Source organism: Myodes glareolus, chromosome 14 (assembly GCF_982192425.1).
Source record: "Myodes glareolus chromosome 14, mMyoGla1.1, whole genome shotgun sequence".
Taxonomy (NCBI): Eukaryota; Metazoa; Chordata; class Mammalia; order Rodentia; family Cricetidae; genus Myodes; species Myodes glareolus.
Genome location: NC_142039.1, coordinates 30,012,540 through 30,300,897, shown reverse-complemented (window position 1 = coordinate 30,300,897; position 288,358 = coordinate 30,012,540). Strand labels below are relative to the sequence as shown.

The 288,358-nt window shown below is 39.1% G+C and overlaps 1 long non-coding RNA gene across 2 annotated transcripts; it reads right to left on the bottom strand.

The window, feature by feature from the left end:
- Nucleotides 1–82,328: 82,328 nt before the first annotated feature.
- LOC146891972 (uncharacterized) lies at nt 82,329–279,161 on the bottom strand. Of its 2 annotated transcripts, XR_015005076.2 has the most exons (5): nt 212,748–212,911; nt 211,642–211,683; nt 188,025–188,136; nt 183,682–183,779; nt 82,329–83,916 (listed from the first exon to the last, which is right to left on the bottom strand). It is a non-coding gene; the product is annotated as an uncharacterized LOC146891972 (long non-coding RNA). The 2 variants fall into 2 exon arrangements; XR_015734928.1 differs by lacking the exons at nt 211,642–211,683; nt 212,748–212,911 and adding an exon at nt 278,933–279,161.
- Nucleotides 279,162–288,358: the final 9,197 nt, after the last annotated feature.

Genomic DNA, 288,358 nt, shown 5'->3' with positions numbered 1-288,358 from the left:
AAGAATCTGAGCATAGTTTAGGTCAGAAATCCAGAAAGACCATGACAGACATAAGTTGACAGAGAAGAAAATGTGGCTGAAATACAGAAATAAATAAATATAAAAATAGAAACAGAAAAGAGTCACAATCCTGAAAGTCAATATAGTCTACTGCTGCAAAATTGAGCAGTGCAGCAGAATCAGATCGTTTAGCATGGAGTTAATGGTCTGTAGAAATATAGTAAGTTGTTAATAACGAGACTTTGAAATAAAATGACTAAATTCAATCTTAAAGTTCAACTTTCTATGTTGCTTTAGAGGAAAGTACTACATACAACACATAGTCTAGATACTTCGTGCAAGATTAATTAAAAACTGTTAAGATTTATACGCTACATAAAATGGGAACTATATTTTTATCTGGACTTCTGGAGAAGGAGGAGTTTGTTTGTTAAGAGCGATAGTGTGGGTGGCTCTTTAGTTTCAGTGACAAAGTCACATAACCTCTATTTTACTTCACAAGTCCCTTCTCATAATGTATCCAATTTGGGTCATATTTAACTTTTCAAAGGCACAAAGTAGTTAGCAGAGGACTCTCCCTAAATGTTGACTTAAAGGACATAGTTTGGCCTATCACTCATGAGCACAGAACCAGTCTAGGCTGGATCATCCCGTCTTCCTTCTCTCTGATTAATGAAAATATTAAAGATTATATGTGATACTAAAGTGCTACTTTGAAACCACACTGACATACAACCCATCATTCCACTGAACAATCATGCCATCTGTATTTCTGCATGTAATTATAGTCCTCATTAGAATAAAACTTCACTTTTAACATGTTTTGACGTTCACTAACAGGTTTGAATTATTTCCATGATAATAGTTCCAACTGTTTTATTTTTGCAAACAGGGACCGGGCTATATCAGAACCAAACAATGTAAAACAGAAGAAAAACCTACATCTGTTTTCTTTCAACCTCTACTTTAAATTTCTCATATCTAAGCCCCATAAAGATTTATATATGCTTATGTATGTGTATTTGTGTGTGTGTGTGTGTGTGTGTGTGTGTGTGTGTGTGTGTGTATGTGTGTGAATGTGTGTGTCAATGTGAGCACAGGGAAAGCAGAGCTCAGAAGATGGCAGTGATCCACTGAGCTGAAAGCACAGGTGGTACTCTAACATGTATGCTGGAAACTGAGTTTATAAATGTAGAAAGAGCAGCAGCCTCTCATACTTGCTTACTCAGTGAGCCATGTCTAAAACTCCTATAGATAAATTTAAGGGTTTTTTTTATATTTCATTCAGTTAAATTAGTAGATATTCACCTTTCAGTCAATGATAGTGTTTCAATTGACGCTTGTGTCTCTGAAGTAAAATGGACTCCCACAAGCATTCATTTTGCTTTCTCTCTACAACAGTAAGCAATTTTCAGCAAATCTTTCTTTGTCTTTATTTCCCTCGTTTGTCTATCTCCTGCAATTTCAATTTCATTTTCCTCTTTCTTCACATTCTCCCATCCTCCAAAATAGTATTAAAGACGATGGCTTCTTTCCACCACGATTTTCTCTCTTCTGATTTTTCTATGTTCCCCATCCCTAGAATTCATTAAAAATCTCCTCTTTAGATGATTTATGTTGTCCTTCAAATTGTATTCCCTTCAGAGTTTTTCCTTATGAAGAAGACAGTGAGCGGGGTGGTGGTTAGCTTACTTCCTTGACACACAAATCTAACCAAATCTGACTGAAAACTCTGAACCTTAATGTACTTCTTTAGACAGCTTACAGGGCACACAGCACATGGCCATGGTCCTGAAGCAGAAGCTTGATACCAAATGCATATCGGTGATGATATGGGTCTTGTTCTCCCACTCTGCAATCTGAAGTACCTATCTGGATTACCATGAGCTGTCCCGCTTACTTATTAGATGCTCTGGCAGACACTTTGCGAGATAAAGCAGTGAGGCTCATGGGCAGTTTGGTCAACACTGAGGTTTTCCTTCTCCACTGTCCAGTAGAGGCTCCATGAGGACCAGGGGAAAAGCAAATTCTTCTCAAACAAGAAGTAACTTGATTTACTATGCACAAAACGGAAATCTGTTTCTAGAACTATGACATCGCTATCTCCAGAGCCCAGGGATCAGCGCCTTGCTCATATATCTTCAGGGTACTGCATTCTAAACTATGTCCTCATTTCTTATCTCAAGGTAATATAAATAGTCATAACTCCTAGAGATCATATTTGTAGTGTCACTATCACCTTATTGACAAGGATGGGGATAATCACAAAATAAATCACAAAATAAGATGGCTAGGAAGAGCTGAACCAAGTATTTTTTATGCAAACTTTAAAAGGGCAAAAATAATAATAGTGAGCACGAAGAGAATATGTTGAAATATTTGACACTCAGAGATGTTGTACAGCCCCCACCCAGAGGATAGTACACCTTTGACCACAAAGAAAGGTTGTATTTGAAACTCTTCATATGTTAGATGGTAATAGTTCACTTACTCCCTGATGGCTCTGCTATTAAATAATCTGAGAGACTTAATAAACATGAATACCAAGGGATGTATGTATCTTTTTCCTAACGACTTAATATACAACACTCCCGGGTATCAGTGCTTTCTGGGAGATGAAGTTCCAGGTGAGACTGAAAATTCTCATTTTGGAAATGAAAACCTGATTAAACACCAGGGTCAATCTTCAAAGTTTGTGTTTCTTTTGTACTTAATGTAGTTAATGTTTTACTTCAGTATACACCTAACCTTCTGAGATTCTGTGCTTCCGAGTTCTTAAAACTCCATTTATTGAGAAAAGGCACTCCGTGCAGTTCTTTTATGAAAGATATATTGAATTCCTTGGGAAGAGCATAGAAGAGACATTGTATGTGAGCTGCATATTGCAAGAAAAATGAGAGCAGCACACTTGAAAAAAATCAATAAGAAGAATTGTAGATTCCTTGCATTGATGGGAGAGACAAAAGGTTGTGTCCTTACATTTCTTTCCTAGGATAAAGGTGGAGGAAGACGTGAGATGGCTTAGCTAGCCATTCTCACTTAGTCTACTTCTCAACTTGGAATGCTGAAAGAAAAATTGCTCGTCATTTATAAAAAGATTTTTAAAATATGCTAAAGCATTTCATCAAATATTAGCCTGGTACTCCAGTTTGCTTTCAGGCAAATTAAATGAATAGAACCATGGTTCTGGTTTTTACTTTGAAGACACTTCATTAAAGTTAAGTCAAGAATAGCAAAATTAAGAGGTATATGTTAGTCCACCTTAATTAAATAGCTGTTTGTTTTGTTTGTTTTCTTTATTGAGACATGGTCTCAAGAAACCCAGGCTGGCCTGAATGCTGAGGTTACAGGGATGAGCCACCAAGTCCAGTATCTGTGGTGTAAAGGATCGACCCTATGGCTTTATCAGGTTCTATATCCAGTGCCAAAAATATGTAATAAATTAAATCGAATTTTAAAAGCTGTCTTCTTAGTACCTGTAAGTGTACAGAAGTGTAACACACAGGAAAGTATTTAGGGTAATGTTCTCAGACTTGATCCATCCAATTTAGATTATTATGTCCTAGATTAGCATTTTAAAATAGAATTTTTCTTTATGATTACATTACTGGCACCTGTCTTTGTGTTAAAGATCCAAGAAAATAGTCCTATTTTTGAAGAAATATATTTATAACCTGTTAGGTGACAATCTCTCTTCTAGGAACAAAGACGTGAAAATATTTTTGAAGATTTTGTATCAACACAAACCATTTATAAACAACCAACTCAAATCAGACAGAAGAGGAAGACTTGTAGAGGGATTTCCAGAGAATATAAGAAAGGATGAACGAATTCAATCATGGTCATGACCTAGATGCACTGTTCTCATCTTGTGTTGACCTTTAGCCTTTGCAGTGTGACCTCTGTGTTTTATGGTGGAAATAGATAAAATCATAGAGTGATGACTGAATCAGAAAACTGACTGAAGATGGTGATAATAGTTTGGCTAGACTGACTCACTTCACACAGGTCCACTGAAAAATATAAATAAGTTCTAAGTTTTATTGACTGTTGTTTTTAATGATAACCTTCAAAGCATCCTTCTTTTAGATATGAAATCTACTTTTACAGTGTTTATTTAGTTGAAATATAAATTTCATGCTAAAATACAGGAGTAGTTTAGTATTCTGAGTTCTGGTCAAAGGACAGTTCCAGTTATGTGTATGTTGGCTGACATAGGTGATGATATCTGATACAGTTTGAACACAAAACTCCCTGCAGGCTCATGTGTTTGAACACAGTTCTCAGGTGGTGTCACTCTCTTGAGAGGTTGAAGAACCTTAAGCAGGTGGAGCCTTGCTGGGTGAAGCAGGTCACCGGGAAGCAGGCCTTGAGAATTATAGTCTCTTTCCACTTCCCATCACACATCTCTGCCTCCTGTGCCTGTGACATCCGGGAAGGTACAGAATGCAAGCCACACTTTCCTGCCACTGTGGAATCCTTCCATGCCTTCCCACAACAGTGGAGACGTACCATGCGTTCTTACCACTATGGACTCTAGCCAAAAGCCATGACATCAAGCAGTTTCTTCCTATCTTAACTTTCTCCTTCTCAGATATTCTGTCACAACAAGTTGTCAGAATGTTGTCATTACACCAACTATAATCCTGGCTCTTTTCTCAGTAGCTTACATAAATTATGTCTAGTATTGAAATATCCTTTTGCACATAAATTGGCTAGAAGTACCCCCTTAGATGCTGTCCTAAAACTTTTATGCCTTTCTTGTTTTCCCTTTATTTACTAAAAAAAGAATACATGTCCTTGACACTTCAAACAGCAGGGAGATGTATAAAATAGAGAATGTAAGGGGGCTGAGATTGGAGTGGGAGTCACGGTCAGAGAGATTGGTGCTGAGCAAAGGCCTCGGTGAAGTTTTGCCAATGCAGCTCATTTTTATATATTTTGTATGAGTTGCTTTGAAGTAGGAAAAAATTAAAAATAAAACTGCGGCCTCTTAAAAAGAGACGTCCTTTGATAAAAGCAAGAGAAAGCTCATGTAAGAGTGACAGGACAATGAGCTTGTTGATGAGTTAGGCAAAAGCAGGCAGTGCCCTGGAGAATCACTGCCCACTCTGAGTTCCTAGGAATACAGAAAAGAGAGCCTCCCGTACGATGCTGACTTGAATGGTTATATATAGGGCATTGGAAGGCAATGTGGCTCGGGGTGGTATAGAACCAGGTTACTTCTTAACAAAGCTTCTTGGCTCTTTTGTTCAGTGAATCATAATCTACCAGAAGAGGCCCTGGCCTCCCTCAGTGACTCAGTGTAATCCTGTGGGATAGTACACATGCATGACCTTGAAAGTGCCTTAAGGAGAAGTTCCTCAATGCACGATATCTGAGAAAATGGAAATCGTATCCTTTAGGGAAGAAGATCACACAGGATTGTATCATCAGTGTTCACAGCAGCGTCCCTAAACTCATATCTCGGTATTACACTGTCACCCCAAACCATCCACGTGGAGGCTGCCTAACACCAATTCCTCTCCGCGACTATGTCTTTGAAATTCCCTGTCAGTGAACATGACTTCCGTCTTTATGAAGAAGTGATGAATTATGTTTTATAAAGTACAATGGATGTCACAGAATATAAGCAAATGTGTTCAGTGATAACCTCGATGCAAGTGGACTTCTAATTTCTTTTCTCTTATGTTTCCACAATGTCATACTTACATACTACGTAGCTATGTATTCTGGTCCCTTTCTCCTGATCCTCCTCCATGTCCCTCTTTCCCTTACAAACCCTCCCTCACTATCAGTACCTTTCCTTGATTTACTAATTTGATCTTATTTAGTGTTCTACAGTGTTCAGTCAGGGTAAAATGTGTGTTCATTTTTGGACTAACCATTTGGGCTTAGTAGGTTGTTTAGTGTATACACTCCTAGATAGTATGCCTTCCCCTCTTCCTGAACCAACAGTGTATGGGAGTAGCCTGGGAGTCTCTTCTGCCTCTTTAGTTGACTGTCAGAAGTCCTGGCTTCTGTTGATGCAGTGTGCACAGATGAAGTGAGTTTGTAGCTCTTGTGTCCAGGTCCTCTTAGAAAATGGTATGCTGTAGCTCCTTCCCCCGACACTCTGAATCTGAAATTCTTTCCTCCAATCTCTTTTGGAAAATTCTCTTAGCATTAGAGGGGTGGAGTAAACGTCTTGTATAAGACTAAGCCCTCAAATATCAGTTGTGTTATTGTCTCATGCAGCCATGGGTTATTGCATTGATCCCCCTCCTGCAAGGGCAGGCTTCTTTGATTACAGCTGAGAGTGGTGTTTGTCTGTGGGCAAATCATAGATATCTAAGAGGGGGGTTGATCTAATGCTAACGCAGCTAATTACTGCCCTTAGGTTCCCCTTCTTGATGTCATGATTTGGGGCCAGGTTGACATTACTTCCAATACCTGAGGGCATAAAGAAGCTTCCTGTTGTGCCCTAGCATCCTTTCTACGAATAGGGCTTCCTTGTTAAACTGAAACAGTACTTACAGTTTCCTCCAACTTTTGATTTTTCACAATAATAGTTCTTTAAATGCCCATCATATCTCTCCTGAATGACCTTTACTTCCAGAAAGTACTACCACTATTTATTTCTGGGAAAATTAAGTATCTATTCATTCAATATTTTATTAAATATCCATTATCTAAATTGAAAAATATATGGGAAATTCATGCTTTTTACTTCTATGAGTTTATAATTAGGTAAGAAAAAAAATCCTTCAGGTAAATGGCAGACCTGGACTGACCCAGTTTGGGAACTGATTTTGACTTCTGTCCCCGAATTATCTTTGCCCTGGCAAGTCAGCTGAGACCTTCCCTGTTTGTCCAGCTTTTACGTCCTTCCTCAATATGAATAAGTGCTCATGGGGTGACTTAAGGTGGTTACTTAACAACGATACTTTGCTCAAGCACATCTTGCCTGAACTGCATCTTAAGAGAGTCACCCAGAACATGTATTGCTCTAGCATCCCCTGGAATGAGATTCCAGATGTCTCCTCAACAATTGGCTTAATGAAGTTCAGAGCCGCCATCCTCTCTCCCACACAGAGAACTATTTTTAAGTCGTTATGTTAATGTGTTGTTCTGTTCACTTTGACTGAATTTACTCCTCCTTAACATTCATTTTGGCAGTGATATTCTTAAGTACAAAAAAAATCAGAAGCATCATCATCGGGAGAAAACATTTCTTAGCACCCGTTTAAGAAGTCCAGCATATATTAGTTGAGGTAAATAATTAACAGCATTAATTGTTTTCATCTTATTTATATGACTTTGCACAAAGTACTTGCAATTTGAAGTAAAATTTTTGTCAGTATCTAGGTCACCATTAATAATTACTTTAGCCTATGTATAGCATTATAATTATCTTATTTCTCTTGGAGTTCTTTCCACCCAGCCTTGTATAGCCAGCAAAACTGTTCTTTTACCTCTTATGGGTGATCGCATCATTTCAAGTTCCCCTCAAGTGAGACTGCCTTCTATTTACTTGGTAATACCAGTTATTCAGATCATGTTGATATCTGAGAAGTGACAAAATAAAAGACAATCATCTGAAAGCCTTTACACCCAGGTGTAGACTTGGTAGTCTCTGAATCAAACACGGTCTCTGAATCACATCACTTGCATAAATGATCTTTTCTCTCAACTCACAGCAGCAACTTGAATGCATCCAGCAGGTGTAATATCTGGAGTCCAGAAAAGGTCTACAGTAACAAACTATGAAAGGCAAGCATGAGAACTCATAAAAGCTTAACAGTCAAGGCACCACTGAACTGACAGCTGTTGTTGTAGGTCTAGGCCTGAGTGGTCTTCAGGAATTAGAATATGACTCACCAATCACCAGTAGTCATGAAGTTTGCAAACCCAGCAAACTGACAATTCAGTCACTCCTGTGTCATTTGTGTGTATATAGTGTAGGTATGTCTGTGGTGGTCAGAAGTCAACCTTGAGTATTGTTCTCTATGATCTAGCTATCTCTTCCCCCTGATGAGACAAAGTATCTCGCTGACCTGGAGCTCAGCTTACTTGTTTTTAGCTAGTAGACTATAGGTAACCTCCTGTATCTGCTTCTTGACCCATGAGATTGCCATCCATGGCTTTTTTGTTGTTATTTTGTCGTTCATGATATTTAACCCAGATCTTCATGTTTACACAGTAAATACTGTGGGTAACACCTGACTCTGTGCCTCCCTCTCGGTATGGATAGTGCTCTCCATACCTCCCATGAGCTAGGTAAGGACCTGGGGATTAAACACAAGACACACACACACAAGAATCCGGGTCATTTGCCAATAGCCGAATACCAAGTTTATTTAGCTTTTGTCAGGTTAATATACTTTTGTCCCAGTAAAGGAGATACTTCCTCCCAGCCAGGGGTGCGAGGGGAACTGGCACTGTGTGGGTATCTTCCCAGGGCAGGGGGCAGAGGCAGAGGGAGCAGTGACAGACAGTTAAGAGGGGACTAGGGCGCTGTGGAAACTCTTCTGGGCAGGTGGGAAATTACCACTTCAAGGTTTAACAAAGCCTGCAGCTAAAACACCAAGCTAAAAGCGGAGCTAGCATAGAATTTAGCAAGAAGCTTGGCTGGCTAGCATAAACAGCCTTTGCATATTGTGCCTCAAGGAGCAAGGGAAGACAGGGCCCAACAAACACATTTCTGACCTGGCCACTATCTCAACCCTTTGTTGGCTACTTGTCTTAGGATTGCTATTGCTTTGAAGAGACACCATGATCATGGCAACTCCTACAATGGAAAACATTTAATTGGGGTGATTCACTTACAGTTCAGAGGTGTAGTACATTATCATTATGGTGAGAAATCTTGGTATGCAGGCCAACATGAGACATGGATAGGAAAAGCAGGTGAGAATTCTTACATCTTTTTCTTTGTTTGCTTATTTTTTGAGACAGGGTTTTACTGTAGCTTTGGAACCTGTCCTGGAACTAGCTCTTGTAAACCAGATTTACCTTGAACTCACAGAGATCCGCCTGCCTCTGCCTCCCAAGTGCTGGGATTAAAGACATGCAACATTACCACCTGACTAGAATTCTTACATCTTGATTCACAGGCAACAGAAAGTGACCTGAGACTCTGGGTGACAATGTTCTGAGCACAGAAGAACTCAAAGTCCACACTCACAAAGATACACTTCCTCCAAGAAAGCCACACCTACTATAACAAAGCCATACCTATTGATATTGCCACTCCCTTTGAGTTTATGGGAACCAAGTGCATTCAAACTGCCACACTGTTTTACTAGGTGAAACACACAGAGCAGATCTTCCTACCAGTGCCGTGCTCCACTCTAAATAAAACAATACATGGCAATTTAGAATAATCAAATTTTGGTAGAAATTCAGAGCATTTAGGAGAAAGACATAACATTATACTGCAGATTCTAAATAAATAAATAAATAGAACTTGCCACTCAACTAATCAACTACTCAACCCACAGACTCCCATTACTCTAGGTTCCTCAGTTTCCCCAAACTCTGAAAGTTTTCTTCTTAGGCAGAGACCCCACCCACCTGCTTATCTTCTCATAACTCTCCAAACAGGTCTCATTGTGGACCTTGAATTGAGTAGCTTTTACATAAAAAGTATTCCTACTGGGGCCACAGAAATGGTAATTGGCTTGCCCCTCTACAAGAACATACATTCAAGATACATTTTCGCACAGAATCCATATTTTCAAATGTTTAATATTATATGCTCCATTCTCAGAAATTATACGCTAGCCACAAATATGGTGAAATATGAGTAAAAGGCTAACACAGATATTGACAATGACAAAAGCACCATCTGTTCAGCTGTATTGAGGGATAGTCATTGATTCCTGAACCTGACCCTGGGCTTCCTGAAGAAGAGTAACTCCCTTTGTTACACTTAGAAATATTTTCTTACATCGGCAAAACACTATCCTCCTCAGAAAACCTTATTGCTGTATCAATATTCACTGGAAAATGCATTTTTCTTGCATGAGTTTAATTGGTAGATTTATAATCTTTGCAAGATAAACTAGACACTAACAAATCTCTAGGAAATTGCCTTTTGGTAACTTTTAAGGAAATTGCTGGGGTTTTGCTCTTATTTGAGACTCTATTTCAGAGTTTTTTTAAACGCTCTGAAATCCTAGGAATAAAACCAGACAATTTAGACTCACACAACTCATTAGGGATTATTTCAAAAGCTCTAGCTGGATCCATGTTCCTAGCACTGTTTTCTACCCTTTGTTATAAACAGCAAGGTGCTGTCAGCAGTTACTGAACCAAGAACTAATCTATCACAGAGAGCTGTGTTTCCAAACATTAATTAATTAGTGCAATGCAGTATTTTAAATGTTCAGAGTATTTCAATGTGGTTCTGGAACAACAAGTCTTTTCAATCCTACTGAAAGGAAACCTATTGGTAGTTGAGAAGCCAACTCTATTGCCTTTGCTTTGCTTAAGAGAATAGAAACCAATCAGCCACATTAAAGCTACTTATATAAGTCATACTTGGGTCCAAAATTCTTTTTATTGAAAACAATATTATTATGATAAAAATCCACTAACCAAATATAGATAACCACAAGCATATACAAAGGTATCCATATTTCAATTATTATGTCATTCACTTGATTTATTCAAGGTATGTTACAGTTTCCTTTTTATGTATCCCCAGTTTCAGATCTTGGAACTTTAGATTTAAACTTTAGATTTAAAGGACTTGTTGACAGCAATTATTTCAAACTGAAAAAATCTGAGAGAAAAACTACAATGCCTCTTGGTACAAAGAAAGCCAGTAATCCTAGAAAAAGAATATTGTGTTGCAATGATTGAGACATGGGTCACAAAATGTGTAATAGTATACTTGACTCTTCAAGGTAAAAGACAGGGATAATCAGTTCAGAAAATATTTTTTGAGGATGCAGACTCTGAAAATCTGCAAGTTAGAGAAAAAAAAGCACATATTAAACTAAATATTTTTAAAATTCATTTATATTATTTTACTAGTTAAAATGTATGAATTGAATTGCTTTATGTCATATAAATAAATAAAAATAAATTCGCAAGTTTGAGAATGCTGTATTGTGGAATTATAATATTAACTGGGGAACTGGTAAAATAGGAAATTCCATGTTAGGCTCTTCTTCCTCCCTTCTCATTTCACCACCCACTTAGTGATGCCCTTAGCTATAGAATTCTACAAACTACATTTACCTAGTCAGTAGCTCAGTGATACTGTTTGTCAACTATGTCTGGGAAACAGGTACAGTACACAGTGTTAATGAAGGAGGGTCTTCTTTTTATGTGTTGCTTTCATTGGTCAAATAAAGAAACTACCTAGGCCCTTTTGATAGGACAACAGCTTAGGTAGGCAGAGTAGACTGAACAGAATGCTGGGAGAAAGAAGGCAGGCAGAGAGAGCTGCCATGGAGCCAGCTGCCAGGTCAGACATGCTGAATCTCTTCTGGTAAGCCACGGTCATGTGTTGACATACAGATTATTAGAAATGGGTTAATCAAGATGTGAGAGTTAGTCAAAGAGGCTAGAGTTAATGGGCCAGGCAGTGTTTAAATGAATACAGTTTCCATGTAATTATTTTGGGTAAAGCTAGCTGGGGGGCCAGAAGCCAGGGGGACAAAAAGCAGCCCGCTGCTCCTATTTACAACACAGTGTCTTCTCCAATGACATAATACTTTGTCTAGTATCAAGTCACCATATCTGTTAGTGTAGTCATCAACCTCCATACAAAATAATGGTGGGGAACTTAAATTCAATGAAAACAAATTACTAGAAGGAGTCACATGACTAAAACAAAATAGCAAGAAAAGTGAAAAGTCCAAACAAAATTGGAGAGTGTACCCATCCTAACAGATATGCAAGACTCAAAGAAAAAGTAGCAAGTGAGACAACCTTCCACAAATGTTCTTCCACAAGCTCAGGACTTCTTAATATTAAAAAGCATAGACAAGGATACCACTGAAGTTCTAGAAAAGAATGTCAAAATTCTTCTTTAAGAAACTATCAATGGCCATGGAAAAGAACATTCAAATAAAAAGATGAATGAAGTAAAGAAATTGACTCAGGAGCTAAGTTAATAAAAACACAAATAGAGGAGAAATTCAAAATGGAAATTGAGGCCAAATAAAAGGAAAAAGAAAAAAAAAGAATTCTTGAAATGGAAAAATTATTATGTCAAACAAAAAGCACAGTGGAAAGCATCAACACAGAAGGCGTAGAAGAGAGAAGTTCAGGGCTAGGGTCAAGGCTGAGACAATAAATTTAGATATGTATAAAACAATATTAGCAAGTATAAGAAAAGCTTCCAACAGATATACTCAACAGACCAAACCAAAAAGCTTGTGTTAGAGAACTAAAATAAAATCCAATGGCATAGACAATTGATTTAAAAATTGAATTCAAAGAAATAGAAGTTCAAGCAAAAGAGCCTTAAGAAATTCAAACTGATATGACCAGAGAAGAACTTTACCACATTGTAGTCATGATGTTAAAATACAAAACAAAGGCATGATACTGAAAGTTCTAAAGGCAAAACACTTATAATTTTTTAAAAAATTCATAAAAATAATTGTCAGCCAAAATTGCTATATCCAGCAATTTTATCTTTTATAATTGATGGAAAAATTAATGGTTCAAAACAAATTATAAGCTACAAAAATGGATAAGAACCAATTCAGACTGCAAAAAAAAGCTTTAAAACATACTATACAAAGAGAAAAACAAAACAAAAACCTAATACACAATGGAGTACTTCACAGGAAAAAAAACTTACATCTTGAATTTTGCAGGCAAATGGATGGAGCTAGAAAACATCATTTTGAATGAGGTAACTCAGATCCAGAAAGACAATTATCACATGTACTCACTCATAATTGATTTTTAAACATAACGCAAAGAAAACCAGCCAACAAATCACAATCCCAGAGAACCTAGGCAACATTGAGAACCCCAAGAGAGACATACATAGATCTAAACTATATGGAAAGTAGAAAATGACAAGATCTCCTGAGTAAATTGGAAGCATGAGGACTTTGGGAGACAGTTGAAGGAGAGAGGAGTGGCATGGAGGAGAGCAGAAAAAATTTAGAGCTCAATAAAAGTCAATAAAAAAGGAAAAAAATAAACAAGAAAACTCTAATAATAATGGGGAAGGATTTAAAACAGTTTAAAACCAATCAGAAACAGCACGTCCCTTTCAGCAAAAACCTAAAATAAAAATTGCCTCAATTCATCGAGTAAAAGACGAAATTAAACAACAAATACCAAGAAACACACATCAGAAAGAAATACCCCGGAGATAAAGGACAGAAAGTGGTCTCCAAGCAAATAGAACTGCTCTCATAGGAGATAAAGTAGACTTCAAAACAAAAATATCTAGAAGATATGAAGACCATAGGATATATTTAAAAGCAACTTATAAAAGTACAATGATGATGAATATTTGTGCTTCAAAAGTTGGGGTTTCCAACTTCATCAGATATTAAAAGTCATGAATGATCAGATGACTTTTAATACAATATCAGTATAGTTCAAATTTCCAACCTTATTTAAATAGATCATCTAAACTAAAAGTCAGTAGAGCTACACTGTATTAAAAACACATACCACCTAAGTTTTCTCTAAAATTCATCCCATTATAGGCCAGAAAACAAGCCTTAACACATAAAAAGTAAGCAAAATAAGTACTTTCATTTGATCAAGCCAAAGAAGAATAAAACACAAATAAACAGTAAAGGAAGCAACACAAATATTTGGAGACTGAATAATATACTTTTGAATAAACATGAGGTAGCTGAAGAAATCATGGAGAATATTTTTTAATGTTGAGAATTAAAAGTAAAATAAAATGACACTATTGTTCTTTAAAAAGGCGGGTATGTTCCCTGGCAGGCTCGCAGAGCAGCCGCTAGTCCGACAAGGATGGCTGTGGGTCCCTGTAAGATCTCCAGGGTGGCAGCGCCATGTGGCCGGGGGAGTCAGGTGAACGGGTACGTGGGATAAAAGGCTCATAGGACATAGTAAATCGACATAAGGCTAAGAATAAGGGTAAACATTTATTACTTAAAGAAGAAGGAGAGAAAGAAAGGCAGAAATGAAAAAGAGGACAGAGAGAGAAAGACACGTGTGCACACGCCAGGAGAGAGAGAGTTAATATGGCGACTAGGAGGTCAGAAGTGGCTGGGAGTGGGCGTGGTTGGTCCTTAAAGGCACCGCAAAGGAATAACAGACACAGCTTCCCAGAACCTGTGGGACATGGCTAAGACAGTGCCGATACAAATGTTTATAGCTGTGTTAATTAATGTATCAGCGAGAGATCTCTTAAATATATAAGCTAATGAGGTAACTCATGACTCTATAAAAAAAACAAGAACAAGTAAAATCCAAATATGATAGACAGCATAAAATAATAAAATTAAGATAAAAAATGATGAAAAGAAGGCTTAAGGAATGCACAAAGTCAATCACAGAATTTTTTCTTTGAAAAGATAAATGAAACTGAAAGAATCTAGTCAAACTAAGCAAAAGAAAAGAAGAGAACAAAATTATGAAATTGGAGGTAAAAAGCAGATGCTATAATCAACTCCAATGAAATATGGTAATTAGAGAATACTTAAAAACTTATATTATAAAAGTTTAACACTCTTTAAGAAATGGAAAAATTCCTAAACAATATCACCTATCAAAAATAGATGAAATTATATGTAATCAAGTTAAACAAATCTACAATAATTAGATTAAGACAGTAATTGGAAGTCTCAAAAGAAAGAAAAGTCCAGGACTGGACAGATTCACTGAAAAATTCAACCAAATGCTTTTTTAAAAAAAGTTAATATCAACACATCTTATATTGTTTTGCAAAATGTATAGGGAAAGGCACCATCAATCTCTTTTCATGGAGATTCAAGATAATATTACCCTTATGTTAAAATGGATAAGGACATCAGTCAGAACCTTAGCAGTTGGCCACAGTCTCATGGCAACGCACAGATTAATAGAAATGGGTTAATTTAAGATGTAAGAGATAGCTAGAAATCTGCCCAAGCTATTGATGGAACAGTGCTATAATTAATATACTTTCTGTGTTATTATTGATGTCTGAGCAGCCGGGAAATGGACAAGTAGTCTTTGCCTATAAGAATTTGCAAGTCTATTTTGTATATGTTTTATATGTCATGCTCTTCATGTTTGTTCTAATAATTTTGTGATTATACTTGACTATAGGGACACCACATTATCCCTATAAATTGACAAATATTAATTTTTAGACATGTAACAACTGTCTCAGTTGCAGTTCATACCTGGATCTTTAAAATAGCCCCCTTTCCTTTATTCTTGAGATTTCATACATATATGCAACAAAATATGATCATATATACACCAGTTAATCTCTTTAATTCCTTCTATATCCTCCCAACAAATTCCTTTCCCAACTACATGGCTTAAAAAATTAACCTACTAAATGCAGGTAGTATTGCCCGTACACCACACATGGGTGTGGGTCCAGTCACTGGAACATGAGGATACTACCACTGCACATATCTTCACCAAAAACCGATTCTATTCCAAGTCTCTATCAGCTGCCACAAATTCCTCAGTAAGGGTGAGGCCTGGAAACTACCTAGCCCATCCATGCTGGAATTTCTGACCTTTAAATATCTGGTTATAGGACACAATAACAACATGATTCACTTTGCATAGTGAGCTCAACATGCAAGATGCTCTCCCAGAGGACTACAGTCATAGTGCTAACATGGGTTGTAGACTCCTGAAGTGTCAGCTTGGGCCAGGAGGTTTGCTTCCCAGATGGCAGACAGATGGTCAGCAAGTTAGAGATGACTGTTGTCAGGATGCCTCAGCTCCTTACCATGTGGTCCCCCCATACAACCATATGAGGTCCTCATGACCTGCCAGTTAGGGAACCACTGTAGAGCCCACACTAGGAAAACAAGGCAGAAGCAAAGAGAAAGACACAGTGGCTTCCATGGGCCAGCTGAAAAGACCACAACATCCCATTCATAATTAGAAAATATATGCATTATAAGGGATTATATAAAGATATGAATACCAGGAGACGGGGTCATTTAGAGATCAAAATACTGAGGAAACCGTCACATGGGATTTTCTGACATCTTGGCTTATTTCTTAGTTAATTCTGAGTTGTGATTACATAAATGCACACATGTGGAAAATTGATTAAGCTGTGAATATACTTAGAATTTTTATATTTTAACCTCTGTATATAATTAAAGTTGGTAGATAATTTAAGGAGAAAAAAATGGTACTGTTTAAAAGTTACTATCTGCACATGTTACTTAAAATTCCATAAGGGAATCCAGAGATTGTGGTGTACCCCTTAATCCAGACACTCCGAAGGCAGAGTCAGGCAGATCTCTGAGTTCCATGCCAGCCTGTTCTATGAAGCTATTTTCAGGACAGTCAGCATTGCACAGAGAAACCCTGTCTCAAAAAAAAAATACAGCCAAACAAATAAAAAACCCACAATGAGTTTATAATTACATAGAAATAAAATCTAAAATCTTGCCCAAGCTGTATTTTACACTATTTCTAGATTATTTCTGTACATCTGGATTTTACATGTAATCTTACATGTGTTTTCTCCTCATGATTCATGACTTCATAGGGACAGAGAAACAACTTGGGATTGGCTCATGCCAGTGTAGCCAGTCTGCCTTTTGTTGCTTTTCACTGTTCAGCATTCTTTTTGGACAAAATGCAATGGTCCTTTTTTCCCTGTTTCATTAAGTATTTCATAATATTAGCAAAAAACCACAATAGGATTAATAACTTCCTCTACAAATCCAACTTTTTGTTTCTGATGCTTTCCACCAGGCTGGTTCAGGGCCAAGCTGTCTGTCCCAAGGGAGGAAGGGGAAACTGCTGTGAGGATAACAACCAGCCAAGCTGCACAGGGTTGCCCAAGGGGACAACTGGAAGAGAGCCTTCAGTCATTAGGTCTGTGGTATCATTTGGCTGTGTTATCCCAGAAACAACTCACTGCAAGAGACTGGCACATCTTTTAGCCGAGGAATTTTAAAGTAGAGCCAACGAAAGGATAAGTTAAGCAACAAAGGAGCAGCCACACAGCCTTGTTTGAAAGGGACTGGAAATCATTTGTGGGATGCTTGCTGGGTTGGCAGCAAGGGGAATGCTCTCCGAGTTACCTTGGGAGTTAATCCTGGGAACCTGTATCTTCTGTCTTATGTAAATGTGCACACAAACATCAGCTAATATACACAGTAGGTGTCCACTAACCTATCACACCACTGTGTGCCCCTCCACACTTGCATGGAGGGCGGATTGTTTGACAAATATACAAAATGATTAGATTTTAAAATATTAGTAATAATAATGATAATAGCAAAATTTGCTTCTCTGAAACTCTGCAAGCTGAGGCAAGATGTGTGCCTCAGACTCACCTGCCATCGCAGTATCTATGAGACCAACTACAGCTTCAACACTACCCCAGCAAGGGGAGTCTCATTTTGAAGGGGCTTGTCAACCTAAGTGTCCATTATTATGGGAATGGTTAAAGAAAAAAATGATTTTCATTCACAGTGGGTTTTTTTCAACCATAGTAGAAAAATGGATATAATTTGATATTCATATATTAGATAACTTGAACCAGCTTCAGAAAGACAAATATTATGTTTTCTGTTATTTGTACTGTAAAATTTGAAAGACACACAATTATATAATATATAACATGTATACATATAATATATACATAATATATTGTGTACATATATATATCAAATATACATGCACTAAAATTATATGTGTATGTATATACATGTAACATAAAGGTGGAAATCAGACTGCCTTGGGAAACAAAGAAGACTAACAAAAGGGAGGGGGAGGAGGAAGGCATTCAACCAACAATATCACTATTCTGTTCTCTGGTTCGGCCAGGGGTTTATGCTCGTGCAAATTGTCTGCTCTGTTCTCTTTTACATAACCTTAACTTCATGCAATCCATGAGATAGAAATAGTTTCTTAGAAGCATTCAGACAACCACTCACAGAAAAATCATACTTTTGGGCAGATTTTAGACAACAAACATTCCAATAGATGTATTTTGGGAAAAGAATGATGCATCAAATTATCTAAGATGTGGCTTATATAATACATCAAAAAGATGGAAACTGAGAAAGATTCTGTGAGTCATGCCTGGACCACAGCTTCATACAGACCAAGGTCCCTGTGGACCTTACCTGGGCTGAATGAGGCACTGCCCAGGAAAGAAAGCCTTTCTTCCCAGGGCTCATGTTGCCATCTCCAAGGTATTAACAGTCATTAGGAATCTAAGCATTCATCCATACTAAATGAATTACTTGACAGGTCATTTACAAATTAAAATATAGAGATTACCCATGTGCTATGGCAAATCTAATTTTCTCTTTAATTGTCCTGATGATAAGAAGAAAGTTCACATTGATTTCTATGTCAAGGCGTTAAGCAAATGTGGTTTATAAATTCAGTGGTCTCCAATGAAAGTTCTCTGTTTACTAAACAAACAATTGTGGTTTCGAGTTTACTGGTGTGGCAGTTGATAATTGTCAACTTGACAGGATATAGAATTATTTAGGAGACCAATCTCTGGGCATGGCTATGCAGGAGCTTCTAGACTCTATTAACTGAGCTGAGATGATGCACTCCAAAAGCCAACAGCTCTGTCTCATGGGATCCTGGACTGAATTAAAAGGGGAAAAGAAGAGGGAGCTTCCACATCCCCCTCTCTTGGTTTCCTGGCTTGGGATACAACATGACCAACTCCTCATGCTACTGCCACAGTGTCTGGCCACCATGACACACTGTATCCCCTCCAGTGACACACTGTATCCCCTCCACTGGCACACTGTATCCCCTCCACTGACACACTGTATCCCATCCACTGACACACTGTATCCCCTCCACTGATACACTGTACCCCCTCCACTGACACACTGTATCCAGTGTATCATCCACTTACGTCTAGTGGTAAGGTAAAATAAAAGCCTACATTAAGTGGGTTTTGTCAAGTATTTTGTCACAGAAGACAAGCACCTAATACAACTAGGTTTAAAACCCTCTTGATTGATACTTTTCTCCCCACTAATTATTAGTTACAGAGTTTACCTAGCAATTAGTGAGTGTAAAGTGCCTCCCATATACATTTGCTTCTTTGTGGTTTAGAAAACATCTCTGATGACTGTATCATTACTGGGATGTCCTTTTTTTGTTTGTTCTCTTTTCATTTACTTGTTTACTTGTTTTGAGTAGTACAAAGAATTGAACCCAGGGCCTCAAACATGCTTTAACTGTATGTCCTTATTATTTATTTATGTGAACTCATACTAATTTACTAAGACTACCTTTGGGTTCATTGAAACCCAGGCAGAAGCTCAACTCTCAGTCTCCGGGGCTCAGTCTCCTGAGTAGCTGGGAGTATAGGCTTGCACCTAGGCTTGGCAGTTTTTGCATCTTGACAAATGTAAGCTGGGAGACACAGTAATACATATTTTGCTATCGTTTGGTAAAAAGAGCATTTTACCCTTGATTTTATAATGGAAAATGAAAGATGCTATAAGGCTGGTCCTGAATTTTCTAGACATGGCTCTTAGTCACCAGGGAGGGACTGTGTGCATTCATTTATAAAACAGTTGAAGGAGGGGAATATACACATAGCCACACACTTCGCACACTCGTATGTCTTATCCAGTTCATTACAATTTGACTCCAATTTTACATGTGAAGAATGCTGTTTGCTAATGCCTTCTACGATACTCTGAATAGGAAATACTCAGAATAAGCTGGAGCATATTCAAAATCCATTTCATAGTTCTATGAATTTTGCAACTATAAAAGCTTCTCTGTTGAAAACAAGAAAGATTAAAGAGACCATTGTCAGCCCTAATAGCTCCACCTGACAACCCTCCTGCCTGTAATCTCTGAAATGAGGACCACATGTTTTCCCTTCAAGAGAGGCCATCTGACACCATGGACCCCATCCTGATCCTTGTTTATCTTAAGACGGTTGTGGGCTAACCCTGAGCAAGTAGGGATGTTGTAATTAAGAGGACTCTGTCTTTACTCTTGGGGTTGGATGCTAGAGACACAGTTTTACAGGATTTCTCCCAAAATCAGAGCACGGAACAATCACAGTTGTCATGGTATACTCATAAAATAAGAACATATCTTGAGTATAAGGCCTTTGAGACTTTTATTAAATTAATCATGGTACTTAAAGTTAGATGAGGAAGCACTCTGCCAATTTGCATAATGTAGGAGGAAAATTTGATAAAATCACAAGCCCACTGAGAACAACCACAACAGTCAGGTCAAATACAAAATGAATTTGTTTGATATATTGCGGAAGTTCTGAAAAAAGAAGTGCTTGAAGGACTACGGTCTTATAGAAAATGGAGATTCAGAAACATGATTTGTTCTCATGTGAACTGCTCAGGATACAGTTCAGATGTGGTGGGCACAGAGAGTCAACCGCTGGATGGTAGAATGCCAGGCTCTAGCCCCTGCAAAGCAACAGAGCCCATAACCTCACAGCAGGGAAGTTAAGCAAAGCTTGGGGTTTGTTGCTGACAAGCCATCGGTGATGAGACAATCCAACAGCTGGCGACAGATCCGGGGCATAAACCTGTTCTAGGAGCTCATGTCCCTGTGCATTTGAGAATCCTTAGTGTGAGATCCTAGAGCCTTAAGCCTAGCATCTGAGCAGAACAGCAGAGCCCCTAGCAGCCTGGAACTGCTAAAGAGATGTGAAGGAGGTGGTTATAAAGAGCAGAGGGCTCATGGCCCATGTGATATCTGTGATCCCAGTCATTCCCTACAGATGGGGCAAAGTAGAAGGTAGACGGAGTCATGTCTACACCACATCAGCTCTGAGTTCATTAAATGCCTGACTGAATTAAGGCCATCTCCAGGAATCTCTGCATTCATAAATTCCTCGTCTTTATCTTTCCGGTCTCCATCAGCATGGCCATCATCAGCTGGTTAGTTGACTGAATGGGGGGTGGTTATCTTCTACTTCAGAATGTATTCTCCTGATCCTAGTAACTGAATTTTTCCCCTAAAATATCAAACAAACCTCCCATTTCACTAACTACGGGCCCATCTACTGTCAACTTTCCCTTAGCTATTATGGTTTCCCATTAAGTACGCTCTCTGTACAACCATTCTGAGGTCCCGGAGTCCTTTATCCACAGGGGCCTTTTGTACATTGCAGCCATAATCACACCACTCCTGTGTTTGAAAACTTCAATCACTTCTGGGAGCTTTGCGGACAAAATCTGGTCACTGTCAATGGCTCTGGCAGCATGGTGTGCCATTCTCTCTCCAGCTCTTTATTCCCAACAAATCACGCAGCTTGTGGCTCCTTAAATAAGCCATGCTCCCTCCCGCCTGAGTTCTTTTGAACAGACTGTTCCTTCTTCCCACAATGCCCTTCCCAGATACTTTGTCTGTAGGGATGAGTAACGCCTACTCACTTTTTTTTTCCAGGTTTGGCTCAAATAACACTGCCTCAGGGAAGATTTTCTGGACCCCTCTGGCTGTTTCTTCTGACAGCTTTGACACATCTGGGTTTTCCTAATTTGGACCATGCTTTCCTTCCTTTATTCTAAATGCTCCACTCACTCCAGGGCCAACCACATGGTGAGCTCCCTGAAGCTACAGACTGCATCTTCTTTTTTCCCATTTTATTACCTACTCATGATAGTCACTGAAGGTACATGCAAGAGGATTGAATGTATTAACGTCTGGATGGTTAGGGGAACACAAATTTACAGGTTGTGTACTCTCAGCTAGCAAGGAGAGCAAAATATGTTTGTGTCTTCTAAATTTACGTAGAAAAGCAACATTCTTCCCCAAGCTAAGTCCACTTGTTATTAAATTATTTTTAGCCACCACAGTAGTGCACTGGGAACTTAATAGAGATCCTTCATCACCACATCCTGATAGATTACCTGGTAACTCACATCCCTCGATTTCTATAACACACACACACACACACACACACACACACACACACACACACACACACAATCTGGAGGGGGCGGGATGCAGTATGTGCAAGGTCAGCTTCTTAAAGAAAAAAATACTATTCTTGTTCTAAGACTGAAATTTCCTGAGAGTTTCTCTGTCAGTCTACTTTGTGTCTCTCTAGTAGAAAACCTGAAACCAAGCAATACTGAGTACAATTTATTTTTTAGGGTTGTAAATGATGGTGAGTCCAGGGCTGAGGTGTCAGTTCCTGATAAGGGTTTTCTCATGCTGTCTATCTCATGGTCGAAGCAGAAGGACAGAAGACAACCTAAAGTGAGAGGGAGGGAAAAGGGTAAAAACGCAATTAACTAACTCACTCCAGAAGAAGCAACCTCGATCTATCCTCAGCACTCAAGGACCCCTTCAAGCTTCCATCCCTCACCACAGTGCAATTGGGCATTACGTTTCTCACACAGAAACCATGGGGAACATTCAAACTACAGCATCTTTTGACTTCTTATGTTATTATTATTTTCTTTTATTTCACAGACAACCAAAGTGTGAGTTTAAAAGAGAGTCCATTTGAGGCTGAAGAGAGGCTTAGTGGTTAAGATTGTTTGCAGCACCAGCAGAAGCCCTCAGTTCAGTGCCCAGAAGCCACACTGAGCAGTTCAAAATTGCCTGTAATTCCAGCTCCAGGAGATCCAATGTCCATTTTTGATATCTATGAGAATGTACACTGAGACCACTAAACACACATAGGGGCAGCAGGCGGTAGTGGCACAAGCCTTTAATCCCAGAACTTGGAAGGCAGAGGCAGGCAATCTCTGTGAGTTTGAGGCCAGCCTGGTCTACAGAGCGAGACCCAGGACAGGCTCCAAAGCTACACAGAGAAACCCTGTCTCAAAAGCAAGCAAACAAACAAACAAAACAAGACACACACACACACGCATACACACACAAACACACACATAGCTGCACATTAATAAATGATAGATAAGATAATTGATGATGATTATGATAAAGAAATATAGATAGATTGATACATGTTTATATATGTATGTATATACATATACACACACAGGAACATAGATGATAGATAGATAGATAGATAGATAGATAGATAGATAGATAGATAGATAGATAGATAGAGGACAGATACACAGATATATAGACATCAGAAAATCTACAAACATACAAAATAATCTGCATTTTATATATTTTTAAATTTTTCCCTGATTTTTGAATTCTACACTGCTTTATTATATTAAATGAACTCACTAGTTTCCAAAGCAAATCTTATTCAAATTATTTTCTCTCTACTACAAGATTTTTTCTCTCATTTTTCTACTTCTTTCTTCAAAAGTCAAATGAAAATGTTAGAAAATAATAGGTTATATTCAGCATTCGTAAAGTCTTCAGTTTTCTAAGTCATCAGTCTCCTGTTTCATTAGTATTCCTGCCAATTGATCTTAAAGTGACAGTTTGATTCTAGTGGATCCTGTTTAATATATCAAAGAAGGATCAGACATGTGCGTAAAGGAAGGCCAAGAAAAAAATCACTGCATCATTCTGCATTTTCTTAGTCTGGATATTACTCCCCCAGATTATTTGGTGCAGGCATCTGAGCATATAAATACCATATTCTGCATTGATAAAGTCATTTTTCTCTATGGGAAAACTGTCAAACTTGTGAGCATCTTAATATAGTTCATTAAATTATACTACTGAAAGGGACAATCAGAGAGAATTTCAATAAAACTGCCATTGCTATCTGCTCGCGGCTTATATTTTTATATCTTAATCGCTACAAATATAATGAGATGATTTTCTCAGAGGGAAAAAGTCTGAATATGTCATCATCTAAGAGTAAAATGTAGTTGGGGAAAATAGAAGTTTTTTTGTTGAAGTGCTTAGACAGAGGTAAAGGTTTTTATATAGACCAAGGCATTTTGGGTGATTCACTGATATTTGATACTTTGTTTGCTCTAAGTATGTTGCAGGGACATTGATTCTTGTGAAGGCAGAACACTATCTTTTGTGTTTTCTGATACTCAAAGACAAGATAGTTGATATTCAAATGTATCCACAGCGGAAGAAGAAACAGTCAGACTTTTTCTTGATTCTAAAAATCACCCTTCCACTCCTAAAAATTAATTTGATTTTTTTAAAGCTTAAAGTCCAACACCTATCATACCCTTTCTTGTAGTACGTGTAGAATTAGTTCTTAGTGAATGGGTGATGGTTCCCCACCAAATTGTATGTTTATCTTCCTCATTTTCCAAAGGATCCTCTGGCAAGAATTCTTCATTTGCAATAACCATAACATCTCACACTCACTTATACTGGTGTACTTGTATGTGGATTTGGTTTTCCATCCAGCACTGTAATTGCGGTGCTGTCTACTTTGGAGTACATTTGAATGGTGTCCATGAAAACATTTATTATTTGCTAATGTGTACTATTAAATGTGTTATACAACATAAAGCCCTAGTATTTGACCACGTTTTTCAATATGAAAGGTGGTTTACCCTCATTAACTTGTTTGTTCTCCCACAAGGCTGGGGATAAAGCACAGAGACCTGACATGTTGGACAGCAGTTTTGCTGAACTACATACTATCACTCTCATCATATGGTCTCTACATTTTTTTTAAATGAGTGTGTGTTATCTCTGTGTGTGCGCTCTCTCTCTCTCTCTCTCTCTCTCTCTCTCTCTCTCTCTCCCTCTCTCTCTCTCTCTCTCTCTCTCTCTCTCTCTCTCTCTGTGTGTGTGTGTGTGTGTGTGTGTGTATGCACATGCTTGTACTACCAAGTGTGCTTACAAGGGCCAGAAAAGGGCATTAGATCCTCTGGAGCTGGAGGTCCAGGCAGGCTATTGACGTCTGCCCCACCTGGGTGTTGGGAACTGGACTCTCTCTCATTCTTTGCAAGAGCTGTAAGTATTCTTGACACTGAACCACCTCTCCAGCCCCTGTGGCCTATTATTCTAAGTCTATCCCAGAGCAGATACAAAATTTCAAAATTTCTCTTCCACAGTATGCTTTGGCAAGCTCTTCCCATTTATAATAACCTTTACACCTCATACCCCCACTTATATTGGTATGCCTTTCTTGCCAGGAACCCATTGCCACTCTGATGTCTATTACAAAGGTGTGTGTGTCTGTCTGTCTATTTGTCAGTCTGGCAGTATCTGCTGAATGACTTAGCTAGTAACTGACAGTTTAAAGCATTCCACCTTTTATTATTCATCCCATTTTATTAATGTAGCAATACTTGCTAATATTAGCAGTGGTAATGAGTGTTCGTCATCACTCTCTTTCACTGAATGGCTAGACAAATTGTCTTCCTCAAGCAACAGTGAAAATCTGAAGTCTTTAATTATCTTTCTGTGATTTCTTGAACTTCCTATATTATCAACTAGTTGGTAAAGCGTTTTCCACAATTTAGAAATGTGCGGCACAGTATCCCATTGCAACTCCTGGAATACAAAGCAGATCAAAGGTGTGTTATGATCTCTATAAAATCTATGGCAGCAATTGTTAGCAGTTTATAAAAGAAACTTTGGTTCTTCAAAAGGGAGGACGGGCTTTTATTTTTTTCTAATATGAACTGTTGATAAAGAGAAACAAATCAATGGTTTTCTGTTGACACATTAAAAAAATGAGCAGAGATAAGAACACAAAGCAAGAGTAGGGAAACTAAAGGAAGAGAAATAGGAGCAATGTGAGCCAGCTTTATCCTGGGAAGCTAGCGTGGATATACACCCCTCTCCACCCACTCCCTTGTCAAAGCCTTACAAAAATATCAGTGGTAATGAGAAAATGAATACCAAGCATATGACAACCCTCTTGGGCTAGAAATATGCTTAAGGCATAGCCAGATCCAACTCAAGCCTTTCGAAAGCCTACAGAGGTAGCCATGATCACAGCCAACTAGAGGCAGAGAGTAGACTTCCAAAGCCCACATATCGTATGCTCTAAATTAACTTTTTTTTTTTCTGTAATTCACCACCCCTTCCTAACAGTGTCTTTCTGGGCATGGTATAGTAAAAGGTTATGATTTAGATAAAATTGACTTGATGTCTGATGCCATTTTTATATTAACACTATCCGAAATCTGGTATTCCCATTATCTTTTTTTACACTTAAGTACTTCCATTTTGGGATGGAGGGATGCGTATGTCATAGCCCACATGAGAAGATGAGAGGACAACTTTCAAAAGTTGGTTCTCTCCTTCCATCGTGTGGCTCCTGGGAATCATACTCTGGAGGTCAGGACTAGGGATAAGCTCTTTCATCCCATGAGTCATCCTCATGATCCAGAATATCACATTTTCCATTTACAATGTTTTTTCAGAAATAAAGACTTTAAAAAGATTACCTCTCTGATTAAATGAGACAGGTTTGATACTATTTATTGAAGCATAGTATTTATTTAAAGCCTATATTTCACATAATTTATCACAGTGGAAATTGATCAGCCACAGTGGCTCAGACATGATCAGAACACCAAACTGTTCTTGAAGGGCTCATGTGTTGCAGGCTTGATCCCTAAACCACGGCACTGTTGGAAGGTAGCACCTTTTCTTTTGGAGGTGCGGGGATCTTAGGTCTTTGAGGGTATGACACTGAAGGGGATATTAGGAAACCAGACACTCCTGTTCCTCTTCCTCTACTTCATGGCTGTCATAAAGTCAGTAACTTCCTTGGTTCTGTATTCCTAACACAATACGCTGCTTCATCACAGTCCTCAAAGCAGCAAAGTCAAAGGATTGTGGACAGAAACCCCTAACAATGTAATTCAAATATTCTTCCTTTGATTAAGTAGGATATTTGGTTATCATAATTTAATGATAAATAGAGCTTATGCATTCAGATATATGTAAACATAGAAAATACATAGTGCAAACATGACCATTACCCTCACAAGGGTTCTGCCGTGAATGAAGTTGCTCTGGGTGAGTCATTGAGTGTGGGGTGAGTGAATGGGAAGCCTATGTCACATATGTGCACTTCAGTAAGAAGTCTATGAACACTGTCATTGGCCTTCAGTGCTCTAATGGTGTGTCACCCCGGTAATTTAACCATCTCCAGCAGATGGCCACATCCAAAAGTATGAGGATAACACGATTTGAGCTTATTTTTTTTTTAATAAGGAAGACTCAAAATTGGGTGTTTAGACAATTGGGTGGATAGATCTGGGAGGAGTTGGAGAAGTAAGGTGAATATAATCAAAAACATTGTATGAAAATTTCAAAGAACTACTGAAAGTAAATCTATTTTTAAAGTATCAATAATAACTTCAAGCATTTTTTTAAACTCCAGAATCTTTTAAATTTTCTTGGCTTCTAATTCTTCTCAAGTACTGCTGAACCTAACAACATAAACATTGTGGTTAGGATTTTCATGGTCCACATACACCCATCCAGAAGAAATTTATAACCTAATAATGAACTTTCTTGTTGAAATGTGGCATCGTGATTCATTAGCTATACTGTTCTACACTCCAGAAGAATTTCTTTTCTCTCGTAGTTTTGGTGAAGGTTTTTTGGTCACTTCATTTTCATCCCATTTACCCTGAAGCACAGAAAACCCAGTTCCACAACGAAAACCCTTCAACCATACACACTACCATAGACAGTGGGAAATGACCTGCCTGCAGGGTGGTAATGCCTTTACCTTTAATCACTTGAAAACAGCGATCTAATGCATTTTTCTCCGTATGTGACAGCATCACTATCAAACCACAAAACTCAAAAGACCCAAGGAAATCAGTGACAATTGTTCTACTGTGTATCCCCCCTCCCAGCGATGGTTTCCTAAGGAAGTGTCAGAGAGCCAATGAGTGAGAATGGAACAACCTCAGAACGACACACGCGGGGCACTTTCCAGACGTACTTTTCCCAGAGAACTTGTTTAAATGATTCCATGTTCTCTTCTTATATAAGGAAATACATTTTTGCAACTTTGTGCTTGAAGTGTTAAGGAATGACACTTTCAGAAACAAGTTTTGTTTCATTTTCTTCATCAGACTGATGTTGTTGTGAGAAAGATGACATTTTAGGAATTGTTGAAAAGGAACGGTGTGCTTCACTGCAAACTATAAGTCAAGGAATTTACAGGATTTCAGGAGACATTCTGAGAACCTGACATTTACTTTCTATATGATCTGTGTATCTCCTTTACTGTGTTTCAAGCCCAGAGAATTTATTCCTTAGGTCCTTATAATATGAACCTAAAGTTTATAAGGTGCAGACTTGGAAGGGATAAGCACAATGAATGAGTCAACCATTCCCTAACTCTCCAAACACATACCTAATTTATGATTATTGGGATAATTTATAGATTTTTTAGTTTTTTGCTTCTGTGTACATCAAATTTTTTCAAAGTAATCTCATATTTGAAACTTAGTCTGTTCTAATTGTAAACTATTGTATTTTGTTTCAGGTATGGTATTAAAGTCACGTGTAAAAACTGGCAAAATATGAATGTGGTCCAACCCACAGAAAATAATAACCAAATGATGCTTGCCCTTGATGATAAGAGCTACAACATTCCCTCTGTCAATCAAAGTAGAGTTCATCTCTGTCTCCATCTTCTACAAAGTAGAAGAAGTATGGCATTAGTAGAAATGGAATTTTTCATACCCCTGACTACAAAGCCCAGAGCAAATGTTCACCATAATTTGTACTTTTAATCTGCTTCCAGAGATCCAGAGCTTATGGGACACTTCCAACATTCTTTCCTCAGGGTACATTCTCCATTTTTGAGATGTTCAGTCAACACAGCATGTTCGTTTTCAGTAATGTTACTGGTGTGTTTCATAGCAAATTTAGTGAAAGCAGGATACAGAAAAGGAAGCCAATAGAATGCATCTGCTCAACAGACTACCCGCTGCAGGACACACTGATACTAATGTGTTTAAAAGGAGCATCTTTTGGGATGAGGCTATGTTTGTTTGGGATTGCATTTATTTTCTGGAGTGATAAAGACAATGAAGCTAAGTTAGTATAATGCTTGCCTGGTACGCAGGCAGCCCCGAATTTAATCCCTAACACCACATAAATCATGCTTGGTGTTACCTACTCATAATCTCAGCGCTCATGAGTGAAGATAGGAAGATCAGAAACTCAAAGTCATCCTGAACTACATGGAGAGTTAGAGACCAGAATGGACAAATAGACATCAATAACAAAACAAAAAACAAAAACAACAAAGCTCTCACAAAAGTTTGATTGGAAAAACTATTTATTCTTAAAGGAGCAATGTTCCTTTTACAAAGACTCCTGGCATATTATCAAAAAAGATAGTTATCTCTGCTCTGTCTTTATATTATGCAAGTAGGGTCTCAGCAAACTTATCTGAAGTGAAGTTATAGTGGATTTTTGGACCTGAGATTAATGAGCAGTTTAGGGTCTGTGGGATAAATCTGAAACATTGCCTTCTGTTGTAAAGAGCATTTTCTTGGAAGGCAGTCATATTTGTCATTTATGACTTTTATTGTTTATGAATTTCATACACGTGTATGTGTTTTGATTAACTCTGACCTTCAACCCCCCTTTTAATTCCTCTCCCACCTCTCCACTATCTTTTCCTTTCAACTTCATCGACTTTTTAAAAATCCACTGAGTCCAGTTCAAGATTTATTTATTTTAGTTTTGAGCATATGAATGTTTTGTCTGCATCTATGTGCGTGCACTATGTGCATGCCTGGTACCCAAAAAATGTCAGAGTAAGGCATTGGGTCCCATGGAACTGGCATTGCAGATGGTTGTGAGCCACTGTGTGTTGGCTGGGAATCAATTCCAGGCCATTTGCAAGAGCAGCCAATCCTTGTGACTACTAAGCTGTGTCTCCAGCATGCACACACACATACACACATAGATACCACTCTGGGTCCACTTAATGTGGCCATCATTGCACCTGAGTTATGTGGCTAAAAAGTAGCAAATCTTTATTATTCTACACTTAGAGAAAAAAGTTTCTAACCTGCTTTTAGATAGGGAAAGTAAAGGCTAAGCAATTTCCTGAAATTGGGGAGTGAAGCTATTCTGGTTTAGTGTATTTGCAAAATATTTAATATTTGTATGCAAATCATCACTAGGACATAATGAAACACTATGGCTCCATCTTCTCACCCAGAGAACTAGCCTCATAATCTTAGTTCTTACCCACAGAGTCACTGAGAAGACTAAGTGTAACATTTACTCAAAGTGTTGGCATAAAATAAAAATTAATACATATTTTTGGTTGCTAGTAATCTCTAACAAGACAGTGATAACTTATATTTAAGTACTCTGAGTTGGATGGTAGTTCACAAAGAAAAATACTGTCAAAATTCTCACTGCTAAAAGCCAGAGGCAATGACAATAGGGTCTTTCCATATAGAAATAGTCTAGTTAATATAAGGTTGCTTTGCATCTAGAGGCCCCTGGTCTGAGGTGACTGGTGTCATTATAGAATGGGGAAATTTGAGCACAGGAACATGCCTGTATAAGAATATCTCATAAGAAAAGAATTGATGCTGGACTAAGCCAAGATATTAGGAGAATTTGAAAGGCACCCTCAGGCGGGTGATTTTCGTGAAGGAACGCAACTCCCCAAAGGCCTCACTGTAGACTTTGAATCTTCACTATTATAGGAATTTGTTTCAACTGCATACTCTCACTCAACCTTGTTTGTGGTATTTTGTGGTCTCCAAACTCTTTGCAAACTATGACCCTAGACTTAATGACAGAAAAAACTACTGAGACAAAAATTCAGTGTCCAACAGAGAATAAAAAAACCACACTCACTGATGGTCAGCTTGCACATTTTAAATTTTCATTTTGAAATACTGGAATGTAAAATTAGAAGTTATAGTTAGGCTAATCAGTGAGATAAGTGTGAAAATTATTTGACAAGTTTATTACTATTAGTAATGACTCTAAAAGTGAGTTTTCATTAAGCACTGAACAGCATATTTAAAAGCTCTTACCAATAATACGCATAGAAATTGAAACCATCAAAGAAGGTGAAAGATTCAGTGATGTATGACAGAACCCAATTTGGAATCAAGAGCACAAATGGTCATCTAGTGAATTGTTCTTTCAATAAAAGAGCTGCTCATAACAGCCTGTAACGTCAGCTCCCAAGGATCTGATGCCCTCTTTTGGCCTATGTGGGTACTGAACTCATGTACCATAAACTCACATAGGCATACACTTACACATAAAAAAAAGACTAAACCTTTCAAAATCTGAAGTGTGAAAAATGTTTAAATTCCTAGCTCTATCTGTGCTGTATAAGAGAAATTATAAAAAGTTATTCAGTATACTAGAAGCCTGGAGTGGGATGTTTAAATTATTACAGATTAATGATATACAACACCACATCAATACACATTGCTTGATTTATAAATTCAGGTAAATAGAATAAGAAACATTCTATGGGCTGAAGAGTTGCCTTAATTAGTAAAGGTTCTTGCTACCAAGCATAATAATATGAGTTTAATTTCCTAGAACTTACATGGTGAAAGGTGAGGATTCATTCCCATAAGTTTTCCTGGCCTCAACATGTTCTTCATGGCCCACATATAAGGAAACACACACACAAAAATAAATAAATACATAATAAACAAATAAATGCAAATAAAAATTCTAAAGGTAAACATTACTCTAAGGAGATATATTCTATGACCAGAAAATGTGAGAAATCAGAGACACATTTTCAGATATATATCAGTAAAAAGGAGTTACACTCAACTCACCCTATTTGTGATTTGTGCAAGATGATGAGCCCCAGAATACAGTGTCCAAATCTCAGTTTCATCTGAAAATATCTATATCTGAATTAGCTTTAGAAGGAAAAAAATATTATCACTAGTGATAATGAAACTTAGGCCAAATATACCAAATCATTTTCATTGAGAAAGCTTCTAATGTAGTTTAGTTATCAATATAAGAAGCAACAAACTAAAGTCCCGTGAATATGAAAATTTTCACAGAAATTTCTGAGAGGGGAGAAAAATCCCACAGCAACGAATGACAGTGTTAACATGGCATTTTGATACATTAGTGACTTGCTTACACTCTTCTAATCTATCTTCATGTAAAGAAAACACAAATTTTGAGAATTTAGTAAGATGCCTATTCCTGATAAAACATATATGTATTTTTTTCTGGGTTCAAGAAAAACAGTCATGAAGTAAACATGTTTGATGCCATCTTCTTTACTTCTGTCAGCAGAAAGACACATTGAGTGTGTAGCCAAGCAAAGTTGTAGGACCTGGGGCTGTAGTCGTAGCCCAGTGGTAGAGTTCTTGCCTAGCATGTGTGAGGTCCTAGATTCAATTGCCAACACTAGAAAAATTAAAACGAAAACAACGTTGTAGAGCCTTCAAAATCAGATATGCTTCATCAAGTAAAAGCAGTTGCCATGTAAGTATGGGGACCATAGTTTAGATCCCAGCAACCATGTAGCTTGTTATAGGTGTGGTCCTACACATACCCAGAACCTCAGACCTTAGCTGGGTAGAGTCAGGGAATCAACAGTACTTACTGGAAGCTATCCCAACAACAATAGCAAATCAAGCAACAAACAAACACAAAGACACAAACTCTGGGTTCAGAGAGAGACCCTGACTCAAAGGAATAAAGAGGAGGATATCTGGTACCTTCCTCTGGCCTTTACATGTACTCACGGTCTAAATACACATGAACATACATACACATACAATACAAATCTCTCTCTCTCTCTCTCTCTCTCTCTCTCTCTCTCTCTCTCTCTCTCTCTCTTAAAACTTCAGGCTGACAAGAGCAAAATATAGTGCAAGTTAACCAAGGGAAAAAATCTAAAGAAACAGACTTCTGCATACAATTAATCAGTAAGCTGTTTGAAGGACAATGCCTTCTCCTCTGGCTTGTCATAGCTCCAATGTAATTTAACTCAATGACTGATACAGAGCAATTTCTGCAACTCATAAGTGATGTTCTGTCTACATTTAAATTAACATTACTAACTAGTTCTTTCAGATCATTATAATTCGTATCCCTTCAGATATGAGTTCACTGTATTCATACAATTACTCTTTAGTAAGCTGCTAAATATTAAACTGAGAACAATTACTAAGACTAATTCTATCCTGTGGCACTTCAGAGAACATTGATTGAAAAGACACATTAAGTAAAAGGTAGCAAAAACCTTGTTACTTTTAAGTATATCTTTAATTTGAATAATCTCTTTAGAACCCTTTTTAAAAATAGTATTAGAGTCTTTGGTACAATTTGCTCAATTGTCTTTTTATACAAAATCTTATGCAACCTAAGATGGCCTCAAACTCCTTCGTAGCTGAGGATGACCTTGAGCTTCTAATCCTTCTGTTTCCACCTCCAGTGTGTTGTGACTACAGGTGTGTATCACTCCTCCCACTTAGTGTGGTACTGGGAATTGCTTATGTTAGATAAGCCCTCTACCACCTGAGCTCAGCTACATAGTATGAAAATATAAAACTTAATAAATAATTAGATATTCTTTTCATAGTGTATATTTTCAGTAGAATACATTAGCCCAAAACATTAAATACAGAAACACTTGACTGAGGATATAAATACTAGGAGAGAAAATTTATGACAGAGGACTCTAACTATGCTTATGTAGGGTGATTGTCAAATGATATTAGTGAAAAAAGTTTTGATCATTAGTAATAGACTGAATACACAAAGATAGCCCCTCATAATCCTTGCATCTTGCTATTTAAAGAGTTTTGTGGATTTTTATGCATTATTTGTACATTGAATATACATTTGAATCGAATTCACCAACCATTCCCTCCTCTCCAATTTCATCTGTATTCATGCCCACCACATTTTGTTGCCAACTTCTCTCTCTCTCTCTCTCTCTCTCTCTCTCTCTCTCTCTCTCTCATACCAACTAAGTTCATTTTCCGCTATCTGTATATGGAACAATTCGCTGGAGCATGCATTGAATCTGAGAGTCCTCATTCCTTAAGTAAATAGACTTTTCTTCACCCATCATCAATATATAGATAGATAGATAGATAGATAGATAGATAGATAGATAGATAGATAGATAGAAAATAAAGGGGTCAAAATGGAGTTACCCTATAAAGGTATCTTCTTCCCATATATAATACATGAGTAAATAAAAACCAAGGTAGCAGGCATGAGTTATCCCTTTCGTGTTGTTTGTCAATGAGGTCAATAAACAGCCCCAAATTACAGTCTATTTTCATTGGTATTATTTACCCTCAGAATTCGATGGTGAGACCCTGTTGCTGGAGATATCACATACTTGAGTTATAAGACATGGAATAATCAAAATGGTACTGACACGGAAGATTCACCCCTACCCATCAATGGTAATCACAGCATACAGAGGGGAATCCCATGTCATAGGTATGATCAGAAAAATGGGCTATAAGGGCCTTCTTTAGTTCTAACTGGATTTTTGAGTTTAAACCTAGACATACTTCTTTAAAATCCCGTAAACTCAAGGCATCTGAGTCCCCTGCCATGAGACCAGTTTTGTTGGAACCTGCCTGACATTGTCCCTAAACCCCATCAGTAGAACCCAAGGTAGAAAAGGGTTTCCCAGATACTTGGAATGTGTCATTCCAAATTTTCAAGAAAATTATATCACATATACACTGGTAAAAATGGGTGAAAAAAAGTCAAGACAGAGGAGACCACAAGATATAGGACTCTCAGCTGGATTCTATTTGCATGCTTCAAACTGGGAAAATGGCTACAGTGTATCATCACATGGCCATCTTGACTGGGAAAATTTGGAGACTCAGGAAAACACAGCACAGAGATTGGCAGAGTCATAGTCACAGAAAGCCATGCACTGACCTGGGAACAGAAGCAAAAAACACTCAACATTTGCATAGTTCTGATATGGGATGTCTCTCTGTAGGTTGTGAGTATGTTTTATTACCATTGACTAAGAAGCTGATTTAGCCAATAGGCGGGCAGAAAAGAGACATGTGGGAAATCCAAACAGAGTTGTTGCAGGGGGAAAGAAGGTGAAGTGAGAGAGATACCAGGAACCCTTGAAGAAGCAAGATATGAGGTAGCAAGCCATGAGCCTTGTGGTAAAATACAAACTAGTAAAAATGAGTTAATTTAAACTGTAAGAGCTAGACAATAACAACCTGAGCTAACAGGCCAAGTAGTTTGTAATTAATAATAAGCCTCAGAGTGATTATTGGGCATTGGCAAGCAGGAGAGAAACCTCCAATTAACTAGCTCCATTTCAAAATTACTCTGGTCTCTTTCTTAGCAACCATCTCCACGTTCTGCAAACTGTAATGCGAACACACATCATTTGCCATCATTCTGTGTCCTGCTCCTCAGGTCAAGCGATCTTGATAGGAGAACATTTGCCTCTCTAATGCCCCAGGTCTACAGATGAAGAGTTGTATCTCAGGTGATTTCAACAGCCAACTGCTCTCATCACCACCAGAACCTACCTTGACAGCAAACAAGGACTTGGACTTGTAATATATTCTAAAATTAGTTTGCATTCTTGAAGGATTGGTGTGTGTTTTTGTGGACAGAGATGACATGAATATTTGGGGACCTGAATGCACATAGAGATAGTATCTATGATGGCTCCCAAATTAGTCATCCTTCTGCTGTCAATGAAATAATGTTAAAATCTATTCTTTATACAACTGCCTTCTAACCAGAATATTTCAGAATCGAGAGAATGTAACTTCTCCGGGGAGAGTTATTTATGATTCTGTGTCCTGCCATTGGACTCATTCTATTTATCTTATCGTTCATGTCTCTAATGGTTTTCGTAAAGAGGTTTCTGAAAAGAGGAAATGAGAACAGACTCAAGGAAACTGTCAGTTCAAAAATGAAAATTCCACTCAAAAAATGAATTTCCACCAATAAACATGAAAGTTTGGAAAGCAGATCCTTCGTTTTTCAATCATTCTGAGTGACACCTGAAGACGGACTGGTACTCAGACTATCAACAACATTGGATAGAACACCAGTACTCCATGTCCACGTTTCTCCCCGAAGAAGAGGATACCAATTCATCATGTCTATGTTCATGACATGTGCTGTGAGTTAACATGTTTGAGCTTCCAACCCTGTGATAATTCTTTACATGATAATAGAAAGCATATCATTGCATGCAGACATGTATTCTAGTATGTGTCAGACATTCAGGTTGATAAAATAAATGAGAGACAGTAGCCGCCTCAAAAAGTAAGCAGGTGCTCTTGTTAGATGTGTAAAGTCTTCTTTTTCTTTGTATATCCTTGCGAATTTAGAATTTTTCTAAATTTTGCATATTACTAAATATGTTATCTTTTATGACATAAATTATTTTCCAATAATTTAAACTCTTATATAGAATAATTTAATACTTGCCATATAAGTGCCTTCCAATTACCTAAATTAAAAAGCTCGAGAGTTCAGATAGGAAACTCAAATGAGAGAGCAATCAAAGCAAGGTCACACTTTGGTACAACTACTTGATGGTGCTGTGGTAGAGCCAAGAAATAAAATGTGTGCCTATTCATGTCTAGACTTTTGTATCAGTTACAGACTTGTGCCTCTACTGAGTACCTAGGAGATGTTAAATGTGTTCATATCTGAACCTAACACTTCCAGCTGAGACTCTCTGTCCCTAGCTTTACTTTATGATTATTGCATTTGTTTGAGTAGTGCAAATCTGAGATCAGAGTTGAAATACTATGCCACAATCCGTTTTCTTCGTATAGATATGAGGATGAAAGGGTCCCCTGTTAAGCCTTGATAATGTACCCATGAAGCATGTGTCAGAAACTTGTGCCCTAAAACATTGAAAATTTGGGGAGATAGCACTGGTGAGATCTGAATGGGTCCCCCCAAAATGGCAAAGGTGAATACATGAGTTCCCTTGCATGTTCTGGTTGTAAGGAGAACCAGTCTCCCATATCATTTTTCCCCTTCATCTTCTGCCATAGCATGGTATGACAAGATGGCCCTTACTCAACACCAGTCCTGTGATCATGGGCTTCCCCGCATCCATAATCTACTAAATGTCTGCTTATCATAAATTATCCTGAAGAAGGATGCATAAATGAAGTCCCACACTAGCTCAGAATTGCAAATAATAGAGGGTTATTTATTTAGAGGTGGACTCACAAGTCATAATCCTCTAATGGAACAGAGAACAGCAACTGAATCCCACAGCCCGAAAAGAGATCATATGCGAGCTTTACATTGGCATAAATAGTATAAGAGGCCATGCCCAAGTGGGTAGGTAACTTAAAGGCTACTGGCAGTAGAAATTCCTACAGCATTATCCAGTTGAAGTTATTCTATGAAATCAGCAGAAAGATATTCAAAAGGTTTCCTGTTAGGAATATATATATATATTCTTTTAAAAGTAACATATTGATGATCCTGGGACATCAATTGCAAACTGCAAAATTTTATCTCTGGAAACTTCCAAGGTGCGATAGCTAAAGGGAGTGAGAGAAAGAGAGTCACCTGAAAGAGTGCTTCAACTCCAAGAACATGTCAGCGTGATAAATGTTATGACAGATATGAGCACCAGGAGGCTGATGGAGGAAGGAGCGGCCCCCCTTTGAGCCTGCGGGATGAGGACTTGGGCAGTTTTCCAGAAGAGCTGTTCACCAGCTCAGGTTTCCTTTATCCATATCTAATGCAATTTCACCTCTGACTTTAACATTCTGCTGAGGATTTTATTCTTACCTTTTCTCCCATGTTTTGCTTTATTTTCTGCCCAATAATCCTCTTTTCAACAACATGGCCAGCTCGTTGGCTTAGCAATCAGATTAAGCCAGTGGTAAATCCTGAAAACCCTGGCCATCTCTGTCATATCCCGAGGAGGTTGGAGATGCTCGCCCATGAAACAGAGCCGGAGCAGGGGCACTGGAGAGGAACAGCAACAAAAAAGGGCTTAAGGAGCCACAGGCAGAGAAAGAATCTCAGAACTGGCAGGGGAGGGTTTGCTGAGCATCCCGGGGGACACACTCTTAGTGGACGTGAACAGATGGTGGAGAGAAAAATTATATATAGACACACACATATATTTAAAAGCTGTAGAGCACAGCCCATGGAGATCGAGTAGGCTGACAATTAGCATAGCATATTATCTATTATTTTTAGTTTGCAGATCCCTATTTATTTCTCTCAAGGAGTGCTCTTAGCATGCCACAGATTTTGAAATGAGGGGCGCAGGGAAGGGTGGGTGAGATTAGAAGAGCTGAGAGTGACTCAGTGGAAAACGAGCGCAGATGCTGTGGCGGGCGCCGTGCCATCCCATCTTCCTAGGCAAGCGCACAGACTGGCTAATGAAATTGTTGGGACTTTGCTGGGGCTCCAGAGCTCAGCCCCAAGGACTCTGTAGTGAGGCGCATCCGCAACTATTTTAGCTGCCTTCCACCTTGCACATGGCTGCATGCACGCTGAAAGTCCTGAGGTTCCTGGACTCTGTCCCTGCTTTCTGAGCTTGAATGTGAAAACACTTTTCTCAGGAATCTCGCTTCCTATGTGAAGGAAAGATCGATCAATACTAAAAACAAATGCAAGGAATCTGCTTAAATCACGACCACTAATATCTTCCTCTTGTACTTTGTCCACCTCAATATATTGGGTAATATGCACAAAGAGGAAATGCAGAGCAGTTTATTGGGACAATGACGTACTAGTTCATAACTAGCTAAGAGGAAAATATGAAAATAAACCCACTGTAGAAAAAGCTTGGGCTTTCAGGATCCTGTTGAATTTTTATCATATGACTATGGTCATTCCTACACTCCAGATGGATTTTACCAAATCAAAAGTATAGGAAGAACAACACATTTTAATTTATGCAAACATGGAAAATTTAAAGACCTTACTATCAATGCAGAATTTATGTTTAATTTAAAAATCTGTGAGAAAAGATCTGGAAGTACAGATTGCTTTTATTTTTATTTCCTTTGTTAGTCTTTTTTTCCTGTTAGCTTAATCTCCTTCATGCTTTCTTTGCCAAAAATTGGGCTCCCCCCCCTTCAAAATCCCACACAGGCCAAAATCAGTGCATATTCACTTAATTAGTCAAAGCATTCAGGCTAAATTTCCTTTTGCCTTTAAATCCAAACCAACTATTACAGAAAATCAGTGAATTGTAAACATATAGAATTGCTGATTTGTTGTCAGTGAAGGTGAACTGAAGTCAGGATATAAAAGTTTCTCAGAGTAAATGAGAAAACAAATCTATATGAGGTCTGGGGAGATAGCAAAGTTGGTAAAGAGTAAGACTTATACGCATGAGGTCATGAGTTCAATCCCTGGAACCCATGAGGTTTTGTATTGTTTTGTTTTTAAGCCAGGGTTATATCACTTGCAAACTGTACCTTACTAATGGATATCATTGTGACACCCAGTCCAACTGAAGCTTAGTAATGTCTCTAACACAGATTGTATTGTCATAGATCTTCAACATACAGTTAGAGGCTGAGGAATCAAAATGATATCATGAAGTAATGAAATATTAAAGTCATCTTGGCCAGAAAACAAAAATAAAAGCAAAGACATCAGAGATCCCTTACTATTCAACAACCCTGAGAGTTCAATCACTCCCTGAAGTGTGCCATCAAGAGGGCCCTGACTGGTGAGTTAGTCAAATGAAACTCATTATTAGAAAGATATAACACAACAGACAAATCCAGAATTGCTGATTTGCCATTCCTGAAATAAAAACCAAAATTACATCAAGAACTGTAGACCCAAAAGAACATTCCAACATTATACAACTGTATTAGATAATTTTGGCAGTTCCAATTCAACAGCTTTCTAAGAACAATGTGTAATGAAGTAGTGTCCTTGTTCTTGGCTGCTAAAGAAAAGTAGTTAAATTCAATATATCTGTAAGTTATTATTAAGAAATAGACCTTGTTTAGACAACTAAGCACATTTAAGTGTTATTGTCTCCATTCCGTTCTCGGCTTTTCCCAAGGAAAAGATTGTCAAGTCCCCTGTTTTCAAAGATTTCCAGCTAAATTCTCCCAAACTTTTTGATTAAATGTGGCGTTCAAAAGCAAGAGAAGCCATTGGTTGGACTGTGATAAGTCATACCCTACTCTAAGTTAGTCTATACTCTACATAACATGTTTTCAGGCCATGTGTTGCTCTAAGAGACCCCATTTTACAAAGAGCTTTTAATTCCATTTTGATGGAAGAGGGCTATTGTATCCCTGGGTGGGGCAGCCAACATCACTGTCAGTCCAGCACCCCAACATAACTTATTTGTTGTGAAGACTGATGCGCAACTTATTCTTGGTCAAAGAAATGAAACTGTCCTAAAGTTTTACAGAGTAAAAGTGAAGCTATAAGGAGACATGGGAGGGAAAGGAACGGGCCACTGTCTCTATAATAAAGCAAGCTGCTACCTATATTCTCTTCAAGTATAGGGCTCAAGTGACGGTTTTAAAACTAGACTGCTAATCTTGAGAGTTTGTTTTCCACTGTGGGATGATTTGATCAGATCAGTTTCTGACAGAAATCTGCAACTAATTGCGATGAATAATCATTCTATATGACTTGACTCAGTGGAGGAGCTACACAAAGCTGGGCTTGTCTGTGACTGTGCTTCTAGAGATTTAACAGAGCAGGGAAGACCACGCTATAAGTGGGTGGCATTACACCATTGGCTAGGGCCCTGGACTGGATCAAAAGGGCAGGAGAAGAAAGCTAGCTGAGTGCCAGGCTTCCTTTGTCTTGGTTTCCTGACTGTGGATAGCTCACATTCCTGCTGCCCTGCTTCCCCAGCTACAGTGGAAGTCACCTGCAAACTCTAAGTCAAAGAAAACCCTTTCTTCTTGAGCTGTCTGTGTAACAGTCATGGAAAGTAATATACTAGGACTACTTTAAAATGGAGTCTCTATCTGCTGTTCTCATACATCATTACAAAAGAAAAATTATATTTTATCACATAGTCCATGGCAATTCCTCAGGACTTTCTTAAAAATATGATAGCCTGTCATCTTTGTTACCTTTCCTGTTGCTGGGACAAAATTCCCAGAGAGTCACTAAAGTGACTTTAGTGAGAAACAGTTAACTTTTTTCTGTCGAAGCCTATCATGGAGTGTGCGGATAAGGGCCTTGGAAAACCAGAAGCCTGAGGCAGCTTGCCACCTTAAATCCACAATTAAGAAGCAGAGAGAGATGGATGCTTCTGATCAGCTCATGCTCCCCTTTTTAAACAGCCCAGAATCTCTAGCTCAGGGAATGGAACCACCTGCAGTGAGCAGGTCTCCCTAGTCAGTTAACCAAATAAAGATAATCTCCCACAGGCATGCCCAGCAGCTTGTCTCTGGATAATTATAGATCTCATCAAGTTGACAGTTGAGATTAGTAATGACAGCTGTTATTTCTTCTAAATCTTAAAGACCAGTTAATTTGCTCTATGATGTGAATGAGCATTTTCTAGAATAAAATCTTTAAAAAGAGGGAGGATATTTATAAGCCCCTCTCTACATCCAGTAAGGAGTCAACTCAGAAGCTCTTGAATGACAGTTACAGGCCCTCAGGAAAATGGACTTTATTTGGAATGAAAGTTCTATTCTACAGACATCTGGGTCTTCACTCTGAGGGGAATCATTAAGCCTACTTATTATTTATGTGAAAGATCTATTCCCAGAAAAAGAGAAAAAGAACTTTCCCAAAGTCTAAAGTAAGTTTTTGAATTTTAACAACCACAAGAAGGCTAATAAATTCAACTGTTTAACCAGAAAGGTAGCTTGATCTTACTCATTAGACAAATTTCCTATTGTTACAACTTGGAGTTATTAATATTTGATTAAAATGAATAGTATACTTGCTGCTACCAGTGGAAAGACTTGCTACTCAGGGAATGAGTGTTCTATGTGGCAACAGGAATCCCGGACCATGAAGGCACTTGAGTTCCAATTGCTATTATAGCAAACCCATTTTAACATAACAATTTTATTTAGTCTTTGAAAATTTTATATACATATACAATATATTTGATCATAATCACCCCCACACTTCCCCTCTAGCTTCTCCTGAATCCCTCCCACTTCTATCTCCCAACTTCATGCCATTCCAATTGATCCAAATTGTTCTATCCATGTATGAATGGGTATGGGATTATCCACTGGAGCATGGTCTACCTACCAAGGCCCACATCCCTAAAGGAAACTGAGTCTTGCTGGTAAGCCAATAACTATCAATAGCTCTTCGGCTAGGAGTTGGGGCTCATGTACTCCTTCCCTAATCATGTTGTCATGGTAACTGGCTCAGTCTTATGTTGTGGCTGTTTATTGCTACAGGCAGCCATAGCAATTGTGAAATGGTGCTATCATGTCCAGTAGACAGTGCTTTGACTCAGTTTCCCCAATATATAGCTCTTCAAATCTTTCATCTCCCTCTTCCCTGATATTTCTTGGGCTTTAGGTGAGTGGTGACAATATGAATGTACCATCCACAACCAACTCTGAACTCCACAGACACTTATTCTCAGTACCTTGGCCAGTTCTGAGACTCTGCCATCACCATTTGATGCACAAAGATGCTTCTCTGATGTCATGCTCACTGATTTAGAAGAATGCAAACTACGTTGAAGTCTAGAAATACATTGGTAAGAAGGACAAGGTCAGAATTTTGAGCTTCACTAAGTTGTGAGTCTACCCCAGCAGACAGATTTTGTTTAAACAGTGAGTATTTTTCCTTGTGTGAATGGCAGATTATATAATGAACATTGACCTTTACACCAAGAATGGTGAGAAATACCAGGAAATGTTTTCAAAATGTGTATGAGATCTAGGAATGCTGGAACGCAGTGAAAACCAGAGATCCATGAAGTAATGCAAGAAGGAACAGCTTTTAGTACATATTTCCAGTGAGCAGTGTCTGCCACATCCTCAAGAGGCAGGTGAGTGGCTCACACAATCAGTAGTTACTGTGCTGGCTTTCTGGGGATGGAGAACGAATCTTGGCTCTAGATTGTACCTAAGAAGAAAAGTTTGGCTTTCATCCCTTTTCGCTTTCTTCAAAATTTCATGTGTATATAATGCCATACCCACTCTTCACTCCCCCAGTCTAATGATCTCCAGAAACCTCTCATTTCCACCCCAATTTCACGTCGTCTTTTAAAATTTGTTTATTCATTGTTTTTCAACCTAGTGCGCTGAATTAATGTTTCCCATATGCACATGGGGCATGAAATAATCCACTGGGACATAGGGAATCTGTAAGTGTCCAGGCCTCCATTCTCTCTACCCTGTTAAGCCATGAACTACCAATAGCTCTTTAGTAATGGATGGGGACTTTGGAGCCCTTCTCTGTTCTAGGCTGGACTTTTTAACTGACTTGATTTGAGTAGATAGCCACAGCTTTTGCAAGTTCATGGCTAACTGCGTCAGATGTATAGCACAGCTATATCATTTCCAGGGAACAGTCTTTCATACTCCCTTCCCCATCTTCTGACTCTTAGATTTTATTTATGTACTGGCGACTGGGTATTTAAAAAAACTGAGCACGATCCCAATAATTTCCATGGAAGTAACACATTTGTTTTAGTAGTTTAATTTTTTTTATTAAGAATTATCCCAGTCCAATCACAATTTCTCTTCCCAGACCCACCTCACACAACTCCCTCACCCTTCCCATCAAAAAAAGTGCAGGTCTCCCATGTATATCAGCCTAAGGCATATGAAGTTGCAGCAAGACTAGGTACCTCCTCTTTTATAAAGTCAAACTAGCAGGAGGAAAGGGTCCCAATAGCAGGCAAAAGTGACAGCCCCCACTCTCTTTGCCCGGAATCCCCCCAAAAGACCAAACCACACAACTGAAGCACATGCGAAGAGAAGGCCCAGATCAGTCTTGTGCAAGTTTTCTGGTTGACAGTTCAATATCTATGAGACCCTATAAGCTCAGGTCGGTTGATTCTGTGTATTTTCCTGTTGTATGCTTGGCCCTTCTGGCTCTCATAATCCCCCTTACACAGGATTTCCTGAAGTCTGCCTAATGTTTGGCTGTAGAACTCTGCATCTGTTTCCCTCAGTTGCTGGATAAAGTATCTCTGGTGACAGTTGGGCTAGGCAATAATCTATGTGTATAGCAGGGTATTATTAGGAATCAATTCATTGACTTTTTTTTTTCTTTTTGCCACTTATGTTTGATTCTATCCTAGGTATTTGGGTTGTCAAGCTCCTGGGTGCTGGCCCTTCAGGCATTTTCAGGGATGAGCTCCTTCTCATGGTGTGAGTCTTAAACTTACTCCCATAATCTCTGTGCCCCTTTTGTTCCAATATATCTCATAGGCAGGGCAAACTGTAGGTCAGAGGCTATGTGACTGGGGTGAGGTCACAATTCCTCCACTGAAAGTCTTGTCTGGTTACAGGAGATGGCCATTTTAGGCTCTGTGTCTCTGCATTGCTAGGAGTCTTAGTTAGAAATAGATTCCTGGTAGTTTCCATTGCACTAGGCTTCTAGGTCATCTCCAAGATGCCCCTGCTTCCAGTTGTCTTTCCCAATATTCTCTCCCTCCATTCTCCCCTGACCTGATCCCTCCTGTGTTCATGCCAACCCCCTATCTACCTTGCACCAAATTCAAGTCTAACTGGATTAAAGATATCAGCATAAAACCAGATACACAGAATCTGGTAAAAGAGAAAGTGAAGAATAGGCTTGAAAAAATTGGCACAAAGAACAACAATTAGTAAATGGAACCTCATGAAACTGAAAATCCGTAAGTCAAAGGAAACCATCAGAAAGACAAAACTACAACCCATAGAATGGGAAAATGTCTTCACTATCCCCATATTTGACAGAGGGCTAACTTTCAAAATATATAAAGAACTCAAGAAACTACACATCAAAAAAAAATCTAAAATAGAGAACTCTCAATATAGGACTCTCAAATGGCTGAGAAACACCCAAAGACATGTTCAACACCCTTGACCATTATGGAAATGCAAATCAAAATGACTCTGAGATTTTACCTTACACCTGTCAGAATGATTAAAACCAAAACCACAAGTGACAGCTCATGCTGGAGAGGATGTGGAGAAAGAACACTCCTCAATTGCTGGTGGGAGTGAGTGCAAACTGGTACAGCCACTTTGGAAATCACTATGGTAGTTTCTTGGAAAATTTGGAACCTCAAGACCTAGCTATACCTCTTCTGGGCATATACCAAAGTACTCTCTACCATACCATGAGGACAAATAGCTTTGCTTGCATATGTTCATTGCAATGAGTTGTTGGTCTGGTTCAAGGCCTCCGGTTTCTGTTGAAGTATCAATACTGGATCTTCACTAGGACTCCTTTCTGATATCTGTGGTTGCCCTGTGTCATAGAGATCCTGCAGCCTTGGTTCTGCAGGACTGATGCCTTCAAGTACTCCAACAGTTCTTAGATGGGGTAGATGGGGTGGGCCAACTCAAAGCCTTGGATCTGGGCCTGGGTGGCAGCTGAGTCAGTCCGTTCCCCTGCTGTCCTTCCTATACCCATGCCACCAGGGCCAGCTCCCCTGCTTTGCTCAGATGAGGGGCAGGGCCAGCTCATCCACTCTTACACCATTGTGACCAGATCTCCCACACTGCACGGGTGAGGGGTGAGGCTAGTTCTCCTGTAGTCACACCCTCAGGAAGGCTCATATGTGTCCATGCCGCCAGCACCAGCTCTACTGCGCTGTCCAAGCGAGAATCAGGTCTGCTCTCCCAAGTGCTGCAGCCAGTGAGGGGCAGGGCCAGCCAGTTCAGTTTCCATTAGCAATATGAGAAACAGTCTCTTTGTTGACTCCTGTTCTAAGCAAAGGGTAACTCAGAACTGTACTAAGCTAAAAAAAAATGCAGTTTAATGTGAAGTTACAATGTTCATTTTAATTGTATGAGGTTGAAGTTATAACTTTAGCACTAATATCCACCTGTAGATATAGATTCAAATCTCAAGGGGAAGATTACAGTACCCTAGATCTCAACTATACTTTAGTACCCTAGAACTTTTCACAATTTTTCCACTCAGTAAATCAAAAGAAAAGTTCCTCGAGAAGATAAAATGGTAAGGGAATAAGTAAATGCAATTCAGCAAAAACAATTTTTCAAGGCTTGTTTAACTTAAGCATCTGGTATAAATATGAAGCCAAAAGAAGCAGTGTGTAACATGTAAAATTCTGGAAAAACTTTAAAATTATGGTCATTTACACACAATGTTAAGAAATATAATTTACTGCTAATACATACAATAACAGTTTGCTATGACCAATTCTACTTAAGTTGATATATGCTTCATCACAGAGCAATCCACTCTTAGTTAGACCCAAAATAAATTTGTTAAAAATATGCACTAAGAGATATGTCTGCAAATGTCATAACAACACTGAATGTCATAAACAAAACCTACACATTTTTAAAAATATATAACTGTATAAACAAATTGTTTATAACATGAATAACAGACATATAGTTACATGAACTACTTTTACAAGTGTCAGTTTATGCACAAAAAGGAGCACAAAATAGAATATAGTATGAGACATTGGTCAGTGGGTTTCATTTTTTATAAATGCTTGTATTGGATATTTATTGCATTTTTCACATGTGCTGGAATGATATACCAGTTTAAAATTCTGCTGATGTCTCTGTCTTTCTCCAAGTATACCATAGGATAGCATCTAACAAGAGAAACTCCCTTCATATGGAGTTTGAGAAGTTAAATCATTAAAGTTAGAGACATTGAGGAAAAACAGAAGTCAAGAGAAGATGTGATCTAAAGAGTCATCTTAAGTCTCACATTTCTAAGTCTTTATGGCCAGTGCACCGGAAGTTAGAGAACAAGGAAATCAAGGGCCAGGCCACAGTAGTCACTGTAAACTACTGGAACTGTTACTATAAATTAGATTTGATAGGCTAGAGAGATGACTTGTAAAATGCAAAATTCTTGCTATGCACACACAAGAACCTGAGTTTGCATCCCAAGAGCGCATGAGAAATCTAGGCACGGCAGTGAATATCTGTAATGCCAATACAGGAGACAGGCAGATCCTTGATGCTTGCTGGCCAGCCAGTCTTGCCAAATCCGTGAAACCCAGACTCGGTGTAAGACCCTGTCTCACAAAACGATGTGAGAGTGAGAGAAAGACATACATCAGTTGCTTGTACCCACACTTGCATGTGAAGCCCCACACGTGCAAAAGGTTCATATACTATACATACAAATTAGATTCAAAATTATACCGTAAGAATTTTACACAGGAAAACTTAAACTTGAGACTGGCTTTCTAGAGATCGTTGTCTCCTCTGTGTGCTCAAACTGATTAAGAGAAGGCTTGACTCATCCGGTAAGAATGAGACTCCCTGTGTGAGAGTGCTCCTGTGTCTCTGGAGAGCTGAGGCATCTCTGAAATGAAAATGTACCATACACTACCAGCAATCATTTCTTCGAATCTCTTAGATGTGGTGGTTGGTTTGAGTGAGAATGGCCCTCGTAGGCTCACATGTTTCAATTTTTGGTACCCAGGAGGTGGAACTGCTTGGGGAGGACTAGGAGGTGTGGTCTTGTTGGAGAAGGAATGTCACCAGGGGTGGGCTTTGAGGTTCCAAAAGATTCAAGACATTTCTAGCTAGTTGTTTCTACTTCCAGCTTATGGTTTGAAATGTAAGCTTTCTGCTCTTCCTGCCTCTATGTCTTTGCCACACATCACTGACTCCAACATTCTGGAACTCTAATGCCAATTAAACTCTTTCTTTTCTAAGTTGCCTTAGCCATGGTGTTTTATCACAGCAACAGAAAAATAATACTGTTGTAAAAATGATGATGTTGTTTGTGTGTGTATGTGTGCCATCATGTTCCTCTGTGTGCATCTATGTGCACAGGTGCATATATGCATATGTGTGTGTGTGTGTGTGTGTGTGTGTGTGTGTGTGTGTGTGTAGAGGCCTGAGATGTACCTCGGATGTGTTCCTCAGGAGGTATGCATCTTGTTTATTAAGATAGCATCTCCCACTTTTGTCTGAAATTCACCAATTTAGCTATGCTGCCTGGTCATTTTATCTACTTCAGTTTAGGGCTGGAAGGAGACTCCATGGCAAAATTTTAAGTGCTACGTACAAGACTCTGGATTTGATCCCCAGCACTGTTAAGAAATTGGTTAATAAAAATAATAAATAAATAGTCCAACTTATATCATCATAAAAGTTTTGGGAAACCAAACTTAACACAGTATCTGAATGATTCATTCTTAATTTTCTTTAGAAAGTAGTCTGTAATTTACTTTCAGGATTTAGGGAATTCCTAAGAGAGCCATCATGGAGTAGATAAGATGAAATTTTTCAAAGATTCTGTATTCTTTTATGTCATCCTGACAGTTTTTATGCTGTCATAAAACTTTAGCTCTTGATCCCATGTCATCTGACCTTTGTCTCTTTTAAGAGCATAAGCTTCAGAAAGTTCTAAATCACTTTTAGGTCAGAAATTAAGATTTCACTGTAGAATGAATTTGCATTTTTCCTTGAACCTTTGGGGAAGTTTAGGTGAAGTCTTTCAACAGAGCAGCAACTCATAACTCCCCATGAGTCCCGGGGTTAGCTTCTGATGTTGAGAGACGTTCCCCAACAAGGTTTGGATTTACATGAGGAATTCTAAATCACTACTACAACAAAAAATAGTGCAATGGTTATGAAAATATTTAAATATTTAAAAATTTAAGGAAACACAACCATTTCATTGATATTTTCCTGGGTTGAGCTATTGAGTCAGGATGCTATAAATCTGGGGGTTAATGCAGGAAGGTTAAGGTTCTGTTATGGGTTTCAGTTGTTTGTGCTTTTGCATAGCTACCCATCTTTCCACAGATAAATAGAATATTAGTCATAAGGGACTGAAGTCTGGGATAGTTATTCAAATATATTCCCTTCTGACCTATAAAAAGTGTAATTTTCCATAATGTATGAAAACTAAGGTCATCACTTCTCCTGGGAAGCAGACCTCTGACAGAAAGGATCATGACTTCAGAGTCGAAGGCACTGGAGCATTGATCTCAACTGTCAACCCACTGAGTCATCTAAAACAAAAACTTGAAGCTAAACATCTGTCATCTAGGAAGTAGAGACGACAAAAAAGTTTTACAGTGGCTAATTCAGCATGAACAGCGTCAAGTCCAGAGAGAGAATAGATGTGACTTTCACCTTCATTAAGGCTTTAGTGAGCTTTGCAAGATGGCTTCCAGGGGACACAATCTCCACTAGAGGCGTGGCACAAAGATAGCCTACCATAAAAGGGATCATTTTGACATTCTGTCATAACCCCTCTCTATGTGGATGAATTGTGTGAGATATGCTACAGTAACTCATTATTGTTAATGAGCAAAATATAGTTTGTGTTGTATAAGCTTAATGGCATTTTGATAGGTGTATGTGAAATATTCTATTGTTTTGGTTTTATTTTATTTTTATTTATGTGTTACACATGTTTGTGTGTGTCCTTGCGTGTATACCACATGTGTATGGATGCTCACAGTGGTCAAAAGAGAACATCAGACCCTTGAGCTAAGGTTCCAGGCAGTTACAAGTCATCTGATGTGGGTTCTGGTAACTGAACGTCAGTCCTCTGCAAAAGCAAATGCTCTTAGCTGCTAAGCTATCTCTCCAGCCCTTGGAGCTTCATAGTTTTAAACCCTTTCATTCACCCACTAGTCTGTTTATACTTAATTGTATTAATTCTAATATAGTACACAAGCTAATGAAATACATCTTTCTGCTTCTTGTTAGAACAAAAATATGGATTTTACCTTAAAGTTTTAGCACATGTATTTATTCAAGTAAGCATTTTCCTAAAGAAAGCATGTATGGCTATAGTTCAAGTTGTGTGATTTCCACTATGCAATATTTGAAGACAATGTAGTTAAGTAATACATGACTTTAAAAATACAAATAATGTATCTGTATTTAAAATACAAGTAATGTAATGATGAGGGAGGCATATGGCATACAATAGAAATGAGAAGCATCAAAAGGATCAGTCTTTGGATCAGTGATATAGAGAATGGAGCTGAGAAAACCATACACATAGAGAGAAGATTCACAAGGCATCATAGGGAAGAGATTAAGGGGGAATATTAAGAAATAGAAGGGTGACTGCAGGGCCAGCGAGACAGCTCAGTTGGTAATGGTGCTTCCTACCAAGCCTGTTGACCTGCGTTCCACCTCTGGACTCCACATTGTGGAAGGAGAGAACCAACTCCATCAAATTGTTCTATGGCCATCAATGCAGTCATATGAGCATACATCTGCATTCACATACACACGCACACACACACACACACACACACACACACACACACACAGATTTACATGTGTGTGCATGAGCACACACACACACAGAGAGAGAGAGAGAGAGAGAGAGAGAGAGAGAGAGAGAGAAACTGACTGTAAATAAAGACTTCATGGAAGAAGGGTGTAGGTCAGATCTAAAATTAAACATATATAGATCCACACTACCCATAAATATGACTACTAACTAATTGTAAGAAAAAAATAGCTTATGAGAACTAAGGATGTAAGTCAGAAGTGGAATGTGTTCCTTTCAATCATGAAGCCCTGGGATTTAACAGCCAGCATAAGAAAAAGTGAATAATAGCATAACAAATAGATTTCATCATAGGAAACTAATAGAACTGTTAAATCAAAGGAAAGGATCCTATCAGATGCAAACATTAGAATAAAATTTAAAGACACTTTGACATAATTATCAAAAAGCAATAAATACTTGTGACTTACTCCAAATAAATTGATAGGATGAGGATGGACATAACCTGCTATATAAACAAACAAAAGCCTCTTGTAGTGTAGAAGTTATGCGTATCTAAACAAGATGACAATATTGAAATTAGTAACATTAATATCTTCAGAAATTATAAATATTCAAGGAGTTCCAATTAAAATCAAGCTTTATTTTGATGAAACAGAAAAATAGTTAAAATGTGAAGGAACAAATATAAAAGAAATTATTATATACAATAAAATATTTTGTTTTGAGTGCAATTAAATGGGCAGAACAAGAAAAATATTCAATAAACCTGGATAAGTCTTTGAACCAATTAAGTATTTTTAAATATTAAATCAACTTTAAATATTAAAATTTAAATATTACTTATCAAATATCATTGGAAGTACAATGACTTTTGCAACTAAGACAGAAGAGGCTCACAGCTCCATAGAGTAGCCTAGTCATATACTTCAGATGTCTAAACATAAAGAAAATCACCTCAAGACTCTGAAACTTCTTTGGTATAAGGAATTAAGGCCAAATGGGCATATCTGGTTACATGTGTCATTAATGATTTTGAATTTATTTTTGTGAGTCCACCCAAAATGCAATAAATAGTACTGTATTGAACCTTGTTTTTATCCCAAGAGTCACCATGGCCTGCTAGTCTTTACTGATGAGGAAGCAGTCTCAAAGGAACACAAACAAGTCATCTCATCTGGCTCAGCCCGAATGGACAACTCACAGCAACAATAATCAAAATGAAAAGACTCTTTAAGGCAGTTGAATTTAGGATAATTTATTAGACAGCCATTGAAATTGCAACATTAGCTGAATATCTCAGGGGATATTTCCTGGACTTGATAGCTATTTTCATTTTTAAAAAATCCAAAGACATGGAAAAAATAATAAACAGATAAAATCATACTTATGCAAGAATAGCAGTAGTCATTTCTGGGTGGTTTCGGAGATCTCAAAGTAGCTATTGTTAACAAAAAATATAAAGAATCTTTAGATTGTTCAACATGAACTCAAACAATGCCGGATTAATTTGACAATTGTATAATAAACACAAAATGATTTTTGAGGTGTTTTTGTGTGTGTAGAGATGTCAAAGAACTCCTGGGAATCATAGTTCTCCTTCCATTGTTGGTTCTATGGATTGAACTCTGGCCAGCAGGCTTAGCTACAAGTCCATTGCTCATTGAGTGATCCACCGGCCCATGAAATGAATTCCTACTAAGATGGAAAAACAATAAATGATGACTAATCAAGAAGTCAGCTGAATCTCCGAATCACTGTCTTGAGTAAGAGAATTCAGATAAAAGCAGGGCCTCAGCATAGGGGTCCCTTTCAGACAAGATTGAGTGTATTAATGTTCTATAGCCTCAGACATGATCCCCGTTAATTACCCCTGGAACAGTGGTTCTCCACCTGTGGTCACAACCCATCTGGGCATCAGATGACCTTTTCACAAAAGTCACAAGTCACATATCAAATATCCTGCATACCAGGTATTTATATTATGAGTCATAATAGTAGCAAATTTAGAGTTATGAAGCAACACTGTAAATGATCTTATGGTTGAGAGTTACCACAACATGAGAAATTGTATTAAAACATTTACAGCATTAGGAAGGTTGAGAAGCACTGCCCTGGAGTCTAAAGGGAGGAACAAATCTCCATTGTGTTAAATAGGGTTGTTGTTAGCTCTCAAGGTGAAGGAAATATAGAAAGAAAAATGAGAGATTTCTAGAAAAGTAACAATGTTCTCTATCTTGATTTGAACTTGGAGAAATGCAAACAATTGCTTGTCGAGCCATGGAATCATCTACTTATACTATTTGTCTTTTATGTGTATAATCATACTTCATTTCTCTTTCAATGAACTCTGTTGCAGCCACTAAATTTCATTCTAGAGAATCTAATTACAATGAACTGTCTTGTGTTCCATATTTCTTTTCTTTCTTTCTTTTAATCATGAAAACCTAAAGTTTCTAAATCAGAGTAGAAATTCAAAGTCATTTTTTAATTATTTCATTAGGAGGCAATGGTGTTTTATTTGGTAGAATCCAACTTGGATACATTTTTATAGAATCTTCAGATTAAATGAAGACATAAATGCCCATCTGATAATACTGTAATTACTTACTATTAGCTGTTCAAAATATTTGAGGGTGAATTTTCTGGATCAAATCAGTCATTCTATACTTCAGCAATTTAGATTATTTTGTTACTTCCACAGCTCAAATTACCACAGTTATATTTATGTAGATTGTGTAACAAGCATTTGTATATTTTTAATGTCTGTCATGTTACTATCGGAAGCCTCTTTTATGTATTACTTATATCTAAGTAACTAAGAAGGCATTCAGCGTTGATAGAATTGTCTGGTCCTTAAGCAACTAAACATGGATTATTAGATAATATAAAAATGGGTGTAATTCTGAATTCATGATGGTAAAATATTTGGGGAATTGAGAGTATCTAGTATAGAAATTTACATCTCAAAAATGTTTTCTCTTCCACTTTATTCTTTTTTTTCAACATAGAGATAATGTTTCTAAAAGTAAACTAAAGTTTACATGTAGAGACTTCTGGTTAACAGAGACCTACCTAGGTGTGTGTGTGTGTGTGTGTGTGTGTGTGTGTGTCTGGAAAGGGTGGTTGCTCTGGTTTGGGTCATAACAAAAACAGACAAATAATGCTATTACTTTCCAGATTCCAGTTTAAAGGCTGGAGTGGCTATTTTGCGTTTATGCACTCAAGGAAGAGGGTGTCTCTGTTTCATCAGTCTTAAAATTAGTTTAATATGATACTTTCATAGTATTCAGTAGAAACAACATGTATAATACTTGGGGCAGGACAAGGACATTGCTGTTCAGTCCTCCTAATTTAAACATCCCTCCCCCTACACTAGATGCAGGATGTTAAAATTCTGAAGTACACAAAGCATATAATGCCCAGGAAGTAAGGAAATTCAGAAGAATGAGGGAGCTTGAAAAATCTCAAGACTCACAGGGCTCTCTTTGAGTTGTATAAGCAGTCACAATTGCTAAGAAGAGGAGACATGGTCTGTTTGAGGGAAACAAATTCATGTTGGGAGTTTGAGGTACGCAGCTTTGATGATTCATGGGCTGACGGCTGTGCTTTTCAGCCACACAGCTGCTTGTGAGTCATCAGGACCCACACTCAGCTCGCTGGTTCTCTGAGCCACACGTGAGAAGAATTATTTCTCTGGTCTGTTGTAAGTGTACTCTCTGTGGTGGGTGAGTGGTTGTTCATGCCTCTCCAAGAAAAGTCACACAAGAGATGTTTAGTTATGTAGTATACATTTAAAATTTTTAAGTATTGTTACTAGTGTGGCCTATGATACCAGCCTCCGTGAAGTCTCCATCTGTGGCTTCACTCAGGTTCTTCTCGTTGACTCACAGACCCTAGGCCAAAACAAATGCCTTCTAAAATAGGTAGATAACTCTAAACAATTAAGCATTTAAAACCTAGACACTCAGGTGTTCAATGATTGAAAATCATTCATAGGGATTAAAAACATTTCATATTTACTCTGGAGAAGAGAAGCCACTGACTTATTAGATATAATCATCAGCCCGTTATCTTCAGCATCTCAAACTTCAAAATCAGGCTGGCTACCTCTACTGTAGCCTCTTCATACTCAATTTTCAATCATCTTTATTGTTCACCACAACTTCCATGGCTGATGCTTTGAACTAACTTGAACAGGTCATTCACTCAGTCTCCTAAATGTATAATGCCACCGGAATGACATGTAATCTTAAAGTATTTCATATTGCCTGTGAATTTACCATGATGTCTCAGGGCATTTTGCCATGCCTAGCAGTGAAAAGAAACAAGTTTCTCATTACCAAGCACAGCTTAACACAAATCTGATTTAATATAAGAAAACATGGAGCAGAAATTATTAGACTGAGAATATAAAATGGAAGATAAGACATTGATTTACTGATTCCTGGAATAGAACCTTTGTCTTTCAAGAAGACAGAGCAACTGGAACCTGGAAACAAAGCTTCCATACTGAGCACAGTATTCTCAGCAATATCACTTTCGTGTGAGAACTCACTGTGTACTTTACAGATTATGGCGGGTGGCTTGGACCAATGGAGATGGAGTGAGTCCACATCCTCTATTCAGAACTCTAAAACATAGAAATCTTTCTTTCAGTGGGGAATTTGTGATTCTTGTGAAGATAGAATAGAAGAGACCCATTTACCCTCATGCCTTGAATAATCAATCAGAAATGATAAATGGTGGTGTTTTTTTTTTAAGATGTCCACCATCAGGCAATGAAAGCTAATGATCCTGGGAGACATGGTTCTAACAAGTTGAGTTCAGTGACTGTCTCTGCCTATTACCATCATATTAGGGAGGTGAAGAAAGGCTTTCCTGCCATCGAGGAACAAGGATCAGTGGTTGGTAAAACTAGGCATCTGGTAAGGGGAGTGCTCCCAGGTTCGTCCTCATTTTCTTTTGTAAATGGAGACTGCTTATTGGTTCCTGACCACCCAGACCCAAACAATCCCACAGAAATTGTATTAATTGCAACACAGTTTGGCTTATTAGTTCAGGCTTCTTATTAAGTAACTCTTACATCTTAAAATAACTCATTTCTATATCTAACTATATGTATCACCACAAGTCTGTGGCCTACTGGTAAGGTTCCAGCATCTGTCTCCTTCAGCAGCTACATGGCATCGCTTTGACTCTGTCTACTCTCTCTCTATATCTCTGTTCAGGTTTCCTGTCTCACTTCATTTTGCCCTGCCATAGGCAAAAGCAGCTTCTTTATTAATGGTAATAAAACATATTCATGGCATACAGAGGAGAATCCCATATCACACTTTGAGAGTTTAATAGAAATATATGATGGCAAACATACAAGGGGTTGCAAATATGTAATCCTAGATCTCAAAAAGTGAAAGCAAGAGGTTTAGGAGTTTAAGGTCATTGTCAGTTACAAAGTCAGTTCAAGGTCACTCAAAGCTTCAGAAGACCACGACTCAAAAGCAAAGCAAAATGTCAAACCAAACTGTAACAAAGAAAACAGCAAAAAGTAAAAATAAATAAATAAATAAAAAATAAATAAAAAGAAAACACAACCATAGCAAAAACAGCAACAACAAAAAAAGCATTGTTTTCTTCTCCCCTTTCCTCTCCTTCCCTCTTCTCAGGTCTCTTTATCTTGCCCTTGCAGCACAAACTGCCCTAAACTTGTTAAACTAGCCAAGATCTTGAACGTTCTACACTTCTATCTCTATCTCCAAGTTCTGGGATTATAGGTATAGTCCGCCATGTCTTGTTTATCTGATGCTTGGCATTGAATTGAGAGTTTTATAATGTTGAGGGCATCACTCTCCAAGTGAGCTACATCTCTAGCACCTAAACCTATTTTTAATAAAGTACTTATGTGTGCATACATGCATACATACACACACAAATGCTCACCATACACACCACACAAGTACACATACTCAAGCACACATACACAAATATATACACAACCATATGCACCATACACACCAGACACACACACACACACACCATACACAAATACATATCATATATTATACACACACCACATACACCACAACACACATACACATATCAAACACCTATGCAAATACCCACCATACACACCACACAAACACATACCATACACACTGTATACACCACACGCATACACAAATACACACCACTCACATACTACACACACAAATACCCACCATAGAAACACACACATACAAGCACACATACCACACATACACACGCAATTACCCACTATACAAACCATACAAACACACACCACACACATACATAAATACACAACAACCATATATTCCATAAACATTATACACATACCATACACACCTCACAATACATATATACACATCATACACTACATACACACCATACACACAAAAACACACATGCACACACACATCCCAAACACATATGGATTTATAAAGAGGAAAATTAAATAACTCATAACAGTCTCAGCTGACATTCCCAAAAATTAACATCCTTAGTTTATAGTGATATAGTGGTATAGAATATTAACATTAAGAAAAAATAATTTTCTCAAGCCAATGCTAGCGTTTTTTTTTTTTTTACATTTTGGCTGAAAGTGATACTGTGATACTATTCAAATCTGCAAAAATTCCAGAGTTCTTCATGACTGTAAGTCCACATTACTCCAGTCCACTGTTGGCAACTACCACTATCTTTCCCTATCTACAATTCTTGACACATGCAGTACAGACATCAATAAAAAATGTCCATGCAACACCAATACCCTGCCAGGATCAACTCAAGGCAGGATGAAAACTGCATATGCAAGTTCCCATTAGAACACACAAATCAATAAAATCCCTTTGAAATGCCTGTGTCCACATTTTAGGGACTTTTGAAGGAGTTGATTGCTGGTTATTAAGGATATTTTTTGTTGTGGTTGTTTATTTGAGACAAAGTCTAGATATATAGTCCTACTTGTTCTGGCCTTGAATTCTCTCTGTAGACCAGGCTTCCTTTGAGCATATGTTGAACAACTTGTTTCTGCTCCCAAGTACAAGGGTTACAGGTATGAACTATCATGTCTGGCCCCCAAAATACAGTCTTTAAAAGCTTATGGTTTGTCTTCACATCTGAGTGAGGGCCCTTGGTTTGAAAGAGCATGGGGGAACAGTGAGAGTCCAGCAGGGTGTTGGTCAGACTTAATTTTTCTATGACAAACCCATGAGAGGGACAATATGAAGGAGAAGGGATGTATTTGACCTCACAGTTTTAGAGGTTTATTGATTCTGAGTTATGGTAAGGCAGGATATCATGAGGAAGAGTATGAAGAGTCTGGAGGAGGCGCTGGAGTGATGGCTTGGTGGTTAAGAGTGCTTACTGCTCTTGCCAATGAACCAAGTTCAAATCCCTGTACCATGTCGAGCAGCTAACAATGGCCTGTAACTCTGTGTGTTTCTGGGTCTGGGTCACCTCACTCAATATGATGTTTTCTAGATCTATCCATTTCCCTGAAACTTTCAAAATGCCATCATTTTTTCCGCTGTGTAGTACTCCATTGCACAAATGTGCCACATTTTTCTTATCCAGTCTCTGGTCGAGGGGCATTTAAATTGTTTCCAGGTCCTTGTTGTGACTAACAATGTTGCTATGAATATAGCTGAGCACATGTCCTTGTGGTATGACTGGGCATCCTTTGGGTATATACCCAAAAGTGATATTGTTGGGTCTTGAGGTAGATTGTTTCCTAATTTTCTGAGAAATTGCCATACTTACCTCCAAAGGGGCTGTACTAGCCTGCACTCCCACCAACAATGCAAGAGTGTTTCCTTTACTCCACATCCTCTTCAGCATAAGCTGCCATTAGTGTTTTTGATCTTGGCTATTCTTTCAGGTGTAAGATGGAATCTCAGAGTTGTTTCAATTTGCATTTCTCTGATGGTTAAGGATGTTGAGCATTTCCTTAAGTGTCTTTCAGCCATTTTAGATTTCTCTGTTAAGAGTTCTCTGTACCCCATCTTTTATTGGATTATTTGTTCTTTTGATGATCAATTTCTTGAGTTCTGTGTGTATTTTGGAGATCAGCCTTTTGTCTAATGTGGGGTTGATGAAAATCTTTTTCCTCTCTGTAGCCTGCTGTTTTGTCTTGTTGATGTCCTTTGCTGTACTGGAGCTTCTGTTTTCAGGAGGTCCCATTTATTAATTGTTTCTTTCAGTGTTTGTGCTACTGGGGTTATATTTAGGAAGTGGCCTCCTGTGCCACTGTGTTCAAGTGTACTTCCCACTTTCTCTTCTGAGGTTCAGTGTGTTTGGTTTTATGCTGAGATCTTTGCTCCATTTGGACTTGAGTTTTGTGCATGGCGATAGATGGATCTATTTTCATTCTTCTACATGTTGATATCCAGTTATGCCAGCATCATTTTTTGAACATGCTTTTTTTTTTCTATTTTATATCTTTTGCTTCTTTGTAAAAAATCAGGTGTTTATAGGTGTATGGATTGATATCTGGGTCTTTAATTAGGTTCCATTGGTCTTCCTGTCTGTTTTTATACCAATACCAGGACGTTTTCAGTACTGTAGCTCTGTAGTAGAGTTTGAAGATCAGGGATTGTGATGCCTCCAGAAGTTCCTTTATTGTGCAGGATTGTTTTGGCTATCCTGGGTTTGAGAAACATCACCCTTCATAATAGCCACAAATAACATACAATATCTTGGAGTACCTCTAACAAACAAGTGGAAGATGTATATGACAAGAACTTTAAATCTCTGAAGAAAGAAATTGAAGAAGACACCAGAAAATGGAAAGATCTCCCATGCTCTTAGGTAGGTAGAATTAACATAGTAAAGAAGGCAATCTCACTCAAAGCAATCTACAGATTCAATGCAATGCCTATCAAATCCCAGAAAAATCCTTCACAGACCTCTAAAGAATGGTACTCAACTTCATATGGAAATGTAGAAGATATTCTGACAGCAGTGAAAAGAAAACACATCAGGCTGACAGACTGGGAGCTGAACAATAGATGCAGCATGCGCGGCACAGTCCTTCTCAGAGCGTACACTTCCAAATGAGCTGAGAGAATACAGCATTAGCAGAGAAACAACAATAGCAAAAAAGTAATATGCAGTTGTGTTCAGCTGGTGCTGCTGTCAGATTCAGGCAGGTAGATGTTTGAGTCAGGAATCCATTAAATTACTTTTTCTTTTTAAACAAAGGCTTGTCACGAAAGTATTTCGATTAGATAATAAACAGTAGCTAAAAATACTTTAAATGCAGTGCAAGCATGTTTTCTTCTTACGTATACAATTTGTTCTGAGAAAGAAAGATAATTATGAAGGATCAAATGTCTCCTAAGGGCCAGGAACTACATGAGATGGTAAACATATTCTATCACTTGGTTCATGCTTCTAGGGAAGCATTTTATTATTTCCAGCTCACAGATAAGGAAAACAGGCCTCTTGCATTCAGGTTTCACTAGTCTGCTTAGGAGCTTTATGTACCCAGGATGATGGTGCCTTCTATGAGTACTACAGAGAATGGCTGAAACTCAGTCTTGACCTCTTTGGTTCACAGGTGTGAAGAAATACATTAGACAAGTTAACAGTCTAAATCTGCATGCTATTTTCACTGTGGTTTCAATGGATTTTCATGTATAAAATGTATTATCAGGTTGGTGGGCTGGTTAACTGATTAAAGGAGAACCTTGCTGACAAGCCTGGTGACCTGAGTTCAATACCTAATACTCACATGCTGAAGAAAACTGATCCTGCAGATTGTCCTGTGACCAGATTCACCAGACCTCGCCCTCCCTAGGGTTAGATGGGCAGTAAAGACACCTAAGAGACAATCTCAGACCAGCAGAGATGCCTAGAAGTTCCTCAGACAAGTCATGATGCCTAGAAGAAGCAGGGAGCTGCCTACACACGCCAATCCCTTGAGCTGCTGCAGGTTATGTACTGTCTTTTAGGTTTCCAGAAACATGAACTGTTACCCATGCTGGGGTAAGATTTGCTGATATAACTGTCTTTGAGGCATTTCTGTTCCTAGAAGTAAGCCCTTACCATCATCCTATAAGTAACTCCAATAAGGCTCATGAATCCACCAAGAAGGACTTTGGTAGTTTCCATCCTTTGGTCTGTTAGGTTGCATATCTGGGGTAAGTCAACATTTGTTAATATTTCCTCATGATTAGTGTCATGTCACAGTCTCTAGGACAAAATTCCAGCATAGCGCAAGAAGTCCACCCTAGCTGAGGAGTTGTTGGCATTGATAGCTACTGGGGAAGGTGAAGTCACCTTTTTTGGGCACATTTTCAACCATACTCAACAGATACTGAGAGAAGGGAAGTCGGTTTTCTTTAACGGTGTGACACCAAGTATGTTAGCACACTTGGGCATGCCCCACACCCAAGAGCAGTTGGAGAGTACAAACTGGACTTGGTGGGCTTGGGGAACACAATATTGGGTGGTAAGGAAGTAGGAGTAGATGTGGGAGAAGTTTGGAGAAGAGGATGAATATGGTTAAAATACATTACATAAAATTCTCAAAGAATAAAATATTATTTAAAAAAAAATTCAAGTGTAGACTGAAAGGAGATAAACCCCAAATCAACATCTGGCATCCAAGCTCACAGCTGTAACTGTCTACATACACACACATAAACTCACATCAACCAAAATGAAAAAGATGAAAAGTAATATGAAATGAGCCACTGGCTGGTGTGCTGTATGTAATATTACTATACAGTACTCCATGCTAACCAACTAATTCAGAAAAGGCCTCTATTAACGGGATGCATTTACTGGCACTTTAATAATCTGCAAACAGCTACAAAATAGAGAAAAGCCACACCTCCTGAGCACTCCCCACAGAGGGAAACAATTATATAAATGAAAAATGCCGATTTCGAGCAAGAATTCCAGCCAGTCAGCTACCTGGAGACTACAGTGTGGGCTGGAGGGATTATTAGTGGACTGGGAAGGATATCCTATCAAAGGCACACAGTTTCCTTCTTGTAAAAGCAATATCAGCCCAAGCAAAACATGCCAAACAAAAGCACTTTGTTTTCTGATTGCACTCCCTCAGAGAACTCAGCCCAGCACATTTAAGGGGTATAATATATGAGAGAAGAAAAATTTAAGAAGAAAGAAAGAAAGGGAGGGAGGGAGGGAGACAGGGAGGGATGGAGGGTGGAAGGGAGAAAGAGAAGGAAGAAAAAGAGAGAGAGAGAGAGAGAGAGAGCTGGTTATGTATGTATTAACCACAGAGAAAGTAAGTAGCAGCCCTCCAGTTTCTGCTTTAGGTCCCACTTTTAAGCTACCAGCTTGGCTTCCCTCACTGATGGACTGTGACCTGTAAGCCGGAAAACCAAAGAAACTAAAACATTCTTCCTCTAACTTGTTTTTGGCCAGAGTGTTTTTGTCACAAAAACAGAAAGGAAAGTAGAACAGTTTTATGTGTATGTGTGTGTTTTTTTTTAATAAAATGAAGACACAGAAGGTACCATAAACCAAAGAAAAAGTGATTTATCCTGAAGTCAGTGTCAGATCTTCTGGAGTTAGAGTTAAAGCAGCTATAGCCTGATGTGGGTGCTGGGAATTGAACCCTGACAGAGTAACCAGAGTTCTTAACTGCTGAGTCATCTCAGCGAAGTGCTCAGTAACACAGCAGAAGTTCTATGGATCAATCAGAGGACCATTTCAAGACCCAGACCTTCATTAATGAGGTTTGAAAGACAAACCTCCCTCCACCTCACACCTACTGTTGAGCTCTTCCTGTTTATCCTTCGTCTCATCATTTGGGCCACCATCTTCTGCTTTCCTCTATCTTCTGGTCTTCTGTAATATTTTAACACCTCTCCGCTCCTTTCTCTGTGGTGTGTGTGTGTTGTTGTTGTTGTTATTGTTGTTGTTTGCACATGAATGTTCATGTGCTCACATGAAGACCAGAGGACAATGTCAAGTGTATTCCTTCATCACACTCCACTTTAGATCCTTGGAACATGGTCTCCCACAAAAGCAGAAGCTCATGGTCTCGTCAGCTAAACAACCTGGAAAGTGAACCCAAACTATCCTAAACCCTCCTACCCCTGTCTCCTGCAGCACTGGAGTTTAAAACTCATGTGTGGAAACGCCTTGCCTTTGTAAGTGAGTGCTGAGGAACCTAACAGCACACTTGTCCAGTAAGTCCTCTCACCTACTGTTGCCTCTTCCCAGCCCTTGGAACTGGTTTAGCACCTCTGGTGGATGATGATTCTGAAATCGTCTTCCCGCCCAGTTTCAGAAACTCTCAGGTTTTAGCACAAGAATCAAACTGCTTAGCGTACATTTCCAGAAACTATCACATCAGTCTCTGTGTCTGTGTCAATTCTCCCTTCGATTTGTCTCCACACTGTGTCATCGGTTGTTTTCACTGTTCCCGTTTCTACCACCTGCCCATTAACTCCTGAGTCACCCTTGACTCATCTGTCGTGTTCCTCCTTCTCTGCTGGCACGCGGTTCTTGGATGAAACTTTGACAGGTACCTGTATCATCTTCGTGCTAAATGCCACGTTGCAATCCTACACTGTTACGAGAGCCTCACGTAGGGGAACACAAGGGTGGCACAGCACTTCAGCTTCCCTTCCAGGCAATCCTTCACAATCAAACCAGAGCCATATTGAAAAATAGTCTATTCAAGTGTGTTTGAAAGCTTTCATTGTCTCTTATAAACATCCAGAGAGACTTGAGGCGAGAACTCAGTGTTCTCAGAAAGCTGTAGCTAGCAGGTTAGGCGTGTCAGCAGCAATAACAAAAGTATCTGTTGAGTCTGGGGAATCTCTGTCTGCCACTCTCAGATTCCATTTCACTTTTTCATCTGCTAGGCACACTAAGCATAACCAACGCTAGGCCTTCCTTGAAGCCTTTGAATATTCACCACCAAGGAGTGGCTACGCATCATCCACCATTTCCTGGCATTAGTTATTAATAGATATTTTGTAGAAGAAGTCAAGGGGGTCAGAACAAAGAACAATAAATACAAAACGTTAAAAAGAAAAAAGATCTGTAGACCAGGCTGGCATCAAACTCACAGAGATCCTTAAATTCCTAGCAGCATTATTCGTAATAGCCAGAACCTGGAAACAACCTAGATTCCCTTCAACCAAAGAATGGATAAGGAAAATGTGGTACATTTATACAATGAAGTACTACTTAGTGGATAATAATAATAATAATAATAATAATAATAATAATAATAATAATAATGACATCTTGAAATTTGCACGCAAATGGGCAGAACTAGAAAAAAAACATACTGAATGAGGCAACCCAGACCCAGAAAGACCAACATAGCATGCACTCACTCATAAGCAGATATTAGACATAAAGCAAAGGATAACCAACCTATAGTCCACAATCCCAAGAGGCTAGACAACAAAGAAGACCCTAAGAAAGACATACATGGATTCAATTAGAAAGGAAAAAAGACAGGATCTGAGTAAATTGGGAGTGTACAGGGCATGGGGGGGAGGGTAGAAAGGAGAGGGTAGAAAGGAAGGAGAGTGGGGAAAATGTATAGCTCAACAGAAACAATAATTACAAAAAAAGAAAAGAAATATACTCAAAAATCTATCCCTAGTGAAAATATCTTTCTAAAGTAAAGGGAAAATTTTAAGTCTATTGAAAATGAATGTTGGTAAAATAAGGAAAAAATAAAAGATGACCTCTTGTGGAATAAAAACAAGAAAACAATAAAAAATTGGGAGAAATAAAAGAGATAGGTTCAATGGAGACAGAGAAAAGGCTTAGGGTATACAGGTGGTGCTTAGTCATTTCCCATCACACTAATTGAAATTAGGAAAGCTTAAAGTTCAAGCTAAGTCTTTCCCTGATATTCATACCATCTCTCCCTCCTAAGTTCTGATTACATGGGGAGAAATAGCCAAGAGAAAAATAAATCGATTGTTCAAGGCCAGAACACAAGACAGAACTGGAACTGGTTCCAAAACCTAGGTCTTCAGATTGTGGGCTCTAATATTCCAGCTGCTTATCTGCTTTGCCACATTCCTTTATTTCCGGGAACCCCTTGCAAATTTGAGTCTTAGTCTCTTATTAGGCCACCCTGGCTATATGTTACTACAAGAAAATAAATGCAATTTATCCTGAAGCCATGCCCCATCAAACCCCAAACCCCTAATCCATCCTCTCTTTGTATCCTTTCTGGAGGGTTGGCTTGGTATCTTGTAAATGATTCATTAAGGACCAGAGATGTTTGTCTTTAGATTGTCAGCCTACTCCATCATCTCTCTAAGGGTATATGTGAGTGACCAGGAAAGGACTGTGTGCATTTCTTCAGAAGAAGCCCTGACCTGGATTCAGATAGTAAACTAGGGTCAGGAGACAGACATTTGCATATAGGTTAACAGAATGAGATAGAAGCCTGCTGAATGGAATGAGCTACTTCTTGTAGCTCATGAGTCTGTGTATAGTCATGTTCTGACTCAACTTTCTTTCCTAAAGAAATGAGGCCCCATCATAATATCTGAGAGCAGGACGGCAAGAAGCAGAGAAATAGAATCTTCAGGGAACCTTTCTTTCACCCAAACAAAGACCTGTCTGGCACACATAGTAGAAGGTCTGCACTCCTTCCACTTAAGGTGAACAGAAAAATAATCACCCAGAGATGCTGTCTCTATTGCCTTCTTTCTAACATTAATACTTTTTATCTGAATGGTGGATTTCCACATAGCTAGGATGTTAGACTCAGCCTTTTGGTTTGCTTTCTGTTCTGCCCACCTGTTACATGTAAATATAGTTAATTACATTTTACTAAACACTGAAGCTTTATGAAGATCAATATGGTTTCAGCATTAAGCTAAGAAGTGGTTGAATGTTGCCTTATGGTCAAACACAGAGAAGCTTCACTGCATCACAGACTTTCAAGCCATTTGCTTTTGGTTCAGACTTTTTCCTCTCTATCATGACCTTGAAGCTACTCCATAAAAACTCTATTTTAAATCCATACTTCCATAGTTCTATTCTAGTCCTTTTCTTGTACTTTTATGGTATAACTCATTCATAATGTTTTAATATCTAAACTCCACATTTAATAAGGAAGCTTCCCACCATATCTCTATATTTTAGTTACATTTAATTTCCAATTTCACTTTTGCAGTTACTCCTGTGATCCCATTTATGGGACCTATCATGGAGGACTTGGAAGATAGTTCAGTTGTTATGTGTCTGTCACACAAGAAAAAAAAAGATTTCTGTTCTGTTCAGGTCCAGGGCCCCTATTACAGTAATTTATGTGGGTCTAGGCTATATTACACACACACACACACACACACACACACACACACACACACACACAGAGAGAGAGAGAGAGAGAGAGAGAGAGAGAGAGAGAGAGAGAGAGAGAGAGGAGGGAGGGAGGAAGAAAGAGAAACAGAGAGAGAGAGAGTTGATGTGTGTCTTTGTATTTTCACATATAAACTAATGCTGTCTTCTTCATTGGTGAGTCTTAAACCTTTGTTGATAGGTATCCAAAAACCTGTCTAGATATACCAAGGATTCCTGTAAGGGCGGGTGGCTGGCTACCTTAAGAAGACCCGTATTCTCTACCCAGGACTTGAACCAGAATACCTCCTGTCTTACTAGTTATAGTCCATGGAATTTCATCTAGTATTTAACTTTTAAGTACTTTGCACTTATTTGCCCAGTATTTAGACTGTTTGGTTTCTAAGTCTAAGAGTTTCTGCTCTTACCTCCTGATAGTCACACTGATAGGACATAAAAAAAAATACAATCCCAGGATCTTCCTGATTATACAAATCAGGCAAATGGAACCATGTTTGTGAATAGATGTTTTGTGAACCACTGAAGAGTTGGTACTCAGACCACCAGATGACCTCAGGAGGGGCAGAGTTTTGTCTAGGAGGTTTTACAGCTAGTCCTCTGCTCCTGCTCTTGAGGTATTTGGTCTTTGTTTAAGGATCATTGTGCTCTTTCAGAGTTTTAAATAGTTCAACACAGTTACTTACTGAAAACAAAAACCGAAAGTTAATTATAGTCCCAGGAAGTTGCAAAGGTAGTCTTGCCCCATGCATTTATCAATAACATGGATGCCAGTTCTGTCACAATTTTAGAGTATGATAGGACCAAAGCTCAGACACTCTGTTGACTCTGAAAAGGAACCAAGAGAGACCAGAAAGTCTAAACATTTCAACTTTTCCTCTAATACCACAGGGGTCCCCCTCTTACTTTTCATTCCTGCCCCTTCCTTCAGTGTTCTCCATCTTCTCAGCAGCTCTCCCTGCCTTGCTCTTCCTGATTAATGTGGGATTCCCCTCTATATGCTGTGAATACCACTGAAACTGAATGCTGGAAGGAAGAAGACAGAGTAGGGAAGAAGCCACGGAGCCGCCACCAGAGACAAACATGCTGAAACTTTGCTGGTAGGCCACGACCTCGTGGTGATGCACAGATTAATGGAGATCGGTTAAATTAAGATATAGGAGTTAGCTAGAAATATGCTTAAGCTATTGGCCAAAGAGTACTGCAAATAACATAGTTTCTGTGTGATTATTTTGGGTCTGAGCAGCTGGAACAATCAATTGGCCTTATTGCAACAAATTGGCACTCCAAAGTGTGCTAGCTAAATCCACAGAAAACCCGAGAAAATTTAAAAAGTAATTCTAGACACAAAAGAACAGTTAAACATGACTTCTTGGTAGTCAGCATTTTGCTGGCTGCTGGCAGCATGCTGCAGCTCCTTTAAGAGAGGTTTTTCCTGATTCAGCAGTAGCAGAAAAAAAGCCATGCTGCTTTGAAACTACAGTTTTCTGGGTCATGCTGCCAACATGAACTGGCTCTTTCAAGAGGCTGAGCATTTAAATGGGGTTTGTGGACAACACACTGCAAGTTACTTGGTGGCAGTATGGGCCAACTTGTTATCAGAGTTGAGGTGGTAAGGACAGCTCCTACCCAGCAGTCTCAGGCACTAACAGACTTTCACCATGTTGGACTGGGCAGAGCAAACAGGTAGGATAGTATATACCCTAGCAATGCCATGGTTTAGATTCCTAAGAAGTGCTTAGCATTTATAGAAGCATTTATGGCCAGAAAATAATTACAGATATGCAATAAAAACAAATCCAGATGGAAAAGACCTCTAAGTGGGTCACAGTGTTGGATAAATGTACATAGGATTGGAATAGAAAAGAAAAGAAAAGAAAAGTATAGACAATTATAAAAGGAAGTAAATGGTTTATAAAAAATAAAACAAAATCTTTAAAGAGAGAGAGAGTACAGACAATCATAGATTAAAGAAGTAAAGATAATAAAATAAATATTAAGAGGTAATAGAATAAAAACATATAAGCCACATAAATATGGCATATACACAGAGAGTCTGGATTATGTATATTATTGTGTTTTCTTTGAATTTTTGACTGTGAAGTAGCTAAGTAATCAACATATATACTTTAAAACTATTTTGTCTTCAAAATTTGGGTCTAAGGATATGTTGCTTTGGAAAAGAGGTTCTTCTTTTGTTTCCACAGAGAATGAGAACCTGTGGATTGCTTCCAGACTAATATGGCTTGATGGACCAAGAGCCCCAGAATGGTCATCTTTTGATTCTACTGCATGAACTGACTTTGTGGGAGCCTGGTTTGTTTGGATGCTCGCCTTTATAGACCTGGATGGAGGAGAGAGGACCTTGGACTTCCCACGGGGCAGGGAACCCTGACTGCCCTTAGGACTAGAGAGGGAGGGGAAGGTGGGGAGGGGGAGGGAAAAGGGAGGCAGGGAGGAGGTGAAAATTTGTAATAAATTAATTAATTAAAAAAAACAAGTAAAAAATTATTTTAAAAGAAATATGTAAAAATGCAAGAATATAAGTACATTTCAGTGTACATAAACAACATGTAAGTTTAGTTGATTAAAATGTCTTATTTTCAAACAAAAAAAATAAACTGACAAAATCTCTCAGCTGTCAAACTTCAAAAAACAATTACTTTGCCCAATATAAAGCAGGAAGCAGTTTGGAAAGAAATATGCCCATATTCCCAAATACTGTTTATAAATGCTTGTTTACATTTAAAGGGGGATATGATATAGAGATTTGCATTGGTATGAATTTTTGGTATTGATACAAATTTAAGGTCAATTTTGCTATATGTATATTTCTGCTCTTAAGTTACTGTGTTTGTACAGCTCATTTAAAATCTAATGTATAATTAAGAAATATAGGTAAATAGATATATAATAATCAAGCTTGTAGTCATGTTAGTTAGATTTTCTAGATGGAGAGATGTATATTTCATATAGATAAGCATTTTTCAAATCTTTCAAAGACCATAGAAAATGGCATTTAAAATGTTTTAATAACTTAGGACTTTTCATTACAGTGAAACACATCTGCTCCTGGCAGCACCAATCTACTTCAAGAGGATGATGGGTATTGAAAAGTTTCCTCATGAAGTTTGTTAGCCAACTGGGCAAGAAACTGCTCTTGCCTGTACTGCTTGATGGTATGTTGGGTGAATTGGTCATGCAGGACCCACAGAGAAACGACTATTGAACTTGCCCAAAGGTGAGACCATCCTTCAGGGTTCCTGCTACATAAAAGAATCTGCCAGACATTCTGTAGGACACAGAAAAAAAAGTGACTGACAAACTACCAATATAGGCGGACCTGTCTTTGAAATTTTCTGCTTCATGGAAAGGTCTGCCAGATACTATGGGTGAGTAGGCTGAAGATTGGATGCCCCAATGGTACAGAAGAATTTTGGGTGACTGTCTAGGCAGGAGATGTTTGTCAGTTCTAGAGTTTTGGAAGTTGCTTAAAATGCACTTCCTGTTTACTTAGGTAATATATCCTTCTGGAGTCTTTGATGGAGTTGAAGAATTTATAGTTATAGTTTTTCTTAGTTATGATAAAAGATACAGTAGATATAAATATTATAACTGCAATTCTTGCTTTGATACCTGTTTTGTTATATGTAATATTTCTATGTTAAATTTAAAACCTTTTTTTTAAACAGAAAAGAGGATGTGATGTGGGATTCCCCTCTGTATGCTGTGCATACCACTGGTTCATGAATAAAAAAAAAAACTGGCTTGACCTGATAGGGTAGAGTAGAGCTAGGTGGGGAAAACTAAACGGAATGCTGGAGGAAGAAGCCAGAGTCAGGCAGAAGCCATGGAGCCACCAATGGAGACAGACATGCTGAAACTTTGCTGGTAAGCCATTACCTTGTGATGATGCACAGATTAATGGAAATGGGTTAAATTAAGATATAAGAAATATGCTTAAGCTACTGGCCAAACAGTATTGCAAATAACATAGTTTCTGTGTGATTATTTCAAGTTTGAGCTGCCGAGCAGCCAGAATGGCCAAGTAGCCTCCCTACAACACCTGCTAAAGCCCAGCAGTCTATGTGTAAGCTGTTCACCTACCTCACCCTGAAACTCACAGAACGTCAGCTCATCCTCTGAGATGCTCCATAAAAACTCTCGTGTTTCCTTTTCTTTAGCAGCATACTGCCTTTGAGTTTTCCTTCTCCTTGAGAAATATCAGAAACAGCTTGATTCTCAGGTCTCTGTGAATGTTCTCCATATTCCATTTCTAATTACATAATGAATATCTGGCAGAAGTCTGGTGTACTGGGTTTCCTCTGGAACACAAGCCCATTCTTACTGACAGGTGTTACTAACTCAAAATTAGAACTGCCACATGAATTCGAAGATGAGAAAGACTGTTTTTTCCTGGTGATAGATGATAGAAGATATTTAGAATAATCAACAAAGGTCATCCAGTGTGTAAAAGGAATCCTTAAAGGAACTGATAAAATGAATGAAATGAATAGAAGTATTATGACAGCATTTTATTAATCAAAGTTATGGTTGGTTTTAATTAGCAACTTCACTGGATTAAGGAACATTTAGACCATTGATAAGGTACAACTTAGGTATATCTATGATGTGTTTCCAGAGATACTTAACCAAGGAGGAAAGACTCATCCTGACTGTGAGATTTACTATCCCATGGGCTGGGGACCTAGAATGAGTAAGCAGTGTGGAAGGAAACTCACATAGTACCAACATTCATCTCTATCTGCTTCCTGATCCTTGCAGAAGAAAACAATATGACTCTTTTCTGCCACCATGACTTTACCACCATGATGGGATGTACCCTCAAACTGTGAACTGAAATCAATCCTTCCTTCTTCACATTTCTTCTATCAGGTATTTTTTTTCCATAAGAGTGAAAAAATAAGTGACTAATACAGCAAGATATTAAAGTTCCACTTTTTTACCCACAGGAAATAAACATCATCACATATTTAAAACCTCATTGTGGAAGAATTCTACTTCTTCTATTTTCTTGTGTAGATAAAGAAGACACTCTTCCCCAGCACTCTAAGTCTAATGAGCACAGACATTCTATTTCCTGGGGGATCAGCAGCCCATGGCCATGATGAGGTTGATAAAGATTAACACATCCTGATAGCTTGTTGGAATGGCCACTTGCTGCTGTCAGCAATTCAGCGATGCTCCCTCCCCAGCCTCCCCTTTCCTAATTATGTCATAAAAATATCAAGTTTTAGCTCAACTTCTCACCTTCAGGAGGATTTCTAGAAATAGCGGAATTATCATATGCATGATAGCTGTTAGTGCGATCCCTGTATTGTTATACACATGGATTTGAATGCAGCAAACACCTTGAATTTCCTGGCTTTCAGCTGCAGCCTATTGTCGTTACAGAATCAATGTGTGGTATCCTTTCACATAAGCAGGGAGTGCTACCTTTCACTCTATGTGTGATTTGCAGAAAGGCAGCCTCTGCAGAAGAAAGGAGAATGACGCCTGAGCACTTCAGCAGAGTCATTTTCTTCAAGTCAGATGAAAAGTAACAACTCTGCAGTGACAAGGCAGAGAAGCTCTTTAACATGTCTCTGAAAATGAGGCATCAGTAAACCAATAAGCAGCCAGAGTGAACTCTGCTCTGGAGACACCGCAGGACCAAGGTGTTCAACTAGCTCATGCCTGAGTCTTTCTCCATGTAATGCTGTTTGCTCCTCTGACAACAACACCCACTGATGGGCTCAACAGGAGTAAAGACCGTGGTTCTTCTGAGACTGTTTACCTCTTCCCTATAACCCAAGTGGTGACTAGCTTCCGGCTCTTCTGAGTCTTATTTTCTCTCTTCCTTCCAGGTGTGATTGCCAAGAGCCCTCCGTAGGAAACTTTCCACACACGCTCTCCAACTCTGAGTTTATTTCCAGGAAGCCTTACTTTAGAAAACAACCTTTCATAAAAGTTAATAATTTCAGGTCCAAAATATGACTCAGATGGAGAAGTGTTTGATGCAGAAACATGAGGATCTGGACGCATATCTCTACTCAACATTCATGTAAAGTAATTGGTTGGTTCAGGCCCACACATGTGTAAAATCAGGGGTACAGACAGGAAAGAGAATTCCTTGGAGTTTTGTTCCCAGCCAGTCTAGTTGAACTGGCAAGATCTAAGTTCAGTGAGAGACCCTGTCTCAAAAAATAAGGTAGAGAAGAAATACAGGAGATGCCAAAAAAAACCTCTGGCTTTCATTCATGCAAGTATGTACACAAACACGCATTTATATCTACACACATACACATCACAAAAGTGAACACAATTCAATAAAAACTTCATATATGTATGTTAGAAAAGCCATATAGCAACTAATTCTTTGAAAACAGAAATAAGTATATGAATAATAAGAGTATGGATACATATTAAGAATACAAATTTTGCATCTTGAACTTAATTTTCTGGACACTCTTGAAAACATGGCAATAGTTTTACAATGTGCAATTTCATATTAATGTGAATAATTTGAAAAAGTTGAAAAGAAAGCATATCAAAAGATTTAGACAATGAGAAGAAAATTCACCAGAAACAGGAAGTTCTTTGAAAGGAAGGGCAAGGGATCATTTAACTTCTAATTGATGAAGTGACTAAAGTCTTAAGTTCAAACCAGGGGACAAGCAACAAGTAACTCATCACAGGCCCGGGACCTTGTAGCCTGCTATCATATTTCTAAACTTCCAACCACCTGTCAGCATGCAGGGCCATCCTTGGCAAAACATGGCCCACCATATCAATTTCAGTCTTCACTGTTCTCTATCAGTCTTTCTTATGAACGAATTGTAGACAGCCAATGGCTTAGTTCTGTCAGCATCTAGGGTCCTAACTCCTCCAAGGCTCCACTATGCAGCTTCCTTCACTGTGGCCACCAGCATGCCGCATTGGATTTGGAGGCATCCTCTAGTTCTGTTAGCTGAACACAGATAGATCCTTGCAATCACCTTTCTACTCCATAATAATTGCACAGTAAGATCTTACTATATCATCCTAAATTGTAATATTATTTATATCTAACCCTGTTTTATAATAAATCTTAATAGCATTTTTAATACTTAATATCTTATTGTTTTTATTGATGTATATGTTTTGTTACACAGTAGATATATAGCATATTGGGAATGTATATGACTGTTAAGATATATACTCATACACAATATGAATTATTTACGTAAAGTAAGACTTTAAAAACGTGACAGACTTGGTTATCTTTATTCCTTGGAATTCTGTTTGCATTGAAGCTCTAAGGACAGAAAATTTGAACCAAAAATTGTAAGATTGTTGTTGCTTATAAAGAGAGGAAAGAGCCATCATTTCTAGGGCCCTACAAACATTTATTTTGTTGTTTTTTATGGGTTTATTGAAACTACTGGACTGATAATTCATGAACCTTACATAAGTATTTAATTTTTTTTGATATGTGTCAAATTTTAACTAAGATGAATCTACATGAAGCTGGGGAGAGGCTTAATTTGGTAAAGAGTTTTCTACCCAAATGTGAGGACCTGAGTCCAGATCCCCAACACCCACATAAAAGGCCAGGGGAGAAGCAGGGAGGGGAGCAGAGAAAAATGTAGAGCTCAATAAAATTCAATTAAAAAAGGCCAGGTGTGACAACATGCATCTACAATCTCAGTTCTAGACAGGCAGGGATAAGAAGATCATGGGTGTCAACTGGCCAGCAGTTTATATAAATCAGTGAACTCCAGGTTCAGTGAAAGATCTTGGCTGTAAAAAATTAAGGAGAGTGATTGAGGCTGTCATTTGACACTGATCTCTAACTGCCACCACTGCAGCTGCATACAAACACACATAAGTACATATACCCACATGAACGTACAGTAGACACAGAACATACAATAATATGTGAAGATATGAAATTTAAAGTATTTTTATAAAACTGTCTTATCATCTAAAATATTTGAATATAAAGCTTTTAAAACTTTTACATTACTTTTATATCAAGGTGAATTCTGCAGCTAATGACCATGTGTATGTAGATACATATATAAGCTTCCGGATTTTATGTGTGTGTATATTAGCTTGACTGAGTATGTAGGTGGATGCATTCAAAAATGTCTGTGTAGATTGGTGTGTTTGCATGTGCATTTCCATGTGTGCTTGCATGAAATAGTGCTGTTTGCTATGGGATCTCTTTTATTTTCATATATTCATTTATTTTTTTGCTTAGGAGGGCATCATCATAACAGAGAGAATGACAATAAAGCTGAAATTTGAAAATATAACATCAAAGTTGAAAGAAAACATTAAGAAAATCACGCAAAATGAGTGAATGTATTGACATCAATCTTGACATTTTAAGACATGTGCTTAGCATTACTCAATTTCCTGCTTTTCCTTTTCCCAGCACTCATCTCATACTGCATTACACTCATGAACGCATAGCCTGTTGTGACAAAGAGAGCCATGTAAGGTTCTCAGACTGTTGTCTTGTAATTCCTCTTTCCAGCTCCTTGGGACTGTTATTCCAAAACACATACAAGAAATACCTGTTCTACTGTATATAATCATCAGTAGTTCATCGATAGCTTCAGCACGAAGATGGGGTTTCATCAAGCAAATTATTAGTTCACTCAGAGACTAAGAATAAGATATTGATATTTCCAATTCAAGGAAATTTGACTTCTTTGCCTCTTTAATCGGGTACCAATCAAATTCACTAAAGATTGTCACACATACCTTCCCTTGTTGGCTTTAAAATACTTGCCAAAGAAGCAAAAGGGCTCTGAATATTAGGTATTGAAAATTACAAAGACACATACTCATAAAGCAAACACATCACACAAATATTACACACAATATCCACACCAACACCACACATGAATTTCCCACATGAATGCTTACACAAGTGATACATCAAACACACACACGCACACACACACACAGAGGTATGCAGGCACATAGCTCACATACCAAGAAATTATGGTTCTTGAAAATATTCTATGATTCTTTCTAATGCTGGCTCATTTGTACATGTCTTTCTTTTTGCCACTGGCATTTTAACCTCCTAACAGAAAATTTGTTGAAACAATGATTGTTTGAATGGTATTGCATGCATTGTAATTGTTCTGTCTCTCAATTTTGCAATATTGGCTTTGAGTGCTAGCTCTCAGAACAACTAACTATGTGAGCATCAGGCACATTGTTTAACTTCCAGATAAATACTAAATCCTAATCTGTAACATGGTCAAAATGTCCTGATGGTAAATATTAGTAACCCAGAAAAGAGTCAGAAAGATTTAAAAGAACGAAGTTTTTATGAGTGAGGCAACCAATGGGTAGTGCTGAGCAAGTTTCCCACACCCAGTTATATCTAAGGATATATCATCTGATAAAAACCTTTATATAGTATTTAGTATCACTGTAAATGAATGAGTTACAAATCCATTTATTTCCAGCTTTGAACTAAACTTTGTACATGTTAATATTCTGCAATAAACTGGAAAAAAAATCACTAGACTTTATGACCAAATAAGTCTTTCTTCCCTAGAAGGGATATAATCAACATCTGTCCTTCCTCTTAAGGTCCCAACTAAGATAAAGATTTCACCCAAGTTTACCTTAAGAATCAATGAGTTCATTAGGCTTGTTTATAGAGCAATTGGCAATGTATTATGAACAGGAATATGGACGACCTAAGAACAGCCACAGAGCAAGGTCTGTACCCAGAATGGATGACAACTCACCCATGGCCACAGAGATGAGGCCCCATCTCTAGTACTTCCCAGCCTATATGTTCTAACCAATACCTGAGGCCATGTCAATTATGGCTGAATTGAACACAACCATTTGGGAGGATTGGCTGGATACTTGAGTGAGGGTCTTAGGACCCTCCTCATCCCTCTTTCTATGAGGGAACTTCAACAGTCAACAAACTGAGATATGATGAGCTTTTGTAAGCAGGGACAGGTGAACTCTATAGATGGTGGCAGCTTGACTTGAAGGAAAGCAAGGAATTGCTTGCTTTACTTTTTTTCTTCCAAAAGGAAATACCTAGAATTCGTTATCAATAGATACAGTAAAACAGCTTCTAACTTCCTCATCTTGCTCTGAGTTGGAGAGACTAGGGAAATCCACTTTTGTTATACAGTATTGGGTGAGTTTAAAATAATAAATATCAATGAAGTAAAAATGTAGATGTAAATGTAATAGTACCACTGAGAACCATTGTTTTAAGTTTCAAGTGTATGAGGAACACTAATTACATAATACATATTAGTATTCTGTAGTATAGTACAGCTAAAATAAAAAATCATTTTTTTAATTACAATATGACATTTGAGAACCATATAGAGATCCTTCAAGACTTTTGGACCCATATTTCTTGTCATGGAGAGTAATGGGATATTATATTATTTACTGTGGTACTGTATTTTAAGATTCGTGTTCTTAAATATTTGTGTATTTGTGAATGCCTGCATGTGTGTATAAGTACCACATTTCATTTCTGGTGCCCAGTGAGACCTGAAGAATGTTTAAGATACCCTGGAATTAGAGTTATAGACAGTTGTGAGCCATTTGATGGGGGCACTGAGAACCAAAGCCACATTCTCCCTAAGTGCTCTTAACCACTGAGCCGTCTCTCAAGCCCTCTCAAGCTGTCACATTCATCATGATCACAACCTATTGTCTTTATTCAGCACAGGAGACATGGTTAGTGTAACACACTTAGGTGGAAAGTATAACATCTCACAGGCCCAGAGGGGCCATGAGCAACCAAATGAACAAGAACTCTGATACGCCAACCAGTGCTGGTAATAGAGAGTTGAATTTCCGTTTCCACACAGCAGTGAAGTCCAGACAAATCCCTAAAGGCTGTAAATGAAGGGAGGTTGATAGTGGTAGTTTTATAGTCTGCATCTAAAAATACTAAACCAAATGTGTTCCTTCCGTGGAAATTACCGGACTCATGTTCATTTTATAAAAGCCAGGATCCCAGTGCAGATATAAATGAATGTCTTGTCACAATCCAGGACATGGCTAACAGACAGACTTGACCTGAAGACCTTAGGAATATATATATACATATATGAATCCATAGGAATATTAGAAATATAATATACATATTAGAAATATAATATATGTATTAAAATTTACATGCATGTGTGAAGTGCTCTGGCAACCAATATTCTTTCTGACCCCAGAGCTGTACCTAAAGGAAGACTTAAGCATGGCAGCACCAATAGGGAATTCTGAGTCCCCTAGTGTTCGAGCAGGATTCCTTAGGAGTATGTTCGTAACCTCACTTCACAGAAATACACTGTGAAAGAAAACAATGATCCCTTGAATGCATCCATCCCTTGAATGGTTGGGGGGTAAAGGAAATTCCTGCCTTAGTCTCTGGAAGTTTCTAGGAGTAAAATGAAAAAAGTAAAATGAAAGAGGGAATAAATAGGAAAAATAGCATACAAATATATTTATATACAAAAAGTACAAACTCATCGTAAAGAAAAATCTCCAGATGCAGGGTTATCAGCTAACCCAACATGACTCAGAAACCTTATCACTCCTCCTCTATGGAGAAGGGGGTGATCAGGGAAGTCAGAGAGGATGGATGCTGAGCTGGGCCTCAGCCTCTCCACTTGACAAAGGGCCAGTATTTCAAGTATTTTTTTTCTAACCCCTAATAAAAGCAATGACTAGTGAGTGTCCCACAGCATGGTCACTGAGAAAGGGCCCCATTATCAGGAATCACGTCTAGACTGGCTCTCACTGACTTAGAAAGTGACAAATTAGCTCTTTGCTCCAAGGCCTTATTGGCTTCTATTAACTTGATTCACTCATTCAGCAAATGTTAATTCTAGAAAGGTTTTGATTAGATACGCAACCACAAATGGAAGAGAAGTTTTCTGCTGTGGAAAAGTTTGCTGTTAACAGGGCTGGGAAGAGAGCCGATAGTAGAATGCTTGTCCTGCAGTCATGAGTCAGAAGTTTGATCTTTAGAATTCTGTTTTTAAAAAGCTGGTGCCTTGGTTGCTTTTATGTCACTGTGATAAAATACACTGGCAAAAGCAATTTAGGAAGCAAGAGTTTAATTTGGCTCATAATTGGACATTACAGTCTCTCATTCCCGAAAAGCCACGGGGACAGGTGTCTGAGGCCATGGGTCATATGGCATCTGTAATCTGATGGGTGTGTGCTATCAGCTCACATTCTTCTATTAATAAAGACCTTTATTCTTCTATTAATAAATTCTTCTATTAATAAAAACCCAACTCAGGGAATGGTATCACCCTCAGTGGATAGAGATATCAGTGGATATCTCAATTAGCCTGATCAAGAGAAACCGAATGGCAAGGCTTATTTGGTGAAGTCCTGAGAATGACAGCCGAGGTTGTCCATGCCCATGTATATACCCATGAACATGCACACGTGTGCACAAAAATCTTGTTGTCTAGAGAAGATTTAATATATAAGTCCACAATCAAACAAACTATGAGATAAAAAGAATGCTGCCATTTTGCAATTCAGTTAAAATTGCAGAAAGATAAGGCCTGGCCATCTCACTTAGTCAGGCCTTTCAGAATTGCTGTAGATGTAAGGACAGTGACATGAAACAAGGCTGTAGGCTTAGATGACTGCATGGTGCCCCATCGACTTTGCCATGTTTGCTAAACCTGTAAAAATTGTCCTGACATTTGCAAACACTTGAAGCCAACAATATGAAGTGCATTAACTAACTAATTATCGTATTGTTGTCAAAAATCAGTATGAAAACCCACACCATTATCCCATTGCCACAGAAGCGCTTCTCATCAAAATTAAAATTGTCTATGACTCTAGCTAGGCTCTAGGTGGTTTCTTCTTTTTTTTAAAACTAAAATTAAGTCAAACATAATATATCAAAAGTCACCCCTGAGCTTAGGAAACAGCATTAGCATACTGTTGATGCCCTCTATGACGTTCTCCTCTGATTTCTTTTATTAGCTAGAGATAACATTAGTTATTGTCTGCCGGTCGTTCCTCCTGTTCCTTCATTCTTTTCTTCCATGGTTTTTTTGTCTTCAATAAGACACTGTATATTTTTCTTATTTTCTATCTTTGGCAAACATGATTATATACATTCTCTACCAACGTATTTCATCTGACAGAAATCCATTCAATATTAATTTTGTGGAGTTTCTTCATTTGCTGTGCTAAAACTCTTCGTTGTCATTGTTTTGAACTGATGTGTTCTAATTTACATATATTCTGCATTCTATTTTACATTCTGTTGTGTTCTATGAATTTTCCCTGTAACAAATAGTAATTGCTACACGTTTTGTTGTTAAGAATGTTACTGTAAACATTCTCCTGACAAACGTGAAACAGGCTTTTTAAAAAATGCCCTAAGTAGCAAGAATCATAGATCAGGACCAATTCCCACTAAGTGCTAGGTAAAGAAACTCATGTTTGTTTAAGGGGCTACATCAATCCATAACCCAGAGGTGGATTCCACGATTCTCTGTTCTCCTATTCAGCAACCCCAACATTCTTACATTTTCAGCTCCCGCTAGTACACTAAGTATAAACTTCTATCTAATTTTGGTTTAATGTCTTGGACTTTATGTTGGAAGGATTCACATTCATGTATTCAGTCACTCATATGTCCTCTATGAAATGCCTGATTATGCCTTTTGATCTTTCATGGTAAGGCTTACTGTCTCTTCCTTACTGAAGATTGGTGATTTTATAGATTCTTCTTATAACTTCAAAATTGAGCAGAAAGTTTAGGTTATGTGAACCTAAACCTACCAATGCTTTTGTTGACAGAAGTGTGTGTACCTTTATTTGTGGGTACATATTGCTTCACTGTGAATGTACATGTGTGTGCATTCACATGGATACCAGAGGACAACCTTGGGTGTCATCCTCAAAAGAACAACGCCCACCTCTTTGAGACAAGGTCACTCATTTGTCCAGTGATCATCCATTAATTTAAGCTGGTTGTCCATGGGCTACAAGCATCTTCCTGCATCCACTTTCCCAGCACTGTTATTATAAGCACATGCCACCACCCCTTGCATTTTTGCATAGGTTCTGAGGATTGAACCAAAGTCCTCATACTTACAAGGATAAATGCTTTACTGACTGAGTCATTCCCAGCCACGCCTCCTGCCCAGTAACCAGTGCTTATTCGAAGTACATCGTACTTATTGGGTTTAGGAAATCCATACCTAATCCAAGGTTCATTTCCTGCTAATTTCCTCAAATTTTACCTTTCATATCTTTGTATGTTGTATGAGGTAAAGATCTTAGATATATTTTTCAGACTGATAGACTTTATTATGAAGCATCCTGTTCACCATCTATAACGTTCCTGCAAGTCATTAAATCTGATCATTTCGACAATTTTACCTGATGCTATTTTAAATGCTACACACTTCATGTTTTAGACGAAATTAAGGAAGTTCCCCTTACTCATGCTTACATATCAATTCCAAAACTGTCATTTCAAATTAAAAATAATTTGTTCCATTCTATTTTAGATTAACAATTGTGAGTCATGGTTTTCTGAAGAATTAACATTGTTAACACTGTTATAACATCTAATAAGGATGTTTTAAATAGGATTGAATTTAATATTAATGATCAAGTTTTATAGGTGTGTTTGTAAAAGTTTTGCATAGCTCTGTTTGCAATATTCATAAATACTTGTTGTCACCATTAAATATCAATTTAACAACATTCACATTCACTAGTAGTGTTTAGATTTATGCTTTGATACATTAATATTTATTGTTATTGCTACCATGAGTCATAAATTTTCTTTTGATCACATGGGCAGAAACAAGATTGATTTTCTCATACTGGTCTTACCATCAGGAAACTTATTATTTTAATAATTTTAGTAATTGACGAGTCTTACAGATGTCACAAACATCTTGAAAGCTATCTGAAGATCCCTTTCCCCAGGATTTTCAATCACATTAGTCAATGTGTTTCAAAATAGCATTTAAAATCTACTTAGTGACTAGTAATTTACACTACTATTTTCTGGCCTACGTACAGACTTTAATAGTTGAAAATGGGCTTCACATTCTGATTTTAAAAAATGTTCAATTGCTAAGTTGAGTAACTTGGGAGATGTTCCATGGATTTGACTTTAATTCCTCTGTATAAAGTTTCCTAACACATAAATACTGTCTCTTCTCCCAAACAGGAACTTTCTTGTGTCATCAAACTAGCAATGGTCTTCTGCCATCTCCCCCATCCTGTTCGCTCATCTACTTTATATAGTCATATCTGTAATGATTTGGTCATAGTCAGTAGTTCTGAAGCCTTCTAGGGTTCTTACATTATAAACCCACAGGCTCAAACCCAATCCCCACTGTTTTTGAGGTTTCCTGGTTGATCTGTTATGACACTTCCCTGTCTTGGGTTCTTTAGTCATTAATGTTTATGTTTTTTATAACACTGGTTTGGTTTGGATTTTGTCTATGGACAATAATATAGTTAGTATTTAATGTGCTCGTTACTGGGCCTGTAACCTAGTCAGAAACATTTTTAATATAACAGGTTGCAACTAAGGATTCTTTTAAAAAAGAAGCATCAATCCAATAATCATCCCTTTAAATGTTCCCCTCATCTGTTCTTCAACTCCACTTTTGCACTTCCTTGTGTGATGAAAATTCAATGAAAATCAATGGATATGTTAGTAAAAAGTAAGGTGTTATTCTGGAGGGAAACTGAGTTATACTTTGTTCTTTCTAATATGGAAAGGCTGGGTAGATAGGACAATGATTACTTCCTATGAAATATATGTATTATACAAGACTAAACATATGGTTTGTCTAGACTGTTTAATCTCTTACAATATTTTTTACTTTAAATTCATACAAATCAGTACATATGACCATTATTTTGTTGACACTGAGTTAAACATTTCATTAGTACTCTCTCTGTCTTTATGCCTCTGATTCTCTCTCTCTCTCTCTCTCTCTCTCTCTCTCTCTCTCTCTCTCTCTCTCTCTGTCTATGTCTTTTGAATAAACAATGCTAACAAAAGCCCTACCCCTGTTCATCTATTCATAATAACATTTTGAAGCACTAAGCATTTTTAAAGCTCAGTTTCTACAGCCCAATTGTTTACTTAGGAATCAATTCACTTCCAGCCACCACCTTAAATAACTGTATTATTTCTAACTTCATGTAAGGCATAACCCATTTGAACTGTATAGAGAGGAAGCAGACTATATGCTATAAAATAACAAATGCATAAACCAAAAATAAAACCACTTCCTAAATTCAAAGTTAATGAAAATTTCAGTGACACACATTTGCACAAATTAAGGAATAATAGCACACGTCTGTCCATTTTGGTTCAGATAAGTAGTACATGCTAAAAATAGATATGCTTTCAGTTAGAGATCTTGTGATTATAGGAAGCATGAATAGAGAGCAAATTACACCTATGAAAATGCACCTCTGAGTATTCCAAATTTAGAAAACACTGGTTTATACGTTCTGAACACTGTCTACTAAGTTGAATCATTTCTTTCCAGAATATAATGACTATACTCCATCATGTCCTAGCCAGTGATGGAATCTCTCTTACCATGATAGATAGTGTTCATTTGCTGCCATTATCTTCAGAGAGAGAGAGAGAGAGAGAGAGAGAGAGAGAGACTAGTTAAAATTATTTAAAAAGTGTGAGAAGCTTTTTTGTGGAGTGGATACTGCAAACAAACCATTGTCTAACTGACATTTTCTCAGAAATTTTAACACATATTATGGTCATCCAGGAGGGAGATCCAGGAGTGAATATGAGATGGCCTATGATCATCAGCCAGGAGCTCTTCTCTCTGCAGCTCTCCCACAGGACTAAAGACCTAGTTTGAAGTATCCTTTTTTTTTTAGAATGGAAATGCTATGCATTTTGATCCTAAAGATTATGTTCCAATTCCTCCCAGTTCCTTCCAGTTCTGTCTCTATTCATTTTTCAAGCTTTGATACCATCATTTGTAAGCAGGAAGTTCTACCTAAGAGGACTGCCTTACAAACACAACTAGCTATTTCAACTGATTTAGTTCAACAAACATTTACTGGGGGTTTTGTGAAGTATCAGCTGACTAGGAGCTGGAGATAAGAGATGAATAAACCATAACCCCTGACCTCAAGGAACACAGTGTTGTAAAATTCAGTCACCATGTGCTGCCATGGGAATTTCCTCTGAACAGACACTTCCTCCATTTTCATTTGCCACCTTCTTCCTTGTGTCCCTTTGCTCTTCCCCTGACTGCTGATTGGAGATTGATACACCCTAATCAGGTGACTGCATTTCTCTAGTTCTCTAAACTAAGAAACCATGAGTATTCCAGACCCACAGGTAGCAAGCCACAGTGTCTCCTTATCTGCTCTTTGGAAAACAGTCATGTCTCAAGTGATGGTGAGAACAACCGTGAGAAATGTGTGGCTGGACCATTTTACTGTTCTGCACACAGCTTTCACTCTTATTAAAAATGTTTTTTGGTGATTACATTTCCTGACAATCAGTGCATCTACTACCATTTCCCAAATTCCTTCAGCTGCCTTCCCATAAGTCCTTACAATCTTGCCATTCCCTCTCACATCATGTAACTGTAACAGATTTTGCACTGTTTTTAACCATCGAGAGCCAGAAACAAATTGAACCCTGTAGTAGAGCCAAGCCTGCTCTTTCGCGTGGAAACCTTTTGCCCTGGCAGTGCTCAGTCTAATGCCAAGAAAAATGTGTTTCTACATTTACTCTCCCCCCAAATCATTAAAACTTTCTTCCAACCTCACAGAGTCCCTTCTTGAATTTCTCTTAGCTCCACGGCCTTCACTGAAGCAAATCCTTTAACAGCTTGTCCCACTTTTCCACCGTTCTCTGATATCATGAAGGTGGTGGAATAGGACATGCTTGATGGGTGTGCAATCACATCACCGTTTTCCCAACGACAGGCTCATTAGTCACATTCAATTATGTTCCTAGGCCAATCATTCACTGGGGACTCCTTCTGATAATGTGAGCAATGTTAGATTCTAGATCCATAGAAGTCATGCATGATAAAGAGAAAAAAACCATGAGATTAAAGCAGAGGAAATGATACTGTGCAAAATGAGATACCACTCTTCTGTAGTATTTGGAAATCTGGTCTATAGTACCTGTGGGATTGGCAGCGCAGAGGGTAGTCATCTTACTTCACTAGTAAGCATTCCCGCCCAATAGGATTAGCAGAACAGCTGAATCAAAAGAAGAAAGATAGACGTGAGGTAAATTAACCAAAGGAAGGTGTTTTTATAAACATTAAATATGACTTAACTCCTCAAAACAGAACAGCATTTATTCACATTCAAAATTACATCTTTGACTAGCTATGGTGGCAAAGAAATAGAGGCAGTTGCAACCATACAAAAACAAACAAAGTTGAGAAGTCATTGCAAAAGCACAGCTTTGAAGACACATGTTCACTGCCAGACTTGTGGTAAACGACTGTTTACTGGTGCACTGCTAATCTGTGTGTGAAGCTGGAGCAACATCTGTCTCTAAACTCCTTTGTTTTGTTTTAGCTTCAGTTTCTGTAGGAGGGAAAACTAAGGCCAGAAGCTTGACAGCGAAAAGTAGAACTTGCTGAGCAAATTAAAATAAATTCTTAAAGAAAATTGGAGGTGAACATCTGGCTTCCCAGGAGTATTTGCAAACTTAGGATAACCGAAAGTAACTCTAGAGGGTTCTTTCCCTATGGGTTGATCTGAATTTTGAAGGACTGTCTGAGAAGAAAGGTGCCCAGCTGACCCGGAACATGAGTTCTCAGTATCTGAGCATAAGTGGTTGACATGATGTTACAGACCCAATATTTGAGACTGCTGCTCCTTTGTTACCCACCTAGCATGGTGCTACAGTGTTCTAGTTTCCTTTCTGTTGCTGGGATAAGCGCTCTTACCAAAAGGAGCTTAGGGCAGGAAAGAGTTTCTTTTATTGTCCAGGTCACAGTCTATCACTGAGGGAAGTCATGTCAGGAACTCAGGCAGTAACTTAAAGCAGAGCCCTGAACTTGCTGGCTCTTCTTCTGACCCAGGCTTACCTAGCTTGCTTATGCAGCCTAGGACCACCACTTCAGGGAGTGGTGCCACCCACAGTTTTCTGCACCTGCCTCTATCAATAAACAGCCAGGAAAATCCCCACAGGCCAATGTTATCTGGGTAGTGCCTCAGTGGAGACCCCCTCCACAGGTGACTCTATCATGTATCAGATTGACAGTTAAAATGAAGTAAGATATATAGATTCATAATACGATATTAATAGCTTCACTTTTCCCACTTTTCCAAATCATGTGAATACCAAATCTCTCTCTCTCTCTCTCTCTCTCTCTCTCTCTCTCTCTCTCTCTCTCTCGCTCTCCCTCTCTCTCTCTCTCTCTCTCTCTCTCTTCTCTCTCTCTCTCTCTCTCTCTCTCTCTCTCTCTCTCTCTCTCTCTCTCTCTTCCTCTCTCTCATGCCAGATCTCTTTACAGGAATCTACTGGGACTATTTCTGGCAAGAAAGTATAGGAACAGACTCCAACAAGTGTTTCCTTTGACAATGAGTAGAAGAAAGAGAAGGTAATAACAACCCTCAATGAAAATATTCTGTCCATTTTGTAACAATCATTTAGGGATAAAACACATCCCAAATAATATCAAACAGTTTCAATAACATTTTCATTTCACCTATTGAAACATCACAGTTGTTTTCATTAAAATTACTTTATCTCTTCTGTGGATTTTTAAAAACTCGGTGTAAAGTCCCCAAGAAAAGATGACTAAGATTTACTGATGTGATTGAAAAGGGGAAGACTGTTATGTGGTACTAACTGCCCAGAAGTCCTATGTGTACTGCACAAAGAAGGAGAAATTGCCAAAGGACTGAGGTATCACAGGCAGTTTAGGTACCAGTGATGGGTCAGATACTATACCCCTAACTCAGCACAGCTCATGAGTCAGGCGGTGTCCAGCCAGGTGACCCCTTCTCAAATGACCATCAATCTTAGGACTACAATAAACTTTCCCTTATTCCTCTGAATTATTCCAGATCAATAGTATATTAAGACATTCCTTGCAAGTCTGCATTTAAATAGAAGACTACATTCTACAAGTAACTTCTTTCTATCAGTTTAATTCCTGTCTGCATCCCCATTAACAAATGTCAGAATGAAGCACACCATGCGGGAGCTTTGTTCTCTGCTACCTTCTGGTGAGAGATGGGGTTTTTTTTCAGACCACACATGTAGATTAATAATGACAAAACCTCAAACTCCACTCATCCCTCTTGGGCGTGAAGGAATGCAAAGTACACTGCACCTCCCTGAGCAGAACACAGTGAGGGTTTTCCTCTGTGTCTAGACAAGGGCACTGTACATGTCTCAAACAGTGTGTATCTCAGTCTGCCTGGATGCTCTCACAAAACAGGCACACACACACACACACACACACACACACACACACACACATACACAAACACGGAGGGGAGAGAAAGGGGGGCAACAGGCACCTTGTCAGTAAGGCTTCCCTATAATAAAAGAAACTGTTAACTTGCTTAATACTTGTCCGGAAATTCTTTTCTTTCTGCTCATTCTCTCACTCACTCTCATGCTATGTGAAAAGCAACCAGCTCCTGAATTTTTTGGTTAGTGCTATGGCAGAAGAAGAAGACAAACGACATTATAAAAGAACTAGATAAAAAACACATAAGGAAAGGGGCGGGAGTCCCTTTGTTCTGATAGCCGGCCTGCAGCAGCGAAGACCGCAGGCAGGGACTCTTCTGACCAGCGAGGGGCTCTGATCCTGTGCAGGGGTAAGTGTGTGGACCGGTGAGGGGACACACAATATTCCCGCCATCCTTATATCCCTGGCTACTCCAAAGAGGCAGCTTCCCCCAGCTAATACCTCTCCCCTGCTATGCCATCCCAGCTTTTGGCCTCGAACCCCTCCCCTCCCCTCTCCCTTTTTCAGGGCTTAAATTCCTCCATCTCAGCCAGGGTGGGCACCACGGGTCTGGATAGGTGGTGAGTGCAAAGGGAAGGAAGTCCCTTTGTTCTAATAGCCTGCCTGCAGCTAGCTAAGACTACAGGCAAAGTGATTCCTGGATAGCAAGGGACACTAATCCAGTAGAAGAAGACCCAGCAGAGGGAAGAGCCATTGGAGAGCATCTGAAGGAAGAGATGGGCAGGCGCCAAGGCAAGAATTCCTCCAACAATCTGAAAAACAACATGAAATCACCAGATCCCAGCGATCTTACGACAGAAGGACTCGAACGCCCTATTCCGGAAGAAGTGGAAAACAGTGTCATTATGAAAGCAATAGAGTCTCTAAAACAGGGTATGAATAACTCACTTAAAGAAATAGAAGAGAAATATAACAAACAAATGGAAGAAATGAGTAAAGAAATGGAAGACAAATATAACAAAAAGTTTGAAGAAATGAGTAAATTCGTAAATGATACCCTGGGAAACCAAGAAAAAGCAATCAAACAGGTAATGGAATCAGTGCAAGAATTGAAAACTGAAATGGAGGCAGTGAAGAAAACACAAACCGAGGGCCGGCTGGATATGGAAAATCTAGGTAAATGAACGGAGACTACAGAATCAAGCTTAACCAATAGAATACAAGAGATAGAAGAACGAATCTCAGATTATGAAGACACCATAGAGAAAATAAACGCCCTGACCAAAGAAAACAGCAAATCCAACAAATTCTCATCACAAAACATTCAGGAAATATGGGACATAATAAAAAAACCAAATCTAAGAATAATAGGAGTAGAAGAAGGAGAAAAATTGCAGATCAAAGGTCCAGAAGATATATTCAACAAAATTATAGAAGAAAACTTTCCCAACCTAAAGAGGGATATTCCTATGAAGGTGCAAGAAGCATACAGAACACCTAATAGACTGGATCAGAAAAAAACGTCCCCTCGCCATATAATAATCAAAACACAAAGCAGTCAGATTAAAGAAAGGATATTAAGAGCTGCAAAGGAAAAAGGTCAAGTAACCTATAAAGGTAAACCTATCAGACTTACACCAGACTTCTCTATAGAAACCATGAAAGCCAGAAGGTCCTGGATAGAGGTACTGCAGAAATTAAGGGACCACGGATGCAAGCCCAGACTACTTTACCCAGCCAAGCTTTCGTTCACTATCAACGGAGAAAACAAAATATTCCAGGATAAAAACAAATTTAAACAATATGTAACTACTAATCCAGCCTTACAGAGAATACTAGAAGGAAAATTACATCCCAAGGAATCCAACACTGCCAACACTGACTACAATAATTCAGACATCTAGCGACCCTTCACTAGCACAATTCAAAGAAGGAAAACACATACGCTCTATTACCACCAAAAAAAAATGACTGGAGTCAACAACCAATGGTCATTAATATCTCTTAATATCAATGGACTCAATTCACCTATAAAGAGGCACAGACTTAGAGATTGGATACGAAAACAGGATCCAACATTCTGCTGTTTACAAGAAACACACCTCAACCACAAAGACAGACACCTACTCAGAGTAAAGGGTTGGGAAGAGGTCTTCCAAGCAAATGGACCTAAGAAACAAGCGGGTGTGGCCATTCTAATATCTAACAAAATCGACTTCAAACTAAAATCAATCAGAAGAGATGGAGATGGACATTTCATACTCATAACTGGAACAACTCATCAGGAAGAAGTCTCAATCCTGAATATCTATGCCCCTAATGTAAAGGCACCCACATATGTAAAAGAAACTCTTCTAGAACTCAAGGCAGTCATCAAACCACACACGCTAATAGTAGGAGACTTCAACATTCCTCTCTCACCGATGGACAGGTCAATCAGACAGAAACCAAACAGAGAATTAAGAGATTTATTGGAGGTATTGAATCAAATGGACTTAACAGACATCTATAGAACACTCCACCCAAATAGGAAAGAATATACCTTCTTCTCTGCAGTTCATGGAACCTTCTCGAAGATTGACCACATACTCGGCAACAAAGCAAACTCCCACAGATACAAAAAAATATTAGTAACCACCTGTGTCTTGTCAGATCACCATGGATTAAAATTAGAATTCAACAACAATGCTACCCCCAGGAAGTCAACAAACTCATGGAAGTTGAACAGTCAACTACTAAATCACCCCTGGGTCAAGGACGAAATTAAGAAATAAATTAAAGTCTTCCTTGAATTTAATGAAAACAAAGACACAACATACTCAAACCTATGGGACACTATGAAAGCAGTGCTAAGAGGAAAGTTCATAGCAATAGGTGCCCAAATAAAGAAAACGGAGAAAGCACACATTGGAGACCTAACAGCACACTTGAAAGCTCTAGAAAAAAAAGAAGCTGATTCACCCAGGAGGAGTAGAAGACTGGAAATAATCAAACTGAGGGCTGAAATCAACAAAATAGCAACAGAGAAAACAATCCAAAGAATCAATGAATCAAAAAGCTGGTTCTTGGAGAAAATCAACAAGATTGACAAACCACTATCCAAACTAATCAAACGGCAGAGAGAGCACATGCAAATTAATAGGATCAGAAATGAAAAGGGGGATATAACCACAGACTCAGAGGATATTCAGAGAATCATTAGATCTTACTACGAAAGTTTATATGCCACAAAGTTGGAAAATGTAAAAGAAATGGACATTTTTTTAGATAAGTACCATATACTAAAGTTGAACCAAGAACAGGTGAATAATCTAAATAGACCTGTTAGTCGTGAAGAACTAGAAGCTGTTATCAGAAATCTCCCTACCAAAAAAAGTCCAGGACCAGATGGTTTCAATGCAGAATTCTACCAGAATTTCCAGGAAGAGCTAATTCCTATACTCCTTAATGTATTCCATAATATAGAAACAGAAGAGTCATTGCCAAACTCCTTTTATGAAGCTACAGTTACCTTAATACCAAAACCACACAAAGACACAACCAAGAAAGAGAATTACAGGCCAATCTCACTCATGAACATCGACGCGAAAATTCTCAATAAAATACTGGCAAACCGAATCCAGGAACACATTAGAAAAATTATCCATTATGATCAAGTAGGCTTCATCCCAGAGATGCAGGGCTGGTTCAATATACGCAAATCTATCAATGTAATCCATCATATAAATAAACTGAAAGAAAAAAATCATATGATCATTTCATTGGATGCTGAAAAAGCATTTGACAAAATTCAACACCCATTTATGATAAAGGTGTTGGAGAGACTGGGGATACAAGGATCATACCTAAATATAATAAAAGCAATATACAGCAAGCCGACAGCTAACATCAAATTGAATGGAGAGAAACTCAAAGCCTTTCCACTAAAATCAGGAACACGACAAGGCTGTCCACTCTCTCCATACCTCTTCAATATAGTGCTTGAAGTTCTAGCAATAGCAATAAGACAACATAAGGAGATCAAGGGGATTCGAATTGGAAAGGATGAAGTTAAACTTTCGTTATTTGCTGACGATATGATAGTGTACATAAGTGACCCCAAAAACTCTACCAAAGAACTCCTACAGCTGATAAACACCTTTAGTAACGTGGCAGGATACAAGATCAACTCCAAAAAATCAGTGGCCCTCCTATACACGAAGGATAAAGAAGCTGAGAGGGAAATCAGAGAAATATCACCTTTCACGATAGCCACAAATAGCATAAAATATCTTGGGGTTACTCTAACCAAGGAAGTGAAAGACCTATTTGACAAGAACTTTAAGTCTTTGAAGAAAGAAATTGAGGAGGATACCAGAAAATGGAAAGATCTCCCTTGTTCTTGGATTGGGAGGATCAACATAGTAAAAATGGCAATTCTACCAAAAGCAATCTATAGATTCAATGCAATCCCCATCAAAATCCCATCAAACTTCTTCACAGACCTTGAGAAAACAATAATCAAGTTTATTTGGAAAAACAAAAAACCCAGGATAGCCAAAACAATCTTATACAATAAAGGAACTTCAGGAGGCATTACCATCCCTGACTTCAAACTCTATTACAGAGCTACAGTATTGAAAACAGCTTGGTATTGGCATAAGAACAGAGAAGTCGACCTATGGAATCGAATAGAAGACCCGGATATTAACCCACAAACCTATGAGCACCTAATTTTTGACAAGGGAGCTAAAGGTATACAACGGAAGAAGGAAAGCATCTTTAACAAATGGTGCTGGCATAACTGGATGTCAACCTGTAGAAGGATGAAAGTAGATCCATACCTATCACCATGCACAAAACTCAGGTCCAAATGGATTAAAGACATCAACATTAATCCGTCCACTTTGAACCTGATAGAAGAGAAAGTGGGAAGTAGTCTACAAGATATAGGCACAGGAGGCCTCTTTCTAAGTAGGACCCCAGCAGCACAGACAATAAGAGAAACAATGAATCAATGGGATCTACTGAAACTGAGACGCTTCTGTAAAGCAAAGGACACTGTCAGTAAGACAAAAAGGCTGCCTTCTGACTGGGAGAAGATCTTCACCAACCCCTCATCAGACAAAGGTCTGATCTCCAAAATATACAAATAACTCAAGAAACTAGGCACTAAATCTCTAAATAACCCAATTAAAAAATGGGGTACTGAACTGAACAGAGAATTCACAACAGATGAACTTCGAATGGCCAGAAGACACTTAAGGTCATGCTCAACCTCCTTAGCGATCAGGGAAATGCAAATCAAAACCACTTTGAGATACCATCTTACACCTGTCAGAATAGCTAAAGTCAAAAACACCAATGATAGCCTATGCTGGAGAGGATGTGGGGTGAGGGGAACACTCATCCATTGTTGGTGGGAATGCAAACTTGTTCAGCCACTGTGGAAATCAGTGTGGCGGTTTCTCAGGAAACTGGGAGTCAACCTCCCTCAGGACCCAGCAATTCCACTCTTGGGAATTTACCCTAGAGATTCCCTAGCATACAACAAAAGCATTTGTTCAACTATGTTCATAGCAGCACTATTTGTAATAGCCAGAACCTGGAAACAGCCGAGGTGCCCCTCAATAGAAGAATGGTTAAAAAAGGTGTGGAACATATACACGTTAGAGTTTTACTCAGCGGTAAAAAATAATGACATCTTGAATTTTGCATGCAAATGGATGGACATAGAAAACGCTTTATTGAGTGAGGTAAGCCAGACCCAAAAAGAGGAACACGGTATGTATTCACTCATAAGTGGATTCTAACCATAATTTAAAGGTATTTGAGCCTATTTTTCGTGATCCTAGAGAAGCTAAATAAGAAGACGATCCTGATGAAGATTATTTAGCTATCCGCCAGGAGGTAGGAAATAGTCAAGAGTCCCAGGTAACCTTGGGTGCATGGGGGGGGTGGGAGGGTTGTTGGAAGGGGAGAGGGTTAAAGAGAAGGGAGTAGGGGAGGAATGGAGAAAGCTCGGTTGACCGGGATGGGGGGAAGGGAGGAAGGATGAATAAGGGATCAGGGAAGAATATATTTCAACTAAGGGAGTCATTTTAGGGTTTATAGGAAACTTGATTATATATGGGATCCCAGGTCCAAGGAGAGATCCCCAGATTGTTCTCTGGACAGAGGAGAGGGTGCCTGAACCGGCCTTGGCCCACAACCATACTGATGAATATTTTGCATTTCACCATAGAACCCTCATCTGGCGATGGATGGAGATGGAGGCGGCGAACCACGTTGGAACACTGGACCTAGCTCCCTAGGTCCAAATGAGAGGCAGAAGGAAAGAGATCGTGAGCAATGAAGGCAAGGGCACAGGAAACCTTCATCTGACGTTGGATGGCGATACAGATGGAGACCCATATTGGAACACCGAACTGAGCACTCCACAGTCCAAATGAGGAACAGAATGATGAAGAAAATAAAAAAAGTAATCAGGACTGCGAGGGATGCGAGCACCCACTGATACAAGGGGACTGATATCATGAGAGTTCACCAAGGCCTGTTGGACTGGGACTGAACGAGGACATGATCCAACCAGATTCTCTGAATGTGGCTGGCCCGGAGCCTTTTTGAAAAGCCGTTGACAATGACACTGGGACTTGCTTCCTCTGCATATACTGGATTTTGGCGCTCCAGTCTGTTTGGACTCTCACCTTCCCTGGACCTGGAGGGAGGGGGGAGGAACTCGAACTTCCCACAGGGCAGGAAACCCTGACTGCTCTAGGGGATGGAGAGGGAGGAGGAGAGGGAGTGGGGGGAGTGGGAGGGTGGTGGGAGGAGGGGCTGAAATGGAAACTTTTATAATTTAATAATAAAAAAATAAAAAATAATAAAAAAATTTAAAAAAATAAAAAAAACAAAAAAACAAAAAAAAAACAAAAAAAAACACATAAGGAAAATATTGTTTTAGAAAATAAATTCAGTTTTTGTTTGCAAAAAAAATGAATGAGATTTTTTGATTTCCTTATTTCCGTATAAGAACGTAAGTAATGCACAGACTATATCCCCTGTCTATGAGCATGCTTGCATACATGCTGGGCTGATGAACATATTGAATACATGCCTTGTTTCTTGTTATAGTGCATACAACGCTATTTAGATGATTAAGTTTTGCTGTTTCTGTTCAGCAAAGATTGAAAAGACTTCAAAACCACACCACAATACAAAATTCCCCAATGCCCATAAGAGTTCTTTATTTTCTTTTTATTATTATTTTGAATTTATTCTCCTCTCATATAATATATCCCAATCACAGATTATGAACATCTCCCAGGAAGAGCCTGATATGAGTTCACTGTTCTTCATTTTTTTGTTGTTCAATTCCCCTCTTCAGGACAGCAGTGCTTTGATGGTGAAGTATCCTCTAAAGGTTCACGTGTTTGACACTTGGTTCCAGCTTATGCTGAGTTTGGGGGAGGTTGGGCAACTTTGGGGACATGCAGTCCAGCTAGGAAAAGTAGGTTGCCAGACACAAGAATTGAGGGTTATATTCCTCCCTGGTTTCTGTCCCAACTTTCTGCCTCCTGAGTCATCAAAAGATGAACAAATAGCACTTCAGGTCCCCACTGCCAGGCTAGTCCACTCAAGTCAACATCTTTCTGCATCATGGTGGACCACAACCTCAAACTGAGAGTCAAGAAAAGCCCCTCCTGCCCTCAGTTCCTCTGTCAAGGATTTTTCACACACACACACACACACACACACACACACACACACACACACACACACACACACACAAAACCTACCACAGTTATTTAATTAAATTGATTTTTTTATTTTTGTGATATTAGAGCTAAATAATCAGGCCATGGACACTAGGCAAGAACTGAGCTCCATCTGACACCTTCCTGGTGTTGACTAGACTGATTAAAACACTGTTCACCTACTATAATCCCTTACAAATGTTTTGCATATTTATATTCATCACACTATTACTGTCTACTTCTAGGAAAGATCCCACACACATAACCCATACTCATTCATTAGTAATCATGATGATTTTTCCCTTGTCCAGCTCCTACCACTTACTAACCTTCCATCTGAGTCTGGATTTGCATGTTCATATAATACACCCTCGTCCTTTCCTTATACAGTTTCTAAGTTTGTTTTCTCAGCTGCTTCAAGTGTATTTGTCTCAGCAAATCTCCAGGTGTGACTTGAAATGACCAGTGTCAAGGACACCTGCTTCTCCTTCTCATCATGACGTACCCCCTCAGAAACTGGGTAAAACCCCTGGGTGTTTACTAAAAGTATATACAGCTGTCATTTGCCTCTCAGTTTTGGAGTCAGACTTTAGAGGAGGGAACAAGAGAGTATAGTGGTATATTATTTGTATTTTAATAAATAAAGCTTACTTGAAGATTAAAGGGCAAAGCAACCATACTAGTCAGCCATCCATGCCAGGGACTGATGGCACACACCTTTTATCTCAGGACTTGGGAGACAGAAGCAGACAGATCTCTCTTAGTTCAAGGCCACCCTGGACTACACAAGATTGAATCTGTCTAAAAGAGAAGCAGAGCTCACACAAAAGTGATCCCAGCTCTTGGAATCCCATGGCTTTAATCTCAGCACTAGGGAGATGGAGACAGAAGACATCTTGCTGGGCAGAGAGATGACTATAAAGGGGCAGAGACAGGAACTAAGTAGAGTGTGGAATGTGGGGTGTGGATTCTTCAGGATTCGTGAAGACAGGATCTAGCCCATTTTCAGTTTGAGGCAGAAGAGTCTGTGGCAGGCTGCTTTGCTTTTCTGATCTTCAGGTTGAACTCCAATATCTGTCTCTGAGCTTTTATTATCTGTGCTACAAGGGAGTCTTCAGTATATCTGCCAAACCCCAGGTTCTGTTCTTACACATTCTAACATGTGCTTCAGTCAGAGTCTCACCCTACATTGTGGTCTGGGAGTATAATATGAAGATCTCATATTTGATCTAAGATGGTGCCAAAATATTGAGTCCAAACACTCTGCCAATAATGTAGCAAATTGTGCAAAAGCATTTATAGAAATTTTATGCTAAGACTGGTAGTCATTTATTTTCTCTTCTTATGAAATTATCCATAAAAAGGGGTGGAGAGTTGGCTCAGTAGTTAAGAGAACTTGCTATTTCTGCAGAAGGACAGGGTTCAATTACCAGTACCCCCACATGGTGACTCACAACAGTTTGTAATTCCAGACCCAGGGCATCCAGTACCCTCTTCTTATCCCAAAGGGTAGTAAGTACACAGGTGGTGCACATGCAAACCTGCAATCAAAATATGCATATACAAAAATAATAAAATCATTTCACAGAATTTTCAACAAATTTTGTAATTTATCATTTTTATGAGTTGTCTTTAAATTTGTAAAAAAAAATGGGTTTCCATTGTGTCAGTTTTCATAAGTATTTTGTTCCATTTTTCATCCTCATCCCCAACTTCTTTTGCCCAGCCTTGTCTCCTTGCTGGGCATCTTTCTCTACCTATAGGAAACAGCCGTTCTCCTTTCACGTATAATGTATTCTATGATGATGCCATGACGCACACTTTCAAATGTCTTTACCCCATCTCCTAACTCCCTTTTTATCATCAACTGCTCTCTCCACAAACATTAAAATTAAAAGTAAGGATCAATATAAGTTAGAAAACATGCTAAACACCAATGCTAGATGGAACTAATTGTATTACATGATACCATGACACGTATTCATTTTTCTTACTTGACGTCACTCATACACAAGACTGCAATAGTGCTTATATGCTCATTTATGTATTCATACTATCAATATGTTGTTGTTACTCTGCCTAAACTCTGTTAAAAGCAATAATCCCTTAATATATAAACTGTCAAACTAATGGGAAGGAGAGTGAATATAGAAGTATCAAGAGGAGCCAACCCTGTGACCAGAGAAAGCACACTGGCTGGGTGAGATGAGATGGTTTGCTGGGAACAGGGAGGGTTCATGTGGCAGAAGGCAGCGAGTGGGAGGAAGTTCTCAGAAGGGTAGAGTGAGTGCGTAATTGTGTATAAATACTGGAAAGAAACTTGACAAAAACTGGTCATGAGGGCTGGAGAGATGGATGAGCAGTCAAAAGCATATTCTTGCAGAGGACTAGAATTCTGTTTCCAGCACATATGCTGCCTAGCTCACAGCCACCAGTAACTCTAGCTCTGAGGGCATCTAAAGGTCTCTTAGCCCTTGTGTGAATTGCTTTCGTTTTCACAAACCCACACCCATATGCACAATTAAAATGAAACATACGCTCTAAAACTAGCTTCAAAAACAGTAATAAATGTGAATTCCGATAAAAATAGGACTCATTTGAAATTCTTTTTTATTATGTTTCTCAATTTTTTAACTTTAAATTTTGTTTCATTTTACATGCCAACCACAGTTTCCCCTCCCTCCTCTCCTCCTGCTATCCCCTCACCTCCCCCCACGCCAACCCCATCCACTCCTCAGAAAGGGTAAGGCTTCCAGGGAGTCAATAAAGTCTGGCACATCAAGTTGAAGCAGGACCAAGCCCCTCCCCGCTGCATCAAGGCTGAGCAAAGCATCATACCATAGGAAATGGGCTGCAAAATGTCAGCTCATGCACCAGGGATAGATAGATCCTCGTCCCACTTCCAGAGGACCCACAAAGAGACTAAGCCACACAACTGTCAACCACAGGCTGAGGAACTAGTTTGGTCCCATGAAGGCTCCCCAGCTGTGGGTCTAGAGTCCACGGCTTCGAGGAGTTCAAGAGAGCTGTCTCTATGTGTTTCTCTGTCATGATCTTGATGCCCCCCTGCCCATGCTCCCATAATCTCTCCTTCCTCTCTCCAACTGGACTTCCAGAGCTCAACTCAGTGCTCCTCTGTGGATTTCTGCATCTGCTTCCATCAGTTACTGGATGAAGGTTCTATGATGACAATTTGGGTAGTTGTTGTTTTAATTACAATTATGTTGGTCTGTCCTGTCACCTGAGTATCCTGTCCCTTTAAGAGACAAGCTCTGCCCACTCCCAATTTCCTCCTTCTCACCAAGGCAAGCTGGTCTCTACTCTTTCTTTCTCTCTGTCTCTGTCTCTGTCTCTGTCTCTGTCTCTCTCTCTCTCTCTCTCTCTCTCTCTCTCCATTCTTCTGAAGAGGCAGCCTCTGCTTCCCTCCTCCCCCTCCTCTTCTCTTCTCTTCTCTTTTCTCTTCTTTTCTCTTCTCTTCTCTTCTCTTCTCTTCTCTTCTCTTCTCTTCTCTTCTCTTCTCTTCTCTTCTCTTCTCTTCTCCATACCCAAGCTCTCTCTGCATGTCACCCACCCGCCACTACCTCCCACCTGCCACCATCTCCCACCCACTGTGGGACCTGCCACGGTGACCTGCACCGTAAATAGTAACAGTTACCAATCTGATTAGAGGAGAAGCCCCATTCAGGCACCCTCTCCACTGTTGCTAGAAGTCTTATCTGGGGTCATCCTTGTGGATTCCTGGGAATTTCCCAGGCTACAATCCACAGTCCCAGAGAAGCTAGGTAACAAGGAGGATACTAAGAGGGACAGATGGATAGCCCTGGGAAGGAGAAATAGAAGCAATCTACTGGGTAAACCAGAGGGCAGGGGGCAGTAGAGAGGAGGTGATGGGAGATGAGAACATGAGGGAACGGGATGGTCAAGTTGGGAAAGGAACAGAGTGGGAGAGTAATGAAAGAGATATCTTGGTAGAGGTAACCATTATGGGGTTAGGGAGAAACCTGGTCTAGGGAAATTCTCTTTTTTTGTTAAAGAGTAAGTCAAAAGGAGTTGGAAATACCGATTTTATAATATAAATAATAATGGATAAAAATAGTTTAATAATAATCCGTAACAATTCCAAATAAAAAGATAGAGATGTAGGTATGCTTGCAGTATATATTACATTTTAAAGAGAGGAGCTATATATGTTTACATGTTGCTATTATTTGGTAAGATTGGTAGTGAAACTTAAATATCAAACCAGCTTGAGTTTATTCACGTGGAAGTCAAGGACATCTGTCCTTCAGCATCTTTGAATCAGAGTAAAGCCTTCAGTTACAAAGTTGCAGAAGGGAGACAAAGCTTAACAAAGATCATTGTGGGCCAGGGAGATGGCTCAGTGGGTAAAATGGCTCTATGACTGAGGGTCAGAGTTTGAGCCATACAACCTGGTTATAGGAAGAAAGACCAGACTCCTACAAATTGTCCTCTGACTGCCACATGGCACATATACTCACATACAGACTGCATATCTCACTGTAAAACTGTGTGATTGTTTAATACTATAGAACATACTGAATGCAAATATCTGTGATGTTTCACTACTTTTAGGTATTTTCAGATTTTAGATAGATAAATTAATTCAGAGCCATTGATTAGATGCTGTCATATTTCACCTTAAGGCAATTTTATCATAAGGAAAACAGCACCAACTTTTTAAAAGTGAAGGGGGAACAGAGAGGTAGTTCATGCATAAAAGATAATGCCTAGCAAGTCTGAAGAATGAGGTTCAATCCCTAGAGGAGGTCACCGTGAGAGGAGAAAACCAACTTCTGAGAGTTATCCTTTGACCACCACATGTGCATTGTGGTGAATGCTCTCACCTTTCTCTCTCTCTCTCTCTCTCTCTCTCTCTCTCTCTCTCTCTCTCTCTCTCTCTCTCACACACACACACACACACACATGCACACACACAATTAGCAATAATATAATAAAGACATTTCAAGCCTAAGTGTTGGTGAATGCCATTAATCACAGTCTTTTGGGAGTAGAGGATGAGGGTCAATAGTTCAAGCACAGTGTTACCTACATAGAGAGTTTGAAGCCATCTTGGCCTGTGAGAGACATTGTCTCAAAGCAAACAAAAAATAATTTCAACATATTAGGGTCTTAGGCAAAATATTCTATCTATTGGAATGTTAAAAACATACAATTATAAAATTACTGAATAAAACTTAAGGTTTTAATATTCATAAGGGGCTTTGAGATGTCATGGTCTAATTAAAATAAAGCCACAGGTGAACTCCAATAATGGCAGAACACAATTCTGATATGTTCTGTCCAACTTCCAGATCACAATTAATCATTGAGGGAAAGTCAGGTCAAGAACTCAAGACAGGAACCTGGAAACAGCAACTGACGCAGAAACCATGGAGGAATGCTGTTCACTAGTGTTCTCTGTCTCTATGTAGTTGTTTCTCTTGGGTCTCTGTCTCTCTCATGTCTCTCTGTTTATTTCTGTCTCTGTCTCACTCTCTGTCTCTCTGTCTCACTTTCTGTCTCTCTGTCTCTCTGTCTCTCTCTCTCTCTCTCGATGATGATGATGATGATGCTCAAATAGCTTTCTTATATAGCCCAGGATCAGTTACCTAGGGATAGTTCTACCCATAGGAGGATAGTCCTTCCTATATCTATAATCATCAAGTCAATGCCCCACAGACATGTCCATAGACCAATTCAACCTAAACATCTCAATCAAGTCTTCTCTCAGATGATTTAATACAGAAACACAAATGAAGAAGTGTTATATTGAATGAGATAGAACATTTTGTGATGTAGTGCACTGAAAGTTGCAGCATTCCATGGAAAGCCAGAACTAGCTACTTAAGATATGGTACATTGGATGTGTTCTAGGGTAAAACATCTTTCTTTCTATGGATAGCCATTAGTTTAAAGTAGGGTCAGGAATCAGGGGCTCTGTTAGCTTCTCATTGCTAGTTGCTAGAGAAGTTGTAGCCTGTCTTCCTACTCTAACTCCTGCAGTTGTAGATCAGAGTGATTTTTGTCAATGTGGCCTAACTCTTATCATTTTTTAAAATTCATCTTTGAGATTTATCCTTTGCTTGGTGAGAATTCCCTTTAAAGAATCTGAATTTATAATTTTTGGTAGTGTCAGAAAAAAATAAACAATTCTTTTGTCTCTAAGTAAATATGATGCACCTGACATCCCTGTGGTATTTCTTTATAATAACAGGAACTTCTTTTTAATGCCAAAGTTTATTCTGGCTCCTATAATATCTAACTTGTTTTCTAAAACATAATTTTAAACCTGTGAGAGAACATATGAAGAATTAAAGTGGTTGTAATCCATAAGTAAGCGCGTAAGTTGTAAAACATTCTTCTGAATACACATGATCTTAACTTCCAATTACCGAAAAAAGAAATCAAGTGTAATGGTTCAGCATGTTGCTGTCTAGATAACAGTTTTAAATTAACTCTGATGCGATTGTGGTACCACCAAGCATTTACAAACACAGGCGTAGATCAAATATTCTGCCAAAGCCGATTTCTCTTGTGGGGCTGCTAATATAGTTCAGCAGATGAAGTATTCATAGTAGAAGCCCGAAGACCTGAGTTCAATCCCCAGCACCCACATAAAGGTGGAACTAGAGACAGGACTCCCCAGAGCTGTCCTCCGATCTCCACACACATGCTATTGCCCAAACTTCCCTTCACAATGGACTGGGTTGGGAGGATGTGAGCCAATCAAACTCTTTGTTTCCCAAGCTGTTTTTGGTTGTGGTTTTTAGCACAGCAACAGAAACCTTAAGTAAGATACTTTCTATGTACAGTATATCATTGGAAGTAGTGAGAAACATGCACAGAAATTAGTGAAACAAAGATGGAACTGATGCCTCTGTTGTGTCCATTACCCAGGTCAGCCAAGTGGGGAGAATGCCTCAGTCCCAAGTGACATATTTACAGAGCTCGGCAATATGCTCACTCTGGTGATACCAGCTTCTTTCTGCTTCTCTGACTGTCTTTACTTTTTGAGAAGGTCACAGTATTTTATAGCACCTTTATTGAGAATTGAAAACTATTCCCCCGCTCTTTGGGTCTCGGAATGATCATATGAAAAACAAAAATAAGAAATATGAAGAAGCAATGCATATAATTACATCACTTACTCAAATGTAACCAACCCATTTAAATAACAGTATATCACATTTATGGACAAATTGATAGGCAGCAGTTTATCAAAAGCCCTCTTGGGAAGAATGGCCAATTGCTACAAAATGGTTTCCTTCTGAGAACAAAGGAGAGAGTAAGACTAAGGAGAAGTATTTAAAAGGACTTTCAACTGTATTTATAACTTTGAAATGTAATACAGTAACTTTTAATATATGTGTGGACACATGTAAATATACAGAGACATACACATATATACAGCCACACACATGAGGTGAGTAGAAAACTTCACTATATTATGTGTGCAAAATTTGTCTAATTTAAATGAAAAGAGCCCAGTGGAGGGCTTACCTCCAGGGCAACTAGAAATAAGGAGCAATAGTTCACATGGAGACTTGCAATAGATTACACTAAACATTAAGTATTTCTTTGATACCAACTTTAACCAGACAGAACTTATAAGGAAGAAAATGCCATCATTCAACATGATACAAAATGTAAAATTCCTTAGAAAATGTTACATGAAAAGTTTTAAATTTTGACTTCTTTAGTCAAATATTTCTGTGCAATTGCAAATAAATTTAAATGACGATGAATTCACTACCCCACAGTGAGACTGGTACTATCAGTAGAACTAGAGATGATCATAGCAGGTAAGATAATTTTTAATAAGAAAACATGAAAAGAAAGTCCTAGAAGCATTAATAACAACAACAAAAAAGAGTGCTGCTAAATCTTTAATGAACCCTGATTCCAAAGAAACAACCTGCAGTACTTAGAGCTCTGAATCATGGGTGTTTGCTTTGTAACCCTGTTGTGCAAGACCTGAAAACAAAGACCTTTTTATTCATGCAGCTGTGAGATGGAGCTGATCAACTGTTCACTGTGCACTGACTAAACTGTAGGCGAGATAATCACCTGAAGGAAAAGGAAGCAACAACCTGACTTAACTCTCCTGGATCTGCCTCAAAGATGTAAATGCAGGGTAAAGAGAAACACAGCTCTCCAATACCAAAGACACACACAAGGATGCACACATCCAAACACACATACATAAATGCACAAATAAATAGAAAGATATACACACAGACACACAGTAACACACACACACAGAGACAGAGACAGAGAGAGAGAGAGAGAGAGAGAGAGAGAGAGAGAGAGAGAGAGAATGGAGGAGTTCATCCAAATAAAGACAATAGCTCTCAGAGAAATCTCTGGTCACAAAATTTGCAGGAGCAAACAGCCATTCTCTGAATTATTCGTTTTTCCTTCATCTTAATTTTTTAAGACATGGTCTCTCTGTGTTCCTCTCATTCCCTAAGCAGATCTTAAATTTGTAGCCCAGGATGACCTTTCTGGAACTTCGGATAGCTCAGATGTGCCACACCATACTCGGTGTCTTAGGGATTTTTATTGTGGTGAAGGGAAACCATGTCCACAGCTACTCTTATGAAGGGGAGACATCTAATTGGGGTGACTTACATTTTCAGATGTTTAGTCCATTATCATCATGGCCTGACACAATGGCGTGCAGGCAGACATGGTGCCGGAACTGGAGCTGAGAGTCCTTACGTATTGACTCACTGGCAGCACGTGGTCTGAGACACTGGGTGTGGCTTGAGCATACGTGAGATCTCAAAGCCCGCCCCCACAGAGACGTGCTTCCTCCAATAAGACCACACCGACTCCATCAAGGCCACAACTCCTAATAGTGCAACTCCCTTTGGGAGCCATTTTCTTTCAAATCACAATACCTGGTCTCCTCAGTACTGCACGTATCTGAGCAATTAGCAAAGCATAGTCCACCTGAGGAAATGGTAACTCCAGACTCCAACATTAAAGCAACCTCTTCAGAAAAATCAGTTAATAAAAAACAGAAAATGGACTTTAAAATGGCTAATGTTAATTCTTTCTCAGATTCAAAACAATGGTAACAATAAACACAAGAGAAGGGTCTCGAGATGGCTCAGCTTTTGCTTGCTCTTCTTGCTTTGTACTCTATCTGCCTAACATTTCCACTTTTATCCAAGGGACTCCTTTTTATAAATCCAGATGTTTAATTATCAAAAAACAAAACACTACAGAAAAAGGAAGAAATGGTAAGTAACCACAGAAAATGTGAGAAATTTCTAGAACAAAGACACCACAGAATCCCTCCAACACACATCTGTCTACCACACACAACACATCCTCTTGCTTCGTGCCTGTGTGTGTGTGTGTGTTAATGTCACTGCTGGACTGAAACTGTTAACATTGCTATGTAGCCAAGAGAAGTCTTGACTTCTAGACCTCCTTTGTCTGCTTGCTGAGCACTGGGGTAGCAGGCCTGTGCCATTTTCTTTCTCTGGTGATAAATATGTTAATTACAAAGATAAAGTTGAAACACGTGTTTTCATATTCATTGGCATGCCCATGATAAAGAAAGCAAAGAAGAAATCGCCCAAATAAATGAAAACAGCAAGTAATAAATGAACTAAAGGGCACAGAGCTTCAACATTGAGAGAATCATTGTGGCTCCATTGATCTGATGTGCAGCCACCAAAAATGGGTCATTTACAGAGCTACTGTAGGCAGGTAATTATAGAGGGATAGTCATATCTGAGCCCTCAACCTGTATTTCAGTTGAGATTAGAAAAGTAGGTTGGAAATGAAAGGATATGAAACATTTGATTTTTGGTTGCTTTTACTATATTTTGCACACTGAACTATCTCCTGTTATGGATAATGGAAGATATTTGACTTTTTAGATACGTTAAAATAAGTTTAATTTTAATTATGTGAGGGAACGTATGTGTGAGTGCAGATCCCTGCAGAGGACAGAAGGTGTTGATTCCCCTTGGGCTGGAGTTATAGGTGGTTGTGAGCAGCCTGGAACGGGGCCTCGGAATGGAAGATAGGTCTTCTGGAAGAGCAGCAAATGCTCTTAACCACTGAACTGTCTTTCTAGTCCCTCCTTTCGGTCATTTTAACAAACTAGTACAGTGCAATGTATTAACACATATTGGTTGGGGCTGATCATTGTGATTTTCCTGCCTTCCAGAAACTCATATTCTCAGATACTAGACAGGATGCAGACAAGGCAACCAAAACCAAACAACAGGAAGGAATATTTGTTTCCCTGTGTGGTGCCTGTAGTATGGAGGGAAACATCATAGAGCTCTTGATCCACCCTCATGGAAGTCTGTGAAAAGGACAAGTCTTAAGGTGCAGCTCAGTATCTACAGCAAAGGAGAAAGCATTTGGGGAAAAAGTGCAAATGCAAGGCAGATGGAGTATAAACTAAGAAGTCTAAAAGCTGAGCTGCCTTTGCTGGGCAGTGGTGGCACACGTCTTTAATCCCGGCACTCGGGAGGCTGAGGCAGGCTCTGTGAGTTCAAAGCCAGCATGGTCTACAAGAGCTAATTCCAGAACAGTCTCCAAAGCTACAGAGAAACCCTGTCTCGAAAGTCAAAACAAACAAACAAACAAAACCAAAACAACAATAACAACAACAAAAGCTACCTAAGAGACCCTCCAGAACATGAATCTCTGAACAGAGAGAAATGGAACTGAACAGGTTACCTGGGTTCAGTCACACGCAGCCTTATTCCAATGCTCAGCAACTTTAAGCATGTTCTACAGGGTGTAATTCCTCGACACTTATGGGTTAAATACCTTTCTAAATTGCTTAGATATTTAATATATAAAGTCATTGAATCATTGCCTCTTGTGAGTTTAGGTACATGGAATTACAAGGTCAGAAGTACAGGACACAGGCAATGAAGTGGCCTGATGGCTCAGCACTTAAGAGAGCTGACTGTTCTTACAGCGGTCTTAGACTCTGTTCCCAGCACCCATATCTGGCAGCTCAAAACTGCCTGCACTCCAGAGCATCAGATGCCCTTTCCTTGCATCTGCAAGCACCTATCCTCAGCACAGACATATATGAAAATACGGGATTAAAAAGAAAATAAACCTTAAAAATTAAATGTTCTGCTTCCTGCCGTGATCCTCCAAAATATAACCCTCAATATTGAATTTATTTCTGAGTTTCATTTCAGTTCACAGCTTCAAAACTATTGTCATGAATCAACAGGATGAGCCTATTAATATTAATATCCATGGTTTAGAATGTATTGAATTTTTCTTGTGCTCTGTGCAGGCCTTATGTAAAGCCATTCAAATGGGCTTCATGGTTTTGAGTGCTTTTTATTAGTGGATTTAAGTATGTATTTAATGATTATTAGCGGAAGGAGTGTTGACTTTAAGAAACATTATGCTTAGTTTGTGGGAGAGTGATTTTTTTAAAGGTTTGTTTTATTTTTAGTTATGTGTCCATCAGATGTACTGGAGCTGGAGTTACAGGTAGTCGTGAGCCATGCTGGGAACTAAACTCTTCTTCTGAAGAGCAGCATGATTTCTTGAGAGCCATCTCTCCAGCCTACAGGGGTAGATGGTTTGTGTATTTTGTTTTTGCTGTTCTTTTTTGATTTGCTTGGCTTTGGTGTCTTAGCTAATTGTTGTTTTGAGCACTGACTTTACAGGTGGACTACCGTACCACCCATGCATTCCGGAGGTTAGAACTCTGGCCTCTGGCTCACACGGCCAATGTTTTATCATTGAGCCATCTCCTCAGCCTGTTTTGTATTATATTTTGTTTTTGTTTTTTGTTTGTGTGTTTGAAACAGTTTCAAGGGTCCTATATAGCTAGGCTGGTCTAGATTTCACTATGTAGCTGATAGTGACCTTGAACTCTTGATCCTCCTGCCTCCATCTTCTGAGTGCTGGAATTATAGGTATGCATGTGTTTTATGAATCACAGCAAATCGAACTCCGGGCTTTGTGCATCTTAGATAAGCCCTCCAGCAGCTGAGCCACACTCTCAATCTATTGTACTATATTTTTTAAGTTCCATACCCCATGATCATCTCGATAAACAGTCGAATTTCTGGATGTCATTATTTTCATTTTATTAAGCCTTAAGCTTATGTTTAAATTTACTCCATATTAATAGTAGTTTTATAACTTTAATATTACTTATCATAGACTAGTCTATTAATAACAAAGTTATAATCCAGATATAACTACTCCAGAGCACTTTAGTTCTTAACTTGTATCATATTAATTAACATAAGGACCTTGAAAATGTCCAAAAGGTACCCATTGGCCAGTGTGCTGCTCAGTCAAGTACCGACTGAGCCTGGGATCTTACTGATTCTGCAGCAGATAGCGTCATCCAGGCTCACAAGTCAGGAGCACACACACCAGTTTGGCAAATAATGACACCTACTTCCTCTGCCTTACCAGAGGTTTAACTGAACCATGCTGTGTGCTGTGCACACTTTATCTCATCTTCCTTGGGTGACCATTGTGTGCAAAATGCAAAAACAAAGACCTGGAACCTCAAGTGGCCCGAGAACATATGACTTGTTTGGATTCTTACCAAGGAGTACGTGTGACAGAACTTGCTCTGAGATTCACCTTCATTTTAGGTATCACCGACCAGGAGAAAGGAGAAGCTGCCCATGGGAGCCTAACCAGGGAATAGGAAATGCAGGCTCCCTCAGTGCATTCATCGTTTCCAGCAAGCAGTCCAGGGTGGCCGCCATGTGAGCCTGGGCTGGTTGGGGAAGTATTAAGCAGAGATAAGTGAGAATCAGAGAGGATTACTATGTTGCTGTTTCTTCCAGCTTGTTTTGGATTTAGAGCTTAAAATGCTTTGGAAAACGAGGGATAATTTATATTTTGCTGATGATGGCAGCATTTCCTTTTGGAAATTCATGTGGACAGGGCCACGAGGTTGCTGCCCTAACATTAGGCTGTTTCTGTGCTCGCTCCCTGTGCAGCCACCGTCCAGCTTCATCTTCCTTCCCTCATTATTAATTTTGAGACATTAACAAGCTTTATTTAAACACATCTAATCTATTGGTGTTGCTGATGTTTTAAGAGATCGGTTGTTGTAACTATATTCTGCTTCCTGCAATGGAGCAGCCACACCTTCTTTGAAGCACTTGCAGGCAGGAGGAAGGTCAAAGCTGCTGGGGGAAATGGAAGGCACTGTTGGAGTTGATCTGAGACACCAAGGGCTGCTCGAGTGACCCTTTGAAATCCTGGCTTACCATTCATGAGAACAAGACAAAGCACAAGTCTCTGATAAGACTGATGCATTAGAGCACAGGTTCCCTCTCCTGCAGTGATTCTAACCCTGTGGGTCGTGACCTCATGGTGGGGTAGCATATCAGATAATCTGCATGTCAGATATTTAGTCTGTGATTCATAACAGTAGCAAAATTACATTTATGAAGTAGCAACAAAGTAATTTTATGGTCAAAGATCACCGCAACATGAGGAATTTTATTCAAGGGTCACAAGATTAGGAAGGTTGAGAACCAGTACTCTACTATGATATAGAATTGTCATATTCATTTGAATTTGCTGTTTGTTTGTTTTTTTCACCGTTTAACTCCATTGTGAATTTCAGGAGACAGAGGACTGCGTCTGTGACGATATTTTCTGTGATCACTGTACTGGAAACAGTTCTCATCAACTTTTAGGGTTCTGGGATGAAAGCGTGAAAGCAAGACTATAATTGTATTTAGAATAGGCACTGACCTTGAGAATGTGGAACATAAAGTTTTCTAATATTTATATTTATTATTTGACAATTTTATGCGTGTATACAATTTCTATCTTTCTGCATGTTCCCTTCGACCCTGCCAACTTATGTTAATTGCATTGTTATTATTTTATTAATAGCCCCCTGAATCTAATCGGCACTGGCCATGCACAAATGAGGGTAAAGACACCCAATGGAGCATGGACAATGAGCAGTCTCCTCAATGAAACATTAGTCCCCTTCCCTCATCAGCAATTAACTATCAATAGCTCCCCAGGAGCACTCACCCAATCATGTTAGAATTTTAACTTTCTCAAACAAAATTTTAGTGAAAAAGTGGCCATTTATTAAAGCAATCCTTTCCATATTGTGAAGACTGCCCTCTTATCAGATGTTTATAGTTATTTGAGTTCAACTAAAGAAGCTTAGGAACACATACAAAAGCTTCTAAATATGTTTGTCTCAGATGACATCATTGATTGATAAAAATCACTATCACAACCAACCAGAAAACTCATCATCGGTCAATAATATCTCATTAAGCTGCAAGTGGGAAGCTGAACTGTGATTGCACAAGATGTGAGAGTAAAAGAATTAAAGATTGTATTTTGATGGCAAGACCATTGAGAATAAACTTCTGGGTCAACAAAAGCCCAGCGCCACTCTGGCAAAATGAGATTCTGCTGAATTTCCTAAGAAACTATTTCATCACAGTACTGGACTAAAACAAACAACGAAAATGGTAAAAATTCATCACTCCTGTCAGAAAAATAGAATCGAAACCCCAACTGAGTGTTTGTTGGTGACTACCAAAGGTCAATGCCATCTATCATTACAATTATATAATGAAAATGTCATTAGGTGACAAAATCTCATTGAAATAAATTGGTCAAAAGTGACTGCTCCATGGGGGCAACTTCCTCCTTGTAATTGCAAATGAAAGAAGGGTGCTAATATAGTTGTTCAACCTACTTTAGGCAGCATAATCTATAACATATCATAGAAACTTCTAGAAGAGAGACATATTGTTTCATACACTGAGATAATACACACACACACACACACACACACACACACACACACACACCAGACAGGTATCTGTTTTGAAAAACCAAAAGACCATCAGAATTAAGGTGTGCTTTGTAACAAATATGTAACAGGCATTCAGAAAACATCTGATTCAATAATGCCTAGATATACACCTTCCTAGTTGAATCTGGAATGTTCTCTAGAATAACCATGCTAGGTCATAAAACAAAGCTTCACAGTGGAAGAAGACAGAAGTCATACCAAGTATCTTTCTGATGGAAATGGCAGAAAACCTTCATTGACAAGAAAATAAATGAGCAGCTTTATAAAAATATGGATATCAAATCATATAATTCTAATAATGAGGAAATGAGATAGAAGAAAATTTTAATACTTCCCTAACGCCAACAACATGGAAACACACCAAACCAAAAACAGCTGATGACTGCCTGTATCACAAAGAAAAGATCTCAGATTAATAGTGTATCAACTGCATGTCAATAAGCTAGGAAGACAAAAACAAACTCAATCCTCAAAAGAGGGAAGGAAATAAGAAAGATTATTACAAAAATATGTTAAATAGAACTCAGGCAAATAAGGAAGAAGGTTAACAAAGCAAGCCATGGTGCTTGTGGTTTGTTTTGAGAGGATAAAGTTCATAAAACTTTAATTACATTAACTAAGAAAAATAGAGAAGATTCAAATAAATAAGAAATGAAAAATAAGATGTTTCAAGTGACCACAAAAAGAACAAAGAGTGAAGGGCAACATGATGGGTAATTATATACCAACAAACCAGAAAACTTAGAGGAAATGGACTAATTAGGAGAAAGTGAGAAATTTCCAGACACATTCAGCCTCCATTAAATAATGAGGGAAAAAGTTCAGAATGTCTGAATAGACCAATAATGAGACAGAAACTGAACACTAATAAAAAATAAATCTCCCATCAAAAAGAAAGCATAGGGGTGGATGATTTCACTGCTGAATTCTACAAAACAATTAGACAAGAAATGATACTAATTCTTCACAAATCAGTTCACAAAATCAAAGGGTACGAATTCACCCAGACTTATTCTATGAAATTGGCATGAGACTGACAGCAACACCACATGAAGTTATAACAAAAATAAATAAATAAAAGCTTATAACAATATATCTAATGAATATTAATATGAAAATATTCAACAAAATACTGGTTAAAAGAAATCTAACATCACATAAATATTATTACTCCCATGATCCAGGGGGTAGTCACAGAGATTAAATGATGGTTGCCAATAAAAACATGACACCTCACATTAACAGGATTAAAAATAAAACGTAAATGAACATGTGTATACGTGCAGAAATGATGTATCACGAAATCTAGTATTCTTCTCAGGATTAAAATCTCACAATCTAGACATAAGTGTCCTGAAACACAAGAACCACGTAAACAGACCTACAGCTGACATCAAATTACAGTAACTGAGAAACAAGTGAAAGCATTTCTCTTGAGAGTCTGGGTCAGACAAGAAGAGCATCTCCATTCAGCACAGCAATGGAGAATATTTAATATAGCAGAGCCTCTGGGGATGAGAAATAAATAAAGTTAGTCAAATTGGAAAGAAAAAAATCAAATTGTTCTTTTGCAGATAACATGATCTTGTACCCAGAAAACTCTAGAAACCATATTTTTTAAAGAAAATGAAAAATATCAAAGCAATATGCAAAAGCTAATATTGGTCCTATGTACTAATAGTGGGATGCCAGAATAAGAACCTCAGAAAATAATTTCATTTATAATGGTATAGTATGATATAATACCTAGGAATAAATTTAATTGTAGGTGGAGGCTCACCCAGACCCAAATAATCACACAGAAACTAAGTTAATTACAACCCTGTTTGGTCAATAGCTTAGGCATATTTCTAGCTAGCTTGTACATATTAAATTAGTCCATTTCTATTATTATTTTATATTTTACCATGAGGCTCATGGTTTGTTATCTCTTGCTTCTTGGGTAGAAGCCACATGGCGTCTGCCTCCTGTGGCAGCTATATGGCATCTGTTTGACTCCACCTATTCTCTCTATATATCTCTGTTCAGATTTCCCATTTGACTTTGCTCTGCTAAGCCATTGGCCAAAACAGCTTTATTCATCAACCAATAAAAGCAACACATACACAGAAGGACATCCCACATCATTTAACCAAGGGGGGTAAATAGTCTTCCACTGAAATCTATGTAACACAAATAAAATAGATAAAAATAAATGAAAAATATCTCATATCCATACATTGGAAAAGTAAACACTGAAATATCATTACTACACATAGTGACCTACAAATCTAATGTAATTACCATCGAAAATTTTTTTTCTGGGAAATAGAAAAACTGCCCAAAAATGTTCATCATAACACAAAGACCCCAAAGCAATTTCAAGTAAAAATAACAAAATGGGAAAAATCACAGGTTCTAATCTCAGATAACCACACTATAGTAACCCATCACAACAGGTTGCTAATATTAAAACAGAAATTTTGACCAGTGGTAGAAAGTAGTCACATTTTCTATTCTAGACAAAAGAATTTCAATCAAGTTGCCAGGAACATGATGGGTTTAAGGAAAAGGTCTTCAAGAAAGTGAGGGGAAACTGGATACACAGGTGCGAAAGAATGTAATCAGACCCTGCATCTTACCATGAACACAGGTTATCTCAAATTGAATTAAAATATATTATATGAAAAATCAGAAGAAAATATACAGGGACACTCCATGAAGTTATTCTAGGCAAAGATTTTTTCCTTCATTTTAGGAAAATAAATCTTTTTCTGTAAAACTTTAGTTTAGTTGGGAAAACTCTAATTAGCAGAAAGAATAAAACTTTTGAGAGAGTAGAGAATGCATGACATTGCAGGGTTCACAAGTTATTTCTGGAAAAAGAATGAAGAAGAAATGGCTGAAGACTTGATCAAGAAAATGAAAAAGAAAAGTAATTAACTCTTTGGCATAAAGAGAGTGACATTTGACATATTCCTACCACAGTCCTGGCACACTTTGGGGCAGATGGATAAAGGAAGAAAGTCCTCACTGTTACAGCTTCATGAAGAACAGAACTAATGAGAGGTCGATCATTACATGGAGTGACCACACATAGACCACTTAGGAGAGAGAGAAAGAGAGAGAGAGAAAGAGAGAGAGAGAAAGAGAGAGAGAGAAAGAGAGAGAGAGAGTTGTAATAGCAATTTAACAGAAATAACCAACTCTGTTGGTTATACAGATTTTTTTACTGATTTACCTAAATGTTAGTCTTATTTAGTATAATCTAACACACAATCTGTAATAATGAAAATTATCTTATACCTCTTAATAAAAACAAATCTTCCTCTGATTGTGACTAGTGTGGTGATCATCCATGACTGAGAATGGGAAAAATAGAACTGGATGAAAGGTAGCCCTGTAATGAGTACGACCCATAAGACTCCCGGGAATCAAAGCCTTGGGATTTGGGTATAAGCTGTGGGCCTTTGACTAGAAATACAGAAAATAAAGTGCTTAGCAAGAATGGAAAAATACTATGCGTGAATTTCCATGAGTCTCATGGTGGAATTTTGCCTAAAAAACATGTAAGTACCTCAGAAAAATCATACATCCTAATGCCATTCAGAGAATGGTGAACGAGTCAAATTTATGCTCAAGTCACTTTATTCTAAAGCAGCGTGCTCCACTGCCGTTCCTGGGGCTAAAGAAGGTTGAGTGTTCTACAGCACAAATCTTCAGTAGAATATGAAGTCCTTGCTAAATCTACTCTTCTAAACATGGAAAGCTACCTCCACATTAAGTGAAGTAATTACTCCTTCCACAGCCTCTTGATAAAGAGCAACTCTTTGGTGATGAGGCTGAATGGAAGGCAGCTGTCACAGCTCACTAAGGAGCTGTAGGAATACCTACCAGCAGAAGCCTTTAAGTTCCCAGCCCACATGGGCTTGGCCTCTTATACTATATATGCCGATGTAAAGCATGCATCCAGGCTCTTTTCCAGCTGTGGGATTCGGTTGCTGTTCCCTGTTCCAGCAGAGGATTGTGATCTGCGAGTCTACCCCTAAATAAATAACCCTCTATTATACTCCGTTCTGAGCTAGTGTGGGATTTCTTTTAAGCGCCTTCTTCACTAAGGAGTCTTGACAGTATTGCTAGAGGAGTTACCAGTCACGCATGTCACCCCTCACAAAGGATGCTTGACAGTGTTGCTAGAGGATTCATGAGTCACCCATGAATATGGAATTAGTAAAATGATCGTTTGAGGACTGTCAAATCTTCTCCCTATGAAATGAAAGTCGGTTGTGTTAAAGAAAAGATCGTCGACAAGTTAAATACACCCTAGTTTAATTGACCAAGGAATATTCATGAAATAGGACTTGCTTGGAGAACTTTAGCAAGTGGTGTGGTCAAAACGACACTATGGGCTGAAGATGAAAGACGGGCACCGAGGCAAGTGATTGACCAACAGCCCTCATTTGAATCAGTGGCTGCCTGGGAATCACTGGCACCTGGCTTTCCTGCCTTTGCCCTACTACATGCTACAATAATCTAAGATCTTTTTTTTTAAGTAAATTTTATTAAATTATAAAAGTTTCCATTTCCGTCCCCCCTCCCAACACCCTCCCACTCCCCCCACTCCCCCTCCTCCTCCCTCTTCGTCCCCCAGGGCAGTCAGGGTTTCCTGCCCTGTGGGAAGTTCCAGTTCCTTCCCCCTCCCTCCAGGTCCAGGAAGGTGAGTGTCCAAACAGACTGGATCCCCAAAATCCAGTATATGTAGAGGAAACAGGTCCCAGTGTCATAGTCAATGGCTTTTCAGAAAGACTTCGGGCCAGCCACAGTCATAGAATCCGGCCAAATTCCAAGAATCTGATTAGATAAACTCGTGCAGCCACTGTGGAAATAATCTAAGATCTTAATCTGCTTTCAGATAGCTTGTGTATCAAGTTAGGCTGCAGCTTGCTAGGGCAATCTCCGAGCCAGGATCAGTTCACAAGCCAAATTCAGATGAAAGCTTCTTGCTCTTGACCAGTCCTCTAATTTGAAGAAATTTACCACTATCTTAATGCTTGGGCCATTTCTGTCTCTATCATGAACAGACTTATTTGGTTTTAATAAGAACTCCAAAGGTATGATACTCTCTCCATTTAACTCTTTAATGTTTTCCTGATGATTGACACCTGTCTACAAACACACGTCTAACATTTGAGACTGTATATTCCATGTACAGTTGTTACAAGGAGCAGAGCCCCTTGTTTATCCCTGCTGCCTGGCTTGCTTAGCCCCAAAATAACCACACAGAAACTGTATTAATTTAAACACTGCTTGACCATTAGCTCTAACTTATTGGCTAACTCTTACATATTAGTTTAACCCATCTCCGTTAATCTGTGTATCACCACGTGGCTGTAACTTATCGGCAAGATTCTAGCTGGTGTCTTTCTGGGGCAGAGGATCCACAGCTTCTCCCTGACTCTGCTTCCTTCCTCCCAGCATTTAGTTTTGTCTTCTCTCTGCCTACCTAAGTTCTGCCCTATCAGGCACAAAGCAGTTTCTTTATTCATTAACGAATGAAAGCAACTCATGAACAGAAGAACCTTCTATACCATACAGTATCTTGAGAGCTACTTTACACAGCTTTCAGGAGAATAATGGTGCTGTGGTGTGTCCTAAGAGGAACCCCACAACCTCACAGTCAAATAAATTCAAACTCTGACAACTACAAAGTTCAATGGTGTTTGAGGCCAAAAGCCAAAGTCCTTAATCAGGTGTGAGAGTAATCACACCCACAGTTTACTCAGGGGCCTTGTTTTGCAGATGTTTCCAGCTTTTTCATTATCCTGCAGCCACAAGTTATAATAAAACTGAAGACACAGAGTAGAGAACTATTAGATAACCTTGAAAAACCAGACCAGTTGCACACCTTTTAGGATCATGACACCAGCCGTGTCTGTCAGATTTCATGAGCTCAAAGTCCCCTGTACCCAATATAACCTACTCCTCAAAGAAACGTAAGACCCATGAAAAGAAACAAGTAGTGACTATAGCTCAAAAAAAAAAAAATCCCAAAGCACTCCCCAGAAATTCAGTCAGTCAGCAGTTTCTGTTTCCTTTCTGTAAGTCCTCCAGGACCAACTGACAAGGAAGGCAGCTTGGGCATTTTCTTCATTTTATTTTTTATCATCTTAATTAACTGACCTCTAAAAAGGGCATTAACATTTAAAATTAAAATTAAACAAAACAACAACAAAAGAAATAAACAAATGAAAGAAAACCACACCCAAATACACACACACACACACACACACACAAATACACACACACACAAAAAAAAAGCACCATAATATTAGCTTCTGTGCACACTGGGCATTAGCTTTATCTACTAGTTACTTACTTTTTGTGGTTTTCGTTTTCGAGTCTTGGCAATGTCAATAAAAATACAACCGATGTTTCTGAGATATTTGAGACCTCTGCTCTGTTGTTTTCCATAAGTCACCATAGCTCTAAGTTACTTTGCTTAAGGTGAGGTTGTGCATTTACCTCAAACAGCATAGGTTCTGGTTGTTGTAGCTCCAAGAAACCACATGGAATGAAGCCACAAAGTCATTTCAGTGTGAAGGGCCTTCTGGAACCTTCTCTGGTCTCAGAGATAAAGGTTGAATGGGAACAGATAAGAGAATCACATCTGAGTGGTAACTCCTCAGGTGGACTTTGAATGAAATTTTAGTTGTTTTCCTCAGTTTAAATGACCTGCTTCAGGCTTGCTCTGGCTAGAATGAGCATATCCTTCCCTGCAGTCCTAAGTTGATATGCTGACCTCTTACCCACCAAAGGTTATAGAGATGCCTTACAGGGTGGTGATTCTGCCATGAGGGCAGCATGCTTATGAATGGGACTAGTCCCTTATAAAAAGAGATCCCTGACAGACACCCCATGTGCTCCAAATGCAGGGATGAAGGGCCATGTATGAAACAGGAAGCAGAACTTTAGGAGACAGTCTTCCTGTCAGCACCATGAACTTGTACTTCTCAGCACCATGAACTTGTGCTTCTCAGCCTCCGAAACAACGAGAAATCATTTTCTGTAAACTAGTGACTACACATTTTCTCTTGTGTCCCAAGCTAACTGTGACCAAGGTAACTGGGACAGCTTGGCATGAACTCAGGCTAATCCACCTCCAGAGGTGCCAGATACTGGGAAAACAGTGTGACCTCTGGTGAAAGAATCAGGCTCCTCAGAGGTTTAAATGTTTAGAAGAAGAGTTGTGCTCGGTTCATCAGAAATTCTATTTCTCACCACTCAGAGAGGTTAATATTCATCAGTGTAAACTTGACAGCTTTTGCAAATTGTACGTTACATTGTGTGTGTGTGAAGAACATTAAAAACCAACTAGCAAGCCAACTTTCTGACACTTTTCAAGTATTATTTCTAACAAACATTTTCCTCTAAAAAAATATGTCTGTGAAAATTTAAAAAAAATCAATTATTCCCAAATTACACACACTTTGTTCAAAGTTTGGAAGGTTAATAGACATTAATTTTATGCACTGCTATTGGAGTGATATTATATTTTATTTCTCTCTCTCTCTCTCTCTCTCTCTCTCTCTCTCTCTCTCTCTGTGTGTGTGTGTGTGTGTGTGTGTGTGTGTGTGTGCTTGTGTGTATGTGACCTGGAGACCAGAAGAGGGTATTGCATATATGCCTTAAATCAGCACTTACATGTTCACTTGTGCTATCTATAGATAAATGCCGATAACACAGTGACGATTCTAAACTCTATAGGGTTACGTTGTGAACAGTAGTATGTGCTGGTCTAAGCTTTGGTGTTTCGTTTTTATAATGGTCCCGGTCAAATGAGGACAGTTTGATTTCACGGATAACTGGTAGAAGTACAAAGCATTACTTGCTCAGATGGAAGGAAACCATCTACTTTAAAAGGAAAACAAACACCCAAGAAGTCATTTGAGGAAAGGCAAGCAGGGATTAGAAAACATATTTTTGCTCTGTTACCAGACTCTTCCCAAAATTGAGATTTTAGCTTTGGCTGACAGCATATGTTTAGCATTCCAGAATGTCATTATATAATCGACTTAATTGACATTTTCAGTGTGATTTCTGACTATGGAACCAGTTCACATATGCTGTGTCTTTTAGGACTGGGATGTCCTTTGGAAACAGATCCTCCTTGTAGTAACCACTTTCGTTCATGGAGGCATTTGGACAGCCTGAAGGTAAATGATGTCCCCAAATTAGACAGGGGAAAGAGTCAAAGCAGAGCATCCAGTTCAAAGGACTCTGTCATCTCCTCAGTGCTGTGCTCTGCCCTTGGCAGGGGATTTTCAAAGTTGGCAAATGAGGAAGACTGTGCATCTTAAGTTTTCTAGAATTTCTGGGCTTTGTTTTCCAAATGCTGTTTCCTCCGGCAAACCCTCCTACACACTGCACTTGGTGAAGCAGAAGCAATGAAGCCACCACCTGCTCTGGAGGCTCTGAGAATCTAAGACCAGGAATGAACACTCTTAGAATACAGCCAAAAACATTTCCGACAACATAGCAGTGATTGCTCACATCTTTGTCTCTTGTGAATGGCAGTGCAGAGACCTCATCAAGAGTTTTAAATTTACATTTATACATTTTATTTTAATTTATTTGCTCTATCTATCTATCTATTTATCTATCTAACTAACTAACTAACTATCTATCTATCAAAATAGCATCTCTCTACATAGCCCTGGCTGCCTAGAACTTTTAACGGGGTGATCTCAGACTCACAAAGATCTGCCTGCTTCAGCCTCCCAGTTGCTGGGATTAATGTTGTGCATTCCATTTCAAGGAAGAAACCTTTTGCCTTGGGAAGTGCTTTGTCAACTTTGAAGTAGAGGACATGGACGCCAATGAAGGAGGAAGCCAACACCTGCTTGGGAAACTCTGCCTCATCTCCCTTCCTGTATGGTAGTTTGCCTTTTCTTTCTATTCAGTTTCCCTCCCAACTACAGACAACTAACTGTCCAGTTCTATGGCAAACTCTGAACTCTTCTGTTGCCCTCCTTTCTGAGTGATGGGACATACCTGCGCATGTTCACAGACGTTTTACCTTCATGATTCTTCTGAAGGCATCCTGCAACCAGAGGATGTGGAAAACCCTGGAAACACATCTTCTCCAAAGACAAAACTAGACTCCCGAGTCCTACAGCTGATTTTTAAATTGGAGTTAGACTTTCTCCCCATGTAATAGAAGCTAGGGTTTGTGCTTGAGTGTGTGTCTGTGTAAAGCACTGTGTGTACACTGATGAATTCAGGGAATGTGTGTTTGAGTTTATGAATATGTAGATAATTGTGGGAGGAAATGTGATTTTCAACGTGTGAGTGGATGCGAGTCTTCTGGACTTTGTGAAAGTAAGTGTATGGTGTGTTATTCTGTACATGTGTATGACTTTATGTTGAGCTTGTATAAATGCATGTGAGTGATGGGAGTATTTAATGTGTAAATGTATGTGCTTCATATGGACACACATATAAACGTGTGTCCATGAGTGTCAGCATGTGTATGCATGAGAATGTCTAAATATATGAGAGTGTTTGTGTAGGAATGACATGTGGGGGGGTCTGTGGGTGAGGGTTCTTGTGTGTTTGTGTGTATAATTCTTGGGAATTCCATGTGAACAACTGTGTTTAAGTTTCTTAGCGTACAACTTCTAGACATTATTAAATATGTAATTTGGTGGTTGGAGAGATGGCTCAGTAATTAAAAGAAGTGGTTGCTCTTCCAGAGGACCTAGGTTTGTTGTGACCTGCTGCAAGCTTGTCCTGTTCCTTTAAGAGACAAGCCCTGTCTACTCACCCCTTTGGCCCTGGCCAAGCCAATCTTCCTTCTGCTTCCAGTCTGTGCTCTCTCTCTGTCCCTTCTCTCTTTGAAAGAGATGGCTGTTGCTTCTTCTCCTCAACACCCCCCTCTCTCTTTCTCTCTCTCCCTCTTCCTTTCCCTTCCCTTCCCTTCCCTTCCCTTCCTTTCCCATCCCTTCCCTTCCCTTCCCTTCCCTTCCCTTCCCTTCCCTTCCCTTCCCTTCCTTTCCCTTCCCTTCCCTTCCCTTCCCTTCTCTTCCCTTCTCTTCCCTTCCATAACCCTCTAAATAAACTATACCCAAACTTTCTCAAGGCATGCCTATCTGTCTCTGACCTGCTGTGGTTCCTCATGGGACCTGCTGCCCCACTGACCTGCCATGGTCTCCCAGTTGCCGCTTACCTAAACCATAATATTGGTGCCATACCCAAACTTTCTCTGCATGGTGGGCCTATCTGTCTCTCACCCACCAAGGGATCCCCTCTTGGGACTCGCCACCCCTGGCGCCCTTGGGGAACTCCACCATTTACCTAAATCATAACACAATTCCTAGTGACCCTCTAAACCTCCAGTTTCAGGGGATTCGATCACTTCTTCAGGCCCCTGTTGACGCTAAGCACACAGGTGGTAAACAGAAATACAGTCTGGCAAAACACCATTCACATAACTTTTTTTTTTAAAAAAAAAGTGTAATGTGCACCTTTGATAAGATCCACCTCTAAAATCACAGCCCAGATTTGTAATAAATAGCTATTTTTAATAGCTATTAAAAATAACAAGATAACACACAAGGCACAAGGAGGCACTCATTAATCTGCCTCTTCAGATTAATGATGAGTTCATGGTAAACGGTCAGTTCACTGTGATATGAACAACTTCACTGTGGCCCTGTAGCAGCTGGGACTATGCATGCACCGTAATTCCCTCTCCTAGGACACTAATTTCTGGCTTTGAATAAACCCCAAACCAGCCGATGCACCTCCCAAGACTGGATCTTTTTCACAGACTTCAGTGATACTCTGCGAAGAGTTGAAAATGTTCCTGAGATAAAGATCACACTCTATCAAAATACTTAAATACATGGTTTCATCCTAGCTTGTTTAGCCCAAAACACCCAGAAACAAAAGCTCTCATTTCTGAAATAGAGAGTCTGCAGGTAACAGCAGTTGCTTTCAAGCTGGGTGAGCAGAGTTCCATCGCTGGCTCCCAGAGGATGGAGGGAGAAAAGTGGCACCTGCACATTCTCTGACCTCCACTTCCACTTCCACACTGCAGCAAATTCCCCACCTCTACATGCAAATCAATTAATAGATTTTTTTTAAATTTTTCACTTCTTCAGATAGTGAGAAAATTTTCTCCTTCATAACCAACACAAAGATATGGTAATGGTTTTAGCTCAAATAGACAATGGTACAAATCAATAAAGAACAGATTTTCTCTCATCCAAGAGATAAAAGATCTTGGTGAACCACTAATCCACTCGGAGTTGACCACTCTATTTCTGATAATGACAAACACAATGGATTGAGCAGCATGAGAAAATATTTTGTTGGGGTTTCAAATGGTCTCCTTTTAAACAAAAATGCTTTATAGACTTCATTCTTTAGGTTGAGGGTTGAGTTCTCCACTGAGAACTGAATGGATGGTGCCTGAAGGACTTCCTCAGCCTCGGGAGTCTGGAATCCTGGTGCTCTGTGCAGTGTTGTGCAAAAATGTTCTAGTCCGACACCTTTGCCCATGGCTCATTGTCCCTATTAATAGAATTAGACTGGATAAAATATAGTAGTTGAAATAAATGAGTAGCTGTTCCTTGATTTAAAAGGAGGGAGACACTCACCTCCACACTGCTCCTCATTCACCTCCACACTGCTCCTCATTCACCTCCACACTGCTCCTCATTCACCTCCACACTGCTCCTCATTCACCTCCACACTGCTCCTCATTCACCTCCACACTGCTCCTCATTCACCTCCACACTGCTCCTCATTCACCTCCACACTGCTCCTCATTCACCTCCACACTGCTCCTCATTCACCTCCACACTGCTCCTCATTCACCTCCACACTGTTCCTCATTCACCTCCACACTGCTCCTCATTCACCTCCACACTGCTCCTCATTCACCTCCACACTGCTCCTCATTCACCTCCACACTGCTCCTCATTCACCTCCACACTGCTCCTCATTCACCTCCACACTGCTCCTCATTCACCTCCACACTGCTCCTCATTCACCTCCACACTGCTCCTCATTCACCTCCACACTGCTCCTCATTCACCTCCACACTGCTCCTCATTCACCTCCACACTGCTCCTCATTCACCTCCACACTGCTCCTCATTCACCTCCACACTGCTCCTCATTCACCTCCACACTGCTCCTCATTCACCTCCACACTGCTCCTCATTCACCTCCACACTGCTCCTCATTCACCTTCACACTGCTCCTCATTCACCTCCACACTGCTCCTCATTCAGAAAAGATAATTAGGCAAATTTTAGCATTTCTAATTTAATCACAATTTTAATGATATTAACTTGCTAGTACTAGGAACTTTGATCTGGGAAGATATATTCTTTTGAAAACTGAGACCCATCCATCTGCATGCACAAATGAGAGTCATTTGTGAAACTGCTTTCATTCATGATTTTTCATACTCTCCACATTCTGTAGTTCTGCTGTGCCAGGTGAACACATTTATTCAGTGTATTGGCAACAGTACCTCCCCTGGCTGTCTTCAGCATAACCAAGGAGTGGCTGATTATGGTTTTAAGGATCTACTTCTGGATTTTTCTAGAAATATTGTCAGGTCTTCATATTACATACATCCACATACAAAGGAATTGTTTTATTAGTGTTTTGTGGGTAATAGTTTCCAGTTGTTATAGGGAATATTTAGCAATTGGGGGTCATAGGATGAGTGATTTTTCAAGTGCTTTTTATCACACATCAGTTATCATTAATTCTCTTTTCAGAAAAATACAGCCTTTTATATTAAAAAGTAGATACATAGGTGTATATGTATATAAATGGTATGATATATAAAATACATTAATTTTTATTTCTTATATTATCATCAATGTATCACAAAGTACAATTTGGGCCTCCATGTAAGTTCTTTTCAACTGCATTTCATTTTTGTATCCTAATGGTTGAAAATGAGCTCTTAAGGTCATCCTTCATTTAAGTACCAGGGTACCAGGTAACATGTCATAAGGATGCCATAACACGGAACTATCACACAAGTATCCTTCCGCTGGTATCCAGCAAAGATAGTCATCCCTGACAAGGATAACAATGTGAAAATACGCAATCCTATGATAAAGAAAGTGTCAGAGAGTCATACAATTCAGGAATCAGGAAAAAACACCCCGGAAATGAGGCTCCAGTAAAGATTGAAGTGTGAGTGTCTCCAGTGAAGAAGGCCAGGGTTTCTACGGGCAGAAAGTAGGACTAAAGCTCTGGGGGTGGGAGAAAAAGATTATGTTTAGATGCATTACTTGTTTATCCATTAATATATGTAAAATTAATAATATAATCTATAATGATAGATACACAACTGATTTGCCTATAATATCTAATTAATATAATGATGTAGATAATAAAAATGCATATGCATTCTACCCATATGTGATATATCACAGTTCAACTAAGTTCTTGTTTTGTTTCAGTTGTTTTGCCTAATGGAAGTTTCTTCCAAATCTTATCATCAACTTTATAAATCTCTTATAATTTTAATTTTTAAAGTCATGCCTAGATAGTGTTATAGTGTCAATTACTTTCATTTCCTTCCTGTGCTTTTTTTCCTTCCAAGTTTTAAACAAAATGGAAAGCATTTGTTTATAGAATTTTTGAATGTTTTTTTTAATTGAATCTGCAGGGTTTTTTTCTTTCCCCTGTGGCACTTGGGATCCATTCCCAACAACTCAAATTAGCGGAAAGTATATAACCGCAGTGCTGGGCTCCACGACCAACTCTCGTTTATCTGTCAAACATCGACATTAGCCAACAGATTGCACAAGTTCTGCACAGTGGTGTACTGGGCAGACACAGCTCCCCCCTCCCCTTCTCTAAATCTACCATTGCCCCACCGGACCTCCGAGACCCCACACTCCTGACTCACATCTCAATAGCTCTTATAACAACTTTATGTGCTACTTCATTCACGATGTTTCTCCAAAATAAGGTCAAATTTGTGAGGTTCTTTACTGATCTTCCAGCTAAGAAGCCAAATCTATTCGTATTAACGTAAGATATAAATAGCAGTCTATTCACCGTCTCTGTGTTCCGTCACTTATCATTCAGCAAAAGCTGTTGTTGCCTTCATATTATAATTCTTCAGAAATAACTAAGAAAATGGAAGACGTTTTTTAAACTGTTGACATCCACTTGACATGAAATTGGGACAGTAAAATAAAATAATTTAGAAGGTGAACTTGAATAACAAGAGAATTTGGCTATCCTTTGGAGAGCTGAGAAGGATTAACACAACCCTGAAGCAATGGGATTAACGGAATGCTGAAAACACAAATACCTGTGCCTGTCACGGCGTGAAGTCGGGCAGACGGTGACCAGATATTACCTGGAATAGGAAGCAATACCGCTAAGTGTGCTTCATGTTTTCAGAGGCAATTCAGCTGAAGTCACTACAGCAAATATGAGATGGCTTTTACAATAATGATTACACAAGTAAGAATATATGGCTTTTCTCACGAAATCTATCTTCTGTTTTATTCCTTTCTTTAATGGGGAGCAACCGAGAGTGAAATAGCAGGGTGCAAGTTATCTGATTGGGTAAATGGGAAGTGAAGGTTCTAATGATGAGTGAAGGGAGGAAGACAAATACAGAAGGAGAAAGGAGGGTAAAATCACTGGAAGAATGTCTGAAAAGTTCTATGGAATCATATTTTGACTAATTTTTAGAAATACCTATACTACATGTAAGCCTATGCATAAACATATGTATGTAGCTTAAATGAAAACTTCCCATCTGGAGCGATAAGATCGCCACAAGTTCCACACACCATTTTACAAACCCCAACACCAAGCATGAAAAGCCCTCCTTTGAGTTGCTGGTATGGGCTGTCCAAGAAACTCCCAAGCAGTTCTGTCTATCGCTATTGTCCTTGGTTGGCCCACGGAGGGGGAAGGTCAATTCCTGTTGCTGAAGACAATAAATGCTTCAGACACAAGGATCCTGAACTGAAACTGACCCAAAAGCCCCCTCCCTGGGGGCTAGCTTTCATGGTACCTGAAGGCACCATGCAAGCTTCCAAAGGAAGGAGACAACCACAGCCAATCCACTCAGCTCTGACACCTATGAACCACAACAATCAGCATGATGCAATAAACCTAAGGGTATAGTGGTGGCACACATACCTTGTTGGTAACCAAATATTTTCTAATTGTACTTAAGGCCCACGTGACAAGCTAAAAGCCATGCCCAGTACTGGAAACCTAGCCCACTATCCAGAGCTATTGAAGTCATGAATCATTGTGAACCTATGGCCACCATTTTACTAAAGTGGCATAATCTGTAGCTACACACTAAATATTTGTCTTAATACTCACAGATAAGTGTAGTCCTCACCCCTCACCAAAGAAATAAACAACCAATCAAAATGCAGAGTTATGGAGGCCAATCCCAACTGCTACATCTACAACATAACCACACCTAAGGCCTAGGAATTATTGCAGAAGAGAGGGTTTAATGACTGTGAGAACCAGAGGACTAGGGAGTTTGCTGTGAGATGGTGTCTTCTAGGAACGTCAGAAGCTACACCCAGAAAGTCTCACCAACATGACTGCTTACACATGAGCAGGACAGGACCATCAGTAGATGTGCTGCTGTGGACAGGGGGATCGCTCACAAGCTCTCATTCATACACAAACAGCTACAAGGAACTAAGCAATACTGAGAATGGCAAAAATAGTCTTCCCCATGGAAGAACACACCAACTGATTATCAATACCAAATGGTTGGCCCTGAAAATATGCATAAAGAAACACTATACAGATCGAAAGGTTGTGTTTATGTATTTAGGAATATAGATATAGATATAGTACAACAATTTAGGGAAAATGAGGATGTATATTTACAAGCTGCTGTGGGCTGCCTGATGTTGACACTGGAAATGGGTCCTCTAGAAAAACAGTATACACTGAAGCATCTCTCTAATCCCCTCTTCTGAGATATTTTATTTGTTTGTTTTGTTTTTAGTTTCTTTCACATGTCTCTCTCTCTCTCTCTGTGTGTGTCAAATCCTAGAAATGTATATTCAGTCATAAAAATCCCAATTCTTCTAATGACGACCCACCCCTAGACATGTTTATAATGCCTCCGCACTTCAGGGCACTTCTCCTATGATATGAGTATGACTGTTTCAGGATAGCGTCTCCACACTTTGGTGTGTTCCACCTAAGTTCGAATCATGGCTGTTTTAGAGGGGAACACAGATTCAGATACATGGCCTTTCTTGGTGAGCACAAACAAGAATTACAGACAAGTATTTCTTGATCATTTATTTTCATTAGTAAGCCTGCTGTGACATTTGACGTTTCTGAATTGAGTTAATAAAGAATAAATCAATCGGATTTTGACAAAAGTCACCAAATAGAACTATTTTCTGGGCAATTATCTTGTAGTAATTCTCTGAATCATCTCTCCACATCCTGTCTCCCAGAAGGTATACTTTCAGGACAAGCTAGTGTTGAAGAAAGCCAGATGAGCCCTGATAAGGTCTGCTACCTCCAAGACCTTATTTTCTTCAAGTATTCAAAATCAAACCCAAAATATAAGAGTTAAGTACTCACTGTATTTGACAGAATACATTTCAAATGTATTCAAAATTCAAAATATATTTCAGATGGATTTTCATAACTGTTAAGTATTTTCCATTAAATATGTACAACTTTTTGAATACAATAATAAAAATCTTTTGTTAAAGAATGATTAACGGAGCCTTGAGTAAGTTGTTGGGCACAAGGAATAGAAGCATCTTAGAATTTATGTATATTCCATCCTCACAGCACGTTACCCACCTTGAAAATTTCTAGGGAGCCTTGATTCTGTACACTGAAAAGGCCTCAGTCCAGTTTCAAATTCAGCTTTTCCCCTCTCAACCATGTAACATGACAAGCAGAAAGTTCATTATTGAAGCACAAATTCACTGTTAAATTGTCAGTGTGAAAACAATAACACAGAACTCACAAGCAAAACAAAGAAAATCTCAAAGACTATAATAATGAAATGGATGATTTTGCTATTACGTGTTTGCCATGGTGTGTGTGTTTGTGTGTGTGTGTGTGTGTGTGTGTGTGTGTGTGTGTGTGCAGGTGAACATATACCAGCATACATATAGAGGTCAGAAGTTAAGTATCTTCCTTAATGACATTCTACTTTATTTTCTTATCCTTCCTTCCTTGCTTGCTTGCTTCCTTGCTTGCTTCCTTCCTTCCTTCCTTCTTTCCTTCCTTCCTTCCTTCCTTTGTTGTTTTTGTGCATTCTTGTATATGTTAAAGTTGTATTTGCAAGATACCCAACTGATTATGTGTGTGCTAAGGCCTGAACTCTGGTTCTCATAATTGTGAAGAAAGCATAAAACAGCAAACGATCAATTCCCAGACTCCCACGTACCTTATTTTTTGGAGAGAGGGTCCCTTGCTGAATCTGGAGTGCACTTATTAGGATAGACAGGCTAGCACTTGAGTCCTAGGAATCCTCCTGTCTTCCTAGAGTTCGGATTACAGATGTGCACCCTCATGCTTGGCTCCTTATGTAAGTGTTGGGGATCAAGCAGTTGTGTGGCAAAACTTGTGACCTGCTGAGCCATCATCCAATCCTGTTACAATTTATTCTTACTATTAGTGTTTACTTACAACGACTTAGCCTATGCAATTTGTCTCCATAATAATCTAAATGGTCAGTCTCTTGTCATGCAAATCATAACAAATAGTACACAATCTCATTGCTTTGTTTTCTTGATATGTTTTACTTAGTTCTAACTTTTATGGTATTATTTATAGGATAATGCATTAACACTTAACACACGCACACAATGCCATGGGTTCAATCTGCAGTACCACAGAAACCAAGTATGATGATACATGCCTACACTTTCAGCTCTCGTGAAGGCTGAATCAGGAGGATGAGGAGTTCAAGGTCATCTTCAGCTGCATGAGTTTGAAACAAGTCTGTCTCATAAACAAAACTAAAACTAAACAAGAAAATGAAAGAAAGCATACTATAGGAGATATTTTAGCCTACACTCCCCCCAAACACACATAACTGGAGAAGACATCTTAGTCTATAGGCTTATATACCTACAGAAAGAGAACTGACCATCTCAGTGAAGGCACAGTTTACCTTGCAACTCATCTGTTGACTGCTTGAGGCTGCATTTCATCATATCTCATCCTCCATGCACCACGTGAATATTTCAGGACCAAAGCACCACCACCATGCCACTAACATTCTGAGCAAATGTCCACACAATTTTGACCTTGACTTTTCGACCTAGGCTCCTCCAGTGACAAGCAAAGCCTCAGAGCATTGCTGCTTTATTCAATTAGTGCCTGCATGACTGTCACTATGAATGGGTAACAGTGGTGCAAGTTTAGATGACTCATTCTCACATGGCTATAAAGCCATTTGCTTTTTAATTATTGACACCATTGCCCTTAGCTCTTGCCAAAAGGAACGATCACTGGATAACCATCAATGTCCACTGACATAACCATAGAAGATTTACAGGGTGTTTTGTTCACTTTTAAAATAGGTTCAAGACAATTACTACAAAACCATTTATTTGATTTTGGCGTAAGGGTTTTAGATAAACAGAACTTTCATAACAACTGGATCAACCTTAAAATTTAATATTTTAAATCATAATGAAGTTGGTCTGCCAGTAAATTAAGAGGAGGGGGCAAGGTTTAGCTTAAAAGCCTCAGAGTTACATCATGAGAATGTAATAGTTTGAGCAGTTGTGTAATTAAAATCATCTCTAGGGAGAGCTGGGAAATGTGTATCACTATGTATACAAGGCTAAATATTCATTAATAATGCCATATATTTAATAAATGTATATATAATTCATATTAGCTATGTAATCTAATATCGTACTATACAGGATTTCACATCAGGTATTCAAAAATGATTTTACAGAATTAGCATCCTCATTAGTTAGGACCCTCATTAGCTAATGAGTTCATTTTCACTCACACCTGTAGGGTGTAAAGGGAATCTGGCCAAGCTCTGGGACAAGAGGAGACTGCAATTTGGGTGTCTACAGTTTACTTCTGTAAATGAAATGTAAATTTGAAAAGCTTGACCTAATTACACATCATTTTTAAAACTCTGAAAAAATATTTGAAACACATTTACAAACTTCCCATATGCTTACATATTTATCTCTTTGTGACAATACACAACTTTCTATCTTAAAATAAATTTAAAAACTAGAAAGCTTTAGTTCCAACCTACTTTCTTCAAGAGTGTAAGGAAGACTGTAATTGATATAAAGAAGTTTCTTTATTTGGTTCATAAAGATTGTGTGTGTGTGTGTGTGTGTGTGTGTGTGTGTGTGTCCATAGAGGCCAGAAGAATGTGTCAGAACTTCCGAAGCTGGAGTTAGTTGTGAGCCACCCTTCATGAGTCCTGAGACTTTACCTGCTCTAGTCCTCTGCAGAAGCAGTATACACAAGTAACCTCTAAGTCAGAGGTTCTGAACCATTGAGAACCACTGTTCTCGGCCATCCTTCTAATTGGAGAAGTTTTATTTCTTTTAGAAACCAACTTTTGAATTGCACGAGACACTGTGAGATGGAATGCTCACGGTCCCTTTTTCCACCTTCTGAGTTTAGATAAACACAGTCCTGTGTTCATTACTAATGATTCTTCAAGAGGCTTTCTCCATCCCTCCACCATAAGAAGACTGGGGGTTTTGGTCTGGTAATTACAGTGACTCTGCCAAGGCAAAGCACCTGCAGAGACTGAAGCACTTGGGTGGCTTTTTCCCCTGTCTTTCCTCTTGTGTTCATTTCCCTTGTCTTTTTATGCATCTAGTATTCTGAATATTATTTATTCTTCATGTGTCCCTGGCATGCATGCTTTATTTTATTTCATTTGCACTATAACTTTTATGCCCCTCCCATGCTCATGCAGAAAGTAGAACAGTTAAAAGTAAAAACAATTCAAAGTATTTGCTAAATCCTCTTTACACAGAAGCTAATAAGCTTTGGGATATTTTAAATTCTCTGGGTGTGTTCATTGTGTGTTTCTATACCAGAATACCTAAGACTAATTTCCTCATAAAATGAACAATTTTATTTCCTTCATAAGTGTAGTACCTGAGGGGTCAGAGTGCTAGTAACCTGGTTAGAAGTCCGAGCTGAGTCTTAACATAGCAGAATACTGTAAAGGGAAAGTCCATAAGCAGAAATCATATGAATTGGGCAAGGAAGAGAGAGGGAGAGTACCAGGAGACCTGGCTCATTATTTTATAACATTCTGTTCCCATGGAAACAAATCTACCCCAGAGATGACCTGCTCCTGAAGCACAGCAGCAGTCCATTCATCAGGGAGCAGCTCCCATGACCTGCTATTACCTGGCTCTAAGCCCCTCATCTGAAAAGTTCTATTATCTCAGCACCATCACCATGCAGAGTGAACTTCCCACAGGGAACCTGTCAGGGACATAAGATGACCAAATGATAGCAGTATTCATAGGAGAAAGTGGTTATAGTGAAATTCTAAATGAAATGCCTGAAACATACCTGTAATTCCAGCACTAAGTAGTTTGAGGAGGGAAGACCAGGAGTGCAAGGCCCCATTGGAACTATATAGCTAGTCTGTGCACCATAGAAAAGAGAACGAATAAGAAAAGAAGAAAAAAATAAGAGAGAAGAGGAAAAGCGATGGAAAGGAGAGAGGGGAAGGAAAAGAAGGAAAAAGGCCAAAATGGCTTGTAAATCAGTTCTATCACCAGGAAATCTTCAACTAATATCATTGGTTTTTTTTATTTTCTTTTCTTCTTCCTTTCCTTTCTTAAAATGGCATTGGGCATTAAACTTAGGTGGATATCATTTTAATGAAGTAAGATTCATAAGGATTAGAAGAAACAGCTAGTGTGCAACTGGGAATACTTCCATGCAGCAGATCCTTCAGCAAGAAATCCTGCATGTTGCAATTTCTTGTGTAAGAGTAAAGAAATCCTTGTGCTTTCTTTAAATTCTGTGGAATTAACACTCAGTGTGTTTGTAGATTTGTTACTGGGTTGTTAAATAGATTTTCTTTATCTAAAAAGTTCTCTTTTCATGTAAAAAATAGTTTCATCAAACTGTATCCAGTCCTTATTGCTTATAAAACTGAAACAAAAGTTCTGTACACTGTGGCAAATAGTTAACAGTCTTCTCTTATATGTCCTAATGGTCTGTGAGTTTGAGACCACCCTGGTCTACAGAGCAAGTTCCAGGACAGGCAGGGATACACTGGAAACTCTGTCTCAAAACAAAAACAAACAAACAAATAAATAAACAAAAAACCAAAGTAAACAAACTAAAACACCAACCAAACACACAAAACCCTCCTTTTAAAAGCACAATGAGATATTACCAAGCATTTAAAAAATGTATTTAGTGAATAAATCCTAAACTAAAGAAGGATGCAAAACCAGTGCTTTCATGTTCAAACAAATTACTCAAATTATTAATCATCAGAAAGTAAATCTGGTAGTCTGAAACTGTAAGGATTACAGAATTTTAGCTTTTGGATTTAAGTTTCCATGTCCAAACACAGGTTATTGATTTAAATGTGATTTCAAAATAAACTGGGCATGTGCCTAACCCAAAGATTCCAAAACTATATCTAAAAAATAGAGCTGGGCAGTGGCGGTGCAAGTCTTTAAACCCTGCACTCAGGGAGGAAGAAGCAGCCAGATCTCTGTGAGTTTGAGTTCAGCCTGATCTACCGAGTGAGTTCCAGGACAGCCAGAGCTCACAGAGAAACTCTATCTTGAAAAACAAACTAACAAACCAAAAAAGAAAGAAGGGAAATAAGAGAAGACAAAACAGACAGGAACACTGTTTTAATGATTATGGAAAAGATTACTTGGGGCAGAATCATGTATATCATGGTTGAATCTTTTGTCTCAGAGCAGGATATTAATATAAAAAATAAAAATAAAATCAAAAGGTTTTCAAAGGTTGGAAAAGACTAGACAAGGGCTATTGTTGCAGCCTGACTTGGACAAATAAGAAAAAAATATATAGTAGTGAAGAAAACTCAAAGATGGACTAATTATTCAATGATGTTACAGAATTGTGCTCTTGAAGACAATATGGTAGACCAATAGTTGTTGGTGAATGTAGGCCCATATTTCTATATGGTATGGCAGCCGGACTATGAAGCCATAGTTCCCCACATGAAGTGGACATGTAACCTTCCAGACAGGCCGTCGCTAACCTAAGAAAAGGTCAGAATGTTGTTTTGTTCCTTTCTTTGTAATTTGGAGGATGCCTGATAGAGATGCTAATTCAAGTCTACGTGACAGCTAGCATACAGAACAGACAGGTAGATGTGGACATGACTAAGAGACATTCACCTGGTTACCTAGGAAACAGAATACTAATGATTCTACCCCTCAGTTTATGTTTTGATATATAAGGCTGTTTTGAGAATAAAGCAGGAGGAATTCTTCAAGATGTGAACTCAAGACTTCATGAGGGATCACTGAGAATTTCCCTCCTGATAAAGCCATGTGAGTTGTGTCTTTATTACCATGCTTCCATGCCTATCCAAAGAGAGAAAGTTTATGTTGCGGTCTGGTCCAGAAAAATAATTTATGGTCCAGACTAGCATCGAACCCCGACAGGTGAACGACACTATAGAAACAAAACTGAACTCTTCATATAAAGCAAGGTGGAAAAGATGCATTTAGGTCAATGCTTGCATTTGAATGGTTTTATCAATCAAAAATAATAAATTTGTAGTACTAATTCAGCACAGAATTATTTAAAAACAGCATTTCTAGTTTTACAAGTTTAATATTGAGAGTTGGAGTGCAATGAGTACAGTAAAATCAATAGAGCAAAAGTAGATACTAGTTTATTAATGAGGAAGGGTAAAGAGATCCTATTAAATACACAACATTGTTTCCTGAAAGTGCCATTTCTACCTATCCCACATGGTTTTAGTGTAGTAGCTTCTTTTCCCATTGACAAAAACCTCTTAAGGGAGCTTTCGAGGAAGAGTGTTGGGAGCAACTGATCACATCCTTTTCACAAACAGGAAGCAGAGAGCAAGGAAGTGGGCTGCTGCTCAGCTCCCTTTCACCACTTGTACAGCCCAGGGTCCCTGTCAGGTGATTCTCACCCATAGACACAGGTCTTTGACTTGTAATTAACATACCCCCTACTGGCCTTTAAAGAGGACAATCTCCCAAATGAATCTAGATTCTAAGTCTTGACAATACTAACCTAACTAGAATGGCTAAGAAGAAATATTCTTCTATGGTCTATGATTATTGTCACCCCAGTGAACTAAAAAGAGAAGACACTAAAAACACCACATACTATGAAACCCTATCCTAACATCTAAAATCTTCCAAAGCTAATGACATGTAATTATTCTTCTAACACATTCAAACAAATATCAAAACTTTACATATTATAAATGTCTCAGCTGCACTAGGCAGTCAGTAGCGAAGCCTCCTGTAAACAGGCTTCTCCACCCCCTCCCCATCAGACCCTGTTAACTACTAGTCTCACTATGCTCACAAACCTAATATCCCCTGCAACCTCAGCAGCTTCCTGAGACACAGAGAGCAACTGCAACAATTGGCCTAAGAGGTAAAGATACTGCTTGTACCGATTGGAGAAAGAGATAGGTAGATGCCAATGCAAGAATACATTTGTCTCTATCATCTTCATTAAATGAATTTTAAGGTCATTTTCTTCTGTTTCTTCTTAGTTGGGACATTAAGGTCTTCTTGCTGTAGGATCACTAGGTTCTGATGGTGCCATATTGTTCTTTAGGTTGTTGAATGTTGAATGTATGAGGAAAAGATAAACAAAACGTTGGAAGAAATCAATGAATCTCTTAAAGAAACCCAAGGGGGAAAAACAATCAAACAGGTAAAAGAAAGAGTTTAAGATTTGAAAATTGAAATAAAGGCAAAAAAAAAAAACCCGCAAATGGAGTGAATTCTGGAGTTTAAGACTTGAAAATTGAAAGAAAGGCAAAAAAGAAAATACAAATTGAGTGAATTCTAGAAATGGAAAATCTGGGTAAATGAACAGTTACTACAGATGGATGCATAACCAATAGAATACAAGACATAGAAGGGAGAATCTCAGATGTTGAGAATATGATAGAGGAAATAGATTCATCAGTCAAAGAAAAAATTAAAGCCAATCAAGTCATAACACATAACATCCAAGAATTCTGGGACACCATGAAAAGACCAAACATAAGAATAATAGGATTAGAAGAAGGAGAATAATGCCAGCTTAAAGGCACATAAAATATATTCAACAAAATCATAGGAGAAAACTTTTCCAACCTAAAGAAGGAAATGGCTGTGAAGATACAAGAATCTTACAGAACCAAATATCCGGCTTCTCACTCCAAAAATAAAATAAATAAATAAATAGAAATAGAACAAAAACCCTCCCCTTGTCACATAATCATCAAAACACAAAATATGCAGAATAAAGAAAAAATATTAAGAGCTGCAAAGGAAAAAGGTCAGGTAACATATAAAGGCCACCAGAATAACACCTGACTTCTCAATGGAGACTATGAAAGCACTGCTACAAAAGGAAGTTGGAGAAATTTCACACTAATGAATTAACAAAACAACTGAAAGCTCTAGACAAAAACAAAGCAAATCCATCCAGGAGAAGCAGACACTAGGAAATAATCAAATCAAGGGCAGAAATCAATAAAATCGAAACAAAGAACAGTATAAAAAATCAATGAAACAAAGAGGAATGGAGTGGGAGAGCAATGAAAGAAGTGATAGAAAGAGTAACTGTGGGGTGACGGAGAAACCTGGTGCTAGGGAAAGTCCCAGGAATCTGCAAGGTTGACTCCTTGCAATAGTGTAGAGGCTGCCCAAACTGGCCTTCTGGAATTATATTGGTGACTACCCCAATTATTATTATAGAATATTCATCCAATAACTGATGAAACGCAGATGCAGAGATCTACAACCAAGCACAAGGCTGAGCTCTGGGAATCCAGTCAAAGAGAGGGAGGAGGGAATATATGAAGAGGATCAAAATCATGATGGTGAAAATGATAGAGACAGATAAACCAAGTTTGCGGAAACTTATGAATTCTAGGCCAACAGCTGTGGAGCTTCCATGGGACTGAACTAGGCCCTCCATATGTGGGAGACAGTGAAGCTTGGACTATCTGAGGGGCCCCTAGCAGTACGATGAGGATCTATCCCTGGTGCATGAGCTAACTTGTTGGAGTCCATTCCCTATGGTGGGATCCTATGCTCAGTCTTAATGCAGGGGCAAGGGGTTTGGTCCTTCCCCAACTTAATATACCAGACTTTGTTGACTACCCATAGGATCCCATACCCTTTGGGAGGAATGAATGGGAGGTGAACTGGGGGGTCAGGTGAGGGGGTCAGAAGGAGAGGTGAGAGGAAGAACTGTAGTTGGAATGGAAAATGAAATTTTAAAAAAAATAGGAGATACAGTTATGTCACATGCTTTGACAGGATCTTGCAGCACCAAACTTCTAGATGACTCAAGAAATGTGAAAATGACTAGAATTCATTATGTTACAAAACTACCAAAGAAAAAATTAAAATTGAACAAAAAATTAATTAGTAAACATATATTTTAAAGATTGCTTTTTGGAGGAAAATCCCCTGTGATGTTGGTGTAAATTGCCTTAAATATGTTATCAATAGCTAAGGACAGCAGTAAGACTCAGTGAGAGAGAGTTTATTGCTGAAGTATAAAATTAAACAGAATTATTCATAGGACCACATTCTTAAACAATCATTTTCATCTCATTGCTTGTATACATTTTATAATATGCAGATGGTTTTTTGCCAACTCATGGTCTATGCATAGTTTAAAGGCCTCTGGAAATGTTCTTCAGAAAGATAAACATTTCATAACTTAGTAGTTTTCTTATAAGTGAGTAGTCATCTAAAGATTTGAAGGAATCTCAGAGCCTGACTGACATCACCTCTGGTCCACAGGCGAAAGGTTCATCTATTTAAGAATTATCTTCCAAGTCTGTGTGTCTGTGTGTGCATCTGAGCACAGGAGTGTGGCACTTGTGTAGGGACCCACACCCTCAGGAGTGGGAGTTACAGTCTGTTTTGAGCCATCTTTATGTGAATGCTGGGAACTGAACTCAAGACCTCTGTAAGTGCAGCAAGTGCTCTCCGTCGCCGAGTCATCTTTCCAGACCAGCAAGGTCCATTTTGTTAAATGTTTGCTTATGCTACAGAGATGTCATCTTTCTCTAACAATAGTGAGACTTTCTTCGTTTTCTGTGTCATAGTGACTAGCCACACAGTACATTAACTCTGTAAGATGGAGCAGCCTTGGAAAATGTCAAATTATCTTCTCTGTTGAATCTTAAGTCTATTACACTTAGTTACTGATGTAATTTTAAGACTGGCCTTTTTGAAACTATGTTTGTTAATAGTATACTCACCATGACCTTCAAATGTTACCTTTTTTCCTATTTTAATTAAAAGAATTCAGAATAGAAAGGAACTTCCAGGTGTTTAGGTTTACAGATGAGTGTTTATTAAAAGCAAAAACAAAGAATTGGAACCATCACACCTTTTTGGAGGCTGCCTCATGTGAGCGGAGCAAGAAAACTGAAATTTCAATTTTCCTTAAAACACAGATTGATTACAGATGATTGACAGCAACCTCACTCTTAGTCTGTAAATGCGGAATAAGAGAGAATCTCCGCACTGAGTGTACCTTTCTAAAAACCAGTGGAAGTTTTTCAAGGTGATGGTGACAATAATGATAAGATGACAAAAAGTCAATGTTTTTTTGCCAACACATTGCTTGTAAATTACTAAATTCTTTAAATTTTGTTGAATCCATAAATTACCTTGCTCAATCACAGAGGATCCATAGAATCCTTCTAGATTAGAAAGCAATTATCCTTATCTTTTTATGGTGTCCATAGTATTAGAACAACAATGTAGAATCAGACTTTGAGCCCCTCATTCTATCCTAAGTTTGGATTGAGGTTTCTCACAGACAAGTTAGTGGGGGATTATTCTCTGTAGATTCAGAACACGGTTAAATAGCAATCAGGTTTCACAGTCTGATCCTCATATAATCTGCCATCAGAAACTCCTCAGCTCGGTCATCTACCACACTCAATCTTAAACTCAACTTATCCCAGCACCACCATCAATGATCAAAGTCAATTCTGGTCTTGGGTTAGTACTGGAGGAAAGTGGGTGTCTTAGATCTGCAGGCATAAGTCCACTCACCTTTTCCTCTATTCTACTGGAATTCCAGTCAGCCTCTCAGATTTGTTTCAACATTACCAGAGTTTGTTTCTGTGTGCTTGTTTGTTAAGAATCAGAACCACCAAGGCCAGCTGGACTGGGACTGATGGAGCATGTGATCAAACCAGATTCTCTGAATGTGGCTGTCAATGAGGGCTGACTGAGAAACCATGGACAATGGCAAAGGGTTTTGATTCTTCTGCATGGACTGGCTTTGTGGGAGTCTGGTTTGTTTGGATGCTAACCTTTCTAGACCTGGATGGAGAGGGGAGGACCTTGGACTTCCCACGGGGCAGGGAACCCTGACTGCTCTTAGGACTGGAGAGGGAAGGGGAGGAGGAGTGGGGGAGTGGGAGGGAAATGGGAGGTGGGGAGGAGGTGGAAATTTTTAATTAATTAATTAATTAAATAAATTTAAAAAATAATCAGAACCACTATGTCTCTACTGTACCTCCCATACATAAGGCTCAGGGAATGTCTTGGAAGAGAGGACAGGAAGGTTATAAAAGACAGAGGTCCCTAGAATCTGCTATGAAGTAGTGTCTCCTAGATATGTCAGCCAAGCACACACCCATAAAACATCAACAATATGGTTGTCCAAACAAGACTTGCACAATGACAACAAAAGTTGACATGTCGATATAAATGGGAGAAATTTCATAAGGCCCCACTTGTAGGTAAAAACAATTAATGACTATTGAGAAAGAAAATGTCAGTCTCCTCCAGGGAGGAAATCCTGGGTTATCCAGTCCCAAGAAGTCAGCTTTAAACAAATATACATATACACACAAGCAATACTAAATTAACTTAGGAGGTCATATCTATAGATACATAACTATAAATAAATACATAAATAATTAAAAATAAAGATAAATATGAATCTTCTTCTTGATTATGAATTTGCGAGGTGTTGGGGGAATATGAAAACTTGGAGAAGAAAGAGGGAGGGTAGAAATTGTATAAATGTATATGAAATGCTCAAAAAATTTAATTAAATTAATAAAAAGAATCAAATTTAGATCCGCTTACATGGGCTAGAGCACTTTTATCAATGTTCTGAGGTATTTTTGTCAAAATAAAGGAAATACGAACTCTCTTTTTTATTTGACCCACACACTCTGCCTGATCCTCCTTTCTCTTCTTGGGGATGGAGCTGTATGCTGATCACATTTCTGTTCATAATTCACTTCGTGGGGGTATCTTACAACAGGATCACTCACTTATCACAGTGACTGTTCAACTCCACCTCCATTTAGAAAGGTTAATGGCAGCTATTCTTTAACTGACATACCAACAACCTGTCTTCTGAACTCTGGGTCTGTCCATCTTTGTTCCCTCCGTCCTGTGGCGCCTGCACCACGGGACAGTTCGGAAGTCGGGCAAATGGCTAGAGATTGAAACATACACACACACACACACACACACACACACACACACACACACACACACACATAGACAGAGACACGAATCATTCTTGCAAGAAGAATGCCCCTTTTATTGTGTTCAATGGCAGCTTATATAAGGCTCTCCCTGACTACACACCCTTGCTGTTAGGATTTTTTAGCTGCAAGTCCACTAGAGATCACTCCCCTGCCATCAGGAACTCATGAGGGTCTCGTGCCCTCATGAGGGTCTGTGTTTGCAGAGCAGCTGTAAACACAGGAAAACAAGTTGCTTACTCTGGCAGGCAAGGGGTCGCAGAAAATTCAGGATCCGAGAGTCTACAGGTGCCGCCCCTTGGCTTCTCGTCTCTCTAGTCTTCAAAGTTTTTACTTACCTTGACATCCTCCATCTGTGATACAAAATCTAAATAAAATTTAGTCACCCCAATAAGTCTACAACAAAATATACTGCAAAATTGCAAAGACTTGTTCCAAGTGTTAAAGGTCTTCGGAGACAAATTGCAGCATTTCATTGCATGAATGCTAATTTATTTATTAATAAATATTAGACCAAGAAAGGTTGGTGCAAGTTTCAGATGTGATGACAAGCAGAAGACCTGGGTTGGATTCCCAACATTTATGTGGGAAGACTCACAACTGCATGTAACTTCAGCTTTAGGAGATTTGGTAGCCTAGCATGAAGTGGCACCTGTACTCATGTGCACATACCCACACATATTCACTCATAATTAAAAACCACACAGAGAGAAAATGCAATAGCAATCTAATTTATAAGGTGTGCATGCACAGGATAAGAAAACTACTTACTAAAAATAAATTTTGTTGTGGTGGTTTGAATTACAATGTTTCCTGTAGAACATATATTTGAAAACTTAGCTCTCAGTCGGTAGAACTGTTTGGGAAGAATTAGGAGATGTGGTCTTGTTGGAGGAGGTATGACAATGGGGGCAGGCTTTAAGATTTCAAAAACCTGTCTCATTCAGTTACCTCTCTCTGCTCCCTGCTGGTAGATCAAAATGTGTGAGTGACTCAGCGACTGCTCCAGTCCCATGCCTGTATGCCTATTGCCATGTTTCTCACCATGAGCCCCAAATCAAAATATTTTCATACGTTATTTTATATGTCATAAAACATTATTGCCGTGATGTTTTAATAACAATAGAAAAGTAATTAAAACATTACCAATAGAGAATCTTAATGACTGTTTTCTTTAATTTACATTCACTTTGGGGATTTTCTAATAAAGAGCCACTGCCTTCTTCAGACTCTACTGTGCCCCCATGAGCAGACACATGAGTTCCCTTTACACATGTGCCCTGTAACATAACAGAGACAAAAAAAAAAGAAATATCTTTGGGAATCACAGCAGTCAATGCATCAAAGGGGGAATTAATTTCTTGTTAGTTTTAGTTGTGTGAATACATGTATTGGTATGTGGATATGAATGGAATGATAATGGAAGCCCAAAGAGGGCACAGGATCCCCCGTCATTGAAGTTACAGAAAGTTGTGAGCTTGCATATGGGTGCTAGAAATGAAACTTGAGTCCTCTGGAAGAGCAGCAAGTGCTAACCTAACCACCGAGTTAAGCTAACTCTACAACACTAAGGCAATTATTTTTTATGGAATTGTTTCACCTCTTTATAAACCCAAAGTTAAGAACTCTATTGACACTGTTTCCATGGAAAATGTGAGGAGATTATTTTATTTTTACAAAGGAACTTCTATAGCCATCTTTAGTAGTTATCAGGGAAGTTTGTATCAATTGAAATGGTATTCTGCGCTTTTCCCTGACAGAGTCTATCCACAGAAATACCACTGTATGTCTTCTGTGTTTACTATTGTATTTTTCCTGTGTTTCTGCATATTCCCTTTTCCTTCTCAACATGGATTTTTCAGAGGTCTCTTGAAAAAATTCTTTTTTTGTAAAAAGCTATAAAATATATGTAAGAAGTCGCATCTGTGTAGTAAGACTTCCTAATTAAACAAACAATAATTCTAGATCAAATAAATGATGTTTTCTACTGTTCAAATGCAAAAAGAATATTTTCTATCAGGTTCAGTGTAACTGGATTTATGTTGAAGTCTTTGATCGATCTGGACTTGAGTTTTATGCAGGGTGATAGATATGAATCTATTTGTGTTCTTCTACATGCTGATATCCAGTTACGCCAGCATCATTTGTTAAAGATGCTGTCTTTTTCCATTGTATTATTTGACTTCTTTGTAAAAAGAACTGGTGTTCACAGGTGTGTGGATTTACATCTGGTTCTTACATTCTAGCCCATTGACCCACCTTTCTGATTTTGTGCCAATACATGCTGTTTTTATTACTTTATCTCAGTAGTAGAGCTTGAGGTCAGGGATGATAATATCTCTGGCAGTTCTTTTATTGTACAGGATTCTTTTAGCTGTCCTGGGTTTTTGTTTATCCATATGAAATTGAGTATTGTTCTTTCAAGGTCTGTAAAGAATTCTGTTGGAATTTTGAAGGGGATTGTGTTGAATCTGTAGAATATTTTTGGTAAAATGGCCATTTTTACTATGTTAATCCTACAAATCCTTGAACACAGGGGATCCTTCCACATTCTGACGCCTTTTCCAATTTCAAAGATGTAAAGTTCTTATCATACAGATATTTCACTTGCTTGGTTAGAGTTATTCCAAGATATTTTATAATGTTGTGGCTATGGTGAAGGGTATTATTTCCCTGATTTCTTTTTCAGCCCTTTTATCATTTTTCTATAAGAGGGTTATTGATATTTTTTAGAGTTAATCTTGTACCCAACCACTTTGATAAAGATTTTTATTAGCCCTAGTAACTTCCTATTAATATTTTGGGGGTCACCTATGTATACTATCATGTCATCTACAAATAGTGATACTTTGATTTCTTTTCCAATTTGTATTCCTTTGGTCTTCTTTTGTTGTCTTATTTTTCTAGATTTAACCTTGAGTACTATATTGAGTAGATATGGAGAGAGTAGACAGCATTGTCTTGTTCCTGGTTTTAGTGAGATTGCTTTGAGATTCTCTCTATTTAATTAGATGTCGGCTGTTGGCTTACTCTATATTAGTTTTACTATATTTATATATTTTATTGTTCCTTATACCCCTGATCAGCCTTAATACAAGAGGATGTGCTTAATCTTACCACAACTTGATGATATGCCATGCTTTGTTGATATCCATGGCAGGCCTGTCCCTTTCTGAACAGAAACTGAAGAATAGGGGGTTAAGGGTGTAGGGGGAGATGAAAGGAGGGAACAGGAGGAAAGTAGGGAGGGGCAACTGCAGTCAGGATGTAAAATAAATGAATAAATTAAATTTTAAAAATCTAAAACTAAAGTTACTATTTGATCTAGCTATCCCACTCCTGGCTATATGCCCAAAGGAATCAAAGTCAGCATGCTACAAAAATCCCTTCACACTTATGTCTATTATGATAATGTTTACAACAGTCAAGTTATGGAACAAGGCTTAGATGTCCACCAATGGAGAATGGATAAAGAAAAATAATGTAGATATATAAAGTGGGACTTTGCCCAGACATAAAGAAGAACAAAATTTTGTCATTGTCAGGAAAAATGAATGAAAGCAGAGATCGTTGTCTTAAGGGAAATAAGACAGACTCAAGGAATAAATATCACATATGTTAGTCATATTTTATATGTGTCTATTTCTTTATCTATTTTTCTAAAATGAAAGCAGAGTGGGAGTATTTGAGGGCAAGGGAGGGAGCAGAGGGAGTAGATAAAAGAGAGTGATAGGGAGTGAGAATGAGCAAACTACAGGGTATACATGTGTGAAAACATCATGATCAAACCCATTACTATAAAATTTAGTAAACAATGAAAATAAAAGAGATTAAAACCAAAATAAATATATTAATAAGACTTTGCCACCTGAAAATATAAACATTTAATTTGTTCCTATCTAGTATTGTTACATATGTGTATCAAACTAGAAGCAAAGGTGGGTAGCAGAGAGAAACCTGGGAAGGATTCCATGAGGCAGGGTGAGATAAACTTTGAAGAAGGGATATGGGTCAGGTTATGTGTAGTTGGAGGCTGTTTGTCCATTCCCAGATGTTCAGACCCAAAATAATTACACAACTGTGTTAATTAAAATACTACTAGACCAATGACTTAAGCATATTACTAGTTAGCTCTTTTATTTTAAATTAACCGTTTCTATTAATCTGTGTATCGCCATGTTGCTGTGGTTTACCAGTAAGGTTCTGGTGCATCTGTCTCCTGCGGGCGGCTACATGGATTCTCACTGACTCTGCCTACTCTCTCTCTCTATCTATCTATCTATCTATCTATCTATCTATCTATCTATCTATCTATCTATATCTTCCAGTCTGGCTAATTCTGTTAAGTCATTGGCCAAAAGCAGCCTCTTGATTAACCAATAAAAGCAACACATATACAGAAGGACTTCCCACATCAGTAATGGAGCATATGTGACAGGAAAGTTGAAAGGGGAATATGAGAGACTAAAGGGCATCAGGGAATGAGGCTTCAGATGCAGGGAAGGACAAGATAGATGGGAATGTGGAGAGGGTCAAGATAAATCAAAGCCAAGTGTGCATGAAAATGCCATGGGAAACCTGTGATTCTTCCTAATGTAGCATAAATGAATGAATAAATAAATTAAATGAGCACTGTCAGCCGGGCGATGGTGGCACACACCTTTAATCCTTACACCCGGGAAGCAGAGGCAGGCAGATCTCTATGAGTTTGAGGCCAACCTGGTCTACAAGAGCTAGTTCCAGGACAGGCTCCAAAGTTACAGAGAAACCCTGTCTCGAAAAAAAAAAAAATAGCATTGTCTAATAGCCACGTTTTCCCTTGGTAGTATGTTTGTCTTCACAGAGTGTTTTAGGTTTCCAATGGTTGTAACATTGTCATTCCGTAGCACCATGAATTCTACCTTAGCACATCCCACTTTGGAACAGACCGTGGAGCTTCTCAGACACCTATCACCAAATATTTTTGTCTTCACACTGGGGATGCTGGAGATATCTTTGTGTTTACTCTAGTCTCTTTCATCTCCCCATACCTCTTAGTCTGATTTCTACAGTCACACTATTAATATTCGGCTTTTGCTTACAGTTTGAGGGAAATAGGGAGGCAGGAGCCATGTGAATACTATTTTTAACTTGTGTTCATATTTTATTCAGTTCTTAACCTCATTTGCCTAATGTTTATAATAAGGAACTCAGTGACTTTGGAACACAACTTGCTGAGTGCCCAGATAATTAATTGTTTTATAACTCCCGTTTCACTAAGAGCAAATAGATTCTTTCCAAATGCTTCTTCGTGGATAAAGCAAAGTCTGTATTTTGTGTATAGAAATAGTAATCATTGGAAAAGTGAGCCTTCAAAACCAGTGTTGAGGGACACTCTTCCCAGCATGTTTTAGCTGAGGCATTTTCATCCTTCCCAGAGCAAGCATTTTGCATCTAAATGAGAAAGAAAGATAATAATTTAGTCATTAATTATAACTAAGTGTGTGTTGTAGGAAGTCTTCCAGCCAGCAGTTACCCACCCACTGGCTCTTATACCATATATGCCCATGTAGAGCATGTGTCTGCTCTCTCTCTTTTCCGGTTGCGGGATTCAGTTTTTGGTCTCCGTTCAAGCAGAGGATTCTGATTTGTGAGTTTACCCCTAAATAAATAACCATCTATTTCTCAATTCTGAGCTAGTGTCGGATTTTTTTTAAGCGTCTTTCCACATTTGGTGCTCATGTGGATTTGGACTCCACACCTATTGGGTGGATAGCCTAACAGCCTAGCCATTCTACAGTCCAGTCTCCCAACCCTGCCTGCTTGGTTTGCTTTTACCTAAGTGGTGTTTGGTACAACCCCACCACAGCAGAGTTTATTGTGTGTGGCAACTTGGAAATTTCTCAAGTGCATGCACGGCTGCCAAATTCCTTGGTATGGTTTCTTGCCATGTGGCGACTTGTGCAGCTTCCAGTTTCTGCTTCCTGCCCATGAGTTCTGGTTTTCTTGCTTCATGTATAGAATTGATTTAATTGCTCTTAATTATAGATTAGCATGAGCTTACTCACACTAATAATAATAGTAAATAATAGAGTGAGTACTTGTGAGTTATTATTTATAGGCAACTACATTGATATAGATTCTTGTATATTGAATACAAAGTTAAATTATATTGAATATTGTATGCATGCATGCTTCTACCTCTGCTTAAAACATTTTTATATATTGATATATTTATCATATTGCAATGTACATTTCTACCTCTGATCAAGATATTTATACATTGCTTACATTTTGAGGTCATTGTCGGCACTTCTTGCACATTTGTTTATTGTATACTATTCTAATATAAAGTCTTAGTCTTTAAGTTATATAGGTATTAAAATTATATATCAATAGTCATTTATGTTATACTTATAGTTAGACTAATCAGGTTCTTTAGATACATAGAAATTATATTCTACATAGACAGGTAATCTTCAACTATTTCAAAGAGCTGTAGAATATGATATTTAAATAACTTAAGGTTCTGTTGAGATGAGATACGATTGCTCCTGGCAGCACCAATCTATTTCTGAGAGAATGTTGAGCACTGAAGACACTCTACTTGGAGCTTGTTTTCTTTTTGGCAAAACTGGTCTTTGGGGAAAGAAATGCCCATGCCTCAACCACTGCCAAGACACATGTTATCTGGAAATGGAAAAGCAGGACTGTCAAATCTTGCCAAGACAGGGTAAGACAGTTTTGAAAAATTTCCTGCCTGTGAAAAAGGTATGTCAGTTATTCTAGGCCTTAGTCAAAGTTGGTTGCTTCAATGTTGCAAATGAGACTTTGTGTGATTGCCCAGGTAGCCAGCTGTCTCTGTCATTTGTTGCACATTTTAGAACTTGCTTGATTGCATTTTCTGCTTACTCAAGTAATATTATTTCCCTTCTCAGATCTTAAATGGGGTTGAAGACTAGATAGTTGTAGTTGCTTTCCTCTCATGACTTGGCCAAGTTATTTATTATACAAGACTTAAACTAGTTAGGATAGGATAATTATTTAATATATTTGTTTTTATTGTATATAATTTTGTATTAGACTTAGAACTCTCTTATTTAAACAAAAGGGGGAGATGCTGTAGAAAGTCTTACGGCCAGTGGTTACCTGCCCACTGGGGCGTGGCCTTTTATACTTATGCCACATGTGTCTGCTCTCTCTCTTTTCTGGTTGTAGGATTCGGTTTCTGATCTCTGTTCAAGCAAAGGATTCTGATTTGTGAGTTTACCCTAAATTAATAACCATATATTTCTCAATTTTGAGCTAGTATGGGATTTCTTTTAGGTATCCTTCTACAGGTGTGTGTTAGAGAGAAAGAGCAAAATAAATTTTCTGCCTGAAAGTATACAATTCAATTTAACAATAAAACAATTTTATTTTCTGTTAGCAGTTTGTCTCATGCATGGACCATCACATAAAAGTTATTCTCTTGGCAGAGATTTCCTTAAATATTATGTCTTTATCTATTTTTGAGTGTGTATTTGTGCAAAATATGACTGTGAATACATGTGTATTTGAGGGTGCACCTGCAGGTACATGCATGTGGAAGGCACAGGTGTACACTAGGTGACCTCCTCTGTCACTATATCCACTTTATTTTTATTTTTGAGACAGGATCTCTTGCTGAACATGAGCCTTACCTTTTCATCTACAGTGACTGGGCAGCAAGCACCCAGAATCCTCTCATGTCACCTTTCAGCACTGGGGTTACAGCCCATTTCATCCAGCTTTTTATGTGGATGCTGTATTTGCAAAGGTCCTCAGTCTTGCATGATAAACACTTTTCCACAGAGCCATCTTCTCAGTTCTCAAAGTGATTTTTGAAAGTACCAGAAAATATCTAAATGTTTTATTGTATTTTTCCTATATATTCTACTGATTGGAAATATTAAATTAAGAATTGCATCACCCATTTTTATTAGATAGATAGCCAAAGAAATGAACTCAATACAATTCAATTAATAAATACTTTGGTTAAAGTTGAGAATAAAAATTGTCATACTTTATGCTCCTGAAATGTTTGGTAAATTTTGGGGAAAAGTAAATGCTACACACACACACGTGTGTGTGTATGTGTACACATATACATATGTTTATATAATATATTATATATATTTATTACTATATAATATATCATATACAATAATGCTATTAAATAAATAATAAATATATAATGTGTACATGTTATATGATATATAATAAATGCTATGTATAAACACAATGTAAATAATAATAATGTTATATAGTGAGTGTTTGGTGTATGTGTTTATATGTGGTATATATGTGTGGTGTGTGTCTCTGTGTGATGTGTGGTGTGTGTGTGTTTGTGTGGTATGTGCACATAAGTGTGTGTATTTTTATTATGTACATGTGAGAGAATATGTTTGAAAGTCAGAGAACAACTTGTAGGCGTCATTTTTCTCCATTTACCATGTGGTCAGGAGAGTTGAAAGCCAGGACCACTACCTGCAGAGTCATCTCACTGACCCAGAAATATTTATTTTCTAATAGGTAGGGACACAGGCAGAATTTTGAATGAGTAACCACCCATTTCCAATCTGCTAGACAGTATCTCACAGAATGGATAATATATTTTCTTCCTGCTGTTAAGTTGGGAGCATAGCCCCAGTCCCCAGGCCTGAGAGTTGTATTGGTCTGGACTCCAAATCCCAGCAGGCCACTGGGAGGAGTCAGGACCACTCCCACAGAGTATTTAAGTGAACTCCCAAAAGAGGATCATGTGGTCTCTTTTCCTTTCTCCTGGTGGTCTTGTTCACGGACTACCGGTTCCCCCTCTGGGCCACCCGAGAGCGCAGGACTCCCAGGAACCCTGGATATTTTTTAATTTGGCTTGTTTGATTTTGATTGATTGGTATTTTGCATCAGCAGAGAGCTCGCATTAGGAAAAATTGCTAACATCTTGGAAGTTCCACTGAGATAGGGCAGTCCTTTCCATGCGGCCCCAGGCCAGGTGTCAAAAGCTAGTCTACAATCTGAGCTCTCCACGCCATGCTAAAACCAGCTCCTGTCTTGATGAGTCCCTTTTTCTTGTCTGTGCTATAGGATTTTGGAGGGACCCATTTGTCTTACTTTTGTTGTTTACTGGACTCTTGTTGAAGCAGCGGCGAGCACATGCCAGGAATCTGATTGCAGCAGCAACCAGACTGGCGGGCAGGCCTCAGCTGAGGTGAAGATCGGTTTGTTCTTTGGGTCTCCAAGCATTCAATTCCCATGGCCCCATTTGGAACTAAGAGCTATTTTTGGTGGATGCAGAGGAGTGGACTTAGGTCACGTGGTTGGGCATAGATTTTTTAAAATGGGCACTTGCAGTTCAAAGCCAGACCTGCTGTTGCTCCTGGGATGCCTCTTACAAAATCTTTTAAAATTGGGCCAGTCCTAAATCAATCTGTCTCGAAAGGCTAATTTCCCTATGCACTAAGATTTGGCCTCAATACAATCTTGACAATGGGACGTGTTGACAACAGGAAGGAAGCCTTGAGCTTACCTTCCTCCGGGACCTTAAAAATTTTTGCCTCCTTAAAGACAAAGGGACAGAGCTTACCTACATCCATGGTGTTTTAGGCTCTGCACTCTCACCCCTCCCTTAGTAGCTAATGTCTTGCAGCAACATGCTGCCAGAGGCACTGGCCCCTCCCCCACTCCCTCAAGCCCACACTACCCAACCCCCTCCTGTGGAGCAGCAGTCTTCACATTAGTCTCCTTCCTGGCCTACCCCCTCCCTTGGTTCAAGGTCAACTTCAGTAAGACTTCTCTAATTACTAACAAAATTCCATGTCTATATTCATGCAAAATATTGCCTTATGAATTCCAGGTACAATGTTCAAGAAATGTAATGTGTTGTACTATTTTTCAGGTGCCACTGTATCTATGGATACTGTAAAACCTCATGCTTGCCTGGGATAGTTTGAAATGTCCTCACGAGCTGTTGTCTTTGTGCTTGTCTTCCATCTTGTCGCCAGCTGGTGGTGATATATGTGGAGGTTAGGAGATTGTGGAGCCTTTGGGACACCATGATTTGCTGACTGGTGAGGAGCAGGCCATGATTCTGACGCGATTGTCTGCTTCTTGCTCCACCAGGAGGTGAGGAAGCCACTACCTCACATGACTACTGGTGTAGAAGATTCGGTCTCAGTTGCTGCCCCTCGCTGTGTCCCATGAACTGCTTCTAAGTGATGTGGCTTCTGTTAGACATGTGGTCAAAGTGACATAAAGGTCACTAATACATGGGGCAGGGAGGTGGCTCAGCTGGCTCAGGCAGTTCTGGCAAAGGCCTGATAACCTGAGTTGCATCCTGAGAGCCCATGTCAACAAAGGAGAGAAAGAGCTCCACAAAGTTCTCCTCGGTCCTCCAAATGCACACCTCACATGTACACCCACTCAGTCATACACTGATGAACACAATTAAAATAAATAAAGGCAACTAACACCATACCTCAGGCAGTTCAAATAAAATAGACACTTTATTTAGTTTACAGGCTTCTTGATAGAGTGCCTTGGTTGTAAAAATAGAATTCTTACGAGGTTATAGCTGGCCTTGCTCAAGCCATTATCAGTGGTCAGTCTGTCTCCCAAAATACCCTGTCTTGATGGAACCGGAAATACGAAGAGGGAGGAACTGTAGGTTTGTCCATAGCCCCAGCAGTTGATTCAGCCTCCTGTTCCCCAAACTCCTATGAAAACTCTAGGCACCTCTTCCCCATGGAAGAATATCTGTCCTTCACTGTTTTGAATTAAACAGTCTCTTCTGCTGAGACTAGTTTCTTCCTGCCTTCTGTCTCTCTAAGCCATTTAAGAAATTCAACTTTTGGTGTAAAACCTGGAAGGGCATCTGGGGCCCCAGATCCCAGCAGGTGGCTCCAAGCCATCTTTCAGGGACCTTTAGATATCCCTACAGTCCTTTTCTAATCTTGGGTTCTCGCAGGAGCAGAGACACCTGCCAAACTCATTGTACAGGCTAAACAGTCATCAATCTACCTAAGATCTCTGATCTTTGTGGTCCCTGCCTTTGTTGGCCACAAAGTCCCCCAGTTCAAGTCCCATGGATGGAGCCTCTGTCTCTGGGAGCTTTATTGTTATCTATAAATCTAGTTCTGGGCCATGAGTGAGTCTGGCAAGACCTTCTGTCTCTTCCACACAGCCATTCTGTTGTCTTACCTTTCTCTTCCTGCCATCTTTATCTGGTTTAGACCTTGGGCCTTCCCCAGTTTTTCTGAAAGTCACCTACGGCTCTGGCTTTGATAATTGTGATCATCTGGCAACTTTGCTGAGTTCATTCAAGCCGACCAGAGTCTTTTCACGCTAACCTGTTGCGTACCCATTCCTCACTCTCCAAAACTCTCTCCACTCCTCATAAAACAAAACCTTCCATTTCTCTTCTCCCACATTTCTCTGTTTCACTCTGACACAGTCTTACTTTCAAAGGAAGCTCTTTCTCCATCAGACCAGGCTAAGCATCCAACACAGCCAAAGTGTCAGGGCAAGGTAACTCATGGGACCTAATCAGAGGTGACCTGGTTAGGTCTGGGGGTTCACAGGAGACACCTCTGTCTTAAGACTCACTCTGTCAAAATATCTGGAAGTTTTCCAATGACCCCTTGAAGCCTCACCCAGTATAGAGCTCTGGGAACTCTCTATGGGCCCTGTTGTGAAACCTGCTTTTATCTTGGTTCCACATCTACTAGTTTCAAATTATCTGTTCCAAAACACACTCACTTAGCCCGTCTGTAGGCGAATCTAACGGAGCTCCATCTGAGAGACCTCAGACACCTGGTCAGCCCTTGACCCCAATATGACTGCAGTTAAAATTGAATAATAGCCACTGCCAGCCCAAATTTGGAAGATTCGTTTTTAATATCTAAATTGAGTTAAATGACTTCACAAAGCAGATCGGAAAATGGTCCAATGCCTTTCCACAAATAACTCCCAACCCATCTTACAGTCTCCAACTCCTGAAACTCAACTTCTACTTGAAACTAAGGCCAGAACACGAAATTAATTCCCTCACATCCGCCTGTCCCCTTGGAGGAACCATGAAGTTAAGAAAATATCCAGGTTGGGGTAGTCTGTCATAATGGGAAAATAATGGCTGCCAGAGCCACGGAGCAGGAACTGCAAAACACACACAGACCTGTCCCTCCTACTTCTCTACCCTCAGCAAGACACACTGGCATATGATCAGCCTTGCCAACCAGTGAGCCTTGTACCCCACGTTAGAACGGCAAGTTTTTCTATGCCAAACAAGTTTACTTTATTCTATGGGGGAATTCTCTTAGCTGTGTGTCTTAGAGGGTTACTGAAGATATCTGCTACACAGTGTCCTACTGTGTTGCAAGAGATTTGTTTGTGTTTTCCCTACAAGACCTCCAACGGAGTGAAGCATAGAGTTTTCTGGCCAACTTAGAGAAGATAGAGGGACACAGAGATAATAAGGAAGGGCTTAAAAGATGTGAAGTCTTTTCAATATGGGAAGGTGGAGAAGATGGTAAGGTGATCCTTTCTCTGCAGCTCCGTGGATTGTTGATTCCCCAATATTTGACTCCAGAGCTTTACTGAATAATTAAAACATTAAAAGAAGCCACAATATCCGGTATCCAACATGGTGGGGGTGGGGAAACCCAGCAGTTTTTAAAGCCTCCACATCCTTGCCACTGCAGCTCACTGCTTGCCCCACCAGGCACCTTTTCCTGTCGTCATATTCCCCTGCAACACCTGTGCACCCAGGCCCGCAAATGTGCATTCACAGCCATCCACAGACTCTGCAGCCACTTAAATCAGCCACTCGTCACTGGCCCTGTCGCTCACATCATGTCATAGCTGATGGGCTTCTCCTGCCTATTCTCCCCTTGAGTCCACTTCCCAGATCTCTCCCTCCCTCTCTCAGTATGGCCCAGCAAAGGCACCTAGGCTGACTTCCTGGAATACCTGCAACTCCCCTCTCAGGCCATTCCTACAGGGCCTGGCATAAGCACCTGGTCAAGTGGAGCTAGTCTAGCTGCCTGCCCAACCCCCACCCACAGTGCTTGCTGCCACAGCTGGTTCCTCTCCCACAGCTTCACCTTCTCCTTGTATTATCATTGTCAGCAGATCTGATGAGACACCTAGGAATTCTTAAAGAGGAAATTAGGTTTAAAAAAAAAAAGATGTGTGTGTGTGTGTGTGTGTGTGTGTGTGTGTGTGTGTGTGTGTTTGCATTAGAACAGCTGGTACTGCATTGAAAGCAGCTAAGTGCTCAACATATTGAAGAATCAACCAGTTCTCAGAATTCCCCTATATTTGTCATTAAAAAGAAATCTGGAGCCGGCTATGGTGGTGCACGCCTTTAAGCCTGGCATTTGGGAGGCAGAGGCAGGTGGATCTTTATGAGTTTGAGGTCAGCCTGGTCTATAGAGCTAGTTCCAGAAGGATCTAGCCAGGGCCACACAGAGAAACCCTGTCTTGAAAAACAAATAAACAAACAAACAACAAAAAAAGAAAGAAAGAAATCTGGGAAATGGAGAACATTGACAGATTTAAGGGCCATAAATAAGGTGATTGAACCAATGGGCTCTTTACAGCCTGGAGTGACCAAGCCTTCTTTATTACTTAAAAGAATGATTTAAAAGACTGCTTTTATTTTTTTACTATACCATTAGAAGAACAGAACTGAGAAGAATTTGCCTTCACAATATCTACTTATAATAATCCCCAGCCTATTAAAAGTAGAAAATTCTTCCACAAGGGCTGTTAAACAGCCTTACTTTGTGTCAATATTTTGTATTGGAGTCATTGGAAATCATTTGTAAACAGTTTTCTTGGTCTATAATTTACCAGTATATGGATGTTGCCTTACTAGCTGATTCTGATACAGATACCTTAGAAAAATGGTTGAAGAAGAAAATTTTGCCCTGTTGGGGATTTCAAATTGCTTCTGAAAAAAATATAAAGAAGAGATTCTATTAATTATCTAGGATATAAGATAGGTTTACAAAAAATTCAAGCCCAGAAGTACAAATTAAGAGAAATCAATGAAAAACTCTTAATGAATTTCAAAAATTGCTGGGAGATATTAACTAGCTAAGGCCCACGATTAGATTAACAATTCAAGAACTAAGTAATTTATTTCAAACCTTACCAGATGATAATGCCTTAAATAGTTCAAGAAAATTATCAGTTGAAGCTAAAGAGAATTGTCTTTGATAGAAAAGAAATTACAGGATGCAAATGTTGATTGTTTTCATCCAGAGCTGATTGCATTCTGGTTATTTTGACTTCTACATATTTTCCTATAAGAATTCTTATGCATAGAGAAGATAATACCTTGGAATGGATATTTTTGCCACAAAAACAGAGTAAAGCTTTTAAAAACTATGCAGAAAAGGTATCGGAATTGATCCTGAAAAGAAAATTGAGACTTAGTCAATAATCAGGAATAGACTTTGCAGAAATTGTAGTACCTTTTACTAATGCTGGCGTTTCCTAATTATGGGTAGAAAATGAACATTGTCAAATGGTGTGGAGTAATTGGAGGGGGGAGATTAGCAACAAATATCCCAAAAGCAAGAGACTTCAGTATATGAAAATATTTAATTGAATCTTTCTTCACATGGTCTGAGGGATATCAATTTCCTGACCTCCTACATTCTATACTAATGCACATAAATCAGGAAAGGCAGGTTATAAATCAGAGAATATAAGTAAAGTGAATATAAGTAAAACTCTTATGCTTCTGTTCAAAAGTCAGAATTATATGCTAGTCTCATGGCTTTATTAGATTTTCCTGAAGCTCATAATATAGTTACTGGCTCTCAATATACAGAAAGAGTTGTTTTACATACTGAAACCACTGAACTTATTTCTGATGATTCAGAATTAACATTGTTATTTATTAAATTACAAGAAATAATCAGAACTAGAAATAATTCCTTGTATATATAACATATATCAGAAACCATATTGGTCTACCAGTCCCTCTAGCACAAAATAGTGATGGAATCAATCAACTTTGGTAGCAAATGTGCCAGAAGCCTCAAAATTTTATAAGAAACACCATATTAATAGCAAAGGTTTGAAGAAAGACTTTTCTATCTCTTGGCAACAAGTGCCCTACTTGTTCTTTGCATAACCAAATACCTACAGGAAGTAATCCAACAAATATTCAAAGAAAACTTTGGTATGTGGATATTTTTCATCTCTCTGCTTTGGCTATGGTTTCTATTCATGTGAACACCATTGCTGGAGTTTGTAAAATTAAAGTATGTGGACATACCATAGATATGTATTCAGGAGTTCAAAGGGCAAATGCTTTGAGGTCTGAAAAGGCTGACTATGTCATTACACATTTCTTAGAAGTTATGTACATTATGGGAATGCCTATACAAACTAAGCCTGACAGTGATCCAGTATATGCCTCCAGGAAAATGAAACAGTATTTTTTGCATATTACAACACAAAGCATTTTACAGGTATACCACACAATCCTACAGGGCAGGCAGTTACAGAAAGATCTAATCCCTCTTTAAAAGATATTCTTAAAAAAGGAAGGAGTAATAAGGACACCCAGAGAAAGATGCTCTATTAACTTTAAATTTTTTAATGCTAATGAAAAAGAAACTACACATGTAGAGAGATATAGAATACTAGAAAAAAAACCTGTTGAATTAAATTAGCCTATATACTTCAAAGATGTGTTGCCCTCTGCTATAGAGATTTACATTGTTATGATCTTGGTTTATTGATACAAATTTAAGGCCAATTTTATTATATGTATATTTCTGCTCTTGATTAAGGTATTGTGTGTGCAGCTCATTTAAACATGTAATGTATAATTAAGAAATATAGGTTAATAGGGAGTCATCTATAATAGTGAAGCTCATAGTCATGTTAGTTAGATTTTCTAGATATACAGAGATATATTTCAGTTAGATAGATAATCTTTAAACCTTTCAAAGGCTACATAATATGACATTTAAAATTTAAGAACTTAGGACTTTTCATGACAATGTGACACATCTGCTCCTGGAAGCACTAATCTACTTCAAGAGGAAGATAGACTTTGAAGAGGCTCCTTATGGAGTTGGTTAGTCATTTGGGCAAGAAACTGCTCTTGCCTGGACTGCTTGATGAACTGGACATGCAGGACCCGCAGAGAAATGACTGTTGAACTTTCCTAATGGTGAGGCCATCCTTCAGGGATTCTGCTTCATGAGAGAGTATGCTAGACATTCAGTAGGACATAGAAGAAAGTGACTGGTAAACTGCCAATACAGGCGGAACTGTCTTTGAAATTTCCTGCTTCATGAAAAAGTCTGCTGGATACTATGGGCTTGTAGGCTAAAGATGGATGTCCCAATGGTACAGAAGAACTTTGGGTGACTGTCCAGGCAGCAATATGTCTCTGTCAATTCTAGAATTTTGGAAGTTGCTTACTATGAATTTATTGTTTACTTAGGTAATATTATATCTTTCTGGAGTCTTTGATGGAGTTTAAAAATAAATAGTTTTCCTTAAATATGATAAATTATAAAGTAAATATAAATTTTGTAACTATAATTCTTGCTTGATACCTGTCTTGTTATATGTAATTTTACTGTGTTAAAGTTAAAATCTTCCTTTTCATTTTTTTTATTTTTTTAACATTTATTTATTTATTATGTATACAATATTCTGTCTGTGTGTATGCCTGCAGGCCAGAAGAGGGCACCAGACCTCATTACAGATGGTTGTGAGTGGTTTCTGGGAATTGAACTCAGGACCTTTGGAAGAGCAGGCAATGCTCTTAACCTCTGAGCCATTGCTCCAGCCTCCAAATCTTCCTTTTTATTTAAACAGAAAAGGGGAGGTGATGTGGGATTCCCCCTCTGTATGCTGTGAAAACCATTGGTTAATAAAGGAACTGGCTTGGCCTGTAGCAAGGTAGAACTTAGTTAGGTGGGGAAAGCTAGGCTGAATGCTAGGAGAAGGAAGGCAAAGTTGAGGAGAAGCCATGGAGCTGCTACCGAAGACAGACATGCAGAAACTTTGCTAGTAGGCCACGACCTCATGGTGATGCACAGAATAATAGAGATGGGTTAAATTAAGAAGTAATAGTTAGCCAATAAGAAGCTAGAGCTAATGGGCCAAGCAGTGATTTAAATAATATTGTTTCTGTGTGGTTATGTTGGTTCTGGGCAGCCAGGACGAACAAGCAGCCTCCTCCTACAGACCTCAGAATGGAAACTAGGATACGTGTTATGCTGGGGAAGAGGTTTTACTTTTATTTCTATAGGAGAAGAAAAGCTATGAATACCATCAAGACTGATAAACATTAGATTAAAAAAGGAGAGACCTGTTGATTAGAAGAGGCGACAGTTGATCAAAAACTTGGTCATTCAATGCAAACTAACATATAAGACTAGAAATGTTTTTCATTTGATCAAATGTAACCTGCCAAAAGGTAAAACTCACCAAAGTCATGTTTAGGGCAGTGTTTTGTTTCTATATTTCCAGGAGAAGAAAAGCATCCAAGTAGGAAATCTGAAGACCACTGGATGAATGATACATCTGAAGGAGAGAGAATCATCTAGAGGAAATGTCCCAAGAAAAGGAGTAAATTGGCCTAATCTTCACAGCTGTTTGTTTTTGATGTTCTCTACATATATATAAGTCAATATGTCTTTTTTAAGTCCCAATTCAATTAAAATTTAAAGCTGGCTTTGAAATTGGAGTGTGGCTCTCTCCTTCTCTAAACCCAAATATTCTCACTAAAGAAAAGTCAAAAATCTCTGTCATGTCAGAATAACCACCTGGTATGGGACAGAGAAAAAATATTAAGTTACTATTCTATTGCCAATAATCTCATAAACCTTTGGCTTTATTTTGACTCTTTATGAAATTTAAAAGATAGATAGATAGATAGATATACATATATTTATATATATGTACGTGTGTATAAATATATATTTAAACTTTCTGTCATGATATTAATGGTCAAAGAGAGTACTAACTAATCCTAGAAATAGGCTTCATTTATCTTCCTGTACATGATTTTGGGTTTGAGTCTGAAGCAGGTAACTGCCGTAGGAATTCCTACAGTCAGTAGCCTTTAAGTTACCTGCCCACTTGGGCATGGCCTCTTATACTATTTATGCCGATGTAAAGTGTGCATCCAGACTCTTTTCCAGCTGTGGGATTCAGTTGCTGTTCTCTGTTCCAGAAGAGGACATTGATTTGTGAGTCTACCCCTAAATAAATAACCCTCTCTTATTCTCAGTTCTGAGCTAGTGTGGGATTTCTTTTAAGCATCCATCTTCAGATAACTAGGGACTGACTTTGTATATCCCAGATGTGTTTAATAGATTATGGTTCTTTAACCTCTTCAAGATGTTCTGCATATGACATTTAAAATGCTGTGTTTTCTGCACCAAATTGTGATCGTTCCTAACTGCAGCAGCCCAGGACTCCAGCTCCCAGGGCTGCACCAAGAATTGAAGAAAAGAAGGCTTTCAGAGCAGCATGGACTTTAGGAAAATTTCTTATCAGTCTAAAAGAAAAAGAAATACACAATCTGAGGGTCATATTCTTTTTATTTCCAGTTCTTCTTCTCTAGTTCCAATTCTCCAATTCTAATTCTATCATTGCAGTTCTCTCTAGCTCCTTAGTTCACATAGCTGATTTACACATTCAACAGCAAATTTCTTTCAATAAAATAGAAATGTAAAGAAACTTCTTCTCAGGGTAACAATTCATTTCTTGAGTAAATGATAGGGAGCAGAGCCATTTACCATGGCAACACATTGGTAGGGATATGGTGTTTAGCATTTTCCTGAGCAATGGCATTGAAGGCATCCCAAACCTAAAAATACATTTTCTTATCTTGCATGTATCCCCAGAACACAAAGAGGAAATCTTGAAACTTTGTTATTCACAGCTGTGAGGTCACACCATCTTTTGCTGCCTGACTATCAAGACTGTGAGACCAGGTCATTTTTTGTAACCCTGGATATCTGTGAAACTTTTTCCACATAAAACTGTTTCTTTCTGAACTTGGTTAATTGTTATTCTTGTCCTCCATATAAATTTTAGGACTTAAACATGAACAGTTAGTTAGCCAAGCCTTGAATTTTGTATCATAAACTGAGGTTAGAAGTTTGTGCAATGTTAACTGCTAAGGAATTTAGTGGTCTCTGTTATTAGCCAGGCCTGTCTAGAGAAACTGGCATAGCAGTTCTGGGTCATTTGTGTGTCTAAAAGACTTTGATTCAACAAACCAGATACCTGCACTTCTGTTCTTAGTATAATCTGTGGAAGTCTAATTGTGATTCATTCACAGAGACATTCAGCCTAGTTTGAATTTGCTCTTGAGGTTTTGAATCAATGAATTGTGTGTGATTATCTTAAAACTGAGAAGAAAATATTGCTTTCTTATATTAGTCTAAGTAAAGAAACAATGCAGGCTTCTAAGAATCTTACAGTCCTTGTGGAACACTAGATCTAGTTATGAAGCATATTCTAGTATATTTCTGTCCATTAACATTATACAGCTTAATGAGAAGTCATCTTCCTGACTCTTCACAGATATATGTGCCCATATGATTGAAATGTCATCTTGAGTTCACATGTGCAAATAACATGAGAATGCACTGTAATGGGGAAATTTCACAGCTGTCTTTGCACATATGAATATACAGATAGAAACAGCCAATTTTTCAGAGCCTGTGGTCCCCTACGCCTTGTTTGAAAGGGGTCCTCTCCATCAGAGAATTATTGAATTGCCATCTGTTGTATTTATATAATGGCCTGAAACAGCACATGAAATCTAACAGCAACTCTTGAAGTTTCCAAAAGGAAGATGGGGCCCCACAACAATGATTCCATCTGGATTGTGGTAATGCCACTAATGTGACAAATACCACCAAAAGATCAGCTTTGTACACATTGCTCAGGATAATTTCAAGGTGGTTAGCTAAGATGGTCCAGCTTCATAAACTACTCCAGCCTGGACTTCAGACAAGCCCTTCACATTATCATCACACCAAGAATGGACAACAGCTGGTCTCCCAGGGCTTGACCATTACCTCAATTTTCTGAGGGTACCCTGTAGCATGGAGGAGACCACTTGTTTCCCAGCTGCCTATCTCCTTCCTCCAGCAAATTGGTGTGCCAGCGTGGTAGACTAAATCCATGTAAAACATGAGAGGACTTGAAAAGGAATTCTAGACACTTAAAAACAAAGTTTAGCTGCATTTATTTTCTCAAATGGGCTTTGTTTGCTGGTGGCACGCTGCAGCTCCTTTAAGAGAGATCTTATTGTTTCAGCCACAGCAAAAAAAACAAAAAAAAAAAAACCACCATTTGGAAATGCTGGCTTTCTGGGCCAAGCTGCCAGTATGACCTCTGGCTCTTTTAGGGGACTGAGCATTTGAAAGGGGTTTGTGAGCAATGTGCTACAGCTTGCTTGGTGGCAACATGGACTAGCTGTTTGCTAAGAGATGGGGCATTTGCATGGCTCTCCGAGGCTGTGAGCAGCTCTGCCATGCTGGGTTGGGTGGGCCAAACAGGAAGTGCCATGTTTCTCCTATCAATGATGCAGCTTAAGTTTTTAAGAAGAACTTAGCATTTTAAGAAGTGCTCCTGTACAGTAAAGAATTACAGATACACAATAGGACAGATTCAGACATAGAAAACCTCTAAATGGGTCACAGGGCTGGATAAATTTATGTAGGCTTGAGAGAGAAAAGAAATATAGAGTCATAAAAGAAAATAAATGGTTTATTAAAAAACAGTCTTTAAAGAGACAGAGTATAGACAGTTGTAGATTAAAGGGGTAAAGATAATAAAATAAGTATTAAAAAGTAATGGAGTAAGAAAAGCCACGTAAAGATGGAGAATGCACAGAGAATCTGGATTATGTATTTTGTGTTTTCTTTGAATTTTTTGACTGTGAAGGAGCTAAGTACAGAGAGGCATTTCATTATATGGATTGCTAAGCTAAACCAACATATATAGTTTAAAGATATCTTAACTTCAGAATTTGAGTCTAAGGATATGTTGCTTTGTAAAAGAGGCTCTTCTTTTGTTACCACAGAGAATGAAAACCTATGGAATCCTTCTGGACTAATGTAGTTTGATGGACCAAGTCCCCCTGAAAGATCACCTTGAGCACCCCTCAAAAAATTATTTCACCCAATAAACAGCAAAAAACAGTTTGGAAAGTACTACGCCTATATTACCAAATATTGTTTATAAGTGTTTGTTTACATTTAAAGGGGGATATACTATAGAGATGAATACTCTGCATTGGTATGGATCTTGGTTTATTGATACAAATTTAAGGCCAATTTTGTTATATGTATATTTCTGCTCTTGATTAAAGCATTGTGTCTGCAGCTTATTTAAACATGCAATGTATAATTAAGAAATATAGGTTAATAGGGAGTCATCTATAATGGTCATGCTTTTAGTCACGTCAATTAGATTTTCTAGAAATACAGAGATATATTTCAATTAAATAGCTGTTCTTCAAACTTTTCAAAGATCTACAGAATATGACATTTAAATGTTTTAAGAAGTTTTTCATGACAGCGAGACACATCTGCTCCTGGCAGCACCAATCAACTTCAAGAGAAAGATGGGCATCGAAGAGGCTCCTTATGGAGTTGGTTAGTCATTTGGGCAAGAAAACTGTTCTTGCCTGGACTGCTTGATGAACTAGACATGCAGGACCCACAGAGAAATGACTGCTGAACTTTCCTAAAGGTGAGACCATCCTTCAGGGATCCTGCTTCATAAAAGAGTATGCTAGACATTCTGAAGGACACAGAAGAAAGTGACTGGCAAACTGCCAATATAGGTGGGCCTGTCTTTGAAATTTCCTGCTTCATGAAGAAGTCTGCTGGATACTATGGGCTTGTAGTCTGAAGATGGATGCCCCAATGGTACAGAAGAACTTTGGGTGACTGTCCAGGCAGTGAGATGTCCCTGTCAATTCTAGAGTTTTGAAAGTTACTTACAATTAACTTATTGTTTACTTAGGTAATATTTTATCCTTCTGGAGTCTTTGATGGAGTTGAAGAATTTATAGTTATAGTTTGCCTTAGTTATGATAAAAGATGAAGTATATATATATATATATATATATATATATATATAATGTATTGTAACTGTAATTCTTGCTTGATACCCATCTTGTATATATAATTTTACTATTTTAAAGTTAAAAACCTTTTTTATTTAAACAGAAAAGGGGAGGTGATGTGAGATTCCTCTCTGTATGCTGTGAATATCATTGGTTAATAAAGGAACTGCTTTGGGTCTATAGCAGAGCGATAGGGGTACAGAGTTAGGTGGGTGAAAACTAAACTGAGACTCCAAAGGGGCAGCTTCCCCCAGCTAAACCCTCTCCCCTGCTACGCCATCCCAGCTTTCTGCCTGGAACCTCTACCCTTCCCCTCTCCCTTTTTCGGGGCTTAAATTCCTCCATCTCAGCCAGGGACAGGCGGTGAGTGCAAAGAGACTGGAGTCCCTTTGTGCTAATAGCCGGCCTGCAGCAAGCTAAGACTGCAGGTAGGGAGACTTCTGACCAGCTAGGGGCTCTGATCCTGTACCAGAAGATACAATGGAGGGGTAAGTGTTTCTGACCGCCACACAAGTCCGGTTAGGGAACACACAATATTCCCGCCATCCTTATCTCCCTGGCTACTCCAAAGGGGCAGCTTCCCCCAGCTAAACCCTCTCCCCTGCTACGTCATCCCAGCTTTCTGCCTGGAACCTCTACCCTTCCCCTCTCCCTTTTTTGGGGCTTAAATTCCTCCATCTCAGCCTGGGTGGGCACCGCGGGCCGGACAGGTGGTGAGTGCAAAGGGACGGAAGTCCCTTTGTTCTAATAGCCTGCCTGCAGCAAGCTAAGGCTGCAGACAAAGTTATTCCTGGATAGCAAGGGGCACTAATCCTGTAGAAGAAGACCCAGCAGAGAGAAGAGCCATTGGAGAGCATCTGAAGGAAGAGATGGGCAGGCGCCAAGGCAAGAATTCCTCCAATAATCTGAAAAACAGCATGAAAACACCATATCCCAGCGATCTTACGACAGAAAGACTTGAGCACCCTATTCCGGAAGAAGTGGAAAACAGTGTCAATATGAAAGCAATAGAGTCTCTTAAACAGGGTATGAATAACTCACTTAAAGAAATAGAAGACAAATATAACAAAAAGATGGAAGAAAGGAGTAAAGAAATGGAAGACAAATATAACAAAAAGTTTGAAGAAATGAGTAAATTCGTAAATGATACCCTGGGAAATCAAGAGAAAACAATCAAACAGGTAATGGAATCAGTTCAAGAATTGAAAACTGAAATGGAGGCAGTGAAAAAAACACAAACTGAGGGCCGGCTGGAAAGGGAAAATCTAGGTAAACAAACAGAGACTTCAGGAACAAGCATAACCAATAGAATACAAGAGATAGAAGAACGAATCTCAGATTATGAAGACACCATAGAGAAAATAAACGCCCTGACCAAAGAAAACAGCAAATCCAACAAATTCTCATCACAAAACATTCAGGAAATATGGGACATAATAAAAAAACCAAATCTAAGAATAATAGGAGTAGAAGAAGGAGAAGAATTGCAGATCAAAGGTCCAGAAAATATATTCAACAAAATTATAGAAGAAAACTTTCCCATCCTAAAGAGTAATATTCCTATGAAGGTGCAAGAAGCATACAGGACACCGAATAGACAAGATCAGAAAAAAACATCCCCTCGCCATATAATAATCAAAACACAAAGCATTCAGATTAAAGAAAGGATATTAAGAGCTGCAAAGGAAAAAGGTCAAATAACCAATAAAGGTAAACCTATCTATTTACACCAGACTTCTCTATGGAAACCATGAAAGCAAGAAGGTCCTGGATAAAGGTACTGCAGAAACTAAGGGACCATGGATGAAAGCCCAGACTACTATACCCAGCCAAGCTTTCATTCACTATCAACGGAGAAAACAAAATATTCCAGGATAAAAACAAATTTAAACAATATGTAACTACTAATCCAGCCTTACAGAGAATATTAGAAGGAAAATCACAACCCAAGGAATCCAACATTGCCAACACTGCCTACAATAACTCAGACATCTAGCGACCCTTCACTAGCACAACCCAAAGAAGGAAAAAGCATACACTCTACTACCCCCCCAAAAAAATGACCGGAGTCAACAACCACTGGTCATTAATATCTCTTAATAACAATGGACTCAATTCACCTATAAAGAGGCACAGACTTAGAGATTGGATACGAAAACAGGATCCAACATTCTGCTGTTTACAAGAAACACACCTCAACCACAAAGACATACACCTACTCAGAGTAAAGGGTTGGGAAAAGGTTTTCCAAGCAAATGGACCTAAGAAACAAGCGGGTGTGGCCATTCTAATATCTAACAAAATCGACTTCAAACTAAAATCAATCAGAAGAGATGGAGATGGACATTTCATACTCATAACAGGAACAACTCATCAGGAAGAAGTCTCAATCCTGAATATCTATGCTCCTAATATAAAGGCACCCACATATGTAAAAGAAACTCTTCTAGAATTCAAGGCAGTCATCAAACCACACACACTAATAGTAGGAGACTTCAATACTCCTCTCTCACCAATGGACAGGTCAATCAGACAGAAACCAAACAGAGAATTAAGAGCTTTATTGGAGGTATTGAATCAAATGGACTTAACAGACATCTATAGAACACTCTACCCAAATAGGAAAGAATATACCTTCTTCTCTGCAGTTCATGGAACCTTCTCGAAGATTGACCACATACTTGGTAACAAAGCAAACTTCCACAGAAACAAAAAAATATTAGTTACCACCTGTGTCTTGTCAGATCACCATGGATTAAAATTAGAATTCAACAACAATGCTACCCCCAGGAAGTCAACAAACTCATGGAAGTTGAACAGTCAACTACTAAATCACCCCTGGGTCAAGGAAGAAATTAAGAAAGAAATTAAAGTCTTCCTTGAATTTAATGAAAACAAAGACACAACATACTCAAACCTATGGGACACTATGAAAGCAGTGCTAAGAGGAAAGTTCACAGCAATAGGTGCCCAAATAAAGAAAACGAAGAAAGCACACATGGGAGACTTAACAGCACACTTGAAAGCTCTAGAAAAAAAAGAAGCTGATTCACCCAGGAGGTCTAGAAGACTGGAAATAATCAAACTGAGGGCTGAAATCAACAAAATAGAAATACAGAAAACAATCCAAAGAATCAATGAATCAAAAAGCTGGTTCTTGGAGAAAATCAACAAGATTGACAAACCCCTATCCAAATTAATCAAACGGCAGAGAGAGAACATTCAAATTAATAGGATCAGAAATGAAAAGGGGGACATAACCACAGACACAGAGGAAATTCAGAGAATCATTAGATCTTACTACGAAAGTTTATATGCCACAAAGTTGGAAAATGTAAAAGAAATGGACATTTTTTTTAGATAAGTACCATATACCAAAGTTGAACCAAGTACAAGTGAACAATCTAAATAGACCTGTTAGTCGTGAAGAATTAGAAGCTGTTATCAGAAATCTCCCTACCAAAAAAAGCCCAGGACCAGATGGTTTCAATGCAGAATTCTACCAGAACTTCCAGGAAGGGCTAATACCTATACTCCTTAATGTATTCCACAATATAGAAACAGAAGAGTCATTGCCAAACTCCTTTTATGAAGCTACAGTTACCCTAATACCAAAACCACACAAAGACACAACCAAGAAAGAGAATTACAGGCCAATCTCACTCATGAACATCGACGTGAAAATTCTCAATAAAATCCTGGCAAACCGAATCCAGGAACACATTAGAAAAATTATCCATTATGATCAAGCAGGCTTCATCCCAGAGATGCAGGGCTGGTTCAACATACGCAAATCTATCAATGTAATCCATCATATAAATAAACTGAAAGAAAAAAACCATATGATCATTTCATTGGATGCTGAAAAAGCATTTGACAAAATTCAACACCCATTTATGATAAAGGTGTTGGAGAGACTGGGAATACAAGGATCATATCTAAATATAATAAAAGCAATATACAGCAAGCCGACAGCTAACATCAAATTGAATGGAGAGAAACTCAAAGCCTTTCCACTAAAATCAGGAACACGACAAGGCTGTCCACTCTCTCCATACCTCTTCAATATAGTGCTTGAAGTTCTAGCAATAGCAATAAGACAACATAAGGAAATCAAGGGGATTCGAATTGGAAAGGATGAAGTTAAACTTTCGTTATTTGCTGACGATATGATAGTATATATAAGTGACCCCAAAAACTCTACCAAAGAACTCCTACAGCTGATAAACACCTTTAGTAACGTGGCAGGATACAAGATCAACTCCAAAAAATCAATGGCCCTCCTATACACGAAGGATAAAGAAGCAGAGAGGGAAATCAGAGAAACATCACCTTTCACGATAGCCACAAATAGCATAAAATATCTTGGGGTTACTCTAACCAAGGAAGTGAAAGACCTATTTGACAAGAACTTTAAGTCTTTGAAGAAAGAAACTGAGGAGGATACCAGAAAATGGAAAGACTTCCCCTGCTCTTGGATTGGGAGAATCAACATAGTTAAAATGGCAATTCTACCAAAAGCAATCTATAGATTCAATGCAATCCCCATCAAAATCCCATCAAACTTCTTCACAGACCTTGAGAGAACAATAATCAAGTTTATATGGCAAAACAAAAAACCCAGGATAGCCAAAACAATCTTATACAATAAAGGAACTTCAGGAGGCATTACCATCCCTGACTTCAAACTCTATTACAGAGCTACAGTTTTGAAAACAGCTTGGTATTGGTATGAGAACAGAGAAATCGACCTTTGGAATCGAATAGAAGACCCGGATATTAACCCACAAACCTATGAGCACCTAATTTTTGACAAGGGAGCTAAAGGTATACAATGGAAGAAGGAAAGCATCTTTAACAAATGGTGCTGGCATAACTGGATGTCAACCTGTAGAAGGATGAAAGTAGATCCATATCTATCACCATGCACAAAACTCAAGTCCAAATGGATTAAAGACCTCAACATTAATCCATCCACTTTGAACCTATAGAAGAGAAAGTGGGAAGCAGTCTACAAGATATAGGCACAGGAGGCCTCTTCCTAAGTAGGACCCCAGTAGCACAGACAATAAGAGAAACAATGAATAAATGGGATCTACTGAAACTGAGAAGCTTCTGTAAAGCAAAGGACACTGTCAGTAAGACAAAAAGGCTGCCTTCTGACTGGGAGAAGATCTTCACCAACCCCTCATCAGACAAAGGTCTGATCTCCAAAATATACAAAGAACTCAAGAAACTAGACACTAAAACGCTAATTAACCCAATTAAAAAATGGGGTACTGAACTGAACAGAGAATTCACAACAGATGAACTTCGAATGGCCAGAAGACACTTAAGGTCATGCTCAACCTCTTTAGCAATCAGGGAAATGCAAATCAAAACCACTTTGAGATATCATCTTTCACCTGTCAGAATAGCTAAAGTCAAAAACACCAATGATAGCCTATGCTGGAGAGGATGTGGGGTGAGCGGAACACTCATCCATTGTTGGTGGCAATGCAAACTTGTGCAGCCACTGTGGAAATCAGTATGGCGGTTTCTCAGGAAACTTGGAGTCAACCTCCCTCAGGACCCAGCAATTCTACTCTTGGGAATATACCCTAGAGATTCCCTAACATACTACAAAGGCATTTGTTCAACTATGTTCATAGCAGCACTATTTGTAATAGCCAGAACCTGGAAACAGCCTAGGTGCCCCTCAATAGAAGAATGGTTAAAAAAGGTGTGGAACATATACACATTAGAGTTTTACTCAGCGGTAAAAAACAATGACATCTTGAATTTTGCATGCAAATGGATGGAAATAGAAAATGCTTTACTGAGTGAGGTAAGCCAGACCCAAAAAGAGGAACACGGTATGTATTCACTCATAAGTGGATTCTAACCGTAATTAAAGGTCTTTGAGCCTATTATTCATGATCCTAGAGAAGCTAAATAAGAAGAGGAACCTGATGAAGATTATTTAGCTATCCGCCAGGAGGCAGGAAATAGTCAAGAGTCCCAGGTAACCTCGGGTGCATGGGGGGTGGTGGTGGGAGGGTTGTTGGAAGGGGAGAGGGTTAGAGAGAAGGGAGTAGGGGAGAAATGGGGCAAGCTCGGTTGACCGGGATGGGGGGGATGGAGGAAAGATGAATATGGGATCAGGGAAGAATATATTTCAACTAAGGGAGTCATTTTAGGGTTTACAGGAGACTTGATTATATATGGGATCCCAAGTCCAAGGAGAGATCCCCAGATTGTTCTCTGGACAGAGGAGAGGGTGCCTGAACCGGCCTTGGCCCATAACCATACTGATGAATATTTTGCTTATCACCATAGATCCTTCATCTGGTGATGGATGGCAATACAGACGGAGACCCACATTGGAGCACCGGACTGAGCCCCCCAAGGTCCAAATGAGGAGCAGAAGGACGAAGAAAATGAAAAAGAAAATAAGGACTGCGAGGGATGCTATCACCCACTGATACAAGGGGACGGATCTAATGGGAGTTTACCAAGGCCAATTGTACTACGACTGAACGAGGAAGTGATCCAATCAGATTCTCTGAATGTGTCCGGATTTTCTGAATGTGGCTGGCTCGGACTCTTTCTGAAAAGCCATTGACAATGACACTGGGACTTGTTTCCTCTGCATATACTGGATTTTGGGGATCGAGTCTGTTTGGATACTCACCTTCCTGGACCTGGAGGGAGAGGGGAGGAACTTGAACTTCCCACAGGGCAGGAAACCCTGACTGCCCTTAGGGATGAAGAGGGAGGAGGAGAGGGAGTGGGGGCAGTGGGAGGGTGTTGGGAAGTAAAAAATAATTTAAAAAAAAATAATAATAAAAAAAGAAAACTAAACTGAATGCTGGGAGAAAGGAGGCAGAGACAGGGAGAAGCCATGTAGCTCCACTGGAGACACACGGTAAGCCACAGCCACATGATGATACAAAGTTTAATAGAAATGGATTAAATTAATATGTAAGAGTTAGTCAAAAAGAAGCTAGAGCTAATGGGTCAAGCAGTGATTTAATTAATATAGTTTCTGTGTGATTATTTCAGTTCTGGGTTCCTGGGACAAACAAGCAGGGAGCAGCCTCCCTTCCACAGTACCCCAAAGATACTGTTGCCCCAGACCATAGGAATTAATTTTAAGAATTATCTCCATGATGTCCAAATTCCCAAAAGGTGGGGTGGGTGGTTTCTGGCCATTCAGTAAATTGGGGATGATTTTCATCATGGGGGCAGGTATTTTCTCATACTATGTATACATTTTTATTCTTATTTAAGGTATTATATTTATGCAGCTTATTTTAAAATACAATGTAAAGTTTTTTTTGTCCTTGAAAGCTATTTAGGATAATAAAGAAGATAGGTTAGTACTCAGTCATCTATAAAAATCAAATTTATATTTATGTTATATATGTTTTCAAGGCCAAATGGTGATATTTTTAAAATATATGATCTCCAAATACTGGGAGATCTGCAGAATATGGCATTTAATAGATTTTAGTAATACTAGGGTCTTCATGACAAGACATGCCTCTTCCTGACAGTACCATTTTGCTGCAAATAAAGGAAGGTGGGTGTTGAAAAGCCTCCATATGGAGTTTGCTTTTAATGTTGCAGAGTTAGACACTTGGGCCAGAAACTGTCCTTGCCTTGACTGCTGATGGTAAGCTTTTCAAACTGGGCAAGTAGGTCACAAAAGAAGGCTATTGCTGAACTGTGCCAAGAGAAGGTAAGACAGTGCTTGAAAATTTCCTGATTCACAAAAAAAATCTGTGAGATATTCTAGGCCTGTAGACTGAAGATGGATGCCCGATTTTATAGAGAAACTTTGGGATAACTGTCCAGGCAGCCAGATGTTTTTGTCATTTCTATAGTTTTAGAAGTTGCTTGTGCTGTACTTTCTGTTTACTTGATAATATTATATCCTGCTTGGGTCTCGGATGGAATTGAAGATTAGGTAGTTATAGTTAGTTTTCCTTAGTTAGGAAAGGAAGTAAGTTAGATATAGAATGTTGGACTCACTAAGATAGGATAGATAATGGAGTATTTTCTCTGGATTTGCCAAATACTAATGGACAGGATATTATGAATGTATTTCTTACTTGATAATTGTTCTTATTGTGTATAGTTTCATTTTGTTAAAGTTATACCATTTCTTTTATTAAAACAATACCTGATAATTGTTGATAATGTATATAGTTTTATTATGTTAGAGTTAAAAACCTTTCCATTTTTATTAGACAAAAAGGGGGAAATGTTGCAGGAGATTTGTTCATGTTTTCACTCTGAGACCACTAATGGACTACACCATATGGTTTTCTAGTGGACTCAGAGAAGATAGAGGCCACAGAAAGGAAATGAGGAGCTTAAAAGTTGTGTGGTCTTTTTTGATTGGGAAGGTAGAGAAAGGGTAAGATGATCTTTTCTCTGTCTCTCTGTGGACTAATCAGGTTTATTACCTAATATGTGATTCCTGAGATTTATTGAATAATAAAGGACACCACAATACTACTGCCCACTGTTTCTACTGGGAACTCCCGTTGTTTTGATTGGGTCTTAAAGCCTGCTTTCTGTAACTGAGCTAGGGTAGTCTTTCTGTTCTTGGGACTCGTTTGTCTTATATATTCTGCCATTGTTTCTGCTTCACCAAGCCTAAATTGTTTTGCTATATTTTCATTGTTTCTGTTTGTTAATCTTTAGCTTACAGGTACTTACATTACTGACAACTTTATATCTTTATTAAAAAAATATTTGTTAATCTTCTTAGGTTGTCTGCCCCCATCCGCAGACATGCAAACAAACTGGTTATGTATATGTAAATCAATGGGTTCAGTTTCACAGAAATTCAAAACTCTTTTGGGTATTCTATTTATCTTTTGAATTTTCAACCAGATGCTGAATTTAACTGACTTTCCCCACAAAGTTTCCTGGTGCTTGCTCCTTATACAAGAGTCTGACAGATAATTACAGTTACTTTATCCTGCTACAGAATTCTGTCTGATACATGGTCCAGCCAGCAGGAAAATTTCATTTCATATTTCAACTTAACAATTAACAATTACATTGTTAAACTTTTTAAGATACATTTTCATTTTATTGAAAATAGCTTTTAATTGTCACATAATATATCCTGATTACAGTTTCATCTCCCTTTCTTCTCCGCGCCTCCCGTCTTCTCTCTTATCCAGATCCACCCCTTTTCTGACTCTCACTGGAAAAAAAAAAATGAGAGGCATCAAAAGAAACAATAAAACAAAATAAGATTAAGCAAAAACTAGTGCACAGGAATAGGACAAAACAAGCAACAGGAGAAGAGACCAAGAAAAAGCACAATAGACGGGTCTAAACACAAAACCCACTTGTTCACACACTCAGCAGTCCCTTGAAAACATAATATATAAGCACAGGGCACTCTTCTGTAAGATTCCTTGAGCCCTGATGGGAGGGATTTGATGGAAACATGCGGTTTAGTACAGAAACTTCCAAGGTCCCTTTTTCTCTGCATAATGTCTGGCTATTTTTTCCCCCAGTCGGCTGCAGGAGGAAGCTTCTCTGATGACGGTTGAGCAAGGCACTGATCTATAACTATAGCATCAGGAATCACTTTATTCCTACTTTTTTTCTTTTTAGTATAGTAGTATTCAGTCTTTCCTAATGTCCTGGGCTTTCAAATGCTAAGTTCTTGATCACTCAAACAGTGCCAGGTATGATGTCATCTCTTGGAGTGTGTTTCATGTCAACTCAGATATCTGATGTCAAACTCCTAACGTGTCACACCAGGTTGTAATATAAGAGACACAATAGATTCTGAACCTATGCTGGCCAGTGAAAAATGTCTCAAACTCTTTCACCAAGCAAATGACCTTATCATCAACAACAGTGCTAAAAAACAAAATCTGTCTTGCTAATGCCTATAAAAAATCCTGTGAAAGATTCCTTATAAGGTTTTCTTGTCTGTTCCTTTCTCTAATAAGGATAAAACTGCCCAATTTTCTTAACTGTGCCCTCGGTACAATTTAAACAGTACTAATGATCTCACATTTTACACGTTTACTGATAGTACCTCCCCCACATAGCATGTTCCCACATAGACGGAGAGGCGCTGAGAAGAAAGGGAGATGAAACTGTAATCAGGATATATTATGTGACAATTAAAAGCTATTTTCAATAAAATGAAAATGTATCTTAAAAAGTTTAACAATGTAATTGTTAATTGTTAAGTTGAAATATGAAATGAAATTTTCCTGCTGGCTGGACCATGTATCAGACAGAATTCTGTAGCAGGATAAAGTAACTGTAATTATCTGTCAGACTCTTGTATAAGGAGCAAGCACCAGGAAACTTTGTGGGGAAAGTCAGTTAAATTCAGCATCTGGTTGAAAATTCAAAAGATAAATAGAATACCCAAAAGAGTTTTGAATTTCTGTGAAACTGAACCCATTGATTTACATATACATAACCAGTTTGTTTGCATGTCTGCGGATGGGGGCAGACAACCTAAGAGCTTTATGCTATCACCATTTTATGATCACCAAATGCTTGTCTTGTATTCTGGACCTTTGCCATCTGTTAAAACTTTTTGCAGCCCCTTAGAGGAACCCTCCTGTGAGGCATCCTAACAGCTGTCCTTTCTACATTGCCCTTTTGTCAGTATGAAGCAGTTAAGAATGATGCAAGCCCCCAGACCCTTAAAAGCAGGGTGGGGACTAGTAGGCCACGGGACATACAACGCATCCCTCTTCTTGCCACTCAGGCATGGTTTCAGTACTCAGAACTAAAACAGCTGGACTGAAGCCTTCTTTACACCAATTAACATCTCTGTCTCACCATTTCTCAAAACACTTTAAAGAAATTTCAGACCTGCTTAGCATCCTTCAGGACCAACTTGATTCTTTGACTGCTGCGGTACTCCGAGAGCAGAACAGACTACTGCTAAGGATAGGAAATGGACCCTAATCCTGACCAATACTGCTTCTGCACCAACAAATCCCGGCTGGTTTGAAGTGGGTCCCAAAGGCACAGAGATCAGATGAAAAACTTCAACCATGGTCTATCCCTGTATATGGGCTTTTGGTTCCCTCCCACTCTGTCTCTTCCCCTTGATCACTTCTTTCTTCCTTATTATCCCAATACCTGTGTTTTCATGCTGTTTTTTTAAAAGATTTTACATATCTAAAAGTTCCCCTTATACCCAAGTAAAATATTTTGTGTAAACACTCCCAATGACTTTCACTGCATAACAGTTCCATTTATTACTGATACATCTGAAAAAAAATATGACCTTTTAAATACCTTTTAACTGACACTACCTTTTAAATGTCGTGGAGAAACTCTGGATACAAAGACCATCATCTCTTCCATCCCAGTAAGATACAATTCTTTACATGAGTCCTCTGTTTTCTCCTGCCTCTTCCTTCAGTGCTCTGCAGTCCCTTATTGTTTCTACTGGCTCACTTTGGTCCATCAGTCCTGTCACTAGGACTGGTCACTATCAGCCTGAATCAAGCCCATACCCACTTCTTCTCCCTGGCTGTCTCTGTCTCTCCCATGTCCACTCCTCTTCTCTCTCCCCCTTCCTATTTCACTCTATAACCTAATCATCTATTCTCAGCCTTTTGCTAATTACTTCACTAAAGTTTCTATAGAAATGCTTAGTGACAATTGCATGACCCATCACAGGAGACCAAGTAAATACTCTCCTCCTGCTAAGTAACCAGAGAACCCCCTTTTTCACAAACTCTGAACTACTCCATCCTGATAATGACCCTCCTCAGCAGGAAAGATCTAAGAAAGGATGGATACCCCCACTCCATTTTTTATAACTTTTATAGGGGTTGGAAGGACAGAGTGCCTCGGTTGTAAAAATAGACTTATTATGAGTTTATAGCTGTCCTTGCTCAAGCCATTATCAGTGGTCAGTCTGTCTCCCAAGATAGCTTGTCTTGATGGAACATACAACACTAGGAGGAGAAACTGTAGACTTGCCCATAGCCCCAGCAGTTACATTCAGCTTTCCATTCCTGAAACTCCAGGTTTCCCCTTCCCCTTTCATAAACACCCCTTTCCATGCGAGAGTGTCTGTCCTTCTCTGTTTGGACATAAATATTCTCTTCTGCTGAGGTCAGACCGTTCTCTTTCTGTCTTCTGTCTCTCTAAGTTGTATCAGAAATGTAACAGTTCTAAACCTATTATATAGCCAATTCCATGTACTTCAACTTGATCTTTCAACTCCTGAATTTAAAGATTTTTGCTTTTAATTATGTAACACGAGTGGTCTGTATGGGCATGTGCATGTGAGTGCAACTATAGCCAGAAGATGGTGGCAGATACGCTGGTACTCAAGTTCTAGTGCTTGTGAGGAGCCACCTGAGAGGTAGGATGGGAACTGAATCCTCTGAAAGAGTAACAACTTCTCTTAACTGTTGAATCCCCTCTCCAGTCCTAATTCACAGCTTCAAGCTTGTCTTAAATACAGTTTTAATTTATTAGCAAAATATCACTTGACACAAAAATCTTTCTGTCAAGACACTGTGAACTGACCTAGGCTTGAAAAGTTATCGAACAAATATTTTTAAATGCAATTTAGACATTTTCTTTTTATTTAAAATAAATATATGCACATTTATTTGGATATTATATAATTCATAAAAAATTTTTTCTTTAACCATGACTTATCTGATTTTGTCTTAATTGCTCATGAAGAAATGCTCATGAGGTTTAGCTTTAGGTGAACTTAAGACAAACTCCCAGCCTTCGCAACTTAATGCAGAGGCCTCATGGGGTTGTTGATATTTTCTCAATATTTTACAGTTGTCTTCCTACATCTTTTGCTGAGTGATTTTTCAGGAAGTCTCCATGATGGACTCCCCTCCCCCAGAAGTCAACCCACTTTTCATAGAAATACTAATTATTTTGATTACACTGAATTAAGACTTACTCTAATAACCTAATTGCAACAATACTATGTCCTCACTAGGCAGGAGTGCACAGGTGATTATAGGTACGTCAGTGGCAAACACAGTAGAAGAGAAGCACTTTAGGAAATGGAGGAAGAAGTCTGAGCATCACACTACTTCAAAAGTGAAAAGTGAAAAAGAAAAATATGGTCCATTTACACAGTGGAATACTACACAGCAGAAAAAATAACATCTTTAAATTTGTAGGCAAATGGATGGAGCTAGAAAACATCATACTGAATGAGGTAACCCAGACCCTGCAAAACAATCATCATATGTACTCACTCATAAGTGTTTTTTTAACATAAAACAAAGAAACCCAGCCTACAAATCACAATCCCAGAGAACCTAGACAACAAAGAGGACCCTAGGAAAGACATATATGGGTCTAATCTACATGGGAAGTAGAAAAAGACAAGATCTCCTGAGTAAATTTGGAGTGTGGGGACCATGGGAGGGGGTAGAAAGGGGGGGAGAAGAAGGGAGGGGAGCAGAGAAAAGTGAAGAGCTCAATAAAATCGATTTTTAAAAAATCCCAAAAAAGAGTGGACCTAAAAACAGAATCCTCTGGAAAATAAGTGTTATGTGAAGTCCACCCTTCAAAACTGGTGAGGGAGTTTCATTTATCCAGGCATCCCACTTAAGTTAACAATAAATAAGAGGACTGGGTTTACAGTAGAACTTGCTATAGTATATAACAGTTACTTTGCTTTTATGGTTTTCCACTTTGTTCATAAGAAAGTATGTGTTGAAGTTAATATACCTTCTTCAAATACAATTACTCCCTTCAAAACCATTCAGCTGTGAGACATTATAAAGTACCAGGGATAATAAAGTATAAAATTAGTGCATAGTTATCTCAATTGTGTTTTTAATAGTAAAATGATCTACTAATGGCTTTAGACTATCTGCCTTGAACCTCTCTTTCTGACTTTAATGAAAACAAAATATATTTAGAAGAAAGGTAAGCAGAATGGAGGGAAGTTAGTAACCTGGATGCATGGAGTGCCTACCTAAGAGCACTTGGTAAAGAAGTCTGGCTCCCCTCCCCAGGAGTGAGGAACACTGACTCAGGACTTAGTAACAGTTTGGGATGTAATCCAGGCAAGTGTGAATCATTGGGAGAAAAATCTAAGTTATTTAAAAGTGATTTCTTTGTCCACCTCCTTATAATATAGACTCTTTTTATTTAGGAGAGCCGTGCTCCTTGTTCATACATGGAAAATAAATTATTTTCCAAATATATAATGTGGAAATTTTAAAAATATTTAAATCTAAATTTGCAAGAAAGGCCAACAGAAACAAGAGTGTGTAACATTTCTCAATATAAAGAGACTGTACTTTGTTTCCCAGTTGTCCAGACCCGAATAATCACACAGAAACTATATTAATTACAACACCATTTGGTAGATGACTCAGGCATATTTTTAGCTAGCTCCTATATCTTTTAACCCATTTCTATTAATCTGTGTATTACCACGAGGCTGTGGCTTACTGTTAAGGTGATGGCATCTTTATCCTTTGGCATCTATGTGGCTTCTGCCTGACTCTACCTTCTTTCTCCCTGCATTCAGTTTAGTTTTCCCACCTAGCTACATTCTTTCCTGCAACATAGGGCCAAATAAAGGTCAGTGCAGCCTCTTTATTAATCAATGGTAATAAAACATATGTACAGCATACAGAGGAGAATCCCACATCAGAATATCATGACAGCTGTAAAGCTACATTTTCTATTTTTTTATAAAAGTTTATTAATTTATAAAAGTTTCCATTTCCGCCCCTCCTCCCAACACCCTCCCACTCCCCCCACTCCCTCTCATCCTCCCTGTCCATCCCTAAGAGCAGTCAGGGTTTCCTGCCCTGTGGGAAGTTCAAGTTCCTCCCTCCTCTCTCCAGTTCCAGGAAAGTGAGCATCCAAATAGACTGGATCCCAAAAATCCAGTATATGCAGAGGAAACAAGTCCCAGTGTCATTATCAATGGCTTTTCAGAAAGACCCCGTGCCAGCCACATTCAGAGAATCTGGTTGGATCACTTGCTCGTTCAGTCCCAGTCCAATTGGCCTTGGTGAACTCTCATTAGATCAGTTCCCTTGTATCAGTGGGTGAACGCACTCCTGAACCAGATAGAAGAGAAAGTGGGAAGTAGCCTACAAGACATAGGCACAGGAGACCACTTCCTAGGTAGAACCCCAGTAGCACAGACAATAAGAGATTCAATGAATAAATGGGACCTCCTGAAATTGAGAAGATTCTATAAAGCAAAGGACACCGTAAGTAAGACAAAAAGGCTAACTTCGGACTGGGAGAAGATCTTCACCAACCCCTCATCAGACAAAGGCCTGATCTCCAAAATATACAAAGAACTCAAGAAACTAGACACTAAAACTCTAATTAACCCTATTAAAAAATGGAGTGCTGATCTGAACAGAGAATTCTCAATAGAAAAACTTCGAATGGCCAAAAGACACTTGAGGTCATGCTCAACATCCTTAGCGATCAGGGAAATGCAAATCAAAACAACTATGAGATACCATTTAACACCGGTCAGGTTAGCTAAAGTCAAAAACACCAATGATAGCCTATGCTGGAGAGGATGTGGAGAGAGGGGAACTCTAATCCATTGTTGGTGGGAATGCAAACTTGTGCAGCCACTGTGGAAATCAGTGTGGCGGTTTCTCAGGAAACTGGGAGTCAACCTCCCTCAAGACCCAGCAATTCCACTCTTGGGAATATACCCAAGAGATGCCCTATCATACCACAAAAGCATTTGTTCAACTATGCTCATAGCAGCACTATTTGTAATAGTCAGAACCTGGAAACAGCCTAGGTGCCCCTCAATAGAAGAATGGTTAAAAAGGGTGTGGAACATATATACATTAGAGTTTTACTCAGCGGTAAAAAAACAATGACGTCTTGAATTTTGCATGCAAATAGATGGGCATAGAAAATGCTTTACTGAGTGAGGTAATCCAGACCCAAAAAGAGGAATATGGTATGTATTCACTCATATGTGGATTCTAGCCATAATTAAAGGTCTTTGAGCCTATTATTCGTGATCCTAGAGAAGCTAAATAAAAAGGTGAACCTGAAGAAAATCATGTAGTTATCCTCCTGGAGATTGGAAGTAGACAAGAGTGCCAGGCAACCTCAGGTGCATAGGGGGGTGGGGGGTTTGTTGGAAGGGGAGAGGGTTAGAGAGAAGGGAGTAGGGGAGAAATGGGGAAAGCTCGGGGGATTGGGATGGGGGGGAGGGAGGAAGGATGGATATGGGATCAGGGAAGTATATATCTCAACTAAAGGAGTCATTTTAGGGTTTACAAGAGACTTGATTATAAAGGGGATCCCAGGTCCAAGGAGAGATCCCCAGACTGTTCTCTGGACAGAGGAGAGGGTACCTGAACTGGCCTTGGCCTATAACCATATTGATGAATATTTTGCTTATCACCAAAGCTACATTTTCTAAGGTGTTATCTGGGGTGTATGAGGGCAAAGACACTTTCCAGCAAACTTGATGACCTGAGCTCAATCTCTGACCCGCACAAAAAATGTTCTCTGACCTCCACATATAAATCATGGCACATGCATGTCCACACATTCACACAAAATAAATAACAAAGCAATAAAAATTATCCAGAGCTCCCTTTACTAGCTGAAGCAAAGTCAAAGCTGGGATAAAAGTTTTAGCTAAAATCTCACAAGCCTCTTTTGACAAGAATGAACTAAGACTGAATATAGCACCACATGTTAAGCATCTCATTTTGATCAAACACTCAATGATGCCCTAAGATAAGCAGATATAAAACCCCTCAGGAAGATCTCACAGATAGCACTGGGGAAAGATACCCCGTGTCAGCCTTTTCAGAATGATTACTGTTGGTCACTGAGGTCACAGAGCTGAGAGTGGTCAGGTCCATAGAGGGCTGGAGGTCAACAGCCTTAGAAACTGTCATCTGTGCATCCGTCTAAATCATCCAACTGCTCCCTCTGTGTTCTGAAAAAGGCAGTCTAGAGTCTCACTGGCTTTTCAGCCCTTAACTTCATTTCAGGACTCTCAGTGAGTCTCCTAGATCAGGTAACCTTCAACTCCAACACTGCTTGGATTCCTTAGAGATCAATTAAAATTTCTTGAGCAAAGTGGATATTATCCTTCTATTTCTATAGTTAAACTTCTTTCAAAATAACATGAGAAAAATGAGAAAAAAAGCTCCAACTACAATAAACTCTAGCAGGTGGTATTAAGAAAAATGTTTGTTAAACATTTACTTTAGACATGATAGAGACATTATAGATATAATGGAGAGAAAGTGTGTGTGTGTGTGTGTGTGTGTGTGTGTGTGTGTGTGTTTGCCACATTAGACATAAGAGAGACATGCTGTGAGGAAGTTAACACAAAATATGTAAATGAGGATAAAGAATTTGAGGTCCTGCAATAAAAACTCACAGAGCTTATTACAGGACATAAGTTCTAAAGCATATGGCATTTAGATAATGTGTTTGAAAACTTTAAAAATTAAATAATTATATTTAAGATGAAAAGTCATAGGAAGAAGCACTAATGTGTTGACTTTCTACTTATGAGTCAGAAACTTAAAGGCCTATTATTTCAATGGTGATTTCCACAGGACCATTATATTACCATCAAATAAATGACAGCTTACCAACTAGTGATTATCATCTTGAAAGAAGGCTCTCTATTTGTTTGAGACACATGCATACATACATACACACACACACACACACACACACACACACAGAGAGAGAGAGAGAGAGAGAGAGAGAGAGAGATTGAAGGTGTATTTGTCACATACGTGCAGTTGTCCATGGTGACCAGATGCCCTAGAGCTGGAGTTACATACTGTTATGAGCCACCCCACACAGGTGAAGAGGACTGAACCCCCAGTCCTCTATGAGAGCAGTAAGCATATTTAACCACTGAGCAACCTCCCCAGCGCTATATAGGAAGACTTTTGATCCTACCTCATACTTTACACAAAACCTAATCTAAATGAAGCAGAGAACTAAATGAAGAAAACTAAAACAGAAATTATTCAAATAAAACAAGCGATACACTTCTACTTCTGTGTGTTATGATGCATATTTTATATCTGACACTTAAAAAATTACAAAAAAAATGGAACTTTATAAAAACGGAAAGATTGTTTCTTTCAAATGATGAAAACCATAGAATGGATAACATCTGTAAATCACACAGCTGGTAAGAATTTGGTACCAGAAACATACAAAGAGTTACTCTAACTCAACAATCAAAAGTTAACCTGACTTGAAAATTGTCTATCCAGAACCATTTCTCCAAATATACAGAGTAAATGGACAATATGCACTTAAAATTAAAATATAGCTTGTAGCAATGAAATCTGGAAACGTATATCTGAGCACACCACACCCATATAGCAGCTTCCTGCAACAGTGGACAATGAAAAATATTGATAAGTCACAGGAAAACTCAGACCTTCACACCCAACATCATGGAATATGAACTCCTGTAGGTATGGAGTTTGATGGCTAATCTTGGCTGTCAACTTGACTGCACCTGGAGCCTACTGAAAACCAAGCTGCTGGAAGCTCCAGTAAAGGATTTTCTTGATCAAACTTTTCAAAACAGGAAAAGTCGGCCTAAATATGGGTGGTTCCTTCTGGTGGCAGCCTAGATAAAAGGACTTCCTTTCCCAGTGTTCTTGGATGTGCCTTCCATTCATGGCACAGTTTAATCACTTGACTCCATTCTGCTCATCTTTCTTCTAAATACCTTGAGTTGCTGTTAGAGTTCAAGAAGGGAGTTACAAGCCCCATCATCCACTGGCAAGGACTCTGCCTCCTAAATGTCCCAAAGCTCCAAATATAGTGTCACCAGCTGGGAATAAGTGTTCAAACACATAGCCTGTGAAAGACCTTCTGCATCCTAATAGTAATGCACAACCTTCTATTCTGGGATATATTATAACAACTTAAGGGGCTTTATCCTAGATCACATGTGAGAACTCACAGACTAAAGACATGAAATTCTAGGGCTAGAATGTGAACCATTTAGTCCAACTGCTCTGTGGTCATTAGTGTTAATTGGCAACTCACCACAAACTAGGATAAACTGGGAGATCTCAGTGATGGGTTGTCTAGTGTCGATTGGCCTATGGGCATGTCTGTGATAATTTGTCTTGATAACCCTGACTAATGTGTAAATGCCCAGTCCACCATGGGTGGCATCATTACCTAGTTTTGGGACCTAGACTGAGGAAGAGTAGAGAACGTCATCTCTCTCTCGACTTCTGACTGTGGCTGTGGTGTGATTAGCTGCTTCAAGATGCTGCCTCTGTGACTGCCCTGCTATGGGGAGCTGTAACCTGGAATCTGAGCTAAAATAAACCCTTTCTTCTCTAACCTGTGTTTCCCAAGGAGTTTTAGCCCAACAACAGAAAGGAAAGTAGAACACACGTTTTTTCCTCAGATGAGTGTCAGCATGCTCATATACTCATATATCATTTAATGCCTTGATTTCCACGCAGTTCTGTTTCCATCACACAATTCTGGCTTATCTCCATTAATTGAAAATAAGGTTTAAGGAATTTTATTTTTAATTAAATAAGCTAGGTGCTAATCTCCATTGGGTGTCATCATAGCCAGAGAAATATGAAGTGCAAATTTCCAAACATATTTGATGTTTCTTTGAAGTCATTTCAGGCATCTTAGGAATGGACTGATTGGACCATGCTCAATATTGTAAGAAGTACATTTTTCTGGAAGCATACTGACGCTTTGCTAAAGTATAATTAACAGATATGGGTTTGGACTGCTTCCCTACTTGTTAAATACTGAAAAAGGGTGACCTGTGTCATTAGGTGGGTAATCTGAATATCCTCTGAAGCCTCACAAGATGTCTTAGGCACCCTGAATTTCAGTAATTCTTTTTACAAAAGTCAATGCAAGAATCTAGGCAGATGGCTCAATGATTAAGAGTAAGTAGCACCAGGGTAAGAGGTAGTTGGATTCCCAGAATTCACATCAGGTGGCCCAACTTCACAAGACCCAATACCCCATCTGGCTTCTGCATGCACCCATACTCATGTGCAAACATACACACACACACACACACACACAGAGAGAGAGAGAGAGAGAGAGAGAGAGAGAGAGAGAGAGAGAGAGAGACCCACATGCAAACATTTAAAATAAAAATGTATGTTTAAAAATAAAAACAAGTTTACTTTTAAATTTTCTAGTTTTCTTTGTGAAATAAGATAACACAATAGTTTTAGTCATTAGATAAAAACTGATAATTTAGATAAATATAGCTTCCTTTCAACTCTTATGATCAAGACAGTTGGCTCTTTCATTTTATTTACATCAAAGTCACTACAAGCTCTTATTATGTGCTATTTTCAGATTTTCTTAGATTTTGCATATCAAACAGATTCTTTTATCCCAACAACTATATCTTCATCGTTATTCAAATGTTTTACATATCCCAATATGTTGTGCTATATAATAACAGCAATTACATATAAGTGAAAATTATAGCAAGGAGTAAGGGGCTTAGGAAGTTCCACCTCTAGATAAGAAACTATTGGTGTATGGCTGTTAGTAGAGGGGTGTGGATCAGCTTACTTTAGGGGTGTGGATCCTCGTAAGTCCAGCATGCTCCAGTGGATGGTTCTATACACGTGTGTATACAGGTAGAATTAAATTGACACAATGAACAAGATAGATAGATAGATAGATAGATAGACACATACATACATACATACATACATAAAAATGTGTTTAGAAGGGGAGGTATTGATGGGTTGGAGGAGTTACAGAAAGCAGTAGAAGGTAAGTATGATCAAAATGCATTGTTTACATATGTGAAATCTTCAAAGAATAAACAAATAGCTTTAATCTTAAATTATACTCCTCCATGCTCCTGACCCAGAGTAATGTTTATGTATCATTTCCTAAAAGCATCAAATATAGAAGTTGAAAGCAACTGCCTAAAATTAACCGTTGAAAGCAATCACTTATGGGTATTGGTTGCTAAACAATTGCTAAACAATTCTGTTTGTTGTCTGTATCTTTTGGTATCAGTTGGAGCTTAAAACTCTGTTAAATATTTCTGTAAATATCCCATTTTCTCCCCATGTAATGCTTTCTATGCTGTTCAACAAACCCAAAAAGGAAGTCCCTTGTTAATGTCAGACACACAGAGACATCAAGGCTTTGCATACCTGAAGAGTAGAGTGACTGAAAGATGTGATTATGAACAGTCTATCCCAGTGTGATAATGGCGAAGTAGGTAGGGATGCCCGAACAAAAGGACAGGCAGACTCAGGGGGAAACTTTTGCTGTACTTTCTTGAAAACGCAGAGCAATGTTGAACTTAAGGGTGTGCATGTAGATTCTCTGTCATTGAACATACTCAGGTGAACAAAACACCCAAGTAGTGCTGCTCAATTTACACAGCCAATAGTTAGTTGAATTAACCCAGAAAATAGTGCCCATGTTATACCAACGACCTCACTACAAAGGAACAAATTGATCGTAGGCCACAAGAGGAGACTGCACAAGACAAAAGATATTCCAGAAGAAACTGAAGAAGCAGAAGCTTGTATAATATGGGAACAAATTCATCATAAAATAATTTGTTCTTTTCTGCCTTTTGGCTCCCATGGAACTTCAGAATCTGTTAAAATTTTAGTTCTCACATGACTTTTTTTTTTTAGCTTCTCAGACTTTTGACAGTCACTTGGAAAAAGATTTGGTGGGAGACTCCATAGCCCGACCATGTTTACACTTTCTCTTAGGTGCCAACCCTACAAGTCATCACAGCCTTGGAGCTCTCAACTTTCACATCCCTGTTCTACATATGTGGGTTTTACAGCTTAATTTGTAATGTCCCTCAGAGGTTCATGTTTGTTTGTTATTTTCACAGCAGCTCCCCGGCTGGTGGCGCTGTTTCCAGAGACTGAGAGAACTTTAAGAGGTGAGGCTTGTAACCCTGGAAAAAGAACTACAGAAGGCCAAGGAACACTGAGAGCAAGAGAAATACTGAGAACACACCCTTTTGTTATCCAGTCCCAAAAGCTCAGTCCTGAGAACACGTACATACACATAATATTACATGGACTAAGTAGGTTGTGTTTTTATATTTAGGAACACACACACACACACACACACACACACACACACCAATTAAAAAGAGGCCATGAATTTCAAAGGGAGTAAGGGGGTACATGGGAGGTGCTGTGGGGAAAGAAGGGAAGGGAAAAATAATATAATTATATAATAATATCAAGAAAATTTAAAATGTTTTGAAATGGAGGTGAGGCTTGATTCTAGGAAACGGGTCGCTGGGAGGCTATGAACTATGGGTTATAGCCTGACCCCAGCTTGTCTCGTCTCCTCTCCTCTCCTCTCCTCCTCTCCCTTCCCCTCCCCTTCCCTCTCCTCTCCTCTCCTCTCCTGTCCTCTTCTCTCCTCTCCTCTCCTCTTCTCTCCTCCCCTTCTTTCCTTCACCTACTCTCCCTTCCTTTCCCTCCCCTCCTGTACCTCCTGTCCTCTCCTGTCCCCTCCCTTCCCCTCTCCTTCCCTTTTCTCTCCATTTCCAAACTCCTGCACCATGGTGGTGGGTCCTGCACCATGGTGGAATGCCTGCTTGCTATGCCCCCAACACGGAGGTTGTAGCTGAAACAAGCCCACCTTTCCCTATGCTGCTGCTTTTCCACTATTTGATTGCAACAATGAGAAAATTAGCAAACAAATTGCTTGTTCTCAAATGACATCACTTTCTAAAGCAAGCTGATTCCCAGATCCTAGACTCAAATCTCTGTCTAAGCCAGCACCACCTCTCTTTAGTAACTGTTCCTGCCTGAGCGGTGAGAGTTTCCTGGGATTCCTCCCACAAACTCCTCTGCTCTGCATACTCTATTCTGTTCTCAGGAGAAAGTGCACAGCCCCTCGGAGCTTTGTCGGTCACCTCTGTGCTTGTGAGTTTCAGTGCCTAAAATAACCTCAAACTTCTTTTGGTCACCTGACTCACAGTGTCCCATAGAAAGTTTCCAGGTGTAAAAACCAAAACCACGTCCCACTTCAGATATTTAATTCTCTCCTTATTCTTTCTATATCTGTCCATCAACATCTGTATTGATCCCTGTAACAAATTCCTTCTTGTGTATTTATGTGAGTATCTATCTGTCTGTTCTAGTTTCCTCTCTGTTCCTATGGCAAAACACTGACCAAAAGTTACTTGGGAAGGAAAGGTTTATTCAGCTTAGACCTCTCAGTCAAAATCAATCATTACAGAAATCCAGGGCAGGAACCTGGGGTCAAGAACTGTTAAGGGACAGTGGTTGTTCTCTCTCTCTCTCTCTCTCTCTCTCTCTCTCTCTCTCTCTCTCTCTCTCTCATGCTCAGTTAGCTTTCTAATTCAGCACAGAATCACTTGCCTATGGATACTGTTGTCCATAATAGAGGGCCCTTCTACATTAATTAACAGTCAAGATACCCCACCCCCTATATCTATACCCACAGATCAATCTGATCTAGGCAGTTCATTAATTGAGGCTCTCCTCTCAGATGGTTTTAGCCTGTATCAAGTTGACAATTAAATTTAACTATAATACTGTCTAGCCATCTGTCACTCTATTTAGTTCCATTTAGCGGAGAGCCCTGAAACACAACCGGTAATTTAAATCATTCTGTGGGATGCCATGGTATATACCTTTAGTCCTAACACTTGGGAGGCAGAGGTAGGTGGGACTCTGTGTGTTCAAGGCCCACTAGGTCTGCACAGTAAGCTCTAAGTCAGCCAAGGATATATAGTAAGACCCCATCTCAAACAAACAAACAAATAACAGTAATTTGTTTAAAATAGTAAATATTCATGAGTATATCAGTAAAGTACCAACATCTTAAAATATGTCAACAATCCTAGTATGGAGTACACTAAGTCAAGTGATATTTTCTATTAATTTTTTTTTCCTTGGACCCTATCAATACGCCTCTGCATTTTAAAGATTCTGTGACATGGGCTGTTTTATTTTCACTGCCTTTTTAAACCACTATGCATCCTCCAGCCAGGTGACAGTCAACCCGAGAGAGCAGCCCACGCACGAAACAATTCCATAATCAGTAACTGGAAGCTCATTGAAGTTTTCAAGGTGTAGAACTCACTTTGTTTTCTTCATTTTGGTCATCTAGTAGTAACTGGAGATGGTAAATCAGTGAACCAGGGGGAACTCACTGAGAGCTGAGGCTCCTCCAGGTGTAGACTGCAATGGAGAGAGAGTTAGGTCTGTTTTAGTTCAGTTTTGTTGTTTTTGGATGTTTGTTTAACAACCTTAGCTTTCCCTCTTATGCAACTCTTCTATGTAGTAACCATGAAATTATGAAGAAGCTACTGGATTTTTGGTTTAATTATACACTTGCTTCTTAACCAGTTAAACATGACCACAACACAGTCACAAAAGATACATGTCACCCATTTATGCTTTTACCTATACCAAACGTTGTTTTCTGTGAGTTAAGTCTTCCTCTGTGACTATCTGTGAGACAGATCTCAGCCTGGGCCAGGACCTGGCTGACTTTACTTTGCTTTGCCCTCTGGTTGGGCTCCATGCTTGTCTTGGCAGGCCACACCACCTATTCATGGAGCAATCTTTCCCAATGTGAGCTGGCTACAGAGATTGGTGGCTAGCTACCAAGCCCTAAGGTTATACGGCTTTATGCTGCTTCTGTTCTGTTTCTGCCTAACCCTCAACACATCTGCATGACACACTTCATAACTATCATGCCAACTGTACAAGTCACAAAGAATTCTGAGATATTCTGCTCGGTTCTGAACTGTAACAGCTGGGACCTTCTCAGGCCCTGGTCTCTCTGATAAATAACATCTCTCCTCTCTCACTCATCCCTGAATTCTGCAAATCTTTTTTTATCATGATCTGACATATGAAAGGAAGTAATCCAATCACCCTGTCCTGACTTTCTGCAATATTATCATCCTATTCATCCATCTGTTGACTCTTTACAACTTAATAAATATTTACCATTTTGAGGGATGTACAAGGTATTATCAATAAATAGCTGTTTCATATTCAGTTAGTAGATACAAAGTAGTACCATATATGGTGAATTAAATGCAGGTTGAGAGAAACAGTGACCTTGGATTCCTATTCATGACACACACACACACACACACACACACTCACACACATGCATGGTGATGGGAGCAAGCCTATCCATAAGACATCTACATGTCAGCTATGACACAGGAATCTGTAGCGATGGCTCTCTATATGACTCTTCACTATACTCAAGAACCAAAGCTCCAGATTTGAAGATATCCGGCCACCTTCCTTTGTTGTCTTTCTGAAGGTGCAGGAAACATTGCAGTTTCCCACCTGAGAGTTGACACAGGAGGACCACATGGCTTAATCATGCAGCCACAAGCTGGGTCAGAAAGTACCAAGGAGTTAGACTAAGATGTGCTTTTAAATGTGGCTTGTAGGGCTTGACCGAGTTAGATGTCAGGAGAAAGAAAACAGTAAAGATGAATTCTACAATCTAGGAAGATTTGGGGAACAACACAGATCTCACTTTGATACAACCAACTTAATATTGCCACCACCTGGAAAGGCTGTATTATCAACTGGATAACTACACATTAAAATCACGTCAAGACCACAGCTAAATGTTTAAACTTAGAAGCTCCAGTTTCATAATTCTATAAATAAATAGTTTATGTCAACTCTAAAAGATGATATGAAATCTATCGGTTTGTATCCTTCTGTTGAAGACTAACACAGTTTAGCCTGAAGACCTTCTTCTGAAAGCCAATTCTCTTCCCAGCTACAACACTGCAATCTTGCCTGGTCAGGATATTGAAAGGCGTTCAGTTTTAAATAATTCAGCAGTGGATTCAATTTTACCACATACTTTTTGACTATGTTTTATTCAATAATAAATTAATGGTACTCCACTCCAATAAAAAATATATTTCCTAATGGTTCTCTAAACATTGTCTGTACTACAGGCCCTGAGTGATCTATAGAAAAGTCCTTTGAGAGATATTTCTATAAACACCCATGGAGAGCCAATGCTTCTGTTTGCCTTTTCATCAATGCTAAAGAACCAGGGTCTAGAAAGACAGCTCAGTGAATAACGTGCTTACTCTGGAGGCCTGACGACTTGAGTTCAGTCCCCAGGGCTAACATTTTTTTTTTAAAAGTTGGCATAGTAGCATGTTCTTATAATTTCAGGATTTGGAAAGTAGAATGAGAAAGTGAATCCTTGGGGCTCACTGGGAAACCAGTCAGATTACTGATCTAGTTCCAGGCCAATTGGAAAATCTCAAAATAAAACATAGTCAATAAAATAAAATAGATAGGCACTGGAGAGATGGCACTCAGTGGTTAAAAGCACTTACTGCTTTTGCAGGATCTAGATATAGCTCCTGTATCTCATACAGTACCCCACAACTTCAATTCCAGAGAATCTCATGGACTCTTCAGAACTCTGGAGGCACCAGGTACACACATGGTGCATATACTCATTCAGACAAACCACTCATACTCATTGAGGAAATATATCTAAACTTAAAATTAAAACAAACAAAATCCAGGTAGACAGCACTTAAGGAAATACACCCAAGGGTGACCTATGGCTTCCACACATTCAGACGCTTGAGTACACATACACACACACACACACACACAGAGAGAGAGAGAGAGAGAGAGAGAGAGAGAAAGAGAGAGAGAGAGAGAGAGAGAGAGAGAGAGATTTCAGTTTTTTATTCTTTGATAATTTCATACATATATAGTGAAATTAATCATTTTTACATTTTATTTCCCCTTACCTCCTTCCTGTCTCATTGAACCCTTCCCCCTCCCCCATTTTCATGACATGCCTTCACACTCACAAACTCTTTGCAGCTATGGTGATTACACAAGACCCACACATGACTGGGCACATCGGCATATCATTGCAAACTGGAGTGTTGGCCATGTGGAGAGAGAGTGAGGGGGAAGGAAGACCCATGAAGCCCCCCATAGGCTATTGACAGTTAATGGTTACTGAGGGCTTGTCATTTTCTTTAATGGTGTAGCCCTGATAAGTTTCCCATGCTCCTCTGAACAACCTCCTAGTCATGCTTATGCAGGCAACTCTGGTTAAATTCAGCTGGTCACACACACAAAATGACATGTAAGGCCATTTTCTAGAGCCGAAACTAGAAAAATGCTGGCTTACTATCTTCCTTCATTATTCATGTGCCCTTTTTACCTTAATTCCATCCTTCCTGATCATGTAATATGACAACTCCATCTTGGTCTCCTTTCTGAATGTTATATAATATACTTGCACTTAACACACACACACAAGTGCGCACGCACACACACATTTGATTTTACTTAATAATAATAAATGTCACAATTTTTTAAAGTAAAAGAAAATAGGAGTTAAAGAATCGATACCAAAAAGATAGAATTTGATCACTATCATCTCGTGCTGGCTAAGAAACGATCACTTTGTGACACTGCTGTGGGATGGTGGGGCAAGCTGCTTATGCTAACTACGGTCACAAGCCAATCTGCTCTTGGCATCTGCTGTTGAATGCTCCAGTCCTGAAGCATCTGAGATTCACTTCTGCAATCATAGCCTTGCATGCTGTGAGTTTTCAGCATGTCTCTCTCCCTCCCTCTCTTCCCCCACCCCAATAGTTCTGCTCGTCTGCCAACATTCCAAAGTGCTGGAAGCCGTAAAGGGTGTCAGGCGGTAGATGGACAGGGACTAAATGCCTTCTATCAGACTGAGGTGAATCCTCTGAAACAGTGATTTCAATTTCTTTACCAATAACAAAAGCTACCCTGTGACTTGGGAGTCTGGGGGAAACGAATGCGGGGTCTAGAAACTTCAGGGTTGTCAGCTTCTAGAATCACTGTAATGCCTCCTCCAGGACATATCACTTCTTTCAGAGACATGCTTTTTATATTTTTCTTAATCAATTTTGCTAATTAATATTAATTTCATGTGTACATGTGTGCATGGGTATATACACACATAACAAATGATATGTGTGTGCAGATGTCCATGAAGGCCAGCAGAGGGCATCAGAGGCCCTAGGATTGAGTCCTAGGTAGTTGTCAACCACCTGCTGTGTGTGCTGGGAACTGAACCTTGGTCAACTACAAAAGCAGCCATTGATCTGTCTTCCGACCCACCTTTTTTTTTTCATCATACTATCCATTTTCTTTCACACTGAAAGTTCATTGGTGCTAAAATTTAAATGTATCTTTTCCGTCCTATCATTTGACCACAGGCACTTATATTTAAATAAAAAATGTCCAATTTTTAAAGACTTATTTGGTTTTTAGTCGTGTGTGTGTGTGTGTGTGTGTGTGTGTGTGTGTGTGTGTGTGTGTTGGGAAGGTATGGGCATTTGAGCACTAGTGAACATGGAGACCAGAGGCATTGATTTCTCTGGAGCTGGGGTTATAGGCTATTGTGAGCTGCCTTACCTAGATGCAAGAATTGGACTCCAGTCTTCTATAAGAGCACCAAGTGTTCTTAACCCCTGGGCCATACCTTCAGTACCCAGTATTCACCAATATTACAGAAGGCCGGAGTCAGCTGCAGGAGTGCAGAAGAGAAGACAAATTTGAACGTGAGATTGAAGTCTCGCCTCGATTGAGTATGTACTGTCAAAGAATTTAAAAACACCAGTAAGAGGTTTCAAGCCACGTGAGCATGGTCATCTTGTTTTGTTTGTTTGAGGTAGAATTTCAATGTGTAGCCCAAACTGACCTGGAATTAGGAGATCCACCTACCTCTGCCTCTGTTATGTGTCATAACACTTCAGACAAGTTATTCTTCCATACAAGATGAGTTCTAAACACAGTACGGAAATTTATCAGAGACTGTCATTTTAGATAAGAAAATGTCTTTAGAAAATAGCCATTAGATTCTGCCAACAGTTGACATGGTGCTTTCAGATAAAATTGCTCTACTCAAAGATCCCTACACATTCAACAAATAATTTGTACGTATCTTCAGAACCAAGCCTGTACATAATCCATAAATTATCATTGTTGATTTCATTCACCTAGATTTTTTAAATGAACATGAAAGAATGAATTTTATTCTCTGAATCAGAAGGTAATATAACGCTTAGATTGCTGCAAACTGAAAGGGTTAGATTGCTAATACTTGCCATTCAGTAAAAATGCTCTCTGCGGGTTTAGAAGATGACAAAGTAGATAAAGTCCTTGCTTGGCAATCGTGAGGACTTGAGTTTGATCCCCAGAACCTATGTAAAAATCCCTAGTGAGATGGTACACATATTTAGTCCCAGCATTGGGAAGGGGAACACAAGAGGATCCCTGGGCCTCAGCCGCCTATCAGTCTTGTACACTTGGTAGCTCCAAGTCAATAAAAAGTATTGTCACAAATATGGTAGATGGTGTCCCTGGGAATGATATTTGAGGTTGTTTTCTGACACCCTGTCCCCCCCAACAGTTGCATGGCACCTGCATACATACACATGCAAATAGAGCTGTATACACAGAAACATAATGCTTTAATTCACACAAGAAATAGATAGATAGAGATAGATAGATAGATAGATAGAGAGAGAGAGAGAGAGAGAGAGAGAGAGAGAGAGAGAGAGAGAGAGAGAGGCTTTAGATAGATAGAAGCTTTTCTGGGCCAGAAGAGATACATTTACTTCTTTCAGAGGACTCAGTTCTGTTTCCTGCACATTTTAATAGTGGCTGAGGACCACTTGTAAATCCAACTCCAGGGGGGAAATCTGTCACCCTCTTATGGATTTTGAATATACCTACATTCCTGTGCACATATCCACACATAGAAATGCATATAAATAAAATAAATAAATCTTTGAAGATGTTATTTATTTATGTTTTTTTTTTGTTAACTACGTTCCTGGAGTAGGGGAGCAATATGTTCACATGAGGCAGAGGTGCCCTTGAAGGGCAGAAGAATGCCAATAGAACCACCAGAGCTAAATTTACAGATCCTTGTGAGCCATCTGATGTTGGTGCTAAAAACTGAACCCGGTTCCTCTGCTAGAGCAAAATGTGTTCTCCAGGGCTAAGTCATCTCTCTAGAATCTAAAGTTTTTTTTTTTTTAATGAATTGCCATCCATACATATTACTGTCAATTTTATGTCACTTTACCGTGTTCATTCTGGTGATTTGCCTCTGACAAGGTGCATACACTCAGTATTTTTATTGAATATATTTTGTTTTCACTGGGGATTAAACACAAAGGAACAATGGACATATACCACAAGCATTTCTACTCACAGTGTTCATGCAAATATAGTTTCTAGAGATATTTCTAATGCCATGGGTGGGTGGTAGATCCAGCTATGAGTGAGATATTCTGAAGTGGATGGGGACCATAAAAGACTCAGGTGGTTTGAGGCAAGAGGACATATGTGACCATTACCTTAAAGTGGAAAGAAAGCTGGGGTGGCGTGCAAGAGGGGATCCGTGAGATGGGTGGCTAAAGTTAGAGAATAAAATAACTTCTTTGAAAATACCACAATGTAGTGTGTGCTAATTACAAAATTAAGCAAAGCCAGGCAGTGGTGGTGCATGCCTTTGATTCTAGCACTCAGAAGACAGAGGGAGAAATATCTGTGAGTTCAAGTTCAGCTGGTCTACAAAGTGAGTTCCAGAGCAGCCAGAGATGTTATACAGAGAAACCTTTTGTAAACAAAACAAAAACAAAAACAAAACACACAAAGCAACAACAACAACAACAACAAATTAAATTAAGTTAAAAAAGAATAAAGATGAAAACAAACAGAAAAATCACTATTAGCTATAATTGCTATATTTAGTAAATCTATTTAAAGTACTGAAAGTTGAATGACTTACTATAAAGGTAGATTATTGTAATGGTAGAAGAATACAGAGCATGTGACAGTATATATGTTTTTATATGTTTGAACTGGGATCAGAATTCACTGAGGAGTAAGAAGAAGCGTAACTTGATCATACAAGATGCACATAGTTAGAAGTGGATTGAGAAGCTGAACTTGTTCTTGTCTGTACCACAAACTATAGTAGGAGGTTTTAGAATCACATGATTCTTATTCTTCTTTATGTCTTAGGTAGAAAACCCAGTATTGCTTTTTTTTTAAAAAAAAAAAAGAAAGAAAGAAAAAACTTTTTTTTTAAAATGAAAGAGTGGTGTGTGTGTATGTGTGTGTGTGTGTGTTCACATGTAGGCAAGTACTGGGGAATTGAGAAGAGGGCATCAAATCCACTGGATCAGGAGTTACACAAGTTTGTGAGGCACATGACCTGGGTGCTAGGAACCAAATATGGCTCCTTTGAAAGAGCAGCCAGTGCTCTTAACTACTGAACCAACTCTCTGGGCTCACCTAATCATCTCAGGGCACTTACATGCCATTCCAGTCCATTGAGTAATACTAACTGCAGTGGAAACTGTAGAATATTGAAATGAACACTACAGACCCCATGTCAGATTACCCCCAAACAGCAGTCTCCCATCTTTCGAAAGTCCTCATGGGAGGGTGGATTGCACCCATATGTTTCACAATCAATTGGCTGTAAATACTGCTGTGTAGTTTATCTTCACAGCTTCTCTGCTGCAGTAACTCAAAACACTGGCTCACACCCAGTTAGTATAAGAGATTAACTTTATCAGAGTCTCTGAACATAAGGCAGAGACCGACTCATGTGACTGCGGTCAGAGTACCATAGCCAATAGAAAAAGAAAAAAAAACTGAACAGGGAAACAAAGGCTAGCTCATTCATGGTGAAACACCAGCACATAAACACAGCAAGCTTTGGCAATGAAATAAAATAAACCTGGCAGCGTTACTTGACGGTGGTTACTAACATCAATCCCAGTATTTTCTTTTATGGAGCTGGCATAATAAATACTGATTATTGGATAAAGAGCCAAATACTGTCCAGTTTTAGGAGAAAACATTTCCCATCATGGATGGTGACCGACTACTAGAGTGTAAGAACTCATCTCTAAGCATGTGACTTACAGAGAAGCAGAATGCCTGTGCCTTCCCGTGGCTGGAATCTTTGGCATTCCCCTGGCCGTTGGAAATTTTCCTCAAGCAGACTTTGATCGTTCAATAGGAAGACCAGTCACCACCTTAAGTTGAAAGTGGGCTGATCCAGCTGTCTCCTTTATACGTGTCTCTTGGACACTCAGACACGGAGGGCTTAATGTCACACAGCAATGGAAAGCAGAGACAATGCCGATCAGTAGGGCTAAATAGGAAGAGAAGGCACCACACAGGAGGTGCCCTTTCCTTGAAATAGATAACTAAACACATCATCCATGTTTCTTTGAAAAGACTTCATAGTTGTACATGCACAAATTAAAACAATTTTTAGAGCTCCAGGGCATGTGCTGATTTTCAAATATTTATTGAGATATGTAGAGCAAGATTTTACTGCTTCCTAAACCCTCAGCATGAATAGTTCAAATGATGCCTTTTTGTGGTCATTTTATAGTGCTTTTATTTCTTGCATGTGTATTAATATTTCTACCTGACAGAGCACCCTAAACATTGAAAGCACTGCTTATTTTTTTTTAATTTCAGATGAGAACTCTAAAATATATACTTCTTACACTGTCCATAAAAGTCCCTTGCAACAGAACATCAAATAATGGCGAATCAATCCCACACCAGTTATGTTTTAAAGGGGTATTTATTTTGGGGGGTAAACTTACATGCACATAAACCGTCAGGAAAGGAGTCTAGTCACTGGAGCAGGAGCCGGAACCAAAACCAAGAGGCCGAGCCGAGCTTGCCGCTCTTCTTTTAAAGAGAAATATACCACGCCCCAGTGGGCTGGTATTTCAGCGGCTATTGGCTGACGGAGCGGAAGGCGCTCCCACAGCACTGTGGGCTCGTGCTTCAGCGACTATTGGCTGAAGTAGCAGGAGGTACTCCCGTAGCAATCAAATAGTTTCTTTTTATTTTAAACTTTCATGGTGATTTGTGTCTATCAGGAACTATCAGAGTTTTATTTTGGGACCTCTGTTTGGCACAGAATCATCAACCAATGTTAAAGATTTTTCCAATGCAGTGGTTCTCAACCTGGGGGTCGCATATCAGACATTTATAATATAATTTATAACAGTAGAAAAACAGTAACAAAAACAGCCTCATAGTTGGGTGACACGACAGCATGAGGAACTGTGTTAAAGGGTCACACTCAGCATTAGAAAGGTTCAGAACCACTCATCTAAAGAAAAGATGCTGAGCATCATTGACTGCTTTTGTCAATCCTGGACCTCCTCTTTCTATATACATCAGTAAGGCTTTCTTCAGTCTTATTTTGTATTTTGCTTTTGAAAAGCAATTATGCAACAAAGGTTTGGGTTTTGGGAACTAAACTGAAGTCCTCTGGAAGAGCAATATGTACTCGTAACAACTGAGAAATCGCTCAAGACCCCACACAATCTACTTGTATTAGAAATAATTACACAGTGGTATTCAAATTCATAGAGATGTTAAGGTTATAACAAGATTTGTTGCATTGTTGTGACAGCATAAATCTAGGACATCTTATAGTATTTGCAAAGATTAATATTGAGTGTCTTCCTGGCAGAATCTAGAATCACAGAAGAGACAAGCTTCCAGGCATGCATTATGAGGGAGTTTCCTAGCCTATGAGGAATTTTTTTTAAACCTGAGGAATTTTTCTAGCCTATGAGGGATGTTTCTAGATTTTTAGAGCAGGAAGACTCACCCTAACTATGGGCTGTACTACTCCATGGACTGGTGTCCCTTACTGCACATAAAGAAGAGAGGCAGTTGAGGTCAAGCATGACTCTCTCGGTGCTCTTGACTTGCAGATGCAATGTGACCAGTCACTTCCTCACTCTCCTAGTTCTATGAACCTTCTCTACCATGATGGACTACACCCTCTAACTGTGAATCAAGATAAACTCTTCCTGCCTTAAACTACATTTTCACTCATTGTATCACAACAAAGAGAAAGTAACTAATAACTTATAGTTTCTAGATTATAGGGTTTAGTAGCATGCAAAACAATATTTTCTATTGCAAAAATATAGGAAAAAATAAGATTTGTTGCTACTTTTTATATCAGAAGTGAGTATTTAACTAGGTGAGGAGATATTTGACTGCACTTACTTTATTATTTTAAGATACTAAGAATATCATTATTAGTTCTTTGATCTATCAGACCAGAGTTTGATCACCTCACTATGTTATTTTGTATATGACCATTTAATTTTTACAATCTAATTTATCCTCTAATTCTCAGTAATAACCATGTTTTGCCCTACACTATCTAATACTTCTGCAAAGATGCTATCATTTTCCTATTTGACCATTTATACCTCAATTCTTCAAAACTTAGTTTCAGATTTTCTAGCCCCATGTCACTGATTCCTGTTCTATTCTTAAATGATAAAAAGGCATCTATCTTCAGCTGTGTTTGTATTTACCACATAAACATACTGAATGCTACTATGTGTGTAGCTCTGGCATGACTATGATTCTAAAAGTTCTGAAAAATGGGTACTCTGTTTTAAAACCTTGAAAATGCCAAACCAATAGCATGTAATAGAAAGTTGTATGTGGGGGCTGGAGAGATGGCACAGAGGTTAAGAGCACTGACTGTTCTTCCAGAGGTCCTGAGTTCAATTCCCAGCAACCACATGGTGGCTCATAGCCATCTATAATGAGATTTGGCGCCCTCTTCTGGCATGCAAGCATACATGGAAGGAATGTTGTATACATAATAAATAAATAAATCTTAAAAAAAAAGAAAGTTGTATGTTTAACACAGAGCAAATGTTAATAGTTGCAGAAAAAAGAAAATTTCACAGTGGTTAATTGTCATTTAAGATAAACTGAAGTCACTTGCCCAAGACTTGGGGGGGGTACTATCACGGTTCCACTTAGGGCTTTAAGTGAGCCCAACACTATAAACCCATCCATTGATATTTTCACCATGGGCAGATGTTCTCTCACACCAAGTTGACAACAGATTCATTCATGTCAAGCTTTATGGGCATAACCATCTTGTCCAACCATATGTTTAACTGTTTGATTGGTGGGATTTATTAGTTCATTTACATTATTCTCAGGACTTTAGAAAGCCAGAGGAAAGAAATAAGCTCTCATGAATGTTCCCCAGATGGTCAGCACTGGCAATTTAGAACTTGGAATTAACAGAGAACTTTATGAATGGCCAAGTCTCTTAAGATCTTCTGTCAGGGACTCTTCTTGTCTTCCTGAAGTTTTGCAGTTCTTTTTCAAAAGTGGAAATATGCTATTCCCTTTACAGAATATCTCAAACATCAGTTTTTTGCATGAGTTCTAGTTACTCTTAATAATAAAAAACTAGAACCAGATATTGGGGCAAATGAAGAAAGAACTAAGAAAGAAAGGAGCAAGCCATAGCCAACTTTTGCCTTGCTAACTCCTCAGCTAAAAGGGGGCCAAACTACTGTCTCCTCCTGCCTAATATTCCTCACTCCACCAAGCTATATCACTTCCTGCCTGTCTGTACAGACCTCCAAACAGCTATGGTTAACTAGTGACTAATACCATCCTCTGATCTTCACGCAAGCTTTACTTGCTAGAGTACAAATAAATAATCCCATGGAGTAAGATACTAAAGTTAGTGAGAAGGAAAAATTGAGACCTTGAGCCGAGCAGGAGCATTTGTTTTGCTCTGCTTCTTGGCACAGTGTGACCAGCTACCACCCAGGGTAGCAATCATGACTTTCCTGTCACACTGGACCTTACTCCTCAAACCACAAGTCAAAAAAAATATTACTTTCTATCTTACACTATTTTTGTCAAGCATTTTGACACAGCCAGGAGAGAAGTAGCTGATATGGTATCCCATGCCATTGTATCTTTAATTACAGTGGGGGCTGGTGAATTAGTAACTTTTTCTCCAATGTATAGCACAGAAAGAAAAAAAAACCACCTTCTTAGAGAGGAGAGGGACTGTGAGCACCATGCTGACACCTTCAGCTAGCCTCATCTGACTGATACAATTTACGTCCTAAGGAGGGATAGATAAAAGGACATGGCAGCAATCAACTCAGGTCTCTCCTCAGCTAGTGAAGAATGCTAAGGTGGGACAGGATGAGCAAGGTGTGACAGTGAGAAGGAAAGCTTGATCTGATATAGTATAGGCACAAAACTGTTCTCATAGTCAGCATTCTTCAGTCAGATCACACTGTCCGAGCCATGACTCTCCACACTGCTCAGGGACCCTAGAACCCTTCTCAACATGCAATCAGGCTGGCCACATGGGCTAACAGAACTTCTCAGGGAGCTACTCTTAGGGGATGGTCATCTATCTCCAAATGAGCTGAAGTCTTATTCCCTACACGATCTCTGTCCCTGGGGATGTGACTGTATTTGGAGGAGGATTTAAACAGGTGATTAAGCAAAACTAAGATCATTAGGGTAGCCATGATACGATCTGATAAAAGGAGATTGTGACAGTCACACACAGCACTGACCTCATGAGAACACAGGGAGAAGTTGCCGTCCATGTTACCCAAACCTTGATCCCAGAATTCAACTTCCAGAATAGTGAAGAAAATTTTCCTGTTGCTTAAGTCATCTGTCCGGTGAAACTTTGTCATAGTGACCTGAGCTAAGTGACTCAGGGGCTATCACTATGGTTTCTGGCACATCAGAGACTCCAGATATTCTTTCCACCCCCAACCCCAATATGGATGGTTCCCTCAGATACTAAACTGGGGCCTGTTATTTATCCTGATATAAAAGCCAGGAAAGAAGGAGCAGGATGTCATAGGATGACTTTGAACCAGTCACTGGAATCAGGTTGTTCAGAACCTCTACTCCAGGAAGACTGGTAGGGTGTGCTCTGCTGAGAGAGCACATGGCTTTTGTTTGGTCTTCGTCAAAAGGTTCCTTGCTTTTGCCTCATTATCAGCGAAGGGAATAATTTAAAATATTATAACATTACACACTCCCAATGGCTTTGTAGGAATCTTAGTAGTCTTAACCTCTCAAAATGGCAGGGGATGAAATAGGATTACTGGAAAATCCACTCCACAGACTCAGTCCCAAAATTCAGTCCCACTAGTGAGTGTCTGATCAGGCCTGAGTTGCTACATTTGGCAGAACAAAGGTATTTGCAAACTCACTTCAAACATAAACATTAGAGGGGCTGATGGAACTGATCACTGTAGGAAAAGCTCACTAAATAACCCAGGCAGATGCCAGGGAAACCATCATTGCCAAGGGTGGGGGCTTCCAGAGCGGTGTAGACACTGGCAGAGATTTCAGCAGTCTGTAGCAAGGACTTCTCATCCATGAAGAAAGGGAGATTCAGTGGAGATATCTAAAAGAATGAAATCAAGGAATGTACTTTTTCTAACTTATTTAAAAAATGTCTTAATTTGTTTCTGAGACATACAGAAAGTAGGCAGTACAAGCTGAATAACCCTGAAAGACAAGCAAAAGAATAGAAGTTGCATCTGTTATAAATCACTAGTAAGGGCACTCATCAAGCTAGGGATGCATAACCTTCAGGCTGATGCTCTATCTGTCATTGGACTCGGTGATGGTGGTCCTGGCACTCCTGAGTGTGGGAGGCATATATTAGTATAAGCCCTTGTTTAATACAGAAAGGTAGTTACTGTTCAGGAGGAATGTAGATAATAACTGAAGCACAGCCACAAAATCTAACTGGACTCTGTGTGTAGGAAGTATCCTGAAGTTCAGTTGCTGCAAGGATAAGACAGAGTCGTCCCTCCCACACCCCACCGCTTGTTGAGCTCTCAGGGATGACAGAGACCACTTCCAGGCTACTCTTCCACCTAAGCTCATGAGGAGCACTACAAGCAAGCAAGGTTAGCTGTCCTCCATAGAACGAGAACTGTGTTTTCAGCTTAACTGTCTTATCCTGAGTAGGCCAGGACACGTAGCATATATCCATAACTGGGCCTGACCGCCATACCGCGATGCATAGCACCAAATACCATAATCCTGGAAGCCGAAGCCCCAGTATTGCAATCCTCACTTTAAAAGATGCCTTTTCGGCCAGGTGGTAGTGGCACGTGCCTTTGATCCCAGCACTTGGGAGGCAGAGGCAGGCAGATTTCTGTGAGTTCAAGACCAGCCTGGTCTATCAGAGCTAGTTCCAGGACAGGCTCCAAAGCTACAGAGAAACCCTGTCTCAAATAACAACAACAACAAAGATGCCTATTTCGGGAGTAGAAAGGCAATTTCTTGGGAAGGGACTGGTGTGTCTTCATTTGGGTGCAGCATACTGTATCCTCTTGAGTAGGACAGTGTTTAGAAAACTGATCAAGCAGTAGTTGACATGCACTGAGCACTCATAGGATTTTGGAAGAGTTTCTTCCACAGTTCTGTGTATTTGATTATGTGGTATATAGGTAGACAGGTATATGAAAGTGAGTTTACCCATGCATGTAGGCACAAGACAGAGTGTCCTGCTCAATCACAATGCACTCTCTTTCCTTGAGGCAAGGTCTCTCATTGAACATGGAGCTAGAATGACAGCCAGCAACCTGAGCCCTAGAAATTCTCCCAACTTTGCCCCTTTGTATCTCAGTTCTGGAGTCACAGGCAAGCACATTACCAAGTCCAGTTCTTTACATGAGTTCTGGTGATCTCAATTCAGGTCGTCAGACTAGCAGATAAAACCCTGATCCATCTCCCAGCACTTGTGTGCAATTTTAATGGACTAACTCTCTCTCTTTCAACTCAATACAGATGGCACCTCCTACTTGGCCAGCAGCAAATAAAAAGAAAAAAAAGGAGGAATGGAGGGAGGGAGAAGAAGAGGAAGGGAGAGGAAGGGAGAAAGGAGAGAAGAAAAGAGAAGAGTTAAAAGCAAGGCAGAAATTGAGCTGGCCTCTGTCTAGAACCAGGACAGAATTCTCTCCTGCTTCCTTTAGGTGAAAACTCAGTTCTCACCAACCTTGCACCCCAGTGTTTGCTATATATCCTGGTACTTTGGGCTTTAACCTCAGCCTGAGTTGAATCCTCAGCTTCCATGATCTGGGGCCATCACATATGCATTGATATATACCAGGAATATCCCAAGGTCTCTAGATTTCAGGGACCTGTCTTGGTACTTTGCCTTTACCAAAACCATGTGAGCCAGTTGCCCTGGCAACACCACTCTGTCACTGCCTCTGCAAGCTCCAAATACGACTCAGATATAGAAATGGGGAAGCCAGTTAGTCTTCCTTATTGCTTTCCACACAACAAAAACAGATCTGTGGAGTTCCCATCTTGGAAGAAGATGCATTGTATCCTAACCACAAAAGGCTACTTAATGGTGAGAGGTAAACCTTTCAAAGTTAAACCACTTCATTCCAATTGGCAGCTTTAAAATGGAAAGCCTACATCTGCCAATTTGTAAGCCATCATCCCTCTCTGCACATTAAGTTCAGCAAGTATTTACAAAGTCATAGAAGCATAAGGGCAGGCAACAATGCAAGAAATTGCCCCTGTCAAATTGTCTGCTCATGTATTGTTTGCTTTTTTAAAACATGCCCTCCGTTAGAGGATCGAGATACAAGTTCAGTGACCTTAGAAGCAAAGAAGCTTGCCAGTACAAAGTTCCAACCAGTATTCCAGAACTCATCCATAATGAGCTAGGTTCTGCTGTAGTTTGGCTGTCAAAGAACATAGTCTATGTTGACTACCAAGTCTGAGGTAAAAAAACGTAGTATGCCTCTATCTTAGTTAGGACTTCTTTTGCTGCAATGAAACACAATGACCAAAGAGCAAGTTGAGGAGAAAAAGGTTTATTTGGCCTACATTTCCAAATTGCTGGTCATCACTGAAGGACATCAGGACAGGAACTCAAACAGGGCAGGGTCTCAGAGGCAGGAGCTGATGCAAAGGCCATGAAAGGGTGCTGGTTACTGACTTGGTTCCCCTGGTTTGCTCATCCTACTTTCCTATAGTGCCCAGGACCACCAGCCCAGGGATGGCACCACCCACTGTAGGCTGGACCCTCCCCCATTGATAACTAATTGATAAAATGTCTTACAGGTGAATCTCATGAAGGCATTTTCTCAACTGAGGTTCCTTCCTCTCTGATGACTCCTGTGTCAAGTTGACACACAAAACCAGCCAGTACAAAGTCTTACCTTGGCTAAGGGTTGACACTAGCAAGAGTGTGTGCACACATGCAAACACATGAAATATACATTATATATGAAATTCATACAAATCTGGTTATGAAAATTCTGCAAAACACAAAAGTCCTTATAAACACCTAGTTAAAGATTTGGCACACATTGTAGAAAGAAAATGAATTTTGATTGAATCTCTAACCCATAATGGAGGATTTGGAATTAGCCATCAAGGCTTTAAAAGTGGATTTGGGGGAGCTGTCAGTTAATGTCTTGGCTTCTCCATTTGCTTCAATAAATTTGGCAGAAAATTCAGATGAGTAAAATGGTCATGGATGTGTCAATGCTGAAGACCTCAGTTTCCAAGAATATCTGTTTCAAATGTAATTAAATACGCAGTCAAATGGGAGATAACTTACACACTGAGAGGAACTTACAGGCTGAGAGGAAGGCTACTGTGCATGTATGAAGACTTGAATTTGATCCCCAGAACCCTGGTGCAAAGTCAGGTATGGCAGCAAACACTTGTAACCCCAGTACTGGGGCTGTGAAGACAGAAGGTCCCTAAGACTTGCTGGACAGCCAGACTTGTCCAGTCCACGATCCTTAGGTCTCAGTGAGAGACGCTGTCTGAAAGAAAACACACCTTCTCAAACTTCTGAGCTGTCACAAAACTTAAAATGTCCTTATAAATAAAGCCATGTGTGTGTGACAGTCAAACATTGTTATTTGTTTATTTGTTTCACTTTTGACCTAGTTCTTGGTGAGCAGCTTGTCTGCTCATCGCTGCTACACCTACATGGCTGTGGTTAGCACACCTGGAAGTTTGTGCTCATGAAAATAGGTGTGCTATTGTGGCCCCAGCTATTTTGTGAAGTGATCTGGAAAGGGTTCTCTATACCTCGCTGTTTCTCAAATACAACCCCTTTAAAATATAAACAAATATCTTTGTAAAAGGCTTCGTATTTTTCTCAGAATTACTTTTTTTTTTCAGGGTTTTCCTCCTTATTTATTGTGTCAAGTTCCACGTGACATCAAAATACCTCTCAGTATTTATCCATGGATATTGACTGCCATTTAAGCTGTGTTGGGTGAATTGAAAGCTTTCACCAGGGCAATCCCATCTTCAAGATGAAAAGAAACAGCAGATGTAACAGCCATGTAAACCTACCCCATGATCAGCAAATAGCACCCTCTAGAAATGCAAGTGTTCTTTTCCCTTTCTCATGTTGATATGAGAGTGTTCTGGACATTGTACTTTTACAATGCTTTTATGTATGTGACCGTGTGTGGTACATGTATGTAGTCATCTAATTTATGTTGTGCATATGTGGTTGCAAGCATTAGGGGCCAGAAAAAGACACTGCATGTCCGGTTCTATATTTCACTGCCTTACCCCCACCACCCTAAGACAGACACTCTCATTGAACCTGGAGTGGGCTGGTAAGCAGTAAGCCCCCGTAATCTTCCTGTCTCCACCCTACATAATCCTGGGATTACAGGTCAGTATGAAGTGGAAGGAATGGACTCAGGCCTCCTGTCTGTACAGCAAGTTCCCCAATCTACAGAGCCATCTCCACAACCCCAACAACTGACTTTTAAATAAGGTCTTTTAGACTCCTTTCAGATAACGGTATAATTAACCTCACCAGAGATGCCAATCAGAGCTAAGAGCTCACAGCTAATAGACAGAACAGCCAAATTTTGGATATTTTTATTAATTCAATAGGAGATGTGCTATTATTTTCAAGCTATTATTTTTGCTTTGAGGCCTAGAATTTCTGGCCATAACAACTGCAACAACAGAAATTAGATGAGGCTTATTCAGCGATCATCACTAACAGAATAAGAATGAGAAGATCTTATGTCTGGTCTCGGTGGAGCTGAAAAGAAATATTTATAATTTCCTTAAAAGCTTCCAGTCTTCTGAAGAGACTTTAATCAACATTAGTAGAGATCTCACCCTTGAAGTGACATTCAGAAATCTGAGTTTCAGTCCCTCTCTTCCGTAATGGAGGTCAATGTCTCCACATGCATTATTCATTGCAACCCAGGCTGCTGTTTCTGAGAAAACAGCCATGAGTGTGATGTGTTCTCAGTCAACAGAGCACACGAAAAAATTATTAGCAAAGCAGGCAAATTTAATGTTCCATCCGAGCATGGAATCTGAGCGTGACACCAAGAAATTACACCAAGGCTTAGAGTGAGGAAAAGAAGCATAGCTTTGACAGTTTGAGGCTGACCAGTGCCGCCAGATCTATTTAGTTTATTCCTGAATTAAATTACATCCTGATCAATCAACCTACCTCAGGATCCAGAAATACCCACTCTTGGGCATATACCCAAAAGATGCTCAGTCATACAACAAAAGCATTTGTTCATCTATGTTCATAGCAGCATTATTTGTAGTAGTCAGAACCTGGAAACAACCTAGACACCCTTCAACCAAAGAATGGATAAAGAAAATGTGACACATTTACACATTAGATTACTACTCAGCAGTTAAAAACAAAAGACATCTTGAATTTTGCATGCAAATGGTTGGAATTAGAAAACACTATCCTGAGAGAGGTAATCCAGACCCCCCAAAAATGAATATGGTATATACTCACTCATAGGTGGATACTAGCTGTAAACAAAGGACATTGAGCCTATAGTTCATGATCCTAGAGAAGCTAAGTAATAAGGTGATACCAAAGAAAAACATATATAGACCCACCTGGAAATTGGAAACAAAAAAGATCACCTGACAAAATTGGAAGCATGGGGGTGGGGGAAAAGGGATGGTAGAAGTGGAAGAGGAGGGGAGGGGGGACGGTTGAGGAGAACTTGAGAGAATGGGATAGTCGAGATGGAGGAAGGATAGAGATGAGAGCAAGGAAAGAGATATCTTGATTGAGGGAGCCCTTGTAGGGTGAGCAGAAACCTGGCTCTAGAGAAATTCCCAGGAATCCACAAGGATGACCCTGCCTAAGACCCTAAGCAATAGAGGAGAGGGGGCTCAATCTTGACTTGCCCTGTAGTCAGATTGATGAATATCTTAAATATCAACATAAAACCTTCATCCAGCAACTGATGGAAATAGAGGCAGAGACCCACATCGGAGCACTGGACTGAGTTCCCAAAGTCCAGTTGAAGAGTGGAAGGAATGAGAATATGAGCAAAGAGGTCAAGACCATGATGGGTTCACCCACTGAAACAGTCTACCTGAGCTAATAGGAGTTCATCAACTCCAGCCAGACTGGGAAGGAACAAGCATGGGACCAAACTAGTCCCTCTGAATGTAGGTGACAGTTGCATCAGACTGAGAGGCCACTGGCAGTGGCACCAGGATTTATCCAGGATGTATACCTTGCTCAGCCTAGATTTAGTAAGGGAGGACCTTGGACCTTCCACAAAGCAATGTGCCTTACCCTCTAAGAGAAATGGATGGGGGTGGGGTGAAAAGGTATGTGGAGGGAATGGGAGGAGGAGAGGGAGTGGGAACTTGTTTTGGTATTTTAAAAAAAAAAACTAATAAATTTAAAAAAAGAAACCAGAAAAAAACTACTCCCTGATCTATAAAAACAGAAGGTGACAATCTCCTCTGTGCTTCCTCCTTCTCCTCTTCCCATCCCCTCCTCCTTTTTGCCTCCTCTTCCTACTTCCTCTTTTCTCTTCCTCCTCTTTTTTATTTTCTGGACAGCATTTTACTGTTCAGCTCACACTAGTTTGCAATTATGTTTTCCCTGTCTCAGCCCTCTGAGTCCTAGTATTAGAAGGCATATAACATCACACCAGCTTTTTAGTTTTTCCTAGGTGACATATATATATATATATATATATATATATATATATATATATATATATATATATATATATATATATTCTGGCAGAGCCAATAATAAAAGCAACTCTGCTCTCAATGGAAATTTTAGTGGCAAAGGAGTCTGTGAAGTAAAATGATGGTGTCATGGAAATTTGGCCTCCGAATTCTCACTAAGTATAGAATAAATCCCATTTGTTGCTATTTGCCCTCCAGTCTTTGTTTTTCAGCTTGACATAACAACTTAAACTTTTTTAAAGGGTTATTTCATTTATTCTAAGTTGTTTTATATTTTGGAATGCATTGAAAATGTGAGATTTATATTTTAAATGCATGACCCTCTAACAAGAAAATGGTTTCAGATGGAATGGCAATGAATGGTAGTGGATGTGTGCCACCTTTTTAACCCATTGTGGACAGGGTGTAGTGCACACACCTCAATCCAGTACTTGGGAACAGAGTCAAGTGAATCCCTGTGAGATCGAGAACAGCCTGGTCTACATAGATAGTTCTATACCAACCAGGGCTACCTAATGAGACCTTGCTTAATTTTTTTTTGTTTTGTTCATTTGTTGTTGTTGTTTAAAGGACATCATTGGTCCAAGATTGTGGGTGAGTTTGGAGAAGTGACTAGAAGAATAAAGTAGTTTTAAATTTCTGAGGAATAAGACAGAGTTAGAGGTAGAAAGACAAATAGTGAGTTCTCACGTGCAGAATCCACATGTAATGCTGCATACACGTGGGTGTGCATGTGTGGTGCACAATTGTGTGCATGTGTGGGGTCATTAACATACAAAGAGGACTGTTTGAAAAGAGAAGAAGATCCCAGCTCAGTGAGGGGTTGAAAGGAGAGGGCAGTGGAATATACGTGACAAGCAAGTAGAAGTTGGGTCTGTGTTGAGGAGGAATGGAATCAGCCAAAGGTCCAAAAAGACATATGGGTGAGGGTGGGGGCAGGGAGAAGCAACAAAGAAAATATAATGTGATGTATTTATAAAAATGATGTAATGAATGCCATTTGTCTGTATGTAGCTTCAAAATTAAAGCAATAAGAACCAAAGTTTAATGGTTTTCATATAGAAAATATCTGTACACTATCAGAATACGAATTTTGGCTTAGAGAACAGTTAAACAACTCAGGAGACAAATGATAAAACAAGAATTTTTAAATTGCTTTCTTACCATGTTTATCCTAGGGTAGATTATAAAGGAAACAAGAAATTGAGAGGCCAGTGTCACCCAGCGGGGAGGTGTGGGAGCACTTTCCTCCCCTCTTCTGTAGGAAATGGTACAGATTGGTCAGGGAGACCCAAGGCTCTCCAGAAAATGCTGTAAGTGTGTTACTGTCTTAGAGGTGGGGATGAAAGGAGGGTGGGGCGTGCCTCATTCTCCTGGTGTGCGTTTGATTTTCTGCTACAGTTATCTACAAGGACACAAAGATAACTTCTAACTGTCCAGTTTTTAAACTTGAAAAAAAAAATAGCCATGGTACAAGGGTCCAGTACAGAATTCCAGGTCCTAAGACACAGATTCAGGATGCCAACGATGGCTGTATTTCTGGATGTTAACAATAAATCAGAAATCAAAACTGCTAAGATATTCTGAAAATAGCCAGGACTAAGTCTGACAAGAGATATGTAAGGCCTCTTCAGCAGGACCCGAGCAACAGTATGCAAATGAGCTGCTGATGGATTTGCAGCCAGAGTCAATGGTTTCTAATGGGAACACTCTCCTCAAATCTTCCGGATCATCACCCTAGGTTCATCAAATCCTCCTAGAGGTGTTGTGCTATGTTTTGTTTAGTGGTCTTGTTTCAGTGCTGGGATTCAGCCACAAGCTCCATATATACTTGAGATTGTTTTTTAAATTGACAAGCTTATTCTAAAATCTATGTGGATTTACTTAAAATCTCTGCTCACCACGACAATGCAGCACCAAAATATGGAAGTATGTCAATAAAAACCAGTGCCAAAACCCATATATATATAGTATATATGTAGGTGTGTCTGTGTGTGTACGTATGTACATATACACATGTAATGTGTATATACATATATGCTGTAAAATCTAGAGCCACCCAACAACTCTCAAAACAATTAGCTGCAGTTTTTAATGACTTCATTGCATTATTATATACTATTCATATATAATTTTTTCATGGCATAATATATAAAATAACTCAAAATGGGCCCTAGGGATCAAATTGTAATCTCAAAGTACTTGGAAATGAACATGCCAGTGTGCCAGGAATGCCTGCTCACTTAGGTGTCTCTCTTTCCTCCTCCACACTAGAACGCCATGTTCTGCAACCACACCAGGGCACCTTTGTGTTATATGACTTTCTCTCTGCCATTTAGGAATTCCAATTATCTGATGCTTTTTTATAAACCACCCATTAAGTTAGATGTTTTAAGTTTAGGTTTTAACTAAGTCCACAGATTTGTATTCAAGACACAGTTCCCTATCGTAATGTTTTTACTTAGTGGTTTTCCTATGTGGGCAACTGATTCGATAACAGCAAAATGAAGTTTGATGGTGTCTAGTTTCCTTTCTGCTTCTGTGATAAAACATTGTGGCCAAAAGTACCTTGTGGAAAGAAAGGATTTGTCTGGCTAACACAGTGCCTGACTGAGAGACATCAGGGCAGGAACCTGAGCAGAAAGAACAAAGGGTGCTGCCTGCTAGCTTGCTCATGGGCTCATGCTCAGATAGCTTTCCTGTCCAACCTAGGACCATCTGCCTAGGGATGGGGTTGGGCCCTTCCACACCAAGTCAAGATAACCCCACAGGTACAGCCACCAGCTCGTCTGATCTCACGCAATCCTTCAATTGAGACTTTCTACTCAGATGGCCCTGGCCTGTATCAAGTTGACAGTTAAAAGTCACCGTGAAAGGAACTCGACTGTGAGTTCTGAGTCTAATGAATGGTCAAGAGTTTCTAAGGATTCTAGCTTATCATGCCATTTACATGCAAAGCAACAAGCATATTTTCTAAGTTCTCCGGCACCTCACAGAAAAGTAAAAGCCTATGCTCCCAGGTATGGGAAAATTCTACTAATGACCAATTTCATCATATTGTATCTACCCCTTTCATTTCCTGGACTTGAAATAAGGTTATGCTGCACTGGCAATGAGACAGCTGAGGAAATCAACTGTGGCAACAATGGGTCCATTAATAAATCAACTTCACCCAATAGTCAACCTCCTAAAACCTCAGGGAAGGAATGTTGTTAAAGCTAACACACATCTCACCTTTTAAACATACATGTATGAACGGCAATTTAAAAAATTACTCCCTTGCCCAACAGTGATTAAATAGGACTGTTTGAGGTGTGTTGCCATGCATCTGGGTTGTGGCTAGACATCAGAGGTATCATTTCTGAAATTCTTTTCATCATCTCTCTGGGTTAACAACATCAAAGAACCATATGGTTCATTGGCAATTCCTTTAGTAAACCTTTCCCAACAGGGAGTGATCTTCAGAAACAATAGGAACTCCACCTCCAAGATGGAATTATGGGCTATGTAGTCTGGATATCTTGCTTTTATTTTTAAAGCTGAGATTTGGTATGGACTCTGCTACACACATGTGGCAAGTACCTGTCATGTTAGCTTCGCAGGAATTATGAACAAATAGCAGGGAGGTTGCAGGTGTCTGTTCTATATGAGTACTGTGGTTGTAACCGTGTTGGTGGAAGGAGGGCTCCCCCAAAGAGTTCAACACTTCACCATGGAGGTGTGGACACCTCACTTGGGATTTGTTCCTTTCCTTCAGTGTGAATTATTTCTTAGAACACACATATAACATGAATGTGTTTTTCTGGGGGCTGGAGAGACGGGTCCCCAGTTAAGAGGAGTTGCTGTTCTTCTAGAGGATCCATCCATTGAGATCAGATCCCAGCACCTATGTTGTGTGGCTTCGACATTAACTCTACCTGTAACTTTAGTTTCAGGATCATAAGTCCTCTTCTGGCCTCTGTGGACACCCCATCTTACAGACACACTCACATGTACACATACTACACACACACACACACACACACACACACACACACACACACAAGTTGAGCTTTGGGTCTCTCATATTGTGTATGAGAACTGTATGCTTATATTTAAATTCAGTCAAAACCCACACTTATTACCAGAACCTCCAAGAACAATGACTAGCATATTTTATTTGTTTTTTGTTGTTTTATAATTGAGTTGTCTTAGAGCCAAGCCTAGCCTTGAACTTGCTATGCAGTTGAGAATGACATTGAATTTCTGAACTTCTGATCCTCTTGCCTTTACTTCCACTTCTGAAGATTGGGATAACAGGATGAGGTGCCAGGGTTGAACCCTGCTTCTGCCTCTCACGTGCTGGAAATGCAAACGTGCAGGATATGTGAGTGTATTTGTGTCTGTTTGTGTGTGCATGTGGTGTGTGTGCGTTCACCATATCCTTCTTGTAACTGCAGTTTCAATAATACAGTATTAGCAAAAACACAATTATAATGGTAGCATATTGCATGATATAATTATTCCAGTAAGAACAAAATGAATATATTTTATTATCAAGCCTGGCTCATAATAGTTGACTAATAGTTATGAGGTGATCAGTAAATTGGTGGATAATAATTAAGAAAGCTGCAGGATTTGGTGGTAACCAAAGACACACTATAACTTATTACTGTTGAGAACAGGTGCCTGATAGATATTTACTAGACAATCGGTAATTGAAGTGAATCTTAACTCCAGGCTCTGACCATCTGCAAGTGTTCTCTCTACACAAGTTCGCACCAACCTGAGAAATGCGTCACACACAGACAGATGTCTGCCTGAGAACAAGATTCAAAACAGAGGGCAAGTTAGAGCCTCCATGTAATACCTCAACAGTGAATCTGAAACTGGTTTTACTACTGTTCCTTCCCAACACTGGTACACTGCTTATGATTCTGTGCCATCTGAGAATTCTGTTCTCAAGTTTCCCTTTTGACCCTTGATTTCCTACAGTCTCTGTATACTTGCCAATTTCCAAGGAGGTTAGTTATCAGTTGATATCATTTCTCCTCTAGCTCTGAATCCCCAAAGTGTATCAAAAATTAGTGTGCACCTTCTAATAAGCTCAATGAGGGAAACACTGATTATAACTTAATACCTGTCATGATGAACTAGAACTCATCTGGGATCAGCTCATTAATTTTTTTTTTAATTTCTCAATATCTCTCTCTCTCTCTCTCTCTCTCTCTCTCTCTCTCTCTCTCTCTCGTGTGTGTGTGTGTGTGTGTGTGTGTGTGTGTGTAACTTAGAAAATTCATTGACTATTTCAAATTAGGCATGCATATCAAAGACACTGGGAGTATAGCTGAGTTTTCAGAGGAGAAGATCTAAATGTGTTAAGAATTAAGCTATGTATAGAAATACAGGATCTAGAAAGTATGGGCTTGAAAACTATAGGGAAAAAGTGCAAACAACTCAAAGCAGGTCACCTTTCCAATGAAAATTTAGCTGATATGTTCACTGAGAAAACTTGCACTCAATGCAAAATAGAGTTTGGAATTCAACAGCTGAAAAAAATTCACTATAACATAGACCTCGTTCCTTTCTGCTTGGGATTCACCATGTGGAATTATTCAGTAAATAAAATGATGAACATACAGGCTTAATGCATTTCCCGGTTCTCATGAGTAGAGCTGCCATGAACATGGGTGTGCAATGGCTTCTGAGAGCAGATGTAGCAGAATTCTGAGGACTCTTAAGATCCTGTCCCTTCTGTATATACTGTATGATCCCCTCCCATGAGGAGTGGGCAAAACATCTGAACTTGGCCAGACAGCCGCTCTGTCCTCAGAATGAAGGACAGCGCATCAGATTGTTTTAACAGACACAACAGAGGGAGACACTCATTGTAGAAGGAGGTAAAACATGTAGAAAACATGTAGAAATTCCACACTGAAGTTCCTGTTTCTTGAGGTAGGATCTAGAAGTGTTGTTTATTCTTGTGATTGAAATGAAGTTTGGGCTTTAGCTGTTTTCAGGGAAATTATCTAAGTGGCAGTATTTTCATTCTTAATCTAATACTGCAAGCAAGTTCTAGTCAATTTTGATTATGTCACTTAGTTTACCAGGAGGTAGTTCCCCCATTAGGTCAACTGGAAATACATATAATAATTGTTTCTCCGTCTTCTTTCTTATACTAAAAAAAAAATAAGAACAACAGCAAAAAAACCAGATGTTTTAGTAAAATGAATCTTCATACTAAAAAATAACAACAACAGCAAAACTCATGTTCAAGAGATGACTTTAATAAAAATCGTTTGGTATATGAATCATAGGAAGGACTTGGCTAGACAGAGCTAATGTTTTATAATAAATATCTAATAGCCATCAACAAATTATTCATGAGACAAAGTATGGTGTTCTTGATCCTGGCAGACCTTCAAAGGCATATCCCTCATGATACATAACAAGCTGCTTTCCACAGCACCAAGTATATTTTTCTGCAGTTTGTGGGGTTGGAAGAGCATGTATGAGTGAGCACAGGTCAGTCTGCCCCAGCTGAAATCACTCTGAGAACAGTGCTCTCTTCCCTGTGGACTTGGTGTTCTTTGCCAAACAGATGACAGCATGCAGCTAACAGAGCTGAAGAATTGTTTCCTGTTTGCCAGAGTCACTCTTAGCACTTAGGAGCTGACCTGGGGTCCTGACCATGTAGTCCACTCCTTCTACAAGGGGTGTCTTACTCTGTTGAGTCTGTTAAAAGGATCTGATGCGCTGTCCTTCACTCTGAGGACAGAGTGGCTGTCTGGCCAAGTTCAGATGTTTTGCCCACTCCTCATGGGAGGGGATCATACAGTATGTACAGAAGGGACAGGATCTTAAGTGTCCTTAGATTTCTGCTACATCTGCTCTCAAAAGCCATCACACACCCATGTTTACGGCAGCTCTACTCATGAGAACCGGGAAATGCATTAAGCCTAGACGTAGATCAGCAAATAGACAATGAAGTTATGTTACAAAGGAATAGTATTAAACTGTAAAGACAAATGAAGTTTAGAGGAAAATGGAGGGAGCTAGAATGTATAACATCAAGCAAGGTAGATCAAATGCACAAAGAAGAAATCCAGGTTTCTCGTGCATATACAGATACCAACCTGTGGTCGGTTATTAGAGTGGGTAAAGTCTGAAAATTCAGAAGAGACCAAGAGAGGGTGGTTTTAAGGATGAGCACTGTAGAGTGTTACACAAGGACTCAGGGGACATGAAGATGGTTTTGAAGTTATTTTTTTCTAGTTTAAACTCCACCATGCTTTTACATTTTCCTCCATATTGCATACATGATTCAACTTTCTGTGTATTGAAATAGAAAGAACCATTTCTGTATTTCCAACAACCCCAAATTTGTTATTCCTTTGAGGCCAGGAATGTGAGAGTCATCTTTCTTCATAATTCCATTGACCATTAGTGCAATAGGAATTAAATATCACTAGTCTCTGGATACATCTGTCACAATGGCCCAGTATAAAAAGTAAATTTGTGTAGCCACAATAGAAGTCAATATGGCAATTCCTCAAGATCCATCTATACCACTTTTGGGCACATACCCAAAGGACACTTCATTTTACCACAAGGATACTTGTTCAATTACGCTATTGGTGCTCTATTTATAATAGCCAGAAATTGGAAACACCCTGTATGTCCCTTACCAAAAGAATAAATAAAGAAAACGTCATACATTTACAATGGAGTTTTACTCAGCTGTTAAAAATGATAACATCATGAAATTTACAGGCAAACAGATAGAACTAGAAAAAAAACATCAATAGTAAAGTATCCTAGATCCAGAAATATAAATATGGTATGCATTTGCTTATGTCTGGGTATTATCAACTAAATAAATGAAAATCAAGCTGCAATCCATAGACCAAAAGGGGATAGGCATAGAAGTCGGGAATGGGAAGAACACACGGATCTCCCTGGGTAGGGGAATAGAATAGATTTTATGCATGGAATGGAGCTGGGTCAGGAACAGGAAGAGGAAGATCAGATGATAGGAAGAAGTGGAAGACAAGACTGAGGGGGAAAGAAGAGAGGGACAGCTAGAACTGAAGGACATTTGAGGCGCTGAATGGAAACCTAATGTAGTGGACAGCAGAAATGACTCCTAATGATATTCTGCTATGCTTACAGGTTGGTGCTTGATTCAGCCATCATCAGAGAGGCTTTCCTCCTGCAGCAGAACGAAACAAATACAGAGACCCGCAGTTAGGCATTACACACACACACACACACACACACACACACACACACACAGAGAGAGAGAGAGAGAGAGAGAGAGAGAGAGAGAGAGAGAGAGAGAGAGAGGGAGCGCTTAGGGAACCCCTCTGAAGAGAGGGCAGAAAGAGTAGGGGAGACAGAAAGGACTGAGAACACAGGAGAACGAGGCCCTCTGAAACAACTGAGCAAAGCTCATGTGAGCTCACAGAGACTGAAGCCACAGTCACAGGGCCTAAACATGCCTGTACCTGGTCCTCTGTGTATACACTCCAGCTTTCAGTTGAGTGCTTTTTATGGGACTCCTGAATGACTTAATAGGTGGGTCTCTGATTTTTGTGCTGTCTCTTGCGGCTCTTGTATTTTTCTGTTGGTCTGTCTTGTCCAAATTTGATAGATGATTTTTGTTTTATCTGATTATATTGTATTTTGTTATGTTTTGCTGTAATCTCTTAGAAGTCTGTTCTTTCCTAATGAGAAACAGGAAGGGAGAGGGGATGAGGTGGGGAGGAACTGGGAGGAGCAGAAGAGGGAAAACTGTATTCAAATTGTATTGTATGAGAAAAGAATTTATGTTTCAATAAAATGGAAAAATTTAAAAAGCAATTATTTAAAACGAATTTGTTTTGAGAATTTTCAAAATGGCTGTACAAGTTTGCACTCCCACCAGCAATGGAGGAACATCCCCCTTACTCCACATCCGCGACAGCCGAACTATCACTTGAGAAAAACAAAATCATTAAAAATAGAAAAACCTGATCCTTTTCGCTGTTGTTTAGGTTTTAAAAAATATTATACACTGAAGCTTGTTATCTTAAAAACTACTAAGTGATGATGTACTCCTTTCTAAAAGGACAGAGAGATATCAGACTCCATCCATGTTCACACATGACACCCTCAGATGTAGAAGTTGCGCATATCTGCTGCAAATCACAAATCTAAGTTCTCAGACACAAGGCAAAGAGAGTTCAAGAGCTGCATTCATCATCTTTCTCTCCAGTGGTGTTTCCCACACCTTACCTAGTTTCCAGGGTGGGTTACTTCTTCAGAGTACAGAAGGAAGAAGCCCCTTCATGTGACTTTGGAATACTCTTTACTCTGTGGAGGCGCCTGTTTGTTTCTGACGCAAACAAATATGGTGGAGAACCACTGACCTCAGGCATCTGCTAATAAATCCATCATAGGCATTGAGAAATACGAAAGTAAGAAGGAAAGAGAGAAAGAGAAACGTGGTCAGCTGAGGTTGCTTTCTTCCCTCAGGAGTCCAAGACACAGTTAATTTCTCCATTGAATGCTCTTGGCTTCAATTTCTAATCTTAGTGTAAAAGTAACATCTTATAAATTAGTAAAGTTATCAACATCATAGAGATACAAAGTGAAAAGTAGAATTCTTCCTCACCTCTTTAATAACATGCCAGACAAATTAACTTAAGAATATTCTAATGTTTCCTTCTACATATTTTATCACATCATCATGTACCTATGAACTTTGGACATAAATGTCAATTTTCTATGTGACCATTTCTACAACTTCTTTTCTGACATTGTGTATATGTCTTGTTGGAGTACATGCACTGACCCCTGCTTCACAAACACAAAAAAGTTTCATAAATTCATGAAAACAATTTTATCAGTCCCTTCAGTCACATCTTCAAAGATTGCCCAGCTACTATTCTAGTACAAACAATGCTAAATGAACACCCTGCATGTGTTACAGGTTGTATTTCCAAAGATATGTGTATGGTGGAATTGTATATTTATTCCCAATTACCACTCAAAGAGAAATTCCAGTTTTCATATGAAAATCATGTTTCCTCCCTCTCCACCAATGCACAATGAATAACCTCTTCTCTATTTATTATTATCAGAGGTAAACTGGAAATATCAAAATATAGGGTATACATAATGCCTACTGTATGTTAAACTTCTCAAGAAAGCATTTGATGTTTAGGTACCCCTTAAAAAAGAGTATTCCCACCATTTTGCCAGTGAAACTAAGTTATGGACCTATTAAATGACTAGTTTGAAGGTATACAAACAGCTGAATTCCATGTGGAGATCCATGCCAGACAGACTGTGTGATGGGGTGTGATGGGGATGCTCCAGAGTTCTCACTTTTAAGATAGTATTAGAAGAGGGAGGAAGATTGCTCAGTAGTTAGAGCACTTGCTGCTCTTGCAGAGGATCTGGGTATGATTTCCAATACTCATATGGTAGCTCACAGACTTTTGTTCCAGAAGATCTGATGCTTTCTTTCTGGCTTCTGTGGAATCTGACATGAATATACTGCACAAAAACTCACACAAACATACATATACACATGAAGAGTTTTGAAAAATTATTTACAAAACTACAAATAATGTAAGTTTCTTAAATTTAAAAAAAATCCTTAATATTTTATGTTTATAGATATTTAATAAATATAAGTTTATTTGTCATATGTCAAATTTGAATTCTTCTTTGAAACCCCTTGTTATTTCCTTGCTCGTCTTCCCACTATTATTTTTTAGAGCTTTTTACTTTAAGAAAAACTAGAGAACATTTTCCCATCCTATAATAACGATATTTACTTTCTTCAAACTACATTTTTGTAGCTCATTTATTTTATCTTCATTCATTATTCTCTTTATTACCTCTGTGCATCTGGGAATAGATTCAGGTTATAACAATACTCATTTATATTTCATGATACTACTTTTAAATTAATTTATACTATTTAGATGTTAAAATAATCTGTATTTCTTAACTACTATTAAATCCTTTGTAAATAATTTTCTTTAAATATATTGTAAAACTTTATTATAGATAAGGGTTGTTATAAAATTTAAAAACTGACTAATATTATAATTGTAAATTCAATGTAAACTTCTTCCAACTTTGCATAGTCATGCAAGGTAAAGTCATTGCTAAGGAAAAGTATTAGAAAATGTACAGGAGCCAGAGACCTCTTTGGGTCCAGCTCAAGTCTGGGACCTCCAAGGGAGTAGGCCTGAGCCAGAGACCTCTTCAGGACCTGGCCCAAGTCAGGGATCTCTGCAGGAATGGGTTCAGGCCAGGTGTGCCTACAGAAACAAGTCTGAGCCAGTGACCTCCACCAAAACAGGCCTGAGGCAGCAAACTCCACAGGTGCAGGGACAAGGGAGCTACTGCAGAGGGAGTAGGCTTGAGTCAGAGACCTTTGCAGGACCATGTACGAATCAGGGACCTCTGAGGGAGCAGGCCCAAACCAGGGACATCTGTGGGAACGGGCATGAGCGAGCTACCTCAGCTGGAGCAGGCCCAAGGCAGCAACCTCCACAGAAACAGGTACAAGAGAGCCGCCACTGAGGGAGCAGGCCTGAAGCAGAGACCTCTGCTGGACCGGGTATGAATCAGTGACCTCTGAGGTAGCAGACCAGAGCCAGCAACATCTGCTGAAGCAGGCCCAAACAAGTTATTTTCACTGGAGTAGGCCTGAGCTGAATGACCTCTTCCAGAGCATGCCCAAGACCACAACCTCAGCAGAAGCAGCCCCAAGCAAGCAACCTCAGTGGAAGCAGACTCTAATGACTCCCAGTATTGCAGAGCGACCCTGGGAGCACTGAGTGACCTCCTGGAACACGGAATGACCAATGGGGTGACTGGAACCATGGCTCTGACTGCACCATGAGGAGCAACCATTTGAGCCTTGGATCTATTGACGCCTGGAAGATTGATTAACAGAGACACACACAGCTCCAACTACACCAATCAGAGGAAAAGATGGGTAGACAAGGTAAGAACACATGCAGCACCACAAAGAGCAGCAACACAGCACAAATAAAAACTAGTGGTTCTACAACAGCAAGATTTGAACAACCAAATACAGATGAAGCAGAAAAAACATGACCTAAAAATAACTTTAGGAGAATGTTTGAGGCCCTTAAGGACGAAATGAAAAATTTCATCAAAGAAAGAGAGGAAAAGACAAACAAGAACTTGGAAGACATCAACAAATACCTTAAAGAAAACCAAAGAAAAGTAATCCCGAAACTGAAAAAATCTTCTGTAAAGCAGAGGACATAGTCAATAAGACAAAACGGCAGCCTACAGAATGGAAAATGATCTTCACCAACCCCACATCAGACAGAGGGTTGATGTCCAAAATATACAAAGAAATCAAGAAATTGGTCATCAAAAGAACAAATAATCCAGTAAAAAAAAAATGGGGGTACAGATCTAAACAGAGAACTCTCAACAGAGGAATCTAAAATGGCTGAAAGACACTTAGGGAAATGCCCAACATCCTTAGCCATCAGAGAAATGCAAAGCAAAACAGCTCTGAGATCCATCTTATACCTATAAGAATGCCCAAGATCAAAAACACCAATGACAACTTATGCTGGAGAGGTTATGGGGTAAAGGGAACACTCCTGCATTGCTGGTGTGAGTGCAGGCTAGTACAGCCCCTTTGGATATCAGTATGGCAGTTTCTCAGAAAATTAGGAAGCAACCTTCCTCAAGACCCAGCAATACCCCTTTTGGGTATATATCCAAAGGATGCTCAATTGTGCCACAAGGACATGTGCTCAACTATGTTCATAGCAGCATTATTTGGCATAGCCAGAGCCTGGGGATAACCTAAATACCCCTCGACTGAAGAATAGATTAGCAAAATGTGTTACATTTTCCCAATGGAGTATTACACAGCAGAAAAAAATAATGACATCTTGAAAATTGCAGGTAAATGGAGGAATCTAGAAAACATCATACTGAGTGAGGTAACCCAGAAAGACAAATATTGTATATACTTACTCATAAGTGACTTTTAGACATTAAGCAAAGAAAACCAGCCTACAAATCACAATCTCAGAGAACCTAGACTACCGTGAGGACCCTAAGAGAGGCATACATGGATCTAATCTACACGGGAAGTAGAAAAAGACAAGATTCAGCTGAGTAAATTGGGAGCGTGGGGACCATGGGAGAGGGTAGAAGGGGAGGGGAGAAGAAGGGAGGTAAGCAGAGAAAAAAAATGCAGCGCTCAATAATATCCACTGAAAAAAGAAAAAAAAAAGAAAGTGTGTGAAACAAGAGTGGTGGCGTTAAGGTTTTAGCTTATTTTCTCCCTTTCTCCTTTGTTATCTCTGTATTTTAAACTTCCTTAACTTTTCATATAATTTTGCATGGTAATATAGATATAGGAACACAATTTTCCTCTTAGCTTATATAAACTATCATGAAATATATAGACTCACTAAATAATCAATGTGTCTCAACAGAGGTTTATTTTTTTTAAATGTTTGAAAAAGTCATGAAAATATTGTATCTTGTTTTGGTACTTTTTCTATTCTCTGAAACATAAAGTCTGATTATATAATCTTTAGAAATGGAGACTTTTTCAGAGAAGGAAAATATATTGAGAAATAGTTGCTAAAATCATGTTTTAAGGGCAGATCAAGGGGAGCTGATGGAGCTCACACACTCAAGGGGTGTGTGTGTGTGTGTGTGTGTGTGTGTAGTACATAGGTGTGGTTTGTATGTCTTTTCTGATTCTTTGAGTATTCAAAAAATATGTGTGTATGTATGTTTGTTGTTTTTATGTGTGCATGTGTGTGTATGTATTTATCTGTTTGTGTGCAAGTGAATGCATGCTACATGTATACAGGATTCTTTAGAGGCTAGAAAAGGGCTCTGGATGCCCTGGACCTTGAGTTACAGGTGTTTGTGACCCTGACATAGGTACTGGAAGCAAACGGGTCATCTCCCAGAGCATCACATGCTATTAACTGCTGAGCCATTTCTTTAGCCCTAAAGATGCTGTTTTTTTATTGTTGTTTTTGTTCATTTACTCAATTCTTAAGATTTATTTTTGTTGTTTTATGTGCATGAGTATTTCTTCATGTATATATGTATATATATCTTGTGTACAATGCGTGCAGAAGTCAGAAAAGGGAGTTGTATCCCCTAAAATGAGTTGGAAGTGGTTGTAAGCTGTTAGGTGGTTGCTGGAAATCAAACCCATGTCTTTTTCTTTACTGCTGAGCAATCTCCCCAGCCACAAGGGGCTAGTTTTTTTGTTTGCCTTTTGCTTTTTAAATATGGGTTTATTCAATATATATCTTTCCTTTAGGTCTTGGAGTCTTCATATTGAACAGGCTACCTCTGTATAAGCTAACTGACCAGCACAGGTTGGACCGTGCTTTGAAATAGGTAATGTGCATGCCAGTGTAAATACCTTCATGTAACTCTTATTTTTCTTCAGCTTCCTACATCTGATTTTAAATGTTCTTTTGCCATCAGTACACAATTCCTCTACCACTAGAAACAACAATGCAATTTTGGATTTACCTGCTTTATAAGAAAAATACTAAGAATAGTAAGGATATAGAAACCAAATCCCCAAGCTTTAACTTAATGCCCTGTCAACATGGTAACAAATTTGCTAGCAGCTCAAAACAGCAACAGTTTATTTGGTAGCAGTAGTGAAAAATGTTTCAAGCTGCAAATCCCCCCTGGATATCTTTCTTCATTAAAATTTAGCTATTTTGTTTCTCAAGCCCTTTCGGTTCTCTGTGCCTGAGTCACTTAAGTCACCTTGACATCTGCTCAGATATAGTGACCAGATCCCCAAACTTGAACTGGATTTGTCAAGAAGAAAGCAAGCCACCCTCAGTGAAGCAATGAGAATCCAGTCTCCCTACCCATCAAACTTCAGGGAAAATAAGAGGCTATAATATGACCAGAGGTTTGTTTAAACTTTGTGTGTGTGTGTGTGTGTGTGTGTGTGTGTGTGTGTGTGTGTGTGTGTATCCATGCACTCATGTGTGGAGGTCAGAGAACAATCCACAGAAGTTGGTTCTCTTTCCACCATTTGGGGTTGGGGTTCCTGGGGAACCAACTCAGATTTTCAGGCTTAGTGGAAAGATCCTTCACCCACACCCCCATCTCACAGGTCTGCCAAACACTGTTTTTGGACTTGAGCAAATCTACAGATTAAGTGAATAAAATCACAGGGGTCCTGTAAGTCAAACTCTAAAAGCGCACCACATTTTTAGATTATTTTCTCCAATCTAAATTCACTGAATACTATGATCTATAAAAAGAGAGGGAGGAAAGAAAGAAGAAAGACAGACAGGGAGCGAAGAAAGGAAGAATGGAAGAAAGAAAGACAGGTAGGGAAGAAAGGAAGAATAGAAGAAAGAAATGTAAGAAAGAGAGATGAAGAGACGAAGGGATGGAGGGATGGAGGGAAGGAGGATTGGCCAGAAGAAAGAAAGAAAGAAAGAAAGAAAGAAAGAAAGAAAGAAAGAAAGAAAGGAAGGAAGGAAGGAAGGAAGGAAGGAAGGAAGGAAGGACGGACGGACGGACGGACGGACGGACGGACGGAAGGAAGGAAGGAAGGAAGGAAGGAAGGAAGGAAGGAAACTTTCAAGAAAGGAGCAGCAAATAGGCAACTTCTACTGGATCTAAGCTGAAACAGTTAAAGCAGTCTTGCAGATTGACTACATTGATAAAGGGGCCTGCAGATTATAAACCACTCCAAAAGCTTTACCTCCATAAAAGTGTCTAGCCCAACATACTCTACTATGTGCTTTATCTTCGGTGTACGCAGGCTCACAACCAGTGTCTGCATTGTCTTTCATCAGCTTTGCTCCCTGGAGTAACAGTGGAGTTATTTCCTTGGAGTTCAGACCTCTCACTTTTTAGGGATTCTTTATAGAAGAGATATGGCAATAACACGCCTCAGGCTGCAAACTTCGATGAAATGAAAGTCACAAGGCCAGGATATAAGTTTTGTTAAATGACAGGGTTCACGGGAAAATGAAACCTACTGCTTAACTTGCCTTGTCATGCTCCTCTTATGATTTGAATCTAAAATATCAGCCTTCAAACTCATGTTTTGAGTATTTGTTCTTAGAGGGTGCTGCTATTTGGGGAGGATGTGGATGCTTTAGGAGGTAGGTTTGAGACAAAGGGAGTGGCTTCTGCTTTCCGATTCACTGTAAAGTGATAGTCTCTGCCACACTCCTGTAGCCTCTATCATACCTCTGCAGCCATGACCTGGGCCACCCCACCATGATGGACAGAAACCCTCCAAAACTACAAGCAGGTATAAGTTTTTTCTCTAGTATTGCTTCCAGGTCTTGTGTTCACAGAGACAGAAACTTAATAATCTCCTCTTTCCATCGTTAAAATAGATAAGCACATGAGCTGTTGAAGAACCATTTACATTATTGAGTATGTGCTATTTCTAGAAAATTGACATACTGACAAAAGTTCTGTCAATCTGGATTGGTTCCTGCTGTGAAAATTGATTCCATAATCTTGACATTTTTCAGAGAATTAAGCCTCAATGTGGAATTTGGGGTAACTATGAATTTTCAAAGTGATCCAGACTCCTTCTGGACCGAGGAATGTCCTTAAGACAGGCAAGACTGTTAAGAACGTGAACAGAATATATGACAAGTCACATTTCTCTGGTCTGCTGATACATAGACCAGACTCTTTCTCAATGCATCTCATATTCTAAATGTTCAAATGAGTAACATTTTCTCTTCTGTTTATTCCCAAACATCTGTTTTCGGTACTGAGTATTGAGCTCAAGTCCAGGTTTATGCTAGGCAAGCACTTGACCACTAAGTCATAACCTCATTTTCAAACATATTTTAGTAGTATAAGAGATTATAAAAATATGTCAATATGGTTTTCCTCCATGGAAATTCCAGTGAAGGCATGAAGAACAAGCTGAAAGAAAGAAAAATGTGAGAGGTATTCTCACAAGATATCCAACAATGGGAAAGATAAGAATATGAGATCATGAGCCTACTATTAGAAGTTTTGCTCATGAAGATTCACAAACAAAATTTGCAAAAAATTTAAAAAATATCCATTCTTGTGAATTTGAAATTTTGTTTTATTTATATTCTGCTGGTCTTCCTTAACAAACATTCTAACTTTTAAACTCACTTTTCTGTAAGCGTTCTTTTTATGCTAGCCCCATAATGGTTCCCTCAATCAAGCTGTCACTTCCCTTGCTCTCCATCTCTGTCCTTCCCCCATCTCGACTATCCCATTCCCTCAAGTTCTCTTCCCCTCTCCCCTTCTTTTCTTCTTCCCTCCTTTCTCCCCCCAACCCCATGCTCCCAATTTTGTCAGGCGATCTTGTCTGTTTCCCCTTCCCAGAGGGATCTATATATGTTTCTATTAGGGTTCACCTTGTTTCTTAGTTTCTCTAGGGTCATGGACTATAGGCTCGTTATCCTTTGCTTTACAGCTAGTATCCACTTATGAGTGAGTACATACCATGTTCATCTTTCTGCATCTGAGTTACATCATTCAGGATTTTTTTCTATTTCCATTTATTTGCATGCAAATTTCAAAATGTCATTGTCTTTTTTACCGCTGAGTAGTACTCCATTGTGTAAGTGTACCACATTTTCTATAAGGTTGTTTCCAGTTCCTGATTATTACAGATAATGCTGCTATGAACATAGTTGAACAAATGTCCTTGTAGTATGATTGAGCATCCTTTGCATATATGCCCAACAGTGGTATTGCTGAGTCCTGAGGTAGGTTGATTCCCAATTTTCTGATAAAACACCATACTGATTTCCAGAGTAGTTACACAAATTTGCATTTCCTACCTGACACTAGAGAAATTCCCAGGAATCCACAAGGATGATCCCAGCTAAGACCCTAAGCAATAGTGGAGAGGGTGTCCAAACTGGCATTGCCCTGTAGTCAGATTCATGACTATCTTAAATGTCACCATAGATCCTTCATTTAGCAACTGATGGAAACAGAGACAGAGACGCTCAGTGGATCACTAGGCTGACCTCCAAAAGTCCTGTAAAAGAACAGCAAGAGTGAGACTATGAGCAAAGAGCTCAAGACCATGACGAGGTCACCTACTGAAACAGCTTACTGAGCGAATGGGAACTCGCAAAATTTGGCCCAACAGAGAAGGAACAAGCATAGGACTAAACTAGACTCTGAATGTGTGTGACAGTTGTATGGCTGGGACAGAATGCAGGGCCACATTTTTGTGGCACCAGGATCTATCCCTACTGCTTATACTGACTTTTTGGAACCTATTCTTTTTGGATGGATACCTTGCTCAGCCTAGATATAGTAGGGAGGGCCTTAAGTCATCCTCAGAGCAATGTGCCTTGGGAGGTGGAGTCAGGGGAAAGGTGGAGGAAATGCGAGGAGGGGAAGAAGTGGGAACTGGGATTGGTATGTAAAATGAAAAAAAAGATAATTTGTTTTCTTTTTCAAAAAGTAAAATAAAAAATAATGTGAGAAAAAAGAATTTTTTATTTCCTTCTAAAAATTACTTGTGAAATGAGAAAACTGGCATTAGACTTAACCAGCATAACCCTTAAGCTCTACATGAATTTTAAAAACAAACAAACCTAAAACATTACCATATATGCACATTTTAACATGCCATACATTGCTAATCAGGCACACACGCATGCATACATATCTAGAGGATTCATGTTGTAATATTGCAGGAACAATGTTAAACCTCAAAACAATTCTAATATACCAGATTAATTTGAGTCTGCAGAGAAACATTTCCCAAGGCAGATCTACACAGATGAGGGTTTTACTAGAGAATATACCAGTAAGGCTACAGGACATCAACTAGAAACACAAGCCTGAGTCTAAAGAAAGAGGCAGAGGGTAGAGTGTAAACCTCCTGGGTAATATTGCAGGATTAGAAAATTCAACCTGCACTTTAGGAATTTCGGGTAGTAGACAAGCACTTGAGGCCCTCAGTCCCTTACTTTCACTCTGTATAGAGGCCCATGGGGCACATCACCTCCTAAACAGCAATTCATCTCCATATTGTACAGATCTGCTTCACACACGCTTGTGAAGCAGTATGCACATGGTCCTCATTGGCCCTTTGATTCCTGGGCATCAGCAGAGGTTGGCGGGACGAATGCTGGTGTGGTGTGACCCACTCCATCAGCCATCCTCTTCCCCTTCATCCGCATCTCTAACCTGGCAGGTCCAGGTGGGTGGTAGAAAACCTGATATTCAAACTGTGCCAGTGCAGGTTGCGGCAGATTCCCATCTACCATCACAGCATGGGGGATAAGCATTAGAAGAGCCCCAGTAAATATTTTGCTCCTTTGCTGCTGTCCTGTAAAACAGACTGTCTTCATTTTATCCCTTTCTTCCTTCATCCTTTCTTCCCCTCCCTCTCTCCCTCCCTCTCCCTTTCTTCTTCTTTCCTCCTTTTTTCCTCTAGGGCTGCTGACCTCTAATAATACTGAGTTTATTTCTTTACATGATGCTTTCTGAGTGTGAGAGGCAAATTTCATTGTCAAATGGATTGCTAGGGTACAGCTGTGGGTTCATCTACAATGGTATCTCCAGAAAGATTAGCAGAGAAAACTCACACGGAAGATGGGCAGCACCACCCCACAGTTTTGGACTATAGTTCTCTCTCTCTCTCTCTCTCTCTCTCTCTCTCTCTCTCTCTCTCTCTCTCTTTCTTCTTCTCAGATAACATGCCATGAACTTCTCATACTCAGTCATGTCCTCTTCCTCTGACTAATTAACACCCCTGAGAACATGGAGCAAAATAAACAACCTCTCTCATTTTTAATAATCCCTCTCATATTCCTTGGGTATTTTATCATAGCAACCATAAAGTAGACAATATAATAAACGTAAGATATTCAGTGTGAAGCAGTGAGAACTTAAACAAATAAATCTTTGGCTTGTACAAAGTGCTATATATTCTTTACTAATAAAACTAGATGAGATCCTTTTCATTTACTGAGTTTTGGTCCAGCCAATCCTACCCCCCTAATCATATGGTTTATTTCCTGTAACTGCTCTTGAATTCGGCATCACTATCACTTCATTAGTCTAAATACTGTCTGAAGTTCCAATGTCAGAGTTAAATAGGCAATGACATTATTTGGAGAAACAGCCTATAGTAGGAAATGAGAGCTGAGTGTACCTCAGCACACAGCCTCTGGGATCAACGATGCTGCTGCGAGTGTTTAGGAGACCTGTGAGATACATCCTTATAGTTTCTATTAACACACACACACACACACACACACACACACACACACACACATGCACATAGAGCTCTTATTCTTTGCTGTAATAAAATATCACCGCCAGAATGAATTTATAGAAAGAAGAGTTTATTTTGGCTTAAGATTCTAGAGGGAATCTTCATAATGGTAGGGAAGGCATGGCAGCAAGTGGGGGCAGGAAACTGAGAGATCACATTTCCACTGTACAAAGGAAGCTGTACAAGCTAACTAAAAGTGAGAGAAATGAAACTCTAAACTCTTATAGCCTACCCTCAGTGATGGACTTCCTCCAGCAATGCTATACCCACTAAAGGTTCTATAACCTCCCTGAGACAGCACCACCACTGAGGACCAAATGTGCAAATACCTGAGCCTTTGAAAAACATTTCTCATTCAAACAACTATATATATATATATATGAGTAATATCATTTAAAGAATATATATTATTACAGTAATTTTACAGATGGATGGGGAGGTATTCAGATAGTTTTACTTCATAACATTGGTATTCTAACTACCATTCTCTAAAAGAGTAGAGAGTGACTAGTGGTGTCCTCAGAAAGACTGCACCAGATGCCCTATCCATGAGCTGACCTGTGCATTAAACTCATAGCTCTAAAGCAGCTGTATTTGAAGACAAGCTCTTTTGAAGTAATTGGAGTTAAATCAAAGCCAACATGGTAAATGCTAACCCTATAGGGTGGGGTTCCTAGAGAAAATCAAATACACTGGAGCTCTTTCCAGACACACGAAGGAGACTGTGGGAAGACACAGCAAGAAAGCAGTTGTCTACAAACCAAAAAACAAATAAACAACAAACAAAAAAACCAAAACAAAACAAAAAACCCAGAGGTCTCCTCAGAAGCCATCCCTGTCCCTCCTTGATACTGGAGCTGTAGCCCTGAGATTTATAAGTAGATAAATGTCCATTGTTTGAGCACCCAACATAACTTTGCATGTCAACTAGAACAGAGGATGCCAAACCAATCACTGTCAGCAAAGCCAGCCAAGTGAAGAAGCACGTGGTGAGCTGCCTTTAGTGCCATCCTAGGAAAGAAGGAAGAAGCATCTGAGCAGGACAGGAACATTGGCCCATGAGTGCTCTGCTGCCTGTAGGGGCTTCTCAGCTGCAGTCTGGACCACTCAAAAGTGAACTGTTCTGTTTCGTAAACAAGCCACCAAAAAAACAGTTCCTGCTAATCTGAGTCTTCTAAAGAGCAATTCTACAGCGGCCCAAACTTGAGGCCAGGCTCCAATCTCAGAACTGCTCCTCGTAGTGCACTGACGATGTTTTCTGAGTCTCCGTGACCAGTAGATGATTGGTGGCCTCTGCAACGTGCCCTCTCCATAGATCCTCATCAAACATAACGATTTTGCTAGACAGCATATGTCATCTCAGAAAAGGCTCTGCCCATTCTTTGACATCTGTGCTAGCTAATCCTGGTCTGTCAACTTGACTGTATTTGGAATCAACTAAAACTCACGCAGCTGAGCACGCCAGACCTGTGTGGGATTTTCTTGATGAGGCCCTTTGAGGTGGGAAGATTCCCCTAAATCTAGGCCACACTTTCTAGTGGAAGCCCATATAAAAGGATGTGGAAACAGGAAGCGTTTTGCCTGCCTGTCCTCACTCTTGCTGGTAAGTTCATCTATCCCATTGCTGAGGCATTTCATTTCTAATACTAGAACCTACTTCTTCAGGATTCTGACAAAGATTGAACACCAGCATCTCTACAGAAATCCTCAGCATTCCAGGACCAGATTATGATAATCGAGACATTCAGTTTTATGGACTAAATAACTACCTATAGTGATATTTTGTTTGTGTTATAGCAAATATAGCTTGCCTGAAGATCAGAGCACAGAGCTAGCCACACTAGTTAGTCATAGAGGCCAAGCAGTGGTGGCACACACCTTTACTCCCAGTATTTGGGAAACAGAGGCAGATGGGTCTCTGTGAGTGAAAGACCACCCTGGGCTACACAAGTTTGATCCAGTCTAAAAGAGCCAGGTTGTGGTGGCTCACACCTTTAGTTCCAGTACTTCAGAGTCACACACCTTTAATCCCAACACTAAGGAAGTGGAGACAGGAATTGGCTGGACTGAGAGCAGAATATAAGGCAGGAGGAGACAGAAGCTCAAGACATTCAGTCTGAGGATTTATAAAGTCTGGATATCCCACTCAGTCTAAGGATTTTGTAGAGGTAAGAACTAGTGGCTGGCTGCTCTGCTTCTCTGATCTTTCAGCTTTCACTCCCTAATATCTGACTCCAGGATTCTATTACTAAGACCAATTAGAAGTCATGTTACGCTACCAGATACTTGGCCTTTCCATAAAGAGATAACCATTCTGGAACTACCCAGACGATAGACTGTAATCCACTCTAACAGATTCACATGTTCTCTCTCTCTCTCTCTCTCTCTCTCTCTCACACACACACACACACACACACACACACACACACAGAGGGGGAGAGACTAACATTCTGTCATTTCTGTTTTGTTTTTTTTTGAGAACCCTGACAACATCCTAGCTGAACTTTCTACAAGGGACGAATTCATCATCTTTCCCGCTCTAGAACAAATACTTAAAATGATCAACTTCAAAAAAATCAAAGATTCATTTGAGCTCTCAGATTTTTAGATTTAAGGAGGCCTAGAACTGATTGGACCTAGTGTTTGACAAGATAAGAACACACCAGGGAAGGTGGACTTACACAGCCATATCTCACAACTATATATCAAATAAGTCTCCATCTATGTGTTTGTGTACAGATGTGTGTATATTTGTGTGTTTATGTATATCCTTCTCTGCGTATATGCTAATGTACATGTTTATGTTTCTGTGCTTGCACTTGTTTCTGAATTTGTAATATATGTACATGTATATATTCTGTGTATGTTTGTATATATATATAGGTGTGTATGTATGTATTTGGGTATATGTTTGCATGTGAGTATATTTGTATGTATCTGTGTGCATTTGCGTGTGTTTTTTTACATATATTTTGTGTAATTATTATGTGTATATTTGTGTATTTGTATGTATGTTTATATTTTGTGTGTGTAAGAGAGACTCTATGTGTGTTTGTACGTGTATGTACATGTTTCTCATTAGTTCTCATTCTCTGGTGCGATTATGATTCATAAATATTCCAAACCTTAATTATCAAAAACTAACAGGCAAAAATATGAACAAAGTGATCAGAATGTTTAGTATCAATGGGGTTTTCTTTTAAAGTGTTCAGAAAGGGTTTGTTCATTATTTGTTATGAATTAACTATGATTTTGAGATTTTGACCTTAATATATGAATGTGATTTTCTAAAATCATAAATTTTATAAGCATTCATATTCTATAGAATTGGTGACTGGCACCCAACTTTACAGAAGAGATGAAGTTTGTACCTGGGGGAGACGGTTCAGTTGGTAAAGGACACAGCCTTGTAAGCATGAGATCCTGAATTCAGATTTCAGATTTGCTAGCCATGCAGCCTAATCAGCAAGCCCCAGGCCAATTAAGAGACTTTGTATCAAAAATCAAAGGTGAATGGTATTTGGAAAATGACACTTGAAGTTGACCTGTGGCATCCATATTTACATGCACACACATATAAGCATACTCGTACACTGACGGGTGTGGGACACACACACACACACACACACATACACACATTAAAGATTTCTTGTTTATATACTGGAGCAGTTGAGATGCTACCATACAGTATTCTAACAAATTCAGTGTAGTGCTTTGATGAGAATGTTGGTCACAAGATACATCCACCAACGTCTGCAAGAACAATTATATTCACAAAATAGAAATTGATTCATAATTGATGTTACATTTGGAGTCTGAAATTCTTAGTTTGTACTACCCATTCTTTTCCTGTGTAATGGGTGTGTTGATCTTAAATGAAAGTATAAGTTGAGGAGCTGCAGGGATGGCGTTTCTTCTCTCCGTCACCTGGGCTTTCCATGTGATTCTCACTGAATCTATGTCTTACTCACGAACACTCTGTCTGAGCTCTGTATTGTCTCACTTCTCAGCTCCATTCAAGCCTGAGTCTTTCGCCCCACTTTTCCCTCTTAAAAGGACAGTAGCTATTTTGACTGAGGCAAAGACATCACCCCTCCCAGTTTCATCCCGGGAACAGCCAGGTGAGAAGTAGTCTCAACACTGAAATGACAGGTATTGGTTTTTCATTTTTAGTGTGTGCACGTGTGTGTGTGGCTGTTGTGAGCATGCCTGTGGAAGTCCAAGGACAACTTGCTGGAGCCAGCGCTCTCCTTCTACCATCCTGAGGACAGAGAGCAGGTACACAAGTGATAAACTCCTTTACCCACTGAGCCAGCTCCTCATTCCCTGAAATGGGACCTTTTCTGCAGATTGCAATCCCTTTCAAAATTCTGTCCTTCTGTTTCCATTCCCCTATTATACGTGTTATGAAGAACTAATTATTACACTTAGAGTATAGTTTTTCTTTCTTTCTTTTTTCCTTTCACCCTTATTTGAATCTCTATCACACCTTTTATTTTTATCTCTTTCCTGCCCACCTCTCTAGCCTTATACCTTACCTTTCTTCAAATTTGAAGCTCCAATCACACTAGTTCCCTCGAATATCATGAGACAGTGTTATATTTCTCATTCCCACGAAATTCTCTCTCTCTCTTTCTCACTCGCTCGCTCACTCGCTCTGTGTGTATGTGTCTGAGAGAACTACTTTACTCATACTTTCCTCTAACAATATTTCTACACTTGAAAGTATATTTTGTCTCCAGTTGATTAATAATTCTGTATTTACGAGGTATACAATATGATGTTTTGCTATATGTTCACAATGTGGATGATTAAACAAGGGTAATTAATAAATTTGTTACCACATAGATTTATCATCTTTCAGCCATAGCATTTAAGATATATTATTCAGCAGCTTTGAAATATCCAGAACATTACATTATTAACTATAAATGTCATGCCTAGCTTGCTAAAGCTTTCCCTCTAGTCTATTTGAAACTTTGTAACTCTTGATCAAGGATTTTTTAATCCAAGATTCAAATTTTCTTTCTCAGAGCTCTCATTTCCTCATTAAAATTTCACAGAATTATAATCTGTTGTTTGTTGGGCTCTGTCTTCCACGCCTTGATTGCTAATTGATGTTCATCTTTCGATCTCCAGGGCTTAGATTATTAAATTATACATGGCCTGATTTTAGTTTTTAAAATGAGAGAATTTAATCATTGACTAAAATCGGTAAGCCACATTTAAATAGTCATATATTTAATTAAGCACTACCATACAGTCTGTATATTGACTTATTATCCACCAAAGGAATCATAACAGATTTGATTAAGCACATGTTAAGTAAAAAGGCAAACACATGGTTATTATAATGCCTCCCATGCCTCATTCAAATCATCATGTTGAGAAGAGATGACCTGTTGTGATTGGTCCACCATGTGTTGGAGACTCCCAGCTGCTTCTCAACCCCGATGGATGATGTGTTCACAGGAGCCAAGGGAAGAGAATAACTAATCTCTGCCCATGCTCTTTCAGTCCACTTATGAGATTAGTTCTACTTCAAATTGGAAGACGATGCTCCACCTCTAAGTAAGCAGCTCTCAACACAAAAGACACTTAATAACAAATGCTTTTCCTTGTACAAATGAAAAATTCCAGTATAGATGTCTTCTATGTACATCATCTTGCTTCAAGAGTCCACCATGGGCTCCCTGACTGAACTCATTCACCAAATATCTGTCTTTAAAGAAACATGTTTTTGTTGCCAGCTACTGAGTAGAAGGGTACAACCAATCACTCAGCAGGGATGTGATCCCAGCTTCAATTTCAATGAATTACTCAAGCACAGAAAAACTTACTTTGGCAATGTCAATGAATCAAGAGGAGAGATTGCTCTATTTTCCTTCCTCAGCATCTCACTTACAGGAATAATTTCATTCTGACTCTGTGTAATGAGTTTTATGACCCTGGACAAGTGAGTAACTTGGCAGGGCTCCCAACTCTTCATTTATAAAATGAGAGGATTGTGAAGGTTCATTCAAGCTCCCGTGGTCTGCAGTCATGAATCTAGGTGCACACAATATGTTCAGTGCCACACCCTAGCTCCAAAAGGAAGCTGTTATTCACAACAAAAGCTTGCTAGGCTAGTCTCTGACAGATTGCTTTCCCCAGTGTGCAAAGGACCCTAATAAGGGTGTTTAAGTTTCTGTCTTCTCTGAACCACACTGTCATCTACAAAATCCCAACTCCATAACCTCACAAATCAATTACAAATACAGCAAAAAGAAACTCCTAATGTTTTAAGTAAGCTCATGATTTTGTTATGACCCCACAACCATAGTTATCCTGAGCTGTATGTGGCCCACAGACTTTGAGCTGAACATGACTTCAACCTTTATTTTGTGTTTTATGTGCTGCTTATATTACACAAACTGTTTTTAACTCCCTATGTATTCACAAAAATGTGAAGATGTGGAAACTTAAAAATGGCTCATTAGGTAAGCAATTCTAAATCACAAGTATAAGAATCTGCATCTAGAGCCCCACTACCCACCTGAAAGCCCAGCATGGTTTGTGTACTTATAACTCCAGCTCAGTAAGGGGTTAGGATTCAGTCAGAGCCAGGAGGTTAACTTCACAAAGACTTTACTAGCCTTGACCAAAACCAGAGCTCTGGGTTAAATGAGAGACTCTCTCTCTCTCTCTCTCTCAAGGAAATAAGTTAGAGGGGACAGAGACCCATGGTGTCCTCTTCTGGTCTTTGCATACACACATGCTTGTATCTTTCTCAAACACAAATAATTAAATTTTAAAATCCAACCATAGAAAATAGTTTACATAATGGTGTAGAAGGGTCTTCTTTCTACGTGTTTCTTTCATTGGTTAAATAAAGAAAACTGCCTTGAGCTTTTGATAGGGCAAAACTTAGTTAGGCGGGAAAAAGAGAACTGAATTCTGGGAAGAAGAAAGCAGGGTCAGAGAGAGCCGCCATGGAGCCAGCCACCAGGTCAAACATGCTAAATCTCTCCCGGTAAGCCAGAGTCTCGTAGTGACATACAGATTATTAGAAATGGGTTGAATCAAGATATGAGAGTTAACCAATAAGAGGCTAGAACTAATGGGCCAAGCAGTGTTTAAATGAATACAATTGTGTGTTGTTATTTCAGAGTATAAGCTAGTCAAGCGGCCGGGAGCCTGGCCCACTGCTCATATTACAACAGAGTGTTAACATGGGGAGTCCGGCTTAGTGAGTAAATGCTCTTCCTACTGAGCTTGAAGTCCAGAATTCCATGCCTAGAACCCACATGATAGAAGGAGAAAGCTAATACCCCTAAGCTGTCTGGCCTCCACATATGTACAGAAACACACAAAACACACACACACACACACACACACACACACACACCTAGATGTTTCAAACATTTTTAAATCTTGGCATGAAATTATAAATCTATAATTTATAATTATAGTAATTGTCCAGATTACTATAGTAAATGTCCAGAGTTTTTCAACCTGAACTAAACACTAAATTTGCACAAGTTCCAGATTAAACAACTTGAAAGATGACTCACCTCCTTGCTTCCTCCTCTGGTCCTGTTTCTCCCATTCCAGTTCTGAGATAGTGGCTTACTTCCTTCCCTTTGATTAGTTAATGGTTGTTCCTATTGTATGGGTTCATAGTTGTGCTATTCAGTTTCACCCAATACTTTCTCCGTTTGCAGCTTTCTTCCTCTGCCCCGTGGACCAATCATCACATCCTCCCAAGACTTTCACTACACACCAATCTCTGTTACTCAGTATTGTTTTCATACCACAATCGTCACAATGACTATTTCGTAGCTCACATACTATATATATAGAAAATATCCCAGTATACATACATATACATACATAAGTAACAGAATATATCTATCTATCCATTGTCTGTGCCTACTAAAGAGCATACTTGCTCTTTTTTAGATCTCTGTTTGTTTCTAGAAAAATAGAATCATAGTAAATGCAGGATAAATATTGATTGACCAAATGAATGGTTACTGAATGGTTAATAGTTGCTATCCGAATAAGACAGAATAAACACTTCATTTAAGACCAGAATTATTTTTGCCTATATTATGCTATTTTTATTAACATCTTTTCCGTTATTTTGTATACTGACCACAGTTTCCCCTCCCTCATTTCCTCCTGTTCTCTTCCCCTCACTCCCATTTACCTCCCCATTCCCCATCCACCAGTTCCTTCTCTGTCTGCATTCAGAAAGGGGCAGGCCTCAAATCATGGCACATCAAGCTGAGATAGGAGCAAGTTCCTTCCTCTGTATAAACACTGAGCAAGGTAATTCATCATAGAGAATGGATTCCCAAGTGTCAGCTAAGTGCCAGGGACAGGTCCTGATCTTACTGCTATGTGCCTTACAAACAGATCAAGTTACCCAACTGTCACACACATGAAGAGGAGCTAGGTTGGTCCCATGTACCCATGGAGGCTCTCTAGCTGTTGGTCCAGATCTGGTCCATGTGCTCCCACGAGCTCAGAAGACCCGAATTATTGGTTTCTGTTTCTTGTGTCAGATTATCTAATCTGAAACTAAGGCCATCTACCAATTTCACATGCTGTTTCTTGGGATTTAGATTTTTGGTTTCTTGAGACCTTCTCCTTCAAAAATATTATAGAAGAACCTGTTAATTTTTGTTTTCTGCTCAGAGTTTTAAGGACTGCTTTATTACTTATTATCTGTGAAAATGTGTGCAAATTATTTGCCTTCTCCAAGCTTTAATTTTCTATAAACAATGATAATAACAATTATCTGTGGAAATAAGTACCTGGCACCCAATGATGCTCTGGGAGAATCTACTACTGTTTTTATTATGTACCAGTCTCTGCTGGTGCTAATAACTGATGAATTATAACCACCTTGCGGGGAGCACTGTTGAAATACCAGTTCTTCCCTAAAGCTTTTCTAGTGCTCTCATTTGCCTTTTTCTTTCATAACATTGTATTAATCCCTTAGTAAAAATAAAAAAGATAAAAATAAAAAACAAGCACAGGATTTTATTTGATCTTATAAGATAGACCACAGAATAATCATGACATTTTTATGTTTTGTTGCATAGTAATGGAAATATAAGACACTACTTGAAAACATTATCAATACATTAAGCAAATGACTTTTTCATTTGTTTAGTGTCCTTGCCTTTCCCCACAAAAACTCATGCAAACCCTGCTTTCTTGCTCTCAGATTCCAAGAATATATTGGCAAGATATTCATGTACAGAAAAACAAGGATATCTGATATTGACATTTTTTTTGTTGTGTATTTCAGTCAAAAAGATTTATTTATTTATTTTTGCTATCTGTGTAGAATACAATGTAAGTATTTAATCCTTTCCCGTGCTTGGTTTAGTGGAGTAAATGAACACAAATTATGATTCACATATACATGTTTCTGAATTTAGTTCACTTTGTTACTAAATATGGGCCAGTATATAACTGAATTAGCAATGAGCAATGCACAGACAGAAGCCCTAGGTAAATCCACTGTCTTCAAATTACTTTCTTTCTTAAACTAAACTCACACTGTTCCTTCAATTGTCTTTGCCTGAATAGCCACCTGTCCTAGGTTCATCCAGTTGCTGTGATAAAACAACTTGAGAAGGTTTGTTTCCGTTTACAGGTCACCGTTCATCATTGAAGAAAGTCAGATCAGGAACTCAAAGCAGAAACCATGAAGGAACACTCTTCTGTGGCTCACCCTCAGGCCCATACTTAATTAACTTTCTCATACAACCCAATGACATATGCCCAGGGAATAGTGCCACCCAAAATGGGCTGGGTACTCCCTTATCAAATAACAATCAAGAAAAACCCCTACAAACATGTCCACATGTTCATGGCCAATCTGACACGAACAATCTCTTAATTGAGATTTACTTCTCAGGTGACTCTTGGCTGTGTCAAGTTGACAAAGTTAACTAGGACATGGCTGGTGAGGGCATCGCCTTTCTTTCACTCTTGGGTAACATCTTCAGTCTTCATCTTTCCTCACTTTCATCTTCTCTGTATCCAAACTGTACTTATACCAAAAGACACACACACACGTAGGCTCTCACACACACTCACGTGGGTGAATCACAGAAGCCAGAGAGAGACATAAAGGCACACAAACAGAGTGAGAAATACACATATAAAGAGAAACAAGGGAGACCTAAAGAGAAAAAGGGAGAGTGACTAATCCAAATTAAAATCAAAGATGAAAAGGAAGTCTTCGATCAGAAAACACCAAAACCGAATCACATGGAATGGAACAACGATGCTGATACTGGTAAAAGTGTTGATAACTATGGATCTATTGTTGGAAACTGGAAGCTTTGAAAAATAAAAGATAGTAAAGCAAAATCTTAAAGGATTGGGAGTAAAAAGTTAATGGGCTTAATATTCCGCTAGATTCAACTGCATTCGTAGTGCAAGGTTTAAAGCACAACTGAGACTTTTCCAGAGCAAGAAAATCAAATTTCTTAGTATCAGAGCAAACTATAAGACAGACTGAAGAGAATGCTACAGGAGAAAGCAGAGTGACAGTCACCAGAGGGCTACTCCATCCTGGAAAGAAGAGCATCTGAAAGGGTCACTCTGGGTGAATCCAAGAGCCTTTCTGTCATAAAGTGTACACAAGTAATAACTGCTGGTGGCGGTAAAATAATAACAAAAAATTGTGGGCATTGGAACATTCTTTCATAAGAAAAGACTACGAATAAAGGATAAAACCACGAGATACAGTTTGCTGATTAATTTGGGATATTTGCATGCAAGTTAAGACTTGAAAACCTGAAGAAAGTGTTGCTTGAGATGTGTCTGTGAGGATGTGGATGGGTAAGAAGGGTCTCTATGTCCTATGAATGGTCACATAGGTGTGCCTGTGTGGATATGAACTGGATGGGAAGGAAGGGTCTCCATGTCCTGTGAGTGGTCACCTTTGAGGGAGTGTTAGGGAGAGGGACTTAGAAGAAGTATAGAAGGTGAACTGACCTCTTTTGAGAATTGAGTTAGATGACTTTTCTTCTCTCTCTCTCTCTCTCTCTCTCTCTCTCTCTCTCTCTCTCTCTTTCTCTCTCTCTCATATGAGAACTTTAAGTTTCTTGACATTTGGACTCCAAGACTTACCCCATATTCTTCCTTGAGTTTCTTGGAATTTGTAGCCTGGATTGAGAGTTACACCACTGGTTTTCTGAACCCTTTTAACTTGGGTCTTCAGCCTGTGCACAGCCCCCTCATGAGCCTCTGAGCTACTGTGATTTCATGAGCCAGTTCTCTTAATAAATTCCTTCACTTACATGAACATAGGTGTTTTCTTTATCTTGTCTCTGTTAGGAACTGACAAGTCTAAGTTGGGGAGGAGAATAGATGTCTACTCTTATAACACTCTATTATCAGAAGCTCTGTCATCATATAGAAATTTTTCAAATGAGTTACAAGATGTACACAGTTGTTAAACAAAGGCTAATAATGAGAGTTCAAAGCCGAAGGAACATATGAAAGAGTATTATAAAAATGGACAGTGGATAAGAATAAAAGATGAAATTTTTGAGGAAGACTATGTATAACAAAATAGGAAACAAATGCTAAGAAAGCATAAATAACCTCAGCCATGCCAATAGTCAAACAGAATGCACATGGTCCGTACACTCTATACGGCTACTCACCCAGAATGTCAAGGATATAGTCACTCCAAATGTTCTACACACTCAATACCAATATTCACACAGACTGTGCACAGTCTTGCACCCTAGCTGCCTACGCTCTTTATACGATATTCAGTACAATATAAACGTCTACACACTCCATATCAATACTCATATGTAGTGCAAATACTTTACATTTTAACTAAAATAGAATTTTTCATAGAATAAAAAACCATGTATGCCACCCAGACAAAGTCCATTGTAAATTATAGTGCACTCCATAAAGGGCTAAAAATAGGTGTTAGGAAAAGAGATAACATGTAAACTTGAATTCAAGATAAAATTAGAATGTCTATAGGTGTAGCAGATAAGATATACTTCTGACAAAAAGAATATAACAAGTCAATGCATTGAAAAAATCTTTAACAGCAATTGTTCATAAAGCAACATATTTTCAAAACTTGAAGGATCTGAAACAAGAAATAGAAAAATAATCCACAATTTTATTGAGAGAGCCCAGTAATCCTCTCTTGATAGTTGATAGAACAGATAGAAAAGTGACAAGGCCACAGAAATATCGATCAACATTGTCAGCCACCTTTGCTAGAATATACACCTTTTTTAATTAATATCCTTGCCACATGTGAGAAAGGGTAAAATACAATGTGTGCCTAAAGGAATCCTTCAGATGTTATCCCACCAAGAAAATGTCCTCAGCTGAGCAAAAGTAATTTATTTCTGGTTACTTGTTAAATAATCTGCTCAAACATGTCTCTCAGCAGCCCTTCCCATCAGCACCTCCATGGCTGTATTGATTTCCTCTGCTTTCTTTTCGCTGCCCTCAGTCCAGCATGCCACCTGCCCCCTCTAGTGTCTCTTGTACTTTTCTCCTCACTGAGCTATACAATTGTGCCTGTTGGGGTCTGCTAGACTAAGATTGACTGGGGAAGGCTCTGCCTCACTTCTTTTCAGAAGAAAAGCAGCGGGAGTTGATCAGTCTTGTCCGATCTCCCAGCAGTGCTTTGCTGACACTGTGACCCTCCTTCCTTGAGACTGTTGGTGCTTGCCTAACGAATGAGACACCACAATTTTTATTTATTTAATTTTATTTTTTACTTTATGAGCATTTGTGTTTTGCCTGCATGTATCTCCGCGTGAGGATGTTGTATCCTGGTGTTACAGACAGTTGTGAGTTGTCGTGTGGCTGCTGAGAATTAAATCTGGATCCTCTGGAAGAGCAGTTTGTGCTCTTGACTGCTGAGCCATCTCTCCAGCCTTAAAGGACATGAGGTATCATGCTGCTGAGTGTGACAACCTTTTTCATAAATTGTAACTGACTGGAAGAAATGAAGGTGTTCTAAAGAGACATGTGTATCTCTCAATCTACCAGACAGGTGAAACAAAGACCTTCCCCCCCCCCAAAAAAAATATCTGTCAGACAGTTGAAACACAGGCATTCCTTCCCCTAAAAAAAAAATGTGAATTTCACCTTGAATCTCATGCTGGAGGAAGGAAAGGTTATCAGCCAGAGGGGGAATTTGACTCCAGGAAAGAGATTTCACACAGTTCTAACAAGTTCTCAGACTACCTTACAGGGTGGCACTGAAGCCCAGACAAGGATGGGTCATTGGTGGACAAGACCACACCTTGACCAGGACTACTGAAATCTGAATTCCCTTGGCCCCCTCTATTTAACCTTAGGACCCTAGAAAGTGGACATGAGGGGTTTACTAAGTCTCTTTGTCCCTTTTCCCATAGTGGCCACATTGACTAAATCTCCTGTTTTGGATTTCCACTATCAATTTGGCTTTTTGAGGATGGATGACTAAACTTGGCTTGGGACACAGACTATGACACTCCTTTTCAATGACACCTAGTGCTCAATTCTTTTAGTATTTTTAATTATGTCCATTTTCAGTTTTTTGCTATTTCTTCCAGTTCTGTGGCTCTGCAAACTGTCTACTGTTGCCAAACCCCGCAGTTATGTCTTCAGCAGTCTTCTCCCCGAGCCACAGCCTCGTGGGCCTATCTGCCCCCTCAGGATTTCAGATTCCATGCTTAATGAGCATCCTGGGCCTTGCCTGTCCTGATGTGAACTCTGAGTCTTCCCTGTTCCCACATCTTCTTCTGACAGCCTTTCACATCTCAGTCGGGTAATTCCAGACCTCCAGGCTATTCAAGCAGAATCCCCTGGAGTCACTTCTGACTCTCTGATGCAACCAGTCCATTAGCTGACCCTCTGACCTGCACAGACTCTACCCCGAACCCACCCACTTCCCACTTACACCTCCCTTACCACCCTGGCCATGCCTTTCAGCTCTTCCCTGGATTCTCAAAGCTTCCCAGCTCTCTTGAAGCTATTGACACTATTTTCTTCAGCCTGTTCTCAACTTAGCCTTTAAAGTAATTCCGCTTCTCCAAGCCTTCCCCTGGCTTCACATTTTATTCAAAATAAAGATAAATATTCTAAAGGCATATGGGGGTCTTTCAGGATGCTGTACCACACTGCACAACTATTATTCCTACTTCTTCCTTTTTTGCAATTGCATCCACTTAGACACAGTCCTCACTATTGGTCAAACATGGCAACGTATCTATGGTTCTTGCTCTTCCTCCTGACAGAACTCTTCTCCCTGCTGGTCATTCATCTGTGGCAGGTCTTGAATCAAATATCTTGCTAGTGATACCTCTTAACCTTCTGTAAGAAGCTGGGATTTTTCTTGATGCTATGCCCTTCTACCTCGCTTGTTTCCATGCAACTTTTCACCTTACAGCATCTAATACGCTCGAGTCCTTTCTCTAACATTTGTTCCTCTCCCTCATGAGAGCCTAATAGAGTTGAGGCTGTTTTCTTTGCTTTCCATTCATTTCTGGGCATCCAAAACAGTGCTAAAACCACACAGTGAAAATATCCATAGAAATCATAAAATTATGAAACAAGTGCAGGAATAAGTATACCCACACCTTGCTGTATTCTGAAGTAGGCAACTCGCAAGGGAAACATTTAGTGACATGAAAAGCAACAGTCAGAGAAATAGGGCAGAGTTAAATGAGGAAAGGGACAGCAAAGATGAATGGGAAGGACAAAAGTAATATATAATAATTCTCGTGTCTGGTCTTCCCAACTGATGTAGGAAAAGCAAAATTGTGTGGGACAGCTTAGGCTATACTCTTTTTCAGCACAAGCGTTTTATTTTTCTCATTCATTTTCAAGCTCTGGGCTGTCCACTTTCTTTATGCTGGTAAATAACAATGGTCCAGGCCTTAGTTGTCTGCTGTCAGCTCTGCCAATTTCTGTTCCACTCTTATTTGGCTGCTTGACCTGCCCTGCCATGCTCAAAAGACATTCAGATTTAAGTCTCCATTAAACAAAGCAAAAACAATACACCGGTCTCACTCAGAAGAGACTGCATTTTGGTCCCTGGAAATAAAAGAAAGAAACATTTAGCTATTAGCAGAAACCTAACTTTTTAAAAATTTTATGTATAGATTTTCTCTAGTCAAGTTAGACTAGGAATATTTTTAAATACTTTTTGTTCACTAAACTGAAGGGCAGTGACGGCTCTAACACAATGGGCAAGAAAGTCTCCTATGCCATTTCACTGTGGTTTGGAGACTTACATTATGAACACCAGGTTGCTCCTCTGTTGGGTGTATTATATGCAGATCTCTTCTCTCATCTGCACTGGTACAGTCACTGAAAGTTCTATCATTTCCTACATGTCGTTTTGTGACATAAGTAGACAAAAGTAGTCGATCAACAGCTCTCTCTTAACTGGAGTTTGCTTTCTCAAGGAGCCAATGATCCAGCAGAAAGACCAGAGTGACATCCAGGAGTGATATGTGCATACCCATAGAGCAGAGATGCAGATCACAGGAATCTCAGTGCAACCCACACACTAGTAGACTTGGAACTGGCTACCTTCGGCTTCTGTGGAAACAGCATTTAGCTTTTTTCTATTTAGAATGGAGGCAGAGACAGAACCACCTTGTTGAGAAAACAATTGAACTGGAAACAACATATTGAGTGTTTTTTTTTCTGTTTATATGGTGAGATGGTTAGTTTTAATTGTCAATTTGACATAACCTAGAATTACCGGAGACTCTAAATAAGGAACTGTCTATCTTAGGTTGACTTATAGTCGTTTCTTTGAGTAAATGTCTTGATTACATTAATTGGTGTGGTAGAATCCAGTCCACTGTGGTTAGCACTGTTCTGTGCATTTCAGTCCTGGATTGTACAGGAGTAGAGAAAATGATTAGAGTACTAAGCATGCATTAATTTACTTCTCTCTGCTTTTGTCTGTGGATATGAAGTGAATGGCTGTTGATATAGTAATGAATACTACATGGGTATGTTATATGTATATTTCTACTCTTGTTTAAGATAATATGTTTATTAATTATTATTAATTATAATAATTATTATTCATTTATAAAATAATTAAAATTATGGGTTAATAGATAGTCATCGATAATAGTCAAACTTGTCATGTTAACTAGGTTTTCTAGATGTACGGAGATTTAGTTCAGATGGATAGGTATTCTTCAAACCTTTCAAAGACCTACAGAATGTGGTGTTTAAAATGTTTTAAGAACTTAGACATTTCTCAACAGTGAGACATGTCTGCTTGTGGCAGTACCAATTACTTAAAGAGAAAGGTGGGCATCTAAGAGGCTCCTTATGGAAATTGCTAGCCATTTGGGCAAGAAACTGCTCTTGCCTGGACTGCTTGATGGTATGCTATATCTGGACATGCAGGACCCACAGAAAAGTGACTACTGAACTTGTCTAAAGAATGTGAGACAGTCCTTCAGGATTCCTGCTTCATGAAAAAGCCTGATGAATACTATGGGCCTACGGGCTGAAAATGAATGCCCCAACATTACAAAAGAACTTTGGGTGACTGTCCAGGCAGTTTGATGTCTCTGTCAATTCTAGAGTTTTTGAAGTTGCTTACAATGTACTTCCTGTTTACTTAGGTAATATATCCCTCTGGAGTCTTTGATGGAGTTGAAGATGAATAGTCATAGTTTTTCTTAGTTATGATAAAAGATAAATTGGGTATAATACTTAAGACTCACAAAGATAAAATAGATGATAGAATATTTTCTTTAATTTTCCCAGTACAAATAAACTAAATATTGTAAGTGTAATTCTTGCTTGATACTGTTTTGTTATGTGTAGTTTTACTATGTTAAAGTTAAAACCTTCCTTTTTATTTAGACAGAAAAGCGGAGATGATGTGGAATTCCCCTTTGTATGTTATGAATATGTTTTATTTTCATTGGTTAAAAAAGAATCTCTTTTGGCCTATGGCATGGCAGACTATAGTCAGATCGGAAATCTGAACATATGTGTGTGTGTGTGTGAGAGAGAGAGAGAGAGAGAGAGAGAGAGAGAGAGAGAGGAGAGAGAGAGAGAGAGAGAGAGAGAGATAAAGAGAGAGAGAGAGAGAGAGAGAGAGAGAGAGAGAGAGGTGGAGTCAGGGAAATGCCAAGCAACTGCCAAAGGAAAAAGATGCCTGAACACTGGAACCTTGCCAGTAGGCATAGCCTTGTGGTAATACATAGATTAATAGAAACGGGTTAATTTCAGATGTAAGAGTTGATTAAACAAGACTAAGCTAATAGGCCAAACAGTGTTGCACTTAATATTATTTCTGTGTGATTATTTGGTTCTGGGTGGCCAAAAACTACAGTACAGCCTTCGTTTACAGTCTGTTTCCAGTTCCTGCCTAGACTTCCTCATTATGATAGACTGTAACTTGGAATTGTGAGCTAAAGCAAACACTTTCTTCCACATGTTAATTTTGTTCAGGCTTTTTATCACAGCAATGGAAAAGAAAATACAGATATATATTTTTTAAATCCCTGTTCATTTAAAGTTAGTGATAACCGTGAATGCCAACTACCTTTAATTGGCTCCATTCATACTCAATGCAGTCTGATATATACATTTAAACAAGGTTTAACAGAGTTAAAGAAAGAATGAGACAGAGAGCCACAAACATTCTGTTGTATTTTAAAAAAATAATGAGGTTACAGAGAAGATGCTGATGTTGAGGAGGAGTACTCACCTGATGGACTGACCTCCTGATGGTCACTGCATGGCTTCGTGAATTGCACTCTAACATTATGGAAGTAGCTTCTTGAATTGCATCCCAATATTGTGGTTTGGAAAAATCTGAGGAGTTTGCAGGATATGAGGCTCTGTTTAGCACTTGGTTCCTCATGACTGAGTTTTCTCCTAGTCAACATGAAGTAGTATCTGTACTGAATGACTGGACGGAGACACCCCAGAATCAATTACCAACTACGGATAGCAGAAGGAGTCCTTATCCTTCCAGTGACTGTGAACCTTTATGCTATGACTTTCAGGATACAATCTTTGCTCTCAGATACTTTCCCATCTCTTGTCTACACTGCATCTCAGAAAAAAAATTCCCTTATCTATTGTCCCTTATCCTCCAGATTGTGGGGAGTTTCAATAATGGGAAATAGAATGGGGAAGGAAAAGTTCCATAGATGGAGTTTCACTCCTGCTCTTCCTTTCCCCAATTTTTTGTGTTATCTCCTCAGAGCACCAGCTCACATTGAATAGGATCATCCTTGCCATCACTCTAAAAACTCCTATGTCATGACTCCACAGAAGAACCAGATGGATATCCTAGGCAGTTTCCTATCTCCTGTGGCTGCTATGCTCAGATTAACACAGCCTCTTTGCTCACTCCAGACTTCCTGTGGCAATAGCTTCATACTGTAACTAAACTCTGAGTCACCCTTCTGTTTGCCTTTGGCCTGGCAGGTTTTCCATCATTTACGTAAACAATTTCTGGTGTTAAAAAACTTGTAAGACTAATAACACCCCCATGCTGTGTCTGGGCACCAGTGGATGGACAGGCTGGCCATCAAGCTGCCCCTCTTCCATCCTCTGCCCTGGCTCATTTTGTTAGGCTGCAGAGCACTAAACACACCACCGTTTTCTCAATCAAGAAAACTGTATTCTTGGTAAGTTGTAATCTTTAGTTCTATAGTCTTTCTTTCTTCTTCTAACTTCCTTTTTAAAAATATCTTCATGTGTATTCTGCTTGTAAGAGACAAAATCTGAAAAGGAATGTTGTCCTGGAGCTACCTTGGCCAAGATGTAAAACAGAGTTAGTTGCACATGTGACATTAATCAGGCTTATCTCGTGTTCCATAATGTTTATTCTTACATTTTAATCAACCTTATTAGGGATTCTAGCCTAGAAGGACCATTCTTCTGCTTTGCACCCTGCCATTCTGTTTTATGTAGTCCTTAGCAGGTGGATTCCATCAATCCCATGCTGGCCTTCCTTGTGTACCCAGTGACATGACCCATGACCTCAGCTTGGGCTATCGTACTCTCCTTATTTAGACTCATAACTGGTCTGTATTCTGAATCCCTCCAACATCCTTTTACATTTATTTATTGTGTGCACATACGTGTGTATGGGTACAGGTGTGCCAGAGCACTCAAGTGGAGGCCAAAAGGTCAATGGACAATTTACCGGAATCTGTTCTCTCCTTCCTCTATATGGATTCAAGGGTTTGAACTCAGGTTGACAGACATGGCAGCAGGCGGCTTTACCCATTTGGCCATATTGATTGCCCCTATTCTCCCAAGGTTTGCACGCTACACCCATTTTTTTTCTTAAACTTTCCACCTTTTCTTTTTGATCTTCTCTCTAGTCTAAGAATATTTGGGATCACTTCATCTTTATAACTTCTTTACTTCCCATTTCTTTCCTCTTCATTCTCTGATTACTGTTTTTACTCCATTGTTATGTACGACGGCTCCTCTGTCTACTTATTCTTAACAATTTTTATTTATTCATATGTGAGTGTACACACATGTGTGTGTGCGCATGTACCATGCTCCACATGGATACAGTATCTAGAGAGGTTAGAAGAGAACTTTGGATGTGAACTGGAGTTATGGGCAGCTGTCAGTCACAGATGTGAGTACTGGGTACCAAATGTGGGTTCTCTAGAGCCAGCAAGCATTCCTAACTACTGAGGAATATTACCATCCCTCCTGTGTACTCTTACCTTCACGTTCGGAGTTACAGCATTGAGTAACACCTATACTTTACTAGTTTATTTCACTTGAGCCAAAAGATTTCAGTGTGGAACCCTGAGAAGGATGGACCTCAGTACAGTAAGTGGGTCATTGTGGTGGGTTTTGACATTTACAGTCAGGCTCTCATGTGTTCCCTTCTTTCTGTGCAGTGGAGATGTGAGGCAGTGAGAAGTCCCAGCTACACACATTCCCTCCCCAGGAAGCTCCTTCCTGTCATGATGTCTGGGCTACAATAGACTAAATCCTTCAAAGTTTAAGCTAAAATAAAGCTTTTCTCATTCAAGTTGCTTCTTCTCAAGCATCAGTACAGCAACGAGAAAAGCAATAAATCCATCAGTGGAGAGATCTAGGAAAATATAAGCAGATATATGCAGCTCTAAGGAGTACTGAGGTGCCACAGAGATGTTTCCTCTGTTGAGGTGAAATTGTGTCACAATGACTAAAGATGTACCAAGGGCGATTGGTTGTAACGAAAATGTGTTGTACCTAACATGCTATCATGTGAATTTTGTGCTCTTAGTGAGTCATACATGAACAGCACCATTAGGCAGAATCATGTTAAGGACATCACAGAGATGACAGTGTCTCAGAAGGACTCCTGCACAGCTTTGTACTAGGATTCACTGATGGGAGCTGGGGATATGCTCAGTTAGCGAAGGGTCTTCTGCTCATGCATGAGGAGTGGAGACTGGATTCTTAGAACACAGATAAAACAAAGGCAAATAGAGTCACTCGCATCTGTAACCCTAGCACAGGGAGGCAGGGGCAGGAAGATCTCCAGAGTGCTTGGGCCAACCAATCTAGGTAGTTGGTAAACGTTGGGTTTTAGTGAGTGACCCAGCCTGGAAAGATAAGGTGGAGAACAACTGAGGCAGACAGTATTGACTTCTGGCCTCGACACACAGGCCTGTGCATTGAAAATTTAAACATGCACACACGAAACAATGAAAAAAATGTAGTAGAATACTTTAGCAGCCTGTATGGGCAGGAGTAACGGCCTCAGTCATGTTGGAATATAAAATTGGCAGGTAGTGGTGACAAAGAAAGACTGGCCTAGGGCAAGGTAGAATGTTGAAAAAACACTGAGCTGGGACTTGAACATTCTTTGAAGTTCAGGAAACCTTCAGGTTCCCACAGTCAAGTGATAAATACTCCCAGACAAATGAAAGATTAAACAAGACCATGTTCCAGACCACTAATGGGAAAGGAAAAGAAATCTAAAGTTTGAGTGTTTAATGCAAGAAACTACAAAGTAAATACAACTCTTTTCTATCATCTCATTGAAATATAGAAATACAACAGCAACAACAACAAAATTCTCTGGAAAAAAAACATCCTTTCTTTATAAACAACTTCATTACCTTTCACAAATGATAAGCCTGTAACTAATCCAATTTGCAAAGAGAGAAATCTAGTTTCAAAAGATAATTGAATTTGTGCTATTACAGACACAGCACTAGCCTTGTTTTTCTTAAAGGTGTGATTAGCAGTAGGGAAATGAGGAGACAAAATTGAATTTTGGCTCAGGGACTATATAAAAAGTTGAGTCACAAAACTGTGGTGTGCTGTCCAGCTTCACACTGAAGCAGAAACTTCAGAAAGTCACGATGAACGAGTTCGTTCAGATTGATACCTATTATGTCTGGGTAAAATACAGATAAGAATATAATGTTACTGTTGTAAATCAGTTTTTCCTCGTCTTGGCACTGTGGATTTAAACTAGGACCTTGCATTGCGATGAAAGCTCTACACCATGTATCCAATCCCCAGCATTTCTTTTACTTTTACACATGAGTTTTCGTTAAGTTGTCCAGGCTGGCCTTGGACTTTTTCTACAGCCCAGCTAGGTCTTCCATTTGTGACTCTTCTGCTTCAGTCCCTTGTGAAGCTTGGATTGTACTCCTTCATCCCCAGACCTGGCTTGGAAAGGTCTGTTTCCAAATTTAAAACAAACCTATTAAATAAATTGTATTTATATTGATAAAGAAATACTGTTTTCACAATATCTGTTCATTTACTAACTCCAGACATGTATAAAATGAAGACGTATCTGAAAATAAAAGTGGCCCATTTTAAAATGTCCAAATGTGTTCTAAAAAGAAGACTGGGTTATTATACAGTGGATCTTTTCTCATAAGATAGTACTCTGTGTAAGTATTTCAGGATGATATTAGATTAATTCTTTTACTTCTCACATATAATACATATGATTTTAAAGTCTGTTACTGAAAGAAATTCCTAAGATATGGAGTTGAACCTATAAATGTTGGCAATGTATTAAATATATATAATGACAAATTTGTATTAGGGCTTGGAGAAATCTCTCAGTGATAAAAGGCACCACCCATGTTCAGTTCCCAACACTCAGCACAGTGGCTCACAACCAATCATAACTCTAGTTCCGGGGGATTCAATGCTCTGCAAAAAATGAGGACTATGTGTGGGTTGCAGACATACATGCAGGCAAAACCCTTTTGTGCATAAAATAATAACAAATATATGGAAAATTTTGTGGTATGCTGTGACTTCTGAGTAAATATTATTCACTCAGCCAGTAGTACTCAAAGAATAACACAGTAAAATATGGGCATTTTAGTTTTTAGAAGTAAATGTAGAAGAGGATCTGCTGTCTTCTGAAGATCTACTAGAAGACTACCACAGTGCATAATTTTTTTTTCCTCAGATCCCTTGGAAGTATCTTTCTGTGAAGCAGTTGTCCTGCTTCCCAGCTTCCTTCCTCGATGTTCCAGTTTGTGTTAATCCATTACATCTCACCATCGCTTCGCAAACCAGTCTTCCCCTTGAGTGCAGAGCCTGAGATACCCATGTGTCTCTGAAGCTGCTGAAGAACGTCCCAAAGAGCATGACCCTTCCCTGCCACCCTTCCATCATTTCAGTATCAACACAGACTTAAAAACAATGATCCTGGGGCTAGCTAAGGAGGTACTGCTGGGAAAGATGCCTTCTATCAAAGCTGACTATCTGAGTTCTACGGGTTGACCTGCACCCTTGTGCTGTAGTATGTATTCAGATGTTTGTGTAAACATGCACGTTGAGCCCATGTGTGAAGATATACACACACACTTACATAGCAATATAAATAAAGTTTAAAAGTAAAAAGAATGTTGTGGCATTTAGGAGACCCCTGTGGTAGGGCAAGTTGTGGTCTTGATGCAAACAGGGCTATCAGCCCGCCAGCACCTCTTCTTCCCTGTCTCCTACCACACACTTGCCCATTGGTTTAGGAACACATTGTGTACGTGTGACAACTTTTAGACCCCCTTGTCCTTGAAAGTGACTGCAAACTGGCTAGGGATACTTTATAACCACTTCATGGGCTTCTGCAAATTTTCTTTTAAAGAAAGATAATTCTACTCATGTGTGCTTCTGCTTTCTATACCTCACCTGCCCAAAAAGCAGTGTAACACTAGTAGTGAGTGTGGGGGTCACAAGCAGAGGAATACAAGTCATCTGAGGATAAACCCTTAGAAAGTTTCCGGGTGGCACAGCAGAGCTGGGCAGTCTCTCTAAACTACTTACTGTACAGAATCAAACAAAATATAAACAAACAAACCATGTTGTCTGGTTGGAGGGCACACATATGCACCTGTGCACAGAGGCCAGCGGTCCACTTCCAGTGTCTTCCTTATTAGTCCAACTTTATCATATGAGACCAGGATTCCACTGAGCCGGCTGCTTCTTGATTGGCTGGGCTAATGGCCCGTGAATCGAAGGGATCTGTCTGTTTCTGCCCACCCCACCCAATCCTCACTCCCAGCAAAGTGATAGGATTATAGATAGATTTAATTCTGCCAAACTTTTTGCAAGGGTATCTAGGAACAAATTCCAGATCATCCCACCCCATTGTTCTGTCCAACCAGAACCATCTTCCCAGCACCAAAATTATTATTTTTTTCACAAATGACTTTTAGTTAGTTTTGGGGGTTTGTCGCTGAATTAAGTCTCTACTATAGGGATTTCAACCTATGCTATCTAATTTTATATAGTCGCAAGTACTCATTTTAATAGAGCCTAGTGAATATGAACATTTTGACTTATAATAGGATGGAACTACTTGAGTTTTATCACTACCATAAGGCTTTATATTTATAGATACACTGATCATTGAGCATTTATCAGTGCTATAAACAGAAGCACTAAGGGAAAATTAGGTAAAACTGAAAAACTTATCTTTTAGTATCAGCTGTTTATTGCTTTACATTTTACAGGCTAATAAACTATATGCTCTATAGATTTGTTGTCATACATTATCCCAAAAGACTAAAGTATAAAACACTTGAACAGCTGAAGTAAATATAATTTAAATAAAGGTGCTTTAACATAGACACTATAACTTAAAATACTGATATCCAGCACTTGTTACATATTATTGAATGTAGAATTTAAGGAGGAAACATTGTTAAAGATCAGTATGTGGCTTTCTACAAATACAGTGTTTCACAAAATGTATAAAACAAAACTTTCAGTTCTGTGTTCATTATGCTCAAAATAGAGTCTAGGTGGCAGATGGATAATATAATCTGATGGATAGATAAATAGATGGAAAGAGAAGTTAATGACAGATGATAGAAGAGAGATGGATAGATTAATAGATGACATAATAAAAAGTAGATAGATGATAGATAGACAGAAAGACAGACAAATGGGTAATAGACAGAAGATATTGTGGTAGATGATAGATAATAAAAGATAAATTGATAAATATTTGACAGATACATTTATAGGTTATAAAAAGAAGATGGTTTATAGCTAGATAATAGATTTATTAATATATAATAGGTGATAGAAAGAAGATAATTTGATATGTGGTAAATGATAGATAAATAACAGGTGATATATGGCAGATAGAGAAAGAAGATGGATGCAGAGAGAGAGAATATTCTCATTCTGGCACATAGACTTCATGTCACTGAGTGAAATATTCCCAGCATCATTTTCCAGCTTACCTCTGACCTTCCAAACTTCTCCCAGTTCTATAATCAGAGCAATGGGTAACTATGCAAGCTACAGGTATGAGACCCATTCTCAGTCGTCCCAGTCTGTTGGGAGCTGCAGACCCTCAGACCCTGAACGTTCTATGACATTTTGCCTGCTGGAGGTAAACAACTTGTTTTTCTATGCTTGCAGCTTCTCTGAGCATGGGACCATGATAACAAGGAAGTGGTTTCTGATGGGTTTGAGTGGCCCCAGAGCTAGGGCATGGCCACTAGTCAAGGAGAGCACTATATAAGCTGCCTGGGAACATAAGAAAATTGTCATTCTTACTTCAAGAGTGAGCCATGTCTCTGTGTGTTCTTTACTCCCCAGACCCTTGCCTGACTATGATTCCAGGTGTTGCAGGTGACTCGCCAGTCCTCCAAGAAGGCCAGGAAGGTATTAAACACACTGCGACCCTGCTTTGTGTACCATCACGAAATTCATGCAAAAGGAAAATTACAATAAATATAGTGTTTGGGGACATGCAATAATAAGACCATCCTTACCTTTCAGTCACAGGGAGTTGTAACTGCTTCATTTATTCTGAGGAACCTGTGCACATGCGGTTCAGTCACTAATGCCACAGAAGTGTTCGGATGAAATGTTGCTAACTGATACTTAAAATTTCCTATGAAATTCTCTCTTTTCCCTAACACCTGAGGCCAGGGCACTTATCATTTCTTTGAGTCATACATTCTTTTTCATTACATTGCCTCTGTCTATTAACTGAACAATAGAAACTGGACAAAACACAGCATAAAAAGAAAAGTAAATGAAAAACTTGGAACCTCAGTAAGAGCAACTGGAGATTATTCTTCATGACCTCTTGGCCATCTGCAGAATTTTGTGTGAGATACAGAGTAGGAAAATGTAGGTTTCATGTCAAAAAAAATTGTTATTTCTTCATTTGCTTCAGGAATATGTATAAACACCCCAGAGCATACATCAAAAAATCTGCCATGGTGATATGCATTTACAACCCAGAGCTGCAGAGAAAGAGACAGAAAGATCCCTGTGAGTCACTGGCAGTCACCCTAACAGAAGCAAGAGGTAAACCCTGTCTTAAGAAAAGAAAAAAAGGAAGAAAGAAATTAAGATGGATGGTATGGTAGTTTAGATGTAATTGGCTCCCATAAGCTCATAGGGAACGGCATTATTAGGAACTGTAACCTTTTTGGAGAAAGTGTGTCACTGTGAAGGCAGTCTTTGGGTCTCATACATGCCCAAGTCACATCCAGTGTCTTAGTTCACTTCCTTTTCCCTGAAGATGAAGATGTAGCTCTTTCTCCAGTACCATGTCTGCCTGCATGCTGTCAGGTACTGTCATGATGATAATGAACTAAACCTCTGAAACTGTAAGACACTCAATTAAAATGTTTCCCTTTATAAGAGTTGTCATGGTATTGGTGTCTCTTTACAACAACAGAAAACCTAACTAAGACCGGTGGTAAAAATTAGAAATGTCATGCAAAGTTGACCTTTGGCCTCCACAAACTCACATATTTGCACACAAATAAAGTAATTAGTGTAAAAATAGACTTCTTTCAGTCCAGAACTTTTGTGAATTAATATTGAACTCCTATCTCAGATGAGAAAGCTATGAAGGATTAATATCATCAAGCATGGTTAAATTGGAAACAAATACACATAAATAAAACACATATATTCCTGTAACCAAACCACAAATTGATTTTGAATTTTGTTCACCATAAATCAAACAAAACAAGTGAAACGATAGTAACTCCTATTAAATCTGTATACATGTGCTTGAATCTTAGATAATAAGATATTGACTGAATTTATATAGTTGTTAAGTAACAAAAGAAAGGCAATCCCAACTCACCTTAAAGATTCTCAACACTGGATAAAGGCCAGTAGTTTAAAATAAGAAGTGTTTAGTGCTGTAGGGTACTTACCTTTTGGTTCCTTTTTCTTAAAATTTATTTGTGTGTGTGTGTGTGTGTGTGTGTGTGTGTGTGTGTGTGTGTGTGATGTAGGTGGGTCTTCTGTACTTCTGTTGCTTTCATTGGTTAATTAATAAAAAAACTGCTTGGCCTGATAGGTCAGAACATAGGTAGGCAGAGTAGACAGAACAGAATGCTGGGAAGAAGGGAAGTGAGGCAGATGCCATAGCTCTCCTCTCCGAGATGGACGCCGGTTAGTCTCGTTCCGGTAAGCCACAGTCAAGTGGCAATGCACATTAATATAAATGGGTTGAATCAATATGTAAGAGTTAGCCAATAAGAGGTTATAACTAATGGGCCAGGCAGTGTTTAAATGAATACAGTTTCTGTGTAATTATTTTGGGTAAAGCTAGCCGGGTGGCGGGAGCGCAGCCTGCCATCACTCCTTCTACATGTGTGTATGTATCTGTGTATAGGTATGCCCACATGTGAGTACGATACCCAGGGAGTTCAAAGACGGCTTGGGACTCCTGAAACTGAAGTTACAAGCGGTTGTAAGCTACCTGACATAAGGGCTGGAAACTAAATTTGGGTCATCTGTAAGAATAGAAAACACTCTTAACTAGTAAAGGATCTGTCTAATCCCAAACTTTTAGTTTTTGAATTGCATTACAATTCAAATTAACTTTTCTCCTTTCCTGGCCCTTCTTGCTCAATAGGGAACATTTTTTAGCATTAATCTCTTTCTCTTACATGAAAAGACACAAATGTATACACACACACACACAGACACACACACACATATATGTAACACACAAATTAAAGCAGTTCTAGCTTATGAAAGTTTTATCTTTGCTTTGGAAAGATTTTAAGAACTGGTAAAATCACTTAATCAGCTTTGTGAAAAAAACTGTCTTACCAATTATATAAATTTTTATTATAGCATTCAAAAATATTACTAAATGCTAAATTTGATTTGAAAACTTTTTTGTGGGTTGCCAAGATGGCTCAGTGGGTAAAAGTGCTTACTATATAAGTCTGATGACCTGAGCTCAGTCTATGGAACTCACATGGTGAAAAGAGAGACCTGGCTCCTACCACAGTTGTCCTCTGACCTGTGGCATACCACACACACACACACACGCACACACACACACACACACATGCACACACAAATATTAGTAATAAAAATTAAAAATCCTTTATATATTCAATGTGAATATTTTTAATCATTTTTGTTACATGCAGAATATTAGGACTGAAAATGTTTGTGCCACAAAACGCAGCGCCATTGTTAACTTCAGTAACATTCCAACACCATACTTAGAACAAGACCTCTTTGATCTAACTCTCTTTTCACTAAATTCCGTACCTGTTTAGGGACATATATTTATACTGTCTCTTTAAAAGCCATAAATCTCACAAAGACATGTTTCATACTAGAAAAAAAAATGTTTGAAAAAGTCACCAGGTAAGGAAAGATGATCATGTGTACAGTCTCACCCTGACCCAAAGTTACCATGAGCTAGGGATAGCTTGATCTCCCCAGGGGAATCAATAACACAAATACCTGTGGTGCTCTGTGGGCCCTGCAGACCTTGGTCAAACAGATGAACAATTAACATATTTACAGTAGGGAACAAAGAACTCTGCATGAGGGGAGAGCAGCGGCTTTTAACACCTCTGTTTGTTTTTTACAGACTGCCTATGTCAAATAAGACTCCATCCTGGAGAAAATGCACCTGAACATTTTGTTTTTATTTCCTTGTGGTTTTACACAGGGTTAGAATTTTTTGACTGTGTGTGCATTATGATTTTTAATGGAGGGAAAAGTGTGTTTGTCTTCCAGGAACATGTTTTCACTCTAGAATGAGGCGGAGAGAACTGCAAGGCTGGCTTGCTTTTAAAACGCTTGTCGAGCGCCTTGCTTGGCTGGGCATGTCCCTCCTCGCCTTCACCTAGGAACTTAGGACACAGCTGCTGTCTGAAGTCCAGAGTTTAAGTTTACTCTCTCTCTCATTGTCTTGACTTAACCTGCATATTTTAGGGGTAGCTAACTCAGACACAAAGAGCAAGATTTTCCTCGGTCCCCAGACTATTCTACAATGGCAAGTGATACCCTTTTATGAAATAGTTTAATTCTTTCCTGCCCTGGTAACCTGCAGGGAAACATGGCGCCTTTAACCAAATATATCTCAACCATCTCTGCCTCACTCGCCCACTCAACCATCACCAGCAACTTCCCGATCTTCAAAATCTGTGCTCAGCCCTACTTTCAGCTATTCCTTCCTCAACCTTCTGCATACATGTGTCCTTTCCTTGATAGTATTCCATAAAATGTCTTTGCCTTGTCAATCACTCTTTCTCCTGATGTCACTAGGCAACAGCATTGTCAGGGTTCTGTGTACCTTACATCTCCTTAGGTCTTTCCTCCCTAAAGAACATTTCTTCCGGAAAATGCCAAGAGTCTCCTTTGTGAAGATGACTCTGAGACCTTGATCAAGTCCGGCCTGACTACTCCCAATGCTCCAAGACCACCTCAGCATCTGCTCACAAATCCCTGTTCCTGATGTCCCAGCCACTGCACAGATAAAATTCTATCACTGTCCCTGCAATGGCCTTTTAATGTCTGTTCCCCACATTCTTCCACAACACGGAAGAAATGGATTTCTGATACTCTCCTAGGCAGGATATCATCCCTATCTGACCGCTTGTCCATTCTGTTCTTGTAGAATTTCATGATTTCTTAAAACATAATCACATTTTGGCTAAATGCTAACATGTAATTATGTAGCATTTCATCTTTAACGTTTCCAAGCCTTTCTTTTTTAAATTATGAGTGCATTTGAATGACACGATTGAAATTGTTTACATTTATTCTGTGTGTAAGTGCAGCCATGTCAGAGCACACATGTGGAAGTTAGAAAACATCTGGCCTGTTTCAATCGTCCCCTCCCTTCATGTGGGTTCGAAGACAGAACTCAAGTCATTAAATTTGACTGCACATGACTTTATTCAGTGAAACATCTCACCAGCCCCTAATATACATTTTCTGTGAGGGATAAACCTAAGACCCTTCATTTTATTTCTGTGAGGTGTTATGTAGATGGTAATCCAAGTAATGTACAGCAGGGGACCCCCTATAATACAGGGCAGGGGTGTGCCCTCTGTGCCCCAATGTCAGTGGTGCTTCCTCCGATGAGAGGAACTGAGTAAGATGGAGAACTGTTTCCAAGTGAGAAATCTAATGTTAAATAGGAGTGAATCTGCTTCTCCGGCTGCCTATCAAGGAGAGGAGAGTAACTTAGTTATTTAAAACCAAAAGCTTCCTCATTCTTGGTTTAGCAATAGCTAAATTATTGTGCAATCGCATAACCACTTTTATAAAAAAAAATCCAGGCAGAAAAATCCTAAAACTATGCTTTTCTTATGTAACACTTATTTGTAACCAATACAGTGCTGTTAAAGACAGTTTGATGAATACATGGGTTTGCTTTTAATATTGAAGATAGAGAGGTGAAGATTGCTCAGAGGGTAAAAACTGCTGCACAAACTTGAGGAACTGACTTAAAACCCAGGATTCACTTAAAAAGTCAGATGCAGTGATGTTCATCTGTAATCCCAGCACTATGGCAAGATGGAAGATGGAAAGAGGCACATCAGCACATGAGCCAGATCGCAGGGAAAGCAGGCAGAAACAGGAGCAAAAATGCTGTCTCAACAAGATGGATGAAGCAACCAACTCCAGAAAGTTGTCCTTTGACCTCCACAGGTACAGCTTGGCATATGGGTGTTTGCACTCACATATATGCAGACACACACACACACAAAAAAAACACAATAATAATTAATTTCAAAAATTAAAGGTGTTAAAAATGTTGAGAGTATTTATATGGCAATAATTCTCATCGTTTTCTGTAGATATCTAGAAGTTTGTTTACCAACCTAATTATTACACAATATTCAGAGTCCTGAGGGATATTGATACACCTTCATTATACGGCATGCAAAATTCAAGCATCTCTACAATAATGTAATACAACACATTTATATCACGTTTCAGTAAAAACATGGTATCTAGAAAGTTAAACAAGGGGTCTAGTTCTTAAGGAAAAGTTAGTAAATGATTACATTTCTTATCAAAAAAATTGTTTTACATAATGTAGTCTACGAATCCTCAATTCTCACAACTTACTGCAAGATGCATTGCTAATCAGAGTTCTTCTTTATGAGTCATACGTTTATTTTGATATTTCAAGTGTCCTAATTTTTTATAGCTGAGCTTTTTTTAAAAAAAATATCGCAGCAAAGCATTTTCATGTTCTCTCTCTCTCTCTCTCTCTCTCTCTCTCTCTCTCTCTCACACACACACACACACACACTCTCACACACACACTTTCTCTCTCTCTTTCTCAAAACAGTGGCCAACTTATGTCTTGGTTGAAGAAGAACTGAAGTAACATGTTACTGGTATCCCTCGATTTACAGGAAAAGGAAGACAACACAAGATTAAGACTAACTCACAGTGGAGATATCAAGGGACCTCATTCTTTGGCAAAGCAACTAACAATGCTGAAAAAGGGAGAATTAGCCTTGCCCAGAAAAACTTTCCCTGATTGGTTATCCAATACCAAGAGGTCAGCCCTGAAATCACATGCATACAAGCAACACTAAACGTACATAGCAGGTTGTTTTTATATATTTGTGTGAATAGATGCATAACAATAATATTTAAAGAAAAAGAAACCAGGGTGTTGGGGAGTCATAAGAGAAGTCATAGCACTGAAAAGATGAGAATTAGAAGCAAGCTCCCAGCTCTAGAGGGCGCTCAAGAGTCTCCACCCATGTTCACATTCCTCCCCTCTCTAAGCAAAACAGTCACTGATTCAAACCAAAACCAAAGGCGGTCTGTGTGATCACCTCTGAGGAGAGCCTGTGGTGCAACAAATATCCAGTAGATGGGAATCTGCTCGAGGCACTACTTAATTTATCTCTGCTTTGGGCACCATCCTGTCTAAAGATTATCTCCTTTGGAACTCTTTCTTCTTTTGGATTACTGCTATTTCTTCTGTGGATAGAACTCACTCTGTTCTGTATCATATGTACCACATCTTTTAAGAATACAACATGGGGACTGTGGTGAGGGTCAGGGAACAAAACCTGGAGAGATAGGTTTATCTCTTGTTCAGGTAGACTTACATGTAGGCTAATCCACCCCCATAAAGTAAATAATAAGAAAATTGGAAACATGAGGCCCCTACATACTAATGTGAGGTTAATTTTAACCTTCATTGTCTGGTCTGTCCAAGTCAATAAAAAACTCAAGTTTTTTTCAGCTAAGCAGAGGATTCTCCAACTCATCAACTCAGCTCTCTTACATATACTCACCTAATGTCCAAAGTGGGGGTGGTTACAGTGCCCATGACTTTGTGTTCCCAGGGTTTCATAACTGCTGAAGAGAGGTGTTTGGATAAAGAGTTCACTCCTACTACCTTGCAGTCTTACAGTGTAGTGCTGACATTAGAATTGGAGTTACTTCTACCCTAAGAATTAACAGAAGACAATCAAGATTTTGGCTACTAAACAGCCAACCACCTCTTCACAATAGCTCTGTTTGTGATTCATGTACTGTTCTTCACTCATCTATTAGGGTCACTGGTCCATGCAAGAATAGGGAGGAGCAATGATTGTTCCTTATGAAATGTTTTTATTTTATTTGCCCCAAATTATAGCACTCACTGCTTCCATTACATTCACGCAACAAGAGAAGTGGTAGGGGCACTGTGCTTATTCTCTGGAGGTATTGCAAGGGCATTTCTCAACAGGAATAATGCATTGCTTCAGTCAACATCCTGTCATGCCTATTTGTTGATACTGTGTTGTCCACAGTTGCTATTAAATCACAATGAAGGAGGGGGTACATTTCTATGTAACTGGTATTTCAGTCTTGCCTCATCCTCTGGACCTTTATTTCCTCTCACACTTCCACTCACGTGTTGATGTGGGATTCCCTTCTATATGCTGTGAATACCATTGGTTAATAAAGAAGCTGTTTTGGGTCTGTGATATGGTAGAGTGTAGCTAGGTGGAAAAAAACTGAACTGAATGTTGGGAGAAAGAGGGCCGAAGCAGGAGAAGCCATGTAGGCCCACCAGAGACAGATGCCAGAACTTTACCCAGTAAGTCACAGCCTCATAGCAACACACAGATTATTGGATATGGGTTAATTTAAGATGTGAGTTAGACAGAAATACACTTTAGCTATTGGCCAAACAACATTGCAAATAATATGGTTCTGTGTGATTATTTCGGGGCTGAGCAGCTGGAAATGGAACAAGTGGCCTCCTACAATGTGTGAATAGTAAAGTTGCTTGGCTTATCACAGTCCAAAAATATGGAATATGGTGATTGTGGCCCAATACATTTTAAAAAAGACATAGTCAGAACGCATCAGCTTCTCCGCTTACACAATGAAGTCTCAATAGTGAATGTATTATGACTAGAAAACAAATCAACTTTTACCTTGTGATGAATAACCTATGTATGAAATGTATCTGAATTCATTACCAACAACACACAGTGACAATAGTCATTAACAGAAACCATGGAGGAACACAGCTAGTTTACTTAGACAGTTCAGGACTGCCTGTCAGTGAAACAGTGCAGCCCCAGATGGGGCGGGACACAGCTACATAAATCCTCACAGACATGCCCACAGGCCAGTCTGATCTAGGCAACACTTCATTTGATACTCCTTTTCCAGACTGCCAAGTTGACAGTCAAAGATAAACTGAGAAGAAACTTCTTATAACACTTTGCACATTAACAGTGTAGTTTGCTCTTCTTTTTGGCGAATATAACAGCCCTATGAGTGCATCAGATCATGGAGGAGAGATACTTCCTAACTCTGAATTGGAGAGTATAATGTCAGAATTCCCAAAACTTGATGAATTGATTGAGCACAAAACAATTACGAATTCCTCTCTGCTAATCCACAATACTCAAGTAGCTAGTATAATGCTCCATCAACTTTGTTTATAAGGGAAAAAAGTCCGTCTAAGATTTTATTCAAGTTACTTACACACTAGACCAAGTCTGTTCACATCCTAGGTTTCAGCAGCTTTGGGGCCTGGTATCTAATGAGTCCTCCTAAAATAAATCTAAGAACCACAGCCAGCAGCAGTTACTCTAGAGCCATTTTTTCCTCAGCCATTATGTGCCAATGACTGAATGGCTTCTCTTTGACAAAGGCTTGAAAAACATTCAGAAAGAGTTTCTACCATTTCAAAATCAACATACAAGTAACATTACAACCAACCTGCAATAAAAATTTATATAACCTAAAAAGAAGTCAACGAGGTGGGATACAGCGAATTCCAAGCAATGACAAAGAAAGTCCTAAGTCCTTTGCTCTTTAAACCAAGTCATAACTGTTAAGCTCCCTTCTCTAGAAATATGAGTCAATAATGTCGATAGGATTGACATAAACATTAATTTAATGAGTGAGATGATAAATGAGCCCTTACCTGGCATGCAGGTAGTGCTGTCATTAAGGATAGTAAATCAGGGCTGAGAGGTATCTCAGAAGCTAAGGGCACTGACTCCTCTTCTAGAGTACCAAGGTTCAATTCTGGCACCTACGTGGCAGCTTACAAACTTCTACAACTACAATTCCTACAGTTCCAGGGAATCCAATGCACTCTTTTGCCCTCTATGGGCTCCAGACAGGCATGTGGCACACATACATATATGCTGACAAAGCATCTACACATACATAAATCTTTAAACTAGATATTAATCCAAAGACCTGCCTACTCCAAACAAAGTCTAAAGAAATATTACACAGCTCCGTATTTGAAAGAAAGACCCCCCCACCACCACCGCATACATACATGACTGCCATCCTGTAACTATGCCTAGAATCGGTCATTGTGTTCCCAGCTTGATCTCCTGGGTGGTGTTAGTGAGAAACAGTGGGAGCTTAGCAGATGGTCCTTAGGTATTGGGGACATTATCTTAGGGCCTTGTCTTTTCTTCCCATACAGCTCTGCTTCTTGGATCATGATGCGGTCATGTAGCTACATCATGTTCTCTCACCTTCACGTGTTTCCCTTGGCAGAGACAAAACACAACAGGATCAGTGAATTCTAGACCGGAACCTTCCGAACCATGAACCAAAACAGACCTTTTTTCTTTATACGTTATTTGTTCAGATACTTTGTTATAGTGGCAGAATGTTAACTAATATAGTAGCTGAAGTCTGTTTGAAAATCTTACCAATAGTTCATGAAAATAACAAGAATGAGATTTAATAAAATCTGGTGGAAAGTAACTATGGAGAAAACAAAATTTGTGTTATCTGTACATGCCTTGGATTTCAAGTGTTAAAGAGATGAGAGAAAGACAAGAGGGAGTGTCATTCATTTTTTTCTTAATAAATATTATATAAATTAGATAAATAATAAAAAATAAAATAAAATTAATAAAATAAATATATATTTACTAAGATACAGTGTATAAGATATATATATATATAATATAATATAAGTATATGCTAATATCTCAAAACTGAAGGTATCCCAAGCAGTGTACTTGAATTTAGACTAAACTCTTCATATTCTTGCTCTGTGAGATCTCCATCTTGTCACATAAGCTATATAGAATGAATAAAAGAGCCTTAAATGGTTTAACTCCAATTTCTGATTCTCTATGGTCTTGAGTGCTTTTCTTGTTATAACTAAGAGACTTAACAGCTCCCATGCCTGAGCAAAAAGTCACATCCAAATTTCTAGATTTCTTAGCTAAACTTTAGAGAGTTGATTTATGTTGGTACAATCAGAACAATCCAGACTCTAGTAATATAAATCTAGAGATTCAAGTTATGTCACACTCTCTCCATCGCATGTGCAGGACCACTCCTCATTGCCCAACGTGAATGTGCATCCTAGAAGAAAAGAAACCCTCGCCTTGGTACCAGAGACCACCACAAATGATTGCTAATTAGCACTTGGTATCATTGAGCCTCTGCTGATGGTAATATCTGTATGCCTTGACCTGGAGGATCCATATGGAAAGGCCCAAAAAGAATGAATTGAAAGTGTTCAAAGTCTAGTATGAATTTTGTGTTCAAATAATACCCATCCTTTATGGGGTTTGTGTCCTTACCGCCAAAGAAATGTCTGCTGATTTTACAAATTTAGTTTTAGCAAAAAAGATTCCCTACATTTTCGTACAGGTAATTCCACCCTTATACAATGGACAATGATCAATGCAAAGAAAACCAAAGCATTTCCCTCTGAACATTTTGACAACTATGAATTCCCATGCTGGTTCCTGAACAAGATCCATCATTCAGGCATGTGTCTGGAGACAGAAAATGAAGTAATGATGTGTGGTTGTGACGGACTGAGTGTCCCTTCTAGAGCTCAGGTTGAAACTGAATCCTCATTGTAGCAATGTTAAGAGGGGGACTTTAGAGATTATGAGGTCATGAGGGAATACACTCATGAATAAATTAAAACCATTAGCTGGGAGTAATGGGAGTGGGCTCCTGATAAAAGAGTAGTGTGACCCAGTTTTCTCTGGGTCACCAGCATTCCCTCTCACTGGAGGCCATCTTCCACTGTGCCATGACCCAGCAGAAAGGCTCTGGTGACACAACAGTCCCATGTTCTTGTGCTTCAGTACCTCCAAAGCCTCCAGCCTCCAGGTCTTCACTCTTTATAAATTACCCAGTCTCTGAGTATTCTGTTCTCTAAAGAAAAAAAGTAAGAAAGTTTTGATTTGTTAGACACAATATATTTGATTTCCTTTTCTATTTTTTGTTATTTACTTGATGCCATCCAGTCATGTATTCCCTATGGGCACATCACCTCTGACTGGCAAACTTTGCATTTACTTGCTATGTGAAAAGGTTGAGACTTTATTTTATAATTTTTTGTTTATTTTAAATTTTTTATTCACTTTACATACCAACGATAGTTCCCCCTCCCTTCATCCTGCTTCCCTCACTTCCCCCCAACCCACCCCCATCTACTCTTCTGAAAGGGGAGTCAATAAAACCTGGCACATCAAGTTGTGGCAGGAAGAAGCCTCTCTTCCCTAAATCAAGGCTGAGCAAGGCATCCCATTATAGGGAATGGGGTCCAAAAACCCAGCTCATTGCATCAGGAATAGATTCTACATGCCACTGCCAAGGGCCTCTCAAACATAGTTATACAAGTGTCTCTCACATGCAGAGGGCCTACCTAGTTCAGTCCCATGCAAACTCCTCAGCTGTTCGTGTGTTCCTTCGAGCATGGTTCAGCTGTCTCTGTGAAACTTTTATTTTAAAATCATAAAATGCTTTAAATATGTCATTTAGACTAATGAATCCATGTTTACTTCTCCCTTGTTTTCATATATGTTCCTCCTTGTAGGTAATTTCTTAATTCATGTTACCCCAAAACTTGAATTAAGAGTCACTAAAATTGCCAGGAGACAATGAGTTGCCCTCTTTAAAACCGAACCTGGGGGTAAGCATAAACTGTTAGCCACAGGATGGAGCTGAGAGCTTCAATTGTGAATAATGTCTGAGCAGCCGGGCTCATTTTCTTACATTACTCCTCTTAGCTTCATAAGAGAAATCACATTCCCTTGACATGCAATTTAAACATTACATCTTTGCCCATCAAAGACCATTTGTTTAATGCTTAGAATAAAGCAAGCAGGGAATTGCTTTCACTTTAAGTAACTGTCCCACACAGTACTGACCTGATAACTCAGTTACTGAAAGCCACAGGTCTGAGCTATTAACAATTAACTAAGGTAAGTTGGGTTTGTGACAAGTGATAAGAATGACCTTGTTTAATAATCCAGCTCACAGATGAGCAATGAAGTCGAAGCAGCTGTATGTGCCTCCAATTAGTCCTAAATCTGCACACAGAAAAATGAGAGACTTCATCAACTTTATTCTAATATTTACAGACAATCTTATTATTCACTGGAAGTCTGGTTGTAAGGAAGTTTATTTTGTGTGCTTGGATACATAAAATAGCACCATTCAAACTACTTCCTTCTAAGGAATGGGAGGATCTTTGCAATTTCAGAAGCACCATCACAAATTTCATATCATATATACAAGATTGGTCTTCAAATGATTTTTACATCCCCAGAATCATTTTTGTTTTATATTCCATGGTAAGTATTCAGTTAATCATTTCCAACCACCTATCACACACATTTTTTGCTAACATTAAAATAGAATGAAAGCCATAAATAGTACAGTATTTTTGCAAACTGAACTGTCCATAGTGATGTTTTCTTTTCTCTTAATTCCTTTTCTTATTGGTCTGAGTTCAGTAATCATTCATATATAATCATTTATATATTTTGACCTATAATACAAAAATTTAACTGCCAAAAATAAGCATAAATGGAAAATGCATGTGTGAATTGAAAAATAGAAATATCAGTAGTTAGTCTTCCACTGAAACATAGACAACTAGAAAAGGACACTAACTAACATAACACTAAGTGTGTATGTATGGTGCTTATGGAAGACTCAAGGACAGGTAAGTAGGTATACAAAAACCATATTTGTACCCAGTAAGTCCATAAAATATTGCCAGAATCAGTTTTCTCTATTGTACGATTCTCCAAAATACTTCTGATGTATAGGTTATTTTCTTTGTCCTTCACATGGATGGACTGAGTAAGGGGATTCCCATCCTTACTACCAGTAGAGCTATATTTAGATGAGTTGTACCTATATCCCAGAAACATGTTTCAGACAAGGACGAGCTGCAGATTTACATTTGAGAACAATCAGTATCTTAGCAGTAATTAAGTTTGTAGGACTTTATAAAAGAGATTGATCTTGGACATAAGAGGGGAGGAAGTATGACGTGGGATGTCCTTTTGTATATATGTTGCTTTTATTGGTTAATGAATAAAGCTGCTTTGGCCAATGGCAGGGAAGAATATATCCAAACTGAACAGAGATAAAGGAGGGGGGAGAGAGAGAAAGAGAAAGAGAGAGTAGGCAGAGTCAGGGAGAAGCCATGTAGCTGCCAAAGGAGGCAGACATCATGAAGCCGCCCAAGGAAGAGGTAACAAGCCATGAGCCTCGTGGTAAGATATAAAATAATAGAAATGGATTAATTTAAGATGTAAGAGTTAGTTAATAAGAAACCTGAGCTAATAGGCCAGACAGTAATTAATAATAGTTTTTGTATGACTATTTAGGTCTGAGTGGCCAGGAAACGAACAAGCAAGCTCTGCTTACAGAAGTGCTTTTGTAAAGGAGTACCACAGGTGACAGGACAGGCAGAGTGTTATATTTAGACCATTGTGCATGTCATTGACTTGGAATTTTTAAATTAGGAGACTAGAGAGCACACAGTTCAACTAGCTCCCTTCACACCAAAGCAATTAAGCACTGAGGAATTAGATGACTTATTTAAAGCTTCGCAGCTTGTTTCCTGTCGCTCATCAAAGTGAAGAGAAAATACGTTTAAGACAAGAAACCTTGTCTTAAACAAAAGCAGCAATTTCTGGTCATGAAACATTAAAGAATGTTAAAAATAATTTCTTAATATAGACAATGAAGGAACTCTCTTGGGCCCTTTTCCTTCCTGTGATTTTTCTTAATGGGGAAGGAACTTTCTGAGTTGACAAAGAATCCTTGCTGGAAGCAAATGCAAGAGCATGCTTCATGAGAAGGAGCAAGTGAACGAGGGGGATCCAGTGGTTTGGAGCTTTATGAATCCTTTCTATCTTTTGCTTGAGAATATTTTATGTGGAAAGGAGAGAGTTGTTCATTTACTTTCTTTGACTCTTCAATAATCCTAATCATCTTAGACAGCAGGGATGGTTCTCTGTGCCAATGAAGGAGGGTAAACCTTTTTTTAAAATATGAAAGGTAGTAAGAGCCAGAGAGATGACTCAGGGGTTAAGAACACTGGCTGCAGTTCCAGAGGACCCAAGTTAAACTCCTAGCACCCATAGGGTACCTCACAATTGTCTATATCTCCAGTTCCAAGGGATCCAGCATCATTTTCTGCCCTCCCTAGGCAACAGGCACACATGCAGTGCACAGATATACATATAAGTGAAATTCCCAAAATTTTTTTAAAAAAAAAAGTAAAATTAAAATTGGCCAACCTCATAGTTCAAATACATCAGAAAACATCCACAATTTGTTGTTTTAATAAGTACTGAGTAGTTAGAATTCTTCTTTCTTGGTTCACAGTTAACAGTGTTTGCTCATGTAGAACAAGCCAGTACCCCTTTGATTACTACACAACTGTACCTTTGATCTGTTCTCATCTGCTGCCTAATTAAATGTAAATATTATTTCAAATTATAAAGCAATGAACTAGGTGTCTCCATATATCTACTTCTTTGGTCAGGTGTCACAATGATATTTGAATAGAAACCCTTGTAAAACGGGGGGAAATTCAAATATTCCCCTCCAGGTCTTATCAAGAGGCCAAAGTGAGATAATTTATGTGAGCACCATTTACAAACAGCAGCATGCTGTTAAATAGTATGGATTGTTGTCGTCATGCTCATATGGATTGCCAGGAGTGTTATAATTATTAACATGACATTGCACCAAACACTGTGGCTAATATAAGGAGAATCAACAGCTGGAGAGGTGGCTCAGTGGGATAAATATTTATTGCATAAGCATGAGGGCCTAAGTTCGCATCCCTAGGACCCATGCACAAAGCTAGTATTGGTAGCATGGTGGTGCATGCTAATAATCCCAGTGCTGGGAAGTAAAGACAGGGGGAATACAGGGTGATCACTGGCCAGTCAGTCAGGCCAATCAGTGAGCTCCATGCTCAGTGAGAGAGATCTGGCCTCAAAAAGTAACCACTGGCAGTGACACTGGAATTTATCTCTATACTGCATGTATTGGCTTTTGGGGATACTATTCTCTTTGGATGTACACCTTGCTCAGCCTAGATGTAGTAGGAAGGGCCTTGGACCTTCCACAAAGCAAAGTGACTTACTCTCTCTTAGGATTAGAGGGGGGTGGGGTGGGAGGGTGTGTGGAGGGAATAGGAGGAGGGAAGGGATTGGGAATTTGAATTGGTATTTTTTTAAAATAAATACATTTTTAAAAAAGTAAACTAAAGGGTGGTTAAGAGAGATATCTCAGTGTCAATTTCTGACTTTCATGAGCTTTCTCTGTCTCTCTCTCCCTCTTTCTCTACAGTGCATGTATGCAGAAGCATGTACACATGCCCATGCATGCACGTGCACACACACACACACACACACACACACACACACACGTACATAGCAAAAGCAATATTATAAAGAATGAAGGCACTGAAAAAGTAATGAGGGAACAATTCTTACTATATAGTAATTATTCAAAATGTAATCAAGTCAAGCATAAAATTCTTACAAAATTTCAAAAGCAATGCAGGTGGAGATGAGCGCATAGAAAATGATGGGTTAGCACCTCTTGAAAGCAATGTGAGAAGTGACTGCTAAATTAATTTTAAAGAAGGCAGTAGACATGGAACCCTCATTTGACAAATAATACAGCATAGATAAGGTCATAAGGACAACACTAACATGCCAACAGTCATGAGCAAGGGGTGATAAACCTACTAATAGAGAGAATGAGGCGAACTTTAATCCAAGGGTGAGTAATTACCTTGATTATATTCCCCCATGAAATGTTTTCACATGTAAGTCATCGCTTAGGTCTCAACTTCATTATACAAATATCTGATGCATCATTTATTCACCAAACACCTGAACAAAGCTGCTCACAGGAGAAAAGGATTACTTAGGCTCTTAGATTCAGAGTCTGGTCTATCACGGTAGGGAGAGAATGGGACAGGAACGGAATGGATCAGTCCTTAGTGGCAGGAGCTTGTGGCATATCTTAACCACACTGTGGAGGATAGAGAAGCCGGGACAGGACTGGAAACTGGGCTATGTGCCAACTCTCAATGCCTGCCCCAGTGACCAAGGCTTCCCATCCTAAAGCCCCTTTATCCTTTCAATCCAGCACCACCATCTTGGGACCAAGTGTCAAACATACAGGGTGCAGGGGGTATTAGCCATCCCAAATCTAACATGACTTCTCCAGTCTGTTATCTCCCCTGGCATGGCAGTCAGACAACAAACTACTTACTTTATATGTGTACACAATAATTGATTTATCATAACTTAGTTACATGTAAACATAAATCCTTGCTTCTCCACATAGAGCATGTTAGCACTCTGGTTCTCTCTCATTTCAGTAAATAGCATCACTGCACTCCTATCCCCTTGGTCTACCACACTTGAAATCACTCTTTGGTTCATGTCCAAAATCCAAATAATCACTCTCTCTGAAATCACCCTTGTATCCACAGAATTCTTTTTTCATTTCTCCCCAACACTGCTTCAGTTAAGGTGAAACCATATGACACCATAGTAGTTTCTTAAACAGTCTTAAAGCTTTCACTGCTATCCATAGTACAACCAGCAGCCTGAGGGAATCTTTTCAAAAACAAGACCTAATGTCACTCACTCTCTGGAGCTCCTGAAATCACATGTGAAGAAAGTTCAAATTCTCACCATAGCCTACAGAATCACGAACCTGACCTTGTCACCCTCTTCCCTCAACTCTGCTGTGACTGTTTACTCGTATCAGGTCCCAGCCTCCAGCCACAAAGGCTTCCCTTGGGTCCCGGAAGGACACCTGTCCTCACTATAGGCCTTCCACTTGCTCTCCCTTCCATTTGGTTCACTCTTCTCACAGCTAGACACTCAAATCATTCCTTCAGGTCTCTTATGTAAATAGTACCCTGCACTGTTCTGTGCCCACTACCAAGTCTTATTTTCCCTTTCTGTCCTCATTGCTCTAAGACTTAGTCCTTCATAAAATGGCTGCATTCTGTCATTAGAATATTTTCTCCCACTGTAAGCAAACTCTGTGTTGCATGCTACCTGTCTTATTCACTGCTATGCTCTAAGCACTAGCACTTGGAAAATGATGATTGCTCTCCAGATATTTGCATATGACAAATATAATTAAGTTAGCATAGAATCAGTTATTACAGTTTTTCAATAATGCTTGATACTGATGACTTATTTATACTATGGTCATTTCATGGCTCTGAGGCTTTTCCGCAACAGAATCAAATTATTCACCTGGCTGACTCAGAGATCTCTGTGTTCTAGAAAAGACACGTTGACTGTCTACTACAATGCACTTTCCTAAGAAAACCCATTCTCGACAATCACTCAAGAAGGCCCAGAGCAAGTTTCTGTACCTGTGAACCTGCATACGTGACTTAAGCTTAGTGGGAGCCCCCAGAGCATCAGCCTTCAGACTGCAAGGTTTGACAAGATGAGCAGAACCAATCTTAGGAATCCCTTGGCAATTTGAAAGGAGGAAACCATTTGATAAAAGTCATCGGTTAGGTTACACTTGCAAGAAGGGAAGCTATTATTTGTGAGCAAAAGACAATTTCCATTAATATTTTGGTTTTCTATATTAAAAAAATATGTTTCGAGGGCCTACTCCAAACTCGTGGTTACACATATGGTCTGGTAAAACTCAGTGGCTATAAAGCAAAACAAAACAAAAAAGACTTGATTGTGAGAAAGAAACTTTTAGGAAGTGGCTTGAAGGGGTGGTTCATATATGCATAACTAATCAAATACTAATTTTTTATGTTATTAAAATATGCTGATTCTTTTCTCTAATGCTAGCTATGTGGGTGGAAGAAGAAGGGATCTTTTAAGCATAAATAATCGGGATCTAAAGAGATGGCTCAGCTATTAAGAGTACTTGCTGCTGTTGCAGAGGACCCTGTGTGGTTTCTAGCACCCACATCAGGAGTTCACATTCACCTATAACTACAGCTCCAAGAATGCCCTCTCTGACCTATAAAGGTACTCACACTCATACAGATACCAATGTTCAGGTACATATACACAATTAAAAATAAAATAAATATTAATGATCAATGTTTTGATAAATCAATCGTGATATTTCTAGAAGTAAGAGCATTGGTGAAATATTGACTCTATATAAGTCTCTTTAAATAAGTAGTCCACGGAAAATTGGTGATGAAAGCTGTTGTGTTAGATTTTAGGCATGTGTGTTGTAGAGGTTATAATTAAGCTATGATTTATGATTTTTTTCAGCTAGCTTTTATTATATACCAACAACTTGAGAAGCAACACCCTCCCACACATATGAACGCATGCATTTACTTGAACTTCGAAGCATATTATAGCTCCTCTCTGAATCTTGCCAGGGACAACTTTAGCTTCTGCTTCTAAAACCATATATTTTATACTAAAATAAATTAAAAACCCAAACCAAGCAGCAATATTAGGAGAATTAGTATCAGACATTAGTTCACACTTGGCTAATAACCGTATTTGCCCTTCTTGTAGTTAGCTGTTTGTGTTTATCTAAGTTTCCCTTACAACTCTTCTTCTATTACAAAATCAACATACACTTTGTGCTTTGCCAATGGTGGTAATTATTATTTATAATTTTGCTCAAAATTCTTCTAAACACATAATGAGTCATGTAAATTCACTTACTCATATAGGCGATAAGTTTGTTGTTATAAAATTAAAACAACAAACATTTAAAGAGTAATGATTTGGAATTATCTGAGATTTTTGTTTTGATTTATTGTCACTTTTGCGTTTATATGTGTGTCATACTATAGATGGAAATATGTAAATGACCACATCCACATAGAATCTAAATATACTTTTCCTTTTGAATAAATTTGTTCAAATTACCAGTGTCCTTGAACTTTTATTCTAGTACACTTGGATTCATCATTGAAGACTTGACCTTTCAATTTTGTGTTTCCAGTGAATGCATACCAGCTCAGATATCAACACTATGTGACTCAATGATCTAAGGTCATACAAAGAGACACCAAGTCAGGAAAGTCTGAAGACCTTATCAGGGCACGTCAGGAAGGAGAGTAAAGGTGAGCTTTTGTAAGAAGAGGCAGCCGCCTACAAATAATAGATCTTCCAACTGAGGTCTAGATGAGATATAGAATGCACTCTGTTCAGCACTTTTTGCTTAGCAGTCTGCTGTAATCCTTCCATCCCTTTATATCCAAGAGATGCACAAACTTCCACCTAGCTGATCCACAAAAGATGTCCCATGGGCTGCATAAAGGACTTGAGGCTGGATTATCATATAAACAAAAGAGAAAGCAGAGGCCTGGCAGCTGTTCCTGACTCTCCCATTGTAACCCTATGCTTGTGTCTTTATCTTGCTGTGAGATGGTTCATCTCCACTGGTAATTTGACTGGATTTAGAATCACCTAGGAGATAAGTCACTGCACTTGGTGATGTCTGCAACCGTGTTTCCAGAGAATTAACCAATTTGAAAAGATTTACAGCCAGCCAGCGGTGGTGTATGCCTTTAATCCCAGTACTTGGCAGCAAAGGCAGGCAGATCTCTGTGAGTTAGAAGCCAGCCTGGTCTACAGAGTTAGGTGCAGAACAGCCAGGGCTACACAAGGAAACCATGCCTTTAAAAGCAAACAACAACAACAGAAAAAAAAAAGCAAAAGAGAAGATTTACTCAAGGCACCATTGCATGGTTGGTTCCTCAGAATAATAATGGTGGGAGATAAAGCGGAGCAGAGCCTTGTTCCTGCTCTCTGTTTCCTGGCTGGTCATGACATGATAGCTTCACATAGAAGACATGTATCATCTCCCTCACCTCATCTTGGTATACTGGCACCTCTGAAACACTGAGTTAAAAGAAATCTTCCTTTTGTGTTTCTATCAGGTGTTTGGTGACAGCGACGCAAAGTACCTCCTAGCCTTGCACACCCTGTTGGTACACATAATATCTTCTAGATTCTTGCTACATCAAAGATACGTGCCAACATTTTATTGTGTGACCAGCCCAAGTGGTCTAGTGGGAAGGCAACATTCCACTTGGCTCCAGCCAGACATACTTTTGTTCTTAGATTATTTTTTTAACTGCTCTGCCTGCTGAAGGGGAAGTTGGATGAAATTTTATTTATTTTAAGTTGTCTTTTTATTTGCTCGAGAATGACAAAAGAGAGAATGTTTTTAAGAATAATCTTTTTTTAGAGGCTGGTTTCTACCAGATGAAGCTTTTTCATATTTTTAAATAATTCCTTATATAAAATGGGTTATTTCTTTTTGAAATACAGCCACTATATATACTTACTGACCACTCATTTCAGCATTTATCTATTCACTAGACTATCCTGGTAATAAAAATTACCCTTAAAAAGTCCACTATTCCACCAAAGCCCAACGATAAGAATTAATTAATTATTGCTATCATTGTGAGAATCATTTTCCCCTTCTCTAAGTGGCATATGAACATCTGACAGAAATAAACATGAAGTTCAATTTCATATCTTATATTTATAATGGATCTTCCCTTTATGGTCTCTGTTGATGCTATTTTTGAACTACAGTCTTTCTAATTCATTGTTTTCTATTCTTGATTATTTTGAAGTATCTGCTATATATATGATACTCACCCTGGGTCTCTAAGACAGAGAAACATAAACATAGTCCCAGACCTCAAGGTCTACATTGGATGTTATAGAAACTAAATTTTATCCATAAACACTTGGACAGACCCTCAAAATATTGTAAAATGTGAATGGAGAGGAACAAGACAGAGGAAGATAACTTCTGATTGGACAATATGAAAAACACCGACAGAGAGAATGTGTCTTAACAAGAGGACGGCAAGGGCTTCTACATAACATTAGAGCATGGCCTCCAAAGCAAACAGCATGGACTAAGTAAAAGGAAGAGTACATAAGAGCTCACTGGAGACCTGGAAAGATGGCTTAGCAGTAAGGAGAGCATATTGTGCACAATTCCTTATAACTTCAGCTCCAAAAGTCCAGCATCCTCTTTGGCCTATGTTGGCCATATACTCATGTACACATAACCAATGCAGACACATAGATATGCACATAATTAATAAAAATAGATATATAAAATAAAAAACAAATCACTATAAAGCCACATTTTTTATGACATCATAGGGAAATGGTCCGACTGAGGAAGAAAGTTTGTGCTTTATCCAGCGTCTAGAAAGGCATCCTGGAGGGGAAGCTTGAAGTTTATAGATGCTCTATAGACTACAAGGAGGCACCAAAAGCAGGCAGTTGAATACTCAGCAGGTCACTCCCATATTCTAGAAAAAAAAAACCTAATCTGATGGCATCTTAAACTACCAGATAAGGGAAGGTTAGAAGGCAATTCAGAAAACATACTGAAGAGAAACTGAAAGGCTTATAAGTGAGCCTCTTCCAAAGTATAGGAACAAAGCTAGTTTAGTGTCTAAACATCTGGATAAAGAAAGATATTGTTCTCCAAGATAGTAGACACCATGGAAAACATTAAGAAGAATGGAAAATGAGAGACAAACATGGGTTTACTTTTGGATGTACATGCTAAGTTTCAAACACATTAGCTATCTTCATAGACAGAATCCAAATGGAATCAGGGTCTGGGGTTGAGATTGAGACAAAGAATAATAATGTACTGGGAGGAGAAGCCAGGACAAGGGAAGACACTAACATCAAAGCTTCTCCAGATGGGAAGTGGCCTTATTTATTTTCATTGCACTGTCTAGAATGAGCTAGCCACCGGTTTGACTTATAAATAGTGAAAAATGACACATATTTCACTTCTGGATTTCTAGTCAGAGTCAAACAGAAGAGATTGGGGCTGCTGGCACAGTTCTCGTCTTGCCTAAGCAGCTTTGCTGCAACTGTAACTTGTATAAATACTTCCTCTGTTCTGTTTCACTTTCAGTTGGATCAATACCATGCCCCAGCTGAAGAATGATTCTATGGAAATTAGATTAGAAAGTTCTGAGGCTTGCCATGAATTTCTGACCCACATGATCCATGAGCGGCAATTTCCCAAGTGATGACTAACTGGACTCTGAATGCCCTTATATAGTACAGAAAGCTGAGGAAGGTTCCAGAAGGTCTGCAGGCTATTTCACAAAGCCAAGTGTGCCCAACCTTTCAAACAGGCTGTGTAAACATTTCCAATGGGCATGGGCAAAGTGCTGATCAATAGCAAATAAGTGCTACAGCTAGAATTACCAAAAAAAAAATTATTAGAATCTTCTTATAGTGGTATAAAAGAAATCTCACACTAAGCCACACTTATCCCAACCTAAGAAGTATAGAAATCTACATTAGGCTACAACCCAGGCTAGGGGGAAAAGGCAACAAAAGACATAAGAAGATAAACTCCACCAAATAGGGTCCACTAAGAATGATATGTTGACTGTTGAGTGCTGAGCAAACTCTGAAGCTATCAACTCTCAGTGAACAAAACACTTGCTCACTTGCTTACTGACCACTAATTAATTTTATATTACAATAGACAGCTAGCTATATTGTGGATCTTCTGCTGCTTAGATGCTGTCCAGGGTACTAAGGATGGAACAACCCCCATGAAAAAAATACATGCTTGCAGTTTTATGACTTACTGTGTATTTCCATTGGTATATATTCATTGTACCTAGTACTGGGTTTCATGTAGAAACTCTCCTCCATGACAATCATGTCTTTTGACCCCGCTTACCTCTGCCTATTCTTTCCTTTCCTCTCTTGCCATACTTTACATTTTCGTATATGATACACACATAAACACATACATACGATTTACATATTTATGCACAATTCTAGGACCCATAAATGAGAGAAAATGTGTAATTGCTTGTCTTCCTATTTATGACTTATTTAACTTAAATTAATCTCAAGCTTTTTCCCCATAAATGACATAATTTTATTCTTCTTTATGAATAAAGGAAACTCTATTGTGTCTATATACCACAATTGTGTCTACATACACACACACACACACACACACACACACATACACATTGTGTCTACGCCTTTGTTGGTGGACTCATGGATTGGCTTATAAGTTCACTCTTATGAAAACTGATGTCTGAAAATATGTCTGTGTATGTATTACTGCAGTATGCCACCTTGGCGTTTGTTAGGTATACACCTAAAAGTGGTACAGCTGAGTCATATCATAGCTTTGGTTTCAGTTTTTGTTATTGTCTTTTAGGAACATCTATACTGATTTCCATAGTGGCTGGGTCAATTTCCAGTCCCACTAGAAGTGTCTAAGTTGGAACTCTAATGATAATGAGAAGAGACAAGCAATATACAGAACAAGTACAAGCATCACATAATACGTTAGAGGAATTAGTGCTGTGGAGAGATCAGAGCAGGCAAGGCTGAAATGATGAGGCAGGTTAAAGAGGAACTGCATTTGGGAATATAGGAGTAGCAGGTCTTGTTGAGCAAAAGATGTTTAATCAAAGACAAAGCAGGAGATGTAGCAAGCAGAATGTTCCAATAGAGATTCTCTTGTTCTTGTATTTTCTTCTTTTGTTATTTTCAGGTAATTTTCTTTGTTTTGGTGAATTTTGCTAAATACATATTGGTGGCAAACATTATCATCATATTTCTATGATATAGAATGAATGGAGACCATTCTGAGGTCATATAAAAAGTCTGTGGCTATCAGGTAGTCACTGTTGATGCTGGCATAGGCTTTGGATGTTTAAATTGGATTGGGTTTAGAACATCCTAGATTAGGGAGAGGAGCATCTGAGGTTGTTCACAAACTTGTGAGGCAATGTTGGATAGAGACACTGTTGAAATGTCATGGCGGCTGGGAAATAGGTAATGTGCAACCCAAATACCTGTGGAAATGACAGCTAACCTACTTCTCAGGAACGTGCGAGCCCTGAAGCAAAGTTCTCAACAGGAGCAGCTGAGCAGACAGAGACAACAATGGAGCTCCAGCTGCTTCCTCAGAATCTCTCTTAAGGAATTTCAATCTAGGGTATCTTTGTAGGTAACTAAACTTAAGGGTTTATTTATAGAATCCAGATCCATAACGTCATTGTAAAGGTGAAAATATAAAGAGTCCATAGGATTCAAGAAGAACGCCTTTGTCTCTCCTAGCATTCATCTTTTAGTTCAAGCTCCTTTCAAAACCTGAAACATAACCCACCTTACACAAGTTTGGGAGACCACTGTATATTTTCAATGATACTATTCTGTATACTACAATGCCCCCTTTCTTTAATTTTAAGGCATTTAGACTTTTTGCTTAACTTACAAATGAAAAGACATAAACATAAAAAAGAAAGCCAACCACGAATGTATTTTTTTTTCTTTCTCTGCATTACTAGCAATTGACTGAAAGGGAAATTAAGAAAAACCAACATGATCTTCATTGTCTAGTGGAGGAGGAAAGATATTCAGAACATTCTATATTATAAAAAATTCAGCCCACCTGCTCAAATTCATACTCTAAGTATTTTACAATAGGGAAAATCCAAACACAATCTCTGAATGTTGATATCTAGATTTTTTTTTGTGATGCTCACATATTAGCTCTCCCTTGCTCTAATGAGTTAGGTAACTAATTTATAAACAGAAAAGCTTTAATTTAGCTCACAGTTTTAGGAACTTCCATCCATGCCAAGAAGATCCATGGCTTTTACCTTTGCTGGCAAGACAAGCGGTCACAGACACAGGACTGTGTGGGAAAGCAATCTGCTTCCCTTATAACCAGAAGCTGAAAATGAGGGGAAAAGATCCAGGGCCCAAAACACCTTCAAGGGTACATCCTCAAGTAAGGAGATCACACTACATCTCACCTTGTAAAATTTCCATCACCTGAGAAAAATGCCACCTGGGGACCAAGATTTTCATATTTGTCTTTGGAGACCATCCCAAGTCCAAACTTCAGTGATACGCCCTGGCCTTAAAGGTCATCTTACAATTTAATTCATCACCAATATTCTCCAAAGACTAAACTCTCATAGCACCGCTGAAATTCAAAACCCAAAGTCTTAGCCAAAACTGAAGGCAAATCTAATTGTAAATTCTTACAGTTTTAAGCCAAAAAGAACTGTACATACTTCTTAGATATGAAGGCTGGACAGTCAGACGGGGGACATTTCCAATTCAAAAGTGAGATAGCGGGTCTTAAGAAATGCTCTGCTCACTGATTAAGTGTACTGTCTGACCTGGGTTTGGTTCCCAGCTCCCTTGTGGTAACCACTCATCTCTCTCTCTCTCTCTCTCTCTCTCTCTCTCTCTCTCTCTCTCTTCTCTCTCTCTCTTCTCTCTCTCTCTCTCTCTCTCTCTCTCTCTCTCTCTCTCTCTCTCTCTCTTTCTTTCTCTCTTCCCCCCATAGGAAGTAATTTAAGAAATTTAAGGGCCAAGAGAGATGTACTTTTTGTATAAGTACCTTCTTTCTGTGCATGAAGACCTGAGCTTGAATCCCTAGCCAAGTGAGGTGCTGTGGCTATAATCACAACACCAGGTGAATAAAAATAGATAGAATCTAGTAATGTTGGCTAGCTACATTCAGCGAAATCAATGAGCTCCAGGTTCAGTGACAGTCCCTGTCTGTCCCAAAAAGATGGAGAATGATTGAGGAAGACTCTTGACATTAACCTCTGATGTTCAGAAGCAGGCGCATGAAGACACATACATGTAATAAGCACAGGTACATACATTCAGACAAACATGTACAATGCTACACATGAAGGAATAAAGAAGGGGGAAGGGGGAGGAAAGGGGAGGGAGAGGGAAGGGGAGGAAAGGGGAGGGAGAGGAAAGGGGAGGGAGAGGGAAGGGGAAGAAAGGGGAGGGAGAGGAAAGAAGAGAGAGAGGGGAGGGGTGGGGAGGAGAAGGAAGGGGAGGGGAGGGGAGGGGAGGGAAGGGGAGGGGAGGGGAGGGGAAGGAAGGGGAGGGGAGGGAAGGGGAAAGTTATGATCCCAGCCACACAGCATGGCTGGCACTTCCAGGTCACAGGGCCATGCATGTGCGAACAAACCCTGCGTGTCCTACCTGCGGCATGATTGCATCACCTACATATGACACAGCTACGTAAGCCTTTGTGTGTACGCTTAAGCTCCGCTATATATGATGTAGCTACATCAACCCCCTGTGTACATGCGCTAGGCAGCATTTAAAAGCTGGACACGCCATCTTCAGCCCTCTCTGTCGGCACCAGCTTCACCAGGCCTCTAATAAACTCCTAAGCAGCTTTGTTGTGTGCTTCATGCTTCCTTCTCACTCGTGCCAGGTAATTTCAATAAAGAAACTTTAGTAGGGAAGGGCTTATTTAGACTTACAGCTCCGCAGGGTACAGTTCATCACAGGAGAGTAGACATGATGGCAGGAGTCATCTCGTCATGTTGCATCCACAACAAGGAAGCAGAGAGAGAGAGAGAGACCAGGAAGTGGGGCCGGTCTATTAAACTTCCAAGTTTCCAGCTCCCCTCTATCCCTCTCAGTAGTAAAATTCTTCCAGTAAGGATACACCTTTTAAAGGCTCTCCAATCTTCCCAAACAGTGCTACCCCCAGCAGGGAAGTCAAAGTGTTCAAACATAGGAACCTGTTGGAACATTTCACATCAAGACCACAAAAATCTCCAAGCTTATGATGCTGTGATTTGGTACCAACATTCAAATTTCATACCATAGCAGCACACATTTAAGGATGGAAACAGTTCCCAAATGCAGCCTTGTTGGAGCCCGCAAGACTATATAGTAAATGTCCAGCTGCCAGACCAACAGGCAGGTCCACAGAAAGTATGCAAACATGCCCACATGGAATAACCCATTTTGCAGAGGTACAGGAACACTTGTCTTTTGGAAAAGTTGCTGCCTTATCTGTAAAAACCTTGTGAGGCCATGATCCTCCCTTCAAAATTTATTCCCCAAAACACCTCAGCAGTGTGACTTCTACACAGCAAGGGAATGAGCTTGCTCCATTCCCCCACACCAGGAGGTCTTAGTGTGACAACACTAGCTCTTTGTTCTAACAGTCAAATTTACAAAGAGTCAATCCCACAGAATTAGCTGCTAACAGACCACATAGAGATTTCTATAGAAGACAGGCCCTGAGCAGAAGGCGGTGTGCCCCAACTTTGCTAACAAACAAATCTAGGTACCCCCAAAGCTGTTTATCACAAAAGGTTATATGGCAGTTTGCAACAGCAATCTAACACAGAATAACAGTCTTTATGTGTTACTGTTTGTATCCCCAGCCATAAGAATGAACACATGCTGCTCCCATGGGGAGTACCCTAAATATCAGTCTAACCACACAGCTGTGACTCTTAACAGGTAAGGAATTAGATGGTGAAATCATTTTTTTTTCCAGATAGGAGAATTTAAGAAAACAGCTTTGATTGATATGAACTTGGCTTCCTTTCTTGGGCTCCTGTTCTTTCTTCAGGCCAAGAGTGCACAAAACCCTAACATTTCCTGGTATTATCCTCATTTTCAGTTTAAAACTTAACTTCCTTTGCGTAAATAGGTGTCACATCAGAGTACTGTTTCCATTCCTATCGTACCACTATGCTTCCTTTTTGTCCAAAGATCTTTACCTCCTGCTCTCTTTCTTCCTTCCACGGTCAGCATTGAGTCTTTTCCACTATGGCTAAAGGTAAAGGAGGGTATCTGAGCCCTTGTGATGGTCCTGTTGTAAGGAATGATGCTGTGGATCTTGAGACGACAATCTCTTTGTCTTCTGCAGCCATTGTCTCTTGTGCAAGCAAAGGTGCAGCTGGGTCCCAGAGCCTAAACAGCATCAAAAGCTGAGTCTATGTGTGTGGCTGTGCCCAGCCAGGTGTAGAGAAGCAAAGCTGCATGTATCAAAATCCATTTTGGAGACATTTCTCAATAGCCCCTAGTGGCAGAGCCCCTTTCCTGCAATGCACTGTGTGACCATGGAAGCAAGGAAGGTACATCTCAGCTGGCTATAAATTGCCTTTATCATGTTTAGGTATGTTCTTGTATCCCAGATCTCTCCAAGACCTTTATCATCTCATCCTAGGTTTCACCCCGACATGCTTTGATCCAGTAACTGAGAGGCAAGAGTATTATCTAAGTGTTGAGTAAAACATTTCAAGTGATTCTGATACAGGGGCTCTCTGAGTTATGTCTTGAGAACTATGATATGGAGGGAATTGTCTTAGTGGGCAGCAAGGGGTAACAGAATAATCACTGATCTGGCTGTTGGATTTTGTCGAAGGCTTTTTCAGCACTTAATGAGATGATTATGTGTGGGTTTTTTTTTTCAGCTTGTTTATATGATGGATTACATTGACAGATTTTTCACGTGTTGAATCATCCTTAAAAGTAGTGAGACCAGGATCTATCCCTGGTGCATGAGCTGGCCTTTTGGAGCTCATTCCCTATGGTGAGATGCCTTGCTCAGCTTTGATGCAGGCAGGAGAAGCTTGGGCCTGCCTCCACTTAATGTGCAGGACTTTGTTGACTTTCCATTGGAGGCCTTACATTTTCTGAGGAGTGGATGGGGGTGGAAGAGAGGTGGGGGAGGAGTGAGAGGAGGAGAGCGAGGGAGAACTGTGGCTGGTATGTAAAATGAAAAACAGTTTTCCTTGGGCCCACTGAAGTTCTGTGCATCTCTTCCAGGCTGACCTCAACCCTGGGAATACTCCTTATCTGTCCCATGACACTTTATCCTGTTTCAAACCTCCTGCTGCCTGCACTTCCCTACAACTCCATTTGACTCCGTTGTTGCCAGCACCATTCCACCAGCCTTTCCCAGCTCAACCCCTAACAGTTCCTCTCTGGCAGCTGCTACACAGTGCTTCAACAAATCATCTCAGTACCCTCTGTTGGCTCAATGTCCGTTGTGGACTCTGCCCATGTGTCTATTGTTGTAATTAGTACATGTTCGAAGTTTGCTCGTGTAAGTTACCCATTAAACTACAAACACTTTGATAATCTGAGCAGGGTGTTTGAGGTTGTCTTTTATTGTCATACCAAACAGTGAAATGACACATCAAAGAATAACCATTTACTATATATAAATTAAAGATTCTCAACTGCTGACAGTAAAAAGATGGTCAGAACGCAGCCCTTAAAGCCATGGAGTAGCTTCCCTACCTAAATAGACCTAAAAGTGAATAGACCTAGTAGTGAATAGAATTTTGAAAAGCAATGTAAATTATAGGATGTGCTAACTCAGGCTGGTGAAGAGAAGCCCAGACTGACAAAGGATCATGGAAGGATTTTGTGTGACCACAATGTGTTTTGTGTTTATACAAGAGAAAGTAGCATAGCAGCACACCTTTGAATGATAGGGAAAGTGGATAAGAATCTTTATCATTTTTAGTACTGGCTACATCTAAACTATTGTTCTGGAGGCAGGTACAATATACATAGTTCCTATTTAATCATCAAAATATTTAAGTATTAATAGAACAACAACAAAACCCTTCATCCAGAAATTTCAAAAAGAAAGCTTAGACACCAACATAGCAAGAACAGCTGAGCAAAATTAAGGCAAACAAATGTCTCTTCACAGACACATCAAAGAAATAAGATCATAGGACAAACCATCATTCTGAAAATTGAAGAAAAGCAAGACTACAGAGCGTCTCACCCACCTGTTAGAAAACATCCGAGCAGAACTTCCAAGGGGCAGTTGGCATCAGGAAGACTTGAACTATAGCTGATGGATGGTGTCCTCGTGAGGCACTGTGAACAGCTGAGAGCCAAGAGTGAGGTCCCAGTCATGGGTGGTTCTACACTATAAAGAGAAGCAGCCCCAGCAGCACAAACAGGTTCTCACAGTGAACACTGGAGAAAACACCCCTCCCTCCTCCAGCAGGTGGAGGGAGAAGGATATACTGGGTGACACACCAGAACACAGTGTTCTTAACCACGTTTGCCCTCCGGAAAAACAAGTACCCAGAGTCTCCTCAGCTGCAGTTTATCAACGTTTGCCTGGCCCGGGAGAAAGGGAGTATCCAACTCCTGCCAGCGACAGCCTTCCTTGTGGAGAAGAGAAAGACTTACCTCAAACTTCTCTCTGTCACTCTGACCCACTCAAGAGAACAAACGAACCTGCAAGTGACAGTCCCAGTCCAGGAACACGGTGCAGTAGAGGCAGAGACTGTAATAGTCAGGGCTCTCTAAGTAACAGAACTACCTGTGAATCTACATTAGAAAGTAGCTTATCAGATTGGTTCAACCAATACTGGGTAGCCCAGCAAAGGCTGTCTCTCACGGGAGAGGCTGGGAAGCTGATTGCTGCTCAGTTCAGGAAGCTAGATCCCTGGAGCTTACTTGCCAGTCAGTCTAACGTGATTGCCCAGCTTAAGGCCACTGAGAAAAACATGCATACATCTGCTCATGCACACACACTCACACGCACAACTGGGAAGATAATAAGAACATAAGAATGTCAATTAAGAGCAGGAAATATATATGTGTGTATATATATATGTGCATGTATATATATATGTATATATATATATGAAATACATTCAAGGGGGTTGATCTCTGGTCTCCATGTGCTTGCATACACATGTGCACATACACATACACGAACATTCATCCTTCACATACATGAACATGCATACACCTGCATGCACATGCATGCTTACTTGCACACATATACACACTCATACACAATTGGGAAAATAAGAATGTAAATGAAGAACAGAAGCAATAAATAAAAAACAGTAAGAAGTGTAAAAGATAGTACTGCAAATCTGTCCGACTATAACTGTATGTATTCACTTGATCCTTATATATGATAACATTTCCATACATTCATATATTGAACTTGGATTACCATCACTCCTTAGATGTTCTTATTCTTCTCTCCATTCTAATGATTCTCCTCATCTTACCAATCCCCTCAACTTTTGTTTCCTCTTTTTTCCCACATATCCATCTATGAAAGCATAAAAGGTTATCAATATAGTCAACAGTATTAATAAATACTACGTATGTCCCTTTTATTTTTCAATTCCCTTATTTTTTGTTTGCTAGATATAATACTTATTCCCTCAAATGCATTTCCTGAATCTGATACTGAGAAATAAAAACAAATAAACTCACAATAGGGAACTTTAGAGGACACTTGTACTCTTTAAAAGTGTCGAGGTTATAAGTAACAGAAGGACTAATCATTCATTCCTCGTTCAGTGATCTCTCAAGGCATGTGAGAAGTAAAGGCAATGATCAGATTGAGAATCCTTTGTCAAAAAGAAAAATTCTAGGAGGGGCAATATTGGGACATCCTTGAGAATTCAGTGGGAGTTGAGATGCCTCCGACTGGATGCTTACCTCTGAACCATAATCACAATGCTTTGAGACTGCCCGAGAGGGTGCACATGACACTTTTCAATCATTGAAACACAAAGCCTGTAACTCAACTCAGGTTCAGGAAGAGAACAAAGCAAACAGAAAATGCTGACTGTTAACAAGAGTGAAGAGGCCAAAGATTTTTTTTGAACTATTCTTACAATACTCTGCAGATCAGAATAAAGACTTTTAAATAGCTCAGACAATTAAAAAAATAGATCACAGGTATGGACAAAAGTTTTCATTTTAATGTTGAGTAGAGGAAATTAAACAATAAAGAATGTATATTGCAAGAAAGTTTTCATATAAATTCAGAACAGGTGGAACTGATATGTAGTGACAGAAACAAAAGCAGTGGCTTCTGGTTGCCGTGGGGACTTGCAGGAAAGGAACACAGAGGAAACCTCGAGGAAGTGAAAGGGTCATTGCAGTTGGCAGAGAGGCAGGTGAGACTAGACCTGGGGCTCTCTGGCTCTCCCTTAACCAGACCAACAGAGTAGACCAGCCCTTTCCCACACACAGCTGAGTGTCTGAATACATGGAAGACTTTTTTTTAATATATACTTTTTTGCTTACTGGTGTTCTTTTTTTCTTCTTCTTCTTCTTCTTCTTACTGGTGTTCTTTAATTAATTTATTAGGCAGTCATAAAAGATTTGTTTGGGGAACTATTTTAATGTTTTTTAAAGTATGCTTTGAAAATGCTGTTCCTGTATATAATGTATTTTGATTATATTTATTCTCCATTACCCTCTTTTATTCCAATCCAAGTCTCAGTGAACCCCCTTTTCTTCCCAAGTGCCTCTTATTTTTGTGGTGTGTGTGCATGAGTAGTGTGTGGGTATAATTGAGTTTAAGTGCACTTGTTCACGTGAGAATTGGTGTTGAGTTCACTGGAATATGGGCAACTTAACACTCAGTGGCTGCAGAAATGAGGAAAACGATTGCCCGACCCTTACCAGCATGGGTGCTGGGCACTGAACCCAGGTCTCCTGCAGGAATACAAGCTCTTCATGGCTGAGCCATTTCTCCAGCACTTGGAGATTTGTTTTGTACACTAGATATCCCAGAGGTTATTTATTATTGTGGGCTTGTTGCACAAATCATTGAAGAACACTTTCAAATCAAAGTAATAAGTCTGTTTAGCAAAGACTTTATAGGAATAGCACTCTCTAGACAAATTCTAATTATTGAATGTTTTTTCACCTTAAATGTTGGGATAATTTTAACTGATTTGGAGTGAATGTCTATAGCTGCTATATTTTTCATTACAGTCAGTGACTCGTTTCTTATTCAAGAAACAGAAACTATACTTCAGCCTCCTCCCTCCACCATAAACAGGGCTGAGGAGGATTGCCACCATGTTCTCCCCGCTTTCTTCTTCAAACATGATTTTGCTGGCCAATCAACACGTCACACTATGCTTTGGTGCTGACGTAGCTCCATGGATGAAATTTGGCGTTAAATGAGGGAAGGTGATGCAGGTTGCAAAGGTTTCAGCAGTTATTAATAAAGTATTTTGACACTGTGTGATTGAGCTCATTCTTAGAGTCTGACACTAGAGATGCTAAAGGTGTCTATTAAGGTCTCTAATGAGACCAATTAGTCAGTGGGCATTTTACACATGGTGCTGGTTTGGTTGGGAAAAGTCCCATGTATTTGAATACTTGGTCGCCCGTTGGGGGTGCTGCTTAGGAGGATATGGAGCTTCTACGATAGAGGATCTTACTGGAGGAAGTACATCCCTGAGTGTGGGGGTTTTACTGTGATTATAATTTTACCCAACTCCTCCTTCACTCTACACTTCCTGCTCACGAGTGGAGGTGTGCTCTCAGCTGCTTACTTTGGTTGCTTCTATGAGTGCCCTGCTATTAGGGACTCTCCCTCTGGAATCACAATCCAAAATAAACTCTATCTTCCCAAAGTCACTTTGGGTCATGGTATGTTAACACAGCAACAAAAAGTAACTAATACACCTTCCTCCGATATCAGTCCCTAAAAATGTCACCAAATCAGCCCATCTCCTGCTTGAGTATTTAAGAAGTAAGAGCAAAATTGGAACCTTGACGCCTAGTTCTTCATGCCTGGATTCAAAAAGTAGGCTTCTGTAGTGCACCATGCCCGTCTGCACTCTATGCACTACCATACAGTTGGTGAACCGGGTAAGGAGCTGGAGATTGAAATGTGCAAAGACTCACAGACAGATACAGGTTATCCTTGAAATGGGAATGCCCCCAAGAATGCCCCTCTCATTGTGTACCAGAGCTGCTTATATAGGGATCCTTAACTGATAGCCACGTACCAGCCAAACCCACCAGAAACCACTCCCCTGCCGCCAGGAACTCCTGAGGGTCTTGTGCTCAGAGCGGCTGCAGGCTGCCTCAGAGCAGAGAAAAACAAGTTGCTTACAAGAATTCAGGATCTGGGTGGGGAGGTTCACAGCTCCCAACAGACTTCTTTTAAACATCATTCTTATTATTTAATGTTTCCTTTAAGCAGTGTAATCACATCAGAAGGAAGATGGGAGAGTGGAAAGAAGAAAAGGAATGTAGACCGTGGGTGAGGAGAAGAAGAGAGAGAACAAGTATTAATGTGTAGGTTTCAATGACAGCAGCAATGTATTTACGTCAAGCAAAGTCCTCTGAAACATACACTGTGTGGATAACATGCAGACTTGGTTCAAGCAGTACATGTGTATATGTACACACATGGGAGTGCACAGGAATTCATGGGTGTACATCAGGCGTCAGCCTTGCATGTTATTCCATAAGAGCCATTCAACATTTTTCTTTTTTGGACAAGGTCTGTCACTGACCACATGTTGGCTAGGCTGGCTGATAAGCAAGTCAGAGGGATCTACATCTCTACCACCCCAGCTTTCTTTGAGACGACAAGTACATATCATCATTCCTGGCTTAAATTTCATTCACACAAGTTCTTATCTTCCTCCACCCTCCATTTTTTTTTGCCCATCCCTACACTTCCTCCAAATTCTTTTTGCTTAATTAAAAAATTGTGTGTGGGGGGGGAGAACTCAGTCTTTGAAGAAAAACAGATTAGGTTTGAATTTCGTGTCTGTCACTCATTAGTAAACTTCAGTTTCTGGTTCTGCAAAATGGGATTTAGGCTGCAGCTTCTGTGTGTTTTAAGAAGTAAGAAATGAAGAAATCTCCCACTTGGTACTAAGTGAACAATTTTAATTTTTTCTCCCTATTTAAAACTGAGAACAGGTTTTTAGTCTTTATAAGTCTTTATTTTGCTGGAATTAGATAATTTCCTCAAATCCCCAAACTGGCTGTTTTCAGTTCTTGATTTCAACCTATTCGTTCTACAGCTCAAATCATGGCCATGTTAATTTCCCAGGGTGTATGGGATAAATTGTCACAACCACACAACCAGGGACAACAGAATCTTATTCTTTCACAGTTAATGAAGATTAGAAGTTCAACATCACAGCATTGAAGGGACCATACTCCCTCCAGAAACGCCAGAGAGTATCAACCTTTTGCCGTCAGCTGCCAGCCTTCCTGTGCTTGTGAGGCCATACTCTCATCTTTGCCTGTGTGCTCTACTGCTTTGTCTGTCTGTCTGTCTGTCTGTCTGTCTGTCTGTCTGTCTACCTGCCTACCTACATATATATATATATATATATATATATATATATACCCATCCATCCATTTATCCATCCATTATCTATCTATCTATCTATCTATCTATCTATCTATCTATCTATCTATCTATCTATCTCTGTTCTATTCCCTTTTATTCCTCTTCCTCCCTCTCTCCAACCCTCCTCTCTCCCTTATTTTCCTGTTTTCTCATCTGTCCTTTCTTTTTTTCCTTCTCTCACTTTTTGCTATTAATGGTTAGTTGGGTTTTGTTTACCGGGACAGAATGACCCTCTGTAGCCCAGGTTAGCCTCACAGTCATGTTCTTCCTGTCATATGCTGTAATGACAGGCATATAGCACCACATTTAGATGTCAAAATCCTTTCTTCTGTGTCATTTATACACTCTGTCTCCTCTTAACACAACTGTCATTGTGCCTATCTAGATAATCCTGGACAGTATCTTCATCCCAAAATACTCAATTTAATGGTCATTTTCCTAAGTGAGTTATTATTCACAGGTTCCGTGGGGGAAAGTAAAGCTGTCTTTTCGAAGGCGCTTTCTTTGTCCCACTATGCACTATTAGGCTCAACAACAGAATAGTTCATTGAGGAAAGTGGCACGCAGTCTCTTTACTTTTGCTCACTTCTTATCCTAGCTATGTTCTTCTTACTGTTTTAATATGTATGCATGGTACATAAAGAGTAAATAGTGTATAAAGGAATCTGCCTTATTAATTGTCTGCTGCTGTGATAAAATGCCCTGAGAAAGCACTAGAGTTAGGAAGTTTATTTCAGCTCACATTTCCAAGTCAAAATTCATCACAGGAGGGAAGTCACAGCAGCAGAAAGCTGCAGTGGATGATCTCATTGCATCTGTAGCTTGGAACAGAGAGCGATGGGCAGATTCGTCCTAGTGCTTAACTTGCTCTCCGCGTTTATGTAGCCCAGGAGCCCTACTCAGGGAATGATCCCTTCCACAATTAAGACAGGTCTTCCCTCAGGTAGCTCAGAAGCCCATCTCCCAGATGATTCCAGAGTCTCTCAAGCAGACAATTAACACTAGCCATCGTGTAAAACGTAAGTAATTGAAAATAACAAATAACGAGATATTCAGAACTATTCAGTGCGTTACAATGAGTTTTGAAGGATAAAGAGGTAGCTGAGCAGGAGCGCTGCTCTTGCAGAACATCCAGGTTTGGTTCCCCACAACTCTGTAGCCCCTCACAATTCCCTGTAACTCCAGATCCAGGCATCCAATGGCCTCCTCTGGCCTCTGTGGAAACCACATGCACAGAAACTTACACACATACACATAGAAATCTGTTTTTAAAGGCTTGATGTATATATTCACAGTTGATTTCATATTTTTCTCACGTTTTTGGTCACTTCAAGATGGAATATATACAACTAATGCTAAAATATCTGATTTAAAATAAAATATCACTATTTTTCCAGTGACTTCATCAGACTGAGTGTTTCTTATGACCCGTTTTATTAATGTAATTTGGCCTACTCCTTCTCTTTGACTTCAAATGAACATGACTTCATGCTTGATCTTAGCATGTCGAGTCCTTCCATCCTTTAAGTTCTTATCTTCCTCCTGGATGAATTTTTTTCTGTGATATATCTTTTTACATGCTAGTAAATACCCAGAACTGTGACTTTGTCTTTCCCCAGGGTGTGCGGTAACCTAACTCCTCTCCTCTAAGAGTTAACCTTCCTCTGGTCACAGTAAACACTCTTGCCAGGTAGTTAAGATTATGTGTTTGTCTATTTAAACTCTGATGCTATGGGAACTATATTTGAACCATTAATGGTGGTACAAATCTAATCTCCAACTCCTTCTGGAAAGTGGTGTTGCTTTTGATCAATATGTTCAGAAAAAACTGGATCCCTTGATCCTTCTTGTAAAACTTCTCTTGCTTCACCAGCTTTGGGCTAGTACTAGATAACCCATACTGTCAATCATTTTATACACATCAACTATATTGTCAGTACCAGGGGAAGGGTTTATATTCACAGATTGTTTTTTGGACCCACTGTAAGTTGGAATTAGCCAAAAAATGTTATCATTATTTTTCTCTCACACTGGAGGTGTCAATTTAAGCTCATATTTACATTAATACTCTCTGAACCCCTTTGTTCTCTTTCTACATTGTATTTTTGTCTTTACAAAGGTTTTTAAGTCCATCTGCTGAAAAATCTCAGTTTTATTTCTCCTCAAGATGTCATGTATGTAGTAAATTCTAAAATGTTAGACTAACAAGTGTGAACCACTGTGTTCTTCCACGACTTCATATTTACATGTTTGCAAGCATTTGGCCCGACCCTTCCTCTTTGGGGTATTTCCTGGCCCCTCCTATACCACCTTTCATTCATTGGTCCCAAGCTTGTGAACTGACCTAGATCTGAATACTTGATGAAGATAACAATGTTTTACTGAGGCAGAGGCAGAGATTTTTTCTTTTTTTCTTTTTCTTTTTTTTTTGACTGTAGAGTCAGCAGGAGCCTTTCTTAGGCCCACTCTGGCCAGGAATCAATACTGAGAACTGTATGACAGTGGGCCTACACTAGGTAGTCTGCAGGCTGGGCCTAGAATACCTTCTAGACTGTGTTGATCAGCAATGTGGACTAGAATTTTCCTGCTGCCCACTTTCAAGCCATGTGGACACTCTACTTTTGTCGTTCTTCTTTGTAATACGTCTTTCCTTTATGTTTCTCTTGTAGGGGAAGCTTTAGCTAGAGTGTGCATCTAGTCCTACACACAGACATAGACTGGCTACACATATTCTCTTGGAAGTTCTTGAACATCCCTCGCTTGCTCTCACCCCTGTGTTACCTTAGATTCCGTCCACACTTCATCTCGTTTTCAGTTTATTAATATGTCATCTACTCCTTTCCTGGACTCTGATCATGCAAGACAGGTCTACTGTGTCTGCCTGTCAGGTGGCTAAGCTGTGCTTAGAACACATGATCCCAGGATGTTTTCTTACAAAGCCCTGTAACTTGTTCCTAGAAAATCACAAAAATAAAACATCCTCAAGTCTGTGACAAATCTAAATTTTCTCTTTTCCCTTCAAGTAGGCTAACATGCATGATAAGTTGATTTCTTCTAACTTCCACATAACCTTATTTTCCCCCATTCTGTCTGCAATCATCTTTGGGCACATGGTGGTGTATTCAGCACTTGAGCCTATTGCTATTTCCTGGTAGCATGTATGTCACACACAAACCTTTGCTTACTCCTGAAGTATCTCTCTGCTCTTTTGAGAGGGTAACTATTTCATTACAGTACCAGGCAGGAATGCCTTGACTTTTATGTACTAAAGTCGGTGTTCCAGTTCTGCATAACTGTAATAGAATGCAAGGACAGCTAGGGGTGAGAGATGGGATAACTCGGAACACCATGAAGAGATGTTCTCTGTTCACTGCCTCTTTCTTCAAACTCCTTCTACTGCCCTGGGAAAGTGAGGTCAATGTAGGCTATGGGAGAAAACAAAAGAAAATTACAGAGATAGAGCCAGAACTCGTGTGTGACAAAAGTGCTGGTCCAGTATTAGAATACCTTCCTTGCTCTGAGTTTAATGTAACCAGAGGGAACAAGAAGGCCAAAGACTCAATCAGCAATCCAGTTGGTTTTGACCCAACACTTTCCTAATATAGTATCTCTGCCATACTCTCTTTAATTCTCATTTACTAACATCATCTTCTAAAATATTTTTCTTTTTCCAAAGTACTAACAGTTTAAATGACCTCATTTTATACAGGTGGCATTACTGAATACAAGTCCATCAAAAATCCAGTAAATGGTTTATAGACACATTCCTCCTTAGCTTCGTTTCCAGGTTAGTGTTTGCATATGTGTGACGACACCTGTCTGTATACTCCTCGCTTTGATCATTAATTAAATTATCCCTTAGTTGACTAAGCCAAACTTGTGCTTCCTTAGGTCCCTCTCAGGTAGAATTGAACATACCCATTTCCAGGGCTTTCCACGTTTAGCTAAAGTTAATTCCCTCACTAGCTGAGCTCCTTTCTCAAATTTGTCCTCATATTTCCCATGACAGTATTATTCTGCAATGAATTAATGAACGTCTATTTTCAAATAA